Source organism: Pseudonaja textilis, chromosome 7 (assembly GCF_049901715.1).
Source record: "Pseudonaja textilis isolate UNSWEBS1 chromosome 7, rPseTex1.2, whole genome shotgun sequence".
Taxonomy (NCBI): Eukaryota; Metazoa; Chordata; class Lepidosauria; order Squamata; family Elapidae; genus Pseudonaja; species Pseudonaja textilis.
In genome coordinates, this window is record NC_141996.1 from 442,992 (window position 1) to 717,059 (window position 274,068).

At 55.8% G+C, this 274,068-nt stretch overlaps 15 protein-coding genes across 17 annotated transcripts in view; 9 read left to right on the forward strand and 6 right to left on the reverse strand.

The window, feature by feature from the left end:
- The first annotated feature begins 8,355 nt into the window (after positions 1–8,355).
- On the forward strand, positions 8,356–11,644 carry LOC113450451 (olfactory receptor 51E2-like). The gene is made up of 2 exons (XM_026721641.2): positions 8,356–8,668; positions 9,832–11,644. The coding sequence occupies exons 1-2, from the start codon at positions 8,656–8,658 to the stop codon at positions 10,827–10,829; spliced, it is 1,011 nt and encodes a 336-aa protein (XP_026577426.2). The 5' UTR covers positions 8,356–8,655; the 3' UTR covers positions 10,830–11,644.
- Positions 11,645–16,474: 4,830 nt separating this feature from the next.
- LOC148125207 (olfactory receptor 52P1-like) lies at positions 16,475–17,609 on the forward strand. Its single transcript, XM_087936873.1, has one exon. The coding sequence runs from the start codon at positions 16,579–16,581 to the stop codon at positions 17,527–17,529; it is 951 nt and encodes a 316-aa protein (XP_087792999.1). The 5' UTR covers positions 16,475–16,578; the 3' UTR covers positions 17,530–17,609.
- A 13,532-nt stretch (positions 17,610–31,141) lies between these two features.
- Positions 31,142–32,127, forward strand: LOC113450450 (olfactory receptor 52K1-like). Its single transcript, XM_026721640.2, has one exon. It carries the CDS (start codon positions 31,190–31,192, stop codon positions 32,123–32,125), a length of 936 nt encoding a protein of 311 aa, XP_026577425.1. The 5' UTR covers positions 31,142–31,189; the 3' UTR covers positions 32,126–32,127.
- Positions 32,128–36,016: 3,889 nt separating this feature from the next.
- On the forward strand, positions 36,017–36,979 carry LOC113450448 (olfactory receptor 52K1-like). Its single transcript, XM_026721639.2, has one exon. It carries the CDS (start codon positions 36,017–36,019, stop codon positions 36,977–36,979), a length of 963 nt encoding a protein of 320 aa, XP_026577424.1.
- A 1,050-nt stretch (positions 36,980–38,029) lies between these two features.
- RRM1 (ribonucleotide reductase catalytic subunit M1) lies at positions 38,030–56,436 on the reverse strand. Its single transcript, XM_026721625.2, has 19 exons — positions 56,289–56,436; positions 55,301–55,389; positions 54,303–54,480; positions 53,542–53,642; positions 52,706–52,765; positions 50,841–50,880; positions 48,709–48,870; positions 47,475–47,616; positions 47,285–47,368; positions 45,162–45,323; positions 44,443–44,522; positions 43,635–43,836; positions 42,947–43,096; positions 41,993–42,214; positions 41,429–41,505; positions 41,148–41,283; positions 40,400–40,495; positions 39,206–39,394; positions 38,030–38,926 (listed from the first exon to the last, which is right to left on the reverse strand). Exons 8-19 carry the CDS (start codon positions 47,598–47,600, stop codon positions 38,720–38,722), a joined length of 1,731 nt encoding a protein of 576 aa, XP_026577410.2. The 5' UTR covers positions 47,601–47,616; positions 48,709–48,870; positions 50,841–50,880; positions 52,706–52,765; positions 53,542–53,642; positions 54,303–54,480; positions 55,301–55,389; positions 56,289–56,436; the 3' UTR covers positions 38,030–38,719.
- A 1,855-nt stretch (positions 56,437–58,291) lies between these two features.
- On the forward strand, positions 58,292–73,667 carry LOC113450435 (sodium-dependent proline transporter-like). The gene is made up of 15 exons (XM_026721628.2): positions 58,292–58,419; positions 61,926–62,136; positions 64,380–64,511; positions 64,828–64,982; positions 65,358–65,410; positions 66,003–66,141; positions 66,279–66,413; positions 67,381–67,484; positions 67,694–67,818; positions 68,119–68,231; positions 69,000–69,134; positions 70,120–70,219; positions 71,156–71,274; positions 71,397–71,570; positions 72,313–73,667. The coding sequence occupies exons 1-15, from the start codon at positions 58,381–58,383 to the stop codon at positions 72,463–72,465; spliced, it is 1,887 nt and encodes a 628-aa protein (XP_026577413.2). The 5' UTR covers positions 58,292–58,380; the 3' UTR covers positions 72,466–73,667.
- Positions 73,668–73,892: 225 nt separating this feature from the next.
- STIM1 (stromal interaction molecule 1) lies at positions 73,893–135,596 on the reverse strand. Its single transcript, XM_087936865.1, is given in 14 exon segments — positions 73,893–74,872; positions 75,675–76,074; positions 77,478–77,558; positions 78,248–78,329; positions 78,331–78,490; positions 79,285–79,385; positions 80,402–80,569; positions 81,193–81,370; positions 82,069–82,246; positions 86,046–86,161; positions 87,883–87,994; positions 94,576–94,690; positions 107,119–107,249; positions 135,264–135,596. Coding segments are annotated over 13 exon segments (2,226 nt in total). The 5' UTR covers positions 107,167–107,249; positions 135,264–135,596; the 3' UTR covers positions 73,893–74,385.
- Positions 135,597–138,656: 3,060 nt separating this feature from the next.
- On the forward strand, positions 138,657–153,313 carry RHOG (ras homolog family member G). The gene is made up of 2 exons (XM_026721629.2): positions 138,657–138,790; positions 150,666–153,313. The coding sequence occupies exon 2, from the start codon at positions 150,711–150,713 to the stop codon at positions 151,284–151,286; it is 576 nt and encodes a 191-aa protein (XP_026577414.1). The 5' UTR covers positions 138,657–138,790; positions 150,666–150,710; the 3' UTR covers positions 151,287–153,313.
- PGAP2 (post-GPI attachment to proteins 2) lies at positions 152,955–166,996 on the reverse strand. 2 transcript variants are annotated; one of them, XM_087936875.1, is made up of 5 exons: positions 166,530–166,861; positions 166,210–166,447; positions 164,510–164,616; positions 158,085–158,193; positions 152,955–153,079 (listed from the first exon to the last, which is right to left on the reverse strand). In XM_087936875.1, exons 1-5 carry the CDS (start codon positions 166,698–166,700, stop codon positions 152,997–152,999), a joined length of 708 nt encoding a protein of 235 aa, XP_087793001.1. In that variant the 5' UTR covers positions 166,701–166,861; the 3' UTR covers positions 152,955–152,996. The 2 variants fall into 2 exon arrangements, with proteins under 2 accessions (XP_087793001.1, XP_087793000.1); XM_087936874.1 differs by lacking the exon at positions 152,955–153,079 and adding an exon at positions 155,855–156,998 and having other exon boundaries at positions 166,530–166,996.
- Positions 166,997–167,163: 167 nt separating this feature from the next.
- NUP98 (nucleoporin 98 and 96 precursor) lies at positions 167,164–203,795 on the forward strand. Its single transcript, XM_087936863.1, is given in 34 exon segments — positions 167,164–167,405; positions 170,410–170,512; positions 171,424–171,525; positions 171,619–171,798; positions 173,750–173,889; positions 175,466–175,573; positions 176,113–176,296; positions 176,735–176,895; positions 177,990–178,127; positions 178,690–178,771; positions 179,926–180,018; positions 181,973–182,113; positions 182,298–182,431; positions 183,145–183,332; positions 185,029–185,145; positions 186,044–186,339; positions 187,520–187,633; positions 188,241–188,379; positions 189,007–189,184; positions 189,612–189,776; positions 190,573–190,749; positions 191,047–191,218; positions 192,202–192,296; positions 192,298–192,629; positions 194,708–194,940; positions 196,664–196,933; positions 197,589–197,746; positions 197,836–197,979; positions 198,472–198,611; positions 199,512–199,733; positions 200,669–200,910; positions 201,032–201,186; positions 201,305–201,416; positions 202,678–203,795. Coding segments are annotated over 33 exon segments (5,406 nt in total). The 5' UTR covers positions 167,164–167,405; positions 170,410–170,436; the 3' UTR covers positions 202,896–203,795.
- A 3,074-nt stretch (positions 203,796–206,869) lies between these two features.
- CHRNA10 (cholinergic receptor nicotinic alpha 10 subunit) lies at positions 206,870–213,639 on the forward strand. Its single transcript, XM_026721637.2, has 6 exons — positions 206,870–206,983; positions 208,155–208,283; positions 208,586–208,759; positions 209,604–209,758; positions 211,178–211,710; positions 213,115–213,639. Exons 1-6 carry the CDS (start codon positions 206,870–206,872, stop codon positions 213,609–213,611), a joined length of 1,602 nt encoding a protein of 533 aa, XP_026577422.2. The 3' UTR covers positions 213,612–213,639.
- Positions 213,640–216,572: 2,933 nt separating this feature from the next.
- Positions 216,573–222,154, reverse strand: ART1 (ADP-ribosyltransferase 1). Of its 2 annotated transcripts, none has more exons than XM_087936872.1 (5): positions 222,022–222,154; positions 220,875–220,934; positions 219,380–220,124; positions 218,443–218,481; positions 216,573–216,708 (listed from the first exon to the last, which is right to left on the reverse strand). In XM_087936872.1, exons 2-5 carry the CDS (start codon positions 220,923–220,925, stop codon positions 216,605–216,607), a joined length of 939 nt encoding a protein of 312 aa, XP_087792998.1. In that variant the 5' UTR covers positions 220,926–220,934; positions 222,022–222,154; the 3' UTR covers positions 216,573–216,604. The 2 variants fall into 2 exon arrangements, with proteins under 2 accessions (XP_087792998.1, XP_087792997.1); XM_087936871.1 differs by having other exon boundaries at positions 219,380–220,142.
- A 1,899-nt stretch (positions 222,155–224,053) lies between these two features.
- LOC113450444 (short transient receptor potential channel 2-like) lies at positions 224,054–239,311 on the reverse strand. Its single transcript, XM_087936864.1, is given in 14 exon segments — positions 224,054–224,639; positions 225,947–226,079; positions 226,683–226,752; positions 227,150–227,277; positions 228,609–228,801; positions 229,536–229,628; positions 229,846–229,881; positions 229,883–230,003; positions 232,016–232,219; positions 233,171–233,345; positions 234,676–234,840; positions 236,346–236,555; positions 237,312–238,004; positions 239,262–239,311. Coding segments are annotated over 14 exon segments (2,724 nt in total). The 5' UTR covers positions 239,289–239,311; the 3' UTR covers positions 224,054–224,163.
- A 3,663-nt stretch (positions 239,312–242,974) lies between these two features.
- On the reverse strand, positions 242,975–253,417 carry XNDC1N (XRCC1 N-terminal domain containing 1, N-terminal like). Its single transcript, XM_087936877.1, has 10 exons — positions 253,292–253,417; positions 252,897–253,035; positions 251,419–251,574; positions 251,101–251,267; positions 249,827–249,903; positions 249,707–249,708; positions 248,640–248,837; positions 247,362–247,440; positions 245,848–245,993; positions 242,975–244,316 (listed from the first exon to the last, which is right to left on the reverse strand). The coding sequence occupies exons 1-10, from the start codon at positions 253,334–253,336 to the stop codon at positions 244,135–244,137; spliced, it is 1,191 nt and encodes a 396-aa protein (XP_087793003.1). The 5' UTR covers positions 253,337–253,417; the 3' UTR covers positions 242,975–244,134.
- Positions 253,418–253,857: 440 nt separating this feature from the next.
- The window catches only part of RNF121 (ring finger protein 121), a 20,243-nt gene continuing 32 nt past the window's right edge, over positions 253,858–274,068 (forward strand). Inside the window, exons 1-9 of the mRNA XM_087936870.1 lie at positions 253,858–253,934; positions 260,303–260,340; positions 261,030–261,171; positions 262,704–262,858; positions 265,157–265,264; positions 266,927–267,047; positions 268,678–268,811; positions 271,497–271,598; positions 272,291–274,068. The exon at positions 272,291–274,068 is cut by the window's right edge and continues 32 nt beyond it. Coding sequence (XP_087792996.1) covers positions 253,878–253,934; positions 260,303–260,340; positions 261,030–261,171; positions 262,704–262,858; positions 265,157–265,264; positions 266,927–267,047; positions 268,678–268,811; positions 271,497–271,598; positions 272,291–272,411 — 978 coding nt within the window. The 5' untranslated portion in view covers positions 253,858–253,877 and the 3' untranslated portion in view covers positions 272,412–274,068. The remainder of the gene's footprint in view (positions 253,935–260,302; positions 260,341–261,029; positions 261,172–262,703; positions 262,859–265,156; positions 265,265–266,926; positions 267,048–268,677; positions 268,812–271,496; positions 271,599–272,290) is intronic.

Consider the following 274,068-nt stretch of genomic DNA (forward strand, 5'->3'; position numbering starts at 1 on the left):
GACAGTTTGGGGGTAAGATCTCCAGGGAGAGTTTCCTTCAAAGGAGGAGCTGGTTTATAACACGGGTGGGATTCCAATTTTTTAATCACCAGTTCTGTGGGTGTGGCTAGTGAGCAGGGCCCTGGGACTGGGTGGGCCTGGGTTCTTCTTCCTTTTTTTGCAGCAACACCCCCCCCTGCCCATTTGGGGGGCCTTCTGGGCCTCAGGGAAGCCTCCGGGGGGGCATTTTTGCTCCCAGAAAGGCAAAAAATGGCCGCCGTCCCCTTACCTGCACTGCGCCTCACAGCTGATTTTTGGTTGGTTTAAGGCCTTTTTCGGCCTCTTTGAGGAAGGCTTCTGCAGGCATCTACAAGCTTTGTAGGCCGAAATCTAGCCCCGTTTCATCACTTCCTGTTTTTTCCGGAAATACCGGAAGTGGAAAAACAGGGCTAGATTTTGGCCTGCACAGCTTGTAGATGCCTGCAGAAGCCTTCCTCAAGCCTTTGGGAGGCCGAAAAAGGCCTCAAACCGGCCAAAAATCAGCTGTGAGGCACACACATGCGCAGTGAGGTAAGCTTGCCTGCAGCTCACGTGCCGGCACAAATGGCTCTGCATGCCAGCACACATGCCATAGGTTCCCCATCACGGATCTACACTGTGGTCCCTCTGCTCCTGAATCCCAGCATGTACAGCATGAAGGCTCAGCAGATTCAGCAGAGAATGTACAATGTTTTTCCAAAGAAGCAAAGCAGGGTTTTATGGTAGGAAATTCTAAGAGTAAGAAAAAAAGGATTTATAAACTGTACACATGCAGAGAGATACACTCAACAAGAGGTCCATAACAAAGAACATTTATTGGTTCATCAGGTATCCTCATAACTCACATTTGTGATGAAGTTCTTCTCTAATGACCAATCCTTTGCATATCTGCCTTGTAGTAAAAGATGGTTATCTCCTAACCCATCCCGTAGCGATAGAAAGCAGCTGCCATGAGTTAGGGAGTTCAGGCAAAGTGAGGAAAAACTCCCCCAACCCATGGAGGGCTAAATTAGTGACCAATCGGGATTACAGATGTGGCCGCGTGACATGAACTACATTTACCATGATGCATTCCCTTAAGGGGACAGCTCATAATTCCTAAGTAACTATCCAATTCCCAGAGACTGGCTGGGACAGCACACTCCCCACCTGGAATTGTAAATTCCACTATTAAAAGAAGAGGAAAAAAAAATTAACTATAAAGTAAGATAAGCAATAGACAGTAATACCAACTGAATAGCAAGCATATAACTATATAACTAAGATAAACAGTTAGCTATTTAACTAAAAGAAATAGTAAGCATTAATAAAGCATCAAACAAAGCAACGCATGCAAAGCTTGAGGTTCAATCTTCAAGTTTGGCCTCTTGGTGCAAGTCTGCAAGTCTGCCGGTTGCCTCTGGCGGCCTTTTAGGGTCGGAACAGTACTCTTGCTTTCATGGTGTCAAAGGGCGTCAGGACGCTGCTGGAAAGGGTGTTGCAGAGGCATATGTGTAGAGCGTGTAGAGCATCTTACTGGATGGCTGGTGGTTGCAGGCGGCCGTTTAGGGTGTCCTAGCAAAAGTGTACTGATCGGAGGCAGCTTTCTCTGAGGCTGGAATGGCATTCTTGTTTTCGATGGTGCTAAAGGGTGTCAGGAGGCTGTTGGACTGGATGGTGCTTTGGCATTTGCCTGGGTTGGAGCCTGCCTGCATCTGATCGACACTGACAATTCCTACAATCCCCCATCCTAGTGGAGATTTGAGGGCCACTGGGCTGTCTACAGGGCCGCTGACTGACTCGGAGAAGAGAAAGGCACACGGGACATTATTTCCCAGCAAGAGTAGGATCTCAGCCTCTGGATCTAGAGTGGGAAAGTGATGAGCCAGGTGCTGTAGGTGAGGCATGCTACTTATGACCTCAGGTGTTGCGATCTGACTGCGGTCATTTGGTATCCCATCACATTCAAATATGGGCGGTAGTGGGAACTGGGAACCTCCATCCAATGACTCTATGCAGAGTCCAGTAGTTCTCCTCCCCGCCGTTCTTCTTGCTCCATGGCACGTTGATACAGTGAAGTGAAGTTTTTCTTGTTGCACTTCAAAGAGGTTAAAGAATGCAGGTCTGGCCAGGGTGCAGGTGCTTTGAATGTCTATCCACATGTACATTTTCATGGCATCTTCAGGGCATCCTTCAGGCTAAGCAGATGGGAAGACACGAACGAGGGTGTGGTGAGTCAGCGCACAGTGCTGTGCAGTTGACACTCAGCCTCGGTTGTGGTTGCGGTTTGGCAGTCTGTCAAGGAGCCCTGCATGCTTCTGTGTTACGTTGAGGCTCCTTGTCCGAAGGAGGGTTACAAAATATCTGCCGTGGCAGCTCAGAGTCTGGATACAGCGCGGTCGGGTGCTGGTCACTATTGCATAACTCGCATTGCACCTTGGCTGTGTAGTACTTGGACGGGTGTTTGGATTCGCAACACTTGTAGCAGTATTGGTACTCCCTTAGCAATTCTTTTCGTTGGGTCAGTGGTTTTTCTGCAAACCCAGTGCAGCTGTTCAGCGAGTGATGAGTGTTGTGCATAGGACAAAACTGTATCCTCCTTGTGTTTGGAAATCTAAATTGGGTTGTATCTGAGGAGTTCTCTCCCCAACTGTGTGTGGATGAGGAGTCGATCTCGGTATTCTGGACAACCATGAAAGGTCTTTCCCTGGAAGTGTGCATAGGGCCAGAGTGCGATATATGGCTGCTGTTGTATCTTCTGGTATTAGGAGGACTAACAGCTCTGAGTCCACGGGCTCGGTGTGTGTTGTACACTGTCGCCTCCTGGGACACGAATTCTTCAAGAAGTGTGAAGGGTACAAAGCGGGGGCGACCCTTGGCCATGAAGGTGTCAGTCAACTGGAGCCACTTTTCAATTAGCACCTGTGGAAGTTTTCCAACAATTTTGTTCTACGTGTTGAAGAGATCGAGACAGGCGAGTCCTGGTAAGTTGGGATCCCGTTGTGCCGTTCTCAGCTGGACAAGTATGTTAGCAAGGTCTATGATTCGGCGAGGCTTGTCAATAGGGATTTTAGGAAAACTGTTGAGGCTATCCAAGAGTGTTGCTTCTACATCCTCGGAAGTGCCATACAGTTTGTCAAGCCTTTTCCATGATAACCGTAGGGCAGCGGCCGGGTCATCTAAGTGGGATGCCAAAAGTGCCCTCGGTATGTCGTCAGACTGTAGCCCTAGCCATGCTATCAAGTGTCCGATTATTTCAGCAGGGTTCAGGCGTGCCACCTGAACGGGGCGCAGGAAAAGTTTCTTCCATACTAGATATTCACTGCCTGGCTTGTCAGAGAATGTGCGAATTCTGTTGGCATGCAAATTTAGCTTTCCACTCTGTACAGCCAAGTTTCTCCAGTAATCTTCAGCATTTGCTGAGTTGCGGGGAGGTATTGACATAGAGGGGTCTCCCCCTGGATTCTCGTAGGGTGGGTTCGGGTTGTAAATCAACGACAGGTTGTAGTCTTCCTCCCAGTACTTACGGAGGATGTCGCTCTCCCATACTGGGACAATGGTTGAGCGTCATGCTGATGTGTAGGCTGGGCGTGGTCACTCTGTGGTGCCTGGGAGCTGGATTGGTATTGAGGTTGTGGCAGGTATGCTGCTGCCTGTGGATTGAGTGTGGCAGTTGTTGTTGGTGACATGACGACTTGTCAAGAAATCATTGTAGGCACTGGTGGGCTAAGTTGCTTGGCCAGCCGGGTGTGAGACGTTGCGGTAGGGTTGCTGGTGCTGGGAAGAGAATCTCGGACCTTCATACGTACGTCAATTGGGGAAGGTTTGCTGTTGGTGGGAAGTGAATCTCGTACTTTGGGTCGTACAACGTCAGTTGAGTAACTGACACGTAAAGTCTGCGGTTGAAATTCATCCCGGTGCTTCCCTGGTTGTGGGAGACTGCCAGGCAACCGAGGTGGTTCCATCTGCTCATTTTGAAGCGAGTGCTGCTCATCCACGTAGGACTTGACCCGCGTATCTGGGCCCTCTTCTCCCAACTCATCGAGGTCGAAGTTGAGAGAGGCAGCGTTGCTGAAAGTAAAATGTTAAGGAAGAACAGAATGCCAACTAAAGTCTTTCTAGCAAAGGCCACGGAAACTCGCCGGCCATGAGCAGCATTTCTTTCCTATAGGAGAGGAAACAAATTACTGATGGGGAAATAACCCCACAACATTGGGGGAGAAGCTCTGCGTTCTCTCCCCTCCCCCAATCTCAGCTTTGGGGGAGCCAAATCAGTCAATGGAACAGCTTGTCTGCTGAAGCCATGGGGGCTCCATCCCTGGAGGGTCTCAACAAGAAATTTTGGGGGTTCCTGCCTGAGCAGGAGGGTTGGACTAGTCCAGGGGTCGCCCACCTTTTGGACCTCAGGGACCACCAAACTCATCCTTTTAAACCCCGCGGACCAGAGACCCTGGGAAAAAAACCCCAAAAGTCTTCAGGAAAATCCCCCACCCCGTTTTCCTACCAATTGATCGTTCTTTATTTGGGATTGCAGGATACCGTCTCCAGCTCTGTTCTCGGGGAGAGAGAAAGAGAGAGAGAGACTTTTGGCTTCATGCAAGGAAAACAGCAGGAGACGCAGAAGTCTTTCTTTCTCTCCCCCAAACTCTGCCAGAAATGAGTCTTTGCCGGCGCAGCCTCTTGGAGCAGGAGGCCTTGCAGGGTCCCCAAGACTCGTTTCTGGCGGAGTTTGGGGGAGAGAAAGAAAGACTTTGGCTGCTTTTCTTGCGTGCAGCCAAAAGCAGAAGAAGGAAGAAGCGGAAAGAAGCAGCCTGGTGGCCAGGCCAGGTGCGTGGGGCTAGTGGGGCAAGTTCCCCCTCCGCCCTTTCCCCCCCTCCCCTCACTACCCCATGTTGTTCACAATGCAAGCGACGCAAGCCTTGTGTTCCCGCACAGCCTGGATTAATTACTTTGGGGGGGGGGCATTTCTCTGCGGACCACCAAAATTTTCTTGTGGACGACCACCGGTCCTCGGCCCATTGGTTGGCGACCCCTGCTCTAGGGGACTCCGAGTTCTCTTCCAATGCCGTTATTCCGTTTGTTACAACGTGATGAAAAATACGTGGACTTCCTTAGCTGCAGAGGGGGTGAACCCTGGACTGGGAGGGGGCTCTGAAGGGCCCATTCCCTGCTGGGGGGGGGGCAAATGAAAGCCTCCAGGCAGAAGAGCCCTGTGCCTGGGGGTGGGGGAGGTCCTGCACGCCATCCCCCCGAGAGCTGCTGCCCCTCCCTGAGCGGGACCCCCAGGGATCTCCTCTGCATCTCCTCTCCCCAGGCCCCTCCCAGCCCTCTTCCCTCCAGAGGGGGCTCAGCTGCTGGAGGAAGCTGGCAGCCCCCCCCACCCCCACCCCCACCCTCTTTCCCTGAGCCTGTTTTCGAGTTCCCAAGATAGCCAGAAGTGGAGCCAGGCTGAGCCAAGTGGAGCCCAGCCACCTTTCCTGTTCACATTATTTTCCTTTATTTATAGGGAAAAAAAGGGGGGGGGTTGCTCTTCCTTTCTCCCTTAAATGGCTTCAGGCCATCCACCCTTCGCCTTAAAAATAGCAGCTGCAGAATATCAGGCTTTGCTGACCGCAGGACAAGCCGCTCCGGAGCTGCAGGGAGGGGCAGGGAGGGAGGGAAGGGGCCATCAGCAGCCTGCCTGGAGGGGCCAAGGGCAGCGGGGGGGGGGTGGAAGAGTCCAGGTAGCAGCCCAAAACGCCCCCCCTTCCCCAGGCACCTGGCAGTGACCATGGGCAGGGAGGGACAGTCCAAGGAGAGGAAGGGGGGGGTCTTCCTGGAGCGGAGACCCTGAGCTCTTCCTTCACCTGCAGGGCTGAGAGGTCGAAGTGGGGGGGCTCCCTCCTCTCCCTCCTGCCTCTACCCCCCCCCCACTTTCCAAGGAAGTTCAGGCATTTCTGTGTCCCAAACAAAATTGCTCCGTTGCGAGTTTCTCCTGGGAACCGTCCCTGCGTCGCGTCAGCCGGCCTGGCACCCATCCGAGCGCCATCGCAATGGGGCAGCTGGCCAGGACTGCCTGTGCCTTCCGTGGTGCTGATGAGGTCCCGGTTTGGCCATCCTGGGGGCAACTGCACCACGCACGCACACACGCACACACACACACACACACACACACCGACTTTGGTCACGCCAGGCTCTTCTCCGTCGTCTCTGGGTGCCTGGTGGGAGGGGCTTCCCACGACCTCCCCACTCGGTCTCTCAAAGCTGTTTTCCAATAGGCAACACTGGACTTTCTTGGTTTTTTTTCCTTGAAAACATTTTGCTTCTCCTCCAAGATGCTTCCTCAGTTCTGACTGGACAAAAGCCCAGTTGCCGTTTGGAAAAGCAGCTTTGGGACCGTCACGGCCCGGAAGACCCGAGAACCCCCAGAGACAGGAGGAACTGCCCGGTAGAAGAATTAATCGGTGGAAAGGCGCCCCTCCAGCAGGTGTGGGGCCCCCCATCCCCGAAGTGTTTAAGAAGAGACCGGGCAGCCACCTGTCTGGAACGATATCGGGTCTCCTGCTTGAGCAGGGGGGTTGGACTAGAAGACCTCCGGGGTCCCTTCCAGCTCCGTTTTCACCGGCTAGCCCCTTCTCGAATGAATCTCCCGGCTGGAAGAGGCTGAGCCAACAGAACGCTCCCCCGGCTGCCATTCCCTTGTGGGGCTGATCCACCTGGCAGGGAAAGGCCAAGCCGTCCTTCCTGGACCCCCCCCCACCCCCCCAGGCGGTCTTTGGGCAACCCTGGGGCTGGGGAGGGGAGGTCGGCAGCCGGAGGACAGCGGCCAGATCCCAGGCCGCTTCTCCCCCTCATTTCTTCCAAGGAAATCCAGTAAATCTAACTCAAGTGTCCGAGCGAAATAAACAGCGTGTGGGGGGTGGGATCAGCTGGATCAGGAAGCGCCCAGGTTCCCAGGAGTGGGGAGGCCTCGCCCAGAGGTCCCCGGGGGCAGCCTGGCCCTGGGCCACGCTGGGATGGTCCCCCGGCCCCTGTTCCCCCCACCCCCAGAGTCCCTGCCCCAGGAGGAGGCAACCTGGGGGGCCCTTCTGGCCTCTGGGGAGGAACCTCTGCCCCTTGCGGGAGGGAGGGAGGGCGGCCCCCCAACCACGGGCCCAGCTTCCCTTCTGGGGACCTGAGGAAACGTGGGCGTCCCCACAGCAGGAGTGTTGAAACGGGGGCCGTGAGCCTCTCTGTCCTCGGGCAGAAACACGAAGGCTGTACAACTATGGGATGGGGGGAGGAAGGCCTGCACCCAACGGGCATAAAAGACGATCTGAGGGGGGTCCCCACAAGGGAATGGCAGCTGGGGGGGGTCTGTGTGCTCAGCCCCCCACCAGGGTCCCAGACCCTCTTCCAACTGGGAGGCTGAGCAGAGAAGAGCCTACTACTTGGACCTCGGGGAGAGGGGAGGAGAACGGAAGAGAATGACAGAGTCGGAAGGGACCTTGGAGGTCCTCTAGCCTAACCCCCTGCTCAAGGCCGGGGACCCTAGACCGCTGCAGGCCAACGGCCGTCCAGCATCGGAGCTCCTGGGCCTCAGGATACAGGTTTGCTTTCCAGCTCCTTAGCCCGCGTCCAAGGGAGGCTCCTGGGCTGGGGAAAGCAGGTGTGCGAGTCGTGTTGTCCAGGTGTTCTTAGCGGGGCCGATACCCGCTGGGCCTCTGCTTGCGCCACAGCCCCAGCTCAGGGCCGCTCTTGCTTGGCTGGGACAGCGGCCACCCTGGGCCCCTTCTCTTCTCGCCACCAGCACCTGGGTCGCTTCTCTTCTCGCCACCAGCACCTGGGCCGCTTCTCTGGCTGCAATTCGCCCACCCACCGGGGTTTCCTTTGCAACGCCTGTTTTCAGCCTCCCCGATGAAGCTCACCAGCATCTTGGCTCTTCCTTCTCCAATCTCTGTGCTGCTGGGTGTGGAATTTAGGGAGGGGGAGAGAGGGAGAAAGGGGGAGGGGGGAGAGGGGAAAGGGAGAGAATACAATCTTTTGCAGGACGAGCGGTGCAGTTGGGGGACACGGAGCTCGGGGTGCCCAGGCCTTCAGAGGGCGCAGCTGCACCAGGCCAACGTTCATGGCGGGCCCCCCGCTGAGCCAGGCAGGGCCAGCTTTTCCCTCCAGACGGTCCCTGGCCTGAAGCCCCCAAGTGGCAGCCCCCCACCCCCCCTGGGAAAACCCCCGGGAAATTCCCCCTCCTGGGCTTGGGAGAAGGCAGCTGCTGCCCCTGAGAGGCGGGCTGAGCGTCCCGGATCGGATCCCCTGGACGTGCTTCTCCTTCCCTGGGCCCGGCCCTTCTGGGGTGGGGCCTTCCCAGCAGTGACTAGCGGTCCCGGGGGAGGGGGGGCTGAGCCTGAGAAGGCTCCCTCCAGGCATCCTCGCCTGGTTCCCAGCTGGCCGCTCAGGCCCCTCCGCTTCCCCAGAGACGTAACCGGCCTCCTCCTGCGGGGCAGCTGGGGAGGGTCTTCCTTCCTGAGGGAGAAGGGCCGGGTGGGGCCCAGACGGGGGTCTTCCCAGGGCAGCCCAGGGGCTTGGGAAGCTGCACTGAGAGGCTCCTGGGGGATGCGCGTTGAAGGCACCAGAGAAGGAAGGACGGATCCACGGGGGCCCTGAATTTAGCCACCGTGTCCAAGGAGAGACGGAGGGGAAATGATCTCGCAAGGTAAGTTTTCCACCAAAGTTTCAGCACCGCAGGTTTGCTCTGTGTGTGTGAGAGAGATTTTACTGACTAACAGAACAACAGAGTTCGAAGGGACCCCGGAGGTCTTCTAGTCCCACCCCCTGTTCAAACAGGAGTGGCTGTCCAACCTCTTTTGGAAAACCTCCAGGGATGGAGAAGCCACCACTTTCCGGTGGCGGGTCGTTCCACCACTTGGTCAGGAATGGTCTCCTCCGTTCCAGGTTGCTTCTCTCCCTGGTCGGTTTCCCTCCGTTGCTCTCAGGGGCTTCAAAGAATCGGCTGACCTCCCCCCCCCCCGCCTTCCTTGGGCTCAGCTGCCCCCAGATACGACGGGCCGACTGCTCCCCTTCGGCCGCTGCCTCCCCTCCTGCTCCAGGGCTGCACCCACCGGGGCCTGCGAGCAACGCCCTTCCCGGCTGCTGGGGGACAACGGAGGGCGAACCGAGGCTGGAAGCCCCCCACTCCTGGGGCCGGTGGGGTGGGGGCTGGTGCGGCCCGGTTGTGGCTCTTCCCACGCCCACCTCAGGGGCCCCTTGTGAGTCCTGGGTGCGAATCCCTCAACCCCTCCACGCCCTACAGAGCCCCAGGCAGGGGGCACAGGTCTTCCTGCCCCACTTGACTTTCTCCTTCAACAACGACCCTGCGGGGCAGGCTGGCCCAGAGCGTTTCCACGGCTGGATCCTCCATGCAGCCCCTCCACCACCGCCACCACACTTGGGATACAGGGACCCTCGATTTACAGCAGTTCATTTAGTGACTGCTTTAAATGGCACTGAAAAAAGGGGCCGAGGACCGTTTTTCACACTTACGACCCCTTGGTCACGTGATCCAAATTCAGCCCCTTGGCTACGGACTCGTATTTATGACGGTCTCCCCCCTCCACGGGGTTTTTGTCAGCTCCTAGCAAGTCAACAGGGGAACCAGAATCACTTAACAATGGGGTTACTAATTTAACAGCTGCCGCGATTCACTTAACAATGGTGGCAAGGAAGGTTGTCAAATGGGGCAAAACAACGGTCTTGCTTGGCGACAGACCTTGGGGGGCCGATCTGTCATGGTAAGTCAGGGAGACGTTGTCCTGGGGGCCTCGCTGGGGAGGCGGTGAGGAGAAGCGCTACCAACTCTGCCTCCTTTCCCTCCCGCAGACGTGGGCACGGGGCCTCCGGACGCCACCCTGGCAGCGCCCTCGGCGAACAAGAGCCTGGGCAGCCTCTCCGCCTTCACCTTGCAGGGCCTGCCCGGCCTGGAGGCTGCCCACTTCTGGCTGGCCTTCCCGCTGTGCGCCCTGTACGTGGTGGCCCTGGTGGGCAACTCCATCGTGGTGCTGGTCATCCGAGCCGAGCCGGCCCTCCACACGCCTATGTACTTCTTCCTGGGCATGCTGGCCGGGGTGGACCTGGCCCTGGCCTCCTGCACGATGCCCCGGGTCCTTTCCCTCCTCTGGCTGGACGCCAAGGAGATCGCCTACCAGACCTGCCTCCTGCAGATGTTCTTCATCCACTCCCTCTCGGGCATGGAGTCCGCCATCCTCTTGGCCATGGCCGTGGATCGCTACGTGGCCATCTGCCGCCCGCTCCAGTACGCCGCCATCCTCACCAACTCCGTGACGGTCAAAGTGGGCCTGGTGGCTGTGGTGAGAGGGCTGGCCTTCTTCCTTCCTCTGCCCTTCCTGCTCAACCGCCTGTCCTTCTGCGAGTCCCGGGTCCTCCGGCATTCCTACTGCCTCCACCAGGACATGATGAACCTGGCCTGTGACAAAGACAAGCTGGCCATGAACGTCGTCTACGGCCTGATCGCCATCAGCCTGGTGATGGGCTTGGACTTCCTTCTCATCCTCGCCTCCTACCTGTTGATCCTGAAGGCCGTCCTAGGGCTGAGCTCCTGGGAGCAGCGTCTCCGAGCCGCGGGCACCTGTGTGGCCCATCTCTGCATGGTCCTGGCCTTCTACCTGCCCCTGATTAGCCTCTCCGTCATCCACCGGTCCACAGAAGACGTGTCCCCGCTGCTCCAGGCCATCCTGAGCAACGTCTACCTCCTGGTTCCTCCTGTCCTCAACCCCATTGTCTACGGGGCGAGGATGAAAGACATCCGGAAGCGGGCCTTGAAGTTCATGAGGCTCAGCCGGAACAGGGAGCCCCACTGAAGCCAGCTGGCTGGGTGCAGGAAACCAAGCCGGGGGGTTGCTTTCTTCATCCCAGGAGGAGGAGGAGGCAGAGGGAGACAGGCAGGGCTGGGATGCAGCCGGTTTGGACCGGTGCGGGCGAACCGGAGGCTAAACTTGCACGTGGTTCACCAAACCGGGAGTTGTACCTACCGGCTGGCCCCGCCCAGCCCTCCCCTCCTGTCCCAGGAGTCGCCACACAGCCCAATTTCAACTCAAGTAGGTGCAGCGCCTGGCAGAGGCTCTGGGAGGGGGGGAAATGGGCCCTCCGGAATGACCGGAAGTCTGGAAACGGGCTTGCTCCCGGCTTCTGGAGGCCCTCCAGACCCTGGGGAAGGCGAAATCCCAATAGGCCCCACGCCCACCCAGCAACCAGGCCGCGAACCGGCTGCTGGGAGTTTTGAATCCCACCCCGGAGACAGCAGGCCACACCTGAGGCCCACGGGGTCCCAGGTCAACTCCCTTCTCCCACCGGTCCCTGCCGCCTTCCTGTTGTGACGGGGATGATGGCGGGGATGGAGGAGGAAAGCTGAGAGGTGCCCTGCCTCTGCTGGACCCTCGGCCTCGCGCTTGAGGTCCAGGCACCGCGAAGGATTGAGATATGCCGTCCGAGGAAAGGGGTTGGGCCGGGGGCTGCTTGGAAGAGGGACCCTCTGCCGCTTTTCTCAGGACCGTTTCCTCCTGGAGGGCCTAATACCTCGAAGGCTGCGGGACTTCCAGAAGTGAGGCTCTCCTTAACAAAGTGAAGGCCGCACAGAAATGTTTTAGGTTCACCTGTGAATAAACTTGCTCCTTGTAGTCTCGGCCTCTGCTCGGCTCTGCCTTCCTCAGTTGGGACCCCGCTCCCATGGTCCGAAGGGGGTCCCTCCTGCCCAGCACGGCTGAAGGCTGAGGCACCCCCCAACTCCCAGGAAGAACGTGTGGGAGTGTGTGTGTGTGTGTGTGTGTGTGATTAGAATGATTAACTGGTGGGACGACTCGTCCCCAGAAGTGGAGGTTCTAAGAAGAGATTTCTCAGACATGGTATCGGGTTTGCTGCCTGAGGAGAGGGTTGGACTAGATGGCCTCCAAGGTCCCTTCCAACTCTGCCCTTCTGTCCCCATCCCGCCCTTCGAGCCTTCCAGAGGGGGAAGCGTCCTCGTCTCCCCTGGCCTCCATACATTCCAATTCCCTTTTCTGAATATCCGGAAGTGGAGAGAATAAAGAGGCTGTGACCGTCCCTCTCGCCACCCGGCCATTCGGAGGACCTGAGCGGCACGGGGCCAGCTGGCTAAAGAGAGAACTGGGCTTTCACCGGTTGGGGGCCACCAAGGTAAAGAATCCCCCTCCCCACCCCCGGGCCTCGGTCGGGCCCAGTGGAGGGTCAGTTGGGCAGCAGCTCCCTGGTCCGTACTATAAGCCCCCCCTCCGCGCCCATGCAATGCTGCGTGGGGCAGGTGCGACACCCCCAGAGGCCCTATCAGCGCACGGAGGAGCCCCCCAGAGGGAAAGGGCTCCACGGGTTCCTCCACAGACCCCCCTCCTTGTCTGCCAGCCTGCCTGCCTAGAGCGGAGGGGGGGGTCTCCAAATCGAGCAACTCTGAAGCCTTGTGGACTTAAAGGGGATCAAATTGGCCGAGGAATTCTGGGAGTTGAAGTCCACAAGGCTTAAACGTTGCCAGGTTTGGAGACCTCCGGCTTATGGCAATGGCATAGCTGCCCATCCTAAAACCCAACACTGGGCAGCTTGCCTCCAACAAAGCATAGAATAACAGAGGCCTTGGAGAGGGGACCTGGGAGGTCTTCTAGTCCAACCCTCCAAGGCCTCTGGTGGACGGTCATTCCTCGGGGATGGCCTGGCTCCACAATGCCCCCCCCCCAGAGGAGTCGCTCCACCACCTGATGGTGCCCCGGCTGTAGGGACCCAGGCGTGGGCTGGTCTTTGGAAGGGGGGAGCTTTGGGGAGGAGGCTCATTCCACCCCAGGCCCAGAAGCCTTCCTCGACCCAATCCTCCTCACTTCCGTGAGGGAGGAGTAGGAAGACTAGGAGGGAGTTGAGGGAGGGTTCCGTGGATGGAAATCCTAAAGGGAGAAGCAAGAACAGAACAGAATAACAGGGTTGGGAGGGACCTTGGAGGTCCTCTAGTCCAACCCCCCCTGCTCAGGCAGGAGACCCCAGACCAGTTCAGACAAATGGCAGTCCGGTCCCTTCTTTAAAACCCCCAATGTTGGAGCGTTCACGGCTTCTGGTGGCAGGCTGTTCCACTGGTTAACTGTCCTCAGGAAATCCCTCCTGAGTTCCAGGTTGCTTCTCTCCCTGGTTAGTCTTCATCCGTTGCTTCTTCACAACGCACCAGCTGTGGGCAGGAGGCCCTCAGTCAAGGGCAGAACCACCTCGTCAAGGGATGCTACGAGTTGGACTCCATGGGTAGAGGAAGGACATGGGTGGGGAGGGGGCAGCGCCCCCCAGTGGCTCTGGGCTTTGCTCCTCTTTCCATGTGGAGCCTCCTGGAGGTTCAGATGACCCGAGAGAACCGGGGTCTCCGCGAGCACGTGGCCCCCGTGGAGGAGCTCAAGGGCGCCTGTGTCTCCAGCCTCGCCAGCTGCTCTTGAAGGACCAGCCTCCGTCTCGTCCCAAGCCCAAGCCAGCTCACCTGCTGCTCAAGTGGGGAGGGCGCTGGGGAGAACCATTAAATAAAGGTGGCCAAAGGAGGGACAGGATGAAATGTGAACGACAGAAACGTACAAATATATTTTAATCCATTTTAAATAATTAAATTGAATTGTCCCACAGTGAGTTGCCCCGTTCCTGTAGGAAAATCGTGTTTCCCGCCTTCCTCCAACACAAACCCTCCGAGTGGCTCAACCTCAGCTGCCGGCAGCCAAGCCCACGGAAGGGAACGGACGGCGATTCTTCCAGCTCTTTGGGCTGGGACGGCCCCTTTCCTCTCCAGTCCCCTCTTGTCCGCTCCACGAGGCCGACGAGGCAGGCCGTCCACTCCCCAGCAAGGCTAAAACCCCTTTTGTTGAGCTGGGCTGCAGGGACGGAACCGTGCCAGGGGGGCTGGGCTGGTCTCCTTCTCCCACCCTCATTGTCCCGTGAATTAGGGAGGCCTCTGCCTGAACCACTTCCGGATAAAGCTGCCTCTTTGGGGTCACAAAGTGGGAATTGCCTGCCAGGCCTGAGAGTAACACTCCATGCAAGAAGAAAGGGTGCTGCGAAAAAGCATCCAGGCTGGCCATCCTGGCTTGTTTCTCCGTTTGCTGTCCTTGCCTTTTGCAACAGCAGCAGCGGCTGGGTACAGAAAACGGTAACCCTAAAGCGGGAATCCGCCCCAGAGGCACCGAACCAGGGAGCGGTTCTTCCACCCCCCCCCCCCATTTTATGTGTTTGTAGGTACATTTTATTAGCCACCCACCTTACCACACGGTAACTCTGTGCAGTTTGCAGTAGAAAAGCTCAAATGGCACAAAACCTAATAATATAAATGGATACAAGGCTATAAAAATACCAAGCTAGCTAAACAGATGGGGAGGGAGGGGGGGGAAATCTGTCCTTAATCTACCAGCCACCCCCAGTGTGAAAGGCCTCCATGGGGGGGCCAAGCCAACGGGCAGAGCCAAGTCTTCCAGCCCTTGCAGAAGGTAAGGAGGCTCGTGGGGGGCGTGATGGGGGAGCAAGAGGTTCCTGGGGGCGATTTTACTCCCAGAAGCCGTGGGACTCCCGTGGAGACGTTGCACACCTGGGCATTGTGTGCATCCAGAATCCCCCTGGGAGCCTCTGCCTGCCCAGTATCTTCATCCGGTCCCTTTGCTACCTGGGGGCGCCTGAACTATATATCCCAGCAGATTCTGCCTCTTTGGAGGTTGTGGAAAGGCCCGCCGCTGATCTAGTCAGCCAGACCCGAGGAGTCTCGCAGGTGCGTCCATGTTGTGGCTTGGAGTGGCTGAGCATGAGTGTGTCTGTGTGTGTTCGTGAGTGCAAAGTCTCGGTGTTGCCTGTTTACGCATGGCAAAAAGGATGTGAGGGAAGGTAGTTTATTTGTTTTTAAAATGTGCCCCTGTCTCCACTCAGTGCCTCTGGCTGGCTTGCAATGCCACAAACAACAGAATAAAACAGTTGCAGGATTAGAACATTAAAGCGCCCAACATTAAAAATGAAGGCATACAATCAATATTAAATTGGAAAAAAGGAAGCAATGTATACACAGGGTGGAGGTAAGTCACTTTTAAGCTTGAGGCTCTTATTGTCCCCTGATTATAAGCTAAACCACTTCCTTAACGAAGGTATACAGAGCCCCGCCTTAAAATAGATTGTGTGTGGATCTTTAGCAAAGGAGGCCAGGTGAATTCAGCGGGTGCACACCTGAATGGGAAACCATAGTTAACCCTAGTTAGACTAGCATTGTTGATGTTACTTAGTTTGGGTGGTGAAACATCTGCAAGAAAACCACCAAGCTCAGAGATCACCAAGGACCCCCCCCAGAGTTAATCTAGTTAACCATAATTAACCAGGACAGGGAGCACCATCAACCAACGGAACAGAAGTTGCCTTCAGAAGTTGTGGGTTCTTCGTCACTGGAGCCTTTCAAGAAGAGACCGGACTGTTCTCGGTCAGAAGCGGTGTAGGGTCTCCTGCTTGGGTGGGGGGCTGGACTAGGTGACCTACAAGGTCCCCTCCAACTACTCTACTCTACTCTCTACTCTACTCTACTCTACTCTACTCTACTCTACTCTACTCTACTCTACTCTACTCTATTTTATTCTGTTCTGTTCTGTTCCATTCTATTCTTAACCTTGGAGAAACGCCATAATGTGCAGACTTCTGATCTTGGCAAGTCAACATGATGAAAAGGGATGAAATGAGGGGAGAGAGCTAATGTAGATAGGATAATAATAGGGTTGGAAGGGACCTTGGAGGTCCTCTATCAGTCCAGACTTTCTTTGGGATGGAGACACCTGATCACAGGGAAAGTGGCAGAATAACGAAGCAGAAGAACAGAGAAGGAAGCGAGGACCCTGGAGGCCCTTGACTCCCACCTCCCACCCCAGAAGGAGACCCTATACCCCCTTTCAGCAAATGGCTACCGAATCTCCTCTTTGAACCCCTTTAGAAACACACGGAAGGCTCTGGAAGAGGAACTGTGGGTCGGCTGACTGGAACCCCAAACAGGAGCCTCCCGGGGAAGAAGCGGTGGTGGGACCACTCGTCTCACTGGTGATCCTTCACGCCGTCTAAAGCGGCTGAGCTCTGCTCCCTTCCTCTGTCCTTTTCGGTGCGGTTCTTCTCTTGCAGGCAGCGGGGCCAGGACGACTCTTTCTCCTTTTTGAGAAGGGACTAGCAAGGCCTGGGAGCGAGGGAAACCCTGGATTCCAAAACGGGAGCCTCAGCTGGGTGCAGCAAGGAAATCCCCCCATTGTTCCTCACGAGGAACTGAGTTATGGAAAGTCTGCTATTCTTAGGCTCCGCACCACGAAGCTCGGAGTGGGATTACTCACGTTCTTCGTTTCCCGGAGAGGAACACCCACTTCAACCTCCAGAGGCAGGAAAATGACTCTCTAACTGGAAGAAGCACCAGAAGGTCCCATGACTTGGGAGAAGGAGACATTATCCAAAGAAACTGCAGGTCAATTGGTGGGGCGGGAAGTCAGGCAACTTTTAGACCCAGCAGATTGTCTCAAAATATTTAAGAAGTAAGAAGACCAGGCAGGCCGGAGAGACAAGCCTCCGGCTTATTTCACGAGGTTGGCTATGCCGGGAGTGAGTGCCAACCTCAGTGTCTACGCCCCTCCCACCTCCTTCCTCCTCCTAGGGCTGGAGAGGGTCCAGGCCTGGCTCTCCGTTCCCGTCTGCTTCATCTACGCCTTGGCTCTCTTGGGAAATGCCACCCTGCTCTGGGTCATCTGGACGGAGTCCAGCCTGCACCAGCCCATGTACCTCTTCCTCTCCTTCCTGGCACTCACCGACATGGCCATGCCCACCTGTATCCTGCCCAAGATGCTGGGCATCTTCTGGGCCAACGCCCAAGAGATCACACCCGCTGCCTGCCTGGTGCAGATGTTCATGGTGCACGGCCTCTCTGTCGTGGAATCTGGGACACTCACCACCATGGCCTACGACCGATACGTGGCCATCTGCAACCCCCTCAACTATACAACCCTGCTGACCCCAAGGATGGTGGTCAAATTCGGAGCAGCCGTGGTTATCCGGGCCATCGTGATTGTCCTACCCATTCCTTTACTTCTGCTGAGGCTGAGATTCTGTCATTCCCGAAATATCTCTCATACGTATTGTGAGCATATGGCTCTTGTAAAACTAGCATGTGGGAACACCACTCCCAACAACCTCTATGGGCTGGTTGTATCCCTCCTCATCACCGGCGGCGACCTGACCTTCATCTTCGTCTCCTACGGGCTGATTCTACGGACCGTCTTCCGCCTGCCTTCCTTGGAGGCTCGCCACAAAGCCCTGGGCACGTGTGGGGCCCACGTGGGGGTCATCTTCATCCTGTACACCCCTGGACTGTTCTCCTTCCTCTCTCACCGCTTTGGGCACAACATCCACCACAGCATCCACATCTTCCTGGCCAATGTCTATTTGCTAGTCCCTTCCATGCTCAACCCCATGGTTTATGGGGCCAAGACCAAGGAGATCCGTGTGCGGGTGCTGAGGGCCATGGGCTTGCAGAGGAGGAAAGTGTAGCTCTGAGCAGAATCCAAGCCAACCCATAATAGTTCTGTGGGAAATTAGGAAATGTGGTGTCCTTCGGTCTTTCTGTTCAACGTGGATGCAAATACATTCATTGAAGGAATGGTTGTGGGTACAATGGTCATCTATTGTTCTAGACCATCTCCTAATAGGGAGTGGTTTAATTAGGCCGTTATAGGAGATGACCTGGCTGGGTCCGAGGGAAGGAAGAGTCAAGAGTGTCATCAGTTTGTAGTCCTTTCGAGCCCACAAGAGATCCAAGTCCAGCCCGCCTTGAATTCCATTGACTTCTATCTACTGCCTGTTGGCTTTGACCTTTATTAGGTCAGATTCTTGTAGAAAGTGTGACCGTATATTAAACCTGTATTCATTTCTTCTTATAAAGAAAATTTAGTTTTCCCCCCAAAGCCATCACTCTGCTAAACAAATAATTCCCTCAACGCTGTCCAACTATTTACAAAGTCTGCATTACTATTACTATTAATCTTCTCATCACTCCTTATCACTCATCCCCTCCCACTTGTGACTGTATGACTGTTAACTTTGTCGCTTGTATCCTTACGATTTATATTGACTGTTTCCTAGTATGATTTGATTGCTTATTGTACCCTATGACTATCATTGAGTGTTTTACCTGATGATTCCTGACTCTTGACAAATGTCTTTTTTCTTTTATGGACACTGAGAGCATTTGCACCAAGATAAATTCCTTGTGTGTCCAATCACACTTGGCCAATAAAGAATTCTAATTCTTATTCTATTCTATTCTAGTCTATGCTATTCTATTCTATTCTATTCTCTCCTATTCTATTCTATTCTATAAAATATTTTATAGATGGCATTTACCACCTAAGTTAGATAATATGTTTAAAAATATGTCTAGCAAATGTTGGAAATGTATTCAAAAGTCAGGCACGTTTTATCATATGTGGTGGCCTTGTGCTAAAACCAAAAAATAATTGGGCAAAAATGCATAGACGGCTAGAGAAGCTCATAGGGAAACATGCAGATTTTAAACCTGAGCTGTTTTTATTAGGAAAGATATCAGAAAAATGTGACAAGAGAACTTATTTAACCCATGGTTGGAAAAAAAAGAGTGGAGAGGACGAATGGCATTTGAATGGTTAACAAATTAAATATCCAGACAGCACGATGTTTATTAAGCACTAAGGAATGTAATCAATAGAAAATCAATAAAATTTACTTTTTAAAACTTGTATTTCCTTTGAACTGCCTGGTCTCTTGGTTTCTTGCGCCTGACAGTCACGGACTCATCCCTGGAGCCTCTGTCCCTCACACAGATACTTTACCAGATAGCAAAATAGCTAATTCCCTTCCTGCTCTGTCAGCAGGAAGGTCCATAAACCAGCTACACGCGAAACCAATCGTTGTGATCAGAGGTGGGATACAATTTTTTTAACAACCTGTTCTGTGGGCGTGGCTTAGTTGGTGGGTGTGGCTTGGTGGTCATGTGACTGGCTGGGCGTGGCCAACTCAACATCACTCCCATCGAGGCACGCATCTCCTCGCCTGGCCTCTCACGACTGTGGAGATGCTGCAACAGTTGTAAGTGTGAAAAACGGTCATAAGTCACTTTTTTCAGTGCCATATAACTTTAAATGGTCAGCCCACACAAGCAAAGTGCCAGCAAAGGAGGGGAAAAAACCTCCAGAGAAGTTCCTGAGACAGGAAGTCTAGTCCTGCCAAGAATGTAATAAGTGTTAACAGAGAGGCAGTTTCTGTAAGCAACACCAGAATGTTTCCTTCCTGCCATCCTTACAGGATTAGCCCTGTAATTTCTTCTTACAACCGGTTCTCCGAACTGCTCAGAATGTTAACAACCGGTTCTAGCGAATAGGTGCGAACCGGTAGAATCCCACCCCTGGTTGTGCTTCACGGCCTGCTTAGATGTTCTCCTTGACCTCCCTCAAGAAGCCTCCTGGTTGACAGAGCTCTCTTTTCCCCTCGGAAGCCACCATGCAGCTCCTTCCCCGCCAGCAGCGATAGCTTGACTCAGGAAACAAGGCGTCCCCATTTCTCCTCTAGGCTGGGAAGACCCTCCCTCTGGTTTGCGCCAATCTCCCCTCTTCAGACCTGCCCTCCATCCCATCTCAAGTTGATCCATATCGGCCTGTCCTGCTGATCCCAAGCAGAAGGCGGCTGGGCTGCCCCTTCCTGTTCTGTGTGTCCATACCCAACGTTTACTTCCTGGTCCCTCCCATGCTCAACCCCATAGCTCAGCTCCACCAGGAGAAGCCCGATCCAAGACCGGCAGGAGATCGGTGTGCCGCAAACCGTGTTCTGGAGGGCGGCCCAGGAGAACCAGAGGCTCCCTGAAATCGCAGAGGCCGAGCTGAGGCAGGTGACGGGTCAGAGGCCAGGGCGGCTCTGGGTTGCTTCTGGGGGGCAGCCCAAATCCCGCTTCGGCTGCTCTTTGGCGGCTTCCTATTCCTTGGGCTGGTCTTGGCCTACGCCCGTTTCTGCAACCCCCTCCTTCACTGCCGAAACGCTCCTGGCAGTCCTCAGCCACCAGGACCTAGACAGACTTACCGACCCTTTCTCCCCGTATCTGGAGCTCAGGAGTGGGGGTGGCCTCTCACCCTCTTGAGAGACATTCCCTCCCTTCCTTTGACTACCCACCTAGTATGCCCGGCAACAGGTGAGCCCTACCTTCCCCTCGGGAGCCCCCACTTTATAGACCACCCCAGGACCATCGGTGGCGAGGCTGGAGGCTGAGCTGGAGGCCTCATGGCCCCAGGTGGCTGAGGTGTCCTGGAGGGAAATGGAGGAGTGGAGAAGCTCCAGGACTCCGGGATGAGACCTGCACTCAAAGCCCCAGAGCCCCAGGCCGAGGCTGAGAGGCGGTGGGGGCAGAGGGTCTGGCCAGAACAGGAGCCGGGAGCCGAGCCTCCTGCAGGACGAGAGGAGAAGAGGGGAGAGAGAAGCCGGGGTGGGGGTCTCGGGGCAGGCAGAAGCTCATGGCCCTCCAGAGCCTGGTGTGCGGTAGCAACGGAAGGGTGGGGCCGGGGGGCCAAAGAGCCCGACTGGAGCCACAGGTTGGGCCCCAGACTTGGTCTGCGGACAGCCAGGTAATCTCAGGGGCCCCTGGGGGGATCAGGGGTCTCCCCTTAGGGTGGGAGTCGTGGGGGCTGAGGGAGTGGTGGAGTCGGACATTTCTCACCCACTTGGCCAGGTGGCCTGAGGGCGGATGTGGCAGCCCCCCTGTGCCTGACCAGTGGGAGGGACCATCCATCGGGGGGGTGGGGGGGTAAGGGTGCACCTGGCATGCTAGATAACAAGCATAACCACCCCACCACCCACCCACCCCCCTCGCTTGCTCTCTCCCCCCCCCTCAATCCCCTTCCAGTTGAGTTCATACATTGGGATGTTACAGAAAGATTATTGTTTGATTCTTCCATTGATGTAAGTTTGCTTGACTTTTGAGCAATTTGTGATATTCTTCCATTTTTCTGCTTTTTTATTTTGTTTCTTGTTAACAGGCATAGCTGTATATCTTTTGTAATTTTTGATACATTTCTTTTTCTGGATTGTTTTTATTGTTGGTGTTATTTAAATAAATCACAACTGTCGGTTCTTTGATTTGTGTTGGTCTTCATTCACATTGAGGGTTTTTTTAAAAAAATCAACCTTGAGGTGTTTTAATGCACTGGCATAGTCTGTTATGTTGATCTAAGCAGTTCTGCAGTTGACAGATGGAAATTTTGTCAATTTTGTAAGTGCCACCCAAGAGTTTTTTAGTATGGCACCCTGTGTGCTTATAAACACGGAAGGAAGGAAGGAAGGAAGGAAGGAAGGAAGGAAGGAAGGAGATAGAGAGAGAGAGAAATGGACACATAGATGTAATAGGGCATGGAGAGGTATATTGTACAAATGATCTGCATTGCTCACAAAGCCACACACAGACAAATGGCTTCTACTCTCTAATTCTGCTTATTTATATCTGAAACATGACCTATTGCTGCGTCTTTGTACATTCTCACTTGACTGACAGCTCTGGAGGTGTGGAGGAGACTCCTATCAGAACAATTGGGGAGGGGGGCTTGGCAAACTCCCTGCTTTCAGCCTGGTAGCGATGAGAAGGAAAGCCGCGCTGGTTTTGTCCACGGAAAGGGCTCCCTCACGCGGAGAGTCCGGCTGGCGGCTGCCCAGAAGATCTGCCATCCTCCTGGGAGGAGCTGGGAGGGGTGGGGGTGGCTGCAGAGCCTGCCCAGAGCCTTCCCGGGGCTGCAAAGAGCCAAGGGGGGGGGAGTGGGGAGACAGAGGCCCCTTCCCCTAAGGGAGCCCCTCGATTCATTTAGAAGCGGCTCATCTCACTTGGATGGATGATGCAGAAAACAAGGTCATTGCATGCGTCGTCCTTCTGGTCTCCTGGACGGCCGCCTCCGGGGACGGTCTTGGCGGCAGAGGGACCCCTTGAGGCCAGCAAGTGGGACCCCCCAGGAGAGGTCGGGGGGTTGCTGGTCTCCTGCAACAGTTAATTGCCCGTGTCCCTTGGGCGCCTGCTGGACCGAGGTGGCCACCGCCAGAGAGTCGGGCAAGACAGCCAAGTAATGAGAGCCCTGGACATCTCCTCTCCTCGGGCCTCAAAGAAACTTTAGATTCTTTTAATGGGTCTCCTGGGCTCTGAGTGCGAAAACAGCTGCTGTGGTGGAAGAACCGCTCCAAGTTCAAAGGAGACAGCGGTAATTGGCTCCCGAAGTAGCGACCCCTCCCTCCCCGGCCTCCTCCTGCCAGGTGGACTTTGCAGGTGTTGCTGCTTCCACAGCCTCCACCTGGGCTCCACCTGGGCCTTGCCTTCCTTAACCAGACACGTCCATCCAAAGGCACGAGGCTGGATTTGTGAATAAACATGTTAAATAAACACAACACTTTCCGGATCACTTTACTCCTATAAGAGCCGAGAGGCTGGATCAGGCCCTCAGCCCGTCACCTGGTTCAGGCCCACTGGATCAAAGGGTCAGGCCTGCCATCTTTGGCTTGGCACCTTGCTGGCATCCCGCCATCGAAGGCCAGGCGGGAGGAGGGGGGACACCGGAGTGGGGAGGGAGGAACAAACGGGCAATAAACATGTAGGAGGATGTGATGGGAACTAGGGAGGATGGGGAAAGACAACTGGATGAAGAGCAGGAGAGTTCGGAACCGGTTTGTGCCGGCCCCCAAGGCCGCAGACCCTGAGAAAGAAGGTGGGTTACCCCAAACATCTCAGCGTTCTCAAAACACCCAGGTGGACTCTTATTGGCCGAAGGCGGACTGGTCATGCGCTGGGGTGAGGGGAAAGCTTTTGTATCTTTTGAGTGTGGGAAATTCACTTCTAGCCTGACTCCACTGCAACCAGCATCTTTTAGTAAAAGAACCTACCGCTTCATCTGACCCCTGGAGTCGAGGGTCTTTCTTTCCTAAGAGATCGGACGGGAGCTGGTCTGACACAATGTGAGGAGGCCCCCTCCCCGTCTCTTCCCAGCAACTCCTCTATGGAGTTGCAGCAGGGAAAAAGCCTCAGGATAGCACCGTTGAGAGCCTGATCCTCCACCAATGACCCTCCCCTCCCCACCCATTTTACCACCCACCCCCAATTGGCTGCCCTTCCCCAAATTGCTGATCCCCAATTCCTCCCCCAACCACTCCAGGCCATGTTTATTCAGGTATGGAAATCGTGATTTTTTTTTTCAAGCTGAATGAGAGGCTGCCTTGATTGGGAATTTCATTCCCTATCATTTATAACTATATCTATCTATCTATCTATCTATCTATCTATCTATCTATCTATCTATCTATCTATCTATCTATCTATCTATTTATGTAATTATCTATCTAATTATCTAATTATCTATCTAATTATCTAATTATCTATCTAATTATCTATCTAATTATTTATCTATCTAATTATCTATCTATCCAATTATCTATCTATCTATCTATCTAATTACCTATCTAATTATCTAATTATCTACCTACCTACCTACCTACCTACCTATCTATCTATCTATTTCAGTGGAAAGGAAGTTGCTGGGAACGGCTGAAAGATCATCTTATCAAGCCACATTGTGACCTCTTGGGATTGAGCAAAGTGTGTTGTGTGCATCCTACCATTGTGGTTTGTTCAATGAGCAATAACTAAAGTAACTATGGCTTAGCAGAATACGGAATATAGAATAGCCCTCGTGCTTAGGCTTACCTACCACTTCACAGGGATTTGCAGCCCTCTCTAAGCCATTCGCAGAGCCAGCCTGTTTCCCCCAACAACCCAGGTCCCCCTTTTCCCGACCTCGGAAGGAAGGAAAGCTGAGTCAATCTTGAGCGGATGAGAATCGAACTGCTGGCTGTGGGCAGAATTAGCCAGCAATGCTGCGTTCTAACGACTGTGCCACCAGGGCTCAGAATACAGAATGCCAGAGTTAGAAGGGACCTTGGAGGTCTTCTAGACCAACCTCCTGCTCAAGCAGAAAACCCTAGGCCATTCCAGCTCAGTCAACTAACCACGCAAGCCTCGTCCCTCTGGCTTGTGCACCGGAGCCGCTTCCTGCAAGGCCCCCAAAGAGGCAAGAGAAGACGTGATGGATGGAAGCTGATCAAGGAGAGAAGCAACCAGAAGTGGGATTCAGCCGGTTCGGACCGGTTCTGGAGAACCGGTAGCGGAAATTTTGAACTGGCAAATCCCACCTCTGACTGGAGGTTTTACAGCAGGGGTCTCAAACTCAATTTACCTGGGGGCCGCTGGAGGCAGAGGCTGGGTGAGGCTGGGCCGCACTGCAGACGTCATTTCCGCTCGGCTTCTACTTGTCAGCGGCTCCTGGTTTTGCCTTTCCCTTCCCAAGGCAACGTGGGACTGGAGCCGCACAGAGCTGCGCCGGCGGTAGCAACTCCTGACAGCCCCAGCCGGACACCTGAGCGGAGCCCGGGCAGAACTGCCTGTTGCTGCTGCGGGCGCTGCTGCGGGTGTCTGGCTGCCCAAGTAAAGAACCGCACCAGCTCAGGGCAACTGTGAGGAGCAAGAGGGGAAGCCAGACCATTGGAGAAGTGGAGCAAAGCCGGAGATTAGTAGCTGCCTCTTTTGGCGCAGAAAGCTTCCCCCAACCAGCCGGCTGGTCTCCTCCTCCTCGGCCGTAAAGAGCAAACAGGCAGAGAAGGAGGAGAGCAGCTGGCCAGTTGGGGGAGGCTTCTTGTGCCGCGAAAGAGGCGGCTAATGATCACCGGCTCCGCTCTGCTTCTCCAACATCCGGCGCCGCCCTGTTCTATGTGCTGGCTGCTCGGACTTGCCGGGCCCAAATGTCAGCCACGACGAGGAACGGCAGGCAGGACTTCCGTCAGAGGTCCATTCCCCCTGCAGGCCGCACTAATATTATACTTTCATATCACGGTGGGGGCCACAGGATATCATCCTGCGGGCCGCAATTGGGCCGCGAGTTTGAGACCCCTGTTTTACAGTCTCCTTCCCCGCCACGCCCACCAAGTCACATCCACAGAACCGGTAGTAAAAAAAAATTGAATCCCACCCCTGGAAGCAACCTAGAGCTTCCTGGAGAGGAGGACAATTAACGGGGGAGGGGAGTTGCCTCCAGGGGTTGTGGAGGCTCCATCACAGAAGGTTTTGAAGAAAAGAGGAAACCCTGACTTGACTAAGATCGTCATCAGTTCAGTCACGCAGGGATGGGAGGAGGGAATACAAAGGCTCAGAACTTTTCATAGGTATTTTTTTACAACTACTCAATGAAGCCCTAAGATTTATTATGAATTATTATGATTCTGATTATTCATTTAAAAAAAAACGTGGGGTGCGAAACGGAGGCGTGAAGCCAGGCCCCTTAAAGGCGACCTCCCATCGATGTCAATCCCAGGCCGGCTTTTCAGGCTCCGCCATTGGGCCCTGGCGCCTCAATCAATGGAGCCACACTGCCACCTAGTGGGCTTCGAGGATAAAATCCGGCCAGGTGAGATTTAAAGTCCTTTTTTATACCTGTCTGGTTTAGCTGAGTGTACAGGTAATCCTCAACTTACAACAGATCGCTTAGTGACTGTTTGAAGTTACAAAGTCACTGAAAAGAATGTGACTGATGACCATTTTTCACACTTGGATCATGTGATCCAAATTCGGATGCTTGCCAACTGACTCACACTTATGACGGCTGCAGTGTCCCAGAAGTCAGGTGATCCCCTTTTGGGACCTTCTGACCAGCAAAGTCAATGGGGAAGCCGAATTCACTTAATGACCGGGTTACTAAATCAACAACTGCAGGGATTCACTTAACTAAAAGCCTAGCAGGGAAGGTCATAAAATGAGGCAAGACTCACTTAACCAATGTCTCACTTAGCAACATAAATTTGGGGCTCAATTGTGGTAGGAGGTAGAGGATTGCCTGTAGGATGTTCATCCCTGAGCATTTTCACCCTACAATGCACGGAGCCTCTGGGTTAAACACGTCTTACCCTTAACCTAAGTTACTTTTGTGTGGAACAACAGCCCAGGCCGTGAATGAAGTGCAGGAAAAGAGATCCCTTCTGGAGGTTTCAGCAAACCGGATCCTAGCACCATGACTGAGCCCAGAATTACAGCTGGAAAGTCATTAAGCGAGATCCCAGGTCACACACCTGACCTTATACAACATCCTTTGCTGCGGTTGTTCACCTCCAGCCCCCGCAACGTCCGGAGCCAACTTCCATGTCACTGAGGACTTCTCCCCACTGTCAAGACGTGTCTTCTCCATTCTAGGTTGGGCCTAAGTTTGTGTTTGCCTTTTTTTAAGGGGCCAACTTATTGTCCAAATGAGGGGGTCAGACTGGAAGACCTCCAAGGTCCCTTCCAGCTCTGTTCTTCTTCTTCTTCTCCACAACAGAGCCCGTAACCGAGGAAAGCTGCTTCCCGCAGGGTCCCACCACGGCAGCCCTCATTACCAGAGGCTCCGAGCCAAAGTCAGGCCGGCCACCCGGGAGGCAGCAAAGTTGTCTGCAAAACATCCAGAAAAGTTTTCTCCCACAAATTAGGGCCCAGAGGAGAGGCTGGACTTCTCGGCCTCCGGGAGGTGGCCACGGTGGCAACTGTTGCGCCAGCCCTGGGCGGCTCTGCGGGATTGTCCAGCTCATTAGGGCTAATTGGCCTCTGGGCCCAGCGCGGCTCTCGGGGGGAGAGTCGGCTGTTTGTCCGCTGACTGGGGCGTCAGCGAGGGAAGCCAAGGGAGGGCGGGGGGGGGGGGGACAAAGTTTGTGTCCTTTCCAGAAACTCTGCCTGCAGGAGGGAGGGAGGGAGGGAGGCCAAGCAGAGGCCGTCTGGATGCCCTGTCCGGGCAGGGGGAGCATCCTTTCACCTCCCAGGCAACAAGATGCACACAGTCCTCAGTTTACAACCTTTCTGGCCACCGTGGTTAAAGTGAATCACTGCCACTCTTAAGCTAATTATGTTGTTCAGTGAATCCGGCTTCCCACTTGACTTAGCTTGGCCAAAGGTCGCCAAAGGGGATCACGTGACCTCGGGATCCTGCGATGGCCGTAAACAGGAGCCAGTTGCCAAGCGCCTGAATTTGGATCTCGTGGCCAGGGGGAGGCTGCCAGGGTTGCTAAGGATGGGGAAACAGTCACAAGTCGCTTTTTGAAGGGCCGTTGTGACTTTGATGGCCCCTAAATGAATGGCTGTAGGTTGAGGATGACGGGCACACCAGGAAAGGAACAGGGAGGGAAAAAACAGACCCAGGAAACTACAGACCAACCAGCCTAACATCAACACCCGGGAAGATACTGGAAAAGATAATAAAAAAAAACAGATCTACCAACATCTAGAAGCAAGTAAAGTAATAACTAGCAGTCAGCACGGGGTTGTTAAAAACAGATCATGCCAAACCAATCTTATTTCATTCTTCAACACAGTGACTAAATTAGAAAGCAAAATACTGTGGACATAATATAGTTAGATTTCAGCAAGGCATTTGATAAAGTAGACCACAACCTACTTCTTACTAAGCTAGAAAAAGGTGGAATAGATAGCACCACCACCAGATGGACTCGCAACTGGCTGGCAAACCGTACTCAACGAGTAGTCCTTAATGGGTCTAAGTCTACCTGGAGGGAAGGAAGCAGTGGGTGCCACGAGGTTCCGTCTTAGGGCCAGGACTCTTCAATATCTTCATTAATGACTTAGATGAGGGAATAGAAGGGGAAGTTACCAAATTTACTAAGATGATACTAAGTGGGCAGGAATAGCCAACACCCAAGGAGATGAACTCAAGATCCAGATGGATCTTGACAGACTAGAACCCTGGGCCGTATCTAATAAAATGAAATTCAATGTAGAGAAAAGTAAAGTCCTGCACTTAGGCAAGAAAAACCAAAAGGACACATGCAGACTGGGTGAAACCAGGCTCAATAGCGGGAACTGTGAGAGGGATCTTGGAGTCTTGGTGGACAACCAGCTACATAGGAGCCAACAGCCAAAAAAGCCAATGCAATCCTAAACTGCATGAACAGAGGAATATAACTGAGATCAAGGGAGGTACAAATACCACCCTATAAAGCCTTAGTAAGGCCACACCTAGAGTACTGCATCCAGTTTTGGTCACCACACTACAAAAAATATGTTGAAACAGGGTACAGAGAAGTGTACAAAGAGCAACCAGGATGATGAGGGGACTGGAGACTAAAACATACAACGAACGGTTGCAGGAACTGGCTGGTCTAGGGAAGAGAAGGACCAGGGGAGACAGGAGTGCAGCCTTACAATGTTTGAAGGAGGGGCTGCCCCAGAGAGGAGGAGGAAGGGGGTCAAGCTCTTCTCCAAGGCCAGACAAGGAACAATGGATGGAAACTGGACAAGGATTGATTCAGACTGGAAATAAGCAGAAATTTTCTGACAGGGAGAACCATCCACCCATGGAACAGAAGTTGCCCTCGGAAGTTGTGGGAGCTTCATCATCCCTGGAGGCTTTCAAGAAGAGGCCGGACTGCTATCTATCATAAATGGTGTAGGCTCTCCTGCTTGGGCGGGGGGTTGGACTAGATGACCTACAAGGTCCTTCCAATTCTGTTATTCTTATTCTAAATATAAAGAACAGTTACAGGAACTGGGCCTGGCTGGTCTAGGGAAGAGAAGGACCAGGGGAGACAGGAGAGCAGTACTCCAATATTTGAGGGAGGGGCTGCCCCAGAGAGGAGGAGAGGGGTCAAGCTATTCACCAAAGCCCCCGAAGGCCAGACAAGGAAAAATGGATGGAAACTGACCAAGGAGAGATTCAACCTGGAAATAAGGAGAAACTTTCTGACAGGGAGAACAATCCACCCATGGAACAGAAGTTGCCCTCGGAAGTTGTGGGAGCTTTATCACTGGAGGCTTTCAAGAAGAGATTGGACTGCCATTTGTCAGAAATGGTGTAGGGTCTCCTGCTTGGGCCGGGGGGTTGGACTAGGTGACCTACAAGGTTCCTTCCAGCTCTGATTATCTGTTATCTGTAACGCCCAGAATTCCCCCCCCACCAGTCATGTTAGCTCAGGAATTCTGGAAGTTGAAGTCCACAAGCCTTAAAGTTGTCAAGTTTGAAGACCCATGGTCTATCTCATCTATTGATCTACCTATCATCTATCTATTGATCTATTTATTTATCTACCTTCCATCCATTCTATCCCTATCTATCATCTATCTGTTTGTCTGTCTATTCCAAGAGTCTTCAAACGTGGCAACCTTAAGACTTGTAGACTTCAACTCCCACAAAACCTGAGCTAACATGACTGGAGAAGGAATTCTGGGAGTTGAAGTCCACAAGCCTTAAAGCTGCCAAGGTTGGAGACCCCTGGTCTATTCTATCTCTATCTATCATCTGTCTACCTCTATATTATCTATCTACTATCTATCTTATCTCTCTGTCGTCTGTATCTTCTCTATTTCATAGAACCCTAGAAGGGCCCTTGGAGGTCTTCGAGTCCAACTCCCCGCTCAAGTCAGGAGACCCAGCCCAACGGATGTCCAGTCCCTTTTGGAAAGGCCCCCGTGATGGGAGCACCTACAACTTCAGGAAACAACCTATTCCATGGATTGATGCTTCTTCACACTGTCAGGGAATTCCTCCTCGGGCCACGGAGCTGGGCCAGGAGCCACGGAGGGGCTGGTGTGGTGGCCTCCCAGGCCCAACACCCCACAGGAGCAGCGGGGAACTCCCTGCTGGCACGCTGCACCCCCCCCACACGTGCTGAGCCAGGCCTGCCACCTGGGGCCCCCTTGGCTCCTCTCCTCGGCTGGAGGAAGACCTTCCCCGCAGGGGCTGCCTTGATAGGGAGGAGGAGGAGGAGGCCTGACCGCAGCCCAGGGAGGAAACTTTGGGGCTGGTCCTCCCGAAGGGTCCCTCGGAGAAGATTTCAGGCAGAAGGCGGGCAGCAGCTGGCCTGGCTCGGTCATCCTCGGACCTTGGTGAGGAGAGGTGGAGTGTTCGCTGGGAGGCGTCAGGACTTGGAAGGGGGAACTGGCCGGGGGGGAGAATCCTTCTTGGAGGCTCCCTACGGTTCGTTCTTGGGGGGGCGTTTCCACTCTATCTAGCTGGCTTCCCGGGGCCCATTTCTTGAACCGGCCCCCGACTTACCGGAGCGCTGCAGTTCCAGGAGGCCAGAAGGAGCCCCTCCCCACAGATGAAGCCTTTTACTTTTGCAAAATTCTGGAACGTAATGACTAGAGAGAGAACAGAGTTGGAAGGGTCCTTGGAGGTCTTCTAGTCCAACCCCCGCTCCAGCAGGAGACCCAAGATCATTTCAGACAAATGGCTGTCCAGTCCCTTCTTAAGAGCCTTCACAACTTCTGGTGGCAAGTCGTTCCACTGGCTGATTGTTTTTACACTCAGGAAATTTCTCCTTGGTTGCAGGTGGCTTCTCTCTTTGAGAAGCTTCCACCTGTTGCTTCCTACCTGGCCTTCAGGTGCTCTGGAGAAGAGCTTGGCCTCCTCTTCTCTGGGGCAGAGCATCAAGTCCTAGAAGACGGCTGCCATGTCCCACCTAGTCCTTCCCTTCATTACAGGAGACAGTTTCCCCAATTGCTTATCGTACAGTTTGGCCTCCAGATCCCGGGGGGGGGGTTGCACTCTTTCTGGGGTCTCCTTTTCTCTTCCTTCATCTGAAGTTCTGCCCTAGTTTGACTCGATGCCGTTTCCATCAGGCATTCAGGGTTCGTATCTTCCTCTGCTTTTGTTCCCATTAGGCCTTCCCAGGTATCCCTGGTTTTCTTTGCAGGTGATGGACTTCCTCACTTAACAATCCAGGCATTCAACGGTTTGATGAGGTCATTCAGGCCAAGTCCAAATTTCTGTTCAGAGCAGGAATCCAGAGAGCAGCATTTAGGGAAAGTTGCAGTCAGCCCTCACAATCAAAGAGATTTTTTCCAAGAAATATTCAGTCTTGAAAGACTAATCGAGGCCTTATTAGGGTCCTTAGCGCTCTCTGAGCTTAGTGGTTTCCATGCAGATGTTTCATGATCCACTTGGAGAAGATGAGGAGAACTAGAAGGGAGTTGGGTGTGTGGAGAGGAGGAGGAGGAGGACAATGACTGAGGGATCACCTCAGCTGCTGCTTCTTCTGCGAGGGTTTACCCAACCTGGGATTGACCCAAAGGCCACTGTTCCTTTTCAGAGCCAAGACCCCGAGGTCCATCAACCTGCCAGCCAGGGGAGCGGAGATGCAGAACAGCACGGCCAACGTCTCCTACGTGGAATTCACCCTGGTCCCGTTCCCAGGTCTCCAGGAGCTCCGGCCCTTCCTCGCCCTCCCTTTCTTCTGCCTCTTCCTCCTGATCGTGGCCACCAACTCCGTCGTCATCTACACGGTCAAGACGGAGGAGAGCCTCCACTCCCCCATGTGCCTGCTCATCGCCTTGCTCCTGGCGGTCAACCTCATCGGGACTTTTGCCATCCTTCCCAGAATGCTCTTCAGCCTGGTGCTGCCCGCCAGCCACATCTCCCTGACCGAATGCCTGGTGCAGATGTTCTTCCTTTACTTCACCATCCTCCTGGACTGCAACGTCCTCCTGATGATGGCTCTGGACCGGTTCCTGGCCACCTGCCACCCGCTGCGCTACGCAGAACTCATGACCATCAAGCTCCTGAGCTTCCTGACGCTGCTCTCCTTGCTGAGAAGTCTTGGCACGGTTGGGCCGGTGGTGGTCTTGGCCTCCCGGGTGAGGTTCTGCCGGTCAAACGTCATCGGCCATTTTGCCTGCGAACACATGGCCGTCATGGGGTTGTCCTGCGGCAACATCTCCGTGAACAAGAGGGCAGGTTTGGCTTTAAGGTTCTTTGATTTCATTCTTGACTTCAGCCTCCTCTTGGCTTCCTACGGCCGGATTGTCCACACGGCTCTGAAGATCAGCTCTGGCCACGTCCGTCACAAACTCTTCCGCACTTGTGGCACCCACTGGATCGTGATTGTCATCAGCTACTCCTCTCGCCTCTCTTCGTCCATCGTCTTCCGACTCGCCCAATCGGCCCCCCAAGATGTTCACAACCTCATCAGTGCAACCTACCTGCTCTTCCCCTGGACTGTCCACCCTTTGATCTACGGTATGAGAACCAAAGAGATCAAAGCCGGCCTCCAGAAACTTTTTCCCAAAAAATAAACCTTCTGATCTTTCTCCTCCTCCTCTTCCTCCTTCTGGAAGCCAATTTATTGGCTTTGTCTTTGGCCAAAAAGATGTCATTATTGGTACAAGTTTCTGGTAGTAGCCAACAAAACTGTAGATGAGGCGGGCTTTGTGAGTCTCCACATTCACACACCTTGTTGGTCTCTGCTAGGGGGCTCCACTTGTGCACGTTGGTTTCATAGTTAGCCACTCCAACTCTCAGCCTATTGAGGTCCTCCAAGTAGTATAAGGGACGCCAGATCCTTCAGACAGATCTTCCCTTAATGTTATCCCTGGCTTGATGGTCTCCTCGCTCCATCTTTTAATCCTTGTGCGCCCTCAAGAATGTTGGTTCTTGCCATAAAGCCGTTTCGGGACCGGAGTTGGCAGGCTTGGGGAAAACGTCCGTTGAGAGGATGTCAAGGATCTGGCTGGATTCTCTCAGCCGCTGCTGCTACTTCACTCTCATCTCGGGTGGGGCAATGCCAGCGAGAGGGTATATTTTCTATTTTTCCTCGAACATTAGTGGAGTTACCCCAAATCAGGTAAAACTGGTTTTCCTTTGGGACCCCTCCCCAAGATGGCCGTAGAAGAGCAAGCGGCTTTCTTTTTCCTCTCTCGTGCTGATGATCTCCTGCTTTTGCTGCCAAAGCTGGCTCTCTGGCGGGGCTGCCCCCCGGATTTAAACGGGAACACTTAGGAATGACCGGAGACAGCTGTCCGGAGGCCGTGGATCCATCTGGGAAGGGCAGCCCCCCCGCCCCCATGAGAGTGGTTGGAAAGCCACCGATCATCCACCTGTCTTTTGGCAGTTCACTTTTAATCTAAAGCACGCCTGGGATTTATTGTCACTTCTTGAATCTTTTGTTTTACTCTGCTTTTTATTTTTAAAAGTTGACCAGTAGGTTGAATGCTTATTCATTTTAACCCCCTGCTGGACTCTGTTCTTTTTCCTTTCGATTTATGTTGTTGTTTTGAATAACTTTAACCTTTCTATAAGGAAACAGCGTGTTTTGGGATGATGAAAGTGTTTTCATTTTATTTATATTAATATTGGACTCTCATACAGTTTTTGCAGTTTATTAATTTGCAAAATATCGGGGGCTTAAATTTATTCTGTTAATCTTGCATTAAAATATTCAGAAAATATATTCAGTTTATTTATTTCTTCACTTTGCCTCAGTATTCTTCACTTCCTGTTTAAATTACACAAAGCAATAACGCATCAGATTACAGACAAGCAAAGAGTGGCTGATATCTGGAGAGAAACTATTTGGCAACATGCAATTTTCGTTGAAAGTTTTTTTTTTTAAAGTTTGATGAAATGATAACGGCTGTGGAAAACATTCAGATGAATGTAGCCCTTTACATGAGTTTCACAAAACGATTGTTTTATACATTGCAAACCTCTTGGAAAGGCCTATGAATTAGACAGACTTAGAGAATGGAGTTGATTGCATACACCACTCTGGAGCTCAAGCCGGCATATTTTTTTTTTACAACAGCAGACGCCAGATTGAAGGGAGGCTCATTTGGTTTTCTCTAGAAGTGTTGAAGGAAATTTGGGGAATGGATTTATCACGCTTAATTGGAAAGTCACCTGACTTCCTTGGGAGGAGAGACCAGTTGTGGAGAGAGAATTCATTTTATTTAATCAAACAATAGACAAGAGAGGATATTAAGAAGCAAATATGGAATTACTTTTAGCTCTTAGGATGATTTGAGATAAATAAGATGCCATGGTAAATTTTCTACAGTATGTTGATTACATTACCCGTTTGTTAACAGAGGGTTTTGATACTTTAACCTGGCATTTCTTATTATTGTTCTGTTAATTGGTTTTTTCATTCATATAGTGTACAGATAACCGGTCAAATTTGGGGGCCTGTTTTGCAAGGAGTGGGAAACTAATGATGTACTAATGTATGAATCAGCATTCAGTTAGGGGGAATATTATGTGTGTTGGTATTTTTAATGCACTTTTTTCAATGTCTTCTTTTCTTTGTAATTTTTTGTTGCTTCTTTTTAATTTGGAGTTTTGTATTTTAACTTTTTTTTAAATAAAATAAAAGTAAGATTTTTTTAAAAAAAAATTCTTTGGGTAATGACAGAGAAACCCATGACCCATTACAAGAAGGACAACGTGCTTTGTGATTGACCCATATAAATGAATGTGTCCAAAACCATACAAGGGTCCCTTCCGCCCCTCCTGTGTTGTGTTCCATGTTCTTTCTGCCTGCTTACGGGCGTCTCGGGAGCGTCGAGTGGCCCCCCGGGGAAGGGCAGAGCTGGGCTGGGAGCAATGGGCCGGCTGGAGTGGCGGAGCCTCTCTACTCCTCCCCAGGGCCAGCACCCCACAGGGCCAGGGGGCAACTCCCCACTGCCACACAGGCGGAGCCAGCTTTGCCACCGGGGTGCCCCTTGGCTTCTGCCCTCTGACCCTCTGCTGGAGGAAATCCCCCCCCCCATGGGGCGGGGTGGGGGGCTGGCCTGCAACCCGGGGGGGGGGAGAAACTTTTGGGCTGGCCCTTCAAAAGGGCTCCCTCGCCGGAGGCTTCAGGTGCAACGGGGGCAGCTGGCGTGGCTCAACCTTCCTCGGACCTTGGGGAGGAGACGCTGAAGATTCACCGGGTGATTTCAGGACTTGAATGGCAGGAACCGGCCGGGAGGGAGGCTGCCGTCCAATTGGCACCCGGTTCCGAAGATTGATTGCTTCCCGCCCTTTCTGGCTGGTTTGCCTGGTTCCGTGTCTCAAACTGGCACTTCCCGGGCAAATCCCGGAGTTCCAGGAAACCAAAGGGAACCTTTCCCCAAACAGACCAAACCTATTATTATTATTATTATTATTATTATTATTATTATTATTATTATTATTTAAAAAGGCATGCAATGGCTAAAGAGATGAATAATCAGTTCATGCCTTCCTCGGCCCAGAATAGCAAGATCAGATCCCCAAGTGGCTCAAATGAGGGTCCCCAACTCCAGAAATGGCCTTTGCTGCAGACTTCAGCTCTCCTTCTCAGGGCGGGAAGGACCCTTGGAGGTCCGGCCAGGAGACCCCGGAGCATATCCCAGACCGAGGGCTGTCCAGTCTCTTCTTCAAAGCCTCCAGGGATAAGAGCCGCCACGACTTCGGGAGTCCAGCTGTTCCACGGGTTAATTGTCCTCACCGCCAGGAAATTCCTCCTCAGTCCCAGGTTGCTTCTCTCTCTCCTGGGCAAGCTCCCGCCCGCTGCCTCCTGTCCGGCCTCCGCCTGCTTTGGGGAATAGGTTGCCCCCCCCCCCCACTTCCCTCTGTGACAGAGAAACCAGCCAGCTCAGAGGACCACCCAGTTCGACTGCGCTCAACAAAGATCCTCCTTTCAGAACCCGCCAGGAGGTTTCCTAAGCAGTCCCCGGGAGCGTCTTCTCCAGCAAGTTAACTCCCTTGTTCCACTTTGGAGTGAAGGGACCAGGGCTCCACCTCCCTCCTTCCCCTCCTCCACTGGAGACCATCTTCCTAGTCCTCTTGAGGCTTCTCAGGGCTTCCTCAGTGCCTCCAAGCGGTCCATTGCCCGTCCTTGTCTCTCCTCACGGCCTGCCTCCCAACAGACCCTAGCGCCCCACCCCCCTCGGTCCTTGAAGAAGGGGCTCTGGTGCCCAGAAGCGGACAGAGGAGTCCAGTTCCTGGAGTCTGGTCCATGCAGAACAGAGAGGGCCGCCTGATTCCTGACACCTGGAAATTGCACTCAAGTGGTCAAAGCCGAAAACGGCTTCTCTCTTCTGACTCACCTCAGCTGCTGCTTCTTCTGCGAGGGTTTACCCAACCTGGGATTGACCCAAAGGCCACTGTTCCTTTTCAGAGCCAAGACCCCGAGGTCCATCAACCTGCCAGCCAGGGGAGCGGAGATGCAGAACAGCACGGCCAACGTCTCCTACATGGAATTCACCCTGGTCCCGTTCCCAGGACTCCAGGAGCTCCGGCCCTTCCTCGCCCTCCCTTTCTTCTGCCTCTTCCTCCTGATCGTGGCCACCAACTCCGTCGTCATCTACACGGTCAAGACGGAGGAGAGCCTCCACTCCCCCATGTGCCTGCTCATCGCCTTGCTCCTGGCGGTCAACCTCATCGGGACTTTTGCCATCCTTCCCAGAATGCTCTTCAGCCTGGTGCTGCCCGCCAGCCACATCTCCCTGACCGAATGCCTGGTGCAGATGTTCTTCCTTTACTTCACCATCCTCCTGGACTGCAATGTCCTCCTGATGATGGCTCTGGACCGGTTCCTGGCCATCTGCCGCCCGCTGCGCTACGCAGAACTCATGACCATCAAGCTCCTGAGCTTCCTGACGCTGCTCTCCTTGCTGAGAAGTCTTGGCACGGTTGGGCCGGTGGTGGCCTTGGCCTCCCGGGTGAGGTTCTGCCGGTCAAACGTCATCGGCCATTTTGCCTGCGAACACATGGCCGTCATGGGGTTGTCCTGCGGCAACATCTCCGTGAACAAGAGGGCAGGTTTGGCTTTAAGGCTCTTTGAATTCATTCTTGACTTCAGCCTCCTCTTGGCTTCCTACGGCCGGATTGTCCACACGGCTCTGAAGATCAGCTCTGGCCACGTCCGTCACAAACTCTTCCACACTTGTGGCACCCACTGGATCGTGATTGTCATCAGCTACTCCTCCCGCCTCTCTTCGTCCATCATCTTCCGACTCGCCCAATCGGCCCCCCAAGATGTTCACAACCTCATCAGTGCAACCTACCTGCTCTTCCCCTGGACTGTCCACCCTTTGATCTACGGTATGAGAACCAAAGAGATCAAAGCCGGCCTCCGGAAACTTTTCCAGAGAAACAAACTCTCTGGGCTTCGCAAATCTGGGTGAGTTACCCAAAACTGTGTAAAAGTGGCTTTTCTTTAGTGTGGGGACAAACAATCCCTGACCCTTCGCAACAGGGACAGTGGATTTTCACCCGTTTCTAAAATATTTCCAAAAATATCTCCAAGTATTTGTATTAAGATGAAACGGAATAGAACAGAACTGTGAGCTCCTCGGTGTTCTCTGAACTCAGTGGTTTTCTTGCCGACATTTCATTACCAAACTAGGTAACCTCATCCGTGCATGGGTCAAACAAGTGCCCTTTTCTCTCTTTTCCTTCGTAATGTCTTTCTTTCTGTTTTCAGTCTCCCTGCTCAAGAATATTCTTTCTGGTACGTTTCCTCTCAGATCCGACCAATAGGATTCCAGGGGTGTGGGAGAGGGCAGGTCCCTGCCCAGAAGCCCCCTCCTTCCCCCAGGGCTGGCCGGACCAAGGATCCCCCCGTTCTTTGCCTTCAGAGGGGGGTCTTCCACCGTCTGTGGTTACTGACCACTTGCTTGTCATATGGACTATCTGAACCCCTCGACTCCTAAACAGTTGAAAGCAAACTCACGATTGGACTTTTTAGGCGTCACTGAATCCTGTGCACCCGTTACAGAAGTGGAAGGGACCTTGGAGGTCTTCTAGTCCAACCCCCTGCCCAAGTTGGAGACCTTACTCCAAGGGTGTTCAACCTTGGGAACTTTAAGACTTGTGGACTTCCGCTCCCAGAACTGCCCAGCCAGCACGAAGTCCACAAGTCTTAAAAGGGCCACGGCTGGGCACGGCTACCATCCCAGACCAACGGCTGTCCGGTCTCTTCTTAAAAGCTCCAGGGACGGAGCCCCCACAACTTCCAGAGACAAGCCCCGTCCGGAAATTCCTCCTTGTTTCTGTCCTTCTTACGCTTCCATCGGTGGCTTCTTGTCCTGCCTGTCTTGGAGAACAGGGTGACCCCACCCCCCACTTCTCTTCTCAAACGTGGGGAGGCAGTTCCTTCATCCAGACTCCCCCCCCCAGAGTGAACTCAAAGTGACCGACCAGGGAAGGTGCGCAAAGGTCTCGAAGGACGCCCCTTCAGTCATCCCCACTCAGTCTTTATTGATGAATCTTAGACAAGCCTCAAGGGTTCAGGTCTTCAGGCGGAGTAGCCGATATACAATAAATAGTCAAAATGGAAGCCACGGATTTTGTTAGGAAACCCCACCGTGAAGTCGAGGAACCTCCTCCGGTTCAGTCCAAGCAGCCCAGCCTGGCCACCGAGGGCAGTCGGGACCTTAACGGAGCAAAGTTTTCCAGGGATTCGAGACGAGGGAGAAATTCTTCTAAGAACTCCTTCCCCAAAGAGGGACCCAGGGAGACATGGGGGGGGGGGCAGCTAGGAGGGGCAGCAGACCCTCAGAAGGGGCCCGAGAGGAGGAAGGGGATCAGGCAGGAGGGGGAGGGGTCATCAAAGCAGCTCAGGCTCGGCACGGCTGAACCCGCCTCCTGAGAGGGAGGGGGCTGAATAAGGAGCAGCCCCTCGCACAGCTATTCAAAGGCACTTACAGGTTCCGGCTGCAGCCGCCGGACCCCGTCTTGGTCTGCTTCCCTTCCCCTCCCCGCAGCGCTTGACCTACCCTCCCAATCCTGGCCTGGCCGCTTCCCGGGGAAGGCCAGGGCCGGGGGGGCTACAGGCCCAGCGCCCCGGCCTGGCTGCCCTGGACAGGGACCTGGAGCTACCTAACCTAGCTGGGAGGGGGGAGGCGGGGAGGCCCGGGGGCTCCTTAAGAGCCGCACATCAGGCACTCGTCCCGGTTCTCCAGGGAGCAGACCATGGCCGCCGTGTTCCTCTCCTTCTCCTTCTCCTTCTTCTCCTCCTCCTCCTCGTCCCCCCGGGAGGCCTTCTCCTTCAGCTTCTCCTTGTTGAGGGTGAACTGGATGGGGTTGGCCGCCGGCTTGGTCCGCAGGTAGTACATCCCCGTCTTCAGGCCCTGCGGGAGGCAAGCACACATCAGCCCAGAGAGCCGCGGCTTCCGTCTTCGCGGTGGAGGCATCCAGGCTAGAAAGCGGGGGGTGGGGGCGCGAGTTCCAGTCCCGCCTTAGGCACCAAAGCCGGCTGGGAGACTTGGGACTCCACTGACCATGACCCCACTGGGGAACACAGTCGGGGCTCTGCTTCACAGCTGGCGGAGGTGCCTGTTTGCAGGGGTGCAATGGGCCTCACGGGCCTCCCCAGCCGGCTCCCTGCTCCCCGTTCCCGCCGCGCTCACCTCCTTCCAGCCGTAGAAGTGCATACTGCTCAGCTTGCCGTAGTTGGGCTCCGCAATGTGGATGTTGAGAGACTGGCTCTGGTCGATGAAGGCGCCCCGGTCAGCCGCCATCTTCAGGACGGTCTTCTGGGAGATCTCCCACACCGTCTTGTAGAGCTGCTTCAGGTCCTCGGGGATCTCCGGGATATTCTGGAAGGCAGAAGAGCCGCAGGATGAGCCTCCTCCCAGGCGGCCGGAAAGCTCTGCTCGGAGCAGCAGAGAGAGCGCCGGGCGCCCCAGCGGCCTCTCGGCAGGCAGCCGCGGACAGAAAGCCTGGGCGACCCAGCAGGGGAGCCCCCTGTGCCAAAGCTTCCTTGGCGGATTAAAGTTCTGCCCCGCCTGTCTCAACTAAGGGGCTCCGGGCGGTTTTCATCCTATCACTGCAAGCAGCCAGCCTCCCACGGAGGATCCGTACGCTGCACGAGGCAGGCTGGGGGGCTGAGAAAATACCCGCAGGCCCCCCACGCCCTGGGCAGGATCCGTTTCGGCTCCTCCCCTCTGGGCAGCGCTATGGGGTGGCTGCATGCCAGAAGAACCAGACCCAGGGACAGTCTCCCCCCCACCCCCTGGTGGAAAATCCCCCCGGCAACTGCTGGGCGTGTGCAGGCTGCGCATCCCTTCAAGGGGTGGGGAGGCTGAGTTCTTCCGTGAGAGGAAGGATCTGGGCCTCCCGCGTGTCTCCCCTCCTGCCTCCTTCCAAGACCGCCCTTGCCGGCTCATCTAGATGGCCTTCGGCTACCGTCTCCTGCCCCTTTTCGGCTTCTTTCAAAGCTTCCTGGCCACCCAGGCGGCGCTTGCAAAAGCAGGGGGCAGCCTTTCTCCCCCGACCCAAGGGGGGAAAACACTGCCTTCCCGCCTACTGACCACCACAGCCCTGCGCTGCGCAACCTACACCCCGTCCCCGGGTAAGGGAAAGGCAATTCCACGAGGAAAGAGCGCCAGGCGAGGCTTGAGGGGTAAGCGGACGGCTTCCTCGGACGCAACTGGGGTGTGTGTGTGTGTGTGTGGGAGAGAGAGAGAGAGAGAGAGAGAGAGAGAGAGAGAGAGAGAGAGAGCTCGGTGGTGCCCCACACGTGGCCTCTGGGGCGGCAGAGCCGGAAACTGGATGGGGCCTCTGCCCAGCGCAGGGGACCTGGGACCGCCGGCCGGACATACCTGGATGGAGCCGCTGAAGGCGATGATCTGGTTCTTCATCTCCTCGCTCCACAGGCCCCTCTCGGTCAGGTCCTTCAGCAAGTGGGGGTTCACAATCTGCAACCCCCAAAGCCCAGCAGTCGCCTTAGGCACCAGCCACTCCCTTTCGCCCCCCCCCCCCACTGTGGCCCACGCCCACTTCCACGCCCTTCTCTGGGGGAGGCAGGCAGTTTGTTTCCTGCAGGCAGTCCTCGACTTACGACCGCTCTTTTAGTGACCACTGGGAATTTCAACAGCCTTGGAAGAAAGGGAACCAGGCACTGAGGATCACACACACACCCCTCCGTGCATGTGACAGCCGCAGCTGCAGCGTCCCCCAGGGGCCAGGTGATGGCCCTCCTCTGCGGCCTCCCCAGCCGGCTTCTCACAAGAGAGGTCAAGGGGGGCAGGGGGGACACGCTGGATTTGCTTAATGACACGATTCACTGAACAACTGCAGTGATTTACTTAAGCACCGAGTCAAAAAAGGTTGGAAAATCAGATGCGCCCCACTTAACGCCCCCAGTTGCTTAGCCACTCTTAGAAATCCTGGCCCGCCTGTGGTCGCAAGTCGAGGACTGGCTGCATTCTGCACGCAGCCGCCCGGAGCCTCCCAGCCCCAGTGAGGGGACGGCCGTGTCCTTCCTCCTCTTCCTCCCCGCAGCCCTGGACCCGGGGGCCCCTCCCCCCCTCCCTCCCCCCTCCCGAGGCTCCTCGGGACGGCCCTTGCCTGGAACTCCCCCGAGAGGACCCGGCGGGTGTAGATGTTGCTGGTGTAGGGCTCCACGGACTCGTTGTTCCCCAGAATCTGAGCCGTGGAGGCCGTGGGCATCGGGGCTACCAGGAGGCTGTTCCTGACCCCATACCTGGAAGAGACGGGCAGGAGAAACGGGGCTGGCAGGGGCCCAGCAGGCACCAAGGGCCCCCTCCCCGGCTGGGCTGGGCAGGGCCCCCACCCTCTGCAGCAGGAGGCCGGGGGGAGGGGGGGCACGCGGGCCTTGCACTACTCACTGCGCAATTTTTGCCTTCAGGGCGCTCCAGTCCCAGAGGCCTGTGGGGGTCACGCCCCACATGTCGTACTGGAGGATCTGCGAGAGGGAAGGAGGGAGGGAGGGAGCCCCCTTCATACCGGAACAAGCCAGCTCACCCCCACTGAGCAGGGCTTGCCAAGGCAGGGTGCCCATTCCCCAAATTTCCTTGCCGGGAGCTAAGGGGGGTCGGGGGCTCTGCCCATCTAACTGGACACTGCAGAGATTCTCTGGGTTTGAAAAAAGAAGGTAACCCCCCCCCGCTGCACTCAGATGTCTCCTTGCAGGCATTTCGTGTGTCAGCTAGGTAACATCCTTGGTGCCGCCGCCGCCGCGGCCATCCCATATGACCTTCCCTAGCAGGCGGGTCACGAGCTCAGAGACCCCAAGGAACCGCCCTGGGCCGAGATGGCCCAGAAGTCCGAATTCCGCCTCCCAAGATCAGGGAGACCAAAAGGGCCTCTTTTTCCAGTGGGACTCCAGAGGCCTTAGGCCGCCCCCTCCAACCTCAGGCAGACCCAGCCCCCAGTCCGAAGCCCCCACTTACTCCTCTGCTGACCGGGCTGCCCTGGTAGGTCTCGTAGGGCCCGTCTTCCCTGGCCAGCTGGCAACTGGCCTCCAGGGCCCAGTAGTAGATGGTCTCGAAGATCTGCCGGTTGAGCAGCTGGGCCTCGGGGCTCTCGAAGGGGAAGCGCATGAGGATGAAGGCGTCGGCCAGGCCCTGCACCCCGATGCCAATGGGGCGGTGGCGCTTGTTGGAGGTCTCCGCCTGGGGAGGGAGGGAGGAGAGGGGAGGAGGGCTCAGCCGGCCTCGCCTCAGGGGGCCCCCGGAAGGGCTCGTGCGGAGCCTCACCAGGCCGGGCCCCCTCCCCTAAACCTTGCCCCCTGAGGGGGGCTGGGAAGGGGGCCTTCTCCGTGGCCTCCCCACAGCCCCCTCTGCCCGCTGAGGCCTGGCCCTGGAGACCGGCCTTCCCCCAAGCGCTGGGAGGGGATCGGGGGTGGCAGGTCGCCCCAAAGGTCGGGGGGGGTGGGGGGTGGGGAGTTTGCAAGAGGCAACTGGAGCGTCCAGGTTTTCTTTGAAGACGTTTTCCTTCTCACCCCAGGAGCTTCTTCAGCTCAGACTGGATGGTGGGCAAGGGGAGGATTCTTGGAGGAGAAGCCAAACACCTTCAGAGAAAAACCAGCCCCCTCCTGGAAAAGGACCCCTGGGCCCCCCTGCCCTGCCCCCCGACCCCCCCCAAGCTTCTCAGCACCCTCACACTTTGAAAGCGATTCAACCTCTTTTCTTAACGCTCGACTAGGAGCCGCCCAGGGCCGGCGGAAAACGGGGGACGGGGCTCCATAACGGCTCCCGACAGAATAAACCGGCAGGAAACGATCTCCCCGCCTGACTGGCGGCTGGTTTCCCGGCACCTAGACCGTGGGCGCCTCGCTTAGTGACTGTCACGACCGGCGACCCAGCCCCCCCGGGAGGGAGAGGGGGGGGGCGGCTCCCACGTACCTCCGGCACCGGGTAGTGGTTGATGTCGATGATCTTGTTCAGGTTCCGGACGATGACCTGGGTGACCTCGGCCAGCCTCTGGAAGTCGTAGCTGGGCTCCTGCGTCACGTACATGTTCAGCGCTAGGGAGGCCAAGTTGCAGACGGCCACCTGGGTGGTGCAAGCGGAGAGAGGCTCTGACGGGAGGGGAGGCCACTCGGGCGGCCCCCTCCGCCCCTGGAGACCCCCCCCCCAGCCCAACGAAAGCCTGGCCCTTGGGGCCTCCCAGCCCCCGGATTCCCAGCCTCGGCCCAGGCAGGGGGTCCCGCGTTTATGTCCCTTCATGGAGGGGGTCCCCTTAAACGCCTCCCAAACCACGTTGGCCAAAGCCCGGCTCCTCGGGGGACACTGTGAGGGGAGGGGAGGGGAGGACCGGCCTTGACTCCCCTCCCGCTTCTCCACGGAAGGCTCCCCCCCTCCCCCCCCCACTCAGGGGCTTTTGGCCAGTCAATGAACCAGGGAGGTTTGTGGCAGGCAGGTCCCAAGCCCGCTTTCTGGGCACCCTCTTGGGCTTGGCTGAAAGGGAGAGGGGAGGGGGGAGAAAGGGGAGGGGGGAGAAGGGGAGGACAGGGAAAAGAAAGCGAGGGGAGAGCCCGGGAGGAAGAGGAGAGAGGAAGAGGAGGAGGAGCAGAAGGGGGAGGGAGCCCACCTCCTCCTTGCTGGTGTACTCCACGATCTCGGTGCAGAGGTTGCTGCACTTGATGGTGCCCAGGTTCTGCTGGTTGCTCTTCCGGTTGCAGGCGTCCTTGTAGAGCATGTAGGGCGTCCCCGTCTCCGTCTGGGACTCGATGATGGCGTACCAGAGCTGGTGGGACTTCACCACTCTGCGCACCCGGCCCTGCTTCTCGTAGCTGTGGGGACAAGCGCAGGGGCCCCGGGGGCTCCTCAATCGCCGCCCAGCCTCAGCACAGCCACACCACCGGTGTCCGTCCCCCCCAGTGAAACGGGGAGGAGGGCATGCTGAGGACCCATGCCGGGGGAGATGCCCCTCCCCTCCCCTGCCCCCCCTTCTCCAGTCAGAAGGGCCCCCACCTCCCACCAGAGCCCCCTGACCGGGGCCCTTAGCCGCCTCCCACCCACCTCCCACTGCAAACCCTCAGCCCCCAAGAGCTCCTCGCTGGCGGCCCCTCTGAGCCCCCTCCTAGCCTGCTGGATGGGCCCCTGGGAGGCCCCGAAGGACGGGGGAAGCTTTACGGACACCCCCAGAACCACTTCAGCCCCCCACCGCCTCGTCTTCCACACAGAACCCTCCCCCACTTTGGGTCAAGTAACGGTTCAGCCTTTCCTGGCCGCGTTTCTTGGGTGACTGAACCGCCTCCCAGCGCAGAGGATTTTACACGCATTGTTCAAGGTTTAGTTTCACCACCCGACCCCGCCGTGGCTCCCTCAGGAGGCCCCCGTCCGGCTGCCCAGGCGGAGCGACCCGTGGATCCCCTCCCCCTGGTCCAGCCCCCTACCTTTCATAGAGCCGCTCAAACTCCTCTCCCCAGACCTCGTCCAGGCCAGGACATTCGTTGGGACACATCAGGGACCAGTCCTGCGGAGGGAGGGGGAAGGCTCAGACCCCGTGGGCTGGAGACCCCCACCCAGGAGGAAGGCAGAGGGGCAAGGACCCCCACCGGACTCTCCTCCCTGTCGGGAAATGTCTCCCCGTTCCCAGGCTGGCTCCCCCCCCCGCGGCTCCTTGTCCTGGGTGGGCCGAGAATGAACGCCTAGCCCAACGTCACCCAGGTGGCTTTCATGCCCCGGGCGGGGCTGCCACGCACCCGATTTCACCACCTTTTTTAACACCCTCGCCACAAGGCGAACCCCAAGGCCGTAAAGAGTTTGCCACTGTTTGCCATGGGATGTTTCTGCTGGAAGGGTGTAACAGGAACGGCGGTGACCGCAGGGCCCTGCCAGGTGACCCTGAGGGAGCAGCCATCCGAACCGGATTATGGGTACTTTGGGGCGGGGACCGCAGAACTTCGGACGGTCATAAGGCGAGGACTGCCCATCCGCTTTCCTTCCGCAGGTGTAACCTTCAGGCGTTGATAGAAGCCTTGAACGGGCGTCCATTCAAGGCAGAGACCCGCCCAGGGGAATAAGGCCGGCCCCTCCCAGGCCCCCAAGGAGAGGATGCCGTTTGCCCAGCGCCCCCCCCGCCCCCCCCCAGCTGCCCCCCCCCTGCTGTCACCTGGTTGTTCTCCACCCGCTTCATGAAGAGGTCCGGGATCCAGAGGGCGTAGAAAAGGTCCCGGGCTCTCTGCTCCTCCTTCCCGGTGTTCTTCTTCAGGTCGAGGAAGGCAAAGATGTCGAAGTGCCAGGGCTCCAGGTAGATGGCGAAGGCCCCGGGTCTCTGGGGGGGAGGGAGGGGAGGCCCGGTCAAGAGACGCATCCAGAAGGCCCTTCCCCTCTGCCCGGGGGGGGCGTCTCTGGGGCCTCTTCCCAAACCCCCAGGCCCGCCAGCCTCGGAGGCCTTCTCGCCCCGGGCACAGGAGATCCAGGCGGCGGCTGCCCAGCCTCTTCCCGGAGCCCTGGCACGCAACTCCTGCCGGAGGCTCCTCCCCGGGGGGCTCCTCCTTCCCACGGTCCGGAGGCTCCTCCTTAGCTGCTTCCCCCCCACCCCTTCGGGGGCTTCGGAGGATGAACCGGCCTCCCCGCTCCTTCTCTGGGCAGCCCCTCAAGGCCCGGAAGGCTGCTCTCACGTCACCCCGCCCTCCTTTCCTCTCGGCTGGCCAGGCCCGGTTCCCGCAGCTGCTTCTTTCGAGGTTTTAGCCTCCAGCCCCTCATCCTCTTGGCTGCCCTCCTCCCCACGTCACCCCTCGCCAGGGACAAGCCCCCCTGAGCAAATGGATCTTTCCTTTCAGGCGCCCCGAGAGCTTCTGCCCCAGAGACACAGGGCTTGAGTGTCCAATCGCCCTTGCCCAACCAAGCATTCTCCCCTATTCCGTTCCCTTCTGTTCTATTCTGTTCTATTCTATATTTCTATTCTACTCTATTCTGTTCTATATTTCTATTCTATTCTACTCTATTCTATTCTATTCCTTTTCCAATTCTGTTCATCTATTCTATTTGTTAGGAATAACAAGGTTACCTAACGTAGTTTGGGTAAAATAATATATATAAACTATGATTGTAAGTTTAAGAGTGTGTCACTTTAAACTGCAAAGCATGTAATTTTGGGTGCGGTTGTGAACCGCCATAAGAGGGAGCAAGAGAACCTGATTGATTGCTGATGATTGACTGGTTTGATGGATTGCGAGGAGATATATTACTGGACTGATATTTGTAAGTTTACTGACCTCTTTTTTCGACACTGGACTTTGCAACTGAATAATCCCCGAACGGACTGAATTAGTGAATGATATATGGACTGTTTTGACTATGCTAAAACTCTTACTGGAATAAACTATTTAACTAGCACAGTGTGTCTGTTTTACTGAGTGTAAGCTACAAAAAGGTTTATCTCACATATTTTGCCTGCCTGCCTGACTGCCGTGCAGATTCTGCTAGGGTGTATCCCTAATACTATATTCTATTCTATTCTATTCCATTCTCTCCTCTCCTCTTCTCTCCTCTTCTCTTCTTTCCTATTCTATTCTATTTTATTCTATTCCATTCCATTCTCTCTTCTCTTCTCTTCTCTTCTCTCCTATTCTATTCCACTCTCCTCTCCTCTCCTCCTCTTCTATTCTATTCTTTCCTATTCTGTTCTTTCCTATTCTATTCTATTCTTTCCTATTCTATTCTATTCTATTCCATTCTCTCTTCTCCTTTCCTATTCTATTCTATTTTATTCTTCTATTCTATTCCATTCCATTCCATTCTCTCCTCTTCTCTCCTATTCTATTCTACTCCACTCTCTCCTTTCCTCCTCTTCTATTCTATTCTATTCTATTCTATTCTATTCTATTCTATTCTATTCTATTCTATTCTATTCTATTCCATTCCATTCCATTCCATTCCATTCTCCTCTCCTATTCTCTTCTCTCCTATTCTATTCTATTCTATTCTATTCTTTCCTATTCTATTCTATTCTATTCCATTCTCTCCTCCTCTCCTCTCCTCTCCTCTCCTCTTCTATTCTTTCCCATTCTAGTCCACTCCGCTCTACTCTGGGCTACCAAGAGGGGCCCTCCAACCTCAGGGACAACCTGAAGCCTCGTGGCCTTCCCCTCCCAGGGCTCCTCAGCCAGCCGTTCTGGGGGTTGGGAGTCCGCAGGCCTTAGAACCAGGCTTGAGGAGGAGACCCTGGGGCCATCATTCCTCGCCCCCACCCCACCCACCCCCCCGCCCCCTGGGGAGAAGGCCGCCTACCTTATTTCCCCCTTGGTCCACGTAGCGAGCCGTGTTGTTGTAGACCCTCAACATGGGGACCAGCCCGTTGGAGTTGCCGTTGGTCTGAAAAAACCCGAGAGGTCGGAGAGAGTGAGAGGGATCCGTCTGCTCTGCTCCGGGTCAGTTGCCTTCCCCAGCACCAGAATCGGCCCATGGCCGGCGGACGCACCCCAGCAATGTAGCTGCCGGTGGAGCGGATGCAGCTCACGGCCACCCCGATTCCGCCCGCAGACTTGGAGATGAGCGCGCAGTGCTTCAGCGTGTCATAGATGCCCTCGATGCTGTCGTCCTTCATGCACAGGAGGAAGCAGCTGGAGGGGAAGGAACAGGCAGGTTTCCAGGCGCCGGTGCCGCAAGTTCCCCTCCCAGCCCAGGCGGAGCCCTGAGCCCTGGACAGGTGTCCCCGCGCGAGGGCGGCGCTCCCCAGGCCCAGTCTAGCTGCTTAGGCAGCCCGGCAGAGCCTGTCCGTTTGCGTGGCCAGACAAGCAGGCCCAGGGACAGCATCTTCCCTCGTGCCCTCCCTCTGCGGAGCCCCAAACTCTCCCGGCAGATAAAACTGGGTGAGGGCGAAGGTTTTGGTCTGATCCTTAGGTCCATTAACCCCTAGGGCAGGATTTTTATCCCTCTTAGTATTACCTTGGCTTCTATCCTTTATTGGCTGTACAATATTATTATTATTATTATTATTATTATTATTATTATTATTATTATTATTATTATCATCACCATCACCATCACCATCATTATTAGATTCTGTTGTTTTCAAGTACACTGAGGACTTCTGTACCGGAGACAAATCCCCTGTAAATCTAACCACAGTTGGCCAAACGAAGGGCTACAACTCTGTTTCTGAAAACTCAAGGTCTTTCCTAACCAAACTAACTTTGAGAAATCCCCCAAGGCCACAACTCCCAAGTTATCCTGCCCTTTTCCCAACAAGGGATTGCGGATGACAAGAGCCCTGGTGGCGCAGCGGCTGGAGTGCCGCATTGCAGGCTGACTCTGCCCACAGCCAGGCGGTCAATCCCAACTGGCTCAAGGTCAGCTCAGCCTTCCGTCCTTCCTAAGGGGGTAAAATGAGGACCCAGGTTGCGGGGCCAGTAGGCTGACCTCTGTCAACCGCTTAGAGGGGGCTAGAAAGCCCTGGGAGGCGGCAGATCAGCCGACTGCAGCAGGAGGACCCAAGGCCATCCCTGGAAACACCAAAGAGGTCCTTCCATCCATCTTGGCTGCTGCCCTCCAGGTGCTGCAATGGAACCAGGATGCCCAATTCTGGCTGGGGCCACGTGAGCTGCACCCCCGATGAAGAGCAGGCGGGGCTCTAAGCCCCCATTTTCTTCGGCCTTCCAGGCTGTTTGGTGCCGGCAGCTCCTGCCCGTTGCTCAGCCAGCCCCCTCGCTTACCTGGAGAGCTGAGGGCGGTTGGTGCCGGCGTTGAAGAGGGTGGGGAGGCGTGGGTGAACCACTTCTCAGACAGGAGGTTGTAGGTCTCAATGGCCGCCTCGATGTCGTCCTTGTGGATCCCCACCGAGACCCTCATCAGCATATGCTGGGGACGCTCGGCCACTGCGGGGAGGGGGGGGGCAGAGAAGGGGGACAGCTTTCAGTGGGGGCAGAGAGACGTTCCTGAGGAGGAGCCCAGGGCGAGGCTGCGACAGGTAGGCCTCACCTATTGGGCCAAGTAAGAGAGACCTGTCTCCACGCTTACACTTAGTCCTTGGCTTATGACCCAGGTTCAAAGTTTGGGGACACACACAAACACACACACACACCCTGCAGTCATGTCTTTTTGCTGCAAAGCAGCGCTTACATCTGGACTTGGGCACCCCGTAGAGAACCATGAGTTCACTTAGTGACCGTGGCGTTTGCTTACTGACCCCTGGGGTTCGTCCAACCACCACTGCACACAAAAAGATCACGAAATCGGGTCGGTGTCGTGTTGACCTGCTTCACAACTGTCGCGACTGTCAACCCAAATGGGCAAGGCCCATTACGGTCGTAAGTGGAGGGCTGGCTGCCTTTCACCTGATTCGGGTGCCTTTGGAGGCCAGAGAAGGTGGCAGAACTGCTCCGGGAGGGGACGGGGGGACAACTCCCACCCCTCTATCCACAAAAGCCAGGCGAGAAGAGCGAGTGGAGGGGTCAGGAGAGCCTCCGGGGCTGGCAAGAGCCAAAGGACCCCAGGGGAGCCCCAGAAGAAGAGGGGGGGCTTCCAGAGGGGCAGGGAGGCCGAGGCCTGACCAGGAAATAAGGACCAAGCGTTCCCCTCGGCCTGCGTGGGGAGGGTCCTTAAGCGGCCCCTGCCTGGAGGGAGGCTCAAGCACAGGAACTGGGCCTGGCTGGTCTAGGGGAGAGGCGGGAGAGCAGCCTTCCAAGAGTTGAGGGAGGGGCTGCCCCAGAGAGGAGGAGGAGGAAGAGGGGGTCCAGCTCTTCTCCAAAGCCCCTGAAGGCCAGAGAAGGAGGAATGGGTGGAGACTGACCAAGGAGAGATTCAGCCTGGAAATAAGGAAGAGGAATTTCCTGACAGAACCATCAACCGATGGAAGAGAAGTTGCCCTCGGAAGTTGTGGGAGCACCATCACGTGAGACTTTCAAGAAGAGACTGGAGTGTCGGGGCTCTTGCTTGGGGGAGGGGAGGGGGGGTTGGACTACATGACCTACAAGGTCCCTTCCAACTGTTATCCTCTTAAATAAGTCTAAAACCTGGTATTATCAATATTTGTAGCCCTGGATTTACCACAATTTGTTCACTGACTGTTCAAAGTTACAACAGCACTTTAAAAAGTGACTTACGACTGGTCCTCACCCTTATGACCGTTGTAGCATCCCTACAAGTTGCATGACTGAAATTTGCAAGCTCGGGCTCCCAACTGGATTGACCACGGCTGCAGGGCCCCAGGGGTCAAGCGGTTACCGTGAGTGACCATCCCAGCCAGCCTCTAACAGGCCAAGTCAACGGGGGAAGCCAGATCTACTTAACGACCATGTGCCTCACTTAACAACTACAGGGATTCCAACAACCCTGGCCAAAGTTGTGAAATCGGATGTGTCTCCCTTAACAATGCCTCACTTAGCCACAGAAATTCTGGCCCCGGTTGTGGCCGTAAGTCAAGAACTACCTGCACGAGGGAGGCACCCACCCAGGTGGGAGGAGAGCTGGGCTGGCCCCGCCCCTTTTTCAGGTGTTACGAAAAGGCAGGAAGTTCCGTGAATTGCAGTTCTAGGGAAGCGGCCTCGAGCGGCCAACTCGTCCAGGACCTCAACCGGGGGGAATCTGGCGAGCTGCGGGGGGGGGGGGTGTCCCACGGGAGGCCCAGCCACGTAGGCCGGTAGCTGGAACTGGGGCATGGAAAGGCCACTGAGCTTCTGAAACGGCCAGAAACCTTTTGAGGAATCAGAGTTCAACTGGTTCTCGCTTGGCGGAGTCCCTTCGATGCCCGGCAGTCCCAAAAGGCGCCGCCCAGGTTTCCTCAAAAGCTCAAAAAAAAAAACAGGTTAAGGACCGTCGTACAAAGAACTGAGCCCGTGGCACAAACCTTTGGAATTGATCTTCAGAAGGTAGGAGCGCTCCAGGGTCTGAAAGGTGTTTTTTAAAAAAAGTCAGGGTCACCAAGGGAGAACGAAACCATACGGACATTTATCAGCAACAACATCCTTTAAATCTATGGCCAGCCCCCAAATATGCTTGCCAGAACTGCCCCACATCCTCCGTCCCCCACCCCCGGCAGAGCCTCTCGGGAGGCGGCTTCAAAGCTCCGGCAGCCCCTCTGCTCTTCCTCGGCCTGGAGAAGGCCTTCCCGGCTGCCCTTCCTCAAATGCCCGCCCCCCCACCCCCCAAAAAAACCCCACCCCAGAAGTAAAACTAAGCTTATAAATCCTTGTTTTTATTTTAAACGAAGTTTTTTATTTTTTACAACAAACAAAACATAAAAACATAAAACCCTCTTTCAATTATATACACACAATGTATCAGTTGGTTACAATCTTTTGTGCTATCCTTTTTTTACCGTTACGCACAAGTTATATAAATTCTCACCTTATCAATCTAGCTTGTGCTTATGTAATATCAATTATTAAACATTCATTTGACTAAACTATTTTTCCATCATTTTATACGAGATATTCTAATTTTCATTATGATTTAACCTTATACATTCAGCCAATAGTTATATATTTTATATCATATTCTATATCAATGTATTAACTTTTATTGTAAGGCTTACTAATCTATTTCTTTACCGTGTCTTTTTATCTAACCATTGATAAAATAAATCCCATATCATATAAAATTGTTTATCTTCTTGTTCTCTAATTTCAAATGTCAATTGACTCATCTCGGCACAGTCCATGATTTTCTTAATAACTTCCTCCTGCGTAGGTATTTTTCCAATTCTTAGCAAATACAATTCTAGCCGCTGTTAAAACGTTTACAATCAATTCCATCAATTTTCTAGCAAGGATAGATGGTTGCATACAAGGTTATGTGAACTGCCCTGTTGGCTGGTAGACCAGCAATGGGGACCAGTAAGTAACTGGGACCATCAACCTCCATTCTTCTATACTTATCCTGTCAAGAATGATCTGCCCTCTGGCTGTGGAAAGAAGAAAAAAGGAAGGAAGGAGAAAGAAGAAAAGGAAGGAGGGAGGGAAGGAAGGAAGGAAAATGGAGAGAGAAGGAGGGAGGGAGGGAAGGAAGGAAGGAAGGAAGGAAGGAAGGAAGGAAGGAAGGAAGGAAGGAAGGAAGGAAGGAAGGAAAATGGAGAGGAAGGAAGGAAGGAAGGAAGGAAGGAAGGAAGGAAGGAAGGAAGGAAGGAAGGAAGGAAGGAAGGAAAATGGAGAGGGAAGGAGGGGAGGGAGGGAGGGAGGGAGGGAGGGAGGGAGGGAGGGAGGGAAGGAAGGAAGGAAGGAAGGAAGGAAGGAAGGAAGGAAGGAAGGAAGGAAGGAAGGCAGGCAGGCTTTAAACACAAGGAAAAGTTTTCTGATGGAAACTTTTGGGAGAAAAGAAGCGTGTCTCTAGAGAGATTGTGAGTTTTGAAGAAGAGGCTAGACAATCACTGGTTATGGAGGGTTTAAATAGTTTTCCTGCATATTACATAGAGCTGGACTAGATGGTCTTCCAAGTTCCCCTCCACAACTCCGTGATTCTTCCAACTACCCCCTCGCTAGGCTAGAAAGCGGGAGAGAATGAGTTTGAGGCCCACCTGAAAGCCAGATGGGTGAATTCAGGCCAGCCCCTCTCGCTCAGCCCAGCCCACATCACAGCGTAGTTGTTTGGGGGGGGGGTGAAACGCAGAGGAGGAAGGAGAATTGTGTGTGTTTGCAATACACAATGCTTCAGTTATTTGTAACCGTGACAGAAGACAGGATACCACTAAATGAATAGACAAAACTTCCACCTTACCTTAAAGCCAAAGTAATTGTAGGAGAAATCCCGATCGTAGATTATTGCAGAATTCAGTCGCTGTGGGGGGAAGTGAGAAAAACAACAGGATCATCAGATTCGACGCTGAGACTGGCCCTCAGCCCGCCGGAGCTCCAACAGGCAGCCCTCTTGTTCATAAATGTGCTGAACTTCAAAGAGCCCCGTGTGGGGGATCTACTCTGACTTCCGAAACCGCTTTTCCTCCTCTCTGTAAGGGGGGGGGGGATGGAGGCCTCCTGGCTTCCGGGCTGTGTCGCTGCTCTTGAAGGGTCTGACCGGGGTGACTGCCAACGGAGACCCCTCGCCTTAAGGCACCCAGGGCCTCTCCAGGGCCAGGACTGGGCACGAGGCCCTGCCGGAAGAGCAGCCCCCGTCTGCGCTCATCACAGGGGAAACGTCAGCATGACCAGCCCCAAAGGGCAAGAGAGCCTGTCCCATCTCTCCCGCACACGGGGCTAGAATCTGTTGCTCCGCGGAAGCAGAAGGACTCGTTGTGGGGCCCTTGGCGCCCTCTGAGCTTGGCTACTTTCCGCGGATGTTTCCGTGACCCCCAGGGAACCGCATCAGTGCCAGAAGGGGGTGCTCTCTCAACCACCTAGCCAAGGAACTCCCAAGAACCCTCCCACCCACACGGGCAAGGCAAGGCCATGGATGTAACACAGAGCACGCACCCCTCCTCTTCTGGCAATGACGCCGTTGCCTAGTTGGGTCGTGAAACGTCTGCCCGAAAGCCTCCCAGCTCAGAGAGCCCCAGGGACAGCCCCCCCCCACTGTCTCCCCCTGCCCAAAAGAAGGTCCCCTCAATCAGCACATACGTCCTTGTTGGCCTGCACAATGTCCAGGGTTTCTTTGGAGATCATGGGAGAATGTTTGCGGCTGTGGGGGTTCACGTACTGGTAGAGGTCTTCCATCACATCTGGAAAGCAGCAAAGGCACAACGGGTCACAGCACGGCCACATGAGCCACGGCAGGAGGGAGCCACACCGAGATGGCGGCCCAGAGGCAGCAGACCCCATTTCCCACTTATCTATTCGCTTCTTCCTCAACACAGGTGGTCCTCGAGTTACGACTGGTTGTTTGGCAAACTTTGGAAATCAGATCAAGGAGCTAGAATGGCTTTTCGCCTTCTCAGTGGTGGCACCGGGCAGGCTAGAAAAGCCCAGCTGGCCCCTTGCAGCACGGACCTCTTAGGGTCTCTTAGAACACCTTAAATCAGGGGTCTCCAACCTTGGCCGCTTTAAGCCTGGAGGACTTCAACTCCCAGAGTTCCCCAGCCAGCTTTGCGATCCCAGGAGTTGAAGTCCTCCAGGCTTAGAGAGGCCAAGGTTGGAGACCCCTGTCTTAAATGACCTGTTAATCTTTGCCCCAGTTGTTATTATTTGATTGCATACTTATACTTTTAGCTTCTTATAGTATAGCTACTCCTCAACTTACAGCAGTCCACTTAGTTCATTTTTCACAGCAGTGAAAAAAGCGACTTGTGACTGTTTCCACGCTTGCGACCATGGTCACGTGACCGTTGACATTAAACTTCAGCAATCACCTGGGGTCTCCACCCCTCCCTGCGAACACTCACCACTGAAGACTTTCTTCGTTTCTTTGTGCAGGTTGGAGACCGCGATGCGCGCGGCCAGGATGGCGTAGTCGGGGTACTTGGTCGTGAGAGTGGCTGCCGTCTCCGCCGCCAGCGTGTCCAGCTCGACCGTGGTCACCCCACTGTACAGTCCCTGGATCACCTTCATGGTGATTTGAGCCTGGCCAAAACAAGGGAGCTCTTATTCGTGGCAAACGGGCTTCCTAGCTGCGTAGCCTTTTTACAGCCTACTAAATCTTCCTCCTGTAGCCACCCTGAAACACAGTGCAGTGATCCTCCACTCACAACTCTTTAATCAACAACCGTTCCAAGCTATAAATGCACTAAAAAAAGACGACTTACAATCAGCCCTCAAACTTACCATTGCCACATCCCCCCGATCACATGATCAAACTTCATCTATATCTCTATCTCTATCATCTATTTTGCTATCTTTCTCTATCCACCTATTTCTATTCCTCTATTTGCCTGCCTACCTGCCTATCCATCCACCTATCTATCGAATATGGATTTTTATGTTGTGGGATTTTAATGTTGTGAGTCTCCCAGTCACTGTGTCTGAGTTGGGCAGCCATACAAATTTGTCAAATAAGTAAGAGGCTGAGTATCGATTAAGGCCATGAGCTAATGCGGTATCCTCCGTGGAGGGGATGGTTTCACACCTGTAAAGGTGCCCTTCCTCCCCCCACCCCCCCTCCAGCTGATCCAAGCCATCCCTAAGAGCAGATGTCCATCTAAATAAGAAACAGACAGAGCCTCTGGAAGCAAACTAACCCCCTCATCTCAGTATTGTTAATACCAGTTTTATCTGGCATAAATCCAGGATAGGAAACCATTGTTGGGGTGCCATTTATTTCATTTCGTTTCGTTTCTATGCCGCCAAGAGATTCGGGGCTCCCCTCGCTTTCCTGCCAGGCCTGGCAGCAGCCTCTTCCCGCCAGGGCAGAACCCAAAGAGGAGCCGGAGAGAAAGAAACTCACGGGATCCACAAAATCCAAGTTGAGGCCGTAGCAGAGCTTCTGGATCCGGGAGGTGATCTTGTCGAACATAACCCGCTCGTGGCGGCCATCTGGCAGGGGGGGAAGCGACAGGCGTTGGAGCAACGAAAGGAGGCTTGAGGCGGAAGAGCAGCCCTGCCTGGGGGGACCCCAGTTCTGCCCCATGGTCCCTCGCTCCTAAGGGCCGGGGAGGGAGCTGGGGGACGCCTGCAGGCAGAACGGGGGGAGCCAGACTCCTGCCCCCCACTCTTTGGGGACAAGCTCCCCCTCCAGGAGTTACAGGATCTCTCAGGACGGGCTATGAGAAACCCCCACGCCCCCCCCACAGCCCTGCAAGTCCCCCTGGTCGAGCCTCCCCGCTTCCGGGGGCTTCTGGGGGGGCTGCATTCGCGGGGCTGGGGGGGGCTCCCAGGCAGAGGGAGGGGTCCTCCTCCTCCCTTCCTTGGACTTTGGGAACAGGCTGCCCCCCATTCGGGAGACCCCCCGTGATGCCCCCTCAAGCCCTGCCCCCCACCTGGAGGACCTGGGCCCTCTGGCCAAGCCTCGTCCTGGGGGGTCTGCACTGATTCGGGGGGTTTAAGGCCGGGGTGGCGGCGGCAGTGGGACTGTGCGGGGGGAGTGCGGGGTGCAGGCCTGACTTTGGGGAGGGAAGCGGGGGGGGGAGAAAGAAAGACCCCCCCAGATCTTGCCAGGCGCGGGGGGGGGCTCCTCCACAAAGCCCGTTTTAAGACCCCCCCACCCCACCTCGCAGGACCCCCCGCCTTAACAGAACCAATGGGGGCGCTCAGGTGGGGAAGTCTGGGGTGGGGAGGACGGGACCCCCCACCCCAGGGTCCCGCTCGGGGACTACAAGGCCCACCGCCCTGCAACCAGCGAGGGTGGGAGGCAGCCGCCCCCCCCCCCGCATGCCCGGGACCGCCGGGTGAAGTGGGGGCAGCGTCCGCGAGGGGGGACCGGGGCTGCCTCCCACCTCGCTTGACGACGTGCATGGTGCCGGTCCGGACGAGAAGCTCCGCCGCCTCAGCCGCCGCCGATCGCCCGCCAGCCGCTTTCCCGCCAGCGCCGTGGCCCCGCCCCGCGTGACGCCGTCGCCGCCCTTTTGGACGAGGGCCCGGCCGCTTCCCAACCACCCAAACAGCCGCGCTTGCCCCGAATAAACATGGCGGCTGACGGGGACCGCCCTCCGGGCTCGCGCGTGCGCAGGACCGACCTGGAAGCCGCTTCCAGCCCGGCGGGGAAGGCGGGAAAGAGGTGCCCGCCCTGCCGTTTCTCCTAGAGCGCGGCGCAGTCAGGGCGCGACAGCGCCACCTGCAGGTCCCCTCCGGCAGCGCCCCGACGGTTTCTTTGGGGCGCTTTCTCCCGCCGCTTCCCGGGGCGACCCCCCAAACCCAGGCAGGACCCCGCGAGGGGGGCTGCACCCCAGTTGCGTTTGAGCAGCCCTGAAAGCGGCTCCCCACCTTCAGGAGGCGACGGGCTGCTGGCAGAGCCCCTTCCCACAACCGCCATCCTCACCCCTCCACTAACTTTCTGTTATGTTCAACTAACTGTCGCTTGTATCCTTACGGTCTCTATGGACTGTTTCCTCGTATGATTGGATGGCTTATTGTACCCTCTGACCATCATTAAGTGTTGCACCTGATGATTCTGGACTCTGGACGGATGTATCTTTCCTTTTATGTGCACTGAGAGCATTTGCACCCAGACAAATTCCTTGTTTGTCCAACCACCCTTGCCCAATAAAAGAATTCTCTTCATTCACTCCCTCTTGTTCCGTGGCAGCGTCTCCAGACCCGCTCAGGCAGACCGTCTGGCGTAACACCCAGCCGTGCAGCCACCGAAAAGACCTGCCCGAGAACAAGGCATCTCCGTCAGGGCCGCCGGCAGAGAGCAGAGGGGGAGAGGGAGAATCCCTCCATAGAAAGGAGTTGAGTATCAATCCGAATAGAGCGGGAAGGGATCTTGGAGGTCTTCTAGTCTGACCCCCTGCTCAAGCAGGAGTCCCCACAGGAGAGGCCGGTCCCAAGTCCCCCAGGGGATGGAAGGAGTCTGGAAAGACCCTCCTGGGGGGAGCTTGTGGGTCCAGGACCCCCATCCTGGGCCATCCGGGGCTTGATAGGAGTAACCAGCATCCTCCGTCCGGCCTGGAGGCCTCTCGGGAGGCAGGGCAGCTGGTGGCACCATGAGCCACGATCCCATCCCTTGCCCTGCTGGCTGCATTCTGGGAGGTTTTTGGGGGCAGCCCCACAGGGACCCCTCGAAAGGCAGGCATGAGCCCCCACGAGCAGAGTCCCATCAGACCAGAAACTGACATGTCGGTCCCTGGGGCTCCCTGACTTGGCTCTTCCCCTGTATTATCGGTGTCAGAAGGCAGTGGGGTTTACAGGGAGGAGGAGGAGGAGGACTGTGGGGTCCTTGGTGCTCTGTGAACTGGGTTGTTTTCTTGCAGACGTTTCATGACCCAACTAGGGAACACCATCAGGGCTGGGGAGGGGGGTTGCCCTCTGTTCTTGTACAAGTGCCTTGCCCAGGCAGCCGGTGTTGTTTTCTCCTGGGGGCTCCTGGATGAGCCGGTGGGGGAGCGTTGGAGGGAAGTGATTCCTGTCTGAAGCCCCTTTGCGATCCTGGGCAAGAGAAGCAGCGCCTCCTGCGCGCCCCCCGCCCCCTCCCCCCATTCCCCGCGCGGACCTTGCGCCTCCCTCGCAGCCTCTGCCGGGCCCTCCGCTCCGCTCCTCTCCGCGGGTTCGGGGCCTGCAAAAGCCCCTTTCAGGCCAGCCACGGTCCCCGGCGGACCAGGCGGCGCTGGGACCCCCTGCGCGCCCCAGAAGCGCCGCTCTCGCCCTGAGCTGCGCCTTAGAGCCGACGGCGGTCGGTCGTATCAAATCCAAAGCGGGACCAAAAAGGGGAAAAAAGCAAGAAAGCGACCCGGCTGGCCCTCGCGGCGGGCGGGCGGGGCGGGCCAGGTGAGCGTCGGGCGCGGCCAGGTGCTTTGCCGGCCGGCCTACCTGGCCCCGCCTCGCCCGCCTGGCTGAAGGGCCGGAACTGGAGCGGGTCGGCGGTGCCTGATGGAACCTCCCGCTGCTGCTCCTGCCGCTGCCAGCCCGGTGAGTCCCCCGGGGGTGTTAGGGAGCCCTTCCGCCTGCAGGTTTGGTTCCCGGGAAGCCCGGATCCCCCCCCGCCCCGGGAATCGGCCCCTTGCCCAGCCAAGGTGAGGCGGCGCAGCCCCCCCGAAGATGGGGCAGGCAGGAAGAGCCGGTGGGCAGCTGGAGCCCCCGAGCAGCTCCACGGAGACACGCGGGGGTTGTGTGAATGCAACCGCGGCTGAGCTGCGAAAAGGGGGGGAAAGGAGAGATCCCCTCCCTCTCCCCGATCTGGATTGGCCCCCAAATTCGAACTGGGGTGTCCGACTACAGGAGTCGCTGTCTGGACAGAAAGAGCCAGCCAAATCCGCTCCTTTCTTAAGCAGGGGGGTTGGACTAGATGATCTCCACGGTCCCTTCTGACTCTTCTTCTGTAATTCGGAGCTTTTCCGAAAGAGCAGGAAGGGCTATTTTCCCTTGAGGTGGCCAGGAGAGGGTCAATGACCTTCCGGAGGTCATCAGGCAGGTGTGTCCCACCCATGCAGCCCTGGACAGCTAGTAATGCGGCCTCACAAGATGGCAAACGTTTGAACCTTATGATTGTGTGATTTATACAGATTTACTATGTTGTACAGTTTACATGTGTGGCCCAAGACCATCCCCCTCCCCACTCGAGGCAGCCTGGGGGAGCCCACAGGTTGGACACCTGTCTCACAGGACATTTTACCTGTTAATTTGGGCCTTTGCTTCTTTTCTGTGAAGAAAATGGATGTTCCAAGCTCTTCGCCAGAGAAAGCGGCTGTTTCCTTCTGCCTCAAAGCAAAAACCGGGGCCCACAGCCGAGGAAGGGGGTCACTGGGGGTGGGGGGGCAGTTTGGGCCTCTGGGTTCCCCTAGAGCAGGGTGGGGGCTGGGGGCAAGTCCCGGATGAGGCCTCAGTTGGAGTTGAAAGAGCTGCACTCAAGACTTACGACCACACGCGAGCCCAACGCTTCTGCTGCTAAACAAGACAGTTGTTAAGTGAGCGTTGTTGCCCTTCCTTGAACCTCCGCGGTCATTAAGTGAATCCGGCTTCCCCACCGACTTGGCTCGTTGGAAGGTCGCAAAAGGGGATCAAGTGACCCCGGGACACCGCAGTCCCTTGCCAAACAGGCTCCATCCCCATATATTGGGGGGGGGGTCCTCCATTTGGATGGGCAGCCCGGGGGGCTGTCATCCTCTGGGGCTGAGCCCGGCGTAGGGAGGGGAGCCCCCTGGTTTTGGGTCAGGGCTGCAGAAAAGAGAGCCAGGCCGGGCTTTGGGGCAAAAGGGGTCGGAGGTTTTGGAGTTCTCCTGACAGGTAGTCCTAGACTTATGACGTCTGTTTAGCGGCCATTCAAAGCTACCAAGGCACCGGGAAGAGTGGCTTGCAGCTGGTCCTCACCCTTACGACCGTCGCAGCATCTCCATGGTCAGGCCATCCAAATCTGGGCGCTTGGCAACGGGCATGGATTGAGGATGGCTGCAGCCCCGCTGGCTCGCGTGACCCCCACTTACAACCTTCCCAAGGAGCTAAGCCAAGGGCGGGAACCGGATCCGCCTCAAGACTGCGTGATTCGCTTAACAACCGTGTTAAAAAGGGTCATAAAATAAGACACGGCTCCCTTAACCATGGCCTCACTTAGCAATGGAAACTCTGTCCCAACTGCGGGCGTAAGTGGAGGACTGCCAGGGTTTACGCCTTGTTCTGCGTCCTTTGGCAGCCGCTGCCCGTGACCAGCTGGCCAGGGGGTATCGCCCCATCACTTGAGGTCCCCTAGACAGCCTGGCTGGCCTGAGGACTCCTGCCTTGGGCAGGGGGCTGGACTAGAGGACCTCCAGGGTCCTTTGCAGCCCTGGGATTCAGTGGGTGTGCGGAGGGCCTGTTGGAGACCTTCTTTTCCTGGGGGGCTCCCAGTTCACACAGTTGCAGGTAGTCCTCGACTTACAACCATTCATTTAGTGACTATTCAAAGCACTGAAAAAAGTGGACTTACAACTGTTTTTTACCCTTACGGCCATCGCAGCAGCATCCCCTGGTCATGGGATCAAAATTGGGACGCTTGGCCACTGACTCATACTTACGATGGTGGCAGCGTCCCTTTGGTGACCTTCTGACAGGCAGAGTCAACGGAGGAAGCCGGATTCCCTTAACGACCGTATGACCAGTTTAACAACCGCAGTGATTCACTTAACAACGGTGGCAAAAAAAGTCGTAAAATGGGACAGAACCCACTTAACAGCTGTCTGGCTTCCTCAAAACGCCAGCAACAGGACTGCTGGGCTCCGTGGCGGTCCTAATTCGAGGACCAGCTGGGCAGGGGGAGGGGCCAGGAGGCAGGGGAGCTCCCTGGGGGCATTTCTCTCTCTCGGGCTGGTCAGGCAGGCCCAGCAGGTCCGGCAGGGAGGAGGCCCGGCCGGCCAACCTGGGCAAGGCAAGGAGGCTCCAGGGAAGACCTTCCTTGGGTCCCCCAGAGGTTTGGGGGGGCTGCTGGCCTTGGAAACGCCCGTCCCGGCTCCTCCGGGCCTTGGAGACCCCAAACCCTCAGCCAGGCTGGCGCAGTGGTGGAGGCACCAGGACTTCATTGATTGGTTTTTATTTATCCGATTTGTCCATCACTTACAAGATGACAGGTATAAGAATAAACATGTGAGTAGGAATACAGGGAATAGGGGCGGATCAATGGGGACAATAGGACAGGGACGGGGGGGGCAGGATGGCGCCCTTATGCACCCCCCTGACAGACCTCTTAGGAATGGGAATTCTCTCCTTTCCTTTCCTTCCTTCCTCCCTCCCTTCCTTCCTCCCTTCCTTCCTTCTTTTCTCTTTCTTTCCTTCTTTCCTTCCTTCTTTCCTTCCTTCCTTCCTCCCAGTCTCTCCTTCCCTTCTTTTCTCTCCTTCCTCCCTCCCTCCCACTCCCTTCTCTTTCCTTCCTCCCTCCCTTCCTCCCTTCTTTCCTCTTTCTTTCCTTCTTTCCTTCCTTCCAGTCCCTCCTTCCCTTCTTTTCTCTCCTCCCTCCATTCTTTGCCTTCCTTCCTTCCTTCCTTCCTTCCTTCCTTCCTTCCTTCCTTCCTTCCTTCCTTCCTTCCTTCCTTCCTTCCTTCTTTTTATTTTTTATGTGATTTATATAAGAATAATCACGAGCGAGAGTACAGGGAATAGGCGCGGATCCATGGGGACGATAGGACAGGGACGGGGGGGGGGGGCAGGATGGCGCCCTTATGCGCCAACTTCTCCTCCTGGTTTCGAGGAGGCTGGTCGTACCCGCTGCTCCCTGGACCCCAAGCCAGCTGGGTGGCCTGGGGCCAGTCGCTCCCTCTCCGCCCAGACAAGGGGGCAAGGCTGAGCCCCTCCCGAGGCGAGCACCCCAAGAGAATTGCTCCACTTCCAGGGCTCGGCACTAACTCCCCCACCCCACCAACCGCCGTTTGTCCCCTTCCCCAACTTGACCGAACGGGGGTGGATTTTACCGCTGGGCTCCTGACTCCCCCCTCTCTCTCCTTGGGCCGCAGGGCAGAGTCGCCCAGCTGAATGGGGCCGGCCTGGAGGGGCTCCGCCTGCCGGCCCCCACCCTGCCCCAGGCGCAGCCCCCGGCCCCGGAGCCCAGCCAGCCGCGGGAGACGTGGGGCGGGAAGTACGAGTTCCTGCTCTCCTGCCTGGGATACTGCGTGGGGCTGGGCAACGTCTGGCGCTTCCCGTACCTCTGCTACCGCAACGGAGGCGGTGAGTGGACGACAACCCCCCCGTCGGCTTCCCTCCTCCTCCCCTCCTCCTCCTCTTAGCAGGGGCCCCAGTGGCCACCCTTCTTCTTCTTCTTCTTCTTCTTCTTCTTCTTCTTCCTCTTCCTCCTCCTCCTCTTTTTCTTCTTCTTCTCCTCCTCCTCCTCTCCTCCTGTCCTAACTTTCCTTCTTCTTCCTTTCCTTCTTCCTCCTGTCTCAATTTCTTCTTCTCCTTTTCCTTTTTCATCTTCTTCCTCTTCCTTTTCTTCTTCTTCTTCTTCTTCTTCTTCTTCCTTCCTTCCTTCCTTCCTTCCTTCCTTCCTTCCTTCCTTCCTTCCTTCCTTCCTCCTCCTCCTCCTCCTCCTCCTCCTCCTCCTCCTCCTTCTCAGTATGTGGAGATTCTCCCTCGTCCACATCGTGCTTGTCCCCAAGATGCTTTTTTCAAGAGGCAACTGGACTTTCTGGTTCTTCTGAGCTGGAGAAGCTTCTGGGGTGAGAAGCAAAACGCCTTCAAAGAAAAACCCGAAAGTCCAGTTGCCTCCTGGAAGAAGCACCTCTGGGGAAATTATCCAAGACTTTAATTTCTTTGCCACCTGCTCTGAATCTGCCGAGCAGGCATGTTGACGCTCACTTTTTCCTCTTGCTGAATATTAATGTGAATTATTCCATTTCCTTTCTGTTCTCCTGCGGCGCTTAAAGCCTCTCTTCCTTCCCGCTCAAGAGAGGCATAATTTCATCTCAGGTTAATAGTAGTTTGCCTTGGACGTTGATCGGGGCGGTTGTGGCTCTGCTCCTGCCTTTCTGATCCCCCCTGGGAGCCCTGAGCCGGGGTAGCTGCCCCCAACCTCCCTCCCTGTGTCTCTTCCAACACCAACACCGGCGTCTCTCCAACCTCTGTTCTTAAGAGACGCGAATAAAGGAGAATATTTGCAGCTGGGGGTGAAATGAGGGGTCCCGGATGCTCTCTGAGCTGGGGGGGGGGCTGTTTCTTGCAGACATTTCATGACCCAACTGGGGAACGTCCTCAGTTCTATGACTGGTGCTGTCGAGGTCACCCAGCTCAGGGAGCCCCAAGGATCCCCCATTCAGAGAAGCCGCTTAATCCGCAGAAGGTTGGATGGTTGGAGCCCTGGGGGGATTCCACACGGGGGCAAGAGCCACCCAGTCCAAGCCTGGCTGGCATTGTAAAGCTGGAGTAAAGCTGCTCCTGGCACCCCCTCCCTGCCCCCTTGAGCCACCTGGCACTCACCCCCCCTTCCTCCTGCCCCTCCCTTGACTCCTCCCTCCCTCCCTCCCTGTGAAGGGACCCCCTTGTTCCCTTGAGGGGAACCGGCCAGAGCAATTAGTGCAACAGTGCAGCAACCTCCCCGTTCTGTGGCAGCTCCCCTTTCTCTGCACCCATCCTTCCCTGCCTCAAGAGACCCTCATCTTTAGATCAGGGGGGTCTCCAACTGGGCCGGTTCGAGTGAACCGGGTGTTCATTTTGCATCTGGTTAGCCAAACTGGTGGTTGCAATGACTGCTGGCCTTCCCCTCCCCTCCCTTCCCCTCCCCGGAGTCCCCACGTGGCCCATTTTGGATCCCAGGTAAGTGCAGGGCCCGCGGGGAGGCTCCAGAAGGCCAGGAACAGGCTCACGTCCAGCGCCCAGAGAGCCTCCGGAGCCCGGGGAGGGTGAAAATGCCCCCCCCGCCGCCATGGTGCAGGAGGCTGACTAGGCCACACCCACCGTGGCCACGCCCACCCAGCAACTGGGTAGAGAGAACCGGCGGCTAAATGTTTTGAAGGCAACCCCCGTTCTCTCCAACCTTGGCCCCTTTCAACCTGGAGGACTTCAACTCCCAGAATTCCCCAGCCAGCTTTGCTCCGGGCTTAAAGGGGCCAAGGCTGGAGAGAAGCGGGTCATTTCCCCCTGCGTCCCAATAGGGGGCGCTGTAGCACCGAGCAATGGCCCAAGAGCAAAACCCACTGGGGGGGAAGGAGGAGAAGATCCAGGGGGCACCCAAAGGCCTTCCAGACCAGAGACCGGCAGAGCTGGCAACTTGGAAGCCTTGTGGACTTTGAGAGGAGGGGGAGGAAGAGGAGGAGGGGGCGGGGTCTGTTGGTTCCTTGGCGCTCTCTGGGCTCGAGGGTTGCAGACCTTTCATGACCCAGCCTGGTAACACCCTCAGTGCTAGAAGGGGGTGGGAGGAGGGGGATTGCCGGTGTGGTCTCTTGAGGGCCCCCCCCTGCGCTGCCTTCTCTCCTCAGGGGTCTTCCTGATCCCCTACACGCTCATGCTGGTCTTCACGGGCCTGCCCCTCTTCCTGATGGAGCTCAGCCTGGGCCAATACGGGGCCACGGGGCCCGTCAGCATCTGGAAGTGCTGCCCGCTCTTGAAAGGTAAGCCCCTCGGGGGGCGGGGGGCCAGGAGTCCACCCGGCTCCAGTGGGGAGCCCCTCCGCCCGTGGGGGGCCAGGGGGAGGCTGGGGAGGAGCGCTGGGCCTTGTGAGCAGGAGACCCCGACTCAGCTTCTCTTCCCCGCTTGGGGTGGGGCTCAGGGGCCCCTGGGCTTCTTCGGGGGGGGCTGCGGTTGGGGCCCTGCCCACCGGGGCCCTGGGCCCTTCTGCTGGGACTCATGGGGAAGCCCCCCCCACCCCCAACTGGGGAAGGAGAGCCGTGGAACCGAGCTGCTCCCCCTCCTGCGCTCCCTCTGCAGGGATCGGAGTCGGGATGCTGGCGGTCTCCTCCCTGGTCTCTCTCTACTACAACGTCATCATCGCCTGGACCTTCTACTACCTGAGCATGTCCTTCCAGAGCCCCCTGCCCTGGTCCTGCGACGCCCCACCCAACCGGCCCCTCTGCCAGGCGCAGGTACGGGCTGGGCCCCGGGGGGGAGGGGAGCAGGAGGGGAGGCCGGCACTCCTCGGGGTTCAGGCACCTCCTCCCTGGCTGAGGAGAGCCGAGTAGCCGGCTGGCCTTGGAGCATCCAGGGAGGCCCTGCGCCAGAGGGAGGATTTGGCCCCATCTCTTCTCTGCCTCCCATCGAGTCCCAGCTGAGTCTCCTTGGGTTGCCCTGCCCAGGAGAACGGAGCTGGAAAGCAGGTCAGTGGGGTGGGGAGGGAAGGGGTTTTTTGCAGTATATTCTTCCCCTGCCACGCCCACCAAGCCACGCCCACAGAACCGGTAGTAAAAAAAAATGGAATCCCACCCCTGCTGCCCCCACGAGGGTCTCTTCCTGCCTTTCAGAACGGGACTTTGGTGAGGAGCCGCCCGGCCAGTGCCAGCGAGGTCTTCTGGAAGTGAGTCTCCTTCATTGGGAGGGAAGTGGGCTCCCTCTCTTGGGGGGCGGGGGGGTCAGCCCGGGAAGCAGGGAAGGGAGGGTGGGAGTGGGGCACAGCCCTGGCCTCAGCTCAGCCTCTTTGGCTGGAGATCTTGGAACGGGACACACACACACGCACAAACTGTGTGGCTGCTCTTACAAACAGTTGTAAGTTTTCACTGCCTCCGTGACAGTGGTGGGATCCGGCCGGTTTGGACCGGTTCAACCGAACTGGTAGTCAGAACAGCCTGGGGGGGCTCAGCTGAGAGGAGAGAGAAGGGAAAAGCGCAGGACTGGGCCTCCCTCCCTCCCTCCCACCGGCCCTCTGCGCTGCTCTCTCCTTTCTCCGCCGGTGTGGGGAGGGCTGCCGTGTGCATAAGGTGCGCATGCATAAGGGCCACACGTGTGATCCCCAAACCGGAACAGCTAAGACCCCATTGCTGCTCTGTAACTTTGGTCACTAAATGAACCGTGGTAAGTGGAGGACCCTCTGATGGGCGGGGAAGGGTCCTGGAGAGGCAGGGCTCCTTCCTGGCCGTCAGCCGCCTTCCCCTCCCCTCTTCTGCTTCCAGCCAGCGGGTGCTGGGGGTGGTGCACAGCTCCGGCCTGGGCGACCCCGGCCCCGTGAGGGAGCCCCTGGCGCTGTGCCTGCTGCTGGCCTGGACCGTCATCTTCCTCTGCACCCTGAAGGGCATCCGGAGCTCGGGCAAGGTGAGCCAGCTGGGGGGGGAGGGGCAGCGTGGGGAGCCCCTCCCTGGCCTGGGTCTGGCGGGGACGGGCTCAGTCGGGCCCTGGGTGGGTCCAGGGTGCTTCTCCCTCTCAGCCGCCCGGCCGTCCCCCCTGCGCAGGTTGTGTACTTCACGGCCACCTTCCCCTACGTGGTCATCGTGGTGCTGGTCATCCGGGGAGCCACGCTGGAGGGCTCCATCGAGGGCATCCGCTTCTACCTCTCTGCAGACTGGAGCCAGCTGAAGAGCGCCCAGGTGTGCCCCTCGGCCTCTCAGGTTGCGTGTGGTTGCGTGTGCGTTTGTGTGTGTGTGCGTGTGCGGAGAACCCCTGACCCAGAAGGATGTCGGTCTTGGCTTCTGGCCAGCGGGAGGCCTGGGATCTTTTAAGGCGGGAGGGGGGGTGACCTCAGCCGGAACAAAGGGGGGGGTCCTTGTTCTGCCTCCAGCCCTCTCATGGGGAGCCAGCCCCACCCTGGGCCTCATTTTCAGCTCCAGTGGCCTGGAGGGGGAGCTCTCGCCTCACAATCAGGAGGCTGTGAGTTCGATCCTAGGGAGTGGCTGATATTTGGAATGGATTCTCCTGCTCGAACAGGAGGTTGGACTAGATGACCTCCGAGGTCCCTTCCAACTCTCTATCCTATCACACAGCCCAGCTAAGCCAGGATACCTTAACCAGGTCTGGTCTGGTGGAAAAAACACACAAGGTTTCAAGAGCAAGCCATCAATGTGTGCTTACAAACCATCAAAGCCTCTTAATGGAGGGACTGCTTAACTCTCTGGCCTGCTTTGCAGGTGACATTAAACCATGGTTTGACTAACCATGGTTTAGAAGAGAATATTTGCAGCTCAGGGTTAGGATCCTTGGTGCTCTCCGAGGTTGGCGGTTTTCTCGCAAGCTTTTTGTGACCCAACTAGGGAACGCCGGCACCACTGATGAGGTTCCCTAGTTGGGCCATGAAACGTCTGCAGGGAAACCACCAGGCTCAGAGAGGCCCGGGGACCCCACAGGTCCCGGGGATGAGTTTTGAGTAATCCATGAGTAGCTGAGCTCAGGCGTTCCGTGAGCCAGAAGGAAGTCTTCCCTACTTCTGCCGGCCACAACTGTGCCTTGCCCGTTGCGTTGGTGCTCCTTAGCAACTGGTCAAGGGGGTTGCAAGTTGGGGGGGGTCAGCCAGGGGAGAAAGCCAGGCCCAGACGGTCTCTCTTCCCTCCCCCGGAGAAGGTCTGGAACGACGCGGCCTCACAGGTCTTCTACTCGCTGGGCATCGGCTTTGGGGGGCTGCTCTCCATGGCTTCCTACAACAAGTTTGACAACAATGTGATCAGGTGAGGCGCCTGGAGTCCTCCTTCCCCCCCCCCGGGAAAAGGAGGGGCTTGGAGGGGTCTCCACCTCAGGCGACACGACCTTCTGGGAGGCGGGGAGGACAGAGCTGTGGGGTCCATCAACGATGTGGGTGCCAACAGAGGAACCCAGAGGACAGCTAGCCGCTCCCTTGTTCAACTCCCCTGGGGCCTCCCCCTCTCTCTGCCCACAGGGACACGCTGGCGATTGGCCTTGGGAATTGCTGCACCAGCTTCTTTGCGGGCTTCGCCATCTTCTCCGTCCTGGGGCACATGGCCTGGCGGAAGCAGGTCTCGGTCGGAAGGGTGGCAGACTCAGGTACGGGGCCCCCTTTGGCCGGGCCCCCAGATCTCCTGGGCCCTCCTGGGAGCCTTCCAGGGCCCTGGCAGCAAAGGCTGTTTTGGCACCCCTCCCCGCCCATTTTCCTGGGTGGGGGAGACCCGGAGGGCTGAGCAGAGGAGCCTTGGGTGGAGACCCCACACACACAGCCCCCCACCTCCGCCGTTCCTCTCCATCTTCAGGCTCCAGTTTGCCTGCCAGCCTGCTCAGGTTTGGCCAAAGCAGACGGGGGTGGGGGGAAGGGGGGGGCTTTGAGTGACCCCCGCTCTCTCTCCTCAGGACCCGGCCTGGCTTTTGTGGCCTACCCCGAGGCCCTGGCGCTGCTGCCGGGCTCCTCCTTCTGGTCCATCCTCTTCTTCCTGATGCTCTTCACCCTGGGGGTGGACACGCTGGTGAGTGGCAGCCTGCCGGGCCCTTCTCGGAAGTGGGGGGCTGCGCAAGGGGGGGAGGTAAGAGCCCCCCTTTGGCTGCAGCCAGACCAACTGGCCCCTCCAGGTCCATTGCAGTCCCCACTGAGCACATCTGGGGAGGGTCTCCTCTGGAATTGCCGGGGGTCCTCAAGCAAACATCTGGGCCACTGGGGAGGGGTCTTAAGGCAAGGAAGCCTCTTGGTTGCCACCCTTCCTTTCTTCCTTCCTTTCTTCCTTCCTTCCTTTTTTCTTTTTCTTTCTTTCTTTTCCTTTCTCACTCTCTCCCTTCCTTCCCTTTTCTTTCTTTCCTTTCCTTCCTTTTTTCCCTTTCTCTCACTCCCTTCCTTCCTTCCTTTCCTTCCTTTTCTCTCTTCCTTCCTTCCTTTCCTTCCTTTTCACTCTCTCTCCTTCCTTTCTTTTTTATTTTTCTTTCTCTCTCTTTCTCTCTCCCCCCACTTCCTTCCTTCCCCGCTTCTTTGCCTTTTCACTTCCTTTTTTCCAAACCAAGGAATCTCCGCAGTGTTGGCAACAGGGAAACAGTGGTGTGAAAACAAAAGGTCAGCATGTGTAACTTCGGCCCCAAAGCCACAGGGCCTCGCGGTGGGCTGAGCTTCCGCCCCCTCCTGCCTCTCAACGGGGCCACGCTTGGTCCCCCCCTGCTCCGTCCAGGGCCAGGCGGTGCTGAGGGGAGGCTCGGGGTTCGGGGGGGGGCTTGGTTTTCCCTCTAACGCTCCCCCCGACCTCTCTCAGTTTGGAAACATGGAGGGCATCACCACGGCGGTGATAGACGAGTTCCCGTCGCTGCGCGGCTGGAGGCGCAAAGCTCTCTTTCTAAGCGGCCTTTGCTTGGCCTTCTACCTGCTGGGCCTCCTCTTGATCACGGAGGTGAGGACGTGTGTGTGTGTGTGTGTGTGTGTGTGTGTGTGTGTGTGTGTTTAAGACCCTGCCCTTTCCCCGTTTCCATGATCACAACGTACCTCCCGTTTTGTGTTGACAAGATCCTCTTGACTTACTCCGGGTAGTCCTCAGCTTACAACAGCTCATTTAGTGACCATTCGAAACCAGAACGGCATTTTGAAAAGTGACTTAGGACCCCTTTTCACACTTACGACTGTTGCATCTCCAAAGTCCCCTGATCAAGGTTCAGATGTTTGGAAACTGACTTGTATCTACGACGATCGCTGTGCCCCAGGGACCTTCTGACCAGCCGAGTCAATGGGGGAAGCCAGGTTCACTTAACAGCCCTGGGACTCACTGAACCACTGCAGTGATTCACTTAACAATGGTCTCACTTAGCAACATAAATGTTGGGTTCCGTTATGGTCACAAGTCGAGGACTCCCTCTCCTGTGACCCAAGGCACCTCGTCTCTCGGGGGATCTGCCGTAAAAGAGGACGGAAGAGGCCTGGGGGTTCACCCCGTGGTGGGAACCCAGTTTCTGCCTTGGCGGGAGGCCTAAACCGGGCAACCACCTCAAGCCGCCATGCGCAGAAGCCGCCCTCTGAACGGATGTGGCTTGTTCCCGGGATGATTAGACCAGATTTGGACACCCTGTGTTGTAGCCCTTGTTGTCCTGACCGAGCACAGCATGAGGGGCTACCTAGTTCTGGTCAGGCATCGCCTCCTTGCAAGGCAGCGAAGGGTCTTTGGTGACCCCCGCCCTGCCTTGCAGCCTCCTGGGTTCTGCGGGGACCCCCAGCGGTGGGTTTGGGGACCCTTGCAAACCTGCTCCGGTGGGAGTCCGGGCTCTGCCTGGGGGAGAAGCCCACCCTGCAGCAGCCCCCAGAAGTGAGAGCCCCAGACCAACTGGGGGGGCCCAGGCTGGCTCTGCCCACTTGGGTGCCAGGCGTTTGCGGCTTTCCTCTCGCAGGGCGGCATCTACTGGTTTACCCTCATCGACGCCTACAGCACCAGCTTCGGCCTCATCATCGTGGCTCTCTTCATGTGCCTCGGGGTCACCTGCTGCTACGGTGAGTCGCGGTGCGGGTGAGCAAGCTGGGTCCGGTTCTCCTCCTGTGGGACTGCCCAGCCAGTAGGGGAGCTGTGTCTGTCTTCCCCACTAACCAGCATAGGTGGTTTGTTCGCGTGCAAAGGGTCTTGGGCAGGTCAGGCTTCCCTTCCCACACTGACCACCCCATCAAGCATTGCTGGAATGAGGGGTCCCTGGTGCTCCCTCGGCTGACCGAGTCTCTGGCAGATGTTTCAGCACCCAACTAGGGAACATCATCAGTGCTAGAAGGGAGTGGAGTTTATGGTGATGTTGGTGGAGGAGGAGGAGGAGGAGGGTTGGGAGGGGGAGGAAGAAGACGACTATGGGGCCATTGGTGCCCTCTGAGTTAGATTGCAGACGTTTTATTATCCAACTGGGTAACATCATCCATGCTGGGGGACGGAGTTTGTCCTCTCTCCCTCTTCACTGCAAAGCAGCTCCCTTTCACGGCAAGGATTCCCAACCTTCGCATCCCATCTGTGGACCTCAACTCCCAGAATTCCCCCAGCCAGCCATAGAGTTGGGAGACCAGAAGGATCAGCTACCCCACTATATCTAAACCTTGGCAACTTGAATGTGTGTGGACTTCCACTCCTGGCTGGGGAGTTCTGGGAGTTGAAGTCCACGCCTCTTAAGGTTGCCAGAGTTAGGGAACCCTGCCCTAACCCTGCTCAGTCGGCTGGGCTGCTTCCTAAATTAATCTGGACTGACACCGCTTCATCTCAGAAAAAAATTGGGATGGCAATTGCTTCCTTTTGCTCTGGATCAAAAACAACCAGGCAGTGGCTGCGCACAACATGCTGCCGTCATCTGGCCAAGAGGCCTTGTGGATGCATGAAAGGCCAAAGCCGGGCTGGGACCAGCACGGGTGCTTCCCCGCCCCCCATCCGTGCACGATCCGTTTCTTTTCCTGCAGGGGTGAACCAGTTTTGCCAAGACATCGTTGACATGATCCGTCAGTGCCCGCCCTGGTGCAGCCAGCTGGTGCCGTACTTCAAGGCCTGCTGGGTGATCGTCACGCCGGGGACGTTGCTGGTAGGCCAGGCGGGGGCTTTGCGGTCTTCCTGCCCTCACCGCTCTTGTGGGGAGAGGAATGGGCAGCCATGGGGCGCCCTCCCAGCCCTCGGCCATCCTTGTCCGCTCTGCTCCCTTCGCAGTTCATCCTCTTCTACGTCTTCCTGGACCTGTCAGGCACCAGGCTGCACTACGGAGCGTACCAGTTCCCGCGGTGGGGCCAGGCCCTGGGCGTCTGCGTGGGGGTGCTGAGCTGCATCCAGATTCCGCTTTGGGCTGGCATCGCCCTTTGCAAGGAGTCCGGGACACTGGCAGCTGTGAGTCCGGGAAGGGAGCCCAGTGGGTTGTGGGAAGGGCTGTTAGTAGGGATAGACCTCCCGTTTTCCACCTGCAGGACAGGGAAGGGGCCGAGTCGGGCAGCGCTCCAGGTGTGCCCATCCTGTGCCGCAACTGAGGGCCCCAAGGGGAAGCCCCGTGGCAAAGTCCAGTCTGTCTGCCCCCAGGAACCAGAGGTTTAGTCTTCCAAGCTTTTGGGATTCCTGCTGGCACACATCCCCGTTGCTCTTCTGCCCTCATCCGCCCACGTCCGTCTGCAACACAGGCCTACCCTGCAGGGCTCTTCAGAGGGATTTCCAAAGATTTCCCCGATGGCAGAACTGCTCCGCAGAGACTTAAGTGGCAGGCGAGCGTCTTTGCTGGACAGCGTTTTGGTCTGGGGCGAGCCGCTCAAGCCCCCCTGTAGGCAGGACTCTCTTGGGCTCACAGAGTGGAATCTGGGGGATGGAAAGAGACGCCCCCTCAGTGTAGCATTGCTGACCTTAGGGCCAGGGGTGGCTCTGCACCCCTCCTGGAGACCTCGGGTTGCAGGCTGGAGAAAATAGGTCGTAAAATGAGGCTAGCTTCCAGACACCCTGTCCCAGCTGCGTGCAGCAGCCCTTGAGGAGCCCCGCAGCCTCTTGCTTCTCCCGCTGCCCCTGGGACTTTTTCCAGTGGTCCTGGCGGTGGCAGAGGGGGGGCCAGTGGGAGCCGCGTCCAAAGTCTCCCGTCCTGTCCTTGCAGCGCTTCAGGAAGGCCATCCGTCCTCGGAGCTCCTGGCGTTCGGCCAGCAGCCGGCAACTGCCCCACCAGGTCATCGATGTTCCGTACACCGTGAACTTGACGGTCAGCGACTTTGTGGGAGTTTGGCAACTGCCAGATCACAGCGAGGCCTGAGGTTGTGGCCAACGCAGGAGGCGGCGGCATCTGTGCCGGTCCCCTTACAACTCAGATCCGACGGGCCACCCTTGCCGTCCCTTGGAGGGGGTTGTGGTCAAACAACACTGCAGGAGATGGTGCTGCTGCTGCTGCGTTGGGCCACCCTTGAGGCTGCCGGTTCCCCCACGCCCCCCACGAGCCCAGGGGCTGGGCCGGAGCTGCCGCTGGCCCACCCCTCAATCAGGCAGCCACTGCTCCAGAGACCTTTCAGGGCAGCTTTGCCCCGTGTCCGAAATCGGCCGGTGTCCACTGGTGCTTTGCTGCCCCTTGGCAGTTCTCCTCACCCGCCTGGAGTATAGGAAGTCCTCAACCTACGACCACAATTGAGCCCCATTGCTAAGCGAGACAGACTTTTAAGTGAGTCTTGCCCTATTTACGACCTTTCCTGCCCAATTGTTACGTGATTCACTGCAGTCTTTAACTTAGTAACACGGACGTTAAGTGAACCTGGCTTCCCCTTCGACCTCACTTGTCAGGAGGCTGCAAAAAGGGATCACCGCGACTATCATGAACACACATCAGTTGCCCCAATTTGGACCACGTGACTGTGGGCGATGCTGCAGCTGCCCGAAGTGGGAGAAACGGCCAGAAGTCACTTGTTTTCAGTGCTGTTGCAACTTTGGTCATTTCCCGAATGGCCGCAAGTCGAAGACTTCCTGTCCCCCTTCTCCGCTTTCCCTCCACTCGGCTCACTCGATGGCTCCCCTTGGATTCGGCTCACCTGCTGCCTCCTTTCCCCCTTGGCAGGAGGTGCCCTGGGCTGGCTCAGCCTCCAGCGCCGCCTCTCGTACAGCAGCGCAAGAGGCGGCAACCTCTGCCTGCTGCCCACAGCTGGATTCCAGGAGGACCGAGGACAGGAATCTCCACGGACAAGGGGCGCTTTGGGCTGGTACCCCTGGATGGACATAACCTTTTCTAAGGGCCGCTTTCCGGTGCTCCCTGGGCCCACCCAGGCTGCAGCGCATGGGAAGACTCTACACAATCGTGCCAAGTGTGCTCTCCCTCCCTCCTCCCCACACCCAGGGGGCTTTACACAGCACTGCCCTTTGCAAAGGGCGATGGGGGCACCCCAAACTCGAGCAAAGCCTGAGCATTTTCAGAGGCCTTTCTGGAAACCAGACCAATAAACCTGTGGTGCCTGCTTGGGAAGGGCACGGAAAGGCCTGCGTGGGCTGCCTGTTGTGTCCCCAGGCTGGCCTCCCTCCCGGGGAATCTGGGCTCTTTGGCGTGGGACGTTCTCCTGGCTAGTGGCGGAGAGTTCCACCGGCCGAGAAGGTAGGAGCCTCGCCTAGGAAAACACCCCTGGGCCCCCCCTTCAGAGAAAAGAAAGGCCTCCTCCCCTGGCTGGGCAGCTGTCCCAGAAAGACACCACACGGCCGACCTTATTAAAATAGTCTACATGCTTTATTAGATTCAAAACAGTTTTACGAAAGCAGCTGGCCGGCCCCAGGAGCTGCCCCCCTTCGGTGCCTGGGCAGCCCCTCCGCAGCCTTGCTGGCCAGGCGGCCGCCTTCCTCCTTGCCCTGAGACCCAGCGAGACGGGCTCCTGTGTGGCCACTCCGGCCGGTCCAGGACGCAGCCAGGAGCCTGAGGCATCGCCCTCCTGTACTCGGCTGCACAGGGCAGCCACGAAGCTTTGGTTCCACTCCCGGGGGAAGGCCGCAGTAGTCCAGGGGCGCCTCTTGGGGTTCCCCTGCCCTGGCCGCATGGAGGGCAGCAGCAGGCAGAAGGGGGGCAGCGGGTGCAAGCCATGCGCAGCCAAGCAGGGCCCTCTGGCCCCAGGAGGCCCCCCCAGCAAGAGTGTCTCTGTCACTCCGTCCAGGCGTTCCGGCGGAGGGCAGCCACGGGCGGCTTGCCCGGTCCTTCCGTGTCCTCCGGCTACTTCCGTGGCTTCTTAAAGATCTTTAGGGGGAACTTCTTCTTGCCGGGGCCCGAGTCCGTCTCCTCGCCGGTGGAGCCACTGTCCTCCTCTCCCGCCGTCTTCTTGGCCGCCAGGTGGGGGATGCGGCTGTTCGCCTTGCCAGGCAGGAGGGAGAGGGCGGTGCGGCCGTTGGCAGGCGGTGAGGGGGTGTCGGGCTCCGTGGAGCTGGGGCTGTGTGACCGAGAGGAGTCCCCCGAACGGGCCCCCGACGGCCCCAGCTCCCCCAGGCTGGCCGCCTTCTCCAGCCCCCCGTGGTGGTGGTTGAAGGGGGGCACCTTCTTCATCGTCAGCGGGCTCTCCAACTCGGCGGGCTCCGGTTGGTGCGGATGTTCCTCAGCCGGCTTGTGCAGCAGGGCGGGGCGCAGCTTGGGTGCGGAAATGGCTGCCCGCTGGAGGTCGCCCAGGTGCGGGATGGAGGAGTCCGAGTCCGAGTGGGCCAGGTCCCTGGGGGGGGGGGGGGAGATGAGAAGACGTGAGTCTGGGAGCCTGGAAGCACTGGAACCCATGCAGCCGCTGCCCTCAGCGCGGCCCCCTCCCCAATTCCTTCACACACAAGCAGCTGCCTTCCGGTGCCCCTCCCCAATTCCTTCCCAGACCGAACCCAGGGAAGGCCGGCAAGGAGTTTTCCTCCAGGCACCCCCCAGACCCCCCCTCCCCCAAGTAGGCTGATGCACAGAGGCGGCTGCAAGCAGGTGGGTGGGGGCTGGCTCCCTTTCTCCCACCTGGGTGACATGGGGGGGCTGGAATCCAAATCCCACCACAACAGTCCTGGGGGAGGAGTCTGGGCGGGAGGGGCTCGGCCTCCTCCCAAGGGGGCGGGGGAAAATCCCAGGCTGGAGTACATCTGCCTGTAGGCCGATGGCAGAGACCCCTGCAGTCCCTTGCAGGCCCCTCTGAGCCCACCTGGAGATACTCCGGAAGGGCCTCACTCTCAAATGGAGAGTACTGGGCGGGAAGGGGGGCATATAAGTCTAAGGGCGACTGTGGCCCCCCCCAGGCAGCCGCCCCAGGCGAGGGGCCGAGCAGCCTCAGCAGAAGCCGGGCCACGCAGACCGGCGGACCCGAGCCGTCCGCAGCGCTTCGAGCACAGCAAACGCAGCCACACTCCATCCCGGGGTCGAGAGAGCTCACGGTGCGGTTAGTGGGGTTCACGGGGAGACACGGCAGGCACCACACCCCGTGCAGCGGCTGCCAGCGGAGGTTAGGGGAGGGAGCAGGTGCCACGGCCGAGCAGACAGGACGGTACCCCGAGCTCTCGGTCTGGCCGTGGGTCCCCGAGGTGACGTCGGGAGGGGGCAGGTTGGGCAGGGCATCCATCTGCAGGATGTAGGAGGAGGTGGTGTGGTGGTACAGGATGGGCAGCCCGTGGCAAGTGGGGGCGGAGGGCGCGCCATGGCCGGCCGAGGAAGAGGAGTACGGTGGAGCGGTTGGGACGTCGATGCTGCCACCGCTGCTGCCACCGCTGCTGCCACCGGTGAGGCTGGGCATTCGGCGCAGAGTGACCCGGCCGGGCAGGTAATGCACCAGCGGTCCCGATTCCCCCTGGCTGGGGGCCTGCTGGTGACTCTCTACCAACCTCTGCGATCCCAAGGAATGCTGGGGGTCCATCAGGCGCTGGCGAATGACGCTGCTGGGCAAGGCGGGAGCTGGCAGGAGAGAAGGGAAGAAGGGCCGGTCCGGGAGGGGGAGAGGCTGCACGGACGGCGCTTGCCCACCAGGCCGCTCCCTTCCCTTCCCCCTTGCCTGGAGGGAGGGAGGATGAGGGTGGGGTGGGGGGCAGAGGCCGTCCTACTCCCCCGAGTCCCCCCATTTCTTCTCCCACTCCCCGTGGTGCAGACAGCCAGGGAGAGCTTTTCCGCAGTGCAGCTGAACCCGAACCCAAGGCAGAGTGGCTGCCCCCGGACTGCCCACCACCCGCCGGCCCCAGCCGACCCACGGTGCCCAGGGAGGTGCCCACGACCACTGGCTGGGCCCCAAGGGGCATGCAAATGGGGCGCGAGGGGTTGCCCGGAGCACAAAAGACACGAGGAAGAATCAGGCCCTGCTGGGAAGCGAAGAGCCAGGGAGCAGCCGCTTGGGAGGACCATCCCCCCCCTTCAGAGCGCCCCTCCCAGCCTGTCTCGGGGAGGGGGAGGCAGAGTCTGGGGCCCCTCCTGCACCTCTTCCCTGGATGGGGACAATTGTGCTGGCAAGGAAGACCCCTCTGCAGGGGGACCGCGAAGGAGGGCCTTCTCCGTGGTGGCTCCCTCCCTGTGGGACATCATCCGCCCCCCCGACCCTCTTCCACAGGGCACTGAGAAAACCCGCTCCTGCCAGCAGGCCTGGGGCAGTGGTGGCACTCGACCGGTTTGCCCTGGTTCTGCCGAGCCGGTAGCGCCGATGAGCAGCGGGGACCAAACTGGTTTCTCTCCACTGCTCTGGTCTTGGGCTCACCTGGATTCCCTGCTTTGGAAGCGCAGCCGCTTTGCGCGGCACAGCCGAGTGCGGCACGGCAGCTGCAGAAGCCGCAGGGAGAGTTCAGGGAGGAGGTGAGTTGGAAGGCCTCTGCACTTGCACAAAGTGCGCATTTGGTGCGCGCACACACACCCAAACCGTGTGCAAAGTGCGCCCAGCAAGCCACGCCCACCGAACCGGTGGTAAAAACCTTAAACTCCCACCACTGGCCTGGGGACCTCCGAGTGGGGGATTCTGGGAGTTGAAGTCCAGAAGTCTTAAAGCTGCCAGGGCTCTCCAACCTTGGCCCCTTTTAAGACTTCTGGACTTCAACTCCGCCAGCCTTGCTGAAGTCCGCCAGCCCCCCGCCCCCCACGCTCTAAAGGCCAGAAATGCAGGAGGGGCTGGGTGGGCCCCCTTTCTCGCCCTGCCCCCCAATCCCGCGGTTCTTTGCTCTGACGGGCACCGCCCTCTGGAAGGGGTTAGCCGAGAGAGGCAGCAGAGGGGTGAGGATTAGCCGCTGGGCTGGAAAGGAGAAGCGCCCAGACCGGGGGTCCTGGGGGCGGCGGGGTTTAGTCCGGGGGTGAAAGTGAATCCAAGAGAAGGCGCCTCAAACCGGGGTCCTTGCAGAAGGCCTGGTCCTCCAAGCAGGGGGCGGAGCGGTCGCTGGACTGGCGCCCCAAAAGCAGGGCCACGTCTGGCGTTGGCAGGGAGAGAGAGAGCGTCACCCCCATGGGGCCTCTGCGGGGGACCCCGGGGCCGGCCTGACCCCCCCCCAGCCCGGACCCTTCCCTCCGGCCCCACCCCCCCCAGGGGAGACCCAAAGGGGGAAGGATGACCAGCCTCACCTGTACCCCAAGACACCCCCCTCTGTGACCCCTCAAGCCTGGGGGCACCTCCGCTGCTTTGCTCACATAGGGCAGCTAGTCCTTGGCTTACAACCATTCATCCAGGGACTGTGCCAAGTTACCACTTCACTAAGTGACTTATGACCATTTTTCACCCTTACAACTGCCGCTGCCTCCCCCAGGACATGGGATCAAAATTTGGCCCCTTGGCAAGCGACTCATTTTTAAGACGGTCGCAGGGATCCCCTTTTGCGACCACCTGATGAGCAAAGTCGGCGGGGAAGCCGGGTTCGCTCAACAGCCGTAAGACTTAGTCGAACAAAGTCAACGATTCACTTAGTGACGGAGGCAACAACGGCCATCCAACGGGTCACAACCCGCTTGAGAACGGTCTCGCTTAGACGTCCTGGGCTCAGCCCCCTGGTTGTAATTTGAGGACCCCCTGCGCCCTTCCTGGAGCCGCCTCCCTTGAAGATAGGGGAGGGGTGTGTGGGGGAGGAGGGGGAGGGTCGGGGGTCCGGGGCCCTCCCCCACTCACACTGCATGGAGACGGGGGAGACCATCTCCTCGTCCAGGTCGTCCAGGTCGTCCGTCATGATGAAGTGGGAGGGGTTGGGGCGCGGGGGGGGCCCCCCCCATCCAGCTGGGGTCGATGTTGAGGGCCGAGACCAGCGTGGGGATCCCAGGGTTGCTGACGATCTGGAAGCCGCAGAGCAGCTCGATCTGCTGCCAGCGGTGCAGCCGCTCCCGCAAGGCGGCCGTCACCTCGCTCAGCGCCTGCCTGCAGGGGGGACGGGGGAGAGTGAGAGGGGGGGTGGGGGGGTCAGCGCAACCCTCTGCCCCGCCCCCCAGGCAACCCCACAGCTAGTCCTCCACTTGCAACCCTTCGAAGTTACAACGGCACTGCAGAAAAAAGGGAGGTAGGAGGCGTCCTCACACTTACGACCGCTGCACTGTACCCTGGTCAGTGATCCCAAGGGGCAACCGACCTGTATTTATGATGGTTACGTGGTCATAAAGTCGGGCAAAACTCACTTAACAACCATCTCACCCAGCGACAGAAAGTTTGGGGCTCCGTTGTGGCCGTAAGTGGAGGACCTCCGGCATTTATGACTGTTGCCGCCTTCCGGGGTCCCATAGATGCCCCCTCCTCCCCAGAGACCTCCCCAGCTGCTTCCGACAGGCCAAGTCGATGGGTGGAAGCCGGATTCACTTAACGACCACGTCACTCACTTAAACCATTGCAGTGATTCGCTCAGTAACTATAGCAAACTATGTAAAATCAGGCAGGACTCACTGAACGACCGTCCTGCTTTGCAATGGAAATTTGGGTCCCAACTGCGGGTGAAGGTCCAGGGCTACCCATCCCGGAGGGGCCCCTCTATGCAGCCTCAAGCGGCCTAGCTGAAATCGAGGTGGGGGAGGGGAGGCCCTCCCCACCAGCCCCCCCACCCAAAGCATCGCTGCCGCCTTGTGGGCCAACGCCTGGGTGGAGACGGGGGGGGTCTCCCCCACTGGACAGAGGACGCCCCCTGCACCCCAAAGGCTGCTGGGGGGGGGCAGGCACCGACTCACTTGGCGGTCAGGATCTTGTGGTCCACGTCGTCCAGGGAGGAGCTGTGGGCCACGTGGAAGGTGCCAAAGAGGGTGTTGCGCTTCTTCTTGATCTTTTCGGCCTGGGGGGGGAGCGAGAGGCGGTTGGGCAACACTCGGGGGGGGGCAGCAAGACGGGCCCCCCAACCCTCAATCGACTGGCTGCAGCTTGGTCTGCTGGGAACTTCCGTCAATCAACCAACCAACCAACCAATCAGAATAGAGCTGAGAGGGACCTTGAAAGGTCTTCTAGTCCAGGATCGGCAACCTTAAGCATTCAAAGAGCCACAAAAGATCCTAACTGGAAGCCCCCCCACTTTCCCCCCCCCCTTCAATCCTGGAGCCACAGGAAGTCCGGTTCCCCCACCATAGAGTCTCCTCCTAGCACAGCCTCCTTTTTCCTCTCCCTGTCCTAACCGAAAGCCCCATCAACTGTGGAGCCAGCCAGTGACCGGGAGCCGGAGCAGAGGGAGGACAGAGACCCAGGCGGCTCTAGAGCCACGGGTTGCTGACCCCTGTTCTACTCCAACCTCTTGCTCAAGCAGGAGGCCTCTACCATTCCTGACCAGCAGCTGTCCAGTCTCTTCTTAAAAACCGCTAGAGATGGAGGAGCGCCCACAACTTCCAGTGGCCGGCTGTTCCACTGGCTAATTGCCCTCCCTGTTCAGGAAGTTCCTCCTTGGTTCCAGGTTGCTTCTCTCCATTTCCACCCGTTGCTTCCAGTCCTGCCGCCTTCTGGGGCTCTGGAGAAGAGCTTGACTGCCTCTTCTTTGGGGCAGCCCCTCAAATGCTGGAAGGCGGCTCTCAAGTCACCCCCCCCCCGTCCTTCTTTTCTCTCGACTGGCCACCCCCGGTTCCTGCAACCCCCCCCCCCGCTATCTGAAGGACCCTCTTTTCCCAGTCCTCTCCACCCGACCCACCAGAGCAGGGAGGCAGGGGACGATGGGTGGGGGGGCTTCACTGAACGACGAATACACCAAAGTCATTCTGGTCTCGCTTGTGGCTGTACGTTGAGGGCAGCTGCCCACCGAGTATCACGTCAGGGCCTGTTGCCCAGGTTGGAAGGCCCCCTCCCTGCTGCATGCCCCCCGGCACTCACCCCCTCCTTGGCCAGGAGCAGCTGCTTCTCCGCGTTCTGCTTCTTGACGTTGTAGTACTGCACCTCCACCTCGTGCGTCAGCTGCAGCCACTTCTGGAGGGCCCCGGGGGCCGCCCAGCTGCTGTGCGACTCCAGCTCCTTCTCGGCATTACGGAGGGCCATGCGCACCTGGGAGGAGGAGGGGGGGCGGGAGAGACAGCACCGGGGCCCCTTCAGAAGGCAGAGCGCGCACACCCACCACACCCGGGGCCACACGGACGCTACGGGGCCTCACAATGTGGGAAGACGAGAGCCCAAGGCAGGCCAAGGACCCCGGACTGGAAGTGGGGGGCTCAGGCCCCAGGAGGAGGGGGGCACGACTGTAGCTCAGGGTTGAACTGTGGGGTCCTTGGAGCTCTCGGGGAGGGGGGAGGTCCACCACTGTGGGGTCCCTGGTGGTCTCTAAGCTGGGTTCTTTTTGTGCAGATGTTTCGTGACCCAACTAGGGAACATGATCAGGGAGGAGGAGGAAGACTGTGGGGTCTGTGCTCGGTGCTTTTCTTGCAGACGTTTCATGACCCAAATAGGTAACCTCATCCATGCTAGAAGGGGAGGGGTCTGCAGGGAGGAGGGCCACCGTGGGGTCCTTGCTGCTCTCTGAGCCGGGGGGTTTCGGGCAGGTGTTTCTGCATCCAACCAGGCGGCCCCATCAGGGCTCAGCCGTGTCACCAAAGGCCTGCCGGAGTGCACCAAGCCCCCCGCCCCCCATAGCCCAGGTGCCCGGTGGGGGCCACACACACCCCCCGGCCTACCTGCTCCAGCTCCTGCTCTGCGTACTTCTGCCGGCTGAGCTCGTTCTCGGTGCCCTCGCGCAGCTCCCGGAGCCGGTGGGCCTCTTGCTTGGCGATGCTGATCTCATCCTGCAGCCGCTTCTCCAGGGAGACCTTCTCCACCTCCACCGAGCGGTGCTCCTCCTGCGCCTTCTGCAGCCTGAGGGGGAGACCCGTGTGTGTGTGTGTGGGGGGGTGACGCATGGGGGGGGCGGCAGGCCCTCCCAGCGGGCTCTGGAGGGAAGGGACGGAGGACCGAAACCCATCAGGAGGGGCCCAGGAGGAGAGCCAGGGGAGCATCCCGAGAGCCTGGGCCACGGAGGAAGCTGGGCGGGGTGGGAATCCCATGGGGGGCCTTCAGAAGGAAGGAAGGAAGGAGGGAGGGAAGGAGGGAGGGAAGGAAAGAGGGAGGGAAGGAAAGAAGGGAAAAAAAGAGAAGGAAGGGAAAGAAAGGGAGGAAAGAAGGAAAGAGAGGGGGAAGGAAGGAAAAGAAGAGGGAAGGAAGGAAGGTTAGGGAGGAAGGAAGGAAAGAAGGAAGGAAAAGAAGAGGGAGGGAAGGAAAGAAGGAAGGAAGGTTAGGGAGGAGGAAGGGAGGGAGGAAGGAAGAAAGGAAGAAATGAAAGAAGGAAGGAAGGAAACAGGGAAAGGAAAGAAGGAAAAGAAAGAAGAGAAAGGGAAGGAAGGAAGGAAGGAAGGTAGGAAGGAAGGAAGGAAGGAAGGAAGGGAAGGGAAGGGAAGGAATGAAAGAAGGAAGGAAGGAAAGGGGAAAAGAAGAGGGAAGGAAGGGTGGGGATCGGCCTCTGTCGAGGGTTCCAGCTGGGCGGAGGGAGGGAGGGAGGGACCGGCCCACCCGCCCACCTTTCCTGGAGGTCGTGGAGGCTCTGCTCCGCCCGGTGGAGGCCCTCCAGGTCCTTCATCATCTTCTTCATGTGCTCCTTGGAGTAGCGGTTCTGGATGTAGGCAAACCAGCAGCCGCCCACGCCAATCACGATGGACACCACCAGCATGAAGTCCTTCAGGTGGTTGTGGCGGGTCACTGGGGAAGCCGAAGGGGAGAGCGTCAGCAAGGAGCCCCCTGCCCCCCAGCTCCCCTGGCCTCCTCCCCCGGCCGGCTTGGATCCGATCTGGAGGCCAAGCGCCCACTGGCTCCGGATTCCAGGGGAGGGGAGGGCAGGGGAGGGGGTCTCAGCTGGCTTCCAACGCAGAGGTCTGGGTGGCACCAGACGCAGCCACCAGCTTGCCTCTTCATGGCGGTGAAGACTCCAAGTTCTAGTCTCTTCTAGAATTTTTGATCAAATGGCTTTATAGCTTTTTTTTTTTCCATCTTCAATTATTCTGATTTTCAAGCTTATCACTTACGTTGTAGGCCACACAGAGTCCCCCTCCGAGGGAGGTGGGCGCTTGAGAAACAGGAAGTGGGAATAAACTGCCTGTGGATACCCACGTGCTTCGCTGCGAGAACTACGTGGTGGGGCTTAGTTTGGGGGAAGGAAAATAAGAGGGAAAAAATCTGCCTCTGCCTACCAGCCTCCATTGGTATTTATCTGGCTAGGGTCCTGTCAGCGTGTGAGAGAGTGGAGGGCTGTTTGGAAACTGAAAGAGTATTTGCTGTTTGAACAAGAAGGAGACAGCAAGGAGTCTGGGTGTGACTTAGCTCAACTGTTCTGTACTAAAGCTGCTTGGTGCTCTGAAACTAAACTCTTCTGCTTGTGTTTTGCCTTTGGAAGAGATTTCTTTCCAAGTGGGGAGGGGGAGTAAAACTCCTTAGCATCAGAGCGTGTTAATAATAATAATAATAATAATATAGGAAATACTCTTAATGCTCCGATGGTCATTTTGAAAAATCCTTTCTTAGGGAGCTCCTGGAAGCCAAGAGAAACATACGGGCCAAATGTCAAGTTCTGGAGATTTTGTGATGATGCGTGATGGGTATTTCACTTCTATATAGCTGCGTACGTTTGACTTATCATGAAGGGTTTTGACCCTTCTGTCCAAACCCTTCGTAATTTTCGGAAGCTGTCAGAACCCCTCCTGATCTGGCCCACTGGGGCTTGGCTGTGACCCCTAAGCCATCGTCAGAGACGCAGCTCCGTGGGTGAATTTTCAGGGCCGGCCCTTTGGGATTTGGAGAATTACTCAAAAGCCCAGTCACAACTAGCGACCGCAACTCGAGAGGTCGTCTAGTCAGAAAGCCTCATAGGGGTCACCCAGGAAGAACTATCTCCGTGAGGGATGGACGGCAAATACGTTTAATAAATCAACTTACAGCCACCTGTCTGGAAGGAGCCAAACGTGCAGTTTACAGAGACTGAGAATGTTTTCAGTTTGCAACTAGATATAATCTATGCGCACAGAAAGGAAGGAGAAATTCTCCTCAAAAAGAAAGGGCCTATTGTTCCTTCAGCAACAGGTAGCAACAATCAACCTTTGTACCAAGTATTAGGGAATTATTTGTTCTTCATTCGGCCTTGTTATTCTTAATGAAGCAGGATAATTGCCTTCCTTCCACCGAATTGGCTGGCATGAACCGAATAAGAAAACGGTAGAAAAATAGAAATGTCTCCTTAGTTCTAGGTTGCTCCTCTCCATGATTAGTTTCCCTCCCTTGTTCTGTCTCAAGCCTTTCGTAGAACCCCAAGGCTGGAAGGGACCTTAGAGGCCTTCTAGTCCAACCCCCGCCCAAGGCAGGAGACCTCCAGGGAGGGAGGGAAGCTGCTTGGCCCATTCCTCGTCCTCACCCTCGTTCCAGGTAGGAACCCCCCCTCCTCCTCCCGACCTGCTGCTGCTTGTTCCCCTGTTGTGAAACACACACCCAATAGGAAAGAAGGTTTTCCCCGAGGCCGCAGAGCCCTCCGCCGGCCAGCTTGCTCCAACCAGTTTCGACTCCTCCGCACAATGGAGCCGCCTCCGTCCAAGGCAAGCTCAGCCGCGGGAGATGGGCGCCTCCCTTCCTAGGGCTGCTCTGGCCTGGAGGAACCGGCTCCCGCTGGCCTCCCTTGAAGGAGCACCGGGAGGAGAGCTGCTCCCCCAGGATGGGCCTCGGGGAGGGTTGCTCTGCTCTGCTGGAGTTGCCCAAGGCCCTTGGGAGCCGGCACATCATCCCATTACACAGGGAGTCCTCGACTTATGACCGCAAGGGAGCCCAGCCTTTCGGTTGCTAAGCCAGGCCCTTGTTAATACACGAGTACCTTCCTTCTCTCTCGCCACAGAGTTCAGACAAAGTCATCACTGGAGACTTTCAAGAAGCAACTGCCCTTGGTCAGAAATGGTGTAGGACAATGGTTTTGGGGGGGGGCTCCTGTGCCAAAAATGTGTGCGTGCAAGGCAATGCACCCCTCCCTACCTGCACTGTGCCTTACAGCTGATTTTCGGCCGGTTTGAGGCCTTTTTAAGCCTCCCAGAGGCTTGAAAAAGGCCTCTGCAGGCTTTGCAGGCTGAATAATAGGCCCATTTCGTCACTTCTGGTAATTTCCGGAAATACAGGAAGTGACAAAACGGGCCTATTATTGGGCCTGCCAAAGCCTGCAGGGACCTTTTTCAAGCCTCTGGGAGGCCGAAAAGGCCTCAAACCAGCCGAAAATCAGCTGTGAGGCAACGCACATGCGCAGTGAGGTAAATTTGCCTGCGGCTCGCGTGTCGGCACAAATGGCTCTGCGTGACACCTATGGCACGCATGCCATAGGTTCGTCATCATGGGTGTAGGGTCTCCCACTTGGGTGGGGTTGAACTAGATGACCTACAAGTTCTCTTCCAACTCTGGTTATCCGTTATCAGTTAAAGTCATTAAGTGAATCCGGCTTCCCAGCTGAGGTTGCTTGCCAGAAGGTCACAAAAGGCGACATGACTCCAGAGAATGGGCCGGCAGCCAAGCGCCTGAATCCTGATCACGTGACCGGGGTCTTCCTTCTCTCAAGGAATTGTTGGTGTAGATATGAGCAACGGGCCCTTTAAGGGGTTTGGACTTCAACTCCCAGATTCCCCCAGGCTGGCTGGGGGAATTCTGGGAGTTGAAGTCCGCAGGTCTGAAAGGGGCCCCCATGTTGAGAAACACGGCAAATAAAACATAAAACAAAAAAGAAAGGAATCTACCCGTATTTTTACCCAGTTTGTAAAAGCAGTGAAGGACTCCGAAGCCATTATATACACAACCCCACAAGGAGAAAAATCTCTCAGCATCAGAAGAACAAACAGAGGCCCTCTAATAATCCCATTGAAGGGTTCTCTGTCCTTCCCCTAACCCAGGGGTCTCCAACCTTGGCCCCTGGAAGCCTGGAGGACTTCCACTCCCAGAATTCCCCAGCCAGCTTTGCTTGTATAGTTTGTATAGCTTTGCTGGCTGAGGAATTCTGGGGGTGGAAGTCCTCCAGGCTTCCAGGGGCCAAGGTTGGAGACCCCTGCTCTGAGCTATTCCTTTCAATCTGCAAACGCCCACTACCACAGCAAAAGACTCAGAGTTACGCCTGGAAGCACCAAATAGGCAGCGGAGGAGTTCAAAGGGGCTGCACTGCCCGTCCTTTTCCCAAAAACCATAAAGAAGAAACTCCCACTTAGCCAGCCCTGTTTACTTCCCTACTGCTGATAAAATAGAAACACACACGCACATACAGCCCAAACGTGGGTCCCAACGCAAAGGCAGACCCTGACACTGGGAAACAAAAAAACGATTTATGCTCCTAAACGAAAGAAATCGTTTTGGAAGACGGGACTTTGCTCTTTTCTTTTTAAATGGATTTCATCACTCGGAAACCTGACAGGAGTGAGAGTCCAGTGTTCCCTCATCCCCTACACACACACACACACACACACACAGACACGGGGCTGGTGGTGTCACTCACAGAGAGGCGGGCCAAAGAGCACCGTGTCCAGAGCTTTCAGCTGCAGCTTCTGCCGGTGGCTCCGGTCGGTCATCTTCAGCAGCGTCCCCGTCATGGTGGCGTTGGTGATCGCCAGCCTGCAAGGAAGCACGTTAGACGAGTTGGGCGCCCGGGGAAGAGGGAAGGGCCAGCCTGGAACAAGGGGGCGCCTCTCTTCCCCTACACAGAAGCTGCTCAGAAGGACCCTGGAGCTCTGGCTTCAAGGGTGGCGACGGAGACGCTCCCTTAGGAAGCTCGGAGGCTTCCTCAGCTAGGGGACCTCATCAGTTCTGCGGTGTTGAAAGGTGTTAAGATTTTCTTTTTTAAAAAAATCCATCCATCCAAGCGCTCTTTTATTATGGGATAATGCCAGATAGAAAAAAGTTTCCTTTACTTTGATATTCACATGTATTTGCTTTTGGTATTTATACATACTTAGTATTGTTGCTGCACTAAAGCAGGGGTCTCCAACCTGGGCCGCTTTAAGACTCGTGGACTTCAACTCCCAGAATTCGTCAGCCAGCAATTCTGGGAGTTGAAGTGCACAAGTCTTAAAGTGGCCAAGGTTGGAGACCCCTGACTTAGATGGCCCTTCTGGTCTCTCCCAACTCTATCATTCCTGACTGGCTGGGGAATTCTGGGATTTGAAGTCCACCAGTCTTAAAGTGGCCAAGGTCGGAGACCCCTGACTTAGATGGCCCTTCTGGTCTCTCCCAACTCTATCATTCCTGGCTGGCTGGGGAATTCTGGGAGTTGAAGTCCACAAGTCTCAAAGTGGCCCAGGTTGGAGACCCCTGACTTAGATGACCCCTCTGGTCTCTTCCAACTCTATCATTCCTGGCTGGCTGGGGAATTCTGGGAGTTGAAGTCCACAAGTCTCAAAGTGGCCCAGGTTGGAGACCCCTGACTTAGATGGCCCTTCTGGTCTCTCCCAACTCTATCATTCCTGGCTGGCTGAGGAATTCTGGGAGTTGAAGTCCACAGGTCTCAAAATGGCCCAGGTTGGAGACCTGTGGACTAAAGGAACAGCCCTGATCTGGAAAATGAACCACAGATTTCTCTGCAAAAGGGAACCTCCTGGGCCGGCCACGGGAAAGGCCAAAGGTTCAAGCTCTGCACATGGGAAACCATGCACAAAAAACAGCCGAAAGAAAAGCCTAACGGTTGAAGGTGCTGGCCTAGAAACCAGGAGACGGGGAGTTCTAGTCCCGCCTTAGGCAGGAAAGCTGGCTGGGTGACTTTGGGCCAATCGCCAGGAGACCGGGGGGGGGGGATTTTGGGCCAGCCCCCCCTCCCAGTCCAGCCCACCTCACAGGGTTGCTGTTGTGGGAAAGTAGGAGGAAGAAGGTCCGTCGGATGTGTTGGTTGCCTTGAGCCATTTGTAAAGAAGGACAAACAGGCTGAAAAACAGCTGCTTTCCCAGGGCAGGAACCCCGCTGGATTCCACCATAAACTGCAATGTTCACGCAATTATCAGGGGTTTTTCATTCCATCGTATCGGATGCGGAGGACGTGCATCTGTGTTTTATTTTCATGGTCATAATGTACACTGACAATGGCATTTAGTTTCGTTGCACGAGGTGCAAGGACAATAAAGTAAACTACGCTAAAAAAAAATTAAATAAAGCTGGAATAAAAATAAATAAATGACATGAAACTAGCACTGGTTCGAAAAGAGAGGGGGAAAAAAAACCACGGTTGTTTTGAGAAGTAGCAGCCCCCCCCTCCCCAAACCCCCCCTCCCCCAAAGCCACAACCCCTGAACCCCTCCCCCGCTGATTCCGGGGCCACGGGGGGCTGGGTGGGGGGGCAGGCTGACCTGGGCATGGCGTGGCCCGTGAGCTGAAGCTTCCGGAAGGTCTCTTCGTACTGGGGGAGCTCCACGTAGGTGATCAGCCACTGCACGACCTCCTCCACCGTCCAGTTGTAGACTGCAAGAGGGGCGGGAGAAGCAGAGAGAGAGAGAGAGAGACACACACACACACGGAGTTCCTTCCCCTCCTGCTGAGCCCCCCGATCCTCACCGCGTTGCATCTACCGGCCATGCAAGCGTGGCTCTAACATTATCATCGATCCTGTCTCTTCCCTTCTCTTTAATCTGTCCTCCGACTGAGAGGAGGCGGATTCTTTCCTCCTCTTGCTCTGCAGGTGCCGCCAGAGCTGCTGCCCCAGAGACAAATTCCTTGGGTGCCTGGCCACACCCGGCCAAAATAACGGGCTCCGTTCAATTCACACCCGACCTGGCGGGCCATTCGGAGTCAAGGGAAGAAGGGGGGGCAAAAGTTTGCCCGGAGCCTCAGCTCACTCCCTAACACCCTTAAGGCGGCCACGGACACCCCCCACACGAGGCCCCCCAGCCAGCAGGGAGGCTCACAAGGGCACCATTGTGCCCCACGGGGGGAGTGGGGGAGATCTGCCCCCTGCCTCTTGGCCTCCTGGGGGGCTCCGCCAAGGTGGTTCTGCCCACTGGCCTGGGGTGGCCTCCATGGGGGGGGGGGTCATGCTGTGAGGGGTTGGTGGGTTAAGGGAAGAGTCTGTCTTGCCCCTGCTGTATGCTGGCATCTTCGTATCTCTGTTAATTTTAATGGCAGATATTCAACATCAATGTTGGTGATCCTGGCTGTTTTCGTGCAGACGTTTCATTAACATACTGGGAAACAGCATCACCCTAACTCCAGCACAGGAAAAGAAAAAGAAAGAAAGAAAGAAAGAAAGAAAGAAAGAAAGAAAGAAAGAAAGAAAGAAAGAAAGAAAGAAAGAAAGAAAGAAAGAAAGAAAGAAAGAAAGAAAGAAAGAAAGAAAGAGGGGGGATAAAGGAAAGGAAAGGTAAGGAAAGGAAGGAAGGAAGGAAGGAAGGAAGGAAGGAAGGAAGGAAGGAAGGAAAGAAGAAAGAAAGAAAGAAAGAAAGAAAGAAAGAAAGAAAGAAAGAAAGAAAGAAAGAAAGAAAGAAAGAAAGAAGAAAGAGAAGGAGGGAGGGGATAAAGGAAAGGAAAGGAAAGGAAAGGTAAGGAAAGGTAAGGAAAGGAAGGAAGGAAGGAAGGAAGGAAGGAAAGAAAGAAAGAAAGAAAGAAAGAAAGAAAGAAAGAAAGAAAGAAAGAAAGAAAGAAAGAAAGAAAGAAAGAGAAAGAAAGAGAAGGAGGGAGGGGATAAAGGAAAGGAAAGGAAAGGAAAGGAAAGGAGGGAGGAGATGGCCACGGCCACCTTTGGAGATCTTTTCCCAAGAGCCCTGGGGGGGCGAGGGGGGCTTGCAGGGGTCTCCCTCCCCGCCAGCATGAATTGGGGTCCCTCCACTGCTGGGCTCTGCTCCCTTCCTGGCTAGCTGTGAAAGGACGTCCAAGCACAAACTCCCTCCTGTTATTGTTTACTTCCTCAGCTGTGCTTACAAGAAACAGGGAGGAGGAGGAGGAAGGAAGGGCTGGGCGGGCGGGGGAGAGGGGGGGGAGGAGACCGGAGCTGACGGAGACCCTCCCAGTCTGGTCGCTTTCCCGGCCAGCAGAGGAAGTCCAGGGGGGCTGAAGCGCTGGGCTGATCCCAGTTTGGGGGCCGTCCAGCTATCCTCCAAAGCCCCCGAAGGCAGGACAAGAAGCAACGGATGGAGAAACTTCCTGACGGGGAGAACAATCAACCCGGGGAACTGCTTGCCACCGGAAGTTGTGGAGGTTTTCCAGAAGAGACCGGGCAGCCGTTTGTCTGAACTGGGACAGGGTGTCTCGCTTGAGCAGGGGGTTGGACTAGAAGACCTCCGAAGTCCCTGCCAACTCTCTCATTCCCTGTTTTGGAAAAGCCGGCTGCACCCCAAGGAGAGAAACGGGGAAAGGGCCCAGCAAACGACCCCCTGGCATTTCTTGCTGCTGAATCGGTGCCCGGTGCGTCCCTCCGATTCCGGCACAGGGAAATCCTTTGATCAGTTCTGTATCAGATTAGCAGTTGGAAGGGACCCCGTAGGTCATCTAGTGCAACCCCCCGCCTCACGGGGACAGAGGTAGATTCAGCAGCCCTTGGGAAGCCCAGCCATCTTGCACCCGTGCCTGGCCGTTACCACCCCTTCGCCCACCTGGGCTGTCCCCTCCAGACCCCTCCCCAGCTCAGAATCAAAGCAACAGCCGACTCTCATAACAGCCGACTCACAGCAGTTCATTTAGTGACCGTTCAAAGTTCCAACTGCCCTGAAAAAGGGACTTATGACCGTTTTTCACGCTTACGACCGTTGCAGCATCCCCTGGGTCACGTGATTTACATTCAGATGCTTAAACAACTGACTCTGATTTCTGACAGTCGCTGCAGGGCTTGAGGGAAGCCTCGGCAGCCTCGGGAGGCCAAAAAACGGGCCTTCCGGAGAGACCGGAAGTGCTGGGACAGGCCTGTTTTTCGGCCTCCAAAGGCTGCCGAGGTTTCCCTCAAGCCTCCGGGAGGGCGAAAACGGCTTCAAAGAGGCCGAAATTCAGCTGGGAGCTGCGCACCCATGCGCAGTGCGGGTAAGGAGGAGGAGGGGGTGTTGCGTGCGTATGCGCACGGGGGCATATTGCATTGTGGGTGCCGGCACACCCGCGTGCCTTCGGCCTACCTCAACAAAAAGGTTCTCAGCATCGCTGCCTTACAACAGCAGAAATTATTTGGGCTGAATCGTGGTTGTAAGTCAAGGACTATCAACACCTTTTCCCTGCAGAGCTGGGCAGAGCCTGGGAGGCCAACTGCTCGGAGGCTGCTTTGCTGACCTTGTCATGAAATAAACAAGCATTTGTGACTAATTTGGGGAGAAAAATAAGAACAAACGGAGCAGCCCCTTTCCAGGGCCACAAGTGCCCGGGTTGACTTTTACAATTGTGCAGCTCATTTAGAAGGGAAAAATCCCCGGCTCCAAAGGGAAGGCTGTGCTCCTACGTGTACACACACACACAGAGAGACACACACAGACACAGACACACACCCTCTTCCCAACCTGAGGAGGGCTTGCTCTCTTACTTTGCTTGCTCCTTCCTGCGAAGGAGGCCAGAAGGATGAATGCGGGGGGGGGGCTTTCCAGCTGTTCTGCCCCCTCCGGCACAGCTGGACGGGTGCCAGGAGGGCTTCGGCTGCTTTCCAGAGGAGGAGGAGGAGGAAGGAGCCACGAAGGAGCCGAGCATTAGCAGAAGGAGCACGTAGGTGGGGCTGCGCAGGTGAGCCGAGGGGTCACTGGTTACTCTCGCTAGAGTTGTCTGCTCCAGACAGGGGCGGGGGGCTATGGGCCAAGCTCTAGGGCTGGGCTGCTGGGCGGCCTCACCTGCCTTGGTGAGCAGGGACATTTCCCCCTCGGCCCTCCCAGGGTCCATACAAACACAGCAACACACACGGGACTCACCTTCAGGATTTAGGTACCAAGGTCCACCTCACCCAGCAAAAACTCCACCTACCACGTGGGAGCACAGAAGACCCCTCTGTCTATCCATCTATCCACCCATTATCTATCTATCTATCTATCTATCTATCTATCTATCTATCTATCTATCTATCTATCTATCTTCCACCTCATCCTTCCTTCTCTCTCTCTCTCTTTCTCTCTCTCTATCCATCCATCCACCTCATCCCTCCCTCCCTCCCTATCTATCATCCATCCTCCCACCCACCTCATCCCCTCCCTCTATTATCTATCCCTCCCTCCTTCCAGGAGCACTTTCTCTGTAACGTGCTGGGGGGGGAGCGGAGCAGCCAGCTGCCCCCAGATAAGAGGCTGCCCTAGCAGAGCCTGGCTGGCGCTTGGCCAGGGGAAGCCACCCCAGGAGAGGCGAGGGGGGCCGGCCGAGAGCAGCCGTGTCGTTATCTAAGGGAGCTCTCAGCCCCCTTAGTGTCAGCCTGACGCCCGGAGGAGGCCCGGCTCTTTGTCCCTGGAGGGCCTCCCTCCGCCTTCACCAGCGCCTGGGCACGGCGCCTGGTCTGGTCCCAGGCAGCCTGACCGGCTGGGTTGGGCAGGAAGAAAGCCACCCCAGGACTTGCCGGCTGCAAAAGGACTGACCTGTGGAATAGAAGTTCTCAGGGGTCTCCCCGAAGAGATGCTCAGAGTCCTTTGGGCATCACCCCAAATGGTGGGGAGGGGGCGGCTAATGGGTCTGCCCCCCGCCCTACGGAAAGGCCCCCCTACAGGAGAGCTCAGTGGCTGGCCCTCCTCCTCCTCCTCCTCCTCCTCCTCTGCTCCGAATGAATCTCTCGCCAGGGACCCCCTACAGCTGCGGGACAGAGCCAACCTCCGTGGCCAGAGGAAGAGAGACCCCTCAAGCCCCCTCAGTCAGAATGGTCAAGACCGTGAGGACAGTGAACCAGTGGAAGAACCGGCCTCCAGAAGTCGGGGATGCGCCAACGGCAGAGGATTTTTAAAAGATGTTGGATGGCCCTTTGTCTGAAGTGGTGCAGGGTTTCCTGCCTAGGCAGAGGGTTGGACTGGAAGACCTCCAGGGTCCCTTCCAACTCTGTTTTTCTATCCTATCCTATCCTATCCTAAGCCCCTCGCTCCTACCTACACCCCCACGCCCAGCGGCTCCTGTGCGTCCTCGTTAAGGCAGGGGGTGTCAATCCTTGGCCACTTTAAGACCCTTGGACTTCAACTCCCAGAATTCCTCAGCCAGCTATAGAGTTGGAAGTCCAGAGGTCTTAAAAGTTGCCACGGCTGGACACCCCCCCCCCCGCCACTTCAAGGCATTCCTGTGACGTCGTCCCAAGTCTCTTGGCAGGACCTCTGCACTAAGGGAGGAGACCCCAACCACCGGTCCCCGGACCGGTACGTGGATCATTTTTTACCGGGCCGCAAAGCTTGGGCACCACCATCTTGTTTCGATGGCACTTCCGGGTTTTGGGTTGGAAAGTGGCGTTTGGGTGCTCGTGCCTTAGTTTCGTCGAAGGTGGGGGGGCGGTTTCGAACGAAGAGCCGTCCCGGTGGCGGTGGAGTCCCGCGTTACTCAGGTACCGGTCCGTGGAAGAATAAATAATCGTGAAACCGGTCCCTGGTTCAAAAAAGGTTGGGGGCCACTGCACTAAGGGAGGAGACCCCCCAAAGACCCCCTGAAACACACTCGCCATTGGCACGCCCTTCCCTGTGGCCCGGCCAGCCGTGCTGCATGAAACCCCTTGCCAAACCGTTTGGGGGGGGGGGAAAAAAGAATACCGACAACCCCCGCATGCCACTGCACAGAGTTTCCAAACAAGCAATTCTGCGAGGACGAAGGGGAACAAGTCAGGCTGCCCTGCAACAGGCTCCCTCGAGGGAGGGGAGAAGCGGTCTGGAGGCGGCAGAAGCAGCCGCTGGGGAAACAGAGGAAGACGGCGGAGGAAACCAAGGCCCACGGGGGGGGCGGGGGGCCGGAGTGGAGGAAGTTGCCTCCTGCATCTCATCGGCTTGAGAGAAACTCCCTTCGTAGGAGATGACCGGCTGGGCCCGAGGGAGGGAAGGGTCAAACACGCCATCAGGCTCGAATCCACTCGTGCCCACGAGAGACCGACCTCCAGCCCACCTCGACTTCCATCGACTCTCATGTGCCGCCGATTCATTCTGACTGTGAATGGTTGAGATTCTTGGAGAGAGCCTAAACTTTAGGCAATAAAACTTCATATTCACTTGAACTGCCCGGACATCCTAATTTTCCCACGCACTTCGACATGGGTTCCTCTTTCTGCGGAGGCCAAACTGGCTCAGTGGAAGAGAAGTTTTGTAGCTCAGGGTTGAACCGGGGGGGGGGGGGGGTGGTGTCCCTTGGCAGTTTCCTTGAAGGCCCAAATTAGGTCATTGCTGGTGCCTGTATGGTGTCATAAGACACATTTACACTCCAAAGGAAACGGAAAGAGCAGAATAAATCCTTTCCCGCAGCCCATAACCAGAGAAGCAGGGATTGACACCAGACAAACAGTCCTCATCGAGGAGCGAGGAAGGTGAGACCACACCTGCACGACTGCCTATGAACAAGGTGAACCCTCATTCCGTTCTAGCACCGATGATGTTCCCCAGTTGGGTCAAGAACCAAACTCAGAGAGCACGAAGGACCCCACAGTCCTCCTCTTCCTCCTCCTCCCTACACACCCCTCCTCGCACTGATGACGTTTCCCAGTTGGGTCATGAAACGCCTGCAAGAAATCAACCAAAACTCACGAGAGCAGCAAGGACCCCACAAGCAAAGTGGGTAAGCTAAGCTCCCGTGGACCCAGGTTGCCAGAAGTCCATCATGAGTAGACAACTGTCAGAAATGGTGGAGGGTCTCCTGCTTGGGGGTGGGTGGATGTTGGACTAGATGACCTACAAGGTCCCTTCCAACTCGGATTATCTGTTAACAAAACCACTGGAAAGCTTTGCTGTGTGGACTTGGAACCAGCAACCTGTCCATTGCCCTTTCTTTAAGGGGGGGGGGTCCTCCATCTCTTCTTCTCGCCCCTCCTCAGCACTTCACTGGGGCCCTCGGGGGCCAAGCCTCTTCCTGCAGTCCAGAGACAGTGAGTCCCAAGCCGGCCTGCCCTTTCCTGGCAGGCCGGAGCCCTGGGTGCCCTCTGGGCTTACCTTCCGACGCCTTCCAGGCCTTCCAAAGATCTTCCACGCTGATGAGCTTGTCCTCCCCGTGGAAGGTGCTGTGCTTGATGGTCGGGTCGTGGTAATTCAGGTCTTCCCGCAGGAACTGGGAGAGAGAGAGAGAGAGAGAGAGAGAGAGAGAAAGAAAGAAAGAAAGAAAGAAAGAAAGAAAGAAAGAAAGAAGCAAAGACAAGGTCAGGTCTGGCATCTTCCGGCTCTTCACTTCGGGGGACATCCTGCCGTCAGTGGCAAGAGGGGGGGGCGAGGGGTGTGGGGGTAGTGCCATGTGGGCCCGGGAACCCAAAGATGAACAGAGGGAGGGCTGGCATGGTGAGGGGTCTAACTGAAATAAACCAGGTGCCCAGGACACCTGGCCTGGGAACCGAACGGGAAGCTCCATCGAGAGACGCCAAACGTCAGAAAAGGTAAAAGAAACGATGCTGGCTGGATGAAGGATTTTGGATACAGTGCAAATCTGGAAGATCGGCAAACTTTATGGGACAGGAATAGGAAAATTACCCTGGCGGCATCACATAAAGAAAATTTACCAAAAATGTTTTACCAATGGCAACATCCCGCCATCAAAACTAGCACAAATGTATCCGAAATTATCTCCTAAATGCTGGGAATGCAATAAAGAAATTGGAACATATTCCCATGTATGGTGGAAATGTGACAAAGCCCAAATATATTGGCTGAAAATCAGAAACTGGTTAGAAGAGATGTGTAAAATTAAAACACGAGTTCAGACCTGAAATTTTCTTATTGGGAATCAACGTGGGGAAACGTAATAAAGAGATAATATATTTAATAGCCCACGTCACCACTGCCGTGAGACTAGCTCTTGCCCGAAGATGGAAAGGAAATGATATCCCCGAAGAGATGGAAATAATTTTAAAAATTTGGTCGTGCGCTGAAATGGATGGAATATCTCAAGAATTAAAAGAAAAGACTGAATCTGATTATTACTGAATTTGGGAGAAGTTTTACCACTGGTTTAAAAAAAGAAAGGAGTAACTCTAGCAAAGATGATTAATATTTATGTACATATGTAAATTTGTATTTTTTGTTATGTATGCACCACATTCATTGTTTTTAATGTTTTTTTTCCTGTTTGTTGTTCATTAATAAAATTATTAAAAAAGAGAGAGAGAGAGAGATGGTGGTATGCTCCCAGTTTGGACCAGTTCATCTGAACTGGCAGTAAAAAAGCCTTCCAAAGACCAGCTGAGAGGAGGGAAAAAATGACCCATCATCCCCTGCGCTTTTCTCTTCTTCATCCTCTCAGCTGATTGGCGCTGCAGGGCTCAGCTGGTGGGGGGGGAAGCTGCGGGCGCCTGTTAGGCAAAGCATGCCCACCGTGCCACACCCACCGAACCGGTGGTCAAACCATTTGAATCCCACCACTGATCTAAACGGTGTAGTACTGGACAACTGATGGAATGGTCAAGCGGGGGGAGGGCCAGGGAAAGGGGGAAAAGTGTAACCTTTGCACAGGAATATTCAGCTCTAGCTTCACTTTGGCTGCAACCACTTCACTTTAGTAAAAGAATCTATCACTTCCATCAAATGGGAGCCGAGGGTCTTTCTTTCCTAAATGCCTAAGTCGAGGCAGGTCTGACGGTCGGAGTCCACCGTGTTGAGATAATTCCCCGTTAGGAGAATGAGCGCATACAGGGAGACGTATTTGAGAGGAGTGTTGGAATAATACACACACAGCACACAGATACACTGTACACTAAATGTAGGTTTTTACTTCCAGAAACTTTTAAGCAAAGTTCAAACACAGTCCAAAGTCATTCACAGGTAAGATCAGTCAGTTTTTAGTCCAAGGATAATCCAATAACAAAGTCCAGGATCAAAAACACTTCAGTAACAGACTTACATCAAATCCAAGAATAACAGTCATTAGAAGGAACGGCAAAACTCTCCAACAGAAGGAAATAGAGACTCACTGAGACTAAGACTAAGACAACCCAGGTTTCAGGCTCCATCTTATGGCCGTTTGAGAAACCACACCCAATTACAGCTTTGCATTTTCTTAAAGATACAGTATTAAAATGTCTATCCTGGTTTATATATTTCGAACCCAAATAGCTGTTAGGTGACTTACATTCCTAACAAACCAGTTACGCCCATCCTAAGCAAAAGACATCTCCCCCCCCACCCTTGTGAGGCTTCTTGCCAACCGGAGGCGGGATCTGGGCCAGCCGAGGCCCTTCCTGGTTCTTAGGCAAATGGATTTCACCCAAGGGGCGAAAGGGCCGCCGTTGCTGGCCTGGAAACCTGCCCTGTGTTTTCCCACCTGCTTCCTGCATGAGATCCGCCTGCCCCATGACTGCCAACTCTGCTGCGGGGGAAGGGGAGTGGCATCCACCTGTCTCATTCCCCTGCGTCCTTTCGCTGCTTCTGCCCTTGCCAACAGCTGTCAGGGCTCAGCAACCTTGCGCGAAGGGGGCCGCCAGGACTGGTGCAAGAAAAACAAGCGAGCCTTTCTTGGAATGGTACTAGGGTCTCCTAATTGAGCCAGGGGTTGGACTAAATGACCTCCAAGGCCCCCTCCAACTCGGTCATTCTATTATTCCAGGAGGAGGGACTTGCTGCCCCAGAAAAAGTTCTGCCCATAGACTGAGGCCGTTTTTGTGCTGGGGGTCAGAAGTTGTGGCTTCTCCAACACTGGAGGCTTTTAAGAAGAGACTGGACAGCCGCTTGTCTGGCATGGTCCAGGGCAGAGGTCTCCAAACTTGGCCCCTTTAAGACCGGTGGACTTCAACTCCCAGAATTCTTGAGCAGGGGGCAGGTGTTGCAGACCTCCAAGGTCCCTTCCAACCTAATAATGGGGCTACAAGATGGGGGCACAGAGGCAGAAGTTGGGGGTGAAGGACCCAGCCACCTCCGACATGGAGAAGTAGGGTGAGGAATGAGTGACTTGATGACCTCTTAGGTTTCCTCCAACGGGGTGGTCTTAGGAGAGGGACGGGTGGAGAACCCAGGAAGAGCCAAAAGGAGGGAAACCTCTGTAGCTCAGGGTTGAGCTCTGGGGCTCCTTGGGGCTTCTGAGCCAGCTGGTTTTCTTGCCGCGGTCTCATGACCCAACTAGGGAACGCCATCAGGGTTAACAGCGGATGGGGGTTTGTGGAGCGGTAGAGGAGGAGAAGGAGCAGAACTGTGGGCTTCTTGCAGACGTTTCATGACCTAACTGGGTAACATCATCAGTGGCTCAGTGTTGGTGGGAGAGCAAGTCTTGGGGGGGTCCTTCGTTGTTGTTTATTGTGTGATGGCGTGTCTGCGTCGGTAGCTTCCTGACTGAAGGAACACGGACAGCGCAAGCCCCTTGCATGTCAACAGAGAACCAGCCCTTCTCCCATCTAGCTGGCTGGGGAATTCTGGGAGTTGGACAGGTCTTCTTAAGAGGTGCCAAGGTTGGACAGCCCTGCTCCAGAGCTGCCCCTGGCCATTCTCGGGCAAAAGCTGCCGCTAGCTGGGGAGATTCCTGTGTTAGAGGCAGAAAACCATCAAGGAGCTACTTTGAACTCTACCCGTCTGCACCGGCTGGTCGCACCTCGTGGGCTTTAGGCTCGAGGGGCCGAGTGGGAAACCAAGACGCCCAGCAGAGGGACAGACACAACACATTTAGTGGCTTTTAAGCAAACCTCCTTACAAAAACATTTGCATTTTTTAAAAAAAGCACCCAGAAAGCAGTTTGAAAAAAGAAAAAGAAAAAAAAAACCCCGAAGCAGGCAGTGTGCGACGCCATTTCCTGCTGCTCATCACCGCTCCCAAACTCTTGGCCTTGAACAAAAAAGCAAAGTCAAATCAAGAGTGTTAAAAACAAAACACACAAAAAAAACCCCATATATATATATATTTTCCCCTCTGAAATGAGCCAGCAAACCACAAGCGCGGAGGCTGCTGTGTTCACAGTGACAGCAATAAAGGAAACGAAGGCCGGGAGGAAGAAAAGAAAAAACCAGCTAATGGCAAGAGAAATTTCACCGCTGTGGCCTGAGGGAGCCAGCAGTGGAGGGCAGCAGCCCAAAAGGCCAATTGCGTAAAGACGGGCGTAGAATCCGAATCACCTGAAGGAACAGGACCGCTTTCTGAAGACCACACCAGTTAAGGCCACACCTGGAATATTCTGCATTCAAGTTTAGGTCACCGTGCTACCAAAAAGATGTTGAGACTTTGGAAAAAGTGCAGAGAAGAGCAACTAAGACGGTTAAAGGCCTGGAGACTAAAACCTACGAAGAAGGCCTGCAGGAACTGGGGGTGTCGGGATGAACGAAAAGGAGGACCAGAGGTGACGTGACAGCAGCCTTCCAATATTTGAGGGGCTGCCACAAAGAAGGGTGGGGGGTGGGGGGGGTCAATCTCTTCTCCAAAGCCCCTGAAGGCAGGACAAGAAATAACGGGTGGAAACTCATCAAGGAGAGAAGCAAGTTAGAACTAAGTAGGAATGTCCTAACAGGGAGGACAATTAACCAGTGGAACAGCCTGCCACCAGAAGTGGTGGGTGCTCCAATACTGGAGGTGTTCAAGAGGAGACTGGACTGGCCTCTGTCAAAAATGGTGTAGGGTTTCCTGCTTGGGTGGGGGGTTGGACTAGATGACCTCCAAGGTCCCTTCCAACTCTTGTCATTGTGTTATTATTCTGTTATTCAGAAGTTGTGGGAGCTTCGTCATCCCTGGAGGCTTCCAAGAAGAGACTGGACTGCCATTTGTCTGGAATGGGGTAGGGCCTCCTGGTTGAGCAGGGGGGCTGGACCAGATGACCTCCAAGGCCCCTTCCAGCTCCATTCTATTCAAATTCTCCCGCCCAATTTGTGAAGTTTGGAGCCCCAGGACGAGCGACGGAGCCGATCCGGACCACGCAGTGACCTTTGCCGAGAGGCCGGCCGGGGCTTCACGCAGAGAGAAAGGCGAGAAGGTTAGAGACGAAACTTCCCAAGACGCTCCAAGATGAGGCTCCGCTTAAGCCCTGCAGCGAGGCCAGGGGGGAGGTGCAGGCCTGCTTCCCTGCAGCCCCCCCCCGCCAGCACAGCCCGTGACCTCCACCCAGAACCTGGCAATGTCAGCCAGACCCTCCATGCAGCGGGCAGCAGCCCCCGTCCCCCCCAGGGAAGCAGGCAGAGGAACCAGCTGTTGCTCGCTATATTTAGCTCCAGGAAGGAAAGTGATCCCTCCGGTCAGGCTTGGAAGTCCGGCTTCCAAGGGCCGCAGGAAGAGGGGGCGGCCCCTGCTGCAGGGTGTGTGTGTGTGTGGGGGTCTTCTGGGGAGCCAGGGGTTGCCAAGGGGTTCCTCCTGCTCCCCCCCAAAGCCAAGACCAGGAGGAGACAACCAGATAGGCTGTGCTAAGCCTCCCTCTCTTTGTTCCTTCTTCCTCCTTTCTTTCCCTCTCTTCTCCTTCCTTTCTTCCTTCTGTCCTTCCTTTCTTCCCTTCTTCCTTCCTTCCTTCCTTCCTTCCTTCCTTTCTCCTTCCTATCCTTTCTTCCCCTTCTTCCTCCCCCTCCGCCTGCCTGCCTTCCCTCCTTCCTGGCACCGCTCTGTCCAGGGTTCCAGTTCTGAGTAGGAACCCCCCAAGTGTGTCACGTTGGCACAACCTGCCCGCTCGCCCAGAGGGGCCCCCTCAACGTGGAGTCCTCCTGCTCCCTGTGTCGACAGGCGGAAAGGGCCCCGCAGAAAAGGAGAATCAACACTTCTAAACTGTCACCAAATCAGAAACGAAATTCAAGCGTGCCTAATTTTGGAAAAGGTGGTGCGGGAGAAGGAGGAAAAAGCTTTGCTCTGCCCGAAAGATGCCCACCAGAGGAGCCCGAGGGAGGAGCGAGGGCCCTGTGGAGGCCTGCGAAATAAGGAGCCTGGATGCTCCCGAGAAGGACCTGCAGAATCGCCAGCCAAGCTGCAGGAAGACCTGCGCGGGTGTTCGGGCTGACCCAGCCGCGTGGCTCAGAGAAGGGCTCTCCAACCGTGGCCACTTCCACCCCCAGGACCCCCCCACCCCTCGGCCCTGCCTGGATAAGTGGCTCCCCCTTCCCCGGGCCTTGCCAAGCGACGGGGTGGGAATCCAACGGGAGGAAACAGGGCCTGACAGGCAGGAGAAAAGCGAGGAGGAGATTTGGAGAGAGCTCAAGTGGGATCTTGGAAGGGGCCCTGAGGACTATATTAAGAGCACAGCTGAGGAGCCCATCAACTGGGCCTGAGTGGCATGAGCAAGGATACACACACACACGCATGCACACATACACACACACACACACACACAGCCACGGGTGAGAGAGGTCTTTCATTGCCAAAGGATGGGTGGATGGATGGAAGGAAGGAGAAAGTTTAGGAAATGTAAGGAAAGGAAGAGAAAGGAAAGATGGCGGGAAGAAAAAAAGGGAAGGAAGGAAAGAAAAGGGGGAAGGAAGGGGATGGAAGGAAGGAAGGAAGGAAGGAAGGAAGGAAGGAAGGAAGGAAGGAAGGAAGGAAGGAAGGAAGGAAGGAAGAAAGGAAAGAAGAAGGGAAAGGAAGAAGGAGAAGGAAAGAAGGGAGGGAGGAAACAACCCCCCCTTTGAGGCTCTGTCATGTGCTTCTGCAGTGGCGCGTTGGGAGGAAGTGAGCCGCTCAGCCTACCAGTCCAGCTTTTCAAAATCTTTCAACGGCTGGCATTTCTACTTCTTGCAACGTCTCTTGAGAAGCAACCAAGCATGACAAACAGTCCCACTAGGGAATCTTTGCAGCTCAGGGTGGGACTCTGAGGGGCCCTCCAAGCTGGGTGCTTTCCTTGCAGACGTTTCATGGCCTGTCTGGGAGCCTCATCCGTGATAGAAGGGAGGGGGGTTTGCAGGGAGGAAGAGGAGGAGGGCTAGCAACAGGCTCAGAGAGCACCAAGGACCCCACAGGATGGACATTCCTGCCTCCTCCTCCTCCTCAGAGTCACCTTCCTCTTAGCCACCCATCCAAATGGAGCTTCCAAGGACTCTAGGAAGGGAAGTTTTGCCTGGGACCCCCTCCCAGCCCCCACCCTCTCCCAGCCCCCCATCCAGATCCCGCACGGCTCTTTCTGGACCATAACCAGAAGTGGCTCCTGACTCAAGAGAGGGTCTGGAGCCGGCCTGGGAGAGCCCCCAGCCAAGGGCCACGGGGTTCCAGGCTGGACTCCATCGCCAGTCGCAGCTGGGACAGGGCCTCAGGGAAGGGGGTGTGTGTGAGAGCAAGGACGGTGGGCTGGCCTCTCTCCTTCCAGCGCAGGGAGAAATGGTCAGCGGCCTGTTATGGCCACCATTCCCTGGACCAGCGGTCTCCAACCTGGGCCACTTTAAGACTGGGGGACTTCAACTCCCAGAGTCCCCCAGTCTTAAAGTGGCCCAGGTTGGAGACCCCTGTTATGGCCAGGGCCGCTTCTTCTTCGTCTTCTTCTTCTCTGCCTTCCTCCTTGTCTCCGCCCTCACATACACATACACACACACACACACACACACACACACACACACACACGCCATTCAAGCCTCAAGCAGGAAAGAATTAACCCCGTCCTCCTGCCAGGGTCCTTTGCTCTCGCAGAGGAAGCCCTGTGCCCCATGGACGAGGAGCTGGCAGGTGGGCTCCTAAGGAGGGACGGGGTCCCCCGAGCTCACAGTTGTCCCCCAAAGGTCGCTTTTCTCCAAAAGGCCACGGGACTTTTTCTTGGGTTTTCGCTTCTCATCCAAGAAGTCCACTCCCAACCACCCCACTCAAGCAGGAAGGCCCCCTACCCCAAGGCCTTCACACCTGGGCAAGGTTAAGCCTTGAGGACTTCAACTCTGCTTTTTTTTAAAAAAATATTTTTTATTGTTTACAACTGCAAGTATCAAGCACAGTGCAAGCGTTTTGGCAATTATTTTGCCTGATGTACAAAAATATAACCAAACCATTAACGTTCCTATTATTGGTACAATATTTACGTTTTGATTGTAATCCTCCTAGCTATTTTCGTTCTGACCTTCCCCTCTTTTTTGCAACCACAGTCAAACTTATTCCAGCTATCACGATATTCTGATTCCCCCTCGTTTTTCACTATTAAAGTTAATCTATCAGATTCTGCCCAAGCCATTGTTTTCCTTATTATCTCTCTTTTCGGTGGTATGCTTTCATTTCTCCAATATTGTGCATAAAACTCCCAGAATCCCTGAGCGAGCGTGACTGGAGGAGGAATTCTGGGAGCTGAAGTCCTTAAGTCTTAAAGCTGTGCAAGTTTGAAGACCCCTGACATAGATGATAGAATAACAGAGTGGGGAGGGACCTGTGAGGTCTTCTAGTCCAGCCCCCTGCTCAAGCAGGAGTCCCTAGACCAGGGGTCTCCAACCTTAACAACTTCAAGACTTGTGGATTTCAACTCCCAGAATTCCCGAGCTAACATGACTGGAGGGGGAGGAATTCTGGGAGTTGGAGTCCACAAGGCTTAAAAGCTGTCAGGTCTGAAGAGTCCTGCTCTACCCTTTCGGACGAACGGCTGTCCAGTCCCTCCTAACTGTCTGGTTTGGTTCTGCAACCCAACAAGACAGACACAGACTCCAGAGGGTAATTAGGACTGCAGAAAAAACAATGGCTACCCACCTGCCTTCAATTGTGGACCTGCATACTGCAGGAGTCCAAAAGAGGACTGTGAAAATATCTACAGAGCCCTCACATCCCGGACATAAACTGTTTCAACTCCTTCCCTCAAAACGACGCTGTAGAGCCCTGCACACCAGAACAACTAGACACAAAGACGGTTTTTTCCCTGAACGCCATCACTCTGCTAAACAAATAATTCCCTCCACACTCTCCAACTATTTACAAAGTCTGCACTACTATTACTGTTAATCTTCTCATCACTCCTTATCACCCATCCCCTCCCACTTGTGACTGTATGACTGTGACTTTGTCCCTTGCATCCTCACGATTTATATTGACTGTTTCCTAGTATGATTTGATGGCTTATTGTACCCTGTGACTATCATTAAATGTTGCACCTGATGATTCTCGACTCTTGACAAATGTACCTTTTCTTTTATGTACACAGAGCATTTGCACGAAAGACAAATTCCTTGTATGTCCAACCACACTTGGCCAATAAAAGAATTCTGTTCTATTCTATTCTTTTCTTATTCTATATTCTATTTTATTCTATTTTCTATTCTTATTCTATATTCTATTCTATTCTTATTCTATATTTTATTCTATTCTATTCTTATTCTATATTCTCTTCTCTTCTCTTCTCTTCTCTTCTAGGCCCTGATCTTATTCTACCGGGAGACCCCCAAAAGACTCGCTCTCGGCCCCCAGAGGAGCCCCAACTCCTCCTAGGAAGCAGAAGGCGTCAATCAACTGCTAGCTCAGCCGTGCCCAAGATGAGGCAATTCCCTGGGAAACTGCCCTCCAGCCAGCCGAGGGGGTGGGTGGGTGGGTGGGAATCACAGAAGGGCAGCACCCCCACCCCAAGGAGGGAAGAAAACCCCACAAGCTCCAGCCCGCCAAGGCTTGTTAGAGCCCGGGAGATGCCCTGCCAGGCCAGAAGGCGGAACAGGAAAGACAGGTTTCAAGGCACCAGCCGCTCTGCTGACACACCTGGGAGGGAGAGGCGGCTCCCCCAATTGCCCTCCTGGCCCCGGGCCAAGCTTTCCGCCATGAGAACTGAGCCTAAATATAGACTCCGGGGCTGGGAGGCTCCATTGAAGCCAAGGTGCCTCCCTCGCTCATGACTTAGTGGGCAAATCCGGAAGGAAAGCATCCCCCGTTGATGGCCGTCCAGCCGGGAGTTTCGTCACGTCCAGCAAAAACGAAACCAAAACCTTCCTGGGACATCGGTTCCCGGGGCTGAGCTGCTCCTACGGAGCGTGGGGCCATTTCCCCAGGTCCTGCCCCCTCTGGACCCCTTGGCCCTCCGCTCTGCAATGCCCTTCTTCCAGGGGTCCCAGTCGGTCTTCCCCCGGGCAAGTGCTCCTGTTTCCAGGCCCACAAGCATTTGTCTCGGGGGTCCCCAAACTTGCCGCTTTAAGACTTGTGGACTTCAGCTCCCAGAGTTCATCAGCCAGAAAAGCTCTGGGAGTTGAACTCTGGGAGTTGAAGTCCACAAGTCTTGCCAAGTCTTGCCGGCCTCTGATTTATCCTATCTAGCACTGATGACGTTCCCTAGCTGGGTCATGAGACGCCTACCAGAAAACCACCAAGCTCAGAGAGCACCCAGGACCCTCTCAGTTCAACCCTGAGCTACAAATATTCTTTACGGCTGGTATCCTCCTTCTTTTCACCTATGTGAAACCTTCAGCACTGGACCGAGTTCTTCAAACTGACCCATGCCGAATAGGTGGGATCCTTGCTCAACTTCTGCCATTTTAAGACCGGTGGACTTCGACTCCCAGAATTCCCCAGACAGCCACGCTGGGAACTAAATCACCCACACATCTTAATAGTCGCCAGGGTTGAAAAAACGCTGCTCTGGGTTGACTTGTTTCGCCTTGCTGGCAAAAGAAGAGCAATTCCGACGGAAGGAACGTTGGTTTTAGAAAGGGGTGAAGAAAAGGGATAAACAAAGGATTTCCAGTAGGGTGAAATGTGTTAAAAATAAAAGCGGTGAAAAAGCAACTTGGGGTGAAATGAGGAAAAAGGCTGGAAGGAATATCCCAAAGATTGTCTAACAGAATAAGAGAGTTGGAAGGGGGCCTTGGGAGGTCATCTAGTCCAACCTCCTACATGGGGCAGAAAAGAACCCCTGCCATCTCAGACCAATCTCTTCTTGAAAACCTCCAGTACAGGAAACGGTACTGATGTACGCAAACTTGGTTTCATGCTTTTACCCAAGTGAGCCTGACTCTGCAGAAAAACAGTTGCCAAAGTCGTAAACAGGAAGAGAATCTGTCCTGAGAGAAACATGGCACCTGGCATTTTAGGAAGGACTGTGGCTCTTCCGAAGCGGACAGGGGGGTCCTCGAAAGACGCAGAGAGAGCGCGGGGTGTGTGTGTGTGTTACACGCTGCTTTCCTGCTCTTCCCCAGCCGGGGCCGTTGGCCGCGGGACAGAAAGAGCCGCCGAATTACAGCTTCCCGAGAGCGAGTGCAGCAGGTGGCCAGGCAGACGAGGGTCAACTTTTTCCATGTGGAGACCAGAGCAGGCCAGGCCAGGCTGAGCTCCAGCCCCGGCTGGGAATGGCAACCTGGGCAGGCGGAGAGACCCCCGGAAGGGCATTTTCAAGGGTCTGAGCTCTGAAAGAATCCATAAAGGCTCAGCCGGGAACTGTCTGGTTCGACACGGCAGGACAGGCAGAGATCTCAACGGAGAGTTAGGACTGCCGAAAAAAAAACGGCTCCCACGGAGGACCTGTACAATGCGCGGGCCAGAAAGAGGGACGAGAAAGTATCAGCAGGCCCCTCGCGCCCTGGACAGGATCCGTTTCAGCTTCTCCCCGCCAAAGGGCATCGCCTGCCAGGCCAGCCAGACAGCAAGTTTTCCCTTCCGAGTCATCGCTCTGATGGATGCTTTCATTCCCGCAGCCCCCCTGCCTCCTTCCGCATCTTTTCTCATCTTTCCTGCTATCTTCTCCTATCAGTTGCAGTTTGCAACCTATGATTAATGACTGCAACTATGATTTATGACCCGTGACCTATTACTCGCTGTAGTACAGCGAGTAATAGGTCATATTACAGTAGTACACTGTGAGCTCATATGCACCAGAGACAAATTCCTTGTGTGTCCAATCACACTTGGCCAATAAAGAATTCTATTCTCTATTCTATTCTTTATTTTGTATTGACTCTGCATTCTATTCTGTTCTTTTTCTCTTCTCTTCTCTTCTCTATGTCTATTCTATTCTGCATTCTGTACTGACTCTGTATTCTACCCTATTATTCTATTCTATTCTATTCTATTCTATTCTATTCTATTCTATTCTATTCTATTCTATTTCTTTTCTATTCTATTCCATCTTCTATTCTATTCTATATTCTATTCTATTCTATTCTAATTCTATTCTTGTGTATTCCATTCTATTCTGTATTATTCTATTCCATTCCCTAATTCTATATTCTATTCTATTCCTAATTCTTATTTCTATTCTATTCTATTCTATTCTATTCTATTCTATTCTCTATTCCTAATTCTCTGTTCTATTCTGTTCTATTCTATTCTACTCTATTCTACATTATTCTATTCCCTCTATTCTATTCCTATTCCCCCCTCCCCTTGATCCTCTACTCTGTGCTGTCTTGTTCTGGAGGACTCAGGCTGGCCCGGAGCCAGTGAGGTCCGTCCTCTTCCCTTCTGCGGATGCTGCCGACGGCTGATGGGACTGGGGGCAGGAAAGGGAGCAGCCGTGGGTTGGAGTGGTGTGGGGGGCGGGGCAGGGAGTGGTGTGGGGCTGAGGAGGAGGAGGAGGAGGGTGGGGGTGGTGGGTGGCACTGGAGCGTCCATCGAGCCTGCGAGGCCTCTGCCTGATAGTCCCTTGCCAGCTTCCGCGGAGCACAGGCCCCCTTCTACCCCGGACCACCTGAAAGGGGGCGGGGAAGGGGAGGCAGCCCCGGGGGGAGGGTCCCTCACCTCATCGCTCTCCTCCACGTCCACATTGCCGTTCGCGTCGTCGTCCATCTGCTTGTGGATGTTGCGCACGGCTTCGAAGCTGAGCTGCTCCTCCTCTTGCTGGCACAGGGGCCGGTCGATGCGGCAGAACTCTGCGAGGGGGAGGAGGGGGGCAGAGTTAGAAACACCTGGGGAGGGGGAGGGGACCCCCAGGCCTAGCGGGGGGGATTCGTATCCGGTCCTCGGGTTACGGCCACAAAGGAGCCCGGAATTTCTGTTGCTAAGTGAAACGGTTGTTCAGGGAGTTTGGGCCCCTTCTGCAACCTCCCTTGCCACGGTCCTTAAGGGAGTCACTGCAGTTGACCAAGGGGAGGCTACAACAGTCGTAAGTGTGGAAAATGGTCACAAGTCACTGTTTCGGTGCCTTTGTAACGTATTAACTGATCAATTGCAGTGATCCGCTTAACAACTGTGGCCCAGAAAGGTCCTAAAATGGGGCAAAACTCACTTAACCAATGTCCCACTTGACAACGGAAACTTTGGGCTCCGTTGTGGTCGTAAGTCGAGGACTTCCTGCACTTAAAACAGAGGTCTCCAAACTTGGCCACTTTAAGATTTGTGGACTTCAACTCCCAGAATTCCTCAGCCAGCTTTGCTGGGGGTTGAAGTCCACAAGTCTTAAAGGGGCCCAGGTTGGAGGCCCCTGACTTAGATGGCCCTTCTGGTCTCTTCCAACTCTATCATTCCCGGCTGTCTGGGGAATTCTGGGGGTTGAAGTCCACAAGTCTCAAAGCAGCCCAGGTTGGAGGGCCCTGACTTAGATGGCCCTTCTGGTCTCTTCCAACTCTATCATTCATGGCTGGCTGGGGAATTCTGGGAATTGAAGTCCACGAGTCTCAAAGCGACCCAGGTTGGAGGCCCCTGACTTGAAGCTTCCCTTTCTAGCCCAGCGGCTGCTGGAGGGATTCCAAGCAGGCCAGCGCCCCCCCCACCCCCCTCCTCTCGTGTTTCAGATCCACACTTTCTCACCCCCCCACCCCCCAACTCCAATGTGCCCACTGCTGGCCGGCAGGGCTTCACCCTGGAAGGCCCCTGCACCCCACAGCTCCGCCTCACAGAGAGCCCCCCGAGCTCCGCCAGCCAGCCGGGTGTGCCAAGCCAAAAGTGCCCGGTGAGTCAGAGGCTATGAACGCCGCCCACCTCCTGCCCAGCGTGCAGGTGCCAGCGGAAGAGCGAGCGGCTCAGCCGGCTGAGTCACCCTGGGCACACTCGGAGGAGGAGCAGCAGCAGCAGCGGGAGGAAGGAAGCGTGGCTGGGGCAGCTGCAGGCGGATGAGCCTCCCGCCCGCCTGCCACTGAATGCCCTAGGGGGGCCGCCGGAGGACCAAACTGATAGTGGCAGGCCTGACAGGACCATCCTCCCGCTGTCACTTTTGCAGCCTGCTTAGTTCCTGCAGGGCACGCCATGCTTGGCTTTGCCCCACGCCGCTGGTCCTCCACTTACAACCACAACGGAGCCCCAAGTTTATGTTGCTAAGTTGTTCGGTGAGGTTTGTCCCAGTTTACAACCTTTTCTCCTCCTGGTTGTTACTTGTTTGTCACCACGAGGGGTTTGCAAGGGGGCTGCAGAAATGGCCAGTAAACGTGCACATGCACACACCCCCTCCCTTGCGTGAGCAGTCGGTGAGCACGTGCCTATGCCACTTAAGGGAGCTGCAGGCACACGTGCACATCCCTGACACAAATACAGCTGTACACACACACACACACACACACACACACATGCCTAGCCAGCCCCTCCCACCCCCCACCCCCTCTCAAAGCCGGAAACTTTGGGGACCTCTGACCTGGAGGGCAAGCCCTACCAAGAACGGTTGCAGGAACTGGGAGGAAGAGGAGGACCAGGGGGGACACGACAGCAGCCTTCCAGCATTTGAGGGGCTGCCCCAAAGAGGAGGAGGACGGGGGGCGGGTCCTCCTATTTTCCAAAGCCCCCAAAGGCAGGACGGGAAGCAAAAGGTGGGAGCCACCTGGAACGAAGCAGTCCTGGACGTGAGGACCATTAATCGGAGGAATTTCTTGCCTCCAGAAAGTTGTGGTGCTCCACAACACGAGAAGTTTTTAAACAGACACCGGGCAGCCATTGGGCTGGGATGGAATAAGGTCTCCTGGCTTGACCCAGGGGGTTGGCTAGAGGACCTTCAAGCTCCCTCCCAGCCTTAGGATTCTAGGATCTTAAGAGACGCCAAGTTGAAACCCAAAAGGCACCACTGGAGGGGAAGCAGAGAACGAAGGAAGGATCAACGTCCCAATGAACCCAACGGGCAAATCCGTCGTACTGCGTGCCCATAAATACAAACGGCCACTCTGGGCAGCCGCAGGGGGCCCCCTCCCCTCCCTCTGCATTGCCCAATGCTGGAGGGCTGGGCTGGGAGGGGGGACGGAAGAGGCCGGGTGGGAAAAGACGGGTGGGCTGAGCCCAGCCAAGGCAGGCGCAAGGCTGCCTCCGTGTCTCCTGCAGGGAACCTGCCAGCCTCGCCCGGCGTGCACCATGCCAACGTCAGAAACGGCTGGAGCAGAGCCAGGCATTATCAGGGTGGGGCACAAAGGGAGGCCGCTTCCTTGGAAGGCCTCACGTGCCCCGACTGGCTAAACGGCTCTGCGGGAAGGAAAGTGACCCAACGGTGGGCACAGCCACAAATCAAACACGGAAGGTCCTGCTCGGCAGTTATTTTTCCCAGCCGGCTCATCCGACTCTCCACAACGGCGGGCGTAACGGGCAGCGTCTCTCCATGCTGACTTGCACAAGGCAGCCAAGTGTTATTTGTGCAAGGGACCATCAAAACACATGAAGAACAGCTGCAGGAACTGGGTGGGTCTCGTTTAAGGAGGAGAAGGGCCGGGGGCGACAGGAGGGCAGCCTTCCAGCATCTGAGGGGAGCCCCAGGGAAGAAGCGGGGGTCAAGCTCTTCTCCAAAGCCCCAGAAGAGGCAGGAGAGGAAGCAACGGATGGAAGTTAATCAAGGAGAGAAGCAACCGGGAATGAAGGAGAATTTTCTGACAAATAACCAGTTTGCCACCAGAAGTTCTGGGTGCTGAAGCGCTTGTCTGAAATGGTCGAGGGCCTCCTGGCTTGAGGTGGCGGTTGGACTAGAACAGCGGTGGCCAACCTTTTGGATACAAGGCAGATAGGCTTCGGTCTTCTGAACCCTCTCCAAATACTGGCCCAAAATACTGCCGGAGGGAAAGTCACAGGGGAAAGGAGCTCTTCACTCTCTACTCCAAGCTTATGAGTCCTCCAAAGGCATCCAGACGGCCCCCAGGCCCAGCCAGGCTCTTGTGTTCTTAATCAAGAACCTCCAACCTTGGCAACTTTAAGACTTACAGACTTCCAACAGTTGAAGTCCCCAAGTTAAATATCTATGGAGGTTCTCATCCATCCAGGCCACGGGGCGCTTTTTTCAAGAGGCAACTGGACTTTGTTCTTCCTTGAAGACATTTTGTTTCTCATCCAAAAAGCTTCTTCGGTTCTGATTGAATGATGGAAGGTGGAAGGATTTATATTAGTTGCAGTCCTCTGGTTGTTAGCGCTCTCTCTGAGAATCGCTGAGGCCACTTGGAGGTTTATCCAAGAAGATTCCGCACCCATTTGCACTCTGATTTGGGTGACCCCGAGGGCACAGATAAACCTCCAAGTGGCCTCAATGACTCTCAGAGAGAGTACTAACAACCAGAGGACTGCAAGGAATATAAATCCTCCCATCCTCCACCATTCAGTCAGAACTGAAGAAGCTTCTTGGATGAGAAGCGAAACCTCTTCAAGGAAAAACAATCCAGTTGCCTTTTGAAAAAGCAGTTTGGGGACAGGAGCTTGGAGACCCCCTGTTCTTAACGTGTGAGAGCATTAGAGCTTGGGAAACCTGGCCTTACACAGTGGCTGCATCAGTGTACGTGAGGATGCAAAAAAGCCCAACGCGCTTTTGCAACCTGACGTGGAAGCCGTGGGTGGAAAGCCGTAGCAGGGGGAAAAAGAAGCATCTTTTGTGAGTCAACACCTCCTAGCACACACGGCCTACGCAGGGGCTGAAAAGCACGAAGTGCTCAAACCATTTTGAAAAGACAAGGAACGGTAGAAATTCCCCCATCAAGAACTGGTTCTTAATGAACTGGCTTAGTCACAGAAAAGAATATATCTGGTTTCATTCCTACCTGCAAACCACTTCTGGACAGGGGGAAAAAAATGAAATTGTGCCTTTGGGATTTGCTGGTTAGATCGGTTGGAAACGATAGAAATTTACATTTACCACGGGGTCATCATAAATGCGGGGAACGGTCGCAAGTGCAAGGACAGGGACTTTCTTCAGGCCCCTTGTAACAGTCCCTAAATGGACAGTCGACAGTCAAGGAGCCTGAAATTAGGGGCACCTGCAGGGAGGGGAGAAGTGAGCGGCCAAGAATGGGGAGCCTGAAAATGGCGACTCTTCCACCCCCCCCCCCCAAAAGCCGGCCGGCCGCAGAGAGGCCCGACATGAGCACCCCCGGAAGACAAACAGGCCGGCGTCTCCCTGCTTCGTGTTTTGGCAAGCAGGGGGAAAGAAAATCAGGAGGGCGGCGCTAAGAGAAACACCATCCAGCCCCAAAGTTTGCAGAGCCGCATTCCTGGGATAGCTGCAAAGGGCTTGAACCGCTCCTCAAGGCTGGGCCCTCTCCTGGCTCACTCCCACCCCCCACACACACCCCTCCCGGCAGCTCATTTAAAAAGGAAAAAGGGGGAGTGTTTGGGGTCCTTCCCTCTTTGTATGGGGGTGGGGGTGTCCCAGCAGCAGGAGAATCAAGACGGGCCCTTCAGGCTTTCTGCCAACCTGGTGAGGAACCGGCTCTGATCCAATTGAGCCTTCCGCGTTGTTGGGAGTTTGCCAATTTCATGCTATCTGCTGGCTTTCCCAGGGGCTGAGTTATGGCCAGACCCCTTAAAACAGGGGTGGCCTTCCTCCCTCCCTCCTTTCCTCCTCCCTACCCTTCCTTCCTCCCTTCCTTCCTTCCCTCCCTCCTTTCCTTCTTTCTTTCTCTCTTTTTCCTTCTTTCTCTTTCTCTCTTTTCTTTCTTTTTCCTTCCTTCCTTCCTTTTTTCCTTCCTTACTTACTTTGCCTTTATTACTTTAATAAATAACTCAATACAGCAATCAGACAAAATACCCCTTCCTCTCTTCCTCCTTTCCCCACAACAATGACCCTGCGAGGTGGGGGTTGGATGAGCGTGACTGGACCAAAGTCACCCAGCCGTCTCTCGTGCCTCCTGCCCTAACCAGTAGGCCAGAGGTCTCCAAACTTGGCCACTTTAAGATGGGTGGATTTCAAACTCCCAGAATTCCTCAGCCGGCAAAGCTAGCTGGGGAATTCTGGGAGTTGAAGTCCACCCGTCTTCAAATGGCCAAGTTGGGGGAGTGGGGGCTGACCGCTAGGCGAACCTGTCTCTCGGTCCCGCTGTGAAGACCTCCCGGGAGGGCCCAGTTCTGAGGCTCAGCCCCTCCTGGCAGCTCTCCTCTCCTCACAAGCCAAGTTCAATGTGTCTCCTCAGCAGCCAGAAACTCCAAGTTTTCTCTTATTTATAGTCGTGTATTTGTTGGGAGATTTATACAAGTCTATTAATAGCCCGGCCCAAAATTAGGCGGCCCTTTTGACAGAGGCAGAAAGAGGCTGGCCATAAACGCAGGCCGGCTCCCCCGGGCGCTGGGTGTGAGCGGAGTCCCCCCAAAGCCCCCCCGCCCTTGGGAATCACACCAGCCGCCACAACGCACAACGCCAGGCCTGCGCACGGACGCATCTCGAGCCCCCGAGGCAAATGGCCGCAGCCCCCGGCCAAGGAGGAAGGCTGGGCTGCCGGACCCTGCTTTGAGACAGGGGAGCTGGGCGGAGGGGAGACCAAGAAACCAGCCCTGCACTCCTGGGGGTGGGGGGGTCTTCCAACAATTGCCCCCTCCTCCTCCTTGCCCTTCACGGACACGGTCACGCTGTCTGCAGATAGAGCAAGCCCCTCCCCCTTTAGCACTGATGATGTTCCCTAGTGGGGCGATGAGACGTCTGCAGGAAAGTAATCAAGCTCAGAGACCACCAAGGACCCCATGGTCCTCCTCCTCCTCCTCCTCCTCCTCCTCCTCCTCCTCTGCTCAGCAAATCTCCCTCCCTTCCAGCACTGATGACGTTACCTAGTGGGGTCACGAAACATCCACAAGGAAACCACCAGGCTCAGAGAGCACCAGGGACCCCGCCGTTCCACCCTCAGCAGCAATTATTCCCTCTTATCGGTCGCCCTCAACCGTTCCGGCTCAACGGCCCGAGTGGGAGGCAGGTGGTTGGATGCGTTGCCAGCCATTGGTTGCCTTCCAGGGACAATCACCCTTGACTGGCCAGACTGGCCCAGTGCCAGCCTGCTGGTGGCAAAGCAACAATGCCATTCGTGGGCCAGGCCCACCCCACCACCCGCCTGCCTCCAGCTCTGCTATCCTTGCATTGCACAGGGGTCTCCAAGCCACTTGAAGACTTGTGGACTTCAACTCCCAGAATTCCCCCGGCAGCTTTGCTTTGAATTCTGGGAGTTGAAGTCCACAAGTAGCCAAGATTGGAGACCCCTGGTGTTGCAGATGGACCCCCTGGGCTCTGTTCTCAGGACCGAATCACCTAGGAAAGTTTGGGGGAGCCCTGGGCGGTGGCCTCCCCACCTCCTCCCACCTCCTCCCACCTCCTCCAACTTCCCGCCCCGGGGTGGGCTCTGCATATCCCCACCTGGGCATCCTCCAGAACAGCCGGGCTTGGAGATTCCCAGGCTGCCCTGAAGGACCCTGGTGAGAAACGGGAGGCTTCTGACTCTGGCAGCCACAAACATTCCCAAGCAGGCTCCCTCCAGATGGGCCCCATTAACTTCTGGCTCCGGAATCACCGGGTTTCTATCCCGATATCCCGGAAGGAGAAGGCGGCCCAGCTGCAGAAGGCTCTGCTCTGACCTGGGCCTGCAGGTTGGGGAAGCCAAGGAGGGTAGGAGTGAAATCAAGGGAAGACGGACACGAGGCTCCCTCTCTCCCTGTCTGCCCCCATCACCCATTCACTGTCTGTCTGTCTGTCTGTCTGTCTGTACCTCCCTCCCTCCCCCTATCTATCCCTATCTATCTCCATCCATCCATCCACCTATCCATCCTTATCTCTATCTACCCTTCCGTCCATCCTTATCTCCCTCCCTCCCTCCCCCTATCTATCCCTATCTATCTATCTCCATCCATCCATCCACCTATCCATCCTTATCTATCTCTATCCATCCATATCTCCCTCCCTCTATCTATCCCTATCTATCTATCTCCATCCATCCATCCATCCATCCACCTATCCATCCTTATCTCTATCCACCCATCCGTCCATCCTTATCTCCCTCCCTCCCTCCCTCCCCCTATCTATCCCTATCTATCTATCTCCATCCATCCATCCACCTATCCATCCTTATCTCTATCCACCCATCTGTCCATCCTTATCTCCCTCCCTCCCTCCCTTCCTCCACCTACCACCTACCCATCCATCCATCCATCCATCCATCCATCCATTCCTATCTGTCTGTCTGCCTATCTATCGATCAGCTTTCTGTGGCCTCCCCCGCCCCCTCGGTGAGTCTGTTACAAACCATATTCCTAGAATATTCCTAGCCTTATAAACCGGCACCCTCCTTCTCTCAGGCCCTCAACCTCCTCGACTGACCGTCTCCCAGCCCTTGGCCGAAAGCGGAGGCGTGCAGGGACCAACCTCGGTGGCCTCAGGAGGCCTCTGGCCCCATAAGCCCCAGCCTCTCCTTGGGCTGGGCCCCGTGGGGGGGAGGGGCAGCCAAGGGGAACAACCACGACATCCCAGGACATCCCAGGGCCCACGGCGGAGTGGAAGGAGCCAGCTGCCTCTTCCTAAGCCCACGAGTGGCTGAGGCTGGGGACCCCTGCTCCAACCCACGCAGAGCTGCTGGGAGCGGGGTTTGGTGCTGGCTTCCTGCACCATCTCCGTGCTTCACTCCAGGAAGTCCAGGAGCGCTTCCTGACGGCCGTTCCAAGACAAACAGGTGGGGGGGGGGGGGAAACGCCCCGTCCAGAGAAAATCAGCAGAGAAATTGAGCAGCGAAGGGACCGTCGTCTCCTGGATTTGAACACCAAAGTCCTGAGCACAAAAACCCTCCCAACGTCAGAGACACAAAGCCAAGATGGCCGCCGGGAGGGCAGGATTAACACGCCGGCAAGTAGATTTTGAGCTAGTGGGATCCCCGGACAGAAAAACGTCAGAAATTCATCCATCACTCGAGGTTTCCAAGAAGGGACTGGACAACCGGTTGCCTAAAGAACAATTAGCCGGTGGAACAGCTCGCCACTAGAAGTTCTGACTGCTCCGTCAATGGAGGTTTTTAAGAGGAGATCGGACAGCCGTTTGCCTGAAATGGTACACAGGCTCTCCTGCTTGTGGGGGCTGGGCTAGAAGATCTCCAAGGTCCCTTCTAGCTCTATTCTGATTAATAACAACACAATAACAGAGTTGGAAGGGACCTTGGAGGTCATCTAGTCCAACAACAACCCCGGCCACCACCCAAGCAGGAGACCCTAGACCAGGGGCCTTAAGCCTGGTGGACTTCAACTCCCAGAATTCCTCCTCCTCCAGTCAGGTTAGCTCAGGAATTCTGGGAGTTGGAAGTCCACAAGGCTTAAACTTGCCAAGTTGGAAGACCCCGTTTCTGACAGATGGCAGTCCGGTCTCTGACTGAGACGCCGCTTCCTTGATCGACTGATTCCTTGGGGGAGTCCAAGGTGCAAACGGGGAGGGTGAGAAAGCGACGCAGCCATTCACAAAGCAGGGCCTGATTGGCGCCAGAGGCTTCCTTGAATGTTGGGTGGCAACCGTGTGTTGGGAAGGATGCGTTTGTTTGGCCTCCTAGCAACCAGAAAGGCCGACCCTGTGATGAGCCCATTCAGGTCGCTTGGCCTGCCACTGTCCCAGCTGAGGGCTGGAGTCCTCCTCCTTCCCCCCGCCCCTCCACCTGTCACGGCCACAAATCAAGCAGGAAGAAGTAGGTGGTAAAGACCAGCCTTGGCCACGTTAAGCCTGGCGGACTTCAACTCCCAGAATCCCCCAGGGATCTCCAGCCTTGGCCCTGTTAAGCCTGGCGGACTTCAACTCCCAGAATCCCCCAGGGATCTCCAGCCTTGGCCCTGTTAAACCTGGAGGACTTCAACTCCCAGAATCCCCAGGGATCTCAGCCTTGGCCTGTTGAGCCTGGAGGACTTCAACTCCCAGAATCCCCCAGCCAGCTTTGCTGTCTGGGGGATTCTGGGAGTGGAAGTCCACCAGGCTCAACGGGCCAAGGTTGGAGATCCCTGGTTTAGAGAAAAGCTCAATAAACCATAATGCATTCCAGGTTCTGTCCTGGGAAAACCCCTCCTGGGAACCGGGCCAGAACCCCTTCCAAAGGCAAGCAGGGAGGAGCCTTCGGGTCAGGCAGCAGGGCGACGGGGCTGGGGCTGCCTGAAGTGCTGAAGGCCCCTGTGAGGAAGGGAAGAATGGGTGCCCAGGTGCAGAGCCCCAGAGCCCCCCCGCTTCCCCCCCGAGGTAAGCAGCGGGATGCTGAGAGCAGAATGCCAGAGTTGGAAGGGACCCTGAAGGCCTTCTAGTCCAACCCCCCCTGGCTCAAGCAGGAGACCCCACCCCATTTCAGACCAATGGCCGTCCAGCACCTGTACTGTAAAACACTGCAGGTGAGAGAGCCAGAACGACCGCAGGCAAGTGGCCACTTCTTGCGTTTCCTACCCCGTTATCCTCCTCTGAAGGTTTTTTCTAAGGTCAGACTGATGGCTGGCCACCTCTGCGCTTTTTAAAGAACTAAAATGTCCCTTACGAGCCTTTCAGTGCCCTCAAGGCGGCCAGCTCTGACCCAGCACGATTCCTGAGCAGCTTAAAAGCAGGAAGTCTTTGTCGAAGGGGACAGGTGAAGGGGACAGGTGAAGGCAGGACACAGGGAGGAAGAACCAGAGCTGAGTCAGCTCTGCCTTCGGTCCCAGGATCGAGCGGTCCCCTTTTGCAACCCGGCAGATAACAGATGAAAATCACAGTTGGAAGGGACCTTGGAGGTCATCTAGTCCAACCCCCACCCACCCAAGCAGGAGACCCTACACCCTCTCTGACAGAGGGGCAGTCCAGTCTCTTCTTGGAAGCCTCCAGGGATGATGAAGCTCCCACAATTTCCGAGGGCAACTTCTGTTCTGTTCTCCCTGTCAGAAAGTTCCTCCTTATTTCCAGGCTGAATCTCTCCTTGGTCAGTCTCCACCCATCGTTCCTCGTCTGGCCTTCGGGGGCTTTGGAGAAGAGCTTGACCCCCCCTTCCTCCTCCTCCTCTCTGGGGCAGCCCCTCCCTCAACTCTTGGAAGGCTGCTCTCCCGCCTCCCCTGGCCCTTCTCTCCCCTAGACCAGCCAGGCCCTCTTACTGGGCACAGAGGGGGAGGGCCGAAGGGCTTGAGGGGATCCCACCAGTCCCTTTGGATGGAGCAGCCCCCCCAAGATAAATGTGTGGGCCCCTTCGGTCACCGGATGAGAAACTGGTGCTACTCACGACCAAGTCACTTAACAGGCACCGATAATATACGGAGGATCCCAGGGAAAGGAAGTTTATCCCACTCTAAAAATAAAACTTCCTCTCTATATACACAAACACAACCTGCCCCCCCACCCTCCACACACATGTATCACTCATTTCTCCTTCCTTCTCCTCCTTTTTCTTCCTCAGCAAACCTTGTTTCTTCCTCTTCCTCCTTCCTTTCTGCTCTCTTCCTCTCCCCATTCTCCTCCTCTCTTCTTCCCTTTTCCTCCAACTTTCTCCTCTTCTTCCTTTCTCCTCTTCTTCCTCCTCCTTCTCTTCCTCCTTCCTTTCTGTTCCTCTTCCTCTTCCCATTCTCCTCCTCTCTTCTTCCCTTTTTCCTCCAACTTTCTCCTCTTCTTCCTTTCTCTTCTTCTTCCTCCTCCTTCTCTTCCTCTTTCCTTCTTCCTCCTCCTTCCCTTTTTCTTTCTCTTCCTCCTTCCTTCTCTTCCTTCCTTTTGTTCCTCTTCCTCTTCCCATTCTCCTCTCTTCTTCCCTTTTTCCTCCAACTTTCTCCTCTTCTTCCTCTGCCTCCTCTCTTCCTTTCTCCTCTTCTTCCTCCTCCTTCTCTTCCTCTTTCCTTCTTCCTCCTCCTTCCCTTTTTTCTTTCTCTTCCTCCTTCCTTCTCCTCCTTCCTTTCTGTTCCTCTTCCTCTTCCCATTCTCCTCCTCTCTTCTTCCCTTTTTCCTCCAACTTTCTCCTCTTCTTCCTCTGCCTCCTCTCTTCCTTTCTCTTCTTCCTCCTCCTTCTCTTCCTCTTTCCTTCTTCCTCCTCCTTCCCTTTTTTCTTTCTCTTCCTCCTTCCCCTCTTCTCCCATTGTATTAGATCCAGGAATTGCCGCCCCGGGGCCGGCCAGCCTCCTCCTGGCTTCTCCTTCGATGCTCTGGCGGCAAGTCCACTCCGGCCTGGGGATTATCGCCCCCCCCCCCCCCCGTCCCTGCGGAAGAGCCCTTGGCAGGACAAGCGCTGGGTTGCTGTGGGAGCCGAGGGAAGCAGCGGGAGGCCTCCAGCCGATTTGGGGAGGGAAACGTAAAATCCTCCCGCCTTCAAGCTCTCGGCCCCACCCCAAAGGTTCCTGGTTCAGACCCTGCTCCCTCCCCCCAAGGGCTATATCAAGGACATCTATATGGTCCACCCATTACTCAGACAGGTAAATCAGAATAACAGAATTAACAGGAGTCGGAAGGGACCTTGGAGGTCATCTAGTCCAACCCCCTACTCAAGCAGGAGGCCTTTTTATCACTCCGGTCAAATGGCTGTCCAGTCTCTTCTTAAAAACCTCCACTGACGAAGCACCCACAACCTCTGGAGGCAAGTAGTTCCACTGGTTAACTGTTCTCACTTTCAGGAAATCCCTCCTGAATTCCCGGTTGCTTCTCTCCTGGGTTAGTTTCCCTCCGTTGCTTCTTCTCCTGCCTCTTCAGGGGGCTTTGGAGAAAAGCTTGACCCCCCCCTCTCTCTCTTCTTTGGGGCAGCCCCTCCAATACTGGAAGATGCTCTCATGTCCCCCCCCCGGTCCTTCTTTCCTCTAGACTGGCCAAACCCAAATCCTGTAACCCTTCTTCCTACGTTTGACTCTCCAGGCCTTCAATCATCCTGGTGGCTGGGTGGACCCTCCCTGGCACAAGGCTCCTCCGACGGCAGGAGGGGCAGGAGACCCACCAAAGGAGCAGCGGGAGGCAGATCCCAGGGTCCCTCCGAGCCCCCACCTCACCGCCCCCCGGGAGGGGAGCCGAGATCCTGAGGCCTCTGCCTGGCTGCGCATCCTCCCTCCAGGCTTCCCGCCCCAGCGAGAGCGAGCCCATTTCCTTGCCCATGTTATGCGCTGCTCCTCCTCCTCCGTTGGGAGGGAAACACAACCGGTTCCTGCCCCGGACAAGAGGGCTCACTTCCTGGATTAGGATTATCTTCTGCTGTCCTCCTAACCGTAGCCATCCACCCTCTCCTGGGGGAATGACATGGCAGAAAAGTCCAGCAGGGTTTCCAATAGAGAACACTGGGGCAATCTTGCTCTCTTCCCTCTCATTCCTCCGCCCGTCTTTCTCTACCTTTTTATGCCTTTATTTCTCTTTCTCTCTCTCTCTCTATCCCTCTCTATCAGTGGAGGCTAACCTTTCTGGGCCCCTGTGCCGATTAATTGCACGCGCGTGTGCCAGCATTCAGAAGGCCATGCATGCAGGCCCCCCTGCCCCCTGCGCATGTGCCCCAGATACCGGCCCATCAGCTGTCGGACAGGCGGTGCACACGCCTGTGCAGTAGACCTGCCATGGTCAGGGGCTCTGTGTGCTGGCAGTAATGGCTCTGTGTGCTGCTTCCGGCATTCGTGCCATCGGTTTGCCATCACGGCTCTATACGGATCTCTTTCGTGTCTGCTTATCTACTTTTAAAATTTTTATTTCTCTCTCTTTCCCTCTCTATCTGTGTATCTGTCTCTCTCTCTTATCTCTCCCATTTTTATCTAAATTACCTGTCTGTCTGTCCGTCTACCTCTCGGCATCTATCTATCTCTAGCCACTCTCTCTAATATCTACCTGCCCATCCATTCCCTCCATCCACCTGTCTCTCTCTCTCTCTCTCTCTCTTTCCCTCCCTCCCTCTCAGTCTCACATCTCTCTCTCTCTAATTTTAAACTGTGCATCCTCCATCTCCTTCACAGAGGGACTCTGGGCAGCATGTAGATGAAATATCAAACCACAAAGCCATGGTATGAAATTTAGAAGACAAGGATGGACTAAAAAACGCTTTGGAAGTTAATCGAAAGGATCTTGAAACACAGGATCCCTCTCCATCCTGCAAGGACCCCAAGAGGGCCTTTCTCCAGAGGAGGCCCAGATGCTCCGCACTGAGTTTCCAGCACCCTGTGAATCAGCACCCGGGCACTGCCACGGCCACTGGTAGCCGGGCAGCCTCTGGTGGGGGCAGAGGGAGCAGGCCGGAGCCAGCACAAAGGATCAGGAAGGGTGCAAATAAGCCGTTTCCCCTCCCCTCTCCTGCCCCAAAGGTAGAAAACGTTTTCCTGACTCGGGCACCACAGAGAATCTGCTCGCCTGCCCGAGAGGCCAGAGGAGAGTCCGTGCCACCGAGGAAGAGGGCGGAGGAGCCAGAAAGCCAGCATGGCCCAGAGCCTCCCTCCGGGGAAGCAAAACCAAAGCCGCCACTCTTGCTCGGGGCCAGCGGAGGGATTCTACCCCGTTCCCTACGGTTCGAAGATCGTGCACTTTCCCCACACCTGCGGACGCCAATCAGCTGAGAGGATGAAGGGGAGAAAGGCGCGGGGTCCAGTGGGAGGGTCGACCCTGAGCTTTTCCCTTCTTTCTCCTCTCAGCTGATCCTCAGAGGCTTTCTTTACCACCCGTTCAGCCGGACCAGTAGAAATTTTACTACCGGGTCAGGTGAACCAGGGTAGAACCGGTAGCATTTCACCATTGCTTGGGGCCCAGGCCAAGAAAAACCCCAGCCACCAGCTCAACCAGAGGGGCGTCCTGGAGGAGAAGCGAGCCGTTTTCAAGGGACAAACCCAAGAAAGTCCGGGTGCCTTTTGGAAAAAGCCCCCTTGGGGGCAGCCTGGAGGACGGAACAGCTTCTTCTTCGGCCTTGCCAACCTCTGTTCTCACCGTGTCCGGGGGTTGCAGCTTAGGGCTCCTGAAGCACCCAGCTGGATGCTGTCCCCTGAAGAGAGAAGGTTCCAGAAGGGTGGACTTGCAGGCCATGGGGGCAGAGAACATGGCACCCTCAGATTTTGGGGCTGGAAGGCCCGGCCACGTGTCCCCTCTCTGTGAGATCTGGGGACAATTCCGGGATGACCTGCGACCGGCAGGAGAGGAACGTGTTCCTTTGGCTTCACTCTCGCACTGCACAAACGGGGTGTGGAGGGGTGTGCAGTGTGCCGAGCCACATTTGTGGGAAGCCACCATCAGTTAGGGCCACATAAACAGGCCAAGTCATAAACTGGGGGTATAAGCGAGAAGGATGATGGCTTAGCGTTAGGGTTTCTCTTCCGATCAGGGGAGAAAGGGGTGCCAAAACTGGGTCCTTCCGGGGATGAAGAACTAGGCAGGAGAGGGAGGGAACTAGGAATATATCTAGCCCAGGGAAGGATGGGTGGCACAAGAGGAGCCTTCCCATATCTCAGGGGCTGCCCCAAAGAAGAAGGAGGAGTCAGCCTGGTCCCCAAAACCCCAGAAGGCCAGACAAGAAGCGATGGAGGGAAACTAGCAAGGAGAGAAGCAACCTGGAACTAAGGAGAAACTTTCCAACAGGGAAGACTATTTAACCGGCGGAACAGCTTCCCACCAGGAGTTCTGGGTGCTCCGTCATTGGTGGCTTTTTAAGAAGAGACTGCACAGCCACCGGTCTGAAATGGGACAGTCTCCTGCTCTAGCAGGGGGTTGGACTACAAGACCTCTAAGGTCTCTTCCAACTCTGTTATTCCGTGGAACGGCTCGTCCCCAGAAATCGTAGCCCCTCCCTGGAGGTTTTCAAGAAGAGGCTGAACCTCCATTTGACCAGGCTGGCATAGGGTACCCTGCTCCAGCGGGGGGTTAGACTAGAAGACCTCCGAGATCCCTTCCAACCTATTCTTCTATGTTCTGCAGTTGGGTCTTCAACCCAACCAACGCGGCCTCCCCCTCTGGCTCACCAGGCCACAAGGCAGGGGGGGGCCCTTGGGGAGCAGCTCGGGAGCCTCCCCCGGACCCCCTTCCTGGCCTCAGCTCCGGCCAGCCGCCATCCCAGCCTTCTCCACCTGCCAACCAAGAGTCCCAGTGGCCCCGGCGGCTCTTTCCGGCCAATGACGGGGGCCCTGACCGGAAAGACGCCAGTTCTTGCACCCAGTTCTCCGGAAGACTCTGACTGGAGGAAGAACCGGCTCTTGGGGTGTGTGTGTGTGAGAGAGAGAGAGAGAATATCTTGGCATGCCGTTCTTCTGGCAATCGGGCGCTGCTTGCTGGAAATGCCTTAAGGCCGCCGGCCCCGGTTCCAGCCGGCCCCTCTTCCCAGCATTCCCAACCGGCCCTGCCCGCTGCCTCCCGCAGGGACCAACCCGGCTCGGCCCTCCCGTTCTCCTGGGGTTATTTATGACCAGAGAAACATGAAACCTCCTTCCCTCCCTCGTTCGCTCGTTCACTCGGAAGCTGGACGCCAGCAAGGATTTTCAGAATCAACCCTCTCCAAGGGGATTAGACCGTCTGCCATCGCCACTAAGAGGTCCAACCGGTAGAGCGTAAGGGCCTGACCACGAAGATGGCGACGGCTCGGCAGGCTAAAGAGGGGCGAAAATGCAGCCGCCGCCGCCGCTTGGATCCAAACCAGCTCCTAATCGAGGAGTGGCAAGCGCAGCCGAGCGGGAGGTGCTAATTTAGCCGGCTCCTTTCCTCAGACCCCCTGGCCTAAACCAGGGTTGGCTCTCAGCCACCAGCCTTCCTCGCTTCCAAGAGTTATGAGCCTCAGACAATCAGAATGGAGCTGGAAGGGACCTCGGAGGTCCTCTAGTCCAGCCCCCTGCTCGAGCAGGAGACCCTACCTACCATTTCAGGCAGGGGGCTCTCCGGGGAGGGCAGGAGGCCCTCAACAGCACCTCTTCTTCCCTAGTTAGTGCCGATAAAGGTACGCAGCCCAGGGGGCCCTCAACTTACAACATTTCACTTAGTGACCATGTCATCAAAGTTCAGGTGCTTGGCAGCTGACTCATCCTTATGACCGTTGGCTGGGTCCCAAGGTCACGCGATCCCCCTCGGGCGGCCTTCCGACAAGCAGACTCAACGGGGATCCCCTTAACAACCAGGGTACCAAGTTATCAACTGCGGTGATTCGCTGAACAACCATGGCAAAAGGGAGGTCGTAAAACGAGGCAAAGCTTGCTTGACAAACGTGTCATTTAACCGCAGAGATTTGGGGCTCCCTTGTGGCTTGAGGGCTACCCGGAGGACTGTCTAATTCTATCTGCACTGACCGCCAGCTGTCGGCAGTTGGGCAGTTCGATCCCGACTGGCTCCAGGTTGACTCAGCCTCCTGTCCTTCCCAGGTCGGCCGAATGAGGAGCCAGACTGTTGGGGGCCAGAGGCTGACCGCTTGGGAGGGGCCGGAAAGCAATGGGAAGTGGCACAGAAGTCCAAGGGCTGCCGCTATCACACAGGCTCTAACCCAGAGGGCTCCAAACGTGGCCCCTTTAAGACTGGTGGACTTCAACTCCCAGAATTCCCCAGCCAGCCGTGTCTGTTTCTTTTTTCCTCTTAACCTCCTAAAGTGGAGAGAGATTGCAGAGGAAGGGATTACAAGAGAGCGAGCTATGCTGGCTGGGGGATTCTGGGAGTTGAAGTCCACAGGTCTTAAAGGGGCCACGGTTGGGGACCCCTGTTCTAACACAACATTTTGGAAGAGAGGCCAATTGCTCAGCCCTCGAGACTCCCACATTCACAATGCCTGGATCACAACCTTCTTCTTCACCCAACACTTGTAAAAGAAAAAAAATTCCCTTCTTGCTGATTCAGTGAAATTTGGTTTCTTCCAAAAAACATTCCCCTTCGTTCTCACGGTTAGCTACTATCATCTCTTTCTCTCCGTTTTTTTTTCCCTCCCTCCACCCAAGTTAGATTGACAGCCGGGACAATTCGGGGATTGTTTGAACGGGCAGAACGTACAGTACAACCTGGGCAGAGCCCCAGATGCTATCAGGGACGGAGTTTAGGAGCAGCCCCCCCCACTCCAGGTTCCCCAGGAGGCTTGGGGGGCTAAGCGGTTCCAGCTCGGTGGGGGGGAATCCTCCACACACACCCCACTCCCCAAAGCCAACCGAGCAGGAGAAATTACCCAGAAATGCTCCCTCCTCCGTCGCTGACCAGCAGTGGGAGTTATGGAAGACGACATCCACCAGGTATCAAGCAAGAACAGCAGATGGCAAAAATAAATAAATCCTTATTTAACCACGCTCCACCCAACATTGACTGAGCAGGCCACTTTTGTGCATAAACAGAGAACAAACGCCCCCGTCCTCCTAGCACTGATGAGGTTCCCTAGCTGGATCACGAAACGTCTACAAGGAAACCCCCCAGCTCAGAGAGCCCCAAGGACCCCCAGACCTCCTCCTCCTCCTCCCTGCAAGCACTGATGATGTACCCTAGTTGGGTCATGAAACGCCTCCAAGGAAACAAAAAAGCTCAGATGACCTAAATTTTCTCAACTAACAAATACGAGGGACCCAGAGTCTTGGTTTTCCTCCTCCTCCCCATCTCCACTACGCAAACCCGAGTTCCTTCTAGCTAGCCTCAAGGAACTTCCCCAGAGACAAGCAAGGACCCCACAGCCCTCCTCCTCCTCCTGCTGCTCTCCTCCTCCTCTTCTTCTTCTTCTCTGCAAACGCTACTCCCTTCTAGTCCTGATGAGGTTACCTAGACGGGTCCTGAGAGGTCTGCAAGCAAAGAACCAAGCTCCGAGAGAAGCAAGGAGACCCCACCCCCCAGCTCAGCCCTAAGCTCCCAACGTTCTCCTTGCTTGGTGGGCGTCTGCCTCCCTGGCGGAAGCGCTGCCAGGACCCCGTGGGAAGAGGGGAGCCACTCCGGCCCTGGTGCAGCCCCCCCATTAAGGGTCCCTGCTGCTAACCAAGTCCCGACGCAGCAGAGATCCCTCCGGGGCTCTTCTCTTCCACCCAGTCCTGCCCCCACCCCCCTCCCCGAAACAGACGGCCGGGAGTCATAAAAACATCATTTTGGTGCTAGAAAACTGTCTCCCAGAAGGTCAGGGGAAAAAAATGACAAAAGGAATTTTCTGAAAGGCCGGAAGCCTTATATGGGCGTTTTGTTGAAAGAAGACAAGGCCGCCGAGGGGCTGGATTATGGATTTGGGGACCGAAAAGGTTAAGGGAGGAGGAGGAGAAAGCGTCCGGGGGCGACTGCTGCCCCCTCCCCACTGGAGGGAAAGGGGGGCAGAAGCCGAAATTGTAGGCTCGCCTTTCCCCCCCCTTTTCTTGTTTTCTTCCTCGTTCCACTTTCCCTTTTCTTACTTGTATTACATTGGAAAAGTGTTAATAATTTCACCCTCACACACACACCCCCAAAAAGAAGGTAAGACAAGGAACAGGGGCACCAACTGTTGTTCTGGTGTGATCGTGTCCTCTTTCTTTGACGATTTCGACTCTGCGGCCAAGGCAGGCAAGGCCTTTTATGGTCCACCTTATTCCTAGCTGGAAGCCACCTTGTGAGATACAGGGTGATCCTCGACTTACGACCACAACGGAGTCCAAAATTCCTGTGGCTAAACAGAGTTGTTAAGTGAGTTTCGCCCCCATCTCGCTCAGTTGCTCGGCCCAAAACGCGGCAAAGACAACGCAGAGGAGACAACGGGAGCCCAGGAGGTCGCAGACCCCGCAGGCGAGGGGGAATTGCACGTGGGACGCCAGGAAACCAAGGACCCCACCGTTCTCCTTCCCCCTCCATTCCGCAAACCCCTCTCCCTTCTAGAACTGATGATGTAACCTAGCTGGGTCCCGAAACGTCTGCAAGGAAGCCACCCAGCCCAGAGAGCACCAGGGACCCCACAGTTCCACCCTGAGCTACAAATATTCGCCTCCATCCAGTTTTTCCTCTCTCTCTCCGGTTCATTGGGGATGAGGGCCGGGAGAAAAGGCCTGAGGTGAGGGGGCTCTCGTGTCTTCAGGACCCTCCCGGGGAAAGCGAGGGGTGCAGGGAATAGCTGAGGAGCCTCCCCTAGGGAAAGCCTCCTTAGGGGGGGAGGTGTCAGAGCTCATTCTGGAGGGCTACTCCCAGGCAGGAGGGACTGCAGGACCCCTAACTAGCTGGGCGAAGGCCTGGAGCTGCCTAACGCCCGGCACTGTCCTCTGCAGAACATCCTCCGGTGCACCATCCGTGATCCTTCTGGAAAGGCCCCGACGGACGGAGACCTCAGGCGCACGAAGGAAAGGAAGAAACCAGAGGCTTCCTGGTGGAATTGGGGGGGAGGGGGCATCAGTTCTTAGATGAATGGCTCCACTTAACTCAAGTTGATATCTCTCTTATCTAAAGCGAAAGGCCCCTCATGCATCACCACAAAATCTCCAGAACTGTAAAGCCTACGAACTTGACATGCGGCCCGAAGGTTCCTCTCGGCCTCTAAGGGCTCGCTAAGAAAGGATTTGTCCAAATGACCCTCAGAGCATTTAGAGTATTTCCATTATTATTATTATCATTATCATTATTATTATTATTATTATTATTATTATTATTATTATTATTATTATTATTAACGCCCTCTGATGCTAAAGAGTTCTACTCCCCCTCCCAGCCTGGAAAGAAATCTCTTCTAAATGCAATACACAAGCAGAGGAGTTTCAGTTTCAGAGCACCAAGCAGCTTTAGTATAGAACAGTTGAGCTAAGCCACGCCCAGGCTCCTTGCTGTCTCCTTCTTGCTCACCCAGCAAATACTCTTTCAGTTTCCAAACAGCCCTCCACTCTCTCACACACTGACAGGACGCCAGCCAGGTGAATACCGATGGAGGCTGGTAGGCAGAGGCAGAATTTCCCCTTCTTATTTTCCTCCCCCAAAACTAAGCCCCGCCACGTAGTTCTCGTACGGAAGCACAAGAGAAAAATGCAGAGGATTTGCAAGGGAAGATGCTTCTCTTTGGGGCGGGGTGTCTGGCACTCCTAATCTGCCCCTCCCCCTTGATTGACGGGAGAGGTTTCCCTCCCTCTTTTATTGCTTTGTTGCCCCGGCTCCCCCACCTTTCGGCCTCTGTAGGAAAAGAGAAGCAGGAATAACCTGAGCTCCATTATGTACAGGTAATACCTTGGGGGGCTGACCTAGAAACACGCACGCACACGCCTCCTGTCTTCCATCACTGACGCGTTTGTCTCTCCCGCCTTCCTGGGCTGCGCAAACAGGAGCCCCTCCCTTTCTTGGGCAGGTGGGGCCGCTTTTCCACATTGTTTGGGAGAATCCCAGGAGCACCTGCGGTCGAAGAAACCCGGCGGCCGGGAATCACCCCTTCCAGCACAGAAGGACCATCGCTCCCTCCATCCTGGCAAGGGGTGGGGGTCCCGGGGCTCTCTGAGCCCGGTGGGTTTCTTGCAGGGGTTTCATTTCCAAGCTGGGCAACATCGTTGTCATGAAACGTCTACAACCGAGGCCTCCAAACTTGGCAACACTTTAAGACTTTAAGACTCAACTTTGAGGCTTGACTTAACTTTAAGACTTCACTTTAAGTCTTTACTTAAGACTTTACTTAACTTTAAGACTTCACTTAACTTACTTAAGACTTTACTTACTTTAAGACTTTAAGACTTAACTTTAAGACTTAACTTTAAGACTTTAAGACAGAATTCTGGAAGTCCACAAGTCTTAAAGTTGCCAAGTTTGGGGACCCCTGGTCTACAAGAAAGCCACCAAGCTTAGAGAGCAGCAAGGAACCCAGAGTCCTCCCTCCTTCCTTCGTCTCCTTTGTCCTCCTCTTCCTCCTCCCTGAAACCCCCTCCTCCCTTTTAGCACTGATGTTACCCTCCATGGGTCATAAAATGTCTGCCGGAAAACCACCCAGCTCGGAGAGCAACAAGGAGTCTTCCTCCTTCCACTCCTCCTGCACAAACCCCATCCATCCCTAGCACGGACGATGTTCCCTAGCTGGGTCATGAAACGTCTGGGAGAAAAAACTACCAAGGTCAGAGGTCACCAGGGACCTCGCTGTCTTCCTCCTGTCTAGCACTGACGCTGTTCCCTAGCTGGGTCGTAAGACGTCTGCAAGGAAACCACCAAGGCAGAGAGCACCAAGGATCCCACAACCCTCTTCCTCCTCGTCCATTCGGCAACCCCCACCTCCCTCCCAGCACTGATGCTGTTCCCTAGTTGGGTCATGAAACATCTGCAAGAAAGCCACCCAGCTCAGAGAGCACCCAGGACCCCACAGTTTTCCCCCCTTCCTTTTCCTCCTCCTTCCTTCCTTCCTTCCTTCCTTCCTTCCTTCCTTCCTTCCTTCCTTCCTTCCTTCCTTCCTTCCTTCCTTCCTTCCTTCCGGCACTGATGCTGTTCCCTAGTTGGGTCATGAAACGTCTGCAAGAAAGCCACCCAGCTCAGAGGCACCCAGGACCCCACAGTCCTCCTTCTCTTCTTCCTTCCTTCCTTCCTTCCTTCCTTCCTTTGCCTTCCTTCCTTCCTTCCTTCCTTCCTTCCTTCCTTCCTTCCTTCCTTCCTTCCTTCCGGCACTGATGCTGTTCCCTAGTTGGGTCATGAAACGTCTGCAAGAAAGCCACCCAGCTCAGAGGGCACCCAGGACCCCACAGTTTTTTCCTTCCTTCCTTCCTTCCTTCCTTCCTTCCTTCCTTCCTTCCTTCCTTCCTTCCTTCCTTCCTTCCTTCCTTCTGGCACTGATGGTGTTCCCTAGTTGGGTCATGAAACGTCTGCAAGAAAGCCACCCAGCTCAGAGGGCACCCAGGACCCCACAGTTTTCCTTCCTTCCTTCCTTCCTTTCCTTCCTTCCTTCTGGCACTGATGCTGTTCCCTAGTTGGGTCATGAAACATCTGCAAGAAAGCCACCCAGCTCAGAGGGCACCCAGGACCCCACAGTTTTCTTCCTTCCTTCCTTCCTTCCTTCCTTCCTTCCTTCCTTCCTTCCTTCCTTCCTTCCTTCCTTCCTTCCTTCCTTCCTTCTGGCACTGATGCTGTTCCCTAGTTGGGTCATGAAACGTCTGCAAGAAAGCCACCCAGCTCAGAGGGCACCCAGGATTTCAACCCAGAATTACCAATCCTTCCCTGATGCCATCTGCCCTGCTGGTTGGCCCTGCCCTCTGCTTGCAGCGGTTCTCCTCCCCCTCCCCCTCCAGAAGATCTGCCCGGATCTCGGGTGTCGGAAGCAGCCCCCACAAAGCCCCCTGGCCTAGGGAGGGGCTCAGGGCAGCCTGTCCCAGGGCCCTCTGTCGCCACCCTGGCCGGTCCTTAAGTCCTCTCGGGGGCTGGGCAGCCATGAAGAAGCCGAAACCCAACCCCAGTGAGGAATGGGAGCAGCTGGCAAAGGGGAAATTGGGCGGATTAAGTCCCTTCGGAAGGGGCAGGTGAGCGCCTGGAAGTCACCTTCACCCACAGCCGGCTCTGGCGGTCCAAGCAGGAGGCGGCTGGTGTCATTAAACTGGAGGGGGGGGGTGTTTGTATGCGTGTGGTACAACCTTTCGTTTAGGGATGGTTACAGGGGCGGCACCTAAAAAAATTGTGACCATCGTTCACGCTTATGACCGTTGCAGCCTCCTCACACGGGCATGCAATTTACGTTCGGATGCTTGATAACGGACTCACAATTATGACGGGGTCATGTGACGCCCTCTTGTGACCTTCTGACAGGCGACGTCGATGAGGAAGCCGGATTCACTTAACAACCTTGTGACTCATTTAACAATGGCAGCAGTTCTCTTAGGATGGCAAGAAAGATTCTAAAACGGAGCAAAACTGACCGAAGAAATTTCTCACTTAGCAACATAAATCCTGGCCTCCACTGTGGTCATAAGTCAAGGAGTTACCTGGGCGTAAATTACTGAATGTCCATGGAGATTCCCAGACCTCCAGGTCCTGGTTGTCATGCCTGGAGTGTGGGGAATAGAAGGACTAAGACTCCTTGCAGGCAGCTGGTCCTTTGCATCCTTTTGAGAGCGTCGCTGAGGCCGCTTGTAGGTTTACCTGTGTGCTCGGGGGTCACCTGAGTAGTGCAAATGGGTGTGACTACAACACAGTCCTTTCAGCAGTTCCACACCCGTTTGCACTACTCGGGTGACCCCTGAGGACACAGGTAAGAGCTTCAAGGACCCACTTAAAGGATGCAAATGACCAGCTCTGTCTGCAAGGAGGATCAATCCTTCCACTCCCCACCGTCCAGTCAGAGCCGAAGAAGCTTCTGGGATGAGAAGTGAAATCTCTTCAAAGAAGAACTCGAAAGTTCAGCTGCCTTTTGAAAAGCAAAACTAAAGCACCTTTGGGGACATAAATTGAACTGGACTCCTCTGCTTGGTGCTGAACTACTACTGATCCTGGCTGCTCAGGGGTTTTTACTTTTTCCAACCACCCCGGTAAAGTACCCTTCCACACTGGAGTTACTACTCACGAAATAAAAGGCTGAGTTAAATCCCCCCCCCCAAAAAAGCCTGCCAAGTGGGCTCCGCAGCAAGTGGCCTAACGCAGACCGGGAGGCCCGAGGCGGCTCTGGCGGGGAGGTGGGGGCGGACAGGGGCACCTCCGAATTGGGAGAGCAGATCCCCAGCGTGACGCAGCCTGCAACGCTCCCCCGCTGGGCAGCGAAACACGATCCACGCTTGGCCTGAAAGAGAATCCGTTCTAGATCAGAAAGAACGAAACCTGCCCCGAAGCGGCTTGGGGGATTTGGGACGTCGTCAGCGGAGACCAGCGGAGGGGGGGGCCCTCGCTCGTCCTTGGCCAAGAGGCTGTTCTTGCCAACAAAAAGGTTGCTGGGGGGGCAGGAGGGGGTCTTCCAAGCTCAGCTGTTACTTGCTTCATGGGCAGGAGGCACAAGGAAGGTCGTAAAATAGGTCAAAACTCACTTAGCCACTGTCTCTCTTGGCACCAGGCCTTTTGGGCTCAATTGTGATTGGAAGTCGGGGGCTACCTATAGTGAGATGGGAAGGGAAGGGAAGGGAAGGGAAGGAAGGGAGGGAAGGGAAGGAAAGAAGGAAGGAAAGAAGGAAAGAAGGAAGGAAAGAAGGAAGGAAAAAGGAAGGGAAGGGAATGGAAGGAAAGGAAAGGAAAGGAAAGGAAAGGAAAGGAAAGGAAAGGAAAGGAAAGGAAAGGAAAGGAAAGGAAAGAAGGAAGGAAAGAAGGAAAGGAAGGAAGAAGGAAGGAAAAAGGAAGGAAGGAAGGAAGGAAAAGGAAGGGAAGGAAGGAAGGGAAGGAAGGAAGGAAGGAAGGAAGGTAGGTAAGAAGGAAGAAAGGAAAGAAGGAAGGAAAAGGAAGGAAAGGAAAGGAAAGGAAAGGAAAGGAAAGGAAGGGAAGGGAAGGAAGGAAACAAGGAAAGGAAGGAAAGGAAGGAAAGGAAGGAAGGAAAAAAGGAAGGAAAGGGAAGGAAAAGAAAGAAAGAAAGAAAGGAAGGAAGGAAGGGAGGGAGGGAGGGAGGAAGGACACTGCAGCAGAATTCTAGATATATTCAGAATTACCAAGGGAGCATATTCCCAGCTACAGCCTAAATCTCCATGGATTTGCATATATTTGAACCAGCAGACCTATCCACATTGTGGGTACATACCAGGTGATGGGGGTGATTTTTAATAGACCAGAAATAACAAGGTGGACAAGTTAGGTGCCCCAAAGGCACCGGCAGACTCCTGGAGCCCTCACCGTCCTCCTCCCATCGCTCAGATGGGGCACCAACAGCTCCAGAAAGCTGAGACGGAAGCCAGTTATCAGAACTAGTCAGGATTTTACAGATTCTTGAGATTTTTGTCACTGGCGTCTCTTTCTCCCAACTGCTCCGCCATAAGCCGGCTCTTAAAGCTCGTCATTCCAGAAATAAACAAACCGCTTCTTCTCCCACAATTGTGGGTTCGCGGTTGCCCGAGGTGTGATTCTGTACCACAGGTGGGGAACTACGGCCGCTTGTACCACTTGCGGACTTCAGCTCCCAGAATTCCCCAGCCGGTCACTTCCAGATGTTCAGCGAATGGCACGGAGTTATGACGGTCGCCGCGTCCAGGGGTCTTGCGAGCCCCTTTTGGAAGCTTCCGGCCTGCCAGATTCCCTAACTTATCAACTACAATGATTCCCTTAACAACGGTGCCAAGAAAGGTCGTAAAATGGGACCGAACTCACTTACCCACTGCCTGGCTTAGCAACAGAAATTTTGGGCTCAATTGTGGCCCTAAGTCTAGGACTCTAGGACTACCTGTGCAAGGTCTCCTTCCTTCAGCAGGGGGCTGGACTAGAGGACCTCCACGGTCCCCTTCCAGCTCTAGGGTCCTTCTGTGTTCTGCAATTTGCTGGCCTGGTTATAGGAGGGGCACAATTCCCAGGTTAAACCAATTCCAGTGGAGCTCGGGGGCACCACCCATTGGGCCTCCCGGTGAGCAGGCGGTCAGCAGGAAGAGGGCCGCTGAAGTGCCCAAGCCCACCTGGAGGGAACCCCACGGACGAGCCACCTCCCAGGGCCGCTCTGGGCTGCGAAAGTCCCTGCCAAGAGAGGTGAGGCTTGGCAGCTTCCTCCCCATTCTCCTTCCTTGGCAGGCAAACGTGTTTGGGTGGCTGCTCTGCCTTGGGGCAGGGGAGCTCGGTCTTAGGCTGCCCCCCCTGCTCGGAAGACGGCCTTGAAGAGTCCCAGCGCTTGCCGGAAAGCAGGCGGATCAATTCAATTAAGCGCGGGGGGGGGAGGCAAACGTGGCCCCTTTAAGACCTGTGGACTTCAACTCCCAGAATTCTCCAGCCAGCTATGATTGAGAGAAAGAGGAAACAATGATGGCTAGAGAATTCTGGGAGTTGAAGTCCACCAGTCTTAAAGGGGCCACGTTTGGAGACCTCTGGGTTAGAGCCTGTGTGAGAGCAGTCAGTGGTCAGTGCAAATAGAATTAGACAGTCCTACCGGTAGCCCTCAAGCCACAAGGGAGCCCCAAATCTCTGTGGTTAAATGACACGTTTGTCAAGCAAGCTTTGCCTCGTTTTACGACCTCCCTTTTGCCATGGTTGTTCAGCGAATCACCACAGTTGATAACTTGGTAACCTGGTTGTTAAGGGGATCCCCGTTGATTCTGCTTGTCGGAAGGCCGCCCGAGGGGGATCACGTGACCTTGGGACCCAGCCAGCGGTCCCTGAAGTCCCCAAGCCTTAAAGTTCCCAAGTTTGGAGAGCCCTGAACCGAGGCATCCAGGCCAAAGGGCTCAGCTGGAAGGTCTCTGCAGGGCTGCAGCGAAGACACAACTCACAGGGGGGCTCGAAATGGGGGGGGGGGCGCTTTCCCAAGCTGCCCACTTTAAGGCTTGGCGGGGCTTCGGCTGGCTGAGGAATTCTGGGAGTTGAAGCCCCCGGATCTTACAGCCGCCCAGTCTGGAGGCCCCCTTCGGAGACAGGCCTCTTGCTCAAACCCCACCTCCGCTCCCCAGCCTGGATCCAGCCGGGCCTTCCTGTTTCTGCCACCACCAACCAGGCGGGGACCTCAGGAGCAGGGAGGGAGCCTTCTGCGTCACTTGCCCGCCATGACTACCAACGCGAAGGGCTCCAGTTAACGGCACCCATGCCAGGCGCTCGGTCAGCCTCTTCCCCCCCTGCAGAGACCAGCCTCCCGGGGCGCTTGACCGCTCTGAGGGCTTTCTCTCTCGCAAGGCAGCGAGGACTTCTGCACTGGCTGCCGGGCCCCAAACCAGAGCCCCTTTCGGGCCTGGGGGAGCCTGGCCTGGGAGCCCCACCCGAGGGCGCCTGGCCCCTGCTGGCCCTGCAAAGGGCAGGAAACTTCCAAGCGTTCAGAGCCGTGTGTGTGTGTGTGTGTGTGTGTGTGTGTGTGTGTGTGTGTGTGTGTGTGTGTGTGTGTTTCACTGGGAAGGCTAGGCAGATGGAGGAACAGACGCACACAGGCTGGGAAGGGACAAACCCGCGCACACGGCTCGCCCAGGCCTCCCTTTTCTCACAGGTTCCTTCCGAAAGCGCCAGAAGTTTCCAAAGAGGCAACTTTCCCTCTTGCTAGCAGCAGAAACAACACACGAAGGACAACTCCGTTTGGCAGCCCTTAGAGGCTATCCGGGGGGGTTTCTTCTGCAGGGATTTCTGAAGCTTCCCAGCAGGAAAAAGGGGTCCAGAGTAAAAAACAGCCCCCCATAAAGTGGCTTTGACTGCGGGAGGCCAGAGGCGCGCAGGAAGAAGCCCAGCCGGGAAAGCGCAGCCCTCCGGGCGAGCGGACGGCGGCACCTGCCTTTTGCGGGCGCGGACTATGGCTGGGCAGAGCGCAGGTTAAGGGCCGCCGCGTTTCCAGATCAGCGGGTGCAGCCTTTGGGGCGACAGACACCCCCCCCTCATCCGCCCTCCGGCCCCACCAGCAATGCACCTGATACAAGACGGGCCGATACAAGGAGAATGCAGCTTCTGCACCACGGTGCAATTAATGCAACCGGTGCAACTCGGTGCAATTAATGCAAACCGTGCAAGTTGATGCAATTAATGCAAGAGGTGCCAGCGGCCTTGGCCGGCACCTCTGCGCCCCTCCCCAAAAGCCGGCGCCCGAAGCCCCCTCTCCGGCCGCAGCAGCTGCTTCCTCCCCGGCCTCGATCTCCCTCCCCACCCGGGATGGCCCAGCCCGACGCCCGGAGCGCCTGCCGCGCTTTCCCCGCCCAACCGATCCCAAGAGGGGCAGACCCCCCGCCCCGAAGTCCCCTGCCAGCACGGGGCATTCTGGGCACTGGAGTTACTCATGACGGAGGGGATTCTGGGCAGGGGAGTCCAGGCCCCAAAGGCACCGCGGCCGCCCCCCCGCCCGGCTCCGGCGAAGACCCCCCCCCGGGCGGAGGGGGGTGTCCCAACCTCGAGGGGGTCCCGAAGGCGGGAGAGGGCCCCTCCCTCCAGCGTGGCTCACCTTCCAGCGTGGCCTCGTCCAGGTGCGAGCCGTGGGAGCCGGGGGGCCCTCGGCGGGCCCGGCGGCGGCAGGACGAGGCCGCAGAGCAGCCCCAGGGCGATGCGGCCCCACAGCGCCATGTCGCCGGGTCACCTCCGCTCCCGCATCGGCAGGCCCGGCCCGGCGTCGGGGCGGCAGGTGGCGGCGCGTCCGGGACAGCTCCGGCCAGGTGAGCCCCTCCCGGAAGCAGCAGGCGCGCCCTCCTCCTCCTCCTCCGCGCGCCCCCGCCCGCCGCGTGGTCCGTCCCCTCCTCCCCCCGCGGCGCCGAATGGTCTCTCCCGCCCGGCCGCCCTCGCACCGAGTCGGGGCAGGCGCCAGGGGCGTGGCCGGTCCCGCCCCTTCGGGCCCGCCGGCCAATCGCGACAAGGCTCGCTTGCCGAGAGAGCGCGCCCGGCAGGGAGCGGCCCCTATCGGCGGAAAGAGGCAAAGACGCACGTGGGGACGCGCGGAGCGGAGCCCCGCAGCCCACCCCCCGTGGGAATCTCCGGCGCCGGGTCCTCCTCCGTGTCAAGGAGCGCTTGGACGCGTGTCGTAAGCTTCGCACGATCCGCAGAGCCTGTGGGCACGCAAGTGGGGCTAGTTGGGGTTGAATGGACGGGGGTGGGAATACAGGCGCCGTTCTCCCTCCCCTTTCCGAAATAAACCGTATTTCCCACTATTAAAAGTCCGTACCTCGCGGGTGTCCAACTTTGGCCAACTTGAAGACTTGTGGACTTCAACTCCCAGAATCCCCAGACAGCTGGCTGGGGACTTCTGGGAGTTAAAGTCCACAAGTCTTCAAGTTGGCCAAAGTTGGGCCTGCAGGCAAAAAAACCCGGGACTAAAACAGGCTTTCCAGGTGCCGTCCGAAGGCACGGAAAGAACTCTGCCTTTCCTTCCCCTCTGCCGGGAAAAACCCACGGAGGACCCGCCCGGGTGGCCGTGGAGCTGCTTTTCGGCCGCTCTGTGGCAAATGGCAGTTGGGGCTCCTGTCTTGCCCCCGTTTGCAGCCCGGGCTTGCTTGAGAAGGCCAAGGGTTTAAACCAGGGCTCCCCAAACTTGGCCCCTTTAAGACTAGTGCACTTCAACCCCCAGAATTAGCTGGCTGGGGAATTCTGGGAGTTGAAGTCCGCTAGTCTTAAAGGGGCCAAGTTTGGGGAGCCTTGGTTTAAAGTAATATTTTGTTAAGCGGGGAAAAAACCTGAGCCTGGAAAGAAAAAGCAGAGCCCTGCGTGTCCTTTTACAGCTTTGCAGGTGGACACCTGCCTAAGCAACACAGGAATACAGGTAGTCCTCGACTTACAACAGTTCATTTAGTGACCATTCATAGTTACAACAGCACTGAAAAAAGTGACTGATGACCGTTTATCACACTTAACAACCGTAGTCAAAATTCAGCCTCTTGGGCTACTGACTTGTATTTATGACCGTTACAGTGGGGGGCGGGGAGCTCATGAGATCCCCCTTTTGTCAATGGAGAAGCCAGATTTACTTTACAACCATGTTACTCACTTAACAACTGCCGTGGTTCACTTAATAACAGTGGCAAGAAAGGGGCAAAACTCACTTAACCAATCTCAGCAACATAAATTTTAGTTTTCTTGTGGTCTTAAGTTGTGGACTACCTGTAAATGGCCAGCAATACCTCCCTCCCTCGCCCCTCCCTTCATAACACAATTGGAATTAACTTTGGAAGTCTTCTAGTCCAACACACACACACACACACACACCGCTCGAGCAGGAGGCGCTATAGCATTGTGGACAAACGGCTGTCCAGCCTTTTCTTGAGCCCCCACAACTTCTGGTGTCAAGCAGTTCCACTGGCTACTTGTGCTCACTGTTAGGAAATCCCTCCTCAATTCCCGGTTGCTTCTCTCCTGGATGACTTTCCACCCGTTGTTGTTCCTCCTTCTCCTGCCTTCTGGTGTTTTGGAATAGTAGCTGAACCCCCCCCCCCCTTCTTTGGGGCAGCCCCTCCAATACTGGAAAACTGCTATCCTGTCTCCCCTGGTCCTTCCTTTCCTTCAACTAGACGTACCCGATGCCTCCTGCAACCGTTCGTTCTTCACATGTTTTGGCCTTGATCAGCGTAGTGGCTCTTCTCCGTGCTCTTTCTAGAGTCTCAACATCCTTTTGTTTTTAAAACATGGGTGGGTAGCCAGCCACCTTTCAGCCGCCAACCCTGGGCGGCTCCCAAGCAAAGATTAAAAGACACATAAAATGATTGTAAAAACTATCAAACACAACCAGCTTCAACATAAAACATGAAAGCCAACAAATACTTGGCACCCGTCCTTGCTAAGGTTTGAAGAGACTATTTCCTCCCAGAACTTTGGGGGAAAACCCAGATCTTTAAGGCCTTGAGGGAAGAGGCTGAAGGGGGGAGGCTGAATGTCAGGGCGGAGGTGGGGGGAGTGGTCTATGGGGCAGGCAGGGACTGCTAAGGAAAAGACCCTTCCCAGCTCCCATCAGAGGGCAAAATTTTAGGGGAAGGGGCTAGGAATGGGGCTCTGGCCAAACAGAAAAAACCAGGCCTGCAGGTAACCTGGCCCTATATACCAGGTGGGGCTCCAGAGGTGATAGTTCACTAGTCGTCTGGAGAGGCCCCCAAGGCCTCTCTGCTCCCCTCCCTCCCTCCTGTCCCCAGGTTGGCTGTCCTGGGGAAGGGCCCGGTTTGTTGGGGGCTTTGTGCCTCTGGCTCCCCCTCCCCCCCCCAAGTGACTGGATCCTCCGGGAGGTACAGTGGGGCGCAGAAGGGGCTGCCATTTGGGGCGGGGTTTGCACATAGGCAGGTCCCCAAAGGCAGCGGAGCCCCCGCAGCGGGAGGAAGGGAGCCCCAGAGGCCGACTTTGCAGGTGGGGACCCCGGCTGAAGGCTTCTCCGCGCGGGCGGGGCGTCCGGGCCTCCCTCGCGCCGGCAAACCGGCCGGCCAAGCGATAGAGCCGCCCCTCCCGCAACGGCGGACGAAGCCGGCGGCAACGCAAACACTGGACCGACCTGCCAAAGCCGAAGCCCCGCGCGGCCGGGAGGGACCGGAGCCGCTTCTTCCCCACCCTGGGACCGCGGAAGGGAGGAGGGTCCGCTCTCCCGCCGCCTCCCAGGGACCCCGGCCGGCCCCGACGGGACCAGGGGGGCGGCAGCCCCTCCTTGGCTTTCCGGGCTTCATTTCCCGGCTTCTCCCGGCGGGCAGGGACTTTGAAGGGCCAGGCAGCCGGGGGGTCTGCAACCGCCCAGCCGCCCATCCCCAGCGGGGCTTGGAACCCCGGGAGCCCCAAAGGGAAGCGGGGCTCGGGGCGAGCCAAGCCGGCGGGAGTGCCTCGCCCGCCCCCTCCGGCCGCGCCGCCGGAGTCGCCGCCTCCCCCTCCCCGGGCCGGGCGGGGGCGGCGGGAAACTTCCCCGTCGGCGGGGCGCCCCACCTCGCGCACTTCCTCCGGCCGCGCAGACTTCCTCTTGCGCGCCGCCCGGGAGCACCGTTGCCGCCGCCGCCCGCTCGCTCGCCATGAGCCCAGGTGGGTCTCGCCTCGCCCCGCCCGCGCTGCCCCCACCAGACCGGCCGGGAGCCCTTCGCCCGCCCGCCTGGCGGCCCCGGCCGGGAGGGAGGGAGCGCGAGTAACGGCGCCTCCTGCCCCGAAGCCGGGCGCGCCCTGCCGGCCCCGCCAGCGCAGCCGCTGCGCCGCCTTGGCCCGGGCTCCCCGGGGCGCCCTGCCCGGGGTCGCTTCCCTTTGGATGGGGCGGGGGTCCCGGGCGCGCCTCTCCGCCCCGCGGAGGAGGCTCGCCGCCTTCCTTCCTTCCTTCCTTCTCCGGGGCGCCGGCGGGCGGAGAAGCCGCTTCCTCCGGAGGTCGGGAACAAACCCCGTTGGAGCCGCCCCATCGCGGCTTAGTCGGCCCGAGCGGGGCGCCGGAGTGGGGTGAAGGACCGCTCAGCCCCCGGCCTCTCCCACCCCCGCAGCCCCGCCTTTGGGAGCCGCCGGGATGCGGGAGGCAGCCGGGAGCCTGCGGGGGACTCCCGGGTCCCGAGCCGCGCAGGGCATGCCCGCTCCGTCCTCCCCACTTGGGGGGCGGTAGACTGCCCTGGCGCGGGGAGGCTCTGGAGCGCAGCCGGGCCCTTCCTTCCTGCCCCAAAGAGACGCCCCGGCCCCGCTTGAGTTCGGGCGCCGGGCAATCGCAACGTTGCGCCTCCTTTCTTGGGGGGTCGCCTTCCGCCTCGGAACCGCTCTGGGCCGGCCGAACGAGGCTGTCCCGAGCAAACGGGAGACCGTGGGCAGCCTGCGGGGGGGGCGGAGCCGGGAGGAGAGGTTCCGGGCGGGGGCCTCTTTGCCCCCAAAGCGACTGAATTAGGACTATCAAATCCCAACGGCCCAGGATCTGCTGGGCAGGAGCGGGAGATTATAGGCCCCTGGCAGGGATGCTGCTTTAGCAGAGCCGCTTTGGAACCCAGAAAGCCCCCCTCCCACCCTGGAAGCAATTGGGGGGAGAACCTCCAGAATAACAGAGTTGGAAGGGGCCTTGGAGGTCTTGTAGTCCAACCCCTGCCCAAAGAGGAAGACCCTGTATACCATTTCAGGCAAAATGGTTCCCCCCAATTCTCTGCTCCCATATTGCTCCCTCTCCCACCCAGGGAAGTTGGGGAGGGGGCACACGAAGGCTGGGGACTTCCTCCCAGCCCCCCCATTTCCCCCTCAGCTCTTCCTGGCCCACTGAAGGAGGATGGACGGCACCGGCTGATACAATCGGGCAGGTTGCCTGTTTCCTTCCCCCTTTAGCCATGGTGGCTAGATGCTGGCTAACCTTTCCTTTTTCCTAAGACCTCCTCCTGTTGCAACACACACCCCCCACCCCAAAAAAAGAAACTGAGAATGCTGACTTGCCTTTTCCGTCCCTCTTTGGGGGAGGCTGGCGAAGTTCCTTTTCTGGACTTCCCCATCGCTGAGGCCCACCGTCTGCCGGGGCCTCCTTCCTCCTGCTTGGGAGACAGGCGCTCCTGGGGGGAGTCGGAGTCCTGGGGTCCCTCGTGGTGCCCCACAAAGATTGGGGGGGGTCCCTTCCCGTCTGCTCGCGGGGGCAGTGATATCATGGAAAGAGTGCAGAGAAGAGCAACAGGGACGATGAGGAGGCTGGAGGCTCAAAGGTTCCTGGGCCTGGCTGGTCTAGGGAGGAGAAGGACCAGGGGAGGCAGGAGACCAGTTTTCCAACATTTGAGGGAGGGGCTCCCCCAGAGAGGAAGAGGAGGAAGGGGGCCAAGCTATTTTCTAGGGCACCCAAAGGCCAGACAAGGAATAATAATGGATGGAAACTGACCAAGGAGAGATTCAACCTGGAAATGAGGAGGAATTTTCTGATAGGGAGAACTATCAACCCATAGAACAGAAGTTTCCCTCGGAAGTTGTGGGAGCTTCATCCCACATCCCAAGAAGAAATTGGGCTGCCATTTGTCAGAAAGGGTATAGGGTCTCCTGCTTGGGTGAGGGGCTGGACTAGATGACCTACAAGGACCCTTCCAACTCTGTTATTCTGTTCTGTTCAGAACTGACGCACCACATAACTGACCGCTTCCATTGCATCGTCCTACAGAGTTGTCCCAGTGCCTGGGTTGGGGAGGGGGGCGCCACTGAGACGGTTCGCTGTAAGAGTGCCAATCCAGAGAGAGATGCCCCCCCCTGGGCCCGCCCTTTTATGCCCCCTCCCCACTTGCCACATCCAGCCTATCTCCCCCATATGTCCTCTCAGTCAACCAGCAAAATTCCCTCTCCAGGGCCAAAAGGCTGGGCTGGGTGGCAGACCGGGTAGTTGCAAACCCTGGTTACCTACTAGCCCTGGTTAGTTAGCCATGTGGCTCTCAGCTCACCCCTCTTGCAAAGGGCTCTTCGGCCGTGATTCCAGGCTCCCCCCCCCCCGCTTGGATGGCACTGTTAGTGCATTATAGGTTTTGGCATCCTTTTTGTGACGCTGGGGAGGGGGCTCTGCCACGCTTGGCCCCCAAGGTTGGGAGCCATGTTTATCCCGGATGCGCTCCTGGTAAAGGGAGATTCAAAGCTGGGTGGTTTTTCTTGCAGACGTTTCAGGACCCATCTAGGTAACTTCACCAGTGCTAGAAAGGAGTGGAGATGGCAGGGAGGGGGAAGGGAAAGAGGAAGACTGCGAGGTCCTTGGTGCTCTCTGAGCCGGGTGCTTTTCATACAGACATTTCGTGACCCAACTAGATGACATCATCCGTGCGATCATCATTATTAGCACTGAGGATGTTCCCTCGTTGGGTCATGAAACGTCTGCAAGAAACCTGCCCAGCTCAGAGTGCACCAAGGACCCCACAGTCATTGTTCTCCTCCTCCTCCTCCTCCCTGCAAAGCCCACTCCTTCCTGGCACTGATGATGTTGCCTAGTTGGGTCATGAAACGTCTGCAAGAAAACCACCAAGCTCAGAGTACCAGGCACGCCTTAGTCCAGCCCTGAGCTGCAAATAGTTCTTTCTGTAGATGCCCACAGGGCTGAAGGGTCCGCATTTAGGGCAGGGGTCTCCACACTCAGCCACTTTAAGACTGGTAGAGAATTCTGGTAGAGAATTCTGGGAGAGCTGGCTGGAGAATTCTGGGAGTTGAAGTCCACCAGTCTTAAAGAGGCCCAGGTTGGACACCCCTGAACTTAGATGACCCTTCTGGTCTCTTCCAACTCTATCATCCCTGGCTGGCTGTAGAATTCTGGGAGTTGAAGTCCACAGGTCTCAAAGTGGCCGAGTTTGGGGACCCCTGATTTAGGGAACGAGCCTTCCCCAAATGCAGCTCCTTCATCCAAGCCTTGCGCAGGCAGTCCTTGGCTTACGACCACAATGGAGCTCCAAGTTTTTGTTGCTAAGTGAGAGATTGGCTCCATTTGAGGGCCTTTCTTGCCACCGTTGTTCAGTGAATCGCTTCAGCTGTTCAATGACTCACACGGTCGTTAAGCAAATCTGGCTTTCCCCATTGACTCTGCTGGTCAGAAGGTCGCAAAAGGGGATCACTTGACGTCCGGGGGAACCCTCTCACCGTCATAAGTACGAGCCACTTGCCAAGCGCCTGAATTTGGCTCCTCCTGACCGTGGGGCTCCTGCCATGGTCGTAAGTGTGGGAAATGGTCCTAAGTCCCTTTTTTTCCAGGGCCATTGTCGCTTTGAGCGGTCACTAAAGGAACGGTCGTAAGTCGAGGACGGCCTGTATCTCTTCAGCAGGAACATTTGCGGCGTTTCCTGCGGTGAGTCGCCAGCCGCCTCCCCCTGCACCCCCAGGGCTGTGTGTGCCCCCCCTTTCTCCCCCCCCCCCGGTCTCTCCTTCCCGGCACAGAAACGTTTTTAAAAGGTCCTGTAAAACAGATCAATACCAAGCCCAAGAGAGCCGCGTTTGAGGCCAGCGGTGGCAGCAGCCATGAAAAGAGCTGATGTCATTGTCCACCCGGCAGCAGCTCAGGGTGGGGTGACCTTGACTGCCCCGAAGGGCCTCGGCTGCCACCTCCTCCTCCTCCCCCTCCCCCTCCTCTCTTGCAAACCTTCCTCCCTTCGAGCACTGATGATGCTCCCTAGTTGGGTCATGAAACGCCTGCCAGAAAACAAGCAAACTCAGAGAGCACCAAGGACCCCATAGTTGTCCTCCTCCTCCTCCTCCTCCTCCTCCTCCTCCTTTCTTCTTCCTCTCTTGCAAACCTCCCTCCCTCCGAGCACTGATGATGTTCCCTAGTTGGGTCATGAAACGCCTGCCAGAAAAAAAGTAAACTCAGAGAGCACCAAGGACCCCATAGTTGTCGTCCTCCTCCTCCTCCTCCTCCTCTTCCTCTTCCTCATCCTCCTTTCTTCTTCCGCTCTTGCAAACCTCCCTCCCTCCTAGCACTGATGATGCTCCCTAGTTGGGTCATGAAACGTCTGCCAGAAAACCACCCAGGCCAGAGAGCACCAGAGCCCCCACAGTGTCCCCCGCTTCCTCCTCCCCAGGAAGCCCCCGCCTGCCAGGACCCTCCTTCCGTCCTAACTCTTGAACCCGGGGCCCGCATCATCCCAGCCTCAACTGGCCCCGTCCTGATCCCAGCTGGACTGGGAAGGAGAAGAAAGGCTCCTGGTGAGGAGTCCCAGGGGTCGGACTTCAGCTGAGTTCCGTGATGCAGCCATGGTGGGTTGTAAACCACAGTGGGTCCTATCTTAGGTTAGCATCCTTCCCCTGGGGAGGGGAGGGGCTTCGTCCTGCCATCCCCTGAATACGGGGGAGGGGGGTGCCCAGGGCATCCAGGCACCCCCAGGGCTGCCCCCGTGGGAACCAAATGGGGCCTTGAATGGCTTGGTTGCCTTTGGCAACTCAGGATTTCTGGGGGTCCAAAACCCGCCCAGGTCCCCCTTTGCTCTGAGGCTGAGCGGAGGGACAAGGGTTGGGGCAGCCGCCCATCCTCTGAGGGGGGCAGCCCGAAGGTCAAAGGTCGTGCTTGGGAACCCCCCCCAAAAAAAAGCCATTGCAGTTTTTAAGAGGCAGAAAGGAAGATTCGCCCCGAGACACACCAAGCCACCAAGTGAGCGTCGTGCCATAGAAGAGAAAACCCTGTGGTGGGTTTGGCCCCCAGACCTACTGGCTGTTTTTGGGGCACAGTGCAAACCTGGGTCTCCAGGGAAAGGCCAAGTGGACCTCCGCCTGAAAAAGGTGGCCGGGCACCTGGGTTAGTCCTGAGCAGCTTTGGGGGTCTCCTTGCCCAGGGGGGCTGCCTGCCGAGTTCTCCCCTTGGACTAGCCAGGAGAAGGGGGTCCTCAGGGAGGAGGGGGAAGATTGGGGGCTCCTCAATGCTCTCTGAGTTTTCTTATAGATGCTTCAGGATCCAAGTAGATAAGATCTTCAGAGCTAGAAGGGGGGGGGGAGAGGAGGAGGAGGAGGAAGAGGAGGGGGAGGGGTCCTCGGTGCTCTCTGAGTTTGGCTGGTTCTTGCAGACCTTTCATGACCCAACTAGGGAACCTCATCTGTGCTAGGAGGGAGGGAGCAGCCTGATCAAGGAAAGACCAAGGACACGCCCACCAACCCTGACAGGGCAGAGAGCACGTCCCCCTCCCTCCTAGCACGGATGAGGTTCCCTAGTTGGGTCATGAAACGCCTGCAAGGAAACAACCAACCAAGCTCAGAGGGCCCTAAGGGTGCCACAGTCTCCTCCTCCTCCTCCTCCCCATACACCCCACTCCCTTCCAGCACAGATGAGGTCGCCTAGTTGGGTCATGAAAGGTCTGAGAGAAAACAACCCAGGTCGAGGAGGTGGACGCTGTGGGCTCCTCGGTGCTCTCTGCCTTCGGCAGTTTCCTTGCGGACGTTTCTTGACCTAACTAGGGAACCCCATCAGTGCTGGGCTGAGCTTGGAGCCCAGAAGCTGCCAATCTGCCAGCGGGAAGAGCTGGCCTCTGCCACTCCGGGAGGGGAAGTGGCCCGGCCACATCATTTGCATGGCCCCAAAGGTGTGGCAAGAGAGGAGCGGCTTGCGCCATCTCAAATGGATCCTGATGACTCAGGTTCCTGGCAAGGGAAGACAAAGGCGTTTGTGGGGAGGGCGGGGGGGCTCAGCCCCTTTGCATAGCATTTGCACACAGCTGCAGCCTGTGCGTAAACGGGGTGGGGGCAGAGGAGGAACCGCCTCAAAGGTGCCTCTGGGGGACCCCAGAGCTTGCAGGGGCTGGGAGCAGCCTGGCCGGCCCACCCTGGCCTCGTTTCGGGCCAGGCATTTGGAGAAACTGGCGGGGTTGGTGAAGTTGGGCAAGAGACGCTGAGCCGCTCCGGAAACAGACTCGGGCAGGGCCTCCTGGGGGGTGGGGGGCAGGAGGGGGTCCTCTTGGCTGCACCTCCCGGGAAGAAGCCGGGAGTCCCGAGCTCCCTGCGCAGGGAGGGGAAGTGCTGGGGGACGTTGGAGAAAAGAAAAGGCTCTGCTCTAGGCCCTTAGGGGGGAGGGGGCTCCTCCAGAGCCCACCCTGGAATTGGGATCTGCCAGGAAGACCTGCCCTCCGCCCCCCCACCCCCCGGCATCTGGGGACACTGAGCCACGGGGAGGAGGTCAGGTTCAGACTGAAACGGAGTCAGCAGGGCATCAGAGACTATTTCATGGGATGACGGATGAAATTTACATCCCCTCCATCCAACTGGACGCTGGACCCTCTTGCAATATCCAGGCGCAGGTCATCCTCATTCATTTAGTGACCGGATGGAATTGCAATGGCACTGAAAAAAGGAACTTCGGAACGGGCTCTTGGTTTGGCTCCGAGCCGGCCAATTCAGCTGCAAAAGTGGTGTCACCATTCGAGGAGATGCCGTCGGTGCCCTTGGAATGGTGCTCGTGTGTCCGAGCGCCGGCCTTGCGGTGCCTTTTGACACGATGCAAATGGGTGAACGTGGTTTGTTCTGAGTCGGGACCTGATTTCAAACAGACGAGCACAACTCACAGCGCCCTGACGGCGTCTCCTCGAATGGTGACGAAACATTTTCAGCCCAACTGCCCAGCTCAGACCTCAAACCAACAACAGCCCAGCCTCCCACCCGAGCTCCTAACATTCAAGTACCTGTCAATGACTTTGGACCGTTTTTCACGTTTACGGCCATTGCAGCATCCCGATGGGCCGTGGGACCAAACTTCGTCCACTTGCAAAGTGGCCTATACTTATGACGGTCGCAGAGTCCTGATGGGTCACGGGATCATCCCCTTTTCTGACCTTCCCAGCCAGCTCCCAACGAGCGAAGTCAGTGGGGGGGGGGGGGGGCGGATTCACTTAACAACCATTGCCCCCAAAACATGATAAAATTGGGCACGACTCTCTGAACAACCACCTTGCTTAGCAGCGGGAATTCTGGCCTCTGTTGTGGTTGTAAATCGAGGACTCCGTGTGTAGGAACAAACAACAGTAAGGCAGGAGAAGAGCTGAGCCCTCCCCGGCCTGAAAAGGTGCCTCTTAACGCTTGTGCATTCGGTTCTTCTCGCCTAAAGGTTTTCAAAACCTGACTTTTCCCACCACTGAGAAAAGGGTCCCGGGGGTGGGGGTGGGGTGGGGCTTCCTCCTTCCCCGGTGATGAGGCGGGAGGGGGCTTCCCTGTTGACTTCCTGCCTGGGGCACCAAGCCGCCTTCCGCTCTCCCAGCGTGTTTAGCTTCCTGTTTAGCTTTCTGCAAACGGCTCTTCACTTCCGCTTCTCTCTCACGCTCCCCACACCCACCCTGGGCCCCTCCCTTGGCAGGCGCGATGGGAGGGGGCCAGGGGCAAGCAACTGGGGGGCTCCCTTCCTCTTTGGGGCCCAAAGGGCCAGAGGTTAAAACGGGGAGGGTCTCCGGGAGCCTCTTTCCCGATTCCCCCAGTCAGCAAAAAGCAGCAGCTTTGGGGCAGAGCGACTGGCTCCACGCGACGCTGCGTCTCCCGAAAACTTCCGGCCTTTTAGTCAGATAGAGAGGCAGTCCACGACTTACGAGCACAATTCAGCCCAAAATGCCCATTGGTGAGCGAGACAGTCGCTGAGTGAATTCTGCCCCATTTGATGACCCCATTTAAATGAATCAGGCCAGTTCCTAAAGCGGTAACACCGTCGTTAAGTGAATCTGGCTTCCCCATTGGCTTTGCTCATCCGAAGGTCGCAAGAGGGGATCCCAGGACATCCCGGGAGACAGTGACCGTCATAAATACGAGTCAGTGGCCAAGCGTCTGAATTTGGATTTTGGGAATGCTGTTAATGGTCATAAGTGTGAAAAACGGTCTTAGGTCACTTTTTCCAATGCTGTTGTAACTTTAAATGGTCACTAAATGAAAGGTTGTAAATTGAGGACTCCTGAATTTGTTGAGAAATGGGGCTCCTAGAGCGGGGCTCTCCAGCCTGGGCCACTTTAAAACTTGTGGGCTTCAACTCCCAGAATTCCTCAGCCAGTCAGCCAGTCATAAAGTGGCCCAGGTTGAAGACCCCTGGCTTAGATGGCCCTTCTGGTCCCCTCCAACTCTATCATTCCTGGCTAGCTGAGGAATTCTGGGAGTTGAAGTCCACAAGTCATAAACTGGCCCAGGCTGGAGACCCCTGACTTAGATGGCCCTTCTGGTCCCCTCCAACTCTATCATTCCTGGCTGGCTGGGGAATTCTGGGAGTTGAAGTCCACAAGTCTTAAAGTGACCACGATTGGAGACCCCTGTCCTAGAGTTCTGCTGAGTTTTGGTACCACAGTCCAACATGTCCCTATGGTGCAAATAGAGGGAAAGAAAAGGAAGGAAGGAAGGAAGGAAGGAACGAAGGAAGGAAGGAAGGAAGGAAGGAAGGAAGGAAGGAAGGAAGGAAGGAAAGAAAGAAAGAAAGAAAGAAAGAAAGAAAGAAAGAAAGAAAGAAAGAAAGAAAAGCCATTTCTCTGTCCAGTCTGCTGTGACTCCCAACAATAGAGTTGCCCCCCAACTCTGGGGAGCAAAGCCACCACTGGCAAAGGGCATCTGGAAGCCCAGCGCAGCCTGTAGACCCCTGGGGTTAGGGGGAGCTGGTGCAAGTGGGGCGCAGAAAGGAGGCTCCCTGCCCAGGAGAGCAAAGCCCCACGGATTCTTCTTCTTCTTCTTCTTCTTCCCAGAAGTCAGACAAGGGCACTTCCGTTGGTGGGAGACAATCAGGAAGAACCGGGGGGCAGGAGAGCAGCCTTCCAGCCTTTTTGAGGGGCTGCCCGAAGAAGAACGAGGTCCACCTCTTCTCCAAAGCCCCAGAAGAGGCAGGAGAAGAAGCAACGGGTGGAAACTCATCCAGGAGAGAAGCAACCGGGAACTAAGGAGGAATTTCCTGAACAGGGAGGACAACTAAGCAGTGGAACTTCTAGCTTGCTGTTAGAAGCTGTCGGGTTTTCATCCCTGGAGGCTTTTAAGAAGAGGCTGGACAGCTGTTTGTCCGGAATAGGACAAGGCCTTCTGCTTGAGCGGGGGTGGGACTAGAGGACCTCCCAGGTCCCTTCCAACTCTGTTACTCTATCAAATTCTGTGGATTCGGGTCCCTCGGGTCTTCCAATGGTGCCGCCCTCACAACTGTGACTTCCTTCCACCCCCGTCAGCCTTAAAGTCTCCTCTAGAGAGCTGGGCCCTCACGTCCTGTCTAGGAAGTAGGATCACTGGAACTTGGTCCCTGGGGCTCAAATCACAACTCTGGGTTGGGTTGATTTCATTTGGCTTATTTTCTTGGCTGACCCTTCCTTCCTTCCTTCCTTCCTTTCCTTTCTTTCTCTCTCTCTTTCTTTCCTTTCTCTCTCTCTTTTCTTTCTTTCTTTTTCTCTTTCTTTCCTTTCTTTTTCTTTCTTTCCTTCCTTCCTTCCTTTCCTTTCTTTCTCTCTCTCTTTCCTTTCTTTCCTTCCTTCCTTTCCTTTCTTTCTCTTTCTTTTTCTTTCTTTCCTTTCTTTCCTTCCTTCCTTCCTTTCTTTCCTTTCTTTCTTTCTTTCTTTCCTCTCTTTCCTTCCTTCCTTCCTTTCCTTTCTTTCTCTCTCTCTTTCCTTTCTTTCTTTCCTTTCTTTCCTTCCTTCCTTCCTTCCTTCCTTTCTTTCTTTTTCTTTCTTTCTTTCCTCTCTTTCCTTCCTTCCTTCCTTCCTTCCTTCCTTCCTTCTTTCTTTCTTTCTTTCTTTCTTTCTTTCTTTCTTTGTTTCTTTGTTTCTTTGTTTCTTTCTTTCCTCTTTCTTTCCTTCCTTCCTTCCTTTCTTTCTTTCTCTCTTTCCTTTCTTTTTCCTTCCTTCCTTCCTTCTTCCCCTCCCTTCCTTCCCCTCTTCTTTCCAGACTTCCGTCTTTACAACCTTCCTTCCTTCCTTTCTTTCTTTCTCTCTTTCCTTTTTTTCTTCTTCCTTCCTTCCTTCCTTCCTTCCTTCCTTCCTTCCTTCCTTCCCCTCTTCTTTCCAGACTTCCTTCTTTACAACCTTCCTTCCTTCCTTCCTTCCTTCCTTCCTTCCTTCCTTCCTTCCTTCCTTCCTTCCTTCCTTTCCTTCCTTCCTTCCCTTCTTTCCAGCCTTCCTTCCCTTCCCCTCCCTCCCTCCCATCCAGTCATTCAACATAGGAACTAACCATCAGGCACCTAACATTTCCAGAGACATAAATCACTCATGTAAGAGCCGCTAAAGGAGGGGGGGTCACGATGCCCCCACCCATCTGCCACAAGGCTTGTTCAAGTCTCTTTCGATTTGCTGTAAAACTGTCACCACACCCAAACGGCCTCCGCCTGGAAACGCTTACAAGCTGATTTCACGCCCAAGGCGTGCCGGCACAATTCACAGGGAAAGAAAAAGGGGACCAAAGCTTTTGCACGCGGTGGTTGTGCCTTTTTTTCTCGTTGCGGTGCAATCAGGGAAGCTTTCTGCAAACCGATGGCGTGAATTGGGCTGCGGTCGAGCTGCACAGCCTTTTGTCGCTTTGAGAAAAGCCCCGGGGGGGGGGGACGGGGGGGGCGGCTCACCAGGGAAAGCTGGATGGGGCCGCCGTCCAAAATCCAGGAGAGCCGCTTTCAAGCTGGGCTGGACAGGCTGGGCGAGAACTGACCAGCCAGCTCAGCCTAAAGGCAGGTCATCCAACCTCGGCAACTTTTAAGTCTTGTGGACTTCAACTCCCAGAATCCCCCAGCCAATGTAGCTCAGGGATCAGCTTGGCTCTTCAGACAAGGAGTCTCCAAACTCAGCAACTTTAAGACTTGTGGACTTCAACTCCCCTCAACTTGGCTGGGGGATTCTGGGAGTTGAAATCCACAAGTCTTAAAGTTGCCAAAGTTGGACTGCCGGTCTAACCATTTGCGGCTCCCGCCTTGAACAGAGAGCAGGAAATGAATCAGGTGCCGCCCCACATTGAGGAAGACTGCCAGACCTATTGTAACTCCAAATGGTCACTAAAGAAATGCCTGCAATTCGAGGACTACTCGTACATGCAGCCTTAGACCACCCACCCACCCGCCGTCTCTGCCAGTGTCATGTTTCCAAGAGGTGAAATCCATTTAAAAAGGAAAGAGCCAAGTCCGTCTTCCAAAACAATTTCTTTTATTTAGGTAAAGCCTCAAATTGGCCAAGTCTGTTGTCATTCCGGATCTGACCCAACCCGGAATTACACCACGTAATATTGGAAGTTAGAAACAGCCCCCAAAATTCCCATTCCCCAAATAGAAGTAAATCAACGTTTGCCTGGTGTCCTCAATCTCCACCTCCAGGTCTCAGCAGGGCCGGCTTTTGTTCCCACGGGAAGAAGAACCACCTAGCCTCAACAACTCTCTCTCGCTCTACTCCTCCCTCCTTAGGAATGTGGCAAACCCCAAACCCTCCCCCTCCCCATAAACAGCAAAGGGAAAGAAAGGAATTTATAATAAGGCTAAATAAAATGGGTACCAGTAGGTCAATTTGGGGCCTGACCGCCAGGCTCTTCCCAGCCTCTCCTAATTTGGCGTCTCCCGCAGGTCGCTGAGCCCGAGAGCCCCGTGGGGGGAGCCGCCACCGCCGCCATGCAGAGCATCAAATGTGTGGTGGTGGGCGACGGGGCAGTGGGCAAGACCTGCCTGCTCATCTGCTACACCACCAACGCCTTCCCCAACGAGTACATCCCCACCGTCTTCGACAACTACAGCGCCCAGAACACGGTGGACGGCCGGACGGTCAACCTGAACCTGTGGGACACGGCCGGCCAGGAGGAGTACGACCGCCTGCGCACCCTCTCCTACCCGCAGACCAACGTCTTCATCATCTGCTTCTCCATCGCCAGCCCGCCCTCCTACGAGAACGTCAAGCACAAGTGGTACCCGGAGGTCTGCCACCACTGCCCCGACGTGCCCATCCTCCTGGTGGGCACCAAGAAGGACCTGCGCAGCAACCCGGAGGCCCTGAAGAAGCTGAAGGAGCAGAGCCAGCTGCCCGTCAGCCCCCAGCAGGGCGCCAGCCTTGCCAAGCAGATCCACGCCATCAGGTACCTGGAGTGCTCGGCCCTCAACCAGGAGGGCATCAAGGAGGTCTTCACCGAAGCCGTCCGGGCCGTCCTCAACCCGGCCCCGCCCAAGCCCAAGAAGGCCTGCCGGCTGCTTTGAAGGGCGGGCGGGGGCGGGCTGCCCTCTGCGTATGCCCAGGCGTCCTCTCGCTCTTGCTCTCTCCCTGCTTGCCCAAACTCTGCTTCCTAGGAGGGATCAAGGACCGGCTCGCTCAGCCCCCAGGGCCCTCTCCCTGCACGGGGGAGCCAAGGCCGGGGGGACCGGCCCGCCGCTTACGACCAGACTTCCCACAGCTAAGAAGTGGGGTTGCTAAATGAGCCACACCTGATTATTTGGGACCGGGGGGGCTTTTTTGCCACGGTTGTTAACCAACAGCACTTAGACTAACAACCCCTCATTACAACCCCTTTACAAGACTCTCTGGTGGGTTTTACAGCCAGCGCTATCTAACCAACGGAGTTGGAAAGGACCTTAGAGGTCTTCCAGTCCAACCCAACAATCTGGCTCCTCCTCTTATTGATCTGAGAGAGATGTAAGGCTGAGTCAAACCTTAAGCCGGTCAAGATTGAACTCCTGGCGATGGGCAGTCTCGGTCTGCCTTCTCCCCACTGGGCCTCCAGGGTGAAGTGAATCCCTGCCGTTAGTCAACGTCAGGCAGTTGTTAAGCGAATCTGGCATCCCCATTGACTTTGCTTGTTAGAAGCCGGCTGAGAAAGTCACGCAGGGTGATCGCGTGGCCCCGGGATGCCACCATTGCCTTCCACCCATGGGGATTTGGATCGGGTGGGCCTGGGGATGCTGGGATGGTCATAAGAATGGGGACTGGTCGTAAGTCGCTTTTTGCAGTGCTGCTGCCACTTTGGTGGTCGCTAAATGAAGGGTGGTAGGTAGAAGAATTGCCGGTTCCCCCCAGCTCTGCAAACCTTCCGGTCTCCTGGACGACGGTGCCAAGGAGATGCGCCCAGAGGGGCTTTTCCAAGAGGCAGCTGGATTTCCGGTGTTTTTTTTTCTTCTTCCTTGAAGACGTTTCGCTGCTTCTCATCCGAGAAGCTTCATCGGAGCCGTAGCAAAACGCCTTCGAGGAAGAAAAAAAGGACGTCCGGCTGCCTCTTGGAAAAGCCCCCCTGGGACCCCCGGAGAAGCTCCCGAGAGGAAGAAGACGGGCCCATCCCAGCCGCCGTTCCCTGCTCTTCCCGGGCGGAGGTGCCAGGCGGAGATATCCACTCCTGCTCCTGGGACCGCTTGGCAGGAAATGCGCCCCAGGAGGGCGAGGAGGGAGCGGAACCTGCCGTGCCCCCCCACCGGCCCTCAGCACGGCCCGGCCAAAGGGTCCCTCGGACGGCTGAGGGAGGCCGGGGAGCCCTGCAGAATGGAAACACGGCAGAGTTTGGGCAGCTGCCAGGCGAGGGGCCCCCTTTGCCGCCTCCACATCCTGTTTACCAAGGAAGCGCTCCGTTTTCAGGGGCCCCTGCCTTTTGCGGGCTCCCCGCTCCCACGGCCCTCCTCCTCCGCCGCCGCCGGAAGGTTTTGCAGCCTGGGCCCTTCCTCGGCTGCCTCCCCCTGCCAGAGGGAGTGGAGCATCCCCTGAGCATGTCAAGAGAGAGAGAGAGAGGGCTCCCCTCCACACAGCCACCGAAGGCAGCCGGCTCCTGCACCCGCTTCGAGGGGAAGAACGGAGGAGGGGATACCAGAAGACCCCAGACCCGGACGGTTCCCTCCCCCCCCACCCCTCAGTTCCAAGCTCTCGGGCTCTGGGAGGCCCTTGGCGAGGCCCGGCCTTTGGTCGGCTGGGCTCCACCTTCCTAGGGACTAGAAACTTGCTGGAATGAAGTCAGGATACTCAGGATTCTCCATGCTCAGGTAGACTTTCAGACGTCCGTGCTGGATCATCCCTCCGGGGGTTTTATCTTCATCAGGAAGAGCTGTGGGGGTCTCGCTGCCCGAACCCCCCTGCCCTCATTTCCTCCTGCTCCCGTCCAGCTCACCGTGATCAGGAGCAGTGGCCTCCGCCGCCTTTGGCCTGGAAGACTCGGGCAGGGTGGGGGGGGGGCTCATCCTGTGTTGATTTCCCTGCACCAGGGTCCTTTTGTCACCCTCCCCCCACCCCCAATAAAAATGGCAACTTCCCCCCGTGTCTTTCAGGCTCCTTCCCAGGTGGATGTGGGGTCTGCCTTATCCAGGGCTCTGGGACAGCTTCATGCGAGGGAACCGTTCTCTAGAGCGGGGGTCTCCCACCGTGGCCCCTTTAAGCCTGGAGGACTTCAACTCCCAGAATTCCTCAGCTAGCCAAGAATGATAGAGTTGGAAGGGACCAGAAGGGTCATCTAAGTCAGGGGTCTCCCACCGTGGCCCCTTTAAGCCTGGAGGACTTCAACTCCCAGAATTCCTCAGCTAGCCATGAATGATAGAGTTGGAAGGGACCAGAAGGGTCATCTAAGTCAGGGTCTCCAACCCCTTTAAGCCTGGAGGACTTCAACTCCCAGAATTCCTCAGCTAGCCATGAATGATAGAGTTGGAAGGGACCAGAAGGGTCATCTAAGTCAGGGGTCTCCAACCCCTTTAAGCCTGGAGGACTTCAACTCCCAGAATTCCTCAGCTAGCCATGAATGATAGAGTTGGAAGGGACCAGAAGGGTCATCTAAGTCAGGGGTCTCCAACCCCTTTAAGCCTGGAGGACTTCAATTCCCAGACTTCCCCAGCCAGCCTTTTTTTGACCCCTTACTCCTCAGGCCCCATAGTCAGAGCCTTTAGGCCAGGGTCCTGGAGACCCTTTTTTCATGCCCAGGACCCCTCTGAGAGTGGTGCCAAATCTCTGGACCCTCCTCATACCTTGAACGCCTTTAAGCGCGCATAATGCTAAAAGCCAGCTTTGCTGGCTGGGGAATTCTGGGAATGGAAGTCCACCAGGCTTAAAGGGGCCAAGGTTGGAGACCCCTGCCCTGGAGCTTGTCCTTTCTCAATATTAGCAATAATACCAATCATAATGCGGCAGTAATAATATATGAATAATATCTCATTGTCCCACAAAAAGGGGTCCCATTCCCTTATCCAGCTGTGCACGGGGTCTGGCCAGCTGCAAGGACAGAGGTCAAAGCCTGATTCTGCTTCTGTGCTGTGAGTGACAGCTTCAGCCAGGGCTCTGGGGGTCACTGCTCCTGCCCAGGGAGGTTCCATCGAGGGCCCCGGGGCTCCTTCTCGGGTGCCTCGATGAAGAATCAAGCCTTTGATGGATTGGTTGCCTTTGGGCTGGGCGGCTTGAGAGGGAGGTCGGCCAATGCAGGATGGGGAAAGGGCGGGCCCCGGCCCCAAAAGATTTCAGTCTGGGGAGGGGTAGATGGGGGGGGCAGCCCCTATAATACTTTCCCCAGGTTGAACCTCGACTCAATGCTGTCATCTGGAGGCTTTGCTCCACAAGGTTGGTTTTGATCACCTCCTGGAAGGTGGATTTTGAACTCAGGACCAACTAGGTCTCCTCCTTAAAATTGGCCCCTGAAGCAGGTGGGATTCTGGGAGTTGAAGTCCACAAGCTGTCACCTTGGAGGCCTCTGCAGAGATGTTCTCCTTCAAAAGGGGATGAGAAGCTGTGGGGCATTTTGGTTCCCCACCACTGCAGACGTAACCGGACCCCAAGGCGGCTGGAAAGGGCCGTCAGCTAACCAGGCTGGAGGAGCCGCACTTCTCGGGGCTGACCGGCAGCTTCTGGGCCACGTCTACCTACCTTCAGGCCGGCTCCGATTGGTCTCCCTCCGGTCAAGCTGGCCAGCCCAGAGCATCCTTCCCAGCTCTGTGCTGCAAAGACCCCCAGCCAAGGAGCACCCCCACCCCCATCATGTGGCGGTCTGTCCCACTGGCTGACAGCTTCTTGGCTTACAACCCCAATGGAGCCCCAAACTTATGTCGCTAAGGGAGACAATTGTTAAACCGAGTCTTGCCCCATTTTACGACTTTGTTTGCTGCCACTGTTAAGTGAATCACTAGTGCAGTTGATAACACGGTCGTTAAGTGAAGCTGGCTTCCCCACTGGCTTTGCCTATCAGGTCGCAAAAGGGGATCACGGGACCCCAGGATGCTCTGACCACCAGAGGGAGAACTGGCCACAAGTCCCTTTTCTCAGTGCTGTTGTAAGTCAAGGACCAGCTGTCATGGATTGGCTAACGCTGGATCCTCTGGAGATGAGATATTTGAAGGCGGCTCTCCCCCGTCTCCTTGGGGAAGGGGGGGGCTCTTGCGCAGGCTGGACACCCCCGTCACTGTGCCTCATGGGATGGGGGTCCCCCGCCCCCTCTGGGCTTTGGAAGCAGGGGGCCCAGTAAAGCTGGCCGAAGTCTTGCCAAGGGGGGCCGGACCAACCTAGACTGCAGCGGAGCCTCTTTAAGACTTCAGCTCCCAGAGTTCCCCAGCCTGTCACGAATGATAGAGTTGGAAGGGAGCAGAAGGACCCCCTTCTCCTCCAGGGTTCCTCAGCCTGGACGACGTTTCAGACACATGGGACTTCAGCTCCCAGAATCCCCAGGGTCCCTCAAATGGGGGGAGAAGAAACAATTCAGACACCCCCTCCCGTTTCCCCAGACGCAAAAAGCAACGAGTGGCTGCAGACCCAGAGAGGGAGGAGGGACAAGGCAGCCCCCCCCGGCACCCCTTCTAAAACCACCCAGAGGACTCGCCTCTTAGAAAGATACTCAAGTCCTTTATTTGGGGGGGGGGAGAAAAGTAGGTGGAAATACATTATCTGGCGATGCAATATTTCCCCGCCTGGAGACGGGAGGAAGAGGAACCGGACCGGCTCCAGGGGGACCCCGGGGTCCGAAGGCCTTGGTGGGCTCAGGGGCACCAACTCTGCTGCGGAGGGGCCACAACGTGGGGAGCCTTCTTTGGGGGCAGCCCCCCGGCTCAGCCTCCCTTCTCCCGTCTGCCCCAGGCAGGAACCGGGGAGCCAAGAAGCGAGTCCATCCTCTTCCGTCCGGATTCCAGGTTCACAGGAAGAACCGGACCTTGTCTGGCCTCCCTTCGGCCCCAGTCGTCCGGCAGAGCCCCTCCTTCCGCCAGGGTCAAGTCCTTTGGGTCACTGCACAGCAGCACACGCAGCCCCCCCCCCCAAGTCTCCAGATCTGTGTCTTTTTGGGACACACACACACAGGCACACACACACACACACACACACACACACACACACACACACGTTGAGCCTTTCCCCAGACTCCCAGCACAGCAGCCCTCCCTCCTCAGGGCTGGAGGCATAAAAACCGAGGGGGGGGGGTGTCCCAAGAACCCCAGCGCCCCCCCTTCCTTTCACCGCCAGGCCAGACAGGCCAGCCGCCTCTTCCCCCAGCAGGGAGCAATGCCCAATGGGAAGGGAGGGGCCCCACCACCCTGGAGATTACATGCCCCCCCCTCCCCAAGTTCTGGGCGGCAGCAGCAGCCCCAGCGGCGTCCCCTACAGGCCGCCAGCGTCCTTCGAAGAGTGGCGCCCGTGAAGGCCGCAATACTTCCTGCCCGTCGTTGACCGGAGCCAAGCAGGCGGGATGGGTGAGGAGGGGGCGTGTGGAAAAGTCCTTTCCTGGGCGGTGGGGGGGGGGCTCCTTCTCTCCTTCAGCACTGGGGGCTGGCAGGGACACCACGAAGCCCCCCCACCGCCATGAAGAGCTCCCTCCACCGGCTGGCCGGCCACTTCCGGTGCCAGCTAGAAGCGTTTCTCCTCCGACTGGGATCCGACCACCAGCTCCTTGTTGCCAAAGTCCCACCAGGCGGTCATGTGGAAGGCCATGTTGGACAGGACCACCAGGTACTCCAGGAAGGCGAACACCGTGTACACTGCAAGGAGGAAGCAGACGCAGAGCATGGAGGGACCTCGGAGGTCTTCTAGTCTGCCCCTGGCTGGGGTCCCGGGAGTTCCACAAGTCTTAAAGCTGCTCCAAGCTTTCCCATTTGCCCGTCAGGAGGGGGCTTGGCCGCCGTATAACCACTTCTAAAGGCTCCAGAATCCCCCAGCCAGCAGGAGACATGCTGGACAAGGCAGCCCTTCTGGCGCCTTCCAACTCTATCATCCGTGGCTAGCCGGGGAATTCTGGGAAGGGAAGTTCCACAAGTTTTATTAAAGTTGCCACGTCTGAGGAGAGCCGGGATACGAAGCACGCTCCCCCGTGCCTGGGATGCTCTGGTCCACATCGGGGACACCGTTGGCGTTCAACAGGCGCCTCCGCTTCTCCTCCCTTCCGGCAGCCAAGAGAGCTCCTGGCCATGCGCAGAAACCTCCCCGCGTGGCTTCCAGGGCTCTAAAGCTGAGCCTCTCAGCCTCTCGGCTTCCGGGACCAAAAGTCCAACTTTGTTTTTCGATAACCGGACACGGAAATCTAGCTTTTCACTCAATGAAATAACTAGGCCACCAAGGACTGAGGGGCCTCTGGGCTCCCTAAATGTCCGCTGACTTCAATAAATCTCACTCCTTAAAATGATTTATAACCCCCAAGTGGTATTCGTACTGATTTAATTGGCTAATACTGAAGGACCAATATTACTATAAGGACAAGTGTGCTGTTTTTAATGTTTTGGGAGGCCGTTTGAGCGTCATTAGTTGCCCTACCGGCCTTTTATGTACTCCAGAGGTCTCCACTTGAAGGCTGGGGGACTCCAACTCCCAGGGTTCCTCAGCCAGCTTTGCTTTGAGTTAACCCCGCCCTGCTTTGCCGGCTGAGGAACCCTGGGAGTTGGAGTCCCCAGCCTTCGAGGGGCCGAGGTTGGAGACCCCTGTTCTAGTCCGTTAGCGTTAGGCGCGCTTAAAGGCGTTCAAGGTCTGAGGAGGGTCCAGAGGTTTGGCACCGCCCTCAGAGGGGTCCCGGGCAGACAAAAGGGTCTCCAGGACCCTGGCCCTAAAGGCTCCGGGGTCCAGGGCCGCCTTACCTCCAGCCTCACAATACCAGGTGTGGCGCATGTAGAAGCCAATGGAGAGCAGGAAAGCCAGCAGGTTGAAGAAGAAGAGCCGCTTCTTCCACTGGTAGGACTTGCACTCCTGTGGGGGAGAGAGCGAGAGAGAGAGAGAGAGAGAGACGGGGGAATTCCCCTGGAACACCCCCCGTGAGCCCTTCTCCAGCCCCCCGTTCTACCCCAGGTCAAGGCTCAAGGAAGACAGCCCCCTTCTCCAGAATCCCCGCGCTCTCCCTCCCTCCCTCCCTCGTTGGCCAGCCCACCCCGGGACGTCCACCCTGGCCGGGTATCCGGGGGTCTCCCTGTCCTCCTTGGCAAGCAGAAAGCAAAACGTGTCTGGGGTTTGTTGAGTTTTTTTGGTTTGCCCTTCAATGGCGACCCCTGAAACCCCTGGACCCCGAAGGACCCTCCCTCTGTAGCTGGCAATCCTGGAATCCTCAGGCCCGGACACCTCGATTCTACAGAAATGCCCACCCCAGCTGAGCCCCACGTTTCTGTGGTTGAATGAGACCTGCGTGAAGCGAGTTTTGCCCCACTTTACGAACTTCCTCGCCTTAGCTGTTAAGTGAATCGCTGCAGTGGATGAGTGAGTAACTCTGCTGTTAAGTGAACCCGGCTTCGTTTTGTCAGAAGGGGATCGTGTGGCCCGGGGATAACGCAACCGTACATGCCAGTTGCCGAGCGCCTGAATTTGGACCACGGGACTGTGGGGAGGCTACAACAGCCGCACGTTTGAGAAGGCATCGCGAGTCACTTTTGTATTTGGTCTCGTGGTAACACCGAAAGGTCCCATTCAACGAACGGTTGTGAGTCGAGGGCGAAAGACCCCCGACTCTCTTTACAAAATCCGTGTAAGGCAGGGGGCTTCGGGAGGACCCAGGCTGGGCAGCGGCAGTGGAAGGAAGGAAGGAAGGAAGGAAGGAAGGAAGGAAGGAAGGGTCATCGCTGAGGTCGGAGAAAACCCAGAGGGGGAGGAAGGGGACCTTGTGGCGCAGGGGTCTCCAACCTGGGGCCCACTTGAAGGCTGGGGGACTCCAACTCCCAGGGTTCCTCAGCCGGCAAAGTAGGGCGGGGTTACCTCAAAGCAAAGCTGGCTGAGGAACCCTGGGAGTTGGAGTCCCCCAGCCTTCAAGTGGGCCCCAGGTTGGAGACCCCCTGCTCCACAGATCCTTCTGCCTCTCCTCCTGACCAGGCTGTTGGGGTCACTCCAGGCAGGTTTCCAGAAACTATCTCTCTCTCTCACACACACACACACTCACCCCACCTGGAAACCACCTAGTTGCTTCCCTGGGTCAGGCTGCGCTGGCCGCTCGGTGGAAAACGGCTGAACTGTCCACCACCCCTCCCCCTCCCCCCCTGAATGGTATACAGGCGAAACATGGTGTTCCAGAAAAGGCAGCGGTGGGGTTTACTCCCCTGCAGGCGCCTCTGGTGCCGGACCGGAAAGATCCGTGGGCTCCCCTGGCTGGAGCCTTGGTTGCTGGGCCACAGCAGGGCACGCCACCCTGAGGCAGGAGGGGGCAGAACCACAGAGCTGGGAGGGACCTTGGAGGTCTTCTAGTCCAGCCCTCTCCTCAAACAGGAGACCCTACCCCATTCCAGGCAAAAGGCTGTCCAGTCTCTTCTTGAAAACCTCCAGTGTTGGAGCATCCACCACTTCTGGTGGCAGGCTGTTCCGCTGGTTCATTGTCCTCCCTTTGAGGGAGTTTCTCCTTAATTCCCGGTTGCTTCTCTCCTGGGTGAGTTCCCGTCCGTCGCCTCTTGCCCTGCCTCTTCTGAAGGCTTTGGGGAATAAGGGGACCCCCTTCCTCTTCTTCTTTGGGGCAGCCCCTCCAATAGGGGACCCTTGCTCTCACGTCACCCCTCGTGCTTCTCTTCATCAGACTAGACAGGCCCAATTCCAGCAACTATTCTTCCTTGGTTTTATCCTCCTCCTCCTCCTCTTCCTCTTTCTGCCTCTTCCTGGGGCCTCTCTAAAGAGCCTATTGATGCTCAACTCAGGCCCCCCCGAAGCCAGAGCAAATTCCGAAGGGCTGAAGCTACCGGAGGAGACACCATCCTCAGACAGACACAGGCAACCAGGGCTTGTTTAGGGCAGAGAGTGGGCATGGGGGGGGGGATTGGTGACCCTGAGAAACAGCCCCCACCCCCGGGAGCATCACACGCCCAGGCTGCAAATAGCCAGCGGGGCTGTTTCAGTTTGAGAAAGTTTGCAGGAGGAACCGCACTCTGGATGCGGCTGAGAGAGGTTGAAAAAGTCCCCCGTAGGCCGTTTGTCTTGAGAAAACTCTCATAGTCACCGCTGAGGCCCCAACAACTGACGCTGCCGACCCCGGTCGACGCCGGATGCAAAGGAAGGCGGCCTTTCTCCCTTCGGGAATTTCCTGAAGCAAAATACCCAGTTTTGAAAAAGGAGCCAAACCGCTGCTGGGCTAAGCAGGGGAGGCATAGCAGGCAGCCTGCCCACCCCCAATCCCTCCAGAAAACCAGCCCCCAAAGGGCAGAGCAGAAGCTGCTCCTTCAAAAGACTCGAGGGAGGTTTTTATTCCCCTGCAGAGGAACAAAAGGTGTGTGAAGCAGGAGGGGACGGGCCAGGCTGCCACCTGGCACAGATTCACAGAACCCCCCCAAAACAGCGCCCTCTTGGAAGCTCTCTCCCCTTTTCGGGGGCCTCCTGATCACTAGTGGCACAGACCACACGTCGTCCTCGACTTGTGACGAGGGAGGCCAAAATTTCTGTGGCTAAGTGAGAGATGGGTTGATTTTTGCCCCATTTTACGACCTTCCTTTCTGGTTAAGGGGGGGGGGGAATGGGGGGGCACAACGGCCAAGGGGGGCTGGCTTCCCCCATTGACGGTGCTACTCAGGAGGCCGCAAAAGGGGGATCCTGGGACACTGCAACGGTCGTAAACACAAGCCGGCTGCCAAGCATCAGGGGTCAGGGGGATGCCGGAATGGTCGTAAGGGTGAAAAACGGCCCCGAGTCCCCTTTTTTCAGTGCCGTTGTAACCTCAGTCACTCAAGGAACCGTTGTAAGCGGAGGACTGGCTGTATGTGGACTGAGGCTTCCAAAGGGGACCCCCCCTTTCTGCTTCCCCCCCCCCAGGCCTCCCTTAGGCTCCTTCGGCTGGATCGGGCCCCGGGGGGGCTGGGGGCAGGACCACAAACAAGCTGCGATGTGAAAGTTCACAGACAGGAAGTGGCAGGTGGGAGCCGGAAACCGCTGCTGCGCTTCATGCTGGCTGTGTGCAATCCTGCTTAGCGGGGGCAGAGCCAGGCCGCCAGCCCTCCCCACGCCCGCCTCCCTCTCACTGGGAGGGGTCGGCCCCACTCGGACGGGGGTGGTGGGGGTGGGGATGGGGGGCAGTCTTCCAGTGTCTGTGGGGCTGCCCCAAAGAAGGGGGGGGGGGGTCAAGCCGTTTTCCAAAGCCTCTAAACGGCGGCAGGGCAAGAAGCAACGGAGGGAAACTCATCCGGGAGGGAAGCAACCGGGGCCTTTCAGGAGGGATTTTCCTGGCAGGGAGGACAATGGACCAGCGGAACTGCCTGCCACCGGAAGTCGTGGTGGCTCCGTCACTGGAGGCTTTCGAGAAGAGACCTGTCCGGAATGGTACGCGGTCTCCTGCTTGAGCAGGGGGCTGGACTAGAAGACCTCCGAGGTCCCTCCCAGCCCTGTTGATCTGTCCTCTCCCTGGGCTCACAGGAAAGAAGGAGCCGCCCCCACAAACCCGCCCCCCCCTTTTGCTTCCCCCAACCGCTGCTTCCCAGCCCTGATTCGAGTCACCCAGTCGAAGGGGAGGGGCAAAGGGCTCGCCCTTAAATTTGCGGCTGTAGGGGGTCAAAGGAGCCAATTCCAGGCAGCAGGAAAGCCCCCCTCCCTTCGTAGTGTGCTAGGGGCGCCAGAAAGGACCCAGGAGGTCCTCTAGTCCAGCCCCCTGCCCAAGGCAGGAGGTCCTCATAACCCTCCTGGACAGATGCTTGCCTGATGATTCTGCCTTAAAGGGAGACAGGTCACAAGAGCGAGGCCTCCCTTACCCGCTCCTTCCCATCAGGCGTGTCTCCTGGCCTACCTCGAAGGGCTGGCGGCAGCAGCAGCAACAAGCTGGGTGTTTCTGGGTTTCAACCCTGTGAGGTGCTCCAGAGCCACACTTATCCCGAGGAGGACGGGGGGAGGGGGGGCTGTCTTGGGCTGCCGGGGACCAAGGCTCCCTCGCCCTTGGGCTGGCTGGGGAGGGGGCTTCACTCACAGGGCGGGGGGGCCGGGGGGGAGGCCTTGCACAGGGTCGAGGGACACCCTACACCCAACCTCCTCCTGGTAGGCGTCAGCTCCCTGCTGGGGAGGGGGTTCTGGGAGTGGCCCAAGGCCGGACCCCTCTGCCCTAAACCTTCTGGGACCCCAGCACCCCCCTTCCCTCTTCCCCAATTAAGCCCTATCCCCCACCCAGCCAAACCCCCGGGGGCAGAAAGCAATCGGAGGCAAGCCAGGAAGACTGCCCCCCCGATGGCCCAGCCCTGGCCCAGAACCAGCCTTTCCCTCCCGGCAGCCAGCAGACTCCCGGCCAGCCCCCAAAGGCCCGAGTTCGGTTCCTCAGGCTTCCCCCGAGCCACTTCCCAGTAAGCGACCCCAAACCCAGGCAGGAGACCAGGGGCGTAGGGAGGAGTCGAGACCCTCCTGTAGCCGGCAGACCCCAGTCCAAAGAACATGCCACGGGCAGAGCTAAGCCGTGCGGTTCTCTCCGCTTGGTGGTCCTCTTGCAGACGTCTCATTGCCATGTTAGGTGGCCTCATCAGTGCTAGCTAGAAGATGGGTAATAACAATAGCTGCAGGAAAACCAGCAGGCTCAGAGAAGACCATTGAAGCTCACAGTTGCCGCCATCGTCCTCCTCCTTTTTCCCCCACACAACAGCAAACCCCACTCCCTGCTAGCACTGATGATGTCCCCTAGTTGGGTCATGAGACGCCTGCAACGAAACAACCAACCTCAGAGAGTCCCAAGTCCTCCTCCTTCCTCCTCCCCTCCATAAACCCTCCTCCCTTCGAGCCCTGATGGTGTCCCCTAGTTGGGTCCTGAGACGCCTGCAAGAAAACCGCTCAGCTCAGAGAGCACCAGGGACCCCATGATGGTCCAACCCTGAGCTGCAAATATTCCCTCCTCTTGCTAAAACCAGGCCGCGTGGTGCCCAAGGTCCTTGGAGTCCTAGATCTCCCTCCCTTCCACGCCAGGTGACCGACCCAATTGTGTGTCCAAAAACACACCCTCTGCCCCCACTCTCCCCCTTCCCTGGCTCAGGCTTCCCAGAGGCCTCAGTCCTGATTTTGGACCAATTTTCTACAGGCTGCTGGAGGTTGGCGGGAGAAGTAGCTGTGGCTGAGGGAACATTTGTTACTATCACCTTTATTGTCAGCGTACATCACGTGTACAATGAGACTGGCTGAGCCTCCCTTTGTGCACCCCCCCCCCACACACACACCTGCACAACTCACAGTGAGGACAGAAGTCCCCAACCCAGTCCCAATCTCATTGCACTTTGCACAATGCACCAGTCCTGCAAGTCTGTCCTACTATGAGGTTATTTCCCGTTCAGGAGTCTGACAGCCCACGGGTGGAACCCGTTCTTCAGCCAGGTGACGCGGCTGGCTCTGCATCTGTATCTCCCACCCGATGGCAGGAGAGTGAAGAAGGGCTGGCCGGGGTGCGAGCGTCCCTGAGGATTTTCCTCGCTCTCGTAAGGCAGTGAATTGGAAGGAACCCTCCGCCGTTCAGCGCCAGGCGCCGCTTCTTCCCAGGACAAACACTGCGCGCCCTGTGCCCTTGGGGTGGACTACAGATGCTGAGGGGCCCTTGACAAAACTCCCAGCCTGGGTCAGCATCCCGGGGACACCAGCCTCAAATGCCTTCCGCCTCCAGCAGCTTCCCGCAATGATGGCGAATCAAACTTGTTTCACCGGGCTGGACGCTGCCAAAGCCTCTTCGCAGGGGGATGCCCAGAGCGACAGGCACAAGGGCCCCTCCCGAAAAAAGGAGGCCGAAGAACCTGCTGGCTCCGTGGCTCCTATCTGGCGTGAGGTCAGCGGAGGTCAGGCAAAAGGACCCAGCCCTCTTGTCCTCCTGTTAAAACCCAACCTCGGTCAGCGCTGCCCTCTTACTGCCATGAACCCGGGGGTGGGGGGGAGGCTGGAAAGGGGGGCAAAGGCTTGTGGGAAAGAAGTGCAACTGAACCGGGAGGAGATCTGTCTGCGGACATGGAGGTTGCCTGCCTGGGAGCAGAATCCCCCCACACAGGAGAGAGGAAAAGATCGCTTTTAAAACCTACTGGACCCCGAGAGGCACCCCGAGGGGACTGAGGGGCAACTGGGAGCCCAAAGGAGGAGGCAGCTGTGGGGAGGGGGCCAGCCTCACCTCGGCACTGATGGTGTACTTCTTGGTTAGCCGCCAGAGCAGGCAGGTCAAGAACATGTGTCCGATGGCCGAGGCGATGAAGAGGATGAAGGCATACTGGTGGAAGGCTGCAGGGGGAACAAGAAGGAAAGAGGTGACGGTTGGGGGAGGGAAGAGAAGGAAACAGAGAGGGGAGGGGGTGAGGTGATGATGGGGGGGACAAGGACGGGAGCGTGGGAGGGAGACAGAGAGGATGAGGGGGAGACAGTCAGGGAGGAAGGGGGTGTGACAGGGAAGGGTGACATTTAGGAGGGAAGACAAGGGGGCAGGGGTGATGGGGAGGAGGGTGTAATGGAGGAGGATGGGGGACCAATCCCAGGCACATCAGGAGGGGACTTGCTCAATGGCTCTGCGCAGCCAGCCTCCGAGAAGGATTTGGCGGAGGCCCAGCTGCAGGAGGACAGCCATGAAGCTTCCTGTGGGGAAAGCACGCAGCTGCAGCCAGTAGGCGATGAGGAAGGGGAGGAACTGCCTTCTGCACCTGATCCAAGAACACGCAGGGCAGAGAAAAGGCAGGAGCGGCCGAGATCAGCCCAATTATTGCATTGGAATAATCCAGTCTAGAAGCATTCCTGCTTCGGATAGGCAGGCCGAGAGTAGGGAGGATGGCAGAGAAGATGATTGGCAGCTCACTCCCTTCTATCCAGGACATGGCGCACATTTGAGGCTGGACCAGAGTCCGCAGGATTCTCTGGGACGGTAAACATCCTCTTCACAACCTCGTTACCCCCTGGGAGGAGCGGCCTTCGGGGTATCCGCAGCAGAACATCCAGATCCAGCCACTGCTCTGTTCCATAGAGCACCAACCTTTTGAACTCTTTCTGCTATGCGTTCAAGGTGGACCGTGATGAATATATATGTGCGTTTATACGTATGAATGTAGGTACATGTATAACATGTGTACACGTGAGTTATGCATGTGTATACTTTGGGGAACAGGCAACAGAACTTCATTTTCAATGGGTGCCAACAGTAAAAGATACCAATGAAGCTTATCTTATCTTACTCGAGAGAAGCCTCATCCTTCTTGGTGGGGGGAAGCTGGCTGCAGGCAGAGGGAGGGGAAAGCGTTTGTTTCCTGGCTCCTGTGTGTTCCTGCCTTGGCCTCCGGGTCTCTCCGGGTGTTTGCCTTGGGAGCCTGGCCTTGGCCTTCAGCACCAGCCGTGGCGGCTTCATCATCGGCCTGTGGAACTCACTAGGGTGGTGCCGGCCCTGGAATGGCTCCAATTCAGGCTTGGAAGCCCTAAAGACTTCTCCTTCCCTCTGGGTGTGTGTGTGTGTGTGGAGAGAGAGACAGAAACAGAGAGGGTGGAGTAGAGAGAGAGAATGAGAGAGAGGAGACACACACACACACACAGAGCAGCAGCACATAGGGGTGACCCTGGGGGGTGGGCAGAGGAGGAAGGGGAAGGAGTGATGGGGAGGGGGCAGAGAGGACCTGGTGAAGGGGAGGGGTGGGGAGGGTCATACTGGGGGGGGCGGGTGAGAGCGAGAGAGCAGCATACGGGGGGAGGGGGGAGACTCAGGGGGGGAGGGTCGTGCCCTTACACGGGGGGGAAGGGGGGAGCATTCAGGCATGAGATGGGGGGAGACAGCGGGGAGGGGAGGAGACGAGAAGGGGAGGTCGCGGCCCCCACCCTCACCCCCCACACACCACCTACCGTGGTTCTCGGCGGAGGAGACGTAGGTGAGCAGCAGCAGCCCCAGGTTCTCGGCCAGGCCCAGGCCCAGCACGGCGCGGCAGAGGCGCGGGTAGCGGTAGCCCCGGTAGTGGCGCCAGTAGGCCGAGGCCACCAGCAGCCGCGGCGCCGACTGGAGCCCGATGCAGAGGCGCCACACGTAGCGCTCGGGCGCGGAGGCCCCGATGGCGGCGCTCAGCGAAGGCAGGTAGTTCGGCACCTGGGGGGGGGGCGGGGGTGAGGGGCTCAGCCGGGGCGGGGTCGCCCTCCCCTCCCTCGCCCCCCCCCCCGGCTGGACTTACGCCGCAGTGCGTGGCCGTGGCCTCCTGGAAGTGGAAGAGCAGCGCCCAGGCCAGGCAGAAGAGGAAGCCGCCCAGCGGGCAGCACACCGTCCCCACCGCCAGCGTGGTGAAGCGCACCCGCAGCAGCGCCCCGTCCCGCTCGCGCTCCAGCGGCAGCGCCACCTGCAACATCCCGCTCACCTGCCGGCCAGGCTCCGCACTACGACTTCCGGCCGCCTCGCCCGCCCAGCCGCCGCCCGGGCATGCCGGGAAGTGTAGTCCGCCGCCTCCGCCCCCTTCGCGGCTGCTATGAGAACCAAAGCGCGCGACGGCCGCTTAGGCCCCGCCCACTTCCACGGGACGCCTGCGACGTCACCCTCCAGACTCCACCCCCCCCCTCAGCCCCCAGCAACAGGGCTCTCGGTTCCCCGGCCAATAGACACGTCCCAGGGCTCTGTGGCGACGGGCGTCTGGAAAGACGGCGCGGCGGATTGGAGACGGGGCGACGTTTGAGGTGGGTTTAGCACTCAACCAATAGGAAGCCAGCGTGAGGCGCCGACGTCGGGGCAATAGATCACCAATGGGAGCTTCCGGGGGAAAAAGGCAGCGCGGGGCAGCCAATCGGAAGCCTCGCCGCCCTGACGTCCCGCGCGGAAGAGCGTCGAGCGTGCGTGTATGACGCAGTTTCGCCGCCGCCACCCCCCCTGTCGCGACCCCTCGAGCGGCTGAGGCGAGTATCGTGGAGGCGGAGCCGCTGCCGCCGCCGCCGTCGCCTCCGTCCGGCTCTCCGTCGCAAGAGAGGCCCCTGCGAGCGAGCGAGTGCTAGGCCGGGCCGTGGGCCCCGAGCCGAACGCTTCTCCCTCTCCTCGGGAGGCCCAGCCCTGAGGAGAAGAAGTGGTGAGGGAGGGGAGGGGCCCGGGGGCGAGGGGGAAGGAGGGGCCGCGCGCCTCTCCTGTGGGGTGGGGGCGAGTGGGCGGGGCCGCCGGCCGAGGGGAGCGCACGTGCGGGACCGAGCGGACCGGGGTTGACGGGGCTCGCCCACCTGAGCGGCCCGGCCAGCCGGGGTTGGGGGGGGAACGAGGAGGCTGCTGAGCGCGCGTTAACGGGCCGGGGAGGCCAGGACCTGCCCTGCACCCCACCCCGGTGGGCGTCTGTGATCGCTTCACACGGATACCAAAGGAAGGGTGCACGGGACCCGTTCAAGAAAAGGCGGCCAAAGGAGGGACAGGCGGACATGGGAGTGACGGACGTTAGAATAAGTTTTAGTCGCTTTCAGTAATTAAACTGGGTCGCTCACTTGCCCCATTCCCCTCCCGTGGCTCTCAACCGAGGGGTCTCCAAGCTGTGCTGGCTGAGGAACTCTGGGAGTTGAAGTCCACAAGTCTTCAAGTTGCCCAGGTTGGAGACCCCTCCCCAGATGCCAATCAGACCTGCCATGGTCGTGGTCCCCCAGGTAGTTCCCCAGCTTGGAAGCCCTTGGAAGGCCCCGGAGAGGAATCCCACCTGCAGGAAGTGGCAGAACCTCCCAGCTCCTCCTCCATCCCGAAGGTGCTTTTTCCCAAAGGCAAGTGGACTTGGTTTCCCCTTGAAGAACTTTCCCTTCTCATCCAAGAAGCATCTTTGGTTCTGACTGGATGGTGGAGGATGAAAGGATTTATAGTGCTTGCAGCCCTCTGGATGGTGACACTCTCCCCCAGAGTCACCTAGATGTTTATCCACGCTCTCGGGGTCACCCGGATCAAAGCGCAAATGGGGTGTGGAACTTTCTTGGGACTGCTGGGAAGACCCGGTTGTAAATAGGAGATAGTTGATGTCTGTCCCTTTGAACTCTGTTGAGGGAGAGGGCTGTTCGACCTTACTGTAGGTGCCCTCTTTGAAACCCTGGAAAGGTGACCCTGAGGGCACCGATAAACCTCCAAGTGGCCTCAACGACTCTCAGAGAGAGCGCTAGCGACCAGAGGACTGCAAGGAATATAACAATAGCACTTAGGCTTATATACCGCTTTACAGTGCTTTACAGCCCTCTAAGCGGTTTACAGCATATTGCCCCCAACAATTTGGGTCCTGCTTTGGGTCAGAATATTTGTAGGTCAAGATTGAACGGTGCAGTCCTTGGTGCTCTCTGAGCTTGGTGGTTTTCTTGCAGATGTTTCATGACCCAACAAGGAAACATAATCAGTGCCAAGGTCAGCGTGTTTCTTCTGTTACTTAGTTGGCCAATGAAACCCTTGCAAGGAAACACCCAAGCTCAGAGAGCACCAAGGACCTCGCCGATTCTGGAATCAAAATCACAAAATATTGATTCTCTATTAGAGAATACCAGAAACAACTTTCCTTGTTTGGAAATAAAGATTCTTACCAGGCAACCCTAAGGAAATTGAGATTGTCTTAATGGTGATTCTGTGGCCTTAAATAATTCAAAAGTTTAGCCACGTGGCTAAACATAATCAAACTGAGCTTTTCTAGCAGTGAAACTACATATAAAAGGCCAAAGATTTTATCAGCAACCTTTGGATTTTGCAGTAAAGTGTTTTGTTACATTTGGTTACTAATTGCATTAATTTTGGGGTAAATCAAATTGATTCTTGCTAATCATCAGCAAACTCTTACTAGATGTCAACAGCCTGTTGGAGTTGAATTCTTTGGACTTGCTTGCGCTGAGATTAGAACAGAGGCCGGCATTTCCATGCTGTAATTGGACCATTCAGCTGCTTATGCTTGGTTGATGGTCTAATCTGGGCTGGGAAGAACCAGCACTGCCTGCTCCATTGTGCCTTATAAAGGCATTTTCTAGTAGCATCTGGGTGGCCCCGCTGTGCGTGGGAAGGTTCTTTGAAATACGATTGTCTGAGATTTGGGGGGAGCATTGTGAATGGCAGGGGAAGGTTGACAGCACTAAGGAAAATGGGACATACAGCTGCTTGCATCATCATAAGCTAGAATATTTTACAACGTAAGAGGTTGGCACATAGGTCTCTTTCTGTCTTGAGTCCAGAGGAGAAGCATTTGGGACATTCTGGAAATACTTTTGCCCTAAAGATACTCTGTATGCCATTTCTGTATGAATTTAATGCTCGGCATCCAATCGGAATCCGTCACCAGGACCAGAGAGTTTTCGGACTCATGCTGGAGTCCATCCTCAGGGACCTTCTCTGAATGTGTTCTTTGGGCTGTTCCTTCTGTGTGTAGTATTTATATGGTGCCTAGTTGTGTGTATGCGTGTGTCTTTTAGATGTTGATTGGGGCGTTGATGGCTGACTATTGTTGACTGTTGTTTTCTTGTGCTTCCAAACCCTCCCTCCCTAAGTATTTGACACGCTGGTAGTAAATCAGCTTTCTTGCTGACTGAGGAGGGGGCCTGTTTCTCAGGCATCAATCAGCTGTTTTTGTCTCTCTCATCCAACAATCTTAGTGGCTGCAAAATTGAACGTGCATCCTTGTGTATTGCAATGTGAAGCTACCCATGTATGTTATAACAATTCCTTTTATTTTTAATAATAGTCCCCTATGATCATTATTTCCAAGACTCCCAGCAGTCCGTTATTCGATGCTTTTGTGAATCTGAGCCAGATGTAGGCTGAACAGTTTTGTCCTCTCAAATAGCATTTTTCTCTTACACTTTAAGATGCCCAACATTTTTTTTAAATCCAGCTTGCTTCACATGTATTCATCATTTTCTCACGAGTTCAAAAGATACACCGAAATATAAACTAACCACGTAGCCAGGGTTTGCACAGTGCCCCCAGTTGAATCGGGATCAGCTCATAACTCTATGGCCATTGATGGCAAGAGGGACCGGTTAGTGATTTGCAAGTTTATCAATTTTGGGCGGGGACGGATGGATGGACGGACTCCTGAGACAATCTAAGTTTGTCTAAAGTTGTTATTTTTTCTTTTCTAGGTTTTGAGACACTGAAATATCTTCAACATGTTTAATAAATCTTACGGAACGCCTTTTGGCGGCACCACAGGGGGATTTGGGACAACTTCGACTTTCGGACAGAGTAAGTGACTGAGGACGGAGGGACATTTGGCCCAGGTGGGTCGTTCTCTCTCTGAACGACGGTTTGAGGTTTTAATTCTGTGTTTAGCCTCCTCTCCCATGGAAATGCTGTAACAACTTATTCTAAATTTTAATGGAGTGTTATCTTTGTGAACTACATAGAGGAGAACATTATTTGGCAGCCTTAACATGGAATGTAGAACATTTTCTTTACAAGTGGTCCTCAATTCACCACAGTTTGTTTAGTGACCGTTTCAAGTTACGGCACTGGAAGAAAAAGGTCACGTATGCCCACTTTTCACACTTACAAGCCTCGAAGCATTCCCAGGGTCTCGAGACCAAAATTTGGATGTTCAGCAACTGGTTCACATTTTATGACAGTCGCAGTGCCCTGAGTCGCATGATCCCCTTTTGGGACCTTCTGACAACCGACGTCAACAGGGAAGCCAGTTTCGCTTAATAGCTGTATTCCTAACTTAACAACTGCAGTGACTCACTTAACAACTGCGGCACGAAAGCGGGTAAAGGCGGGACAAAGCTCACTTCCCAATTGTCTTGCTTAGCAATGGAAGTTTTGGGCTCCGTTGGGGTCGCCCCTTGAGGACTGTGTGCATAGCGTGAATACAGGCGGGATGGAAGGGAGATAAAAGCTGCTTGTTTAACCTTTTGTTTATTAAATGGGGTAAGCCCTCCAAACGTTTGCCCATCCAAAGCCCTTTTTATTGATCACACCCCTGGAGCCCCGGGGGTCAGAAAGAGGGGACTTCAAACCCACCCTGCGCTCGTGGAAGAAAAGCCTGCAGTCCGGCCTGAACGTGGTTTTGGCTTCCTGCCGCTCGGCTGTGGCCCTGACAGCCTCTGAGCCAGTTCCCTTTGTTCCCCACCCCCATCCCCCCTCTCCCTGCTTTGCAGATACTGGCTTTGGGACGACCAGCGGAGGAGCCTTCGGGACGTCCGCCTTCGGATCCAGTAACAATGCCGGGGGGCTCTTCGGTAGCACTCAGACCAAGCCAGGTACACTGATTCTCCCCTTTTGGTGTGTTCCCCCGCCCCGCATTCCCCTTCCCCTCTCGGGTGCCTGACCGGAGGGCTTCTTTTCGGTTGCAGGAGGGCTCTTCGGGGCAAGTACTTTCAGCCAGCCGGCCACGTCGTCCACTAGTACCGGTTTTGGTTTCGGCACGTCCACTGGAACTTCCAGCAGCCTGTTTGGGACCGCCAGCACAGGGGGAGGCCTCTTCTCAAACCAGAGCAATGCCTTTGCCCAGAACAAGCCGGTGGGGTTTGGCAGTGAGTATGGCTGACTCTGAAGGAGCTTGGAAATGCCGTGGGCGGGGGGAGGCATTTCTGCTTTGCAGCACTGAGCAAAAGAGCCGCCTCTTCCAAATCCTGACGGACACTCCTGAGCACCTTTGAGGGAAGAGACTTGGAGCCAGGGGTACTGTTGGCAAATGGAGGTTTTTAAGGTTCGCAGAGCTTGTGTTAGGCACGAGGAACGAGAACAACGAACACCCTGAGCTGATCAGAGAAGGCAGTGGTTGTTTTTTATTGCTAGTTGCCTATTCACAAGTATCTCGCCCGACTAGCTGTACTCCCTTGGGAGCAACCAGATAAAGGATTTTAGGGGAGGGGGCCCAGGTCTTCCCCCTTGCAAGGATTCCTGGCTGGCCGGTCTCTTCACCCAACCCGACCCCAACTCTGGCTGCAGGTGCCACCACATCCTGATAGCCAACTCAGCTTTCTAACTCTAGTAAAATAAAAATAGGTGAACCAGTGTATTGACCGAAGATTCTGTTCGGTCAAGGAGTCAAAATCAGCACGGTTAGAAATACCAAGTGAAATATTGTAAAACATCCCATCCTCTCCCTTTCCCACTTTGGATCCCCGTTGCGAGGGCGGTTCAGCCTCCTGCTGAATTCTCTGTCCCTCTAACTCTGCCTGTGCTCTTTTGGCCAGCAGCTGCAAGGAGGACTCTGTTAGACCAGCCCAAGAACCTGACCTTGGTCAAATGTGTAACAGGAAGAAATAGTCCCGCAAGACTAATAATAATAACCACCTGCTCACAACCTGTTTTTAAGGCCAGCTTTAGTGGAGTACTGTCAGCAGGGACACGGCTATTCCGACAAAGTTTTGATTCTCTTCTGTATATTTATTATCTATCTTATTATCTTATCTATCTACTGTCTAAATATATAAGCGAAAGGCCCCTCACGCATCATCACAAAAATCTCCAGAACCATAAAGCCTACAAACTTGAAATTCAGCCCGTAGGTTCCTCTTGGCTTCTAGGGGCTCCCTAAGAAAGGATTTTTCCAAAGGACCCTCAGAGCATTTAGAGTATTTCCTATGTTATTATTATTATTAACACCCTCTGATGCTAAGGAGTTCTCCTCCCCCTCCCCACCTGGAAAGAAATCTCTTCCAAAGGCAAAACACAAGCAGAGGAGTTTCAGTTTCACAGCAGCACCAAGCAGCTTTTAATACAGAAAAGTTGAGCTAGGTCACGCCCAGGCTCCTTGCTGTCTCCTTCTTGCTCACACAGCAAATAATGTTTCAGTTTCCAAACAGCCCTCAACTCTCACACACTGACAAGACACTAGCCAGGTGAATATCACTGGAGGCTGGTAGGCAGAGACACAATTCCCCTCCCCCTTTATTTTCCTTCCCCAAAACTAAGCCCCACCATGTAGTTTTGTAGCGAAGCACGGATATCGAGCCAGTTAAGTATCAGCTGAAGTCGGCGCCTTGTTCATGTGCTGAAGCGTTTTCCCGTTCCTTCGGGTTCCGTGTGTTATTTTCACAAAGTTCATAGCGATGCGAAGTGATGGGCTTGAAAAACCTGCGTTGATATCCTTATTAATTAGGAAGGATTTATTTATCACACTTAGAAACTGCCCACTTGCCTCACTGAGGGACTCTGGAGAGTGTACAGATCACAGCCCTTGCGCAAAATTGAACGTATATCCTCGTTTATTCCTCTCCCCCTCCCCCCCAACACACACACAGACAAATATGTAGGGAAATTGCCCCCATCCCCGAATAAAAGACCCCGGACTCTCTTTTAATCTCTGGTGGTGGGTGGAAGGGAGTGCTTATTCATCCCTGGTCAGGCTGATCTGTGACTCAGTTCTCCTTGAATTGAAGCGTTACAAGGTCCATCAGGTATTCAATTGTGTAAAAAAAAAGATTACTTTTATCCCTGATACATTTGGACATGGCTTTTATTTGTTTTCTTTTTCAGATTTTGGGACAAGCACCAGCAGCGGAGGGTTGTTTGGCACCACAAACACAACCTCCAACCCATTTGGGGGCACATCTGGCTCCCTTTTTGGGTCTACAAGCTTTTCGGCCGTCCCTACTGGCACCACGATTAAGTTCAACGTAAGCCCTGCCCGCGTGCCCTTTTAGCGCATTTCAGCTTTCCTGCCAAAGTCCCTTCCTTCCTTGATGTCATTCACTGCCCTAGATAAGAGAAGAAGAAGACTTCGTATTTACCGCGATTCCCAGGAAGGCTGACTTATCTATCCCCTCTCAGACACCTGTCCCTCCATATGGGCCGGCAGGACAGTATTTAATTTAGGGTTAGGAAGTTCTTGTCAAGATGTCCTGCAGGGACGTATGATGGAGAATCTGGGTTAATTTTGCTGCTCTGGAAAATGCCCAATACCGAACGTTGTCAAAAGTTCTATTTGGGTGTAAATTATTTGAAGAAGGGAGCCTGAGAATAACAGCCGTGCCTCTCATTGTGGGGTCCTCGGTGGTTTTCTTCCAGACATTTCATGACCGAATTAGGGAACCTCATCAGTGCTGGAAGAGGGCGGGTTTTGTGGCGGGGAGGAGGACTGTGGGGTCCTTGGTGCTTTCCGCTGGTTTCCTTGCAGGCCTTCCAGCTGGGTAACCTCAGTGGGGGAAGTGGGGGGTTTGCTGTCTGCTCATGCACGGATGGCCTGGCCGGTCGGTGTTGGGGGTTTTCCCGTGATTCCTTGATTGGGGGGTTGTTTGCTGCTGCTTTGCTGGTCTAGTATTAATGTTGCTGTGGGTCTCTGCTTAGCTGGGTGTGGATGGCTGGCGAGGAGGCAAGTCACTGAAGATAAACCAAGAACAAACCTCGCCCATTTCCAGCACTGATGTTGTGACCTAGTTGGGCAGTGAAACGTCTGCAAGAAAGCCGCTGATCTCAGAGAGCAAAAGGCCCCCTGGTTCAACCCCGAGCTTCAGATATTCCCTTATAGTGGTGCTGCTCCTCTCTTGATGTTGCTCCTGGCAGGATCACAACGGGGGCTTTGCGTCTAGAAATGATCAACTCAGGCCTCAGACCAAGCCAAGGATGCGAGGCAGGTCGCTGAGTAAGACCTTGGAAAGCGGCTGCCAGCCAGAGCAGGTTGCCCTGTCCAGTGCCGTATTCTCCCCCCGCCCCCCAATATTCTGCCTCGGCCTCTGGTGAGGAGGAGGAAGGTGGGGGGTGCTTCCTCGGCATTGCTTGAGGTAGGGCAGGGGGCCCTTTAAGGGGTGGATGGAACCGCCAACCTTGAGGGTTCTGTAGCAGTTGATGAAGTAGAAGATGGCGAGATCGGCTAAACGGGGGGTCTTGGGCCTCTGCCGAGGGGGGAGGGGGGGCTTTCCTGCTCACATTCCATCTGAAAGGACGGCAGCAGACAGAAGCAGAACCATGAAGGCTGCCTTCCAGGTAGGAAAGGCAGAACTGGGAGCGTGGCCGTCCGCAAGGAGGGGCTGTGACCTACCCTGCAGAGCAAGGCAAGGGGCATCCAGAGGGCACATGCAGTGACCCTCAGAAAGGCAACCTAGGCCTGCAGGCTGACTGGTACCCTAGCACGGTTTCCCGGGTCCTGGGTCAAAACCTTCAGGCCTTGGAGCCCACTTGCAGGCCCGCAAGTCACCGCCAGTGCGTGGCTCCTTGCAATTTCAGTGAAGAGTCCATTTGTCGTTTCTCTCCCAGGCACCAAACGGTACGGACACCATGGTCAAGTCTGGCGTCAGCACCAACATCAGCACCAAGCACCAGTGCATCACTGCTATGAAGGAGTATGAGAGCAAATCGCTCGAGGTCAGCGAGGGTTGTGGGCCCTGGGTGGCCACAGAGAAGAGGAGGGGAAGGCTGCAGAAGGCCGGGCGAGTAGCAGTGGGTGGGAGCTGAGCCGAGGGGAGAAGCAGCCCAGAACTTGGGAGGAATTTCCTGACCGTGAGAACAATTAATCGATGGAATGATTTGCCTTCAGAGTTCTGGGAGCCCCATCGCGGGAGGCTTTCCAGGGGAGACCGCGCAGCCCCTTGTCTGAAATGCTGTAGGGTCTCTTGCTCAAGCAGGGGGCTGGACTAGAAGACCTCCAAAGCCCTTTCCGATCCTGGTATTCCGCGTTCTGCTTGAATAAAGCCCAGCTGGAGGGATTCGCACCACTCTTCAGCCCCGTTCTAGCTTAGCTGCACCTTCACCCAGGGTCAGAACAGCCAGGCAGAGTTGGGAGCCCTTTGGGAGCAGCGTCCCTTTCCAGAACCCACCCCCGGGCATTCGGAGGCTGCGCTTCCTGCGTTTGGAAGGTCAGAGCCCGGGGAAGGTGACCCTCTGCGTGCTCCTTTCTCCCTCAGGAGCTCCGCCTGGAAGACTACCAGGCCAACAGGAAAGGCCCCACCAACCCAGTGGGAGCTGGAGCCACGCCGGGCTTGTTTGGATCGTCCACCGCTACGTCCAGCGCGGCCACAGGACTCTTCGGCTCCTCCACCACCAACACGGGATTTTCGTACGGGGCAAATAAAACACCATTCGGAACCAGTAAGTATTCCTGGACTGTCTTGCTGTGGCCAAGCTGGTTTTTTTAAAAAAATGCTCTCAACTTTAGTGCTGTTGCTACAGTCTTTGGTCTGCAGGGTTTCCCAACCTTGGCCACTTTAAGTCCACTTGAAGGTGGACTTCATCTCCCAGAATTCCCCAGCCAGCCGCGTTGAAGTCCACCCTGTCTTGAAAGCGGCCACGGTTGGGAAACCTCCCCCCTGCCTGAAGGGTATCTGCCTGTCACTGCATTGGTCCTGGGTCGTCCCAAACCACCAGAGAATTTCTCCAGGCAGAAGTCCCAAAGCAGAGGGGAGGGCAAGCCAGCGGCGCTGCTGTTTGGAGCCCACACCCTCTGGGTGCTTCGACAACCCCCCCCCCCCAGCTGGTTCCAGGAGGGGACTGCAAAAAGCCGTAAGAAGGGTCACCTCTGTGTTGCAGGTACCACTGGTTTTGGCACAGGAACCGGAGGTCTCTTCGGCTCGACTCAGCAGACGCCCAGCCTCTTCAATAAACCTTTTGGTCAGCCCACCACAGCCCCAAACACGGGCTTCTCCTTCACCAACACCAGCACCCTCGGGCAGCCCAACACAAACACGATGGTAAGGAGGGTCGCGTTCTGGAAAGCTCTAAGGGGGGAGGGGCACGGTGACTTCTGGGACACTCCTGCCCCGTCTTTCACTGAACTCTGGAAGAATAGTTCAGACCTTCCTCTTAGCACTCGGCCATGGGGTGGCTGGTAGGGACCGATAGGCGAGAATAGTTGTAGCTCAGGGTTGAATTTTGGGGGTCCTTGGTGCTCTCTGAACTTGGTGGTTTCCTTGCCAGCGTTTCGTGACCTAACTAGGGAACGTTTGAAGTATTTCTAGCAGGACTTCCAGGTTCTGGGACAGCCTTGTTCCCTGGGCAACTTGCACGGTTAGTTTTTCTTGCCATGTTCATGGACCGGACGGGGTTGCTTATCTGTGTCGTATCACATGGGTGGGTGTATGCATAATTTTGGATGAATGAATGTACGTGTGTTTATTTTGTCGTGTTTATGTAGTTTATATTGGAGGGGGTGGCCCTTTGAGAGCTGCATGCAACGAAATTTCACTTGAATCTATGCCGCTTAGTCTACATTCAAAGTGACAATGAAGTTGTTATTCTATTCTATTCTCTGTATTCTATTTTCTATTCAATTCCCTACTCCAATTCTACTCTCTATTCTAACTTCATCAGTACTAAGGATGTTCCCTAGTTTGGTTCTAAAATGTCTTCAAAAAGCCCATCAAGCTCAGAGAACACCCCACGGTCATCGTCCTTCTCTTCTCCACAAACCCCATCCCCTGTTAACCCTGATGACGTTCCCTAGTTGGGTCATGAAACGTCTGCAAGAAACCCACCAAGCTCAGAGAGCACCAAGGACCCTCACAGTTCAACCCTGAGTGGTTGGACAACCATTTGTCCGAAATGTTATAAAGTCTCCTGCTTAAGCAGGAGAGGGTGGACTAGAAGACCTCTACGATCCCTCCCAACTCCATAAGTTCTTCCTTAGTTCAGCTCCTGCCCAGTTCAGCTGGATCACCTCAAGCCCCAGCAGAGTGGGTTTCTGTGTGTGTGTGTTTGAGGGCGGGACATGTTTCCTGGTCTCTCTCCCCTGCTTTTGGGGTCCTTTGCAAAGGAGCTCTGCCTCAACGTTGCCTGTCCTTCCCAGGGCTTGTTTGGAGCTGCCCAGCCCACACAGACGGGAGGCCTTTTTGGCACAACGGCCAATACCAACACAGCAGCTGCGTTTGGAACAGGAACCGGACTCTTTGGGCAGCCCAACACCGGCTTCGGTGTCGGTGGCTCGGTACGTGGACTGACCTTTTAGTGTTCTGGAGGCTGCGGTTCTCGGGCGAAAAAGGAAGCTTTGCAGGCAGGACGATATTTATTTCCTGGTAGAGTCACCTGTAAAAGTGATCCAGGTTAGCCAAAGGCCCTCAGCTTTTATGACAGGAAGTATCCTTGTCCACAATTCCCTCGTGAGTGTTAAGAAGCAGCACTAAACAAATGAGGACTAGAATCCCAGCTAGGACAAGACTGCACAGCTCCCTGCTTTGCTTGCCCCGTGTGTGTGTGTGTGTGTGTGTATGTGTGCAAAGGGCACTTCTTTTGGGCCTGCTCTGGCCCAAAACTAGACCTTGTCTCTTCCTTCCTCTAGTCTTGGGTAGGGAGTTTTGGGGCAGAAGGGCAGCGGCAGTCTGGCCTGGCTGCTGTCCTGCAGGAAGGAGAGAGTAATTTTTTAGCTGCCTTTCCTGATTGTATGTCGTCCACAAATTGCAAAAAGAGAGAGAGAGAGAGAGAGAGATGCTTTTTCTGGGGGCTTGCATTCGTAAAAGTTACACAACGGTCTTATTTTTGTGTGTGTCCAGTCTCTCTTTAGTAACAAGACCGGAGGCTTTGGCACCACGACCACCAGCGCACCCTCGTTCGGGACGACAACTGGATTTTTTGGTAAGCAACGAAACGGAGTTCTCCGGAGCTCTTCCGGTCTTTTGTGTGTTTCACCCGGTCGGAACACAGAGGCAGGGATGGGCCACTAGGACAACTTTTCGAGCTAGGCCGGCTCCAGAGTACTGGGTTGAAGTCCACAGCTCGTAAAGTTGTCCTAGTGGCCCACCCTTGAGTCCCTGGTCACCAAGGATGGTCTGATCTGGAATTTCAGGCAGGATTTTTGCCTTTCCAGCTGTGTGTTGAAAATAGGGGCTTGTGACTGGCTAATCTCCTCCTCCTCTCCTGGGAGCGCGAGCTTGTTTAATCTCCCTGCTGCTAAGAATTTTGGCAGGTATCTATCGATATAAAAGGTAGTCCTCACCTTACAACAATTCGTTGAGTGACTGAAGTTACAATGGCACTGAAAAAAATGTGACTTACAATTGGTGGATTTTTTGTACATTATGAGCATTGCCGTACATCCAGGTCATGTGATCAAAATTCAGGCGCTTGGCAACCGGCTCGTATTTATATTTATGGTTGCAGCATCCGGGGGTCACACCTGATCCCCTTTTGTGACCGTCTGACAAGCAAATTCAACGCATGCAGGGATTTGCTTAACAGCTGCGTCAAGAAAAGTCATCAAGTGAGACAAATGTCTCACTTAGCAAGAGAAACGTATGGGCTCAGTTGTGGTCCATAAATCGAGGGCTACCTGTGCCAGAGGGCTCGGCCCCAGGAAGGACGAGCAGACCGTTGGGCCAGTTGCCCCTCTCTTCGTTTGTATGTCTGGAGTGGAGTTTCCTGACACCGGACCTGAGAGTCAGCGCAAAGGGGCCTTGTGGGCTTTTGTTATCGGGAAAACAAGGACCGGGGGATCCCTGCTTGGATTCCAGGCCCTCCCTGCGCCACCTTCTCCGTGCTAGGGCTACGCAGGTGGCACTCCTAAAGGCTAGGGCAGGTTATAGAACTGACATTGGGTTGGATTCCGGTTTAAGTATTATTTCTTGAAGTTACAGACAGAAACATCGTAAGTTGCAGGTCACCTTAGACTTACGACAATAAATTGAACTCCGAAGACTTGGCGGGGTTCCTCCCGCCCGTCGAGGCCCAGGACACCAGCAGGCGTCCTGGTCGGAGCCCCGGGAAAGCCACCAACCCTCCTTCTCTCCTAGGGTTCAATACCAACGCCACGGGAAACAGCCTCTTTGGAAACAAGCCTGCAACCGGGGCGCTGGGTCCAGGCCTCGGGGCAGGATTTGGGACAGGTAAGATTGGGGGGCTCTCGGCTTGGGGCGCGTTTGACCTTCGTTCCTTCTGGAAAGTTCAGCCAGGAATTGGGGCGCCATAGAGATTCACTGAGCAAAGCATCGGTAGCCTCAGACCACCCCAGTTGTTGTTTTTTTCCTCCACCATCAGCTTCTTCATCTATTATTATTATTACTACTAATTATTACACATTTGTTCCGGTTGCCCCCAAAGTGCTTTTTCAAGAGGCAACCGGATTATCTTTGCTTTTCCTTAAGGCCTTTCACTTCTCACCCAAGAAGGTTCTTCAGCTCTCCCTAAATGGTGGGGAATGGAAGGATTTATACTCCTTGCAGTCCTCTGGTCTTTAGCACTCTCTCTCTCTCTCTCCGAGAGCCGTTGAGGCCACTTGGAGGGTTTGGCCTCGAGGTCACCTGGATCGGAGCGCAAACGGATGCGGAGCCTTTCTGGACCTGCTGAAAGGACTGTGTTGTAAAAGAGGAGGTGGGGAGGTGGGGTGTGCGGTACCCCCTCCCTCTGTGGAGAGAGTGCGGTTCAACCTTCCCGCAGAAGAGAGGCCTCTTTGAAACCCTGAGAAGGTGAACGAGGTGACCCTGACCTCCAACTGACCTCAGCAACTCTCAGAGAGAGCACTAACAACCAGAGGACTGCAAGGAACGTGACCTTTCCATGCTTCACCGTTCAGTCCGAACTGAAGCAGCTTCTGGAATGAGAAGTGAAATGTCTTCAAGGCAAAAACGTGAGAATATCCAGTTGCCTCTTGAAAGAGCCCTTTGGGGACAACCATGGCCTGGATGACGGAGAATCTCCGCAGGCTTTTGGTTCTCATTTTGTTCCATTTTACCGAAACGGAAAGAGTAAAAACCGGCTCCTGTTCCGTAAGGCCAAAAACAGTTTTCAGCCCAATCAACGGATGACTTGAAGCCAATTACAATCCCGTTGGGATGGATTCCTCACCAGTAATGGTGTCTTGGCGCTTAGCTGCCAGCCGGGCTCCCCATAGATACAGCTGTGGGGGTTATAAAAGACCACCCCAGCCCACCCCTGGCTCTCCCAGCCAGCTCTCCCAGTGAATCTACACAGGCAGAAAGAGGACCTGGATGGGGGTGGAAAAACCACCCTGGGGAGGTGAAAGGGGCTGCAACAATTTATCAGATGATCGGCGTATAACACGCACTTTTTCCCCTGAAAATAGGGGCAAATGATGTTGCGTGTTATACGCCGATGTCCCTGCTCCCAGTAATGCCTAGCGGCGGCGCAGGCCGTGACGCTGCGCCCGCCGCATATTAAAGGGAATGCGTGTTATACGCCTGTGCGTGTTATACGCCGATAAATACGGTAAGTCCAGAAGGTCCAGATGATGGAAGCAGCCCCTCATTTTCTGAGGTAGGAGGAGGAGGAGGAGGAGGAGAAACAACGGCAGGACAATTGGACTTGCCAGGTTGTGTTATTAGAGCCGAACCGAATCAAGGCAGTTTTCGCCTTCCTGTGGGGTTGGCTGCAGGGTCAGCTGCAGCTCGTGAAGCAAAAGGAGTAGAAGCAGTTGGGCTTTTGTTCCGCTCCGTCGTGCTTTCCGTCATTCTCTGGGAGGTTTAGAATGCCCAAAGCATTATTGGCATCTAACCCCCAACAACGGGGATCCTCACTGGACCGACCTCGGAAGGAGGGAAGGCCGAGTCCACCTTGAGCATGTCCGGGTCGAACTTCCAGGCTGTGGGCACAGTCGGCCTGCAATTCTGCACCACCAGTGGCTATCCTATGGCTATAACTCCGCAGGGAAGGTGGCCAGGTGTCTCTTTTTCAAAAGAAGTCCGACCAAACCAGCGCTGGCCGGCAGACACCTTTCCCAGGAGCGTCTTAAGACCCTCCGGGGCTTCTTAGGGGAAGGCGCGACTGCCTTGGCGGGTGCTGGTTGGTCACAGTCTCTTCCCCTCTGCCCTCCTCTTTCCACAGCCCTTAATCCAGGGCAGAATTCGCTCTTTGGCAGCACCCAGCCCAAGCTGGGGGGCACACTCGGGACGGGAGCCTTTGGTGCCCCTGGATTTAACACATCAACTGCCACGCTGGGCTTCGGAGCCCCGCAGCCTGCTGTGGGTAAGTTGCTCGTGGCCCCGTAGGGCAACCTCCCCACCTCCTCCTGGCATGCTTGACGCAGCTGGAGGTGGCCTGCCAGCTGTTCTATTCCCCCTCCCCCCAGCGCTGTCAGGGGAGGCCGCCTTTGCCCCGTCCGGTTGAGCGGCCTCCGGTGGGCTCATCCTTGCCTTCTTTTTCCCTTCAGCTCTGACAGACCCCAACGTTTCTGCGGCCCAGCAGGCCGTCCTGCAGCAGCACCTCAACAGCTTGACCTACTCGCCCTTCGGGGACTCGCCCCTCTTCCGGAACCCCATGTCCGACCCAAAGAAGAAGGAGGAGGTAAGGCCAGCGGTGGGATGGGGGGTGTATTACCTCTGGAAAGGCAGCTGGGATAGAACCAGGACCCCACTTAAGGGGAGGGAGCTCCGGCACTCCATAGTCTACACACACGCACACACACACACATAGGGACGGCACAGGGGCCTTTCCTGCTGGCCATCGTTACGGCAGGGAGCCAAACATGGCTGAAGGTAGCACCACGAATGTATTTGAACTGCCCCAGCACCCCAAGAGAAGGAGACGGGGCGGGTGGGTAGGTAGATAAAATAGATAGACAGATAGATATGGTTGGTAGGTAGGTAGATAATACAGATATGGTAGATAGATAGGGAAGGAGGGATGAGGTGGATGATGGATGGATGGATGGACGGATGGACAGACAGACAGACGATAGATGATTGGTAAGTGGGTAGATAATAGCTAGCCAGCTAGATGACCGCTAGGTAGGTAGGTGATAGATGATTGATAGATAACTGACGGTAGATAAATCGATTGATAGATGTTAGGTGACAGACGATTAGGCAGGCAGGTAACACATCAGAAGGGAGCAGTGGCTCCACTTGGGGAGAGAGTGAACTGCTTAAAGTCAATTGTTTAAAACTCTGGACAGGCCTTTCCAGCGTCGCTCAGGCCCAGCCAGCGGGAACCATCCGCCTTGTGAGTGAGAGCGGACGGTCAGCTCCGCATTGTGACGCTTGTTCCTTTCTTCCCAGAGGCTGAAGCCAACCAACCCGGCGGCCCAGAAAGCGCTGACTACCCCGACACATTACAAACTGACTCCCCGCCCGGCAACCCGCGTGCGCCCCAAAGCTTTGCAGACGGGCGGCTCCTCCAAATCCCACCTCTTCGACGGCCTGGATGACGACGAGCCTTCTCTGACCAACGGGGCCTTCATGCCCAAGTTAGTAGCATCCGCCTCTGATCCTTCAGGGTCGTGTTAGGCCAGAGGTCTCCAACTCTGGCCACGTTACAACTCGGGGGACTTCAGCTCCCAGCATTCCCTACCCAGCATAGTTGGCTGGGGAATTCTGGGAGTTGAAGTGCTACAGTCTTAAAGCCGCCATGGTTGGAGACCCCTGTTACAGGCTGAGATTGCCCTCAGCAGTCTGGCTTTGGATCCCAGGTACCAGAGCGAGGGCCTTCAAACTTGGCGCCAGTTTAAGACGGGTGGACTCCCACTCCCAGAATCCCTGAGCTAACGTGACTGGAGGAGGAATTCTGGGAGTGGAAGTCCACAAGCCTTAAAGCTGCCGAGTTTGGAGGCCCCTGTATTAATGCCTGGGCAACTTCTTTGACTTCACTCAATAACTTTTCTCAGCCTTCACGGCTGATCCCAGGACAGCCATTGTAACTGTCCTTCCGGGTTTCTGGGAATCCCTGGCGGGTGGGAGGCTGAGAGGCTCCTGGGCTGTTTTGTAACCCTTGCCTTGTTGAACTGCAGTTGTCGGGATGCCCTGGGAGGATCCGGCTGAAGTTGGGCTGGTACGGAGGGCTTTTTTTCCCCTATGTGTAATCTGAGGCTCAGAATCAGCAACGTGAAATTAGAAGAGAGGAATTGAAGAATGACTTTCTTCTCTGTGGAGTCCTTGGTGCTCTCTGAGCAGATGTTTCGTGACCCAACTGGGTAACATCATCAGTGCTGGAAGGAAGCGGGGTTGTGGAGAGGAGAGGGAAGGAGGAGGGGCAGCAACAGCAGCACCACGACTGTGGAGTCCCTGGTGCTCCCTGAGCTGGGTTGCTTCCCTGGAGACGTTTCATGGCCCAACGAGGGGACACCCTCAGCAGGGAGTCATGGAACGATCTGCAAGAAAACCACCAGCTCAGACCACAACGTGGACTGCATAGTCGTCCTCTTCCTCTCCCTCCTCCCCACAAACTCTTCCCTCCCCCTCCAACTCGCCCTGGTGAGGTTCCCTAGTTGGGTCATGAAACGATCTGCAAGAAAACAAGCCAGCTCAGAGAGCACCAAGGACCCTCCTCCTCCTCCTCCTCCTCTTCTTCCTTCTCCTCCTCTTCCTCCTCCTCCTCTTCCTTCCTCCTCTTCCTCCTCCTCCTCCTCCTCCTCCTCTTCTTCCTTCTCCTCCTCTTCCTTCCTTTCCTCCTCCTCTCCTCCTCCTCCTCCTCCTCCTCTTCCTTCCTTCCTCCTCCTCCTCCTCCTCCTCCTTCCTTCTCCTCTTCTTCCTCTCCTCCTCCTCCTCTTCCCTTCCTCCTCCTCTTCCTTCTCCTCCTCTTCTTCCTTTCCTCCTCCTCCTCTTCTTCCTTCTCCTCCTCCTCCCTGCAAACCCCTTAAGTCCTTCTAGCCTTGATGATGTTCCCTAGTTGGGTCATGAAACGTCTCCCAAGAAAAGAGCCCCGCTCAGGGAGCCCCGAGGCCCCCACCGTTCAGCCCCGAGCTACGAAGGTTCTCCTCTACCTCAGGACTTCCTCCTCCTCCTCCTCCTCTAGGCCTCCTGCCAAAACAGGACCACCACAGCGGGGACCTGGGCTGGAACTGAGTGCAGGGGGGAGGCCGGACTCTTACCTGGGAGCCATTCCCTGCTTTGGCTTCTCAGCATCAGAATCTCACGGGGTGTCCGTATTTCTCTCCCCCCCCCCAGGAAGAGTATTAAGAAGCTGGTCCTGAAGAACCTCAACGGCAACAGCCTCTTCTCCCCCACCAGCGCCGATGTGGATGACCTTGCCTCGCCTTCCGTCTACCCCGAGAACGGGGATCGGTACGTCTGCCCCTCCCCCCCCCATCTCTGCCCGGTTCCTTTAGGCCACTAGCAGAGGTCGGTCGTTAAACCCAGCTCCAGGTGCAGCGGAGCCATTTGCTGTCCTCCTAGCTATGAAGGTGGAAGTGCTGTGCCTGAATTTCAGGCTGAGTGCAGCATCTAAGTGCAGCACTGTGAAGCATCTAAGTCTAAGTGCTATTGCTATAGTTATTGCTGTATGGCTGGCTCACTCGTTCAGGTGGTTTACAGAAATGAACCCCAATGCAAAACCCAATCCCACCCCCCACCCCGATTTAAATACATAACAACAAAAACAAGGGCAAGGCGTGCCCGCCTGAGCTCCTTCGCCGGAGGAATTGCAGCCGGAGTTCTAATGGAAGCCTGCGGATCCTGAGCCCGTGGCCTCCGTTCTGGAGATTCCCTGCTATGACTGGGTTGAATGGGCTCAGAACATCACAGCCATTGGCAAGAGATAACTCTGAACTGGGGAGTGTATGTTCTCCAGGGCAAAGGGGCTGGACAGGCAGCTCACACCACTTACTCACTTAGGCAGATGTATCCAGCTTGGGCAACTTTAAGGCCTGCGGACTTCAGCTCCCAGAATTCTGGGGATTGGAGTCCACAGGTCTTCTGGGAGTCAAAATCCACCGATCCACCCACCCTAGCTGGCTGGGGAATTCTGGGAGTGGAAGTCCAGAGGTCTTAAAAGTTGCCAAGAGTGAAGAGCCTGGCTGACTCTCTAGATATGCCACCCCGTCACAGAGGCCTTGTCCGAGGCCGAACACCCAGGCCAGCGAAATCCATTCTCTTCCTCACGGCAGAGCAGCTTAGAAACAGTGGCTTCCTCTTGCCTGCCTGGCTGCTTGCTTGCCTTTCTCTGACCGAGTCCCCTCTTCAGGTCGGCGAGTGAGAACCACAGGCAGGACGAGGAGCAGGAAGACGAGAGCTACTCCCGGGAGATGTCCAGGTTCTTAGCCAACGCCATGGCCAAGCCCCTCCCGCAGACTCCCGAGAACGCCCTGCACAAGCACCACAACAACAGTGCGGACGACACCCTCCTGGCCCTGAACGTTCGGCCGGCCCTGCGGAACGGGCTGGAAAACAGCCTGGAGGATGCTTCCTACCACGAGGAGTCCCTCCAGGAGGACCAGGACAAGGAGAGCGAAGACCAGCTCCATCCCACCCATCCGGCAGGTGAGGTCAAAGTTCTTGCAGGATTCGGCTGGATGTCAGCTGGAGTATGTCTGATTTTGTTCTCTTTTGTCCTGCCTTTCTCTCTTTGTAAAGAATTCAAAGCAGAGTAACGTATTTAATGGTACTACTTCCTCTTATTGTCCTCACAACAATAATGCTGTGGAGTGAGTTGGGCTGATGAGAGGATGATTGGCCCAAGATTGTCCACCAGCTTTCGTGCCTGAGTCGGCGATTGGTCCAGAGGCTTTCACGCTTAAGGAGAGACTAGAACTTCCAGTCTCCCAGTGACCCAAAGGCTCTCAGTCAGTTTTCATGACTCAGGCGGGACTAGAACTCACCGGCTCCCAGTTTTCTAGCCTGGTGCCTTAACCACTAGGCCAGACCGGTGGTGCTTATTGGGATAGAAAGAATGGCTTTCCGGGAAGCAGTCATCGGCCTTGCCCTCCCAGGTGACTCTGTCATTGTTTGGATGGTGCTCCAAAGCACTAAGCTGGGGTTCTAAAAGTTGCAATTCATGGCTCAAATCTCTGCAGGCCTCGGGTATTTATACGCCTCTTCCAAAAAGACCAAATGGTGACATTTCAGATCTTCCTTTAAAAACTAACCAACTAACTAACCAACCAACCCAACTAACTCTCTCCCTCTCTCCCTCTCCTCTCCCTCCCTCCCTCCCTCTCTCTCTCTCTCACACCCCCCCAACAAAAGAGAACCAATTCTTTACATATTTATTACATTTGATGACGATGACGATGTCCATTGTCCCATCCAACTCTTGCCAATTCTCTGAGCCAGACTTCTCCACAGTCTTCTGATCTTACACTACCACCTCGAGTGGTTCTGCGCTCTGGCTGGTATCAGCTTTCGATGGCATTATTACATGTAAAGAATTACATATTTTATTTTTTAAAAACACAGTTGTGGTCATCTCAAAAGATGACCACCATGGAATAGGAGTAAGACAAACTCATGTTCAGAGCATTGGGGAACAGTAGTTGTCAGGTGTTGCTGAGCACTGGCCTGCACCCAAAATGTGCCGTGTCACCCTTGGCAGGTGGGTTACATGCGTTCTCCATCTCGGCCTAACAGGCATGTCCCATGGTTTGCTAATGTGCTCAGAGGCTGCCTTGCTGTGTGTGGTATTGCGGGGGACCCTCCCTCACTCGGATTTTGATTTTTCCAGGAATTGTCCTGACCCGTGTGGGCTACTACACCATCCCCTCCCTGGAGGAGCTAGCCAGAATGACCAGTGACACAGGAGAATGCATCGTGATGGACTTCACGGTCGGCCGTAAAGGTGAGAGGAATTACTTCTGCTGCCAGGGTCCTCCCTGTTCCTCGGGCTCAGCCGTACAGACTTCTTAGCTGTCTAAAGGACGGGCAATCCTCGCCTTACAGCAGTTCGTTTAGTGACCATTCAAAGTTACAATGGCACTGAAAAAAGGGACTTAGGACTGTTTTTCACACTTACGGCCATTGCAGCATCCCAGGGTCATGCGATGAAACTCCAGAAGCTTGGCAACTGACTCGTATTTACGACGGTTGCAGTGAGCCAGACTCCCTTAACAACCATGTTGCTAATCTAACAACTGCAGTGATTCCCTTAACAACTATGGCAAAAAGTTCGTAAAATGGGGCAACGTTTGTCCAAGCCTATACAGAAAAATCTGGTCAACAAACAGCACAAATTGGCTCTGGTTGAAGTTCAGTGGAATTCACAGGCTGAGCTTGGATCCCTTGCGGCAACACGGCAATTCCAAACTGATGACGCGTTTCACCCCGCCCTCCTGCCAGCTCTGCCTGCTCTTCTCCATTTTGTGCCCGGCCCTTGATGCTTGTTGAGAGTCTTCGCTACGTGGCCCATTACGTGGCCCCTTAACTGTGGGCTCCTCTGTTCTCCTCAGGCTACGGCTCCATCTACTTCGAGGGCGAGGTCAACCTGACCAACCTGAACCTGGATGAGATTGTGCACATCCGCCGGAAAGAGGTCATTGTCTACCCGGACGACGAATTGAAGCCCCCCATCGGGGAGGGCTTGAACAGGTGATGCTCAGGGGGGGCACGAGGGGGGGCTCATTAAATAGTCACTTCATTCCATTTATATGCCGCCTATCTCACAGCCAGGCAGCTCTAGGTGGCTTACAGCAAGGTTGAAAATGACCATATAAAACACATTAATATTAAAGGGAACAAATAGCTAATGAAGGAAGCAATGTCCACACGGTCCCCAGCCGCAGTTCATTTAGTAACCATTCAAAGTTAACCACACCACTGCAAACATTGAATCGATCACCATTATTTGCACCGTATTAACTAACTCAACAACTGCAGTGATTCACTTAACAACCATGGCAAGAAAGGCCATAAAATGGGGGCAAAGCTCACTTATGCTTAGCAACATAGATTTTTGGTCAGTTGTCATAATTTGAGGATTACCTGTATAATGGAGCGGAGGTGAAGTTTTCTCTTAATACGTTAAGCTGGGGAGGGTTAAGATACGGGACCCAAGGCTGCCTGTTGCTGTGATAAAGACTATTGTACCCCACTCTCATCTCCTGTTCAGCGTCAGAGTCCGCACTGCTGTGCACACACACACACACACACACACACACACACACACCTCTTGGGTGTCTCCATTTCAACCCTCCTCCAACTTCCCCTTCTGAGCAGGCGAGCCGAGGTCACCCTGGACGGAGTTTGGCCCACGGACAAAACCTCGCGCTGCTTGATCAAGAGCCCAGAACGGCTGACAGAAATGAACTACGAAGGCCGGCTGGAGGCCGTCTCTCGGAAACAGGGAGCCCAGTTTAAGGAGTACCGCCCCGAAACCGGTTCATGGGTATTCAAGGTAACCCCTCCTTCCGACGGATGAAACGGGAGCGCGTGCTGGGGGGGGGGCAGCCGGAGTCCCCCTTCTTTTTAGAAATCGTAAGGACCAGGTGGGGGAAGAGCCTCGGTAACATTGGAAAGGATATTCTTTGCGGGGCTTGAGGAAAGTGAGGGTTGCGAAGAGGTGGCAGGAGGAGGAGGAGGACTGTGGGGCCCTTGGTGGTCTCTGACCTTGGTGGTTTTCTCGCAGACGCTTCACGACCCAGCTAGGTGACACCATCAGTACTACTGTAACGGCAATGAAAGTGCTAATAAAAACACATCGCTGTTTGCTGTTATTGAATCTTCATCAGAAATGGACGGGCAGGACGTCATTTTCACACGAGAATAACCCGCCCCGGACCTTCTGATTGGTAAAAGGCAGCTTTTTTTCCCTCTCCGTCCAGGTGGCCCACTTCTCAAAGTACGGCCTGCAGGATTCCGATGAGGAGAGCGAGGAGAGCCTCGCCAAAGTGGAGGCCAAGAAGTTAAAAACTGCTCCGGTGCCCCTGCCGGGCCAGCTGATGTCTCCGCAAATGGCTGCCGCTGGGAAGTTGGCGCCTCCTTCCAAGGTAGGAAAGGAAAAATCCTGGTGCCCTCTTGAAATTGCCGGTTGAAATGTTGCTCCTGCACAGGGCAGAGTCTGCCAACGCAAACAGGCTGGCAATGGGCGATGCCGCCGCTTTTTCCCCTCTGCACCCCGAAGGGCCTCGGCTGTGGCTGCCACCCGGGAGAGCGGAGGCAGGACCAGGAAAAAGTCTGCCACAGCCAGCATCTTCTGTCAAAGGAGCAACACGTGCACTGTTGGGATAACTTCACCCCCCCTTCCCCACACTCTCGTCACCTGAACAGGGTCTTGAAATTCAGGTGAATGAAGGTGACTCCCAGACCTTTAGGGAAGGAAAACCTTTGGCCCCCACTTGGTTAAAGCAAAGGGTTCTGTTACTGGAGATGCTGGTTGCAGAAAAGTCAAGCCAGCTCTGAAATCTATTGCGCTTGGTAGACACAAAAATAAAAGTGCAGGTCTGCCCCAGCCCATCCCTCCCCCCAGGGACCAGTGAGTCCAGCCAGCCGGGGCTGGCCAAGAGAGCATCAACCCAGGGGTCTCCAACCTGGGCCACTTTACGACGGGTGGACTTCAATTCCCAGAGTTCCTCAGCCAGCAAAGCTGGGAGTTGAAATCCACCCGTCGTAAAGTGGCCCAGGTTGGAGACCCCTGCTCTAACCACTGCACCACCGCGGTTCAGAACACACACCTGCATATTTTCTTTCGGGAGGGGGCATCGAAATCCCACGCTTCGTGCGTGCCGGCGCGTTCACAGGAAAAGTGAATTTGACCGAGGTTACCTTCTCTCTCGGCCCTCGCAGAGCCCCGAGGCTGACCACCTGGGGAAGGGGGTCGAATTCGACAGTGACATGGCCGACATCACCCAAGAGCCGCTCCCGGATTCTGTGGCGGAAGAGAATCTGGCGGAAGAGCAGGAGCCGGTGCCGGCCTCGACCCACATTGCCTCCTCCCTGGACATCAACCCTCACACGCTGCAGGTGAGTTCTCCCCCAGGTGCTCCGATTTCCCACCCACCCCGAGGGGGCCTTTTGAAGTGGGATCCCTCCGCACACGGGTAAGAGGCGCCTTTCCTTTTCGCCTTTGGCTTTTGACCCGGGGAAAAAATCAGAATGCTTTACCTGACGCCGCCTTAAAAGTTAAGCCAGCCATGGATTTATGAGGAAGAGAAACCCCCAGAGTTAAAAGCAGGATGGGATGATATAAGGGGGATCGGCTAGAAGACCTCCGAGGTCCCTCCCAGCCCTGGCCATCTCCATCCCGTGTCTTCTGTGCAGATCATGAAGGCTTCTTTGCTGGCGGACGAAGAAGAGCTGGACTGGATGGCGGATCGGCCGTTTGGCAAGCCAGCTGCGGAATTGGACCGTTCGCAAGAGATCTGCTCACCCAGGCTCCCCATCTCCTCCTCCTCCTCCTCCTCCACACGAGGATGGAAAAGCCGCCCCCCAGGTACGGCCAGCACCACGAAGCTCAGAGAGCGCCGAGGACACACACACACACACCCCGGTTCAGTCCTGAGCTACCAATCCTCTCCTTCAAGAGAGCGAGCGTGAAAGGGCCGCTTTGGGTGCCAGGCGTGAGCGCATTGAAGCAGCCAAGTGGGGGGGTTGGAAGATCCCCCTGTCACTTGCAAGCTGGGCTGGAAATCGCCTGGAGGGCCGGGCAGCTCCTGTCACAGAGCCTGGCGGCGACTCTTGGGCCTGCTAATGGGTCTCCGGCTCCGTGGGATTCAACTGGGAGGCCGGGAGATGCCCCGGGAGCCTCGTCCCTCCTCGCCAGGAGCCCTAGACTGGAAAAGGGCGCCTTGTAGGGATGCCTGGCTCTGTGTGTGTGTGTGTCTGTGTGTGTGTGTGTGTGTGTGTGTGTGGGGGGGGGTGGGCTTTGTCCACGAGCAGCAGGGCTGGAATCTCCAGTTAGAGCCTGGCCGGCTCTTCACACCTGCCCAAGCAGGAAGCCCCGCAGGCCTGGCCGCCCCCAGGATCCCCATGACGTGTCCCCTCACCTGGCTGCTCCCAAGGGGAGGCGCTCAGCCTGGCAAGATACTTAATCAACAGGCAGGCGGCCATGAAGGAGCAACTCGGATCTGCTCCGTGCGCCCGGCCTCAGTTCGCAAGAGGCAGCTTCCCCGACCCACTTCCGCTCCTGTTTCTTAAGCCTTCCTTTTGACTTCCTTTTTCTTTTTTCCCCGAATTAAACTTTATTAATTCTTTTACATTTTTAAAAGACAAAAGATAACCGTAGCGTTACATTCGTATTATAAATCTTTATCTCTTGTGCTTTACACGTTTATATACGTTGTTATGCGAATATGTACCTTTATCTGTCGTCCAAATAGTATAAACTGTATATTTACGTTTACATTTTCTGTCCTTTCTCACATTCCTCGAGCTCCCTTTGACCTCCTAACGGCCGGCTTCCCTCCCTCCGTGCAGGTAGCCGGCTGCTGCAGTCCAGACCCTCCACGGGCTCTTTCCTGCTCCCAAGCGCCTCCCTGCAGGACCGCCGCAGCCCGAAGACTTCCTCCCTGGGTGGGGCTTTGCCCGCCCCCCCCCTGGGCTGCCCTTTCTCCCCTGGCCTCGGCCTTCGTCATGCCGCGCCCGGCTCCCGAGGCGCCCCTGAAGACTGTGGGTGTCCGCAGGCAGCCGGGCCTGGTGCCCCTGGAGAAGTCGGTGGCCTACGGCAAAGGGCGGCTGCTGAAGGACATGGCCCTCTTCATGGGACGCTCCTTCCGGGTCGGCTGGGGGCCCAGCTGGGTTTTGGCCCACGGCGGAGAGCGCTTGAGCCCCCGGAGCGAGCCGGACGATCATCCCGGGGAGGCCGCAGAGTACGGATTCTTGCCAGCCCCCATGGCACCGAAGCAGTACGTCCTGGCTCTGCAACGCTGGGGGTGGGGAGGGAAAGTGCCCCCGCGCCCCTCCCAGTGTAGCCAGTGGGGACCCTCTGGGCGCCCCCCTCAATCAGGGTGGCACAAATACCCCCACCGGGTATGTTTTCCGGAGCACTCGGGCCTTTCCCTTCCCTGCTGGGTCCTTGGAGGGCGGGGGGGGGGAATTGTGGGGCTGGATGCATTGATGGATCCTGGGAAAGAGAAGGAAGCCCCCCCCCTCCTTTCCCTCGCCCTCTGCCCGGATTGGCCGAGGGGGGGGAGGGTGCAAAAGGGGCCCCCGGCCTCGGGTTCCTTCCCCTGGGCCTTGGGGGCGGTCGCAGCTCTCCCTGGGTAGTGCTCGACTTAACAACAGTCCGTTTAGAGACCCTTCCCAAAAAACCAGGGACCCCCGACAGTTTCTCCCCCTTAACCCCCATTACAGCCACCATCCCCTTCAGAGGCCTGGCAGCTGGTTCCTGTTTATGACGATCGCAGCCTCCCTGGGGCCACGTGGCCAGCAGGGTCAGTGGGGAAGCCGGATTTATAAAACAACAACCAAGTGATCAACTGCCGTGATTCCCTTAACAGCTGCGGCCAGAAAGGTCACAAAATGGGGCGAAACTCACTCCACAGCTGCCTCCCTTAGCCACGGGATGCTTTGGGCTCCGTTGTCATAAGTCGAGGACTACCTGGAGTAGGAGCAGCAGCTGCGCTGCAAGGGAGTGGAAGGCTGAGCCAGGGGTCCTGAGGGAGCTCCCACCCCGAGGCCGGTCCGTGGGGGGGGGTTTATCCCACTCGCTTCCCCCCCCCCCCCGGCTTCAGAGTAGCCAAGCAAGCCCACCGTTGGACCGAAGGAGAAGCCGTCCATCCCAACAGGCCCCGGCCTGATGCCCTGCCTTTTTGGGGGGGGGCGGGGTTGAACAACGTGCTCTGGGATCCAAACACTTTTCTCAGGGGGCTGATTTTTGCTCCCCTTGGAAAGCAGATCAAGAACGGGTTGGGGAGTGGGGTCTGAGGGTGGGTAGGTCTCTCTCTCCTCTCTCTCCCTCTCTGTGTCTCTCTCTCTCTCTCTCTCCTCTATCTCTGTCTCTCTCTTGTCTCTCTCTCTTTGTCTCTCTCTCTCCTCTCTGTCTCTCTGTGTGTCTCTGTCTCTCTTTGTCTCTCTCTCTCTCTCTCTCTCTCTCTCTCTCTCTCTCTCTGTCTCTCTCTCTCTCTCTCTCTCTCTCTCACTTTGTCTCTGTCTCTCTCTCTCTCCTCTCTCTGTCTCTCTCTCTCTCTGCCTCTCTCTCTCTCTCTCTTGTCTCTCTCTCTGCTCTCTCTCTCTCTGTCTCTCTTCTCTCTCTCTCTCTCTGTCTCTCTCTCCTTGTCTCTCTCTCTCTCCCTCTCTGTCTCTCTCTTCTCTCTGTCTCTGTCTCTCTTTCTCTCTCTCTCTCTCTCTCTCTCTCTCTCTCTCTCTCTCTCTCTCTCTTTTGTCTCTCCTCTCTGTCTCTCTCTCTTCTCTCTCTCTTGTCTCTGCTCTCTCTCTCTCTTTGTCTCTGTCTCTCTCTCCCCTCTGTCTCTCTCTCTTTCTCTCTGCCTCTCTCTCTCTCTCTCTCTCTCTCTCTCTCTGTCCTCTCTGTTCTGTCTCTGTCTCTCTCTCTCTGTTCTCTCTGTCTGTCTCTCTCTCTCTCTCTCTCTCTGTCCTCTCTGTTTCTGTCTCTGTCTCTCTCTCTCTCTCTCTGTCTGTCTCTCTCTCTCTCTCTCCCCTCTCTTTCTCTGTCTCTCTCTCTCTCTCTGTTTCTGTCTCTCTCTCTCTCTTTCTCTCTCTGTCTCTCTCTCTCTCTGTCTCTCTCTCTCTCTTGTCTCTCTGTCTCTTCTGTCTCTTTCTCTCTCTCTCTCTGTTTCTGTCTCTCTCTCTCTGTCTGTCTGTCTGTCTCTCTCTGTCTCTCTGTCTCTCTCTCTGTCTCTCTCCGCAGGGTAGAGCTTGTCCATCCTCCCCCTAAATTCCCTGCAGCATCAAAGGAAGGATTGGGGGTGGGGGTGGCAGTAGCTGTTGGTCACCCCGCCTTCCCTCTTCCTGATCACCCCTGCAGGGTCTCCGAGTCCCCCTTCAAGGTGCACCTGGAGAAGCTGACCCTGGACGGCAAGCCCACCGACCGCGTCTACCTGCCCGCATTAGAGATCCAGCTGAAGCACAGCACCGTCCACCTGGATGACCCCTGCCCCTTCCTGGCCCCCAACCCGGGCGTGGCAGCCATCCACGAATACGCCGCCTGGGCCTCGGAGGCATCAGAAGACGCAGGAGGAGGAGAAGGAGAAGAAGAAGGTGAGGGGGGCGGTCAAGGGAAGGTGCTGGGGTCTCACCTGTGGGCAGGATCACCTCCTCTCAAGAGTGAGGGGGGGGGAAGGAGTGCGGCTGAGGAGGATGCTGGGCCGCCTTCCTGGCTTTGGCCCCGAGAACGAGGGCTCAAGACCCGGGGAGCTCTGCTCGGCCCCCAATCTCTCTGGCCCTGTTGAACAGCAGGGAGGGGAGGAAGAGGGGGCGGTTGTGCGCACACACACACACACACACGGGTGCAAATGGAGCTCTGCCCACCACTCCCGCGTCCTGGTTCCCAGTGGGCTACAGCCCAGCACCGGACCCGTGGCTGGAGACACGGGAGCTCAGGCCGAAGGGTGTGTCCAGATAACAGGCGGCTCAGGAGGGGCCCTCCCTAAATTCACGGGAGGGATAAGAAGAGACCCCAACACCATCAAGGTTTTGCTTAGAGCCCGTCCCAATCAAAGCAGCTTTTGGGGACCCCTGGGGCATTGGGGTTGCCTGGCCTGGCCCCCCTCCTTGGACTGGCATCGGCCTGGCAAGGCTCCGTCCGAGCTGCTGCTGCTGCTGCTGGTCACCCAGGCAGTCAGGGCTGGAACAGGTCGTCCTCCCGGTTTTCCTGGCCGTGGAGACGTCCGTCGGGGTCATCGTTCCTCCTCCTGGATCAGGGCCCCCCAAAACTTGGCCGCTTTAAGACTGGTGGACTTCAACTCCCAGAATTCTCCAGCCAGCTCTGCTTGTATAGTTTGTATAGCTCTGCTGGCTGGAGAATTCTGGGAATTAATCCACAGGTCTTCAAGTGGCCCAGGTTGAGACGCCTGACTTAGATGACCCTTCTGGTCTCTTCCAACTCTCTCATTCCTGGCTGGCTGGGGAATTCTGGGAGTTGAAGTCCACAAGTCTTAAAGTGGCCCAGGTTGGAGGCATGACTTAGATGACCCTTCTGGTCTCTTCCAACTCTCTCATTCCTGGCTGGCTGGAGAATTCTGGGAATTGAAGTCCACAGGTCTTCAAGTGGCCCAGGTTGGAGACGCCTGACTTAGATGTCCCTTCTGGTCTCTTCCAACTCTATCATTCCTGGCTGGCTGAGGAATTCTGGGAGTTGAAGTCCACCAGTCTTAAAGGGGCCAGGTTTTGGGGGGCCCCGGCCCAGATGGGTAGCTGTTGTCTGCTTTCAGCCAGTACTTATTTTGGGGGCCTCCAAGAACCTCGAAAAAGCCAACGGGGCCCCAGAGGGGTGGGAGGAAAGCAGGATTTAACTCTCCGTTGGGCTGCCGAATGCGGCTCCCAGGAGGGAGCAGAAGGCTATCCGGGGCAGTCCTCGACTTACAGCCACGGTTGAGCCCAGATTTTCCGTTGCTAAGCAAGGCAGTTGATCAGTGAGCGTTGCCCCGTTTTACAACCTTCCTTGCCGCAGTCGTTAAGAGACTCACTGCGGCTGTTAGCTGTTTCTAAAGGGAACCTGGCTTTTCCTTGTCAGCCAGCGGTCACCAAAGGGGGTCACTTGGACCCTGCGACCGTCATAAGTATGAACCGGCTGGCAAAAATTTGGATCAGGGGACCAGTGGGGATGCTGGCAACGGTTGTGGGGGGTGAGAAAGGGGGCCTTTTTCCAGTGCCGCCGTAACTTGGAGCGGTCACTCAAGGAAGGGTTGTGACTGGAGGGCAGGGAGCGTCCAGCCAGGGGTGGCCAGGCTGACTGACGCCTCTGGCCGCTCCCTCCCCGCAGCCGTGGTGAGGACCTGGGGCCTGGTGTGGCGCCTGTGCGAGGCGCTCTGGGGCCGCCTGAAGGAGCTGGAGGGGCGCCTGGAGGAGCCCAGCGAGTACGGGCTGCTGCTGGAGCGCCGGAGGGCCTTCTCCCGCTGGCTCTCCCGGACGGCGGCCCATCGCATCCAGGAGGAGGTGGCGCTCCGGCAGAACGACGCTCCCGCCGAGGCCGTCTTCAGCTACCTGACCGGGAAGCAGATCAGCAACGCCTGCCACCTGGCCCAGCAGTCTGGTAAGAGCCCACGCCCGGCCCCTCTGGCCTCCCCCGGGGTGGGGTGCGGCGTGTGCGTGTGTAGGGGAGGCGGAAATAGTGCGCCCAGCGAAGGGCTCGCTGTGCTCCGTGTGGAAGGGGTGGCCTCCCTCGAGTTGGCCCTTCCGGAGGCTGTTGGAGGGCCTCCTTCCAGAGCGTGGCACCCTGGTCTCTGGAGACGGAAGGAGGCCAAGGCCCAGGGCAAAAGGCAGCCTGGCTTGGCACAGCTGGCTTTCTTTTCTTCTAAGCCCCCCTGACCCCCTCCTCTGCCTGTCTCGGACCCCTGGGGGAAGGCCTTGACGGGCAGGCGAAAGGCCACGCCCGGTCTGAACATCTGGCAGGAGCCTTAGAACGAATGGAGATTAAGTCAGTTTTAAAAGCCCAGAACGCTGCAGGTGGAGGGGGGACGGGGGTCTCCTTCCTGTTCCACCAACCACTTCCAACGCAGGGCAGGCCCCCCCCCAGGTGTTAGGGCCCCTGTGGGTTGGGTGGCCAACGGGGCAGGGGTGGGCCTCACCCCAGGGGGCCGAGGCAGTCCAGAGGGTCCCGGGCCCTGGGGCGGGGTCTGCAGCGAGCTCCTTCCGCCGGCCTGGGTGGGGGTGTTGCATGCCTCATAGCCCGAGCTCTTCCGTTGCAGGGGACCTCCGCCTGTCTCTGCTCCTCTCCCAGCTGGTGGGGAGCCAGGAGGTCCGGGAGCTGCTGGCCCTGCAGTTGGCCGACTGGCACCAGCTCCAAGCGGACGGCTTCATCCAGGACGAGCGGCTGCGCATTTTCTGCCTCCTGGCTGGCAAGCCGGTGAGTGGTGTGAGTGGCGCTTGCTTTCTGCCCCGGCCGCTGTGGCCGCTGTGGGGCCCCCTTTTCAGCCCCGGGTCTCCCTGCCGCAGGTGTGGCAGTTGTCCGAGAAGAGGACCATCAACGTGTGTTCCCAACTGGACTGGAAGCGCTCCCTGGGGGTCCACCTGTGGTACCTGCTGCCTTCCACAGCCCCCCTTTCGAAGGCCCTCAGCACGTACGAAGCCGCGTTCCAGGTAGGCGGCCCTGGGGGGGTGGCCCGGGGCGCAGAGCCCCGCCTGGATGGGGGCTCTGCCCGGGGAAGAGAGGGGCCAGGAGGGGCGTTGGGCCTCTCCCTGTTCCCCATGGCCCTTACCCACTGGCTGGGGACGATGGGAATCCAGCCCCTTCCACCCAGCTTGCCCTGCGTAGTTCAAGGCTTCACGTTAATTGTACTGCAGACCATCCAGGCTGTGAGGGTGAAATGGATGGGTGGCTTTGAAACATGTGAGAGAGAGAGAGAATAGAGGGAGGGGAAAGCAATTTTATATAGATTTTGAATATAAAACCTTATATCGATTTTCCAAGAGACGGAGGGGAACGTTTGTTGGCCAGAGTGGAGGATCCCCGTGTAGCTTAGTTGGGGGACGTGGGAGAAAGGAGGAGGAAGGCCTGGCTGGAGCTCTGGAGGGGGGGAGGGGAGCTTGATCGAAACACACACACACCCCTCTGGCCTCCGTGTTCCCCAGGCCACCCCAGAGGGAGAGGGATACGCCTGCCCTCCGCTGCCTCCCTACCTAGAGGACTCCGGCTACGTGGCGGAGAACGACAACGCCCAGCGGCCCCTGCGCGACGTGTGTTTCCACCTGCTGAAATTGTACAGCGACAGGTACCTTCTCCTTTTGCCTTCTCCCCCCCCCTGCCCCACCCCCCCCAGGCCTTGGGTGGACCACAGCCAGGAACGCTGGGGGCTCCCCCACTCGCTCCCCCCACCCCCACCCAGAGGCCTGGGGCCGCGGCTCCCAGAATTCCCACCTCCCCCGGATGGATTCTTGCAGGTTAAACTGGGGCAGAGAGAAAGGAATACGCTGGGTCTCTTTTTTCCCTCCCTTCCTTCTCCTTTGGCCGCCTTGATTTCCTGTGGGGCCCCGGTCCTATTTAAATTCAAAAATTGTATTTTACCTTTTTCTTATTTCTGGTCACCCCCTGGACCCGTCCCTGCTGCTGCTGAGAGGAAGGGCCAAGGCCCAAGGCCACCCTGAGGCAGGGCTGGGCAGCTGTGGCCGCTTTACGACCAGTGGACCCCAACTCCCAGAATCCCACGGGGGGGGCTGGCTCAGGAAGTCCCCCCGTCATAAAGGGGCCATAGCTGCCCTGCCCTAAAAGCAAGAACAAAGCCGCTCCGCCATTCCCAGCCTGGCTTTAAGAGCTACGTCCCAAGTGGCTCCCATTCCAAATCCAGCTCTCCTTAATTCTCACCCGGCTCCTTGGCTGAAGAGCCCGGTGACTCTCTCGCTCTTTTCCTGCCGGGGGCTCCCTGTCTTGGAGGACCCCCTGGCGCCCTCCGGGCTGGGCGGTTTCCTTGCCGATGCTCCATCGGCCAAAGGAGGCAACCTCGTTCGTCATTGGCGCCAGCCGAGCCCTCCGGTCCCTGAGGGTGTTGCCTGGGATGGCCGCGAAACGCCCAGCAAGCAGACCAGCCAGCTCCGAGGGCAGCGCAGGTGTGGTGGGTGCCCTCCTTGGAGGGACCCGGCCCAGCCAGCAGGGTTGACCTGGGCTTCCCTTGCAGGTGCTACGACTTGCACCAGCTGCTGGACCCCCGGAGCGTCACGGCAGACCCCTTGGACCACCGCCTCAGCTGGCACCTGTGGGAAGCGCTCCGGGCCCTGAACTACACCCACCTGTCGGAGCAGTGCCAGGGGGTGCTGAACGGGAGCTACGCAGCCCAGCTGGAGAGGGAGGGGCTGTGGGAGTGGGCCGTCTTCGTCCACCTGCACACCCCCAACGCTCGGTGAGTGGTCCCAGCGCCTGCAGAGGGACGCGGCAGGAAGGCCGCGGCAGCAGCCACAGTTGAGCCCAGAGCTTCCGTTGCTGAGGTGGTTCAGTGAACCTTGGCTCGTTTTACGACCTTTCCCGCAAGAAGAGTCTTTAAGCGAATCTGACCTCCCCCTTGACTCGACGTGCTGGACGGTCGCAGAAGGGGGTCACTTTGACCCCATGGACGCTGCGACCGTCATAAACACGAATGGTTATGGGCCCCTGGGTTTTGATGGCATGACCCCAGGTCGATGCTGCAACAGTCATTAAGGTAGAAAAACGGGCGTAAGAAAAAAGGCTCTTTTTGGCCCCCAAACTGCCTGAAAACGGCCCAGGAAACGGTCTGGTTTTTTGGCCACTTTCCGGGCTGTTTCCCGGTGCTCCGGCGCCCGTGAAGATCAGCTGGCCGGGTGCGCCTAAAATCAGGAGAGCAGCTGGCAGGGCCCATGTGCCCACGGAGCGGGCTCTGCACGCCGCCTGTGGCCTGGGTGCCCCTTTACTCGGCGGTGGGTCTGAGGTTGGCCCTGGCGTTGATCCCTGCTCACCTGGGCGCTTGACCGCTGGAGGAGGGAGGCTGGGGGCCTTCCTGCTCCCTTGAGGGTCTCTCTCGCGAAGGGTGGAGACGTGGTTTGTCTCTGCGGGTCTGTCGATGGCTGGCCTGTCGAGGGGGCCAGGCTTCCAGCATTTGGGGGCTTGGCCTGGGAAGATGGAACCTCAGGACCACCAGCCACGTAACCCCCCTCCCAAGCAAGGAACTGCCACGGATGACGTGGCCTCGTTTGGGTCATGAACCTGCGAGGAAACACCCCCGGCTCAGAGGGCCCCCTCCTTCCAACCCTGAGCTGCCCTTATGCGGAGCCCTGGTGCCCCTCGGCTGTCCCTCACCCTCCCCTCCCCTCCCCTCCCCAGAACGCGGGAAAGAGCCGTGCGGGAGCTGCTGAACCGCCACTGCAAGCTGCTGGAGTCGCCGGAGTCCGGGGACAAGGAGGCCTTCCTGACGCGGAAGCTGTGCGTCCCCCCGGAGTGGATCTACGAGGCGAAGGCCCTCTGGGCCCACAGGGAGGGCGACAAGGCCCGGGAGGCCCTCTACCTCTTCAAGGCCGGCCACTGGAACCGGTGCCACCAGCTGGTGGTCAGGCACTTGGCTTCGGGTGAGCTCTCCCCCCCCCCCCCCTCCCTGGCTGCCCTCCATGGGGCTGAAGCCCCCGCTAAGAGGAGAGGCGGGGCAGGCAGACCCCTGCCCACTCTCCTCCTCCCTCCCCTCCCTCACAGACGCCATCATCAATGAGAACTACACCTACCTGAGGGGGTTCTTGGAAGACCTGGCCAGCCCCGAGCGCTGCAGCCTCATCCAGGGCTGGGACACGGCCGGGCTGGTCTTCTTGGACTACCTCCGGGTCATCGAGATGGTCAGCAGGATTCAGCAGGTGAGGTGGGGCCGCTGGGATGTTCCCCCCCCAACCCCCAGGTGTGGGGCTCTTGACCCACCCACCCTGTCCAAGTGGCCACTGACCCCCTTCTCCCTCCCCCCTGGTCTGTCCCCAGCTGGAGGTCACCGGCTACGAGCTGGAGGAGCTCCACTCCAAAGTGATCTCCCTCTGCGGCAGGATAGAGCTGGTCCAGTGCCAGGGTGCCAAGGACAGGCTGGCTCAGTCGGGTAAGGCCGGGCCGGGCACTCGGGGCCACCGCCTGCGGGGAGGCAGGGCCACTGCAATGGGGCGCGGGACTCGCCTGGAGGGGGGCTGAAGGTGCCCCTATCCTCCAGCCCAAGGGGGAAGGTGGCTCGGCCAGCAGGGGATCCTGGCAGCTTCTCCCCACCAAAGAGGCCGCCCGGGGCTTTGCACGGAGCATTAGAGGAGGGGAAGCATGCGGGAGCCAGTTTGCTCCCCAAGAGGCCCCCATTTTACCACTCTTCCCCCCCCGCCCCCCCCGGTCTATAAAATGAAAACAGACATGGGGCTTCACACACACACACACACACACACACACACACCGCTACTGGATGGCCAGAAGGGGTTCCTCCTTGGGCGCTTGGCCTCCGGAGCCCCCTCCACCCCCCGAAGGCCCACTCTCAGCAAGGAGTGCTTAAGGCAGAGAAGGCCCTGTTTTGGGGGGGCAGGGGGGGGGGATCTTCCTGCTAGACTAGATAGTCACACACTAGACCAGGGGTCTCCCACCTGGGCCACTTTAAGGCTTGTGGACTTCAGCTTTGCCGGCTGAGGAATTCTGGGAGTTGAAGTCCACGAGTCTTCAAGAGGCCCAGGTGGGAGACCCCTGACTTAGATGACCCTTCTGGTCCCTTCCAACTCTATCATTCCTGACTGGCTGAGGAATTCTGGGGGTTGAAGTCCACAAGTCTTAAAGGGGCCCCGGTTGGAGGCCCCTGACTTAGATGACCCTTCTGGTCTCTTCCAACTCTATCATTCCTGACTGGCTGGAGAATTCTGGGAGTTGAAGTCCACCAGCCTTAAAGGGGCCCAGGTTGGAGGCCCCTGCCCTAGACCCCACTTGGGGCTGTTTGAATCGGCTGAGTTTTATAGTGTAATTGTGTCCGTCTCTTAGGGTTGAAAGACGGGTGGCCAAGTAAGGTGGATGGGCGGATGGAGACGGAGACAATCAAAGAGAGAGAGAGAGAGAGAGAGAGAGATTACATATAGATGTACCCTTAGATCTAGACAGACAGACAGGGTGGATGATAGACAGGTGGATGGGTGGGCGCCCCTCCCTCCTCTTGGGGGCCTGGTCCAGGCTGGGGAAGGACCCGGGGACTCCGTGGGTCTGAGCCCCCAGCGCTCCCCTTCGCGGCCCCTGCTGCTTCAACGGAGGGGCCTCGGAGCGCCTGGCCCATGGGGCTCCCTCCCTGGCCCTGGCCTGACCGGCTGCCCCCCGCTTTTCTCTCCCCCCCCCCCGTCCTCCAGAGATGGCCAAGCGCAACGCAGACATCCTCCGTGTGGTGCTGAGCTTGCAGCACCCTCCAGACCCGGCCTGTGGCGCCACCCCCGACGTGCAGAGGGTCCCGCTGCGCCTGCTGGCCCCCCACATCAGCCGGCTCCCCATGCCGGAGGACTATGCGCTGGAGGAGCTCCGCGGGCTGACCCAGTCCTACCTGCGGGAACTGATGGTGGTGGCCCAGTGAGGGAGCCGCCCTGCCTGCGAGTTGGGGGGCCCGCCTGCCGTCCCTTTGGACCCAGCGGGAGGGGGGGTACAGGACGCCTTCCTGCTTTTTGGGGGAGGGGCACAGCTACCGCCACCTAGCTTGAGAGGGGGAGGGGGGCGCAGGAAGCTTAAGGCCTGGCTCTGGGGGGGACTGCGGTGAGCCCCCTCCCCTCCCCGCCGCTTTGTGGTCTCAATAAAGTCTGCAGAACCCGCAGTGGTGACCGCTCCCCGCTGGCCTGGCGTTTGGCAGGCTGAAGAAGACGAAGGGGGGGGCAGCAGCGGCTGAGACCCTCCCCTCGGCTCACGGGGGGTGAGGGGTGGGGGGAACGCTAGAAATCATTGTGTGTAAACAGTCCCTGAGTCAGTCGGGCTCTGCCTGGACACTGGGTCAGGGGGGGGGCAGGATGGCCCCGGAGGGAGGGGGCTCAGCGGTCATCACCCCCTCCCCATCGGTTGGCCCAAGCAGAGAAGTCCGGTCGGGCCGCTTGCTTTGGCTTTCGCCCAGGGCCGGAGAGGCTGGGGGAGGAAGCCCCCTTGGAAGACCCTCCCCCCAGGGGCAGCCCCAGAGGAGGAGGGGGGAGCACTCAGAAGCCGGCCCTCCCTTCCGTCCCCGCGTGGGGAGGGGCTCTGCGCGTTGGCCAGGTGCCCAGGCTCAGCCCTCTGCACAGTCTCGGCCTGGGCCTTGCCCGGGGGCGGGGGCGTGTGCATGTGTGCTTGACTGCGTGTCTTGAGGGGGGGGGGTGCCAGAAAAGTTGTTACGCATGAAGATTATGTAAAGGTTTTTATTAAAAACTATAAATAAATGATCCCAATTATTTTCTTGTCTGTTTTTCTGGAAATACTTTCTACCAAAAAAAAATAAAATGTTTATAGCATTTTCCTGGTTGTCTCTTTCTTCCTTCTGTATCTTCCATTGGGGGGTTTTTTTTGGGGGGGGGGGAGAGTTCTCAGGATCCCACCAATAACTTAACTGTTGCAATTTGTTTTCTCTTAAGAATTTTATTAGGCTCCAAGAGTAAAAAAAGCACAAAATTACAACGCAGAAGGAAAAGGGGGGGTGTGAGGAGGGTCAACAGGGAAAGTTTAAAGTCCCCCCACCCTCCGAAAAAAAGCAATATAGGAAAACACGACTTCTGATTCTCTTCAATAGGAGTGCAGTTATAGGATAAAATATTCTTGTTTTAGTTTTAAAGAGAAAACTTGTGTGTCAATAACTGTCGCAGTCTCTTAATCGACATAAAACACATAAATGCATTATAGTATCAATTACACAAATATTACTAAATATTTCTATACTCCAATGATGAGGTTATCCATTAAATCCTGTCCAACTCTTGCTGGTTCTGTGGGCCGGGACCCTCCGCCTCTTCCGTTCCCACATGCTTCCCTTGAGAAGAATCGAGTATCTCTCATAAGTCTGTTCATTAATTTTTATCTACTGACCATTCCAATCCTTCACGTATTCCATCTTCTTGGTTCATTGACAGTTTTTATTGTTAGAGCCGCCTGGGGCAAGACAGCAGCAAATAAATTCAATTTTAATAAATAATTTGTATACATTAGCAATAAGATACTCACCCATGGGACAAAACCATTTCTTCCGGCTGTGAAAACAAAATTTCTTTTTTGCTCCTCAAATCTTGCAAAAGAGCAAGAGAATAAAGACAAAATATTTGGATCAGCACTGCCGCATCTGGAAATGCCGGGACGCACCTGCAGCAGGGGGCTTCCAGAACCGAAGGGCACCGGGTAGTTTTTAGAAGCGTGAACGTATTTGCTGTAGGGAAAATAGCAAAAATGTCCCGTTCCCCCCGCCCCATTTATGGGACTTGGAGCTACCGTTCGCAAAGTGACCTTTGTATATGATGCTCCACGAAAAATAAAACAGTTTAGAGTTAACATGCAAACTGGGAAAACAAACTAGGAACTGGACCAATCTCAGTATTTTTTATTTTATTGATCCAAATATCTAGTTCAAGGCAGACTAAAAGTTTTTTGCCACTGTAAATCTGAGACTTTTATTCTTTCAGCCCTTTCCTGGAACAACTACTGTTGGACCACTGCTTGGGATTTGCCTGTATAACTTCAGTATTTCTTGTATATGTTCCCTTCAAAACTGGTTTCCTTTTCTTTAAACCAGTAGCAGCTTGTTCAGTGGGATGCACGCTCTACTTCCAACCAAATTCAGAGTATCTGAAATTAAATGAGTATATTCCAAATATTAGAATGAGTCTTAACCCGTTGCTACTATAAATATATTTGAGAACCCTGTGGCTCTTTCCGCTTACCTTTTACATTTTCCTAGAGGTTTTTATTTTAAAATATTGTTATTATTTGCTTGTTTTCAACCTCTTCCGCTCCCTTTCTCGGTGTCACTCATCGTCCCCTCGCTGGAGTTCTGTTTCCACCTGGCGGAGGTAAGGAAAACCCATCCGGGTCTGGCACCCGACCTGCAGCCCTTGGAGAAATTCTGCGTCTGCCGAGAGTCCTTCTCCTTTCTTCTTCCGCCCTCGGAGCAGCAGGGCAGCTCATGTATCCTGCACATGCCTCGCAAACACCTCCAAAGGAGACCTAAAACATGTCCCTGGCCGTTTGGAGGGGCCGGTTCCTCTCTCCAGCGGCCTCTTGGCGGGCATGAACATGTCGGGGGCTCTTGGGCATTGCACCTTCCTGCTTCTTGGAGTTGCCCTGGGATTCTTCAGGATGCCAGGTAGGGAGAGGGCGAAGGGGGTGGCTTTTATCAGCTCAGCGACACCATCCTCGTGCCAGTCGGGTGGGTCTCTCGAAGGACGTTCTGGCTAACTGGGGCTCCTTAAGACCCAACATCCCCGGAGTTTCAGATCCTAACAGAATAACAACGGGGTTGGCAGGGATGGCTGGTAGGACACCCCCCGCCCCCAGTCCCCCAGCACCTCTCCCTTTGCGTTGGGCTCCGTCTTCCCAGCGATAGTACACAACCCGAGGCTCTTAGCATCCCCACGGCAAGGTGGCTCGTCCCAGGGGCCTTTGGGAAGGGCCATCAGCTAAATTGGAATTCAATCGGCCCGGCCAGGATAAGCAAGGGCTAACACTAATTGGAATTGGTGTGTCTTGATCTGTAAGCGAACCCTACAAGATGTCACCAGAAGTCCCCGACTGCGGAAACAGGACACCTGTCATTAAACTTTCAAGCCAGGAAAGGGACATTTGGCAGATTGCACCAAGGAGGAGGTGGGTGCCGATGGCGGAGGAGCCAGGGAGCGCTAAGGAGGAAGGCCGGTGGTGAAGAGCGGGGGGCTCTCCGTTCAGATCTGACTCCTCTTGAGGGGGCTCCCAGAGGCCGAAGACCTCGGCGTGGCCTCACCTCATCTGGGCCTGCATGGTGGCCTCATAACGGACCACCTGCAGCCGGGCATCCCAGCTCCAGGAGGAAACGACGGAGCTTACGAGGCCTCATTTCTCCGTCCCGGATCCTTGGATGGTCCCAAAAGTGCTTCTCCCCCCCCTCCCCCCAAGGGGCAACTGGACTTCCTTGTTTTTCTTTGAAGACGTTTTCCCTCTCATCCAAGAAGCTCCTTCAAAGAAAAGCAAGAACGTCCAGCTGCTTCTTGGCGGGAAAAAAGCCCCCGCGAGACCACTGTGCCCTGAACGGCTGAGAATCTCCATAGACCCGGCTCTTGGATCTTTGCCTTTGATCTTCATTGATCCAGGTGTCCTAGCCCAGCAGTCGCCAAGCGGTGGGCTGGGGACCACGGGGGGTTTGTGAGAAAATGGTGGCGGTCCGCAGAGAAATGTCCCCTCCAAAGCGATTAATGCAGGCTGTGCGGGGGGGACACGCGGCTTGCGTCGCTTGCTTTGCAAACAACCTGAGGTAGTGAGGGGAGGCGGTGCCTGGCCTGGCCGCCGGACTGATTTCACCCAGAGAAATAGCTTCTGGGGCCCCCACAGAGGGAGCAAGGCCCCTCCCTGGACCCGATGACCAGCAGCTCCCGACCGAAACCCCTAAAGCCGCTTCCCTGCCCGCCTTTGGCCTGGCGAGCCTTGCCACACTGCCAAGGGCACCACGGTGATCCTCGGGTGAACTTCCGTGTGAGCATTAATCCACCGAGAGCCCGGCTTTCATGCCATGTCAGTTCGGTTTAATTAGCGTCCTTCACCTGGCGGAGGGAGTGCTGGCTCAGGGCCAGGCACCCAAGTCCTGTAAAGGAGAGAGAAACGGAGCAGATGGCCAGCTGCTGGCACCTGTGCCTGGGCCCGAATCCACCTGTGCTCGGAGAATGGGCTCACCTGGGAGGGGCGAGGCTGGCCAGCAAGTGACCTTCTCCAAATCTGCCCTCTACTTACCCCCTGTCGATTCCCAAAGGAATCTCCAGCCCTGAACCCAGGGGAAAAACGGGGACGGCGGCATTAACTGGGGGACCGAATCCTGATCACCTGGAGTGTTAATGGCACTTTATAATCCCTGGGTAAGGCCACACTTGGAGTACGGCATCCAGTTTTGGTCGTCACGGTGTAAAAAAAGATTTTGAGACTTTCCAGAGTGCAGAGAAGAACAAATAGGACGATTAAGGGACTGGTGGATAAAAGATATGAAGAAGGGTTGCAGGAATTGGCTTTGGCTAGTTTGATGAAAAGAAGGACTAGGGGTGATACGATAGCCATAAGTCACCCAGACTTATCCTATGGTAAGATGGGCAGCCAATAGGGAGATAGAAGTAGGTAGGTAGATGATAGATGGAGGGATGGATAGATAGATAGATAGATAGATAGATAGATAGATAGATAGATAGATAGATAGATGATAGACAGACAGACAGACAGATAGATAGATGATAGATAATTAGATAGCTAGCTAGCTAGCTAGCTAGATAGATAGATAGATGATAGATAAATGATAGATAGATAGATAGATGATAGACAGATAGATGATAGATAGATAGATAGATAGATAGATAGATAGATAGATAGATAGACAGACAGACAGACAGATAGATAGATGATAGATAGATTTTAGATAGCTAGCTAGCTAGCTAGCTAGCTAGCTAGATAGATGATAGATAAATGATAGATAGATAGATAGATAGATAGATAGATAGATAGATAGATAGATGATAGACAGATAGATGATAGATAGATAGATAGATAGACAGACAGACAGATAGATGATAGATAGACAGAGAGAGAGAGAGAGAGACATGATAGGTAGGTAGATATGGACAGACCAACCGACCGATCTGGGGCCTCCACCTCTCCTCCGAAGCCCCTGAAGGACACGAAGCAACGGATGGAAACCGACCAAGGAGAGAAGCAACCTGGAAGTGAGGAGAAACTGCCTGACAGGAAGGACAGTGTTCAAACACAGACTGGACAAGCCTGTGATGAGGATGGTGTAAGGTGGTCTCCTGCCTCGAGTGAGGGGCTGGACTAGAAGACCTCCAAGGTCCCTCCAGCTCTGTTCTCCTTAATACCCGCTGAAATTCCAGGAGCACCGGAAGGGGCAGCCCTCCTTCCACAGCCTCTCAGCCCTCCCGTCCAAGCCCATCACACGCTGACCTCATGGGACACCAGCTGCAAACCACGCCTCCCGAGGGGGGGAGGGGCTCCGGGTGGTGTCCTCGCTTGGGGGAGCTTGGGGGGTGGCAGGGCCCCCTCCGGCCTCTCCGGGGCCTCCCTTGGGCCTTCCCTCCCCAGTTCCCCAAACTGGACCTTCTCTCCACAGGCTGCTCTGGAGCGCCGGGCAAGGTGGCCTACCAGTTGCTGCGCCAGCTCTTCGCCAACTACTCCAGCGCTTTGCGGCCGGCAGAGGACACAGAGCAGGCCCTCAACGTCACCCTTCAGGTCACCCTCTCCCAGATCATAGACATGGTGAGCGCTTCCGTCAGGGTCTCCTGCTCGAGCGGGGGGCTGGTCTAGATGACCTCCGAGGTCCCTTCCAGCTCTTTCCTTCTATGATTCCATGATTCAGAGGGTGGGGTGGGAGTCTAATCATTTCAAGACTGGGTCCTGCTGAGAATCGGGGATCGGAGATACGGGTAGCCCTCAAATCATGTCCACCGTTGCGCCCCAGGTTTCTGTTGCTAAGCAAGACAGTTGTTCAGGGAGCTTTGCCCCCATTGTATGACATTTCTTGCCGCCGTTGTTAAGTGAGTCACTGCAGGAATTCTGGGGGTTGAAGTCCACAAGTCTTAAAGAGGCCCAGGTTGGAGACCCCGACTTAAGATGGCCCTTCTGGTCTCTTCCAACTCTATCATTCCTGTCTGGCTGAGGAATTCTGGGAGTTGAAGTCCACAAGTCTTCAAGTGACCCAGGTTGGAGACCCCCGACTTAAGATGGCCCTTCTGGTCCCTTTCAACTTTATCATTCCTGGCTGGCTGAGGAATTCTGGGAGTTGAAGTCCACAAGTCTTAAAGGGGCCCAGGTTGGAGACCCCTGACTTAGATGACCTTCTGGTCTCTCCCAACTCTATCATTCCTGGCTGGCTGGGGAATTCTGGGAGTTGAAGTCCACAAGTCTTAAAGGGGCCCACCTGCCTTATACTGTAGGGAATCCCAAAACTATCCTTACTCGATTCTTCTATCTTATTCCTCAGCAGCTGCAAAATAAGAAATGCACCTTCAAGGCCGTTCTTGGCTCTCACTCAAAGCTACCTGAACCCAGCAACTGCCGCCTTTCTCTGTGGGCGGCCTTCAACGTTCCCCTTCTGTTCCAGGATGAGAGGAACCAAATCCTGACCGCTTACCTGTGGATCCGGCAGGTGTGGGTGGATGCTTACCTGAGCTGGGACAAGGAAGACTACGGTGGCATTGACAGCATCCAGATTCCCAGCAGCTACGTGTGGAGGCCGGACATTGTCCTTTACAACAAGTAGGAGGCCGATTCCCTAGGGAGGAGGAGGAGGAGGAGGCCCAAGGGCCCTGGAGGGGGACGGGGCAGAGCGGTGTGGAGGCGGCATCCGAAACTGGGCCCGGAGGTTCCTCCTGGGCCACCAGGTCCTCAGTTGAGCCATCCTTCCCTGGCAAGGAGGCAGCGAGGATAAAACTTTGCGTCTTTTTTCAAGAGGCAACTGGATTTTCGGGGGGGGGGGGGTTCTTTGAAGATATTTTTCCCCCCTCCTTTGCAAGGAATATCAATCCTTCCCTTCCCTACCTTCCAAGTCAGAGCCGAAGAAGCTCCTTGGGTGAGAAGCAAGACATCTTCGGAGAAAAACCAGAAAGTCCAGCTGCCTCCAGGGAAAAAAAAGAGAGGCCCCTTGGGGACTTGTAGGTCAGTCTCTTCCCAGGCGTGGGGTGTCCCCTCATAAAACATCCCTAGGCCTGTTTTAGTCGTTGCCGTTAAAAAACGGGGGGGGAGAGAAGGAAGGAAATCTGGAAGAGGAGAAGTGCAGCAGTTTGGAAACAGAAATACATTCCAACTCTTCCCTTTCAAAGATTGTACCTAAACTACCGGAGTTTTTGCCTGCGAATATATCCAATTGGAGAAGGTGAATGATGACACCCAGCCCGTGAAGGTGCTCAGTTGGAGAATCTGATTTATGACACACCCATTGGGGAGTGGGGGAAACAGGGTCCCGGGGGAGTGTGAATGACGTGGGCCAGAGTGAGTTTCATACAGGGCAGGGCCAGGATGTCGCCTCAATTAAATCCTTGGAAGTTTTTTGAAGTTTGGCTCGAGAATCACAATTGAATGAGGGCGATGGCTGGAATCCTGACAGTGCGGCTGCTAAGTGGCAGCCCTTCTAAGCAGAAGAGAGAATCGGCCTCCGGGACGATGGCTGTGTCAGGACTCAGACATGCACCCCCATTCAAATCCTAAGTTTCTCGCCGCATCTCTCAGAGTAAAAAAGATTGATTGATTAGGAGTTGGCAATATTGGCATTTCCCGGTTGCAGCCAACACTAAGACACATCCTTCATTTCCCCCTTGACCCTGGTCTTCCTCCCACCCCCTGGATGTATCTTCTCCAATGGGACACATCCATAGCCAAGAGTCATCAATTATTACTCTCCAGTAATAATCTTGTGCACCAACAGCTTTGGCTGCCTAGCAATTATCTGAAGCATTTAAGGAATGCACTGCTTCCCCCCACTCCCTTCTTCCTGGCAACCAAAAAGACCAAAGGAGTATTTTTTTAGTTGAGAGGCTGCCCAGGATGTTGCGGGTCCACTCGATGCCACTGTTTCTGGAAGCCCAGCCGATGCTTCACCCTATTCCGGACTCAGCCGAAAGAGGCCCAGGGTCTCTGCCCGTCCCCAGCCTGACCCCTGTCCTCTCCTTGCCTCCCAAGCGCCGATGACCAGTTCACCAGCTCCATGGAGACCAACGTGGTGATTCGCTGCGACGGGCAGATCCGGTGGGACTCCCCGGCCATCACCAAGAGCTCCTGCAAAGTGGACGTCTCCTACTTCCCCTTCGATGGGCAGCGGTGCCCGCTGACCTTCGGCTCCTGGACCTACAACGGCAACCAGATCGACCTGCTCAGCATGCAGCAGACGGGGGACCTGACGGACTTTGTGGAGAACGTGGAGTGGGAGGTGCTGGGGATGCCGGCCAAGAGGAGCGTCATCACCTACGGCTGCTGCTCGGAGCCCTACCCAGACGTCACCTACACGCTGCTGCTGAGGCGGAGGGCCTCCTTCTACGTCTTCAACCTCCTCCTGCCCTGCGTCATGATCTCCTTCCTGGCACCGCTGGGCTTCTACCTGCCGGCCGACTCAGGCGAGAAGGTGTCCCTGGGGGTGACGGTTCTGCTGGCCCTGACCGTCTTCCAGCTGCTGGTGGCGGAGAGCATGCCACCCTCCGAGAACGTGCCCCTGATCGGTGAGTAGAGTGCCAAGGCCCCAGCTCCGGATCCCAGGATCACCAGGGGGTCTAAGGGGGTCGCCCCCAAAGTGCCTTCCCCAAAAAGGTCAGGGATTCATTATGTCTCGTTTGATGGAGAGAAGGACCGGGGGGTGGAACAGCAGGAGAGCAGCCTTCCAGTATCTCAGGGGCTGCCCCAAGGAAGAGGGAGTCAAGCTCTTCTCCAAAGCCCCAGAAGAGGCAGGACTAGAAGCAATGGAGGGAAACTAACCAAGGAGAGAAGCAACCTGCAACTCAGGAGGAATTTCCTGAGAACAATGAACCAGTGGAACTGCCTGCCACCAGAAGTTGTGGCGCTCCGTCGCTGGAGGTTTTTAAGAAGAGACTGGACAGCCACTTGTCTGAAGTGGTCTTGTGTTTCCTGCCTGAGCAGGGGGTTGGACTAGAAGATCTCCAAGGTCCCTTCCAACTCTGTTCTGTTCTGTTCTGTTGGCAAGCGTGAAAAACCAACACGGTTATTGTTAAGGCAACTGGACTTCCTTGGCTTTTTTTCCTTGAAAATGTTTCACCTCTCATCCAAGAAGCTTCTAATGGTTAGAACTGAAGAAGCTTCTTGGATCAGAAGCAAAACCTTTTCACAGAGGAAGCCAAGAAAGTCCAAATGCCTTTGGGGGGAAGCCCCTTTGGGACAGCCATGGCCTGGAAACGCAACGGCCCCCCACCAAGGAGGGCTCAGAAGCCAACTATGACCCAAAATGGAGGCGACCTCTTCTGCCCCCGTGGCCAACTGCCTTGACAGACTGAGAGTGTGTCTGAGCGCGGGATTGGCCAAGGGCAGCAGCGGCCATCTGGGGAAGGAAGGGCCATCTGAGGTGGGGGGCAGCAATGGGGACACGCAGTGGGGGTAGCCTTCGCCTCTCATGGGGGCCACAGGTTCTTATCCCTCTCCAGGAGAGTGGGCTCCAAAACGCCAAGGAAGCCAACACACCTCTACCTGAATGCAGGATAACAGAGTTGGAAGGGACCTTGGAGGTCTTCTAGTCCGACCCCCTACTCAGGCAGGAAACACAAGACCACTTCAGACAAGTGGCTGTCCGGTCTCTTCTTCAAAACCTCCAGGGATGGAGCAGCCACAACTTCTGGTGGCAGGCGGTTCCACTGGTTCATTGTTCTCGCTGTCAGGAAATTCCTCCTTAATGAAGGAAATTCCTCCTTCATTCCAGGGTTGCTTCTCTCCCTGACTGGTTTCCCTCCGTGGCTGCTTGTCCGGCCTTCGGGGGCTTCGGAGGTTGTCCCCCTCCTCTCTGGGGAAGCCCCTCAGATATCGGAAGATGCTGTCATGTCCCCTCTGCGTCTTTCCATTCACTTCCTTCCGGCCTTTCCCCAGGGAAGTGTTTTATTTTTATTTTTATTTATTTCCAGGGAAGTACTACATCGCCACCATGACGATGATCACGGCCTCCACCACCCTGACTATCTTCATCATGAACATCCACCACTGTGGCCCTGGGGCCAGGCCCGTCCCCAGCTGGGCCCGCAAGTTCATCCTGCAGTACATGGCCCGCATCTTCTTTGTCTACGAAGTGGGGGACAACTGCAAGAGCCCCCCGCAGGAGCTGGACCCGCGGCCCCAGGTCCAGAGGGCTGACGGTGAGGAACCCCCGGGGCCTGGGCCCCTCCCCAAGGAGGCAGAGCCTGAGGAACAGCCGCCTTGCCCCAGAAAGACGTGTTGGTGCCACCAGGAGAGCATCCTTCAGAACGTGGACTACATCGCCAGCTGCTTCCGGGAGCAGAAGGCCGCGTCCAGGAGGACAGGGGAGTGGAAGAAGGTGGCCAAGGTGATGGACCGCTTCTTCATGTGGACCTTCTTTGCTATGGTGGCCATCATGAGCATCCTGGTCATGGGCCAAGCTGTGTGATGCACGGCACCCATGAGGAGGCTGGGAAAGGCAAGGGAGGACCCACGCCTAAAAAAGCGTGTGAGTGAGCGGAGGGGTGGCTGACAGCTGTCCGGGGTGAAGAACCAGGAGCCCTCGCTAAGTTCATAGCACATAAAGAGTTTATTGTTATTGACTATACCCAAGAATCCGTTCAACCAGCGGTCAAAGCTAAATGGGCACCAGATGATGAGGGTCAACAGAATTCACGGGGAGCTGGGCTTGGTTCTCTTGCGGCTTTGCAAAGATTCTAAACTGATGGCATATTTGACCCCACCTTCCACCTCAGCCTGCTCAGTCCTACAACAGCCTTGCAACAGCTTTCCCAGCCTGGTGAATCGTGCAACCTCTCCTGGCTGTTGTTTGGAGTTTTAGGAGCATCTGCAGATCAGCCCTAATTGAGTCGAAGGGAACCCCAGTATGTCCTTGGGCTGCAAGGGGATACTGGGGTTCCCTTACTGGGATACTGGTGGTGCTGCTTTACAGGGCGCAGATGCACGGAGTTGCAAAACGGGGGTTGGTGGCATCGCACTTCGGCTCCTGCATGGGGCTGGTTCCAGCCAGATAGAGATTCCATCTGTAGTAAGATACGAGGAATTCCTGCCCAGCCCTCGGTTCCTTTGGAGGCCGGATGAAGAGGGGCAGGAAGAAATGAGTGACGTGACTGCCATGGATGAATGTGTCCATGGAATATGGAAGAGAATCTTTGTAGCTCAGGATTGAACTGTGAGGATCCTGGGTGCTCTCTGAACTTGGTGTTTTCTTGTAGACGTTTCATGACCCAACTAGGGAACGTCATCAGTTGCTAGCAGCAGGCCTCCATGAACAAAAACCAACCGTCAGAAGGCCCGATGGAATCTCTTTCATTGCCCAAGAGACAGGTTTAACCAAAGTCTGAGTTGGGAAGATGAGCATCCCAGGCCAGACCAAGTTGAAAAATGTGAGAGAATTCCTGGAAGCCTGCCACTCAGACAAATCGGCCATCAACAGGCACATAGAGACGCACAACGTCTACATGCCATTGGAAAGAGAATACAAAGGGAGCCTTGGAGGTCTCCTAATCTAACCCAGGCAGGAAACCCTGAACCATTTCAGACCAATGGCTGTCCAATCTCTTCCAGCGTTGAAGCATTCACACCTTCTGGTCACAAGCTGTTCCACTGGTTAATGGTCCTCACAGTCAGGACATTCCTCCTTTAGGCTCCGGGTTGCTTCTCTCCTTGATAGGTTTCCATCCTTTGCTTCTTGTCCTGCTGCCTTCAGGGGCTTTGGAAAATAAGTTGACCCTCCTGTTCTTCAGAAAACCAAAAAAGGAAACAAGAAACGCCCCCCAAACAGCTCCTTGTCGGCAATCAACACTCAGATGAGCAGAGTTGAACACTAGACCAACAATCAACAAGTAAGTGAAACCCCAATCAGGAAACTATCAACTCAACAAACAATCAACAAACAGTCTAATCAAAGCTCCAACAAGAACCTCCCACCAACACGGGCAGGAAAAGCCGAGAGCAAACCCCACTCCTTTCTAACACTGATGATGTTCCCTAGTTGGGTCATGAAACGTCTGTAAGGAAACAGCCAAGCTCTCCCTCACAGGAGTTAATCTCCCTGTGGTTGGATTCACACAACACCTGGGACCAGGTCTGTTAACCTTGGCTTGCCTTTCCCAGGTGCCTTTCCATTCCAGCCTGGCTAATTACTTTGGGGTTCATTGAATTTCCAGATCTGGGAAATGGGTTAATTCTGTAGCGAAGTATTGCACAATTGGGGTCAGAGAGAGTGACTTTGGGGGACCATTCCAGAAGACCGAGTGTTTCTTCACATTGGCACCTTGCCAGCCTGTCCCATAATATCAGTTCTCATTTATAGACTTTGGGTGACCAGGCCAAATTCCTTCAAGAAATGGCCACTGTCAGTCACCGACAGTCATTTTGGCGGTGGTCATCTGAAGCTTCTTCTAGGAACAATTCTGACGTTTCACGATCGCCTCTTCTGAAGACAGAGAGTTCTCCAGCTCCTAATTTGCACAATTGAAGCTTTAAAGCAGGAAGGGGGTCCAACCGTGGCAACTTTAAGACCTGTGGACTTCAATTCCCAGAATTCCCCAGCCAGTTATACTGTGTGGACCTGTGGACTTCAACTCCCATTCCCAGAATTCTTAGATGACTTGGGAATATGCCGCCTTCAGTCCAACCTAAGTGTCGTATATAAAATTATCCCTTGCAATGTCCTACCCATCAGTGACTACTACTTCAGCTTCAACCATAACAATACAAGAGCACACAACAGATACAAACTCGGGGTGAACTGCACCAAACTCGATGGCAGGAAATACGATTTCAGCCACAGAGTGGTCCATGCCTCGAATGCCCCACCTGTGGTTTCTTCCCCAAAACTTTAACCGTAGACTGTCTATTGTTGACCTCCCCCCATTCCTAAGAGGTCTGTAAGGGCACCAATGTGCCTCCCGTCCTTTTAGTCGTACCCATTTCATGTACTCATAATCATGTTCTAATGATATCTGTTATCCAATACAGGCTTGACCAACAAATAAAAATAAAATAAAAATAAATTCCCCAACCAGCAATACCAGGTTGAGAAACAGTGGACAAGGGCGGGAGTCTCCAACCTGGGCCACTTTTAAGATTTGTGGACTTCAACTCCCAGAATTCCTCAGCCGGCAAAGCTGAAGTCCACAAGTCCTAAAGCGGCCCAGGTTGGAGGCCCCCGGCACTGGGTGATTTTTCTGGCCCCTTCCAACTCTATCATTCCTGACTGGCTGGGGAATTCTGGGAGTTGAAGTCTTCAAATGTTGCCAGAGTTGGACATCCTTCCTTTAGTAAAACGGAGCAAGGAAGCGCCATCTCTTGGCTCCCGCAAGCCATGCCGACTGGCCTCCTCTTCTGCTGCCGCTGTTGCTGCTTCTGGATTGTCCCCGTCAGGAAAGGGTGGGCAGACCTTCCCCAGAGGTTTAATCACAGGAGTCCTGGGGGTCCAAGGAGGCCCACAGCCAGGAGGGGACCCCAGAGGAGGAGTTTCGGGGCTCGGTCTCTGATGGAGAAGGGGCTCCAGCCTCCATCTGCCCAGAGAAAGGAAGACACATTGGCTCCTGCCCAACCACACCCTGCCCTCCCTCCCCCCCCCCTCCCTCCCCCCCAGCCAAAGAGACAGAAAGCCCCCCCACTGCGTGACCTCCATCGCAAGCGGCCTCTGCCACCCCTGGCAAGGACCGCCTTCGGGGCTGTGAACACCTGTGGGGAGGGTGGGATGAGGACAGACCCTCCCCCAGCCCCTCTGGCCAGGGATCGGCCCCTTCTTCCCCAGACCTGCTCGGGCCCGCAACTCTTCCAACAAGGGAGAGGAGGGGGAGCAGGCAGGAGGAGGCCTGGCCAGTTGGGGTTTGCTACTGGTTGGGCGCAGCTTGCCAAAAAGCCTCCCGCGATCAGCCGAGAGGAGGAAGAAGAGAAAAGCTCAGGGACGCAGGTCAGGTATGCATGCACACACACGATCCCCGAACTGATAGTGGAACAGGGAGGATCCCACTGGAGGGCGTGGCTTATGCTCGGGTGCCAGTTTCTCCGTACCAGTCAGTTTCCGTCACTTTCCCTCTTCCCTTCCTCCCTTGAAATAAGAATCCGTTTAGTTTCTTAGGATGCGACTGGCCTCGCCATCCCTCTGCCCTAAAGGCTTCCCAGACGTTTCTTTATCCATGTGCTTTTAAGGGAAAGGTGGGTGACGAGGAGGGGACACCACCCTGGAGTTCCCCAGACAAGAATCCTGAAGCCCATCCATCCCTTCCCCGCTTCAGTGCCTGATGGTTGATGTGCTCCCTGTGACTGATGATCTACTGAACGGGAGGATACCGGTTGTGGCCTGTTGGCCATTGGCCCCTCCAGCGGCCGAATCAGGGGAGGAGGGGGAGTCAGGGCCAGCCTCGGGGCAACCTGAGAGCTCCGAGGAGGAAGAGGGGATGGAGCTGGCACACAGACCGAGACGGAGGCGGAGCCTGGGCTGTCTATCAGCCCTCAGATGGAGAGTCAACAGCCGCCGGGTCTGGAGGGGGCTGATACGGAAGAGGGGGAACAGCCGGGCCCAGCGCCTGACGTGCAGATGCACAGAAGGCAGAGGAGAGGAGAGCAGTGGAAACCTATGGGCCGGTCCTTGGGATGGAAGAGCCAGGTCTGGAGAGGGCTGATGTGGAAGAGGAGGAACAGCCAGGCCCAGTGCCTGACGTGCAGATGCACAGAAGGCAGAGGAGAGGAGAGCAGTGGAAATCTCTGGGCCGGTCCTTGGGACGGAAGAGCCAGGTATGGAGGTGGCTGATGTGGAAGCGGAGGAACAGCCGGGCCCAGTGCCTGACGTGCAGATGCACAGAAGGCAGAGGAGAGGAGAGCAATGGAAACCTATGGGCCGGTCCTTGGGACGGAAGAGCCACAACTGCTAGCGAAGCCCCATCCTAGCTCTGGGGATAAAAGGCAGGGGGAGGAGCCAAATAAGTGTGGCACACAACTATTCCTCTCCCGGCTGGACGGAGGGACTGGTTAGCCTGAGGCGAGAGAGGAACTTTTTGGCGGGGCCCCTCATAACGGGAATATTGATTTAAATGCAGAGGGTTTGTCGTGTTTGGGAGCCGGGTCGGAACGATACCAGTCACCGGCTCACTCCCAAGTCAGGGAAATGCCCTGGAGCGAGGAGAGAAACCCAGCACTGTGGGGTGAGGAAGAGACGGGGAAGCGGGGGGGGTCATGCAGGGGGGGTGGGGGAGCCCCAGGCGAGCAATTCAAACGGGGACAGGAGAGCCGCCTTCCCTCACCTGACTTGAAGGGGCATTTCTGCATCTTGCACTTTTTCTCTGCAAACATAAAAGAAAGTTGAGAGTGGAAACCGGTTCAGATCGCTGGCCTTTTTAATGGGAACATTGGCCTGGCCCCAGAGGATTCTGGGAGAGCGAAGAGGAGCCATGGAGAACGGGGCTTGAGCAACATCGTTCCAAAGGTGCTTCCCCTCCCCCACCTTCCAAAGGGAACTGGGCTTTTTTGTCTTTGAAAACATTTCACTTCTCCCCCAAGAAGCTTCTTCAGTTCTAACTTCAGTTTTGGAAAAAAAAGCCCCTTTGGGACAACCTGGATGACTGATACAGATTTCCCTACTTGGACTAAGTACAGCTGTGTGAAAAAGTCCTGCGCGCTTGACGGTTTATGGTTTATGACATTTTTTGGATAGGCCATTGATTTTATGATATTTTATGCTAACCGCTATGCAAATATTGTTGTATTTAAATAAATACTGGTGGTTTTTAAGTGAAAAGCATCAGCTTTTTGCAATTTGGTGCTGTTTGGATGGGGATGGTGAATTTCCTTGCATGCTTACAATGACTTTGAAAACAGATTAACTGATGCAGCCCCAGTGGCCTACGTGTTGCAATTACTAAGGCCGATGCTCGTGTTTTGTTAACACTTTTATTGTTTGTGGGCCAGAAAAGGACCATTTAGGTAACCAAACATGGTTACTAACATGAAATTGGCCAGCCCTTATTGCTTATCACCAAAAAAATGTCTTAAACCCTAAAGCGTGCAGGACTTTTTCACACAGCTGTATCTCTTGCAGGGCAAGATCTGGAGATGTGGAGAGACCACCTGGCCCAGAGGATCGCTAAGGGCCAGACATGACCGAATGGATCTCCTCCCCCTCCTCCTCCTCCTCCCCCTCCTCCTCCTCCTCCTCCATCTACCTGGTGTTTTAGCGGTTACCTTTCACAAACACGCAGTTGTAGACGCTTTCGTCTTCAAGCGAGAGGAGGTGGATGAAGTTGGTCTCCTGCCCCCGGGTGAAGTTGACCACCTTGAATTTCTCAAAGGGAGGGATGAGGACCTCTTCCTCGCCCGGGAAGAAGGAATAATTCTTGATGTTGACCCCGTAGCAGGTCTCGATGGTGAAGAAGCTGTCCGTGCCAAAGCGCAGGGCGCTCTCGTTGCTCCGCGAGGATGAGGTGAATTGCCCAAAGCGGACCAGCTTGGCGCGCTCAGAAGTGAAGCGGACGCTCTTGACCCCCCGGTAGACCTTGTGGCACCGGGGCTCGGCGGTGATGCCCAGGAGGTGAAGGGCTCGCGTCAGGAGGAAGTGGAAGGCCTTGAAATGGAAGCGGTGGAGGTAGTCGTCCCTGGTGCGCCCGGCCTCCCTCACAGCCGCGTTGAAGTCCCTGTGGAAGCGGCCTTGGACGGTGTAGGCCATGAGGGCCACGGCATGCTCCGGCTTCAGGCCAGAGGGCTCCGGGAGGGAGGCCGCCTTCTCCTTCCACATGGAGGCCGCCTCTGACCAGGCGTCGGCGTAGACTCTGTTGGTGGCGAACTCTGTGCGGTTCAGCTCCTCCACTTCTGCTTCCATCAACTCCACGCAGCCCTTGTACTGGTCATCGAAAGACGTCAAGGCCATGTTGAGGTGCACCTCCTTGGTGGGGAAGAGGTCTCGCCTTACTTTGAAGGAGGAAGCGAAGACCTGAGGCAGGAGAAGGACCTGAATGGGCAGAAGGAAGCCGGGGGCCCAGACTGGGCGGGTTTTTAAGGTTATGGGGCAAACTGTACTGCTTTGAATTGAATATTTTTCATAAAGGAAAGGAGAGGGGAGGAGAGAGAAGAGAAGGGAAGAGAAGGGAAGGGAATAATATGGAAGGATGGGAAAAGGAAGGGAAAAGAAGAGAGAGAGGAGAGGAGAGGAGAAGAGGAGAAGAGGAGAAGAGAAGAGAAGAGAAGAGAAGAGAAGAGAAGAGAAGAGAAGAGAAGAGAAGAGAAGACAATAATAGGGAAGAGAAGGGAATAATATGGAAGGATGGGGAAAGGAATGGAAGAGAAGAGAAGAGAAGAGAAGAGAAGAGAAGAGAAGAGAAGAAGAGAAGAGAAGAGAAGAGAATAATAGGGAAGGGAAGGAAATAATATGGAAGGGGAGGGGAGGGGAGAGGAGAAGGGAAGGGAAGGGACGGGAATGATTGGTGTAGAGTCACCCAAAGTCCCTCTCCATGACTGACATGGATCTGAATCCAAATTCCCCAATTTTAGATTCAAAACTTCATCCCAATATCCTGGTGGGCGATTTAAAAAATCCTACACTGAACTCTGATTGGGGGATTGTTCTTATGTACCTCAAGATCCCTGCATGGTTTCCCTGGGCCTGATAAAAGTGTTGCTCCGTTATGGATTTTGGAAGAGTTACACGTCAGGGCTTTTGCTGTCAGACGTTTTCCCGTCCTACCTGAACAGGCCCGATAACCAGCCACATCAAGCACAGTCCCAGGCGCTTCATTCTTCCCGCCTTTCAAAGCAAAACAGAGAGATCGTCATTCCTGTTATTCCTGCCTTCATATGCCCAAACAGAACAGAACGGAATAACAAGAGTTGGGAGGGACCTTGGAGGTCATCTAGTCCAACCCCCCCCCTGCTCAGGCAGGAGACCCCAGACCATTTCAGACAAATGGCAGTCCGGTCCCTTCTTAAAAACCTCCAGTGATGGAGCAGCCACAACTTCTGGTGGCAGGCAGTTCCACTGGTTCATTGTCCTGCTGTCAGGAAATTTCTCCTTATTTCTGGATTGTTTTTCTGCTTGATAAGTTTCCACCCATTGCTTCTGGCCTTCAGGGGCTTTGGAGAATAGCTTGACTGCCTCTGCTTTGGGGCAGCCCCTCAGATACTGGAAGGCTGCTCCCCTGTCTCCCCTGGTCCTTCTCCTCCCTAGACTAGCCAGGCCCGGTTCCCGCAACCGTTCTTCATCTGTTTGAGCCTCCAGTCCCCTAAAATCCTCCCGGTTCCTCTTCTCTGCCCTCTTTCTTTTTCATAGTGTGGTGACCAAAACTGGATGCAGAATATTCCAAGGGTGGCCTTCCCAAGGCCTTATAAAGTGGTACTGATAGATCACGTGATCTTGATTCTACGTGACATAAAAAAGAGACCCGGGTCCTTCTAGGTCCTTCTCAGGATGCCCCTTCCCACCCAGCCACCCACCCACACCCAACTCTCAACCCCATTCCACCGAAAAACGAGGAAGGCTCAGAAAAATCGGAATTGGTTTTTACTGGAATTAGGGGGTTCCACACAGGTGAGCAAACCACCTTTGGCAGGTGCTGTCTAGATTTGAAGGCTCACAGAGCCGCCTCCCTTTTGTTTGCCATTTGTTAATTTTTCTCTCAGTGGGCATGCCAAATATGGCAGTGAATTAAATCAATAAATATCCACAAGGAGGCTGCTGAGCAATTCTTCCAAATACTCAAAACGTGGTTTTCCTAAACTCTTTCCAACTCCTGCTTAGGGGCAGGTCGAAGATCTTCCTGCCTGAGGAGGAGAAGAATTATTAAGGAGTTTTCAGGGTGGCCCAAACTGGGGTTAAGGGAAGGGGAGAAGTTTACCTCTCTTTCTACGGACCGGGAACGGTGGGGCTCCGTGGCTCCGTCCGCTTCCCTCCTTCCAGCCCTGGCTCGGTGGCTCTTCTCAGCTGTGGGAGGCCATCAATGTGACAGGTGGGCAGTCAGAGGGCGCTTTTTATAGACCCAGGCTAGAAACCCTTGTTGCACCTGGGTTATTTATACCCAGTGGTGTTGTACACAAGGACATCTGGAGCAATACTGACTTTCAAAACAAGGGGAAGGAGAAGACCAGGAGCCCCCCCCCTCCTTTAACCCCACCTGCCCCAAACAGTTGCACGACAGATCTGGAGAGACACTGGGAATTATGGGAGTTTAATCTATGTGGGTCCTTCCCTCTGTATTTTACCCTCAGCTGTGGGACCCACCACTCTGGTTGCATAGACGCCTCCGACCTCTGGTGCAAACGCCATTGGGAGCAGGTTCTCATTTCCAGAACATTTGATTGGCGGTGCTTGGTGATCTCTGAGCTAGGTGGTTTTCTTGCAGACATTTCGTGACCCAACTAAGTAACGTCAATCACCAGTGCTAAAAGAAAGTGGGGTTTGTGGAGGGAAGAGGAGAAAGGAGAAGAACAAAAGAGGTTTTGGTGCTCTCTGAGTTTGGTTGTTTTCTTACAGACGTTTCATGACCCAACTAGGGAGCATCATCAGTGCTGACGAGTGTGGGTTTTGCCCCATTGTAGCTGGCCCCTGTAGCTGGCCCTGGCAGTATTGATGGGAGCATGAGTTCCTCCTTTATGCTTTCTTGAGCAGAATATTGTTTTCTGCTTGATGGTTTGTCTGGAGTGGATCCCGGCTTCTCCGGTGTGGGCTGCTGAAGAGGGTCTGGGCTGGTCTTTTCATTTCCTTCCTAACTTCTTGGCTCTCTCTTTGGAACGGCGTGTAAAGGTGCTTTATCTCTGTGGGACGTGTGATTTGACCGAATGCCAAGCCTGTGAGCGTTTTTGGATGTGGCTCTATCTAATCTACGAATCGTTTCTGAGCTGAATCCATCGAACTGCATGTATGTACCCTCATTTCCCCACATTTATAGGTGTGACCGTGGGTGCAAAGATAACAGTGGAAATCTCAATTTGTAACCCTTGCCCCCCAATACAGAATAATAGAACCATAGAGTTGGAAGGGACCTCGGAGGTCTTCTAGTCCAACCCCCTGCTCAAGCTAGAAACTCTAGGCCATGTCAAATGGCTGTGATGAAGCTCCCACAACTTCTGAAGGCAACTTCTGTTCCATCGGTTGATTGTTCTGTCAGGAAATTCCTCCTTATTTCCAGGTTGAATCTCTCCTTGGTCAGATTCCATCCATTGTTCCTTATCTGGCCTTCAGGGGCTTTGGAGAAGAGCATGACCCCCTTCCTCCTCTCCGGGGAAAGCCCCTCCCTCAAATATTGGAAGATGCTCTCCTGTCTCCCCTGGTCCTTCTCTTCCCTAGACTAGCCAGGCCCAGTTCCTGCAACCGTCCATCGTATGTTTGAGTCTCCAGTCCCCTCAACATCCTGGTTGCTCTTCTCTGCCCTCTTTCCAGAGTCTCAACATCTTTTTATAATGTGGTGACAAGAACTGGATCTATAATATGTAAACACCAAACTTTATCGCGTTGCATAAAAGAATAAAAAAGGTGAACATTTGGTATGTGTTTATTTATTTATCAAGGCAACTCTGAGCGGCTTACAGCTTATAGCAAGACCAGTGAGGTGGGCAGTGTGCAGCGGAGAGCGGTTGCTTTATTGATTGATTTGCTGGAAATCCTCCCCAAACTGTCCTTCCTCCTCTGTTCCGAAGCAAGAAAACCTCAGGCCAGGAGAAACTGTGAGGCTGCAGCTTCCTCCTCCTCCTCCTCCTCCTCCTCCTCCCTCCTCCTCCTCCTCCTCTTCAAGTGCATTTGCAAGAATAGCGCAACTACGGCAGGACCGGCCTACGGAGCCGTCCCAGTGTTGCCCAAAAGGGCACCCGTCCCTTTTGGGCCCCTCCCCACCCCCAGGGAAACCTCTGGGAAGGGGTCTGGATTGTCCCCCCAAAGGATGGCTGATTCCCAAAGCTGGTGGCCTCCGTGGTGGTCCAAGAGGGGCCACGGCCGTCCTTTGCCAGGCGTGAGAGCTAGGAAGGGCCCTCCTGCCCAACGCAGCTCAGGATTCTGCTGCCTGCCCGGCCGCGTCTTCTGTCTCCTCTTGGGGCTTGTACTCCGGAATGCCCGCCTCGGCCTCGGCCTCAGCCTCCTCCTCCTCCTCCTCAGGCCCCACCACGACCACCACCTCCTCCTCCCCCTCCTCCTCCCCCGCTTCGCCCCCCGTTTCACCCTCTGCCTGTCCCACCACCTGGCGCTCCTTCTCCTCCCGAAGTATTGGCAACATGTCCTCCATGGCCAGGGGGACGTCCTGGTGCACCACCACTTCCACGGGGGAGCCCTGGCTCTCGTTCCCCGTCTCCGGCTCGTAGTTCTGGAAGCTGTCGCGGACTTTCATGATGTACTTGCGCAGCACGCTGGCCCCATCCAAGGGGTTGTTGCCCACCCCGCTGGTGGCCACCGACTGCCGGAGGTGCTTCATCTCCGTGTGGAGACGCAACACCGACTTGTTCAACTCGGTCAGGCGGTTCCCCAGATCTGAAAGGGAAGGAAAGGAGAGAGCTGGTCGTCAGGTTTCCAAGGGATGAAATCCGTTTGAAAAGAAAAGAGCCAAGTCCGTCTTCCAAAACAATTTCTTTGATTTAGGTAAAGCCTCAAATTGGCAAAGTCTGTTGTCATTCCGGATCTGACCCAACCCAGAATTACCCCACGTAATATTGGAAGTTAGAAACAGTCCCCCAAAGTCACATTCCCCAAATAGAAGTAAATCAACGTTTGCCTGAGGTCCTCAATCTCCACCTCCAGGTCTCAGCAGGGCCGGCTTTCGTTCCCACGGGAAGAAGAACCACCTAACCTCAACAACTCTCTCTCACCCCACTCCTCCCTCCTTAGGAATGTGGCAAACCCCAAACCCCCCCCAATAACCAGCAAAGGGAAAGAAAGGAATTTATAATAAGGCTAAATAAAATGGCTACCCGTAGGTCAGTTTCGAGCTTGACACTGGTGGACAGCGGAGAAGGCCCAGACCTCACGTCCCACCCCAGAGGCAGCCCCCCCTTCACCTAATCCCCCCACCCTGAGGCCATCTATTGAAACACCCAAACCCTGGAAACATCCGAGTGGCCGCCGGGTGAGCTGTGCCCGGGGCTTCCTCTGCCAGGAACCCTTCGGTTTGAGGCACAGAGAGAGGGGCGTCTCTCACAGGCTTGGGGGCCACCAAGAAGGGAAGAAGCACAGGTAGTCCTTGACTTATGACCACAACTGAGACCCACATCTCTGGAACTAAACAAGACCGTTGCCGAGTGAATCACTCATAAAATATTTCTCTGGTCTTTTAGAGTTGCCAACAGAAAGGGAGGCAGTGCAGCAGCTATCAAAACCGAAACTGCATTCCATAAATGTTTTTGAAGATAGGAGCTTTAGAAAATGGCTTGACTCCCTTCCTCCTCCCTGGGGCAGACCCTCAAATATTGGAAGACCGCTATCCTGTCTCCCCTGGACTAGCCAGGCCCAGTTCCTGCAACCGTTCGTTGTATGTTTTAGCCTCCAGTCCCCTCATCCTCCTGGTTGCTCTTCTCTGTACTTTTTCTAGAGTCTCAACATCTCTTTTTTATGATGTGGTGACCAAAACTGGATGCAGGACTCTAGGTGTGGCCTTACTAAGGCTTTACAGAGTGGTATTAGTACCTCCCTTGATCTCGATTGTATCCCTCTGTTAATACAACTCAGTATTGCATTCGCTTTTTTGGCGGTGGCTGCACACTCTCAGGGGTCCCTGACCCCCTGCCCAGGCAGCAGCCAGGTGTCCGGCCACAACCCATTCCGACCCCGCCCCCCCGGCTCACCTTTCCTCCGGCTTTCCTCCAGCTCCCGCCTGGCCGTGTCGATGTAGCGCTGCACCAGAGCCTTCAGTACTTGGCGCTGATAAGAGAGGCGGGTTTCGGTCCGGGTGCCCCCTTCCTCCACCGAGGGGTTGCTCTGGGAAGTCAAAGGGCATTGCAAGCTTATTTGATTGGCACCCAGGAAGCCGGCTGGAAATAGAGCCAGCGGCCCTGAGTTCCATACAGTTCCCGCAGGACAATTCCCCCCCCCATTTCCCTTTTCTAGACTTTATCATTACCTAACTTATTCAGATTTACACAAAGCATACACATTCATTTGTGGGGTTCTCGGTGGTCTCTGAGCGTGGCTGCTTTCTTGCTGAGTGGTGTTTGCTCTCTGTTTATGTATAAGCAGCCTGCTTGCAGAGAGAAAGTCCCCCTCCCTTCTAGGACTGATGATGTTCCCTAGTTGGGTCATGAAACGTCTGCAAGAAAACAGCCAAGCTCAGAGAGCACCCAGGACCCCCACAGTCCTCCTCCTCCTCCTCTCCACAAACTCCTCTCCCCTCTAGCATGGATGACGTTCCCTAGTTGGGTCCTGAAACGTCTGCAAGGAAAACCACCACCCAGAGAGCCCTCAAGGCCCTCACAGTTCAACCCTGAGCTATAAATATTTTCTTTTATTGGTAACAGGCTTCGTTTAAGGACTCAGGGGGACACCAGCACACGTGCCCTCGGAAACTCTGAAAGGGGAACTTACGATGGTGTTGATCGGGGGATATTTCTGGCTCTTCTTGGATTTGTGACAGCACAAGAAGCGAAAGAAGCCCCTGGAAAGGTTTATAAAAAACCAGGAGAGAAGAATTGGCAAGGGAGTCTCTGAGGTTGGTTCCTTGCACACTTGGGGGGGCCCAAAGGACCCCCAGGATGGTTGGCGGCAGGTTGGATCACCACTACCCCTTTCCAGGACGCCAGTGAGGGGGGAACCCTCTTAACCCCCAAGGCCCCCGGAGGCCCTGCCTACCGTGAACCAAGGGGGCTTTCCCAAGACCCCCCTCCCCAAGGCTCCCCGAGTTACCCCTGGCCGTGCGGGGGGGTGCAAGTTGAATCCAGCGTGCAAGTGGAGCCCACACTGGGCCCTCTGCCCTCCGGGGAGACAGGGGAGGGGGAGGGGCAGGGGGCCTCTTCAGGCGAGCGGACAGCCGACCTCTTCCGCGTCCCCCCTACCGGATGGCGTAGAAGGTGGACTTGGGCGTCGGGATGATGTTGAAGGGGACGGGCAAGGTTAAACCTTCCCTGAAGAAGGACAGGTAGAGTTTTGAGCGGGCAAATTTCCACTCTACGTCGGCGTCATTCTGTGGGAAAGTAGGGAGGGGAGAGGCCCGTAAATAAATGAGACACGGAGGGGGGAGGAGAACCCATCAGGTTTTCCCAGAATAACAGAAAGGACCTTGGAGGTCATTTAGTCCAACCCAGGGGGTGGGATTCTACCGGTTCGGACTGGTTCTCTAGAACAGGTTGCTATGAACCGGCAAATCAGGTCCCTGGCTGGCCCTGCCCCTCCCCGCCTGCCCCTCCCAGTCAGTCCTGACTGCGCATGCCCACCATCGCTGTGTTCTCCCCCACCCCGTCACTCCTGAGGGTATTTCCTCCCCCCCCTCCCAATGACCAGCTGTTCCTATGATCCGCTGTGCCGGGACCCCCCTCACTGTCTTCCTGCTTCTCCCAGGGGGCTTCCCTGAGGCCCAGGAAGGCAAAACATGGAGGGGGCATAGTCTCCCCACCCGGCTCCATTTTTCTCCGTCCTGAGCCCCAGGGAAGATTTCTGGGAGCAAAATTCCCCCCGAGGCTTCCCTGAGGCCCAGAAGGCCCCAAAAACCTGGGGGGCGGTGTTGCAAGAAAACAACCAGTCACGTGGCCACGCCACAGAACCGGTTGTTAACCAATTTGAATCCCACCCCTGGTGCAACCCCCTGCTCAAGCAGGAGTCCCTAGACCAGGGGTCTCCAAGTTTGGCCCCTTTAAGACTTGTGGACTTCAACTCCCAGAATTCCCCAGCCAGCTTTGCTGTAGACCCCTGACTTAGATGGCCCTTCTGGTCTCTTCCAACTCTATCATTCCTGGCTGGCTAGGGAATTCTGGGGGTTGAAGTCCGCGAGTCTTAAAGGGGCCAAGGCTGGAGGCCCCTGACTTAGATGGCCCTTCTGGTCTCTTCCAACTCTATCATTCCTGGTTGGCTGGGGAATTCTGGGGGTTGAAGTCCGCGAGTCTTAAAGGGGCAAAGGCTGGAGGCCCCTGACTTAGATGACCCTTCTGGTCTCTTCCAACTCTATCATTCCTGGCTGGCTAGGGAATTCTGGGGGTTGAAGTCCACAAGTCTTAAAGGGGCCAAGGCTGGTCTAGCCCATTTCAGACAAACGGTTGTCCAACCTCTTCTTTAACACCACCAGTGTTGGAGCACCCACAGCGTCCAGAGGGAAGAGGTTCCACTCTTTTGTCCAAATTTATTCCTGTTGGGTTCGAGCATGCAGTCAGCGCAAGTCTTTATGTTTCATGACCCTTTGGTCTGCAATTCATTCGCCCAGAACTGAGAACTGTGGCTGAGAATTTCAGAGAGCGGAAGTCCGAATATTCAGCTCCCCGAATTCCCCTCTGGCCCCTCCCCGCCTCCCTGACGAAGACTCGCCTCGATCTTCTGGAAAGAGTTGGTGATCATGGCAATGAGCATGTTGAGGAGGACGATCACCATGACGATGGTGAAGACGCCGTAGAGCACGCGGCCCACCAACTCAGCCATGAAGTACTGGGGCATGTCGACCACCTTGTGTTCCTCCATCCCCATCATTGTCCAGAAGAGGAACTGGAAGGTCTCGTTGAAGCTGCACGAGACAAGAGTTATCCGGTGGGGGAAAGCTCCGAATTTATTTTATTTACACACACTGGGAAGGATGCCAAACTCAGAGAGGAACCATAAACTAGAGATATTTCCACGCTTTGTTTCCAGCACTGGCCCATACGCAGGTCCGTCCTCTTATCCAGTTGTCACAGCTGCAGCACATTTCAGGGGATCAAGGCCCTTTCCTCCCTCATAGACCACGCCATTCACGTTTCTCCCTTATCCTCTCCTCCCTGCGTGCCCTAGGATGGAGGTGGGATGGGCCTGGGTCCTCCTCTGACTGCCCAGCCGGCCTCTGCCCTTCCCCAGCCTCCTCCACAACCCCCAGAGCCACACTCCCACTCCCTGACCACTCTGTGGCTAAAGTCGTATTTCCTGCAATCGAGTGGTTAATCTTGAGTTTTTATCTATTGTGTGCTCGTGTATTGTTGTTGTTGAAGCTGGAGTAAGACCATTAAGACGGGGAGGATGTTGCAACGGATAATTTTATGTACTACGCTTAGGTCGGACCGAAGGGGTAGATAGAGAAGAGACAGACAGACAGATGGAAATGGGGACGGAGAGAGAGAGAGAAAAATAAGAGGGACCTGTCCCATCCATTCCACCGAACCCCCTTCCTCCTTCAAGGACCCTCAGGGCCCACCCGCCTGGTCTGGCTAAATCCTGGGGTTCCCGGCCAGGCAGGGCCTCCCCTCCCAGGCCCAGCAGCTGCCCTACCTCCCCAGCCGCTCCGATTCCTGATAATGGACATAGATGTTGTTCATGCCACACAGGAAGGCAGTCAGGATGATCATCATGATGAACATGAACCTGGAGAGAAGCCAAGAGGAGGTCAGGCCCAGAGGAGGCGCCCTCCCCTCCGCCTTCTCCTTCCCCAGGCACCGGCGGGGTCCGCGGGGCCGTTCCCCTGAGAACGCCCCCGTCTCCTTGGGCCCCTCAAGGCCTGGCCCAGGCTGGGAGCTTTCAGTGTCCTCCCCAGACCACGGCAGGAGGGGACCCGGGTCAGAGGAAGGTCCCCCCCCCGCACCGAATCATGTCGTCAATCATCTTCCCGATGGAAATGCGTCCCCAAGGTCTCGTGGGCAGGCAGGATGTAGGCCAGGCGCGTGAAGCTCAGCATGCTGGTGACAGCAAAGAGCACCTCGGCCATGAACTGGGGGTCCTCCGTGCGCCACTCCAGTCGCTCTGCGGAAGAAGGGAGGGGAGGCAGGTTGCGGATCCATTGGCGCGGTTCGGTTTCAGGGGGCCTCCAGTCCCCCAAGCCCTGAGCACCTCGTGCCTCCGCTCCCTCATCAGGCGGGCCTGTCCCTCCAACACAGGGGTAGCCTCAAGATCGCAGGAAGGGACGGCGCCGCTCTATGCAGCCGCTAGCAAGGGAATCCGGCACCCAATTCTGGTCACCATCGAAGGGGGGAATTCAGCTGGTTCAGACCGGTTCCGGAGAACCGATAGCAGAAACTTTGAGTAGTTGGGAGAACCGGCCAATCCCGCCTCCGACTGGCCCCGCCAACCCCACCTCTTCTCTGCCTCCCATTGAGTCCCAGCTGATCGGCTGGGTCTCCTTTGGTCGCCCTGCACAGGAGAACGGAGCTGGAAAGCAGGTTAGTGGGGTGGGGAGGGAAGGGGGATTTTGCAGTAACCTTCCCCTGCCACGGCCACCAAGCCACACCCACCAAACCATACCACACCCACCAAGCCATCAAGCCACACCCACAGAATGCCACACCCACCAAGCCACGGCTGGGTTTCCTTAGGTTGCCCTGCACAGGAGAACGGAGCTGGAAAGCAGGTTAGTGGGGTGGGGAGGTAAGGGGGATTTTGCAGTAACCTTCCCCTGCCACGCCCACCAAACCACGCCCACAGAACCAGTAGTAAAAAAAAAATGAATCTCACCACTGGTCACCATGATACAAAAAAGATATTGAGATTCTGGAAAGAGTGCAGAGAAGAGCAACCGGGGTGATGAGGCCCAAACAGTCCAGTTTAATGAAAAGAAGGACCAGGGGATGCCCCAAGGAAGGGGGAGTCAAGCTCTTCTCCAAAGCCCCAGAAGAGGCAGGACTGGAAGTGATGGAGGGAAACTAACAACGATAGAGGCAACCTGCAACTCAGGAGAAACTTCCTAACGGTGAGGACAATGAACCCGCGGAAGGACTTGCCCGCAGAAGCTGTGCACGTGCCAACCCTGGAGGCTTTGGAGAAGAGCCTGGGCCCCCACTCGTCCGGAATGGCATAGGCCAGGGGTGTCAACCTCATTGAGGGCCACATCAGGATTGTGTTTGACCCCAGGAGGCTGGAGTGGCTGTGGCCAGCTGGACGTCACTCGTGTCGGGGGCGCCTGTGGTGGCCTGAGCGTTCTGCCAGTGAAGTTGGGCTCCCGAGCTCCGTTTTCGGCTGTGACGGCGTCTTGCAACCCTTTGCCAGTGAAAACAGAGCTTGGGAGGACCTTCTGAGCTCTGTTTTCGCTGGCAGAGGCTCCACAGGCGGGTCCTTTGCAGTTTCCAGGACGGCCCTTCAGGGCAGACCTAAGCCCTCTGTGGGCCAGGTGTGGGCCTTGAGTTTGACACCCCTGGTAGAGGGCCTCCTGCTTGAGCAGGGGGCTGGACTAGAAGACCTCCAAGGTCCCATCCAGCCTGATTATCCTATGCTCTACAAAACGGACCTGCCCAGATATTAAGGTCAGTAGAAAGATGTGCAGTCCCTCCAGGATCCCTTTGTGATGATGGAGAGGCCTTGCCCACCCTGGGGGCTGTTCTCTGCACACTGCGTCCCGTTGCTCTGTGGCGCAACCCAAGCTCTTGGTTTGGAGCGGGGGTGGGGCTGAGCGTGGAAAGACCTCCTTCCAGGACTGGACTGGGCCACGGACGTCTCGGCTTTCGTCACAGGAATCCCGCCCTTCCTCTTCCCCTCGGCTTCTTCTGTAGCTCCAGAGCTGGTTTGACAAGCACTTCCGCGTCCCCCTTCGATTCTGTGGGGTTGGTCGCTTGAGCTTCCTCTAAGCCCGGGGTCTCCAGCCTTGGCTGCTGGAAGGTCTGTGGACTTCGGCTATGCTGGCTGAGGAATTCTGGGAGTTGAAGTCCATAGATCTTCAAGCCACCAAGGTGGGACATCCTTGCTCTAGGCCGAATGGCAGACTCACAGTTGTACCCAACCCTAATGACCCCACACCCTGGACTCCCCTGAGCCAACCAACTCACCAGCTTGGGTATAATAGTAGCACTCTGGAGTAGAAGCCTGGATGTCCAAGCAGAAGACTTGTCCTTTGAGGTAGACCAGCAGCCTGAGCACGAAGGACGCCAAGTACATGCTGAGGATGACGATGTCCAGGAAGTTCCACCAGTCAAGCAGGTAGCTGCGCAGCCCTTCGATCCAGACCTCCTTGCACTCAAACCAGAAGAAGCCTGAGAGGACAAGGGGGGTCAACACCAACAAGGCAGCTGGACGCACTGGAGGCCCTGCCAAGGCCAAAGCCCCTTCTCTGCATCCTGGGTCTCCAAGAACAGGCTGGCTTCCATCGGTCCATGATCTCCCACCTCCCAAGGCCAGTTTCCCACAAAGCCGTACGATCTTCCCAAAGCCCCCCTCCCCCCTCTGCCCCCTCCCTCCCCGTTGAGTTCCCTTCAGGTTCTGTCCTGTCCCAAATGCAAAGGGTCCCTTCTTGCGGCCAGGTGGAGGCTGTTGAACAGGTCAAGCCATGTCTCTGTCAGGACAGCATCCGGGACAACACCGACCTCAACACTGGCAGCTGAGGGAACCCGTCTGATTCTTCCTCCCTCCCTCCTCCATCCCTCCTCCTCCTCCTCCTCTTCCTCCTCCTCCTGTCATACTTTATGATTCTTGACTCCTGACAAATGTATCTTTTCTTTTATGTACATTTACACCAAGACAAATTCCTTGTGTGTCCAGTCACACTTGGCCAAGAAAGAATTCTATTCTTCTATTCTATTCTCTCTTCTCTTCTCCTCCTCCTTCTCCTCTTCCTTTTCTTCCTTCTCCTCCTCCTCCTCTTCCTTTTCCTCCTTCTCCTTCTCCTCCTCCTTTCCCCCCTTCTCTTTTTCTTCTTCTCTGTTTTCCTCCTCCTCCTCCTCCTCCCCCACTGGTGGTGACACCAACAACGAGAGTGAAGGATGTGATGGACAGACAGAAGGTGACAAGGAAGTGATGCCAGACCAGGCTGTCCGGCCACCGATGTCCTTCACTTTCAGGTCTCCCCTCTTCCTAGGGAGAATTGAGAAGGTGCCCAGGGGAACCTCGGCCTCCGGGAAGCCGCCCAACCGGGGCAGGAGGAACAGCCACCACCCCGCTTCCTTCCCCCCCTCACCCTGGGCCAGGGAAGCCGCCCAGCCGCCTACCTGCCACCCAGATCATGTGAATGGACGTCTCCCACATGCTCTGGTTCCGCCCCTTGAAGGAATCGTGGTAGTGCTCCAGGATCAGGGACTCCACCAGCAGGAAGACCAAGAACCAGACGTAGGAGGCCGAGTGCAGCAGGAATTTGATCACGGGGATCTTCAGCATTTTGCCAATCTGCCAGCCGGGAAGGAAGGAAGGAAGCAACCAGAAGGCCCTGAGTTTTCAAAAGTGGGTGGGGGGGAGCCCCCCCGAGGCTCCTCCGGGTCCCTCAAACTCCTCACCGTTCAAGGCAGCTGTTATGACTCAGCCTTCCATCCTTCCCTGGTTGCTAAAACGAGGACCCAGATGGCTGGGGGAAATATGCTGCAAAGCACTGCGAAGCGGCCTAAGTCTAAGTGCTATTGCTGGGGTTGGGATTCATAGCTAGAATGTCTGTCTGTGCAGCAACTACGGGTAGTATTCAGCCAGCGGATGGCAGTGTTTCCAAGTCTGGATCTATGGTACATACTCTATTCTATGCTCTTTTTTTAAAAGTAGTTTCCTGTTACAGTTATATAGTTGAGCAGTAAAGCACATGGTGACTGTGCTTCTTGTTTGCTCTGTGCTGATATATATATATATATATTCTCTTGGGTGAGAAACGGAACGTCTTCAAAGAAAAAGACACAAAGTCCTGCTGCCTTTTGAAAAAACACCTTTGGGACAACTGTGGCCTGGATGACGGAGAATCTCCATAGACACCGGCTCAGCTTTCTCCAGCTGACTCCAAATCCCAGCATTCCTGGTCAAAACGGCCACTAGCTAAGAATCCTGGGGTTTGCAGTCCCGACACCATTGCAGAGAGCTGGCTCCTGGCTTTCAAAGAGCGGGGCAGGCAGCGGGGAGAACTTCACCCGCTGGGTATCTGGCATTCAAGATGTTCAGAGAAGCTGCAGATCCAACCCCCCCCTCCCTCCTGGGCTTTTGTGGTCATCGTGGTTTGGCCCGATCTGGACGTCCAGCCTCAGAGGTGGGATTCGGCAGGTTCGGACCGGTTCTGAAGAGCCGGTAGCGGAAATTCTGAGTCGTCCAATCCCACCTCTTGACTGGCCCCGCCAACCCCACCTCTTCACTGCCTCCCACGGAGTCCCAGCTGATCAGCTGTTGCCCCGCCCAGGAGAATGGAGCTGGAAAGCAGGTTAGTGGGGTGGGGAGGGAAGGGGGGATTTTGCAGTATATCCTTCCCCTGCCACGCCCACAGAATGCCACGCCCACCAAGCCACACCCACAGCTGATCGGCTGGGTCTCCTTTGGTTGCCCCGCCCAGGAGAACGGAGCTGGAAAGCAGGTTAGTGGGGTGGGGAGGGAAGGGGGGATTTTGCAGTAACCTTCCCCTGCCAAGCTACGCCCACCAAGCATGCCACACTCACCAAGCCACGCCCACCAAACCGAGCCAGGCCCACCAAGCCACGCCCAGAGACCCGGCAGTAAAAAAAGTGGAACCCCACCCTTGCCGGAGACCCACCTTGGATTTGGGGAGGAAGAAGTAGGTGAGGGAGAGGAAGGGCATCGCCAGGAAGATGGAGAAAGAGATGAAGACCTTCCAGAGGCTCTTGCTGCCCCGCCAGCTGGGGAGGCTCCCACACCAGATGGACGAGAGGACCTGCTGGCAGACGGGGTGGGCCACAAACTGAGCCCGGGAGGGAGGGGAGGGAGGGAGGGAGGGAGGAGAGGGAGGGGAGAGGAGGAAGGAAGGAGGGAGAGAGGGAGGAAGGAAGGAAGGAAGGAAGGAAGGAAGGAAGGAAGGAAGGAGGGAGGAAGGAAGGAAGGAGGGAGGGAGGAGGGAGGGAGGGAGGAAGGAAGGAAGGAAGGAGGAGAGAGGGAGAGGAGGGAGGGAAGGAGGAAGGAAGGAAGGAAGGAAGGAAGGAAGGAAGGAAGGAAGGAAGGAAGGAAGGAGGGAGGGAGGGAGGGAGGGAAGGAAGGAAGGAAGGAAGGAAGGAAGGAAGGAGGGAGAGAGGAGGGAAGGAGGAAGGAAGGAAGGAAGGAAGGAAGGAAGGAAGGAAGGAAGGAAGGGAAGGAGGGAGGGAGGGAGGGAGGAGAGGGAGGGAAGGAAGGAGAGGAGGAAGGAAGGAGGGAGAGAGGGAGGGAAGGAAGGAAGGAGGGAGGGAGGGAGGAAGGAAGGAAGGAAGGAAGGAAGGAAGGAAGGAAGGAAGGAAGGAGAGAGTCAACCGGGGGCACCAGGAGCTCATCGGAGGAAGGAACCCCCTCCCCACATTACAGACTTCAGGTACCCAGTGGTGCCTTTATCCCCATCCCTGAATATGCCGATAGAGGTAGTCTTCGATTTACGACTGGTCACTTAGGGACTGTTCAGAGTTATGATGGGCCTCCCCAAGACTACGTGCGAGCCAGATTCGAAGCTCTGACGGCCACTGCTCCTGCCCAGCAGCAGTCCCAGGTTCAACCACTGCCCCAAATTTACACCTGTAAAGCCAGCATCCTGCAGTCAGGTGAGCACAATTTACAAATTCTTATTTTTTAAATCAGAAACCAGCTGTTACTTCTGGTTTCCAGCCAAACCCAAAACCCCAAACCCCACCTACACCCATCCTGACCCCATTGCACGGCGTTCTTGTAGACGTCTCATGACCCAAGTGGGTCATATCTTCAGTGTTAGGGTTATAAGGTAATATAATAGCAACACTGAAGATGTTCCCTAGGCAGGCAATGAAACGTCTGCAAGAAAACCACCCAGCTCAGAGAGGATCAAGGACCCCGCAGTCCTCCCCTCCTCTTCCTCTGCCCTCCCCCCTCTCTTCTTCCTCCTCCTCTTCCTCCTCTTCCCCCCATAAACGCCACTCCTTCTAGCACTGAAGATGTTGTGGGTTTGTGACCATTGTGACCTAAGAGCAGCAAACGGATATGAACCTGGGACCTCTTTCTCTCCCCATTCTTAAATATTTTTTCATTTAATGAATAACCTTCCAATCGATAACTTTCAAACAGCTGGGAAGAGGGAAATGAAATGGAAATAAATATTCTAAGAAATTCCCCCGCGGAGTTTTGCGGGCATTTCTCAAATTCCCTCGTTCTTCCTTTGAAAAGAAAAAAGGGCAGAATAATATCAAGTAGAAGTCCAAGCGAGGGCAGAGGGCCCCCCCCTCCCCCTCTCCCCCCCTGCTTCGGCCCCCTCACCCGTTTCTGGTTGTAGTTGACCGCCAGCCGGAGCCTGGCCAAGTTGGGGATGCCCTCCTCAAAGGCCTGCTCGTCCATCCCGTTGTCCTCCTCGTCCACGTTTTCTCCCAGCTCGTTCAGGATGGCCGTCACTTCGCTCTGGTTGCGGCACATGCCCAGGAGCTCAAAGGCAAACTCCTGGCACAGGTCCTCCAGCGCCAGGTAATCGGGCTGCATTAGGGGAGAGGGAGACGGCCCTTGAGCAAGGCCCCAGACACTCCCATGCACCACGGCTCTGCGGCCTTACGTCCTGGCAACCCCACTCCCTCCTAGCCCCGATGACGTTCCCTCGTTGGGTCATCAGATGTCTGCAAGAAACTGCCCAGCTCAGAGAGCCCAAGGACCCCCAGTCTCCTCCTCCTCCTCCCTTCTAGCCCCGATGACGTTCCTCGTTGGGTCATCAGACGTCTGCAAGAAAACTGCCCAGCTCAGAGAGCCGCAAGGACCCCACAGTCCTCCTCCTCCTCCTCCCTTCTAGCCCCGATGACGTTCCTCGTTGGGTCATCAGACGTCGGCAAGAAAACTGCCCAGCTCAGAGAGCCGCAAGGACCCCACAGTCCTCCTCCTCCTCCTCCCTTCTAGCCCCGATGATGTTCCCTCGTTGGGTCATCAGACGTCGGCAAGAAAACTGCCCAGCTCCGAGAGCCGCAAGGACCCCACAGTCCTCCTCCTCCTCCTCCCTTCTAGCCCCAGTGACGTTCCCTCGTTGGGTCATCAGACGTCTGCAAGAAAACTGCCCAGCTCAGAGAGCACCCAGGACCCCCCAGTTAGACAAGGGGAGGGTCAACGGCATTCAAGGGGGCTGACTTAGTTTGCTTGTGGTGACGTGGGGATTCTAGGCCGATCCCTCGTTCAACTCCTCCCCCAGTTCTGCCAAGGACGGAGGTCTCGGCAACTCCGCACGCCCCCCGCCCCCCGGCGACAGACCTTGAACTCGGGCTCCTTCTTGGAGAGCCACTTGAGCTCCCGGCTGAGCTTGAAGGCGGTCAGCATGGGGTCCTCGCTGGCGATGGAGAGGTAGGCCCGGCTGGCGATGCCTTTGTAGGTGTTGATGCGGGAGAGGGAGAACTTGAGCAGGTCGAACTTCCGCCCGTTGGAGCACTCCAGGCAGACGCAGGAGACCTTGTGGGGCCGGGAGATGGTGTGGCCCTTCTTCATCAGCATGTCCACGATCTCGTAGAGGTCCTTCTCGCAGGCCAAGGTGAGGGGGGTCACCCCGGGGGCGAAGCGGGAGTTGTCGATGGAGTTGTCGAAGAAGGCCATGGAGAAGGACTTGATGTCCATCTTCATGCCTTTCTCTTGGTCCAGCCGGTCCAGGAGCTGCTTGACCACGCCGGGCTGGTTGGTGTCCACGGCCACCAGGAGGGCCTCGTGGACCTGCCGGAAGTCAAACTTCACGAAACGTAACAAGGTCCGGGTGATCTCGGCCCCGCCCGTGCGGATGGCCAGGTTGAGGGCCTCCCGCCACAACCGGTCCTCGCTTTCGTCCAGCTGCCTCAAGATCCCGTCGCTGACATGCAACATCTGCTGGATCTTCACCAGGTGCCCGTCTTGGATGGCAGCCAGGAGGCCCTCCGGGAATTTCAGCTTCTTGTTGACGATCTCCTTCCAGTTGGACGGCTGAAAGGAAGGCGGAAGATGGGCGCTCGGCCAAGAGAACGGGCTGGGTGGATCTCTAGAGATCCCATTGCCCCGGGTTCCGGGGGATCCCGAGAACCCTGCGGGCGCTGGGAGTATTAGAGAGGGCAGCTCTGCAAGCAACACCTGCCCACGGCCTGCAGTTCGATCCTGGGGAGGCTCGAGGTGGACTCAGCCTTCCGTCCTTCCCAGATCAGCCAAATGAAGACCCAGATTGCTGGCTTGGGGCCTCTCTCTCCCTCTCCCCTCCCTCCCTCCCTTCCCCTCTCTCTCCCTCCTTCCTCTCCCTCCCTCTCTTCCTCTCTCTGTCCCTCCCTCCCTCTCCCCTCCCTCCTCCCTTTCTCCCTCCCTCCCTCTCCTCTTTCTCTCTTCCTCCCTCCTCCTCTCCCCTCTCCCTCCCTCTCCTTCCTCCCTCCCTCTCCCTTTCTTTCTCCCTCCTTCCTTCTCCCTCCCCTCTCCCTCCTCTCCCTCCCTCCTCTCCCTCCCTCCATCTCCTCTTTCTCCTCCTCCCCTCTCTCCCCTCCTTCCTTCTCCCTCCCTCTCTTCCCTCTCCTTCCTCCCTCCCTCTCCCTCTTTCTCTCTTCCTCCCTCTCTCTCCACCCTCTCCCTCCTCTCCCTCCCTCTCCCCATCTCCCTCCCTCTCCCCTCTCTCCCTCTCCCTCCATCTGTCTCCCTCCCTCTCCCCTCCCTCCCTCCCTTCCCCTCTCTCTCCCCTCCTTCCTCTCCCTCCCTCTCTCTCCTGGCTTGAGAGGAAGGGAAGAAATTCTGACCTTCATCTTTCAGAGCTCTAACTAAGCAATAAGTTGGAGGGGACGGGGACGCCCCCGCCAAACATAAAGGCTCTGCGCTTTCTTATCGTTTTCTCCTCCTCCTCTCCCCCCCCCAGCCCTTTGCAGGCACCTCCGGGGTCCGGCAGGGAAGCTGAGCGCTGGGAGGGGGGACAGTTATTTGCAGAGCAAGTGAAGGGGGGACGGGACCCCTCGCCCCCCTCCTGCTTTCCAAGGGGAGAAGCCTGCCGCCCCTCCTGGGAAAGCGCCCCGGGGTGGCCGCGGTCGTGCGTGGCTTTTTGAGGGGGCTGGGTGGGTGGAGGGGGCTGCCTCTGGCCAAAGAGACGCTCCCGAGAAGCGGGGACCCGGGCTGGGGAGGAGGAGGAGGAGGAGAGTCCGGGGGGGGGCTGAGGAAGGGGCTTCCAGCTCCGCCCTCCCGGTCCCGGGACGCCCGACGCCCGCCAGCACCTACCGTGATGCCCTCGTACTCCGTGGCCATGGCGCCTGCCTCCCCCTCCGGGCCCCGCCGGCCAGGCGCCCCTTCCCCGCCGTCCGCTCCCCGCGCTCCTCGGCCCGAGCTGCCCCGACGGCCGCCCGGCTTCCTTTTCCCGGCGCCGGGAGGAGCCCGCCTGCCCAGCCCCGCGGGGCCGGTTGCCACGAGGAGATCCCGGGCGGCGGCACCTCCGGGGAGGGACGGAGAGAGGGAGGCGCAGGTGGCTGCTGGGGGCCAGCGGGGGGGGGGCGGCCCCGGAGCGAGGTTGGCGGGGGGGGGGCGGAGAAGGCGCCGGACTCTTCGGGAACCGCTCTCAGGAAAAGCCGAAAGGCAGGGCGCCCCTCGGAGCTGGGGGCGTTTCCTGACCCAACTAGGGAACATCATCCGTGCTTGGAAGGGAGGAGGAGGAGGAGGAGGACGGTGGGCTCCTGGGCGCTCTCGGAGCTGGGTGCTTTTCTTGCAGACGTTTATTAGACAAACTCGACAACATCCTCAGTGCTAGAAGAGAGTGCGGTTTGCAGAGGGAGAGGAGGACGACGACTGTGGGGTCCTTGCTGCTGTCTGAGCTGGGTGGTTTTCTTGCAGACCTCTCATGACCCAACTAGGGAACATCATCCGTGCTTGGAGGGAGGAGGAGGAGGACGGTGGACTTCTGGGCGCTCTCGGAGCTGGGTGGTTTTCTTGCAGACGTCTCATGACCCAGCTAGGGAACATCATCCGTGCTAGCATAATCTCTAGCGCTAATGTTCCCCAGTTGGGTCATGAAAGAAAACAGCCCAGCTCACAGAGCACCAAGGACCCCATAATCATTCTCCTCCTCCTCCTCCTCTTCCATAAACACCATTTCCTTGTAGTATTGGTGCAATTACCTAGTTGGGTCATGAAATGTCTGCAAGAAAACAGCCCAGCTCAGAGAGCACAGAGGACCCTCACAGTTCAATCCTGAGCTGCAAATATTTTATTAAAACCGAAAGTGCCGTAAAGATGCAACCATGCAGCTACAAGGCTGGTCGTGGGCATGACTTGAATCAGTCTCTGCCTGCTGACCAGAGGTTGGAGCCATGCCCTGAACACTCGTGAAAGGTAAAAAGGCCAGAAAACTTTGTCAGGAACATTTCCAGCGGAGTCTAAATCTAGCGTTTTATAGAGACTAGACATGGAATGGGGTAGGGTTTCCTGCTTGCTCAGGAGTGAGGGGTTGGACTAGAAGACCTCCAAAGTCCCTTCCAACTCTCGTTATTCTGCCATTCCCCACCTTCACGGCTGTGGCTTTTGGGGGGGGGGTCTCATTCTGGAAGGGCTTTGCCTGCCACCCCCTTTCTTAAAAAGCCCCTCCTTTTAAAAAGCATTTCTTTTCATGTCAACTCTGTCTCAGCTGGGTGACTTTGGGCTGGTCCCTCCTCCTTGGCCCAGCCCACCTCACAGGGTGGTTGTTGTGGAGAAAACAGGAGGCTGGGAGGTGTGTTCACCGCCTCAGGGGCTTTTTGTCAAAACAATGAAAGTGGGGTATATATAAATAAATACACCCATACACAACCCCAGGATAAACAGGCTAATCAAAGCCGCTCCTTTGCAAGTAGTAACTTACTCTTGGAAGTAAAACTCCTCCTTTCTCTCCCTTTTGGCAAAACCTCCATTTACATTTGTCTTAAATGCAATATCATGACAGCCCCCACTCAATTTCCTTCCTGGATAGGAGCAGGAATATCACTTAATTCAATCAATCGGAGACCGGCATTCTGCCGATGAAATCTTTGCCCATTTGGAGGAAACCTTGAAAGTTTGCAGAAATTCCGTGTGACGTTGAGGGGCCACCCAAGCCCCCCCTTCCTGAGCTTCCAAGTGGAGAGGAGACCTCCTCATACCGTGGGAGGATTTAGAAGAGGCAAGTTTGCCTGCTGGGTCCAGCGGTTCAGGGGCTGCCCTAGGAAACCAGGAGAGGACGAGTTCGAGTCTTGCCTCAGCATGGAAGCCAGTTGGGCGATTTTGGGGGCAATCGCACAATCCTAGATTCGCAAAGGGGCCTTGGAGGTCTTCTAGTCCAACCCCTGCTCAAGCAGGAAACTCTAGGCCATGTTTTGTCTCTTCTTGAAAACCTCCAGTGATGAAGCCCCAACTTCTGGAGGCAAGTAGTTCCACTGGTTAATTGTTCTCCCTGTCAGAAAGTTTCTCCTTAGTTCCTGGTTGCTTCTCTCCTGGGTTAGTTTCCATCCGTTGCTTCTTCTCCTGCCTCTTCAGGGGCTTTGGAGAATAAGGGGACCCCCTCCTCTTCTTTGGGGCAGCCCCTCAAATATTGGAAGGCCGCTATCATGTCCCCCCTAATTCTTCTTCATCTCCTTTGGCCTTCTCGTCAGAAGAAACCAAGGGGTGCCCCCGTTGTGCCACCACTCTAAAGGTGGCATTTGGCAAGCAGGGTCCCTTCCTGCGTCAACCCATTTCCAGGCTTGGCAGGTAGAGGAGAAACCTGGGTAGCGTCTCCTATCCCCCATGGCCTCCGCCAAGCTCCTTCCGGCTGCCCAGGGCACAGGATGGCACGGTGGGCACCCCACCCACACCTGCCTTCCTGGGCCTTTGGGCAGCGACCAAGGGGGCAAACAATGCAGTGAGATTTAAAAATAAAATAAAATAAAAGAACCTGGAGCCCCAGGAGACCAGGCCAAGGGCTCCTCCAGCCCTGGAGTAAACAACGGTGTTGATCCAGAGAGCGAGGCGAAGAGGCGGCTTTGAGGGCAGAGAAGGATGGGAAGAGAAGGGGCTCGAGAAATCAAGGGCCATGAAAAAGTCTACTCCCTTTTGAAGTTGAATTTAAGCCTTTTAAAGTGATTTTGCAGAATAACAGAGCTGGAAGGGGCCTTGGAGGTCATCTAGTCCGGCCCTCTATCCAAGGCAGGAATCCTTATTCCACTTCAAATGGCTGTCCGGTCTCTTCTTAATACCCTCCAGGGTTGGTCAGAGCAGCCACAACTTCTGTTCCACTGAGCAGGGGGTTGGACTAGAAGACCTCCAAAGTCCCTTCCAGCTCTATTCTAATTATTGATTCGTTTCCATCGTTGCTTCTCGTCCTGCTTTCAGACGCCTTGCAGGATAAGTTGACGTCCCCTCTGCTTTGGGGCAGCCCCTCAAATACTAGAAGGATGGGCCTCGTTACCATGGCTTTTTATTTTAGATTTAGAAGGTCCAGAGAGAAATGAGAGTCGATAATCGCTGGAGTGAAGCTTAAGAGAGATGTAGGAATTAGAAGCCTTCGTGGGTCACCTAGTGATAATTTGTAGAAGAACCTCTTGAAGGAATAGACATATTCACGGGAAAAGTAACAGGTTCAGGGGCTTTATAGCGGGTTTTATAATTAAGGGACGAAAGACGAAAAACGTTGACAAAGAACATGAAAATGGGAAAACAAATGGAATTGAATTGGAAAAAAACCCCGAGATAAATGTGAAAATATATATGGGTATCACTATGACAAACAAGAATTGCATGTTATGGAAAGACCCCGAAAGATCCACAGTGGAGGAACAGATGGTGAAGGTAGCAGAAATAGCAGAGAGGACAAAACTGATTTGATTAGAGAAAGTTCAAGTACATTTATGTGACCGGATAGTTTGCTGAATAAAAGAGAAAAATGAACTTGCGATTTATGGCCTTGAAGATTGGAAAGGCTGGCGGAATGAAAGAAATTAAGATAGAGCTTTATATATAAATGCATTTATAACCTCAAGTCAAAAAGATTGGAAGGCACTTTCTATATACCGTAATCTTTTCTTTTTTTCCTTTTCTATTTTCTTCCTTGCTGGCTATGCCTTCTTATTTCTTCTGGATCTTTCCTTCTTGTTATATATTTAATGTTATCTTGTTATATATTTCTACCTTTTCTTCTGCACAACTCTTATTTTATTCACAAGATTAAAGTACAAAAAAAAAGGATTTAAAAAAAATGTAAAACACAATGAGACAAAAACATTTTTTAAAATGTGCATTAAAAAGACAAAAAACAAAAATGCTTATACGTTTCTTCAATAAAATTACATATACATATATACATACACACACACACAAAAATCCTTCTTTCGGTTTGTATTTCAAGCAAGTTTATGTGTACACAGACAGACACACAGACAGACAGACAGACAGAGACATGTGCAAAAGGAATCAAGCCAAACTGTCCCAGGACAGCAACTTTCTTTGCTGTGTGAAAACTTGCCTTGTCACGTTCCCGCTAGATGCCAGCTAGGATTTTGGGGACAACCTGCAGCCTCTTGGGCCGCCCTTCCCCCCCCCCTCCCTCCCGTCATCTCCAATTCAGAGGACCAGGAGAAACCTCCACCCCGAATGCCACAAAACCTGGGGGGGGGGGCCTTAAACTGAAGGCCACGAGCCTTGAAGCACCCTGTCCAGAGGGACCCCCCCACCCTGCGGCCTCCATGCCCGTCCCCCTTCATCACAGCCGAGCAATTCTTCCTCCCTACTCGCCCCACAGAAACCCAGAGGCTCCTGAATCGAATCACACCCTTTTCTGCCTGCTGCAAGTCATCCTCATCATCAAAAGCGGTTTTGGGGGCCAACAGGTTAAAACAGCCCCAATATCTGGACGTTTGAAATGTTCCAGTGTGTCCAGGTTGCAGGCCGTCCCTCTTAGTAGTAGCTACAATCCGCTTGGGGGGGGACGGGGGGCCCAGAGGCAAAGCGCTGCATATTTGTGGGTCCGCTTTCAGCATCTCGGGTGGCTCTCTGAGGAGATCTGGAATCGGTTCGGCCACTCCGACCGTTGCGTCCTCTCGCGGCTCTTCCCTCCGGGGACCTTGAGGGAGGGTCTCTCAGCCCCACCCTTCTGGCAGCCGCCTGGGGCCGAGGATTAGGCGTCTTCTTCCCTGCAGCCGCTGGCGTGACCCTCCACCTCGGAGGCAGGAAACTGGCCTTGGCAGAGGGGGCACTCCACCCAGGACCCCCAGGCGGGGGACGGAGAGGCCCACTCCCCCTCGCCCTCTTCCCCGCAAGTGGAGGCGTGGACGGGCAGGAGCTCGGCAGGGAAGCCACCTGGGAAGGGAGAACGCAAAGGGTGGTGACGGGCCCCGAACTCTGCCCACCAGCAGACGCCCCTGGAGGACCCACGTTGGGCCGCTTGGCAGCTGACTCATAGTTACGACGGTTGCAACGTCCTGGAGTCACCTGAACAACCTTTGCAACCTTCTGACCAGCAGAGCCACTTAGGAACTGTGTTGTCAACTTCGCTGCAGTGATTCACCTAACAATATCACTTTAAAACATCTCCAGGCCCCTCACATCCCGGACATAAACTGTTTCAACTCCCACCCTCAAAACGACGCAATCGAGCCCTGCACACCAGGACAACTGGACACAAGGACGGTTCTTTTCCCCCCCCCCCGAATGCCATCCCTCTGCTAAACACATAATTCCCTCCACACTGTCCAACTATTTACAAAGTCTGCACTGCTATCCCTATTATTCTTCCCATCCTTCCTATTACCCATCTCCTCCCACTTATGACTGTAACCGTGTTGCTTGTATCTCTACAATGTATATTGTTTTATTTGTTTCCTAGTATGATTGGATTGCTTATTACTAACTTATGACTATCATTAAATGTTGTATCTTATGATTCTTGGTGAATGTATTTTATTTTTTCTTTATGTACTCTGAGAGCTTTTGCACCAAAGACAAATTCCTTGTGTGTCCAACCCCACTTGGCCAATAAAAAGAATTCTATCCTATTCCATATCATTCCATATCATTCCATTCTATTCTATTCTATTCTATTCTATTCTTCTATTCTCTCTCTTCTATTCTATTCTATTCTATTCCATTCTATTCTCTATTCTGTTCTATTCTACTTCTATTCTTCTTCTATTCTATTCCTCTTCTATTCTCTCTTCTATTTCTATTCTATTCTATTCTCTATTCTGTTCTGTTCTATTCTATTATTCTATTCTCTCCTATTCTACTTCTACTTCTACTTCTATTCTATTCTATTCTATTCTATTCTATTCTGTTCTATTCTATTCCTCTTCTATTCTCTATTCTATTCTATTCTATTCCATTCTATTCTCTATTCTGTTCTATTCTATTCTACTTCTCTTCTATTCTATTCCTCTTCTATTCCTCTTCTATTTCTATTCTATTCTATTCTCTATTCTGTTCTGTTCTATTCTATTATTCTATTCTCTTCTATTCTACTTCTACTTCTACTTCTATTCTATTCTATTCTATTCTCTATTCTATTCCTATTCCTATTCCTATTCCTACTCTGCTCTCTATCACGTTCCTTCCCATCCCCTTCTATTTAAATTCTGCCCCCATATGCGCCTATTCTACCCTCTGGCTATTACTGAGTGTTGCACCTGATGATTCTGGACGCTTGACCAATTTATCTTTTTTTCTTGTTTTAATGGACCCCGAGAGCCTTTGCACCAAAGACCAATTCCTTGTGGGTCCCGTTTCTTTGGCGTGGCCTGCACACAAGGCGTTTTTCCTCTGCCCTCACCCCTGCAGGGTTTTTCACCCTCCTGGTGGGAGCCCCCCACCCCACCAGCCCCGAGGCTTGGCTCACCTGCGCAGATTGGGCAGGTGCCCAGCGCAGCTCCTCCTCCTCCTCCTCCTCCTCCGCCCTCTCCTTCCTCTTCCTCCCTTTCCCAGGTTGGTGGTCTTCCACTCTGGCTCTGGCCTCTCTCCTCCCTTTGAGAACCATTCCTGGGCCTGGCGGGGAAAACAAACAAAACTCCTTTTACAGGCTGTCCTGCACTTACGACCATTCGTTCAGCGACCGTTCAAAGTTGCAAGGACGCTGGAAAAAGGTGACTCGGGGCCGTTTCCATACTTACGGCCGTTGAGGCATCCCCATGGTCACGGAGTCACAACTGGGACCCTTCGCGACCGGTAATTGTGACGGTCCCAGCGCTTGTGGCCATCTGACAAGCAGAGTCAACGGGGAAGCCGGTTTCACTTAACGACCGTGTTCCTAACCTAGCTGCAGTGATTCCCTTAACAGCTGCGGCAAGACAGGTCGTAAAATGGAGCAAGGAGCCTCTTCACAACTGTCTTGCTTAGGGGATCTTCCCCGCTCCCTTCTCTGCCTGACCCTCCCCGTCCAGGTGGGTTTTTCTCCCCTTCAACGCAGAATCCCCATCAGATTAAAGTCCCTCCGCCGCCCCCTCCCCAATTTCTGACAAGTAAAGCCAATGGGGGGAGACAGATTTGCTTAATGGCCATGTGATTCATTTAATGACTGCAGCAGCAACTCCGTTAACAACCACTGGGGAAAAAAAAACACCTCATCAACTCAGGTGTGGTTAACTCAACAACCGCCTTATCAGCAATGGAAAATCAGCCCTCCATTGTGGCTGTAAGTCGAGGACTAACAGAATAACAGAGTTGGAAGGGACCTTGTAGGTCATCTAGTCCAACCCCCTAACGCTACACCGTTTCTGACAGATGACAGTCCAACCTCTTCTAGAAAGCCCCCAGAAATGAAGGCCCCACAAGTTCAAAATAACAGATAATCAGAGTTGGAAGGGACCCTAGAGGTCATCTAGTCCAACCCGCTGTCCAAGCAGGGGACCCTCCACCATTTCTGACAGTTGCCAGCCCAATTTCTTCTTGGGAGGTTCTCCCTGTCAGAAAATTCCTCCTTATTTCCAGGTTGAATCTCTCCTTGGTCCGTTTCCATCCACTATTATTCCTTGTCTGGCCTTTAGAAAACAGCTTGACCCCCTTCCTCCTCCTCTCTGGGGCAGCCCCTCCCTCAAATATTGAAAGATGCTCTCCTGCCTCCCTGGTCCTTCTCTCCTCCCTAGACCAGCCAGGCCCAGTTCCTGTAACTGTTCATCATATGTTTTAGCCTCCAGTCCCCTAAAATCATCCTGGTTGCTCTTCTCTGCACTTTTTCTAGAGCCTCAACATCTTTTTTATAAGGTGGTGACCCAAACTGGATGCAGGACTCCAGGTGTGGCCTTACTCAGGCTTTACCGAGCGTGATTACCTGACTGCTACCTGTAGCGAGCCCCATAACCAGGCCTGCCAGAAAGCCAACCGGGCCCAGGGAAGGCACAGCTCTCGCCAACTCACCGCCTGGCGCCGCCCTGCGATCTCCTCCTCCTCTTTGTTTTCAAGCGGCTGCTCCTGGCGGGTTGCTCCTCTTTGGGCCCTGAGGGGATGAAACATGCCGGCAACCTAAACCCCCCGGGAAGGACTTGCCGGTTAAAGAGCAACCGGTGGCGACCAAGGCGACTTGCCAGATCCCACAACAGAAAAGGCTGATCTGCAGGGAGCCTCCTCAGCGCTGAATGGCAGAGGCTGCAAAAATGACCCTCCTCCAGACTCTTCAGGTTTCTGTTCCTTGCGTTTGAGCGCCCAGACCAAAAAGGACGGGGCTCCCACAGTAACTTTCCGGATACGGAAGAAAGATAGCAATGGCCACGAGAGGCCAAAGTGCCTCACTGGCCTCAGGTCACCTTGGAAAACCTCATCAGGGTACCCCCCAAAAACCTCCAACGGGGGGAGGGGGGGCAAAAGGGAGGGGCAGTTAGCAGAGGGGCCAACAACAGGCTGCTTTAGGGGGTGGGGTCCCCAGGGATCTCTGAGCTGGGTGGGTTTCCTTGCAGGCGTTTCATGGCCCAACCAGGGAACATCTTCAGTGCATTGACCACGTTACGTAGTTTGCCAATGAAACTTCTGCAAGGAAAACCGCCCAGCTCAGAGAGCATCAAGACCCCACCAGTCCTCCTCTCCATCAACCCCGACTCCCTCCTGATGATGTTCCCTAGCTGGGTCACGAAACGCTCTGCAAGCTCAGAAAGCACCAAGGACCCCACAGTCCTCCTCCATTCTGCACCCCCCACCCTCCTAGCACTGATCATGTTCCCTAGTGGGGTCATGAAACGTCTGTCAGAAAACCACCCAGCTCAGAGAGCACCAGGGACCCCACAGTCGTTGTCCTTCTCTTCCTCCTCTTCCTCCTCACCCGCTCTTCCTTCTCCCCCATCCTCCTCCTCAACTTTTGCAAACCTTCCCCCTGCTAGCACTGATCATGTTCCCTCGCGGGGTCATGAAAGGCCTGCAAAAAGCCCACCGGGATTAGAAAGCGCTGAGGACGCCTCGGTTCAACCCTGCGTTCCCATTGTTTCCCTTCTCTCGGTCCCAAAGTGCCCGGTCGGCTTTCATGCCTAAGACAGCAGGACTCGAACTCGCCGCCTCCCGGCTTCTAGGCCAACCCTTTTAACAACCACTCCTGGTAGCCTCTCAGGGCACCTCTTCTGCGGCCGGTCTAACCAGCCCCTTCAGAGGACGGACCCAGGGGGTGGCCCCGGGCCTCCCTTCCTCCCCCCCCACCCACCCCCCACTCACTTGGTGCCCTGGGACTTGGGGCTGCCTCTCTGCTCCTCGCAGCCGGCGGTGGGGGAGACCCGGCCGGCAGGAGGGGGGCTCGCTTGCGGGCCGAGGCTGCCGCCTTCAGGACCAGCTGGGCTGGGCGGCTCAGGCCACGGAGGGTGGAGTCCAGCTGTTGCAGCTGCCGCTTGAGCAGCCTCTCCTCCGGGGGCGGACCTGGGGAAAGAAAAGCAGAGAGGGTCCCCGGTGAATTGGGGCCGGGGTCTCACCCACCCCGAGCGGGAAAAGCTTTGCCCCGCCACGATTCCTGGGCACCGCTGAAGACCCAGTTTCAGCCTCCTTGAGAGACAAGGGCGCAGACGCACGTGGGAAGGGATAGGCGCTGCGTTCAATGCTTTCGGATCAGGTGGGCTGCGTAGGGTTTTTTGGTTTTGTTTGTTTGGAAAAATCTTTGTGAAACATTTAAAAAACATCCGGTACAAACTACAATATTTATTAAGACGAAAAACACTGTAAACTTCACAAACCATTTTGACAGTGCTTACATGCCAGTTATTGTTCCCACGCATAGTTCGTATTCCTAGTTATCCGTAATATCAGTCAATTCTGAGACTAAGACTAAGACAACCCAGGTTTCTGGCTCCATCTTATGGCCGTTTGAGAAACCATGATCCTTCCTGAACTATTCATTCCTTATTTATTGACTTGCTTATTCCTGTCATTGATCCATTTGTACCAGTTTTCCCAAACCGTGCAGTACTTTGAGTCTTCCTTTTCCTTTCATTTTGGAGTAAGTTTATCCATTTCAGCGCAATCGTAGATTTTTTTAGATTATTAAACCTTCCGTTGGCATGTGATCCCCTTTCCAGCATTGTGCGAGCACCAGTCTCGCTCTAGTGACTATGTGCAGAATTAAATACTTTATCTCTTTTGTGTAATTTCCTTTTATTATCCGCAATAGGAAAACGTCTGCTTTGAAGTCTATTTGGAAGGGCGTAATTTCTTTTATCTGTGTTCGTATTTTTATCCAATGTTTCTTGATTTTCGGGCAAAGCCACCAGACGTGGAAAAAGGTGCCCTGTGACTGCTTACATTTCCAGCAGACCTGGCTTAAATTGGGGTTTTTTGTAGTTTTATTCCCGTTTCAAATAAGTCAAAGAGTGGCCAAGCAGCCGGAGCGGCCCACGGCAAAGCTGGGTACTTACGACGGCCCTGCTGGGGGAAGGGTCCCACCGAAGACTCCACTGGAGACCCCTGGCCTGGGGGCCGACTCCGGGGAAGCCTAAGGGGGAAACAGAGGAAGGAACTTACGAGGCCGAGGAAGGGGAATTGGGAAGGGGAGGAGGCGTCAGGAGGAAGGCAAAGAACAAGGAACAAAACTTCTGCGACTATTCACTCACGCAGACAGGTACGGTAGAGTCCTCGACTTACGACCACGATCGAGGCCCAACATTTATGTTGCTAACTCAGGCATTTGTTAAGTGAGTTTTGCCCCATTTTACAACACTACTTGCCACTTCCTGGTTAAGGGAACCACTGAAGTCAAGTCAGTCACGTGGTCTTTAAGTGAACTGGCTTCCCCATTGACAGAAGGTTGCAAAAGGGGATCATGCGACCCCGGGAAACTGCGACCGTCGTAAATACGAGTCAGCACCTGCCAAGCACCTCGGTTTTGATCACCTGACCACAGGGGGGTGCTATAACGGTCATAAGTGTGGAAACCGGCCATAAGTCTTCTTTTTTTCGGTGCTGTTGGAACTTCAAACGATTGCTAAATGAACAGTTGTAAGCTGAGGACTCCATTTCTATCCGGTCGCTCAGCAACCGGGGGCGTGGTAGGCAGCTGGGGAATTCTGGGACTTGAAGTCCTAAAGCTGCCAGGTTGGGCCCATCCTGCTCCAGGCGCCCTGTTCCCTTGGCCCCGAACCCAGGGGGCGGTTCAAATTGGTTAACAACCGGGGCTGTGGGTGTGGCCATGCGACTGGGTGGGCGTGGCTTGGTTGTGGGGTTTTTTGCAGCACCCACCCTCCGTTTTGGGGCCTTCTGGGCCTCAGGAAGCCTCGGGAGGGGGGTTTGCTCCCGGAAAGCTTCCCTGGGGCCCAGGAAGGGGAAAAACGGGGTGTGGGGGGCTAGGACGCCTCCTGGGGAAGCAGGATAAGGCAGGGAGGGGGATCCCAGCACAGCTGATCCTCAGAGCAACTAATCGCCGGGAGGGGGGAGAAGGAACTACCTTAAGGCGTGATTGGGCCGGGGGAGAACACGGTCAGCGACGTTGCACCTGCGCCATAAGGACTGACTGGGTGGGGAGGGGCGGGGCAGGCGGGGAGGGGAGGGGCCATCCTGGGACACCATTTGCTGGTTCTCCGAACTGCTCAGAATCACAACAACCGGTTCTACGGAACCGGTCTGAACCGGTACAATCCCACCCCTGCCTGAACCCCATGCATGTTCCCCGCCCCCTCCACACACAAAGCCCTACCTGACCCGGGGAGGGGGCTGCGGGGGCCCCCTGGCTCTCCTCTGTATCCTCCGGGGTGCGGAGGCGGATGAAGGCCAGGCCGAACTGGGCGTGCCTGTGGAAGGGCTGGCTGCAGGTGAGCCGCACACGATCCCACTTCTCCGCCAGAGCGGAAGCCAGCAAGTCCCCTGCGCGAGACAACCAAGGCCATCGTCCATAACCTGGGCGGCTCCGGCATGCTGGCAGGCCCCTAGAATCCCCGGGCTGGAAAGGGTCCCCGGAGGCCTTCTAGTCCAACCCCCGCCCCCTCACCCAAGGCCGACCAGCCGCCCCCCGTACCTTCTTTAAACATCCGGACCCCGGAGCGGTTCCTGTCCCACTTGGCATCGGCCGGCCCCATCAAGGTGGTGGTCGGAAGGAGGGTGAGATAATCCCGACCTGGAGGCCAGGAGGAGCGGCCCACCTCGATCTGGAGGAAAGCAGAGCCCGAGTTCCCTGGGGACCCCAAAAGCAGGAAAAACCCTCTTACTCTCCAGGGAAGCCCCTCCGGCCCCAGCCCACGTGGCCCCCCCCCTTTCTCCTCCCTCGGGCCGAGTCACAGCACAGCCACCGGTCAGTTGCTCGGTTGCAGGCACAGCAAGCCCTCGGCTGCCACGACCCAAAGGGGCCTGGCACAAAGGCAACACAGTAGTCAAATAAAGCAAGGAATGTCCTTTTAATACCTCCAGCTTTGCCCCCCAATGTCCAGTTACCTTGGCTGGAGAAAAAAACTCTCCCCAAAACAGGCTTTAAATGAAGGAAATTCAGTCCGAAAACAAAGTACTGTACATCCAAACTGTAAATAAAAATCCACGCAAAACCACACTGCAACAATTAGCCTGACAGGGCAGGAGAAGGAATTGCAGACTTGAAAGTCCCGCAAAACACACAGAGTTGGGATGACACCAGAAACCCAGATAAGCCTCGAACAAAGATAATTCACAATTGGCTCTCAACAGTTTGCTGTGCGTAACCTCCCTTTTTAAACACTGTGTTCCCAGCTGCAGCCAATGAAGGGAATCAGGGCCCTTTCCTCCCCTGTAAGCCAGGCAACCCACGTTGCTCCCTTCTCCGTTCCTCCCTGTGTGCCCTAGGATGGAGAGGGGGTGAGCCTGGGTCTTCCTCTGAACCCCCTCTCCCTTGTTCTACCTCTTCCCTGCTCTGCCCAGCCGGCTTTTGCCCTTCCCCAGTTTCTTCCACAGCCACCAGAGCCACACTCCCACTCCCTGTCAGCTGCTCGGCCTCCTCCTCTGAATCAGATTCTGACAGGGGCATGACAGAGACTTTTAGCTACTCATTGAATGACCATTCAAACTTACAGCACTGAAAAAGTGACTAATGACCATTTCTCATACTTACGACTGCTGCTGCATCCCCGTGGACACCTGATCAAATTTCGGGGCCCCGGGTTCCTATTTATGACGGTCACAGCACCCTGGGGTAACACGAACCCCTTTTGCGACCATCAGACAAGCAAAGCCAATGGGGGGGGGAACCAGATTCACTTAACGACTGTGTGACTAACTTAGCAGCAGCAGCGATTCACTTGACCAACGTGGCAAGAAAGGCCATAAAATGGGTCAACGCTCACTTAACAAAAGAAAATTGGGGGCTCCATTGGGATCGTAAGTCAAGAACTCCCTGTATACGACAGTCTTAAGTCACTGAGTGGATCTTCCTTGCATTTTATTTATCTTTTTTTAATTTAATTTTTTATACAGTTTATGCAGAAGTGGAAGACAAACCTTTTACTCCCCCCCATCCAAAGGAGCATTTACCTACGTCGACGTAGCCAATGCAGCCGGCCTGCTCCAGCTGCAACTCGGCTCTCAGCTGCCGGCTGCGGTCCAAGGGGCAGCAGAGCCAGGGCTGAACCCCGTCTTCCAGCAGGAGGTTCTCCACGGGGTATTTGGGGTCCTGGCCCAGAAAAGGGGGAATTAGAGGAAAGCATTTCATGGGGGTTTCCTGTTGACACGCAAAGGCCTATCAGGTGCAAGGACCCCCTTCGTCAAATACACACACACACACACACACACACACACGCGGGCCTCCCAGGCTCCTCAGCCGGGCCCAGAAGCAGACACGTGTCGGGCGCGGCTGCGTCCCCACGACCGGACTGCTCGTCCGAGCTCTCCCCGTCCCCAGAGGGCCCCGGGAAGCGAGGTCTCGTCACCTGCGAGGAGAAGGAGACCACGCAGCGGATCCTCAGCGGCGCCATCGCCTTCCCGGCTGCGCGGCTGGACTACAACGCCCATCAGCCCCGAACGCGGCTTTGCTTTTCCCGCCAAGCCCCGGCTCGACCCCGCCCCTCGCTCCGGATAGGCCGACGCTCTACTCGCTCTCTCACGTCATCCACCTCCAGCCGGCCCCGTCGGCCAATAGCTCAGCCCCGGTCGAGGCCGCCGGGAATGCCGGGAGGCGTAGTTCTTGCCCCTCGCCCCGGGGAGCGTCTGCCAATTCCTCTTCCCTGGGAGCGGCGTCGAAAAAGCGCGGATCCCTTCGAGCGCGGATCCCCTGAGCTGCAGCCTCTTCTTCAGTCCGGTACCCTCAGGCCCCACCCTCGGCGGCCCCTTTCCTGTCAGCTTTTACATGGTTTCGTCCGAAGGGGAACATGGCACTTTTTGGACGGTCCCTGAGGCGCGAAGACAGCCGCCCGCCCTCCAAGGCGGCCTCTGAAAGCGGCGATTGGCCGAGCGGGAACCGAGGGCGTTGATTGGTGGGCGTCGGCGGAAGCGAGTTGGCGGTGAGGCGGGGACAAGATGGCGGTGGTGGAAGTGGAGGTGGTGGGGGCGCCGCTGGAGCCCGGCGCGGACGAGGTGAGTTGCCGGCGGGGAAGCTGCGCGGGGGTCGGTCGGAGAAGGCCGGAAGGGGAGAGCAGGAGAAGGACCGGTCCCCTTTCCCCAACGGCCCTGCAAGGCGGGCCTCTCGCCGACCCCGGTCTCCCTCTCAGCTGGGTAGAGCCTCCAGCGCCAGGGACGGTCTACCTGAGCCAGCAAACGAGCGACTCGCGGGGAAGGCTTTCTCTTAAAGAGGCCCCCGGATCTGGCCCGAGCACCCCTGGAAAAGGCCTTTGGCCTCTCTGGAGCGAGTTGCTCCCCTGGTGGCTGCTCCCAATCAAGACCTCCTGGGCTCTTGTGGCGGGGAGTTCCCCAGTACCGGCTAAGGGATGAAGCTCCCAAGGGTCTAATGTAGTGTCTCTCAGGATTGACAGCTTGAAGAGGGCTGGAATTGGACTGTCAACATTTCCCAGCCCGCAAACTCCAGATTAGGGGCTGCCTGGGCTCTTGTGGCAGGGAGTCCCACAGTCCCTTCCAAGGGATAATACTGCCAAAGGTCTCTTGCAATGTTTCTCAAGCTTGACTGCTTGAAGAGGGCTGGACTTCGATTCCCAGCATTCCCCAGCCAGCAAAGCTGCCCCAATCCTGACTTCATGGGCTCTTGTGGCGGGGAGTCCCACAGTCCCTTCCAAGGGATGATATTGCCAAGGGTCTATTGCAATGTCTCTCAAGTTTGACTGCTTGAAGAGGCCTGGACTTTGGCTCCCAGCATTCCCCAGCCAGCAAAGCTGTCCCAATCCTCAAGCTGGCTGGGGAATGCTGGGAGTCCAGCCCTCTTCAAGCTATCAAAGCTTGAGAAATCCTGTCCTTGTGTGATTCTCACTCGGTACCACCTGTGCATTCCCATCTGCCGGCACTCCTTCCTTCCCTGCCACGCTTCAATTAAGTTTCCCAGCCTGGCCTGAAGCTCTAATGGGGGCAGGAGCTCAAGGAAGGATGCTGAGGATTGGTCGTAACCCCGGTTCTCCTTTCCGGCTTTCCGGGGCGCTCCTCTCCTCCCTCCCCTCCCCTCCCTCAGCCACCTGGAATCGCCCATCCGGCCGACAGGCAGCCTATAAATCGAACCACAAATTTAAAAAAATGTGGGTCCCCAAAGATCATGTAGGGTGACATTGCTGCTTCTTCATTTCTCCCGCCTTTTTAAAAGATGCGACAGGGATGACGGAGTCTGAGCAAGCCTTAAGTTTCAGGGGTTGCACTTGTCAGCCAGATCTAGGTGGCCCTCGACTTACGACCACGACTGAGCCCCAGATTTCTGTGGCTAAACGAGACAGTTGTTAACTGAGTTTGGCCCCTTTTTAACGGCGTTTCTTGCTACAGCTGTTAAGCGGATCAGTGCAGTTAAGTTAGCAACATGGAGTGAGAACTGTGAGAAGAATTAACCAGTGTGAGAGAGTTGAAGGCTGTTTGGAAAGTGAAGCAGTATTTGCTGTGTGAGCAAGAAGAAGACAGCAAGGAGCCTGGGGTGTGGCTTAGCTCAACTGTTGTGTACTAAAGCTGCTTGGTGCTGTGAAACTAAAACTCTCCTCTCCTCTGCTTGTGTTTTGCATTTGGAGATGGGGAGGGGGATTAGAACTACTTAGCGTAATAATATAGGAAATACTCTAAATGCTCTGAGGGTCATTTGGAAAAATCCTTTCTTAGCGAGCCCCGAGAAGCCAAGAGGAAGATACAGGCCGAATTTCAAGTTTGTAGGCTTTACTGTTCTGGAGATTTTTTGATGATGCATGAGTGGCATTTTGACTTTATACATATATATATATATAAACTTGCATGCTGCCCATCTCACCTAATTAGAAGAAGGAAGCAATGGAAGGTGAAATAACAGGTGGACAGAGGTCCTGTCATGCCAGGGGTGGGGCGACTATGACAACTTTACAACCTGTGGACTTCAACTCCCAGAATTCCCGAGGCAGCCATGATAGCATCGTCCAATACTTGAAGGGCTGTCGCAGGGAAGGTTTCTCCTCCAAAGCTCCTGAAGGCAGGACACGAAGTACACAGGTGGAAGCTGGTCCAGGAGAGAATCAGGTTGGAATGAAGAAGAAACTTCCTAACCGTGAGAAGAATTAACCAGTGGAACTGCCTGCCTCCAGAAGTTGCGGATGCTCCATCACTGGAGGTTTTCAAGAAGAGGCTGGACAGCCATTAGTCTGGAATGATATATAGAGTTTCCCCACTTGAGCAGGGGGTTGGACTAGAAGACCTCCCAGGTCCCTTCCAGCCCTATTTCCAAACACCTGGGAAAACTCTGGGTCTGTTAGGTGGAGCAAATGTTGAAATCCCATGGTTGTGTGGCAATAACTCAGCGTTCTTTCTAGCCTCTCTGGCTGCCTCTGAGAGGAGGAGGAGGAGGAGGAGCAGGTCCACTCTGGTCCCCAGAACCTGCTGAGCCAATGGCTGAGGTGTGCTTTACACACCTTTGTAACCGCGAAAGGCTGACTCACCTACACTCGCCCTTCCTCTCCTGGTTGGAGGGCGCTGACAAAATCCTCCGCCCAGCAACTGCAGCCCCTTGAGAGATCAGCCGTTTTAGAATGACAGGATAACACTGTTGGAAGGGACCCTGGAGGTCCTCTAGTCCAGCCCTCTGCTCAAACAGGAGTCCCTAGACAATTTCAGACAAACGGCTCTCCCATCTCTTCTTAAAAACCTGCAGTTGACGGCAAAGGAGGTTTTGGTTCACTGTGTCACAGCTAAAGTAAGAGCTGAACGAAACAAAATCGCAGGAGTCTCGCTAGTTGGTTGTGTGCTGGCAGCAACCTTTGCGCTATGCTTAGCCAGCTGTTTGGAATCCCGAGGACTGGATGGGGGCAGGTAGCTGGGGCTTATCTCCCAAGCAGGTGAAACTGCAGGTGACAGGTACCTGTTGTTCCTGTCCTCGGGGAAACCCTTGGACTGCCAGTCTTCAACGTCTTTCTGTAAGGATTTTTTTTTCCCCTGTTTGATCTGGGGACTAGTTAACGAACCTGCGAGCTTGGTGGTTTTCTTACAGATCCTTCATTACTCCGCTAGGTAACATCATCAGTGCTAGTGTGAGGACCCAGGGCGGGATGCAGAAATAACAAGGTCACCAAAATAGGTGATGTCCCTTTAATTCCTTCAACTTATCATTCACTGGAGAAAAAAACTCCCCCACAAACAGTTGCGAAAAGTAAGAAATCCCGTTCGAACTCAAAATACCTATACATTATAAATAGAAAAAACAACAACACAAACCACATGGAAGCAATTTAGGAGACCAGGCAGGGTCAGGGCTTGAAGGCGTCCGCAGATATTGAAATACACACACTGGGAAGGACGTCAGAACTCAGATAAGAACCAAAAGACTAGAATTATTTCACGCTTTGCTTCCAGCACTGGGCCATGCGCAGTTTGTCCTTTTAAACAGTCCTCCCAGCTGCAGCCCATGAAGGGGATCAGGGCCCCTTCCTTCCCCGTAGACCACGCCATTCACGTTTCTCCATTATCCTCTCCTCCCTGCCTGCCCTAGGATGGAGAGGGGGTAGGCCTGGGTCTTCCTCTGACTGCCCAGCCGGCCTCTGCCCTTCCCCAGCCTCCTCCACCACCTCCGGAGCCATACTCACCCTCTCTGTCGGCTGTTCCTCCTCTCCCTCGGAGTCCGATCCCAACAGGGGCATGACAGCTAGAAGGGGGTGGATTGCAGAGGGAGAGAGGAGTGGAGATATTGGGCGGGGGGGGGGAATCCTTCATGCCCTCTGCACTTGGTTGTTTTCTTGCAGACGTCTCATGACCCAGCTAGGGAACATCTTCAGCGCTGAGGGAGGTTAGCGATTTGGATCACAAACTTCCACAAGAAAAGCCACCACGTTCAGAGAGCACCAAGAACTCCACAATCCTCCTCCTCCTCCCCCCTCTCCGCAAACCCCGATCCCCTTCTAGCACTGATGACGTTATCTAGCTGGGTCATGAAACGTCTGCGCAAGAAAACCCCCACCAAGCTCAGAGACTCCACACAGAAGTCGGTTTGTCAGCAAGTCCCCATTTCCATCCCCCCCTATCCTGTCAGAGCTGAAGAAGCTTCTTGGATGAGAAGCGAAACGTCTTCAAAGAAACAGTCCGGTTGCTTCCTTTGGGACAACCGAGGACGGAGAATCTCTACAGATTCCCAGTTCAAACTGAAAAAAATAATTGGTGCAGAAGTTGGAAATTGTCCTCCTGGAGTCCCAAAAGTTTCCCACAGTTCAACCGCAGGTCGGAATATTCTGTCCGTCAGCGACCTTCTCTGTCCCAAAGAATTGCCTGCCCCTTTTCAGTCCAGCTTCCCTCTGTTGTTGTTGTGCCTGTACATGCCATTGGTGTGCTGTTGTCAGCCATCACAAATCAGGGAGCGAGGAAGAAACCTGGCAGGTCCCACCATTTTGCTCCTGTACTCTTCAAGGCGGAGAGCGCAGCAGAAGAGACGTGTGTGCGCTGCCTCAACATGCTTCCTAAGAAGATGCCATTGTGTTAAAAAAGGTGTCCATTTGTTCCAGATGTGAACTGTTGGCCCCCCACCGTGGGAGGGACATGAAAGGCCGTTCTGTCTGTGATCCGGGCCCTCCACCTGCTGGCAACCTGTGTTGTGGCCCGCTGATGGCGCTGGCAGCCGAGGTGGACAGCAGTGAGGAGGTTGGGGAGGAGCCTGGAGGCTGAGGAAGGCCCGGACGCGGAGGGCTCTGCATCCGAGGCAGAGATGGGGCCAGGGCAGGCTGGCATCATCAGCTGCCTTTGGGCTCGAGGCGGGGGAGCTTCTGGAAGCGGTTCCCAGCCTGCGCATGCGCAGAGCTGCCAAAAGGAAGGAGCAATGAAGAACGCGGGGTCTGTGTGGGAGCAAGGCCACGGGTAGACGATGAATGGCCCCTCCCACCCGGATTCAAAGAGGAGGGGGCTTTTGCAGAAAACAACTCCTGCGTTCCTTCGTTCCAGCCCTTCCCTGTCAGCACTGAGTGTGGAACTATTTACCAGGCAGGGTTCCAGGATCGATAAAGGTCTGAGCTGATGGGGAGACCTTCGCAAGGCCGTTGGCCAAGCCGTTGGCTGAATGCGGATGCACTAAATTCACATTCATTTCATCAAAGAGGGTTTTGCTGGGACTCACAATTGACTCTTTCCGAGGAGACCTAGGGCAGAACAACCTGCTCCGTCTTCCAGCCATGTGTTAGGATAGTCGTAAACTTCCACACACACACACACCTGTTGGTCAGCCATCATTCAGAACAGGTGAGCCTGTCTGGCTTTGGAGCGAAACGCCGACCAGCCTTCTTTTTCGGAGGAGGTGGAAATTGTTGAAGTAATTCCCCATTAGGAGAATGAGCGCATACAGGGAGACGTATTTGAGAGGAGTGTTGGAATAATACACACACAGCACACAGATACACTGTACAGTAAATGTAGGTTTTTACTTTCAGAAAGGTTTAAGCAAAGTCCAAAATAGGCAGTCCAAAAGTCATTCACAGGTAAATCAGTCAGTTTTTCAATCCAGGTATAATCCAAATATGAAAGTCCAGTGTCAAAAAACAGTTCAGTATCAGACTTACATTAAATCCAGTAATATCAGTCAATTAGAAGAAATGGAGGAACGGCAATACTTTCCAACAGAAGGAAACAGAGACTCACTCAGACACACACTCTTCTGAGACTAAGACTAAAACAATCCAGGTTTCTGGCTCCATCTTATGGCCGTTTGAGTAACCACACCCAACTGCAGTTTTTAGCATGTTCTTAAAGAGACAGTATTAAAATGTCTATCCTGGTTTATATATTTCTAACCCAAATACCTGTTAGGTGACTTATATTCCTAACAGGTGGCCTTCCCAGGACCTTGGGGGCTTAGCGGCTTCTCCCTTCGGCCTCCCCCTGTGCTGGGCCTGTTCTCCAGGGGCCAAAAGTGGGGCTCTGGGGCTGGGGAGAAGGAGAGCCGGCTGGCAGGGGCGGGTGGGGCCTGCGCAGGCCAGGAATGCCACCTCACAATGGGGAGGGAATGTCCGCCCTGGGGCAGCTCTCGCATCGGAAGGAAGGGGTTGGAAGGCTGCTCAGAGGAGAGCCAGAGCACACGCTCCCTCGGGTTGCTGGGATGGCTACCCTGCAGGTGAGCGACGTTCACAGCTATCCCAACACCCACAGCACCCCATTAAGCGCACGCACACACACACACCCTGTGGCAGTTCTGGGCCTGCCTTGTTCCGGGATGGTCACCCGGTAGCCCGTCTCCGTTCCTGAACCCTTGGCTTACCCGAAGGGGGTTCTGGTCTGGGAGATGCCCTTTGCTGAGGCAGCGGGGCCTCCTCCCTCCCTCCCTCCCTGGGGCGCAGCTGCTCACTCTCTGCCTCTGGCCTTCTCCGCAGGTTGACCTCTCACACCTGGACCCGGATGAGAGATGGAGGTGAGTTCAGGTGGGCAGCTGCCCCCTGTGGGGAAGGGGGAGTGAGCTCATCCCGCAAGATCCACCTCCAGCGGGCTGCTGATATACCTCTGCTTGCTTATGGGGCTGGGATAGATGGCCTCGTGGGTGCCCCTACCCCTGTGCTGGGGCCGCACTACTCAGCCTGTGGATTATCTGGGGCTGGAAGAGCTGCCTTCCGTTCCCTGCTTTCTGGGCTCAAGGAAGGTTGGCTGAGGTCCTTTGCTTCCCAGACTGCCTGCCTGCCTATCTGTGTGTGTGTGTGTGTGTGTGTGTGTGTGTGTGTGTGTGTGTTTTCTCTCTCTCTCTCTCTTTTTCTCTCTTTCTAAGCTGCCCTTCTCCCTCAGAGAGGGACTCTGGGTAGTGTGCAATATCATCCACATGTAAACAATGGATAAAAAACACCAAAGCTTTAAAATCAACTTCAGATTTTAAGAAAATTAAAATGACAACATTTCATTGTCCAGTCCCACGCTGTCTGCTTGCGTGGTTCTGAATCTTTGGCAGTCCCGAGGCAGCCTGGTGTCTTTAGAGACCTCTGTGTATGTGTGTGCATGTGTGTGCTACGCCGCCAGGCGGAAGCTTGGCCCAATGCGGCCTTGGGAGGCTTTGGAAGCGGCCAGGGGCCTCCGCTGTGCGAGAGGCTGACCAGCCGGGCTCTCCTTTCCCAGGATCGAGCATGCGCGGATGCACGCCAAGCACCGGGGCCACGAGGCCATGCACGCCGAGATGGTCCTCATCCTGATCGCCACGTTGGTCGTCGCCCAGCTGCTCCTGGTGCAGTGGAAACAGAGGCATCCCCGTTCCTACAATGTAAGGCGGCTCCCTCCGGAAAGGGGCCAGGAAAAAGAGGGCCTTGGTAGCCCAGGGAGGACGGGAGGGGTCCGTGGTGCTCTCTGGGCTGGGTGGTTTTGCAGACCTTTCAGGACCCAACTAGGGAACACCATCAGTGCTAGGAGAGAGGGAGGTTTGCAAGAGTGGAGGAGGATTGTAGGGTCCCTGGTGCTCTCTGAGCTTGGTTTCCTTGCAGAAGTTTTGTTGAGGTAATTCCCCGTTAGGAGAATGAGCGCATACAGGGAGACGTATTTGAGAGGAGGGTTTGAATAATACACACACAGCACACAGATACACTGTACACTAAATGTAGGTTTTTCCTTCCAGAAAGTTTTAAGCAAAGTTCAAACACAGTCCAAAGTCATTCACAGGTAAGATCAGTCAGTTTTTAGTCCAGGAATAATCCAATAACAAAGTCCAGGATCAAAAACAGTTCAGTAACAGACTTACATCAAATCCAAGAATAACAGTCATTAGAAGGAACGGCAAAACTCTCCAACAGAAGGAAATAGAGACTCACTGAGACTAAGACTAAGACAACCCAGGTTTCTGGCTCCATCTTATGGCCATTTGAGAAACCACACCCAATTACAGTTTTGCTTTTTCTTAAAGATACAGTATTAAAATGTCTATCCTGGTTTATATCTATTTCTAACCCAAATAGTTGTTAGGTGACTCATATTCCTAACAAGTTTCATGACCCCACTAGGAAACATTATCAGTGCTAGAAGGGAGGAAGGTTTGCAAGAGAGGAGGAGGAGGAGGAGGACCACAGTGGGGTCCTTGGTGCTCTCTGAGCTTGGCTGTTTTCTTGCAGAGGTTTCATGACCCAACTAGGGAACCTCATCAGTGCTGAAAGGAGGTGCAGTTTGCGGGGGAGCAAGAGGACTGTGAGGTCCTCTAACAAGCAAGTTATCTGAATATAAACCAAGAGCACTGATGATGGTACGTAGTTGGGTCATGAGACGTCTGCAAAAAACCCCACCAAGCTCAAGAAAGCACCAAGGACCCTACAGTTCTCCCCTCCCCTTTCTGATCCTCTTTCTCCATGAAATGTCAGTGAGGAAACACTCCAGGTCAGAGAGCCCCAGGGACCCCACAGCGTCCCCACCCACCCCCGGGTAGAATGCTTTCCTTTGGGTTCCTGCTGAATTGAACCCACGGCCTGAATAGTCAGCCTTGAAGGTCGTTCGGATGCTGGGCTGTACTGGTCTGCCAGCTGCTTAGCCAGGGTGAACCTCCAGCTCCTTCGCTAGAATTCCTTTAAGGCAGAGGTCCCCAAAGTTGGTGACTCTAAGATGTGTGGACTCCAACTCCCATAATGCTCTGGGAGTTGAAGACCACACGTCTTAAAGTCTCCAAGTTTGGAGACTTCTGCTTTAAGGGTTGTCTGAACACTTCTGGGAAGGAAGGGAGAAACGATCGATCGCGTGTTGAGAGGCAGCTCCCCCCGCCAGGGGGATTTCGAGCTGCCTCCCCTCCCCTAAACCTCCCCCGACCTCTCATTGCAGATGGTGACCCTCTTCCAGATGTGGGTCGTCCCCCTCTACTTCACGGTGAAGCTGCACTGGTGGCGATTCCTGGGCATCTGGGTTTTCTTCTCGGCCATCACAGCTTTCGTCACCTTCCGGGCCACTCGGAAGCCCCTGGTCCAGACCACGCCCAGGTGAGCCATAGCCGGGGCCCGGCTCCTGTTGGGGCCCCTGGGGGTGGGCAGAGGTCTTTGGACGCCGGTGAGGCTTCCACAGACGGGGCTGGTGACACCTGAGCCTTTTTCCTCTCTTGACTTGGGATAATTTGGTGCTTTTAATTATGCTCCTTTGGCCAGATGCTGTCAGGACTCCGACACGCATCTCTACTCAAATCATAACCTCAGCTGCAATCTCTCAGAGTAAAAAAGATTGATTGATTAGGAGTGACCATGTTGGAGTTAACTGGGTGCAGCCAACCCTAAAACACATCATTCATTTCTCCCTTGACCCTGGCCTTCCCTCCACCCCACCCCCTGGATGTATATTCTCCAATGGGACACATCCATAGCCAGGAGTCACCAATCAGGCTCTCCAGTAATAATCTTGTGCACCAACAGCTTCGGCTGCCTAGCAGTTATCTGAAGCATTTAAGGAATGCACTGCTTCTGCCCCCCCTCCCTTTCTGATGGCAGCTAAAAAGACCAAAGGAGTTTTTTTTAAGTTGGCTGTCCAACCAGAGTCGATTAAAAAAGGACTACGTGTTTAGCCTAATGGAACACAGGTAGTCCTCGACTTTTGACCAAAATTTCCCATTGTTAAGCAAGACAGTTATCAAGGGAGTTCTCACCCACCCACCATTTTATGACCTTTTTTTCCCGCAGTCGTTAAGTGAATCCCTCCTGTTGTTAAGTTAGTGACCCAGTTGTTAAATGAATCCTGGCTTCCCTGTCAATTTTGCTTGAGGTCGCAAAAAGGGGAATTGCGTAACCCAGGGACCCCGCAACCATCCGAGACAATGGCCCAGCGCCTGAATTTTGATCCCATGGCCACATTGCTCAGGGGCTCAGTTCCGCCTACCACCCCAGCACAAACAGGGCCGCTGAAAGAGCGAACGCCACGATCGAACGGTGTTTGCGGTCCTGGGTGTCTTACCAGCCAAAGGATCGGGTTGATTTGCTCCCCTTCGCGGAAGTCGCATAGGATAACGCGGTGCATGATAGCACTGGCTTCAGCCCATTCCAGGTAGTAGCAGCTGCAACGGTCATAAGTGTGAAAAACGGTCACGCCTCACTTTTTCTCAGTGCCGTTGGAATTTCGAACAGTCACTAAATGACCTGTTGTAAGTCGAGGACTACCTGTGATTATGAAATGTGCTAATGCAGGGGTCCCCAAACCTGGCCATTTTAAGGCTTGTGGACTTCCACTCCCAGAAAAGCTGGCTGAGGAATTCTGGGAGTTGAAGTCCACAAGCCTTAAAGTGGCCCAGGTTGGAGACTCCTGACTTAGATGACCCTTCTGGTCTCCTCCAACTCTATCATTCCTGGCTGGCTGGGGAATTCTGGGAGTTGAAGTCCACAGGTCTCAAAGCGGCCCAGGTTGGAGACCCCTGACTTTGATGGCCCTTCTGGTCCATTCCAACTCTATCATTCCTGGCTGGCTGAGGAATTCTGGGAGTTGAAGTCCACAAGCCTTAAAGGGGCCCAGGTTGGGGTCCTCTGGGCTAATGGAATAATGTGGAGGGGGTTTCCGAAAGGGCCAGAATGGTGGGATTTACTGCCGTGGGTGCCGGGGAAGACGGGGGCGTTGTGGTCTGCCTAGGAAGGGGCGTTCCTGCCCACCCGCCCTCGGTTGCTTTCCCTTGTGGCCATGGGGAGGGTGGCTAAACAGAGATGGCCACATAGCAGAACACCAGCCTCTGGGGCTCTCAGGGTATAAATACAAGGGAAGTCCTCAAGTTATCAACATTGGAAGTTACAACAGCAGCCCTGAAAACAGTGACTTACGACCGGTTCTCACACGTACGACTGTTGTGGCCTCCCCATGGTCATGCGATCAGAATTTGGGTGCTTGGCAACTGGTGTGAATTGACAAAGCCAGAATTGCAAAAAAAAAATAAAAAAATTGGTTGGGACTCACATAACTGTCTTACCTAGTGACAGAAAATCTGGTCCCAATTGAGGTGATAATTTGAGGACTAATAAGGAATTCTGTTTTTTTTAAATATATGTTTATTTTATCGGCTTTGGAGACGGCCTGGCTAAGATCCTGAGCTTTACATTGGGGATAAGAATTGGCTTTGAACGCCTCTCTCAAACTCCCTTGTTTGCTGAAAAGGGGCAGCTTTCAACTGACGCCATGGATTTATGTTAATGAGGAAAGCTTTTGCCACGGCGGCCATGCGGGTGGCATTTTCAGGATGGCAAGGAGTGGAAAGAGATCCCGATGTATAGCTCTTGGGTCTGGCATGTTTTTGTCTTGTTCCCTCCAACCAGGTTGGTGTACAAGTGGTTTCTCCTAATATACAAAATCAGCTATGCCACAGGCATCGTGGGCTACATGGCTGTCATGTTCACCCTCTTTGGATTTAATTTATTATTCAGGTGAGAAAAATCCCTCTGGGTGTATTTCTCTCTCTGTCTCTCTTTCTCTGTGTGTCTCTTTCTCTCTTCTCTGTGTTTCTGTCTCTCTCTGTCTCTGTCTCTCTCTGTGTGTTTCTGTTTCTTTGTGTGTGTTTCTGTGTCTCTGTCTCTTTCTCTGTTTCTCTCAGTCTCTGTGTGTGTCTCTCTCTCTTTCTCTGTGTCTCTTTCTCTGCTTCTGTCTCTCTGTCTCTCTTTCTCTGTCTCTCTTTCTCTTTTCTCTGTGTCTCTGTCTCTATCTGTCTCTCTGTCTCTCTCTTTCTCTGTGTGTCTCTTTCTCTCTTCTCTGTGTCTCTGTCTCTCTCTGTCTCTCTGTGTGTCTCTCCTTTTCTCTGTGTCTCTTTCTCTGTTTCTATCTCTGTCTCTTTGTGTTTCCTTCTGTCTCTCTCTTTCTCTGTGTGTCTCTGTCTCTCTCTGTGTTTCTGTATGTCTCTCTCTGTCTCTGTCTCTTTCTCTGTGTCTCTCTCTGTCTCTCTCTGTCTCTTTGTCTGTGTGTGTCTCTCTCTTTCTTTGTGTCTCTTTCTCTGTTTCTGTCTCTCTGTGTCTTTCTCTTTCTGTGTGTCTCTCTGTGTGTCTCTTTCTGTCTCTCTCTGTCTCTGTCTGTCTCTCTGTCTCTGTCTCTCTCTTTCTCTGTGTCTCTTTCTCTGTTTCTCTGTCTCTCTTTCTCTGTCTCTCTTTCTCTTTTCTCTGTGTTTCTGTCTCTGTCTGTCTCTCTGTCTCTCTCTTTCTCTGTGTGTCTCTGTCTCTCTCTTTCTCTGTGTCTCTTTCTCTTTCTCTGTCTCTCTTTCTCTTTTCTCTGTGTTTCTGTCTCTGTCTGTCTCTCTGTCTCTCTCTTTCTCTGTGTGTCTCTGTCTCTCTCTGTGTGTTTCTGTATGTCTGTCTCTGTCTCTTTCTCTGTTTCTGTATGTCTCTGTCTCTTTCTCTGTGTTTCTCTCTGTCTCTTTCTCTGTGTGTTTCTGTGTCTCTCTCTGTCTCTCTCTGTCTCTTTGTCTGTCTGTGTGTGTCTGTCTCTCTCTTTCTCTGTGTGTCTCTTTCTGTCTCTGTCTCTCTGTCTCTGTCTGTCTCTCTCTCTCTCTCTCTCTCACACACACACATACACATACAAACACCTGTAGTTCAAATTGGTGAGGCAGGGGGAGAAGGAGGACTGTGAGGTCCCCGGTGCTCTCTGAGCCTGTTTCCTCGCAGACGTTTCATTACCAAACTAGGGAACCTCATCAGTGCTAGAAGGGAGAGGGGGAGGGGGAGGACGGTGGGGTCCCTGGTGCTCTCTGGGCTGGGTTGTTTTCCCACATACATTTTGTTACTCAAACTAGGTAACCTCATCAGTGCAAGTGCTAAGGTAATAGTTATCATTTGCACCATGAACAATTGGGGCCCGTCTAGAGGACCCCTGAGCCCCCAAGGGCAGCTCAGGCCAGTCCTGAGGTCCTTGTGGCCGACTAGCCCGAGCACCAGGCACGGCTCCTTAGAAGCCCTGGGTTCGAAGCCTCGTCTAACCCCGGCTTGGAAGCTGCCCTCCCGGCTCAGGCGTCGAGGTCTGACCGGCTGCCTCCCTGCCTGGGTTGGGGTCCCTTCCGTGGCCCCCACGGAGTTCTCTAAAGTCTCCCCCCCCCTTCATGGCAGAATCCAACCGGAAGACGGCATGGATTTCGGGATCTCCCTCCTGTTCTACGGCCTCTACTACGGGGTCCTGGAGCGGGACTTTGCGGAAATGTGTGCGGACTACATGGCCTCCACCATCGGGGTAAGAGCCTCCAAGGGGCGGCCTGGGCTGGGCCTGGTCCCAGGGAGGGCTGGGGAGGGGTCCTGGCCTTCCCTGCCCCCTTGAGACCCTCCCCCCCCTGCCCTGCCTGCCTCCCCCACCAGCCAGGCCTCCTCCTGCTGCCCCCTTTGGCCCCACACGGCCCTCCCTCCAGATGTGCCTGGCCCCGGAACGGCTGGCTGGGGGTCCCCTCCGTCGTTTCCTGGAGGGAGGGGGGGCTTTCTCCCCCACCCCCCACCCCCAGGGTGGCTTCCTTCCTTCCACCCCCTTCTAAGTCAGTGCGTCTGGAGCTTGGGCGCCTGGTGGACCCCAACTCCCAGGACTCCCCAGCCGGCTCTGAGGAAGAAGGAAAAGGAAGGAAGGAAGGAAGGAAGGAAGGAAGGAAGGAAGGAAGGAAGGAAGGAAGGAAGGAGAGACGAAGAAGGAACCAAGGCGAGGAGAAAGGCAGGGAAGGAGGAGAGGAGAGGAAGGTGAAGGGAGGGATGGAAGGAAGGAGAGAAAGTGCGAGGGAGGAAGTAATAAAAAATGGAAGCTAGGAAGAAGGGAAAGAAAAGGAAAAAGGAAAGGAAAGAAAGAAAAAAGGAAGGAAAGAATAAAAGAAAAAGAAAGAAAAAGGAAAGCAAAAAGGAAGGAAAGAATGGTAGAAAAGAAAGATGAAAGAAAGAAAGAAGGAAAGAAGGAAGGAAGGAAAGAATAAAGAAAAAGAAAGAAGGAAGGAAAGAATGATAGAAAAGAAAGAAAGGAAGGAAGGAAAGAATGAAAGAAAAGGGAAGGAAAGAATGAAAGAAAAAAAAAAGGAAGGAAATGAAAAAGAAAAAAGGAAGGAAAGAATAAAAGAAAGAAAAGGAAAGAAAAAGGAAGGAAAGAATGATAGAAAAAGGAAGGAAGGAAGGAAGGAAAGAATGAAAGAAAAAGAAAAAAGGAAGGAAAGAATTAATGAAAGAAAAAGGAAGGAAGGAAAGAATGAAAGAAAAAGAAAAAGGAAGGAAAGAATGAATGAAAGAAAAAAAAGAATGAAATAATGAAAGAAAGAAGGAAGGAAAGAATAAAAGAAAAAGAAAGAAAAAGGAAAAAAAAAAGGAAGGAAAGAATGATAGAAAAAGAAAGAAAGAAAGAAAGAAAGGAAAGAATAAAAGAAAAAGAAAGAAAAAGGAAAGAAAAAAGGAAGGAAAGAATGATAGAAAAAGAAAGAAAGAAGGAAAGAAAGAAAGAGGGAAGGAAAGAGAAAGAAAAGGAAGTCCAGCCGTCTTGAAGGGCCTGAGGTGGAGAAACTTCTAAGGAGCGCAGAGGGGCTTTGCCCACTAGGTGGCACTCTTCCTCCTCCTCCTCCTCCATGGGGGGGCCAAGCCCGCCCGGGACCTTTGGGGCAGTGCCGGGAGGGGCCTGGCATCATGGGTGGGGGGCCGGTGGGGGGGGGAGACTTTAAAGCCATGGGGTCCCTTCCGGGCCTCGGGGCAGGGGTCTCCAACCGGGGCCCCTTCCCGCCTGGCGGAGTCGAAGGGGGGAGAGAGGGGGGGCAGAGGGAGGGACCCCAAGGGGTGGAGGGGCATTCTCTCCCCCCGCTCAGCCTGGCCTCTCTCTCTCTCTCTCTCTCTCTCCCGGGGGTCCCCAGTTCTACAGCGCCTCCGGCATGCCCACCAAGCACCTCTCGGACAGCGTCTGCGCCGTCTGCGGGCAGCAGATCTTCGTGGACGTGAACGAGGAGGGCATCATCGAGAACACCTACCGGCTCTCCTGCAACCACGTGTATCCTTCCCGGGGGCGGGGGTCTCGAGGGGGAGGAGCTTCTGGGTCGCACACACACACACACACACACACACAGAGGCCCCCCACGGCCACGCGGTCTGGATTCAGGCCACCAACTCACCCTTACGACGGTTCCAGCGTCCCTGGGGAGGGGGGGTGTCCCACAATCCCCTTTGGGGACCGGCCGAGTCAAAGGGGGAAGCCGGATTTGACTTCACAGGCTTAACGGCAGTGGGTTTCACTTAACGACGGTGGCGAGCAAGGTCGTCCAATGGGTCGAAGCTCCCTCAGCCCGACCGCCTTGCTTAGCAGCGGCAAGTTTGGATGCCGCCATGGCTGTCGGTGTGTGGAGAAGCCAGCCTTGCGTCCCTTTTTTTCCGTCCCACGGACTCTTCGGTCACTAAACGAGCAGTTGTGAGTCGCGGACTGCCTGCTATTCTGAGCAGCCCCTCGGAGGCCACTCTGGGTCCCCCCAGCACCCCTCAAAGGCTCTCCCCTGAGTCAGCTCTTGGGGGAGGGATGGCTGAGCCCCTCCCCACCCAGAGCAAGCAGATCTCCTCCCCCGGCCCCTGGGCAAGCGTGGCCCCGGAGGGCCCTGCAGGGGGCTTCCTCCGTGGGGCAGGCGGGTCCGTGGGCCCCATGACGGTGTCCCCTCCTCCTGTCGCGTGACCCCCCCGTGTAGAGTCTGGTGGGAAACTCCCTCCCCCTCAGGGACCGTCGGGGGAAACCCGGGCCGTGACTCAGCCACCCTCCCCGTCGGGCTTCCCTCCAAAGGGGAGGGAGGGGTCTCCTCTGGGCCAAAAGGCAGGTGACTCACCCCCCCAAAAGGGGAACCCCGGGCGGAGGGAACCCGAAGGAAGACCGCCCCGTCCCTAAGGGAGGAGCCGGGGGCCGGAGTCCTCGAGATACGGCCACCGTCCAGCCCAGCATTCCCATGGCTGAGCCAGGCAGCCGGCTGAGTTTCGCCCTACTTTAGGACCTTCCTTCCCGTCGTCGTGAAGGGAATCCCTGACCTTCTTAAAAGTAGGAAGGCGGTCGCTAAGTGAACCCGGCTTCCCCATTGAACTTGGCCGGCCGGAAGGTTTGCCAGAGAGAAAAGCTGCCACCGTCACAAGTCTGGATTTGGGACGCATGACCATGGCCACTAAGTGGACCGTCGTTAAGCCGTGGACTGCGTAAGGCTCTGAGCTGCCCCGAGAGGATGGGGCTTGGGGTCATTCCAGCCTGACCCCCACCCAGGCAGGCGATGGTTGGGGGAAGGGGAGTCTGCCTCTGCCCGGGGGTCACCTCCAGGCCCCGGACGCCCCCTGCGCTGCCCCTCCATCCCGGGGATAGGCTGCCCAGGCGCAGGGGAGGGAGGGGCACGTGGGGAAGGGGGAGGAGCAGCCTGGATTCCATGGGAACCTCCGAGCGGAGGGAAGCACCTGTCCTCCCCTTCCCCCAGGCCCCAGGGTTCCCCCCTCCCTCCCCTGGGGGGGGTTGTGTCACTGCAGGGCCCCGCCCTGTGATTCATGCGCCTGTGGCAGAGACGTCACGCCCACGCAGACGTGGCAGCCGGCACAGCTCCCTTCCGGGGCGCCTCCTCTTCAGCCCCCCAGCTCTTCCTCTTCCTTGTGGGGGGAGTCAAATCTATAAGACACACACACACACACCCCACACCCAGGGGAGATCCTGAGCTGGGTGGGGGAGAGTCTGGGCCTGGCTAGAACCGGTTCTCCTGGTCAGGATGCCCTTGGCAGAGGTGCCTCCGGGGGTGGGGGGAGGAGGTTGGGTTGGGCCCAGGCCCACTTCCTCCTTCATGAGGGGGTCTTGTGGGGTCTCTGGGCTGCGTCGCTTTCCTTGCAGACGTTGCGTGACCCAACTAGGGGACGTTGTCAGGGCTAGAAGGGAGGCGGGTTTGCGGGAGAGAGAGAGGAGAGGAAGAAGACGAGGAGAAGAGGAAGAGGAGGACTTGGGGTCCTTGGGGGTCTCGGAGCTGGATTCTTGCAGATTGACCCAACTAGGGGACGCATCAGGGCTAGAAGGGAGGCGGTTTGCGGGAGAGAGAGAGGAGAGGAGGAAGAGGAGGAAAAGACGAGGAGAAGAGGAAGAGGAGGACTTGGGGTCCCTGGGGGTCTCGGAGCTGGATTCTTGCAGACGTTTCGGGACCCAACTAGGGAACGTCATCAGGGCTCACAGTAAGGATGTTACCAGGAGCATCGATGAGGTTCCCTAGTTGGGTCACAAAACGTCTGCAAGAATCCAGCTCGAGACCCCCAAGGACCCCACAGTTGTCGTCCTCCTCCTCCCAAACCCTCCTCTCTTCCATCACTGATGACGTTTCCTAGTTGGGTCCTGAGACGCCTGCAAGAAAACAACCAAGCTCAGAGAGCACCCAGGACCCCACAGTCCTCCTCCTCCTCCTCCCTCCTCCTCCTCCCTCCTCCTCCTCCTCCTCCTCCTCCCTCCTCCCCCTCCTCCTCCTCCTCTTCCTCCTCCTCCTCCTCCTCTCCACACCCCCCCACTGATGGAGCTCCCTAGCTGGGTGCCGAGAGGTCTGCAAGGAACGAACCCAGCTGGGCCAGCGCCAGGGTCCCCCAGTTTCCACGCTGGGCTCCAGGTCTGCTTTTCTACCCACTTCCGGGTCCATCCGTCCCCCGTGTTCCACCCCGCCCCCGTTTGCTCCTTGACCGACTGACCGCCCAGCTTCCACGAGTTCTGCATCCGGGGCTGGTGCATTGTGGGGAAGAAGCAGACGTGTCCGTACTGCAAGGAGAAAGTGGACCTCAAGCGGATGTTCAGCAACCCGTATCCTTCCTCTCTCGCCATTCGGACAACCCCCCACCCCCCCGAGGGCTGGACTAGATGCTCTCCGTGCCCCTCCCCAGTTCTCTCACTCTCTCTCTCTTGCTGGCTTTGAGTCTGGCAGCTCAGTCGTTCCCATTCCCCCCCGCCGATAGTCTCCCCCCACAACAGCCTCCACTCCCAACAGTTTCCACGCAGGCCGGCCCCCCGTTTTCCCGCGGCCGTCCTGCCTCTGCAGCCCCAGGGTGGACAAATGACCGCGGAGGAAGGGTGCCTGCTCCGACCCTCATGCAGGGCCTTGGATCCTAGAGCCAGAAGGATTGAGGGGGGGGGTGCTGGCCTGCTGACCCCCCGCTAGCCTTGTGCCTGGGCATTTCACTGGCCCCTTGGCTGGCCCCCGGTTCGAGTCCCGCCACTGGCCTCGGCTCCTGCCAGCCTAGCGGTTCGAAAGCATCTTTGGTGCAAGTAGATAAATGGTCGCCCCTTTCGGTGAGGGGAGAGCCGGGTTCGTGTTGGGCCACCTGCTCCGTGCTGTGCTGGGGTCGTGCCGGCCACGTGACCACGGAAGCGTCTCCTGAGAGCGCCGGCTCAACGGCCTTGAAACCGGCGCCCAGCGGTCAGCCACGAGGAGCAAGTGACCCCCGCGGGACTGACTCCGCCCTTCCTTTTTACTCCGCCTTAACTCCGGCTTGCAGCTGGGAGAGGCCGCACGTGATGTACGGGCAGCTGCTGGACTGGCTGCGCTACCTGGTGGCGTGGCAGCCGGTCATCATTGGACTGGTGCAAGGGATTAACTATGTCCTGGGGCTGGAGTAGCCCCCCCCAGCCCCTCCCCGGGTCCTGCCCCAGAGCCAGGACGCCCCTGGGGAGCCGGGCTCCCGAGCCGGCCGGCCGAGGACGCCTGGGGGCCCCAGGAGGAGCAGCGTCCTCGGCCACTCGACCTCTCAGGACCGCGGCCTCCGGCCGAGCGCTGCTGCGCCACGACCCCCGCCGGACTCTGCGCACGAGCAGCCCCGCCCAGGCCGGCTTCTGCTGCTTGGAGGGCGGGGGGGGGGGAGGTCGTGGCGCCTCCTTTCTTCCTCCGCTCCCTTTTTTTAGCCAGAAAGGAAAGATAAAAAATTCTTTTAACTCCTTTTTATTCCTGACGCAAAAGGAAATGGATCCGACTTTCCCACCCGACTCCGAATTCGCCCCTTTGGTGCCAGGCCTGGTGGCCCCGCCCCCCGTGCCCCCTCCTCTCGGCCGCTCCTGGCGGAGGTGGAGCCGGAGAGCCCCCGCAGGGCAGCGGGGCTCCTGGCCCCATCATCCCCAGCCTCTCTCGGCCGGACCCCGTGCCTGGATCCCCGCTGTTTCCTCCAGGAGGGGCCCCATCCTGGGGGGTCTTTTTTTGGGGGGGGAGGGGGGAGGCCCCTCTGCCTTCTGCACTCGCCTCTTTGGATGCCCCTCGCGAGTCGAACCCGGGACTTTCCTCGCCTGCCCGTTAAGGCCGGTTGAGATGAGAACCAGGGGCGGCTCTTGTCCTTCTGCCCCCGAAAAGAAGCCAGCTGGCCAGGTGGAGCCAACCCTGGGCCGCCTTCACCCCAACCTCGCTGGGAGGTCCACCTGAGGATTGCTGGGTGGCCTCCCATCCTCCCTGCCGTCTGGTGATTCTGAGGGCCTGGCAAAGCAGTGTTTTTGGTTTCGCGGAAGGCGGCCTTGATGCGAGGAAGGAGGGTGAAGCCGGGTGCTGCCTTGGCGCATTTCAGCCCCAGGAGATGAGTGGAAACTGGGGGGGGGGGCAGGTGGCCCTTGACCCAGGGGGAGAAAGAAGGATGCTCCCCCGCTTGGGGACCCCTGCCCAGGCCCCCTCGCACCTGGGCCTGCCTCAGGGAGGTGGGCATTGCCTAGACCCCCTCCCTCCTGGCCCCGGAGGAGGGGAGGCGAGAGGCTGAGGCTGAGGGGGGGGGCTTGCCAGGGATCCCCAGAAGGTCGCCCCCCACCTCCTCCTCCTCCAGCTACCAAAACACCGGGCGCCTCCACAGGGTATGGGTGGGGGTCGAGTTGTGGGGTGCATCTCTGGCTCGCCATCCAGAGGGCAAGGCTGGGGCTCTGCCACTCTGCGGGCCTCACTTTGGGGAGGGGGGCATCAGCCCTGGGGGGTTGCTTTGCAGCCTCTCCCCAATTCCCACCAAACGTGGGGCGATGGCCTCCAGTAGGTCCCCGGGAAAGGGGTGCCCGGATGCAGACGGGGAGGAAGCTGGGATGGTTTGAGGGGGCGAGGGAGGGGGGGGGCTTGGTTATTCCTAGCCGTGGTTGGCATCCTCCAGGTGTGCCCGGTCCCTGAACAGACACACGCAGGTGTCGGTCGGAGCGTCAAAGGCAGACCGGCCCACCTGCGCAACCCACTGCCAACGGGGGACTCTCTGGTGGACAAATCCCTAAAAACCTCAGAGCGCAGATGGATATTTTTTCTCTCTCTCTCCCACCCCCCTTT

Excerpts from the sequence above, each read along its gene's own strand:
- ART1 (XM_087936871.1), bottom strand. The coding sequence starts at position 220,925 with ATGAAGCGCCTGGGACTGTGCTTGATGTGGCTGGTTATCGGGCCTGTT. Across the intron at positions 218,482-219,379 it reads CAACTGCGTGTTTGTGAAAG|AGAAAAAGTGCAAGATGCAG; the intron begins GTAACCGCTAAA and ends TTATGTTTGCAG. Across the intron at positions 216,709-218,442 it reads GAAATGCCCCTTCAAGTCAG|ATGGAGGCTGGAGCCCCTTC; the intron begins GTGAGGGAAGGC and ends TTCTCTGGGCAG.
- RHOG (XM_026721629.2), top strand. The coding sequence starts at position 150,711 with ATGCAGAGCATCAAATGTGTGGTGGTGGGCGACGGGGCAGTGGGCAAG.
- LOC113450450 (XM_026721640.2), top strand. The coding sequence starts at position 31,190 with ATGCAGAACAGCACGGCCAACGTCTCCTACGTGGAATTCACCCTGGTC.
- CHRNA10 (XM_026721637.2), top strand. The coding sequence starts at position 206,870 with ATGACCAGCAGCTCCCGACCGAAACCCCTAAAGCCGCTTCCCTGCCCG. Across the intron at positions 206,984-208,154 it reads ATCCTCGGGTGAACTTCCGT|CCCCTGAAGGACACGAAGCA; the intron begins GTGAGCATTAAT and ends TCTCCTCCGAAG. Across the intron at positions 209,759-211,177 it reads GACATTGTCCTTTACAACAA|CGCCGATGACCAGTTCACCA; the intron begins GTAGGAGGCCGA and ends TTGCCTCCCAAG.
- LOC148125207 (XM_087936873.1), top strand. The coding sequence starts at position 16,579 with ATGCCGGGAGTGAGTGCCAACCTCAGTGTCTACGCCCCTCCCACCTCC.
- LOC113450435 (XM_026721628.2), top strand. The coding sequence starts at position 58,381 with ATGGAACCTCCCGCTGCTGCTCCTGCCGCTGCCAGCCCG. Across the intron at positions 67,485-67,693 it reads TTTGACAACAATGTGATCAG|GGACACGCTGGCGATTGGCC; the intron begins GTGAGGCGCCTG and ends CTCTGCCCACAG. Across the intron at positions 70,220-71,155 it reads CGGGGTCACCTGCTGCTACG|GGGTGAACCAGTTTTGCCAA; the intron begins GTGAGTCGCGGT and ends CTTTTCCTGCAG.
- RRM1 (XM_026721625.2), bottom strand. The coding sequence starts at position 47,600 with ATGAAGGACGACAGCATCGAGGGCATCTATGACACGCTGAAGCACTGC. Across the intron at positions 43,097-43,634 it reads AGTACACCAGCAAGGAGGAG|GTGGCCGTCTGCAACTTGGC; the intron begins GTGGGCTCCCTC and ends TGCACCACCCAG. Across the intron at positions 39,395-40,399 it reads CCTTCAGCGGCTCCATCCAG|AATATCCCGGAGATCCCCGA; the intron begins GTATGTCCGGCC and ends TCTGCCTTCCAG.
- LOC113450448 (XM_026721639.2), top strand. The coding sequence starts at position 36,017 with ATGCAGAACAGCACGGCCAACGTCTCCTACATGGAATTCACCCTGGTC.
- PGAP2 (XM_087936874.1), bottom strand. The coding sequence starts at position 166,700 with ATGTTGCAGGTGGCGCTGCCGCTGGAGCGCGAGCGGGACGGGGCGCTG. Across the intron at positions 164,617-166,209 it reads CTCCTCCGCCGAGAACCACG|CCTTCCACCAGTATGCCTTC; the intron begins GTAGGTGGTGTG and ends TTCCCCCTGCAG. Across the intron at positions 156,999-158,084 it reads CTGGTATTGTGAGGCTGGAG|TGTACACGGTGTTCGCCTTC; the intron begins GTAAGGCGGCCC and ends TCCTCCTTGCAG.
- XNDC1N (XM_087936877.1), bottom strand. The coding sequence starts at position 253,336 with ATGGCGCCGCTGAGGATCCGCTGCGTGGTCTCCTTCTCCTCGCAG. Across the intron at positions 253,036-253,291 it reads TGGTCTCCTTCTCCTCGCAG|GACCCCAAATACCCCGTGGA; the intron begins GTGACGAGACCT and ends TTTCTGGGCCAG. Across the intron at positions 247,441-248,639 it reads CCCAAGTCCCAGGGCACCAA|GGCCCAAAGAGGAGCAACCC; the intron begins GTGAGTGGGGGG and ends TCATCCCCTCAG.